The sequence below is a fragment of the Geotrypetes seraphini genome, chromosome 8 (assembly GCF_902459505.1).
Source record: "Geotrypetes seraphini chromosome 8, aGeoSer1.1, whole genome shotgun sequence".
NCBI classification, from domain to species: Eukaryota; Metazoa; Chordata; class Amphibia; order Gymnophiona; family Dermophiidae; genus Geotrypetes; species Geotrypetes seraphini.
The window spans coordinates 38,745,793-39,024,244 of NC_047091.1; the positions used below are offsets into that span (position 1 = coordinate 38,745,793).

Genomic DNA, 278,452 nt, shown 5'->3' on the forward strand with positions numbered 1-278,452 from the left:
TTCCATTAACGCATTATAGCGCCCCCACAGTGAGCGTCAGTCCTCAACATACAGGTACTTCAAGCATTTTCTGTCTGTCCTGGAGGGCTCACAATCTATCTAATGTACCTGGGGCTGTGGAGATTTAAGTGACTTGCCCAGGGTCACAAGGAGCAGCATGGGGGGTTTGAACCCACACTCTCAGGGTGCTGAGGCTGTAGCTCTAACTGCTATATTAATTATATTAATAATAATAATAGCTTTATTTATATCCCGTCATACCTTTTCAGTTCAAGACGGTATACAGTAAAGTGTGGATACCACAGGTATCGATACAAGTAAAGAGAACAGGGAAATTACAGCAATAGTTTAGTGGGGAGGGAGAGAAGAGGATGGGTTGTGTAGGTAGGAGGAGGTACGTGTTGGGATTGTAGGTAGTATGGATGGATGGGTTAAGAAGGATCAGGTAAACTTGTCAAATAAGTGGGTTTTCAGAGATTTTCTGAAGGATTGATATGATGGAGAGTTCAGAAGGAGTGCGCTTAGGGTGTTGCTCCAGATACCTGCCTGGAAGGATAGTGTCCTATCAAGAAATTTTTTGTAACGACATCCCTTGGGAGTGGGGAATGAGAATAGAAGTGTTTTGCGGGAGGGGCGGGGATAGTTCTGTAGAACAAAGTATTTCATGAGGTTGGTGGGTGAGGTGCCGAATAGCATCTTGTAACAGAGGCAGCCGAATTTGAAGATGATTCTAGCTTCGAGTGGTAGCCAGTGCAGTTTTTTGAAGTATGGGGAGATGTGGTCAGATTTTTTCAGGCCGAAGATCAGTCTTACTGCCGTGTTTTGGATCGCTCTTAGTCTCTTAATGGTTTTTGTGGGATCCTAGTAGTCCAATGAGCTTAGTATTAGAGATTGAACTAGCAGCCTAAATGCGGCGAAGTCAAAGTAAGTTTCCATAGCGTGTGTAGTTTCCATAGTAGGCAAAAGTATTTATTGATCAAGATGTTAGTATGGGCATTGAGGGTGAGTTGTTGGTCGATGGTGACACCTAGGATTTTTATGGTAGGGTTGATTGGGAAGATGCTTCCGTTTAGATTGATTGAAGAGTCAATGGTTTTGTTTGACAGGGTTGCCATAAACAATTTGGTTTTATCTAGGTTTAGTTTAAGTTTGAAGTTTTTGTCCAATGCTTGATGATTGAAGAGATGAAGGATCAGGTTTCGGTAAAAAGGGTGGAGATGGGGGATGATCAAGTTTTCAAGTTTCAAGTTTCAACTTTATTGTAGTTTTGATTTAAACGCAATATCAAGTATTTTCAATGCGTATAACAATATTAAAAATTTGGGGGAACAAATAAAATCATTTGAGACAATAAAACATACAAACCTATCCATAGTTAATTAAAGATACATAAGGAATATAAGGATAAACTACATTTATTTTAAAAGAATAAAAATGAAAATAAAAAACATTTGGGAAAGGAGCAACATCAGGAAGGGTTTTAAAAAATTTTTTTTAATGAAACTTGGTTTGGAAAAAGTGTTTAAAAAAAAGGCTTAATCTAGAAATAAATAGGAAAATCAAAGATTATCTGATCTAAGATTCATATGCGTCTTTATAAAGATAGCTTTTTAGTTTGCTTTTAAATTTTTCTAAGGAGGTTTCAGCGCGTAGAAAAATTTGAAATTTATTCCAAAGCTGGGGTCCCAAGATAGAAAAAGTTGTAGTTCTAGTGCCAATTATTTTCAATGATAGAATGGTCAACAAGTACTGATCTGCTGATCTAAGGGATCTAGCTGGGGAATGTGGTATTAAATATTGAAATAAAAATATTGGAGTATTAGTTTTCTGAATTTTAAATGTTAGTAACGCGATTTTATATGTTATTCTGTGTGAGATCAGCAGCCAATGTGCTTCTTTTAAAAGTGGTATGACATGATCATATTTTTTGGAGTTAGTAATAATTTTTATTGCTGTGTTTTGTATGATTTGTAACCTTCGTATTTCTTTCTGAGTTATGCCTTGATATAATGTATTGCAGTAATCCAGCCTGGAGATTATCAAAGAGTGTATTAAGATATTAAGAGCTTTAGGTTCTAAAACTTTAGCTAAAGATCTGATGAGACGTAGTTTATAAAAACAATTTTTAACTACGGAACTGATCTGTTCATGGTATGATAGCTCGTAGTCCAATAATATTCCCAATATTTTAGTCATTGTTACTTGTTGTAATGGAAAACTGTCCAAAAAAATTTGTGATGTAAATGTAATATCTTTTTTCCATGGCAAGAACATTATTGAAGATTTAGAAGGATTCAAGGCGAGCATATTGTCTTTTAACCATTGACTAATTTGTTTTAACTTATTATTTATGTTTGTTATCTCATTAGGGTCATCTGCGTATATGTAAGATTTGATATTCAGCTTTTATAGTGTTTGGCCTAAAGAGCTCATGCATATGTTAAAAAAGGTGGGAGAGAGAGGGGAACCTTGTAAGATGCCATAGGAGTTAACCCATGATTGTGAGTAGGATTGGTCACTGATGACTTGATAGGATCGGTTTTTCAGGAAGCACTCAAACCAGTTTAGCATCCAATAGCATCTAGACCAGGGATGCCCAATAGGTCGATCGCGATCGACCGGTAGCTTGCCACGGAAAAGTGGACTCCCTTTGCCTTGGCGATCTATCGAGTCGATCAATCTTCCTCTCCCTGACGTTAATTCTGCCGTTGGAGAGGAAGTTCGGGCCAGCCAATCGCTGTCTGGCTGGGCGGAACTTCCTCTCCGACGGCAGAATTGACGTCGGGGAGAGGAAGATTGATCGGCCCGAAGCAGAGAGAGCATGGGGTGGTGTCGACGTCGGCTTTGGGGCGTGTTTGTGGCCATTGGTGGCATTTGAGTCCTGTTCCCCGATGGCAGCGATAGTGGCAGTGGCTTGGGGAAGGGCAGGGAGAAAGAAAGAAAGGGGCACAGGCAGGGAGACAGAAGGAAAGAAGAGAAACAGGAAAAAAATAAAGGGGGCATGAAGAGAGAAAGAAAGAAAGGTCAGGGAGAGAGGAAGAAAAAGTTGGGGGAGGGAATGAGGTTTGGAGGAGAGGAAGCATACAGGCTGAAAGAAAGATTGGATGCACAGTCAGAAGAAGAAAGTGCAACCAGAGACTCATGAAATCACCAGACAAGGTAGGAAAAATTATTTTATTTTAAATTTAGTGATCAAAATGTGTCTGAATTTATATCTGCTGTCTATATTTTACAATATGGTGCCCTTTTACTAAACCGCAATAGTGGTTTTTAGCGCAGGGAGCCTATGAGCGTCGAGAGCAGCGCTGGGCATTCAGCATAGCTCCCTGCGCTAAAAAATGCTATTGTGGTTTAGTAAAAAGGGAGGGGGTGGGTATTTGTCTATTTTTGTATGGTTGTTACTGAGGTGACAGTGCATAGAGTCATCTGCTTTGACCTCTTTGTAAAAACCCCGGAATAGGAATGATAATTAACAATTCTATGCGTACAGTGTGCGTTGTGTTTTTTTAAAATTTTATTGTTGGTAGATCATTTTGACTTGGTCATTTTAAAAGTAGCTCGCGAGTCAAAAAAGTGTGGGCACTCCTGATCTAGACAGTTAAGAATTTTGTGCTCCACCAAGTCAAAGGCACTGCTCGGATCAAATTGGAGTATTAGCGCTTGGTTCCCTGCACTAAATATGTGAGAAATGTGATCCATGATGGAGGCTAGTGTGGTTTCAGTGCTGTGGTGTTTGCGGAATTCCGATTGGCATTCGTGTACTGTAGAAAATTTAGAACCAACCAAGTTCTCCTGGTTCTCAGGCCACTACAATAATCATTACGCTGCTCCTTAAGGATAACATATATCCTTTCTTTTTAAAAACAAGTCTTGCATTCCTTTGGTAAACTGGTAGCTTTACTACACTAAGGGGTCCTTTTATTAAGGTGCACTAACCGATTTAGCGTGTGCTAAAGATTAGCGCACACTAAATGCTAAGGCAACCATACAATATAATGGATGCCTTAGCATTTAGTGTGCGCTAAAGATTATTAGTGCATGCTAAATCGGTTAGCGTGCTTTAATAAAAAGACTCCTAAGATAGTGCTATGGAGTTTTCCTTTAAAGAATACATATTATCATATGATTTTATGTAATTTTAAATACATGGGGTCCTTTTACTAAGGCATGCTAGCTGTTTTAGCATGCACTAGACCAGTGTTTTTCAACCTTTTTACACCTATGGACAGGCAGAAATAAAATAATTATTCTGTGGACCGGCATCGGTCCGTGGACCGGCGGTTAAGGAACACGGGGCTAAGTCGTGGGCCAGACCCCGCCCATCTCTACCCAATCTCCACCCCAGACCCCGCCCCAATAATAGTACTAATTGCACCTTGCACGTCCCGTGCCTCATCTGGAAGCCTTCCCTCTGACGTTGCAACATCAGAGAGAAGGCTTCCGGTTCAAGCGCAGGATGCCCGTAGAAGCCACTCCCCGTGGCTTTGTGCACTGAATCAGTTAGGAATGGGGAGCTGGACCGGCGGTTGAAGAACACTGTTTTGGGCCTGATGCACGTGCTGGTCCTGTGGACCGGCAGGAAATTTCTGTGGACCGGCACTGGTCCATGGACCGGTGGTTGAAGCACACTGCACTAGACACTCATACGTCCATTATAGTCAATAGATGCGTTAGTGTTTATCATGTGCTAAAGCGGCTTGCACGCCTTAGTAAAAGGGCCCCATATTTAGAATATTTTAGAAATTGTTGTAACAGAAATGTATTTAACTTTCATAATTTGTAAACTTCCTTTAAGCCTGTTATCTTTCAAAGCCTAAGGAATTTTCTTTGTCTGAAATAATCCCGCCTTCTAAAGGGATGAGCTGATTAAGGATTGGAGCTAAGAGAGGTGACATGTTACATTTATATAAGCAGGTTCCCAGCCCTGGTTCTTTGGATAATTTTTCTCCACAGGGACCATTTTAGTCCCATGTGAAAGGTCTCTCTCATACAAAGGACAATTATGGGGTTATGTGTTATGGAAATGCTTATAATTAATTGGTATTTTATTTTCAAGTATAATTTTTTAAAAACTAAACTGTTAACCATTTAGAAGTTTTTGAACTTGAAACTTAATTTCTAAACTTGAAGCTTAATTTTTAATACAAATGGAATAAATATTATTTTTATTGAAAATGCATACCTTTGTGTGAGTTATTGGCATTGAAGGTACCACATGTTGAGCGGAGATGCTGCATCCCTGCTCATCCTGCACTCCGACGCTGAGTGATTCGTCATGATAGGTAACAATATTCTTGAAAGAGCTACTGTAGTATATTATAGAAGCTTCATGTAGCATTGTCTTTCAAAGCTCGATGCACAATTAGCTTACTGAAGGACTGTAGGATGAGAGATAATTTTGGGGAAGGTCTGTTTCTGTTCATTTAATAACACCTGATTTTCCTCTCATTATTAAACTCCTTTCTATATCCCAGTAACTTTAGCTTCCCTCACCCAAGTTTCCTCTGGGATTATCTGTTCGTCATCACTTCTGTCCTAATTTACTATTCTAAAACTACTTTTGCTTCAGCTTCAGATTGTCAGAGACAGAAAGCAGAGTGCATGGATTGTGGGTCTGAGCTGATCTGGCAGTTCATATATTGTTGTAGTCTTTACAAGAGGATTTTTTATTTTCTCTTTCAGGCTGCTGCTGATGAGGCACAGTTTTCACACCTAGCTTCAGGATTTGATCTCTAGGGCATGCTGGGAGTTGGTCTGGGATCACTTGAAAATATGATGGTAAAAAAACCCCCAATCCCTTCTTTCAATAATGGTTTTCATATACCTAGTGTAGGAATCAAAACGCTCCAGCCTAATCTCTTTCTTCATCATCTTCCTTTTGTTTTGGGCAATTTTATACTCTCAGCTCAAGGACCCTCCATCCCAACACCGCTCCACTCCACCCCAAATATCTTTTGTGGAAAATCAGGCAGTAGAGATGCCCACTCCCTCCTGCCTGAAGGGCCACTTCTTTACAATGGCAGCCCTTCTCCCTCCCAGTGCATCCCAGGATGCCCATTGCTCATCTCACTATTTATGTTCACTAGTTGTCACTGCTGACGTCATCAGTCTTTTAACCCATACTGCTTTACAAAGTCGATATTACTAGCCAAGTTAGCTAAAGACTGCATTGTGGGAGAAGGGTCACAGTAGCTTTTGAATCACTGAAGACTTGAGCTTGTTTACAAAGCCAATTTTCAACATGATTCCTGCAGCTAAGAGGTTTCAGCCTCAATACATTGAAAAGGGCAAAAGATATGTGCACATTAATTTTCATCTCTCTGCATACACTTTTCTAGCCAGTATAAGTGATTATGTATATATTATATGCAGAGCAAGTTGTGAAAGGAAAGGAAAGAGTTGTGAAAAACGTAGCCATGGATTTTACACCAGTGACAAAAGACCCTCTTAAAGGCACACTTTCCCTCCTTTTACAAAACCGCGGAGCAGAGCAGTACATTCCGCGTGCCAGGCGGTGCTAAAAACCGCTTTTGTGGTTTTGTAAATGTGTGTGTGCATGTATGTGTGTGTGTGTGTGTGTGTTGCTGGGTATTTGCCAGCCGGCTACAGATATCATTGTCTCTGGTTTTATATTACATGCTCTTGTTCCTTAAGTTAAGAGGCAATGTGATTTGAATGGAGGTTAAGAAAGCCAGGCCTGGGTACAAGTGACCAATCACAGCACTGCCAGAGCCCTTGCAGCCCTCGAGGTCACTTCAGCGCTGGTCCAATATCATTGAACACTGATCTGCCCTTGTGGAAATAAACACTAGCTTGTGCTCACTTTAACAATTGTTTATTCATATATTGATACATGAGGACACACAGGTCTTAAAGGCAGACATAGTATGTTCTAAATTCTGGTCAAAAGCCAGCCCCTTATATAGGGAATTTGGCATCTTAAACACAAAGGGATCACATGAATACATAAAAATAGATTCATTATTACAGGTACATAGGTTAGTTTACTCTTCCACGATACTCTTCTTCACCCCTTTGACCATCTGGAGGCCTAGTATTTATTAGGGTTATAAACTGGTCACTACCCAAGTGACTTATTATAGTTCTTCTATTACTATTCAGCCCCACCCCCAATCCCGCCCCAGCCCTGCCCCAATTTCTTCCATTCATTTTTCATGTACACACAATATCTTATTAATTCATAATGGTAAACATAAAAATTTTTTAAAAAACACAAAGCACACTGTACGCAGAGAAAATGTTAATTATCATTTACAAGTTTTGTTTTTTTTCAAAGATATCAAGGCAAATTACTTTAAAATATGCAATGTCACCTCAGTAGCTATAGAAAAATAGACAAATATAGTGCAAAATATAGACAGCAGATATAAATTCTCAAAACGGACCCATTTTGATCACTAAATTTAAAATAAAATCATTTTTCCTACCTTTCATGAGTCTCTAGTTGCACTTCCTTATGATTATGCATCCAATCTTTCTTTCTTTCGCATCCAACATTTCTTTCACAATCCAGCTCCATCCCCTTTGGGTCCAGGTCTCCCTCTCTCTCCCTCCTCTGTTATGATCTTAAATCTCCCTGTTCTTCCCCAGGGTCTCTCCCCCTCTGTCTGAACCTCCCATAGTCCTGCATCTGCCTCCTGTCTTTCCCCTTTGGTCCAGGCCTTTCTCTCTCTAGTCTTTCTAATCTGCTTACAACCCCCCCCCTTTTCTGCATCTTTCTCGCCTTCCTTCCTCCCTCCTTCCCTCCCAGCACATTTTAGCATATCTCTCTCTCCTCCTTTTCTCCCCTCAGATCTGTCTCCTTCCTCTTTTCTTCCTCGCAGGTCTGGTATCTGTCTCCTCCCCTTCCCCTCTGCTCAGGCATCTCTCTCTCTGCTCCCTTCCTCCTGTTCTTCCTTCTCAATTTATTTTCTGCCTCTGTCTAAATTCTTTCTTACTATTCAGCCCTCAATTTCCCTCTTTCATTGTGTCTACCTATATCTTGTCACCTCTTTCCCTCATCCCTTCCAGTATCTAACTCTATCCTCTTCCCTCAACCCAGCATGTGCCCTTTTCTCTTTCTCCTCCCCACTTCCTTCCAGCGACTGCGCCTCCTCTCTCCCACTTCCATTCGGCACCTGTCCCTCCTCTCTCTCACAGTGTCTGTCACCTTCTCTCTACCCCTTCCATCTACTGTTCACCCTCTGTCTCACCCCTTCCATTCAATACCCTCTCTGCCCTTTCCATCCAGTGACTGCCCTCTCTCTCTCTCTTCCATATGGCATCTTCCCTCTTTTTATGTCCTTTCAATAGACTGTCCTGTGCACCTTCTCTCCTTTGTATATGATTCATTTTAACTTCACCCCTCTCCATTTTTCTGTCTCCACCCCCTCCCCTATGCTCTGGCATCTCTCTCTTCTCCTTTCTTTCCTTCCCACCCCAAGATCTGGCATCTTCCTTTCCCTGATTCCCTGGCATCTCTCTCCTTTCCTTCCATCTATCCCTCCCCCACCATGCTCTGAAATCTCCTCCTTCCTTCCCCCCTTACTTTTCCCTTGGTCTCCATGCCCTGGCATCTCCTTTCATTCTCTACCTCATCTTCCTTCTCCCTTCAGTTGAGTGCAGCAATTCTCTCCCCCTCTGCTCCCTTTCCTCCTGACCTGGTGTCATGAACTTTTTCAGGCAGCAGCAGCATTCACAATTCGCTGCCTTTGCCAGCTTCAGACCTTCTTCTCTGCCTAATGAAGGCAGGACCCGGCAGAGAGGAAGGCCTGAAGCTGGCAACAGCAGCGAATTATAAACACTGTTGCTGCCCAAAGAAGTTCATGATGCCAGCCTTGGAGCACCTGAGGCAGACCACTTATCTCCCCCCTGCACCCATGTGTCCCTAAGCACAGAGCCCCAGTACATTGCAGCGGGGTCAAGGGAGCAGCAAAATGGCCTCAGGACCCCTCCCACTGGAAGAATGAGCTTGCCCTTACTGCTTCTCCACCTGATCCTTATCGCCTGAGCAGAAAAAGAGCGTCACTTGGAGCGAGAGTCCGAGGCTGAACCAGCAGATTTGCTTTTCCACCTCGGCGGCTCTTAGGGGCGGCGGGTTGGGGAGTCTCTACTGCACGATGGGCATTGGCTTTCATCTGCAGATCTACCCTGGTGGTCAAGTCAATGGCTACCACAAAGCCAGTCCTTTGAGTAAACTGCTTTGCAAGCTGACACTTCCACTTGTCTGGCTGGGGATTAAAAAAAAACAAAAAAACAGAGCGCCAAGCTTTTTGGATTACTCAAACACTTTTAATAGAAGCTGCCAAAACTGCGGGAATCTTATGGTTGAAATAACCCCCTCCCCCCTTCAAACAATTAACCTTCGAACAGAGTGTTTTCTAGCTTTAATGTTTCCCTTCCTTCCTCTTACTGGGTTCCGTTTTACTTTCTCTCAGTTTCGGCCCAAAGAATAGAGGACCCTTAATACAAAGAAAATTTCATTTTTGCCACTTGGTTAGCGGTACCGGAGCAACCGTAGGTAGGGCTGATGGCAGCTAAGTGAGCTGCCTAGATCGTGGGGCCTCCTTGAGCTGTGCCGCTTATCGCCGGCCCTGAGAATAGGGTGGTTCTGGACCTGGCGGGCCCCCTCCTGACCATTTCGGCCATTTAATCCGGCCTTGCGAGGGAAGCAGTTTACATAGCAGTCGGGGACTCCCTGCCTTGTTTGCTCCTTTCTCCCCTACGTCAATTCTGATGTCAGAGAGGAAGTTCCGGCCAGCCAGGCAGCGATTGGCTGGCCCGGAACTTCCTCTCCGACGTCAAAATTGACGGGGAGAAGGCTTCTGGGCCGGCACCTTTGTACTTTTCTTTTTCGCAGTTGTTACTGTGGTGGGCGGGGAAGCAGGGAGACATCCCATTCTCCTGCGATCCCCTGTCCCGTTGGCCCCATACACAGCTTCGGGATGCCGTCTCTGAAAACGGGACATTTCAGAATCTCGAAGCTGTGCATGGGGACAACGGGACAGGGGATCTGAAAAAGGTACAGTCCTGTTCAAAACGGGACATATAGTCACTTATACTTAGTGCATGTAATTAATGATCTTACTAGTTCCAGAAGAATCCTAGCTTAATACTAGAGATGCATTAATAAGTGTATTTCTAAGATGGAATTTTTCCAGTTCCATACCCTCACTCTGCTTTTCTTTCATTCTTCCTAGGTTGACATATGGGAAGCTTCTGCCTTTAGCTTCATAGACTCAGTGGAGCCTTGTGACAACAAAGGCATGGAAAAAGATTTTCAGTTCTTCCAGTTCTGCTCCGAAGGGTTACTGATACTAGGAACCAGTGTGGTATGAGGCAGAGATGCCTGCTTGAGACATGAGTACCGCTGAGGTGGAGCCAGTATGCTCATTGGCAATGCAGTGCTTCCTTGGCCTGTTAAGTAGGCTTTCCACAAAAGACTGCTAAAATCAGAAAAGCCTTGCACTGGAGGCCCCAAGGACACTTACAAGACCCCAGTTTAGGGAATTAGGGCCTCCTCCACTGCCACTCACTTGTGTTTTGCCCCCTTGCTGCGTGTGGCCTCTGAATGGGATCTATTTCCTGCAGACTGGGTTTTCTGGGCGTTTTGGGGTTCCAGCGTCCTGGAGGATTAAATAGAGGCTGAGCCCTAAGCTCTTTCCCCTTCCTCCCATAGAACATGGAACGTGGAACATGGCTGCTCATCAGTCAGTAAATCTGCACAAAAGATGGCCCCTGCCAGAAAATATGGACCCAAAAATGGCCCATGGGAGATTAACTGAAAAATTAAAAATATTATAAAGGGGGTTTTGGATTTGTGGGAAGCTGACTCTAGCCCCAGAAACCCTCAAATCTGGCTTTTTCAGAATCCCCCCTAGGAATAATTGGAGTACTCACTGTGACTTCTGGTGCCTGTCAGATTACTGCCTCAGAACATTATTTATTTATTTATTTATTTAGCCCGTCCTCCCAAAGGAGCCCAGAACGGGTCACAAGATTACATTCACAGTATAAGCAAGACAAACTTTGGTGGGAAATACAGACTTGGTAGACATGATGGTTTAAATTACATCTTTTACAGTATAGTCATATCATACAGACTTGAAAATACAGACTTAGTAGACAGGGTATTTTAAATTTGCAGCATTTTCCTTATAGACATATCCTAACATAGAGGTAAAATAGCTTTTGCTTTGTAGGTGTGTGCATCATTGAAGTATGGTGGATTTTTGATCCAGTGGGTGTCACAGATAAGTTTTACTGGGAATGAGGTTGGTTTTTAGAATATAGTACAATTTTAGTTTTGTTTGGAGTGATTTGTAAGTTTGGTAATAGATCAAGTTATGCTTATGGTGGCATACAGGTTTTGGTGAGAGGCCGTATGGTGTATTAGGTGCCTTGAGATCCATCAGTCAGGGGTGCAGACGTAAGTTGTTAAGAATCTGAGTTTGTAAGGAGAAAGGTTTTCATGTTCTTCCTGAAGTTCCATAGACTGTTTAATGATCTGATGGCTGGGGGTATGCCAGAAACGAGTCCACCGCTGGAGATCTTCTGGCTGCTGATTGGATGGATCCCAACCAGGAACTCCCACCCACAAAAATCCACACGATGCATTGGTGGAGGGAGAAACTTCACAGCTGGCTCCCTGATTCCTAGAGGGTTGTTACACAGGGGCCCCACAGTCTGCGCTCAAGCCTTTGATAAATCAGCAGGTAAACAAGCTCTCAGGGGAACGTACCTCTAGCTCTTGAAAGGACACAAAGCAGGCCAGCTCCACAGGTGCTCCAAGAAATTGGCCTGAGACAGCAGTCTGCCCATATGGGACTGCGTCCCTTCCCTAGCACAGTAAGCCCAAGAAGGGGACCTCCAAGCACCGAAGCCATACAGGAAAATTGAGAATCGAAGGTAAAAATACCCAAAAATAAGAAAATGAAAGCAAAGCAGATCAGAACATACCTTCTGAATTCACTTTCAGAAGGAAAAACTGAAGAGGGAGCTGTTCACTGCAGAAAGGGAGAAATTCAGAGTTTTTGAGTGACACCCTTCTGCAGATTTGCGACTAATGGGAAGCAACAGCTATTATACAGAATCTTATGTCTTTGCTACAAGAACAGGCAATAGAGAAGTCACCTGAGTTGAAAAGTTACTAAGTTAATGCATAATACAGTATGATAACAGGGAGGAGAGTCTATTTGCCTTTACTGAACTTAGACACTCAAGGTGAAAGGGCCTTTTAATAAAAAACAAGGTATATCAGCCATTTTTCTCTGACATTCTTTTGCTTGTGCTGGATAGTGATATCCTTATCTGTGTTTATCTCTACTTTTGCCCTGAACTCATTTGGCCCTTTACTAGATCCATCTAGCTAGGGCGTGAAACTCTGCCAGCATCCCTTATCAAGATACAGTATATCAGTTTAATGTTCCATTTGAGAACTCTGCTGATCTTGAGTTCTACAGCATGATATAAAAAGGAATTCTCTCTCAGCGCTCAGAATCACAATCAGCAAGTTCCACAACTGGCAAAATGGTACTTGGAGATGCTGTATCCCTCCTCCTGATCTTCTTCTTATCCTTTCTGGTCTTTCTCTTAGCACAGAGGAGTATAAAGAAGTGGGGAAAAATGCCCCCAGGTCCTACTCCCCTACCATTCATAGGCAACATCTTGCAGCTGAGGCCCAATGACGTACTGAACTCTTTCAGGAAGGTAAGATTGTATAAGGTAACCAAATAACCCCATGTCATAAGCGATAAGATGATCCTATTCTGGGTTTTCTCCCAATGCATTTATGGACTCAAGAGAAAAGCAGGGACTACAAGTCTATAAATGCAATGAGAATAAAACCAGGACTGACTGAGAACACTACTACATCATCAAAACAAGGATATTACACACATTACAAACTGCATTTTTAATTAATAACAAAAGAGGACCTCAGGGGAAAGACATCCCTTCATATTCTGTCTCTTCTGGGGGAATTTAATGTACAATGAGACTGTTTTAAGTGAGGCCTCTAGCAGTTTCCTCCTGCTCACTTAGTCACAATTCAGGATGGTTCAGTTTCAACTATATGGGGAATTTTTGCCCTATTTTATATCTCTTGGCAACTCAACTTAATCAGTCATTACAGTGACATTCCTTGGATGTGTGTCATGCTCTAGGCTCCGGGAATTCCACAATTGTGGATTCTAAATTCAGACACTAGTTGTTGCCATTGTGCCATTACAAGGACTCCCACCAGGGATTATGTTTTTCACAGCATTCTTAATCTTGACCAGCATGGCACTTTTTAATGTCTTTTGTGTATTTTACAGCTGAACAGAAAGTATGGGCCTGTTTACATGGTTTATTTTGGAACCCAACCAGTTTTGATACTAAATGGGTATGATGTTGTGAAGGAGGCACTCGTTGATAATGCAGATGTGTTTGGTGAAAGAGGGAGATTTCCAGGACTTCTGAAGGCTTTTAGTAACAATGGTGAGAAAATACTTAACTTTTTCTTTGTATGGATGTGAAAACTTACCCCATGCACTTTTGCACCAGCAGCAACTAGTACAATTTGGGGATAGCCAGTATTAAAAGTACAAAAGGGAAATCAGATATCATGGCATGGGTGGAGAGGGCGAATGGGGCATAATGCCACCATTCCTACATGAGCTGCCTGTCCATCATTCCACCTCTCTCCCCACCCAACCCTGTCTTGCCTCACCCCACCCTGTGGGATCCGGTACTTCTCTCCCTTCTTGCTCCCTACACACTGCACTCTTTCCATCTTCGGGTCATGGCTAGCTTCAATGAAGTAAACACTCTGCCCTCCATGGTCATGGAAGTTTTCCTTCTGCTATAACTTCCTGATCCCATTTAGGCAGGGTGCTGCAGAAGTAAAATTTTCAGGGGCTGATAAAAAAGGGTAATTACTTCACTGAAACTGTCTGTAGCCCAAAGACAGAAAGAACAAGAAGGGAGATATGTTCTAGATCCCATATAGGTGGTGGAGGAAGAGCAATGCAGCACCTGCATATGGGGGGGGGGGGGAAGGAGAAAGAGCCACCAAATTGCAAGAGGAGGGTAGTCAAAAGAGATGATGTACCTCTGATGGTGGTGGTGGTGGGTAGGAAATGGAAAGATTGTTGCTGGACTGCTGGGGGGAAGGAAAGGAAAAGTTAGAGATTCCGGACCTCAAGGGAAGAGGGGGGGGGGAGGAGAGAGATGCCAGACTACTGTAGGAGGGAAGGGAAAGAGTGAGATGGCAGGGGGAGGGGGAAAGGAAAGGAGAGAGAGAGATGCCAAATCAGGGAAGGAAAGGAGGGGAGAGAGATGCCAGACCAGGGAAGGGAAGGAGATGCCAAACCACAAGAGGAGGGAAGGACAGATTCCAGATCATAGGGAGGGGGAAGGAAAGAACAGAGGAGGGGAAAAAGGAGAGGAGAAAAATAACAGACTATGATAGGGAGGAGAGGCATGCCAGAAAATGGGGACGGGGAAAGGGAAGGAGAAAAATGCCAGAATATGGGTGCAGAAAGGGAGAGAGGGATAAGAGAGCTTGGATAAGGGGATGGAGAAGTGAGAGGGAGAATCACTGGACCCATAGGGAAGGGAGGAAGAAAGATTCTGTGGTGGGGGTAGGTGAATGGAAGTAAAAAAAGCGATCAGATGGATGCAAGGGGAAGAGAGTAGGAGAGATGCTGGACCTGGGAAAGGAGTGAGAGAGAAGGTAAATTATGAATTATCCTGTGGTACATCCAAAGGTTTGAGAGAGAAATTCTATACCATGGGGAGGGGGCAGAGGAGAAAGATAAGGAGATGCTGGCCACAGCACAGGAATGCAGGAAAAAGGGAAGAGGAGAACTGGATGGGGGAGGAACAGGGACACAGAGGGGAGGTGCAGGACGGGACAGATAGGAACATGAAATTACAGAGGACATGGAGAAAGAAGGAGACCCTGGAAAGAGCAGATGGATAAGGAAGGTGGTAGAGAAAGGGAATAAACATAAGACTTTATAGACCGCAAAATGCCTTTCAGTTCGAAGCAGTTAAAGAAAGCGAATATAATAAAGAAGAAAAAATTTTGAAACATTACAAGATGATAGAACAAGAGAATGACACGGTGGCTGTTACCTGTAGAAATGGTGGGAGAAAAAGTCATCGCTGTGGGTACGGGGACAAGGCCATTCACTGCCCTGTGGAGCGGTGAATGGCCTTGTCTCCGCAGTTATGGGAGGGAACTTGCACAGTCACTGATCGGGCAACTTTTTCCCTCCCTCCCTCCCTCCCTTCCCCTCACCCGTGGTGATTTTCTGGGGTTATTTCATCTCCCAGCTGCCTGAGCCATCTTTCATCAAGTTGCATGTGGCTGCCGAAACTTCTCTAACACAAGCAGAAACAGGAAGTTGCATCAGAGGAGAAGTTTTGGCAGCCACACGCAACTTGATGAAATCCAGTTCGGGCAGCTGGAAGACAAAAGAAAACAGTGGGAGGGAGATGTGAAAGCCAGCTCAGGCAGCTGAGAGATGAAAACCCCCCAAAAAATTGCCACGGGAGGGAGATGCCCGGATGGCGGTGATCAGGAGGGAGGGAGGCAGCTGGACCACACACGCACTGAAGGGAAATGGAGAGAGAGGGGGGTGTGAGCGAAACAGACGCTGAGGGAAAATGAAGAATAGAGAGTGGGGAGAAGACACTGAAAGGAAATGGGCAAGAAAGAATGGGGAGAAGATGCTGAATGGAAATGGGGAAGAGAAGTGAAGAGTGGGGAGAAGACACTGAAGGGAAATGGGCAAGAGAGAGTGGGGAGAAGACATTGAAGGAAAATGGGGAAGAGAAATGGAGAGTGGGAAGAAGCCTCTGAAGGGAAATGGGCAAGAGAGAGATGCCACACAATGGGGGGGGGGAGTGCAGGGAAGAAGATGGGTGCCAGACAAATGGAGGTGGGGGGTAAGGGAGAGATGGAAGGGAGAGGCACAGTAACAGAGCATATGGAAGAGGCAGAGAGAAGTCAGACAATGGATGGAAGGATCTGTAGAGAAGATGAGGAAAGCAGAAACCAGGCAACAAAGGTAGAAAAATGTATATTTATTTTTTTATTTTTTTGCTTTAGGATAAAGAAGTATATTAGTTGCGTTGCTAAACATCTCTTTCTCTAGTTCAGCAGCCAGAACTTTGCTTTATAAAATGACAATTGTACAGAATATTGTTTCTTTTTATACTTTAATAAAATAAGTTCACTATGAAACTATTCAAGGCTTGTGTGGATGGGATCAGATGGTTTGCGGGGATGGGGCAATGACGGGGACTGAGCTCACTGGGACGGGATGGGACCATGATGGGGACCAAGCTCGTGGGGACAGGGTGGAGATGGGAACAAATTTTTTCGTCATGTTATTCTCTAGATAGAACCCTTTGGATGCAAGGAAATTCCCTGTCTGTCCCAGATAGGGATCACAATATAAGTTAAAGTGCCAAGAAGTGACGGAATAGAAAAGAACATCTGTGAACACAACCTGCATCAAAATTCAAATCGAAGACAATACAAGAAAGCAGCGCTTAGTACCAAACGATCATGAAACAAATATAACAAATACAGAGCACCCTAAGTACAAATAAAAAAGCCAAAAACAGAAAACGATTACTGTTGGGGGATTCCATCATCAGAGGCATTAACCTTGGAACACAGGGCGAGGAGACCAAAATAGTGAAATGTCTTCCAGGATCCTCAGCTACCAGGAGTTCCAGGCAAATACTGACTATAATTAAGGAAGAAACTAGGGATTTTAACACTGATGTTGTTATCCATCTGGGAACAAATGACCTGGCCAACAACTCCACACTTGCAGCACAGAAAGCTTTTCGGGAGCTTGGTGAGGGCGTGAAACCTTTTGTAAAGACTTTAGCTTTTTCTGAAATACTGCCTGCATATGGAAAAGGAGAGCAAAGAGTGAAAAACACAGAGGACTTTAATAGATGGCTCAGAGCCTGGTGTCATCAAGAAGGCTTCAGGTACATAGGAGGATGGGGAAATACATGGAAGGACAAGAAGCTATATTGCACTGATGGGCTACATATTACTACAGCAGGAAAAAGAAACCTTGCAGAGAAATTTAGACAATATTTTTCTAGGTATTTAAACTAGAAGGTGGGGGTGGTGTATGTACGAAGGACAATTATAGAGACCACCCCCGGCAAAAGAAAAGATGTGATAGTAGTAAAGGCTGCAACATAAGCAATATCAGCAACTCATTTCTTAGTATTGCAACGGAAAGTGAAACGACACAAAAATCCATACGATAAAGGAGATTATCGCTGAAAAATAGCTGGAAAGCGATGACCACAAATGCTCGCAGTCTAAGCAACAAAGTTCATGATCTGCAAGCCCTGATATTAGAGGCAGATCTAGATATTGTTGCTATCACAGAGACATGGTTCAGTGAATCGCATGGATGGGATGCAAACATACCGGGATATAATCTTTTTAGGAAGGACAGAGATGGTCATAAAGGTGGAGGAGTAGCTCTCTATGTAAAGATCAATATCCAAGCGACCGAAATGCAAGGGCCCTGGGGAGAGGAAGAAGCGATATGGATTGCTCTGAAAAGAGAAGATGGAACTTCTATCTACGTGGGTGTAGTCTACAGACCTCCGACTCAATCGCAGCAAATTGATAAGGATCTGAGACGCTGGTGCCGAGCTCAGGAAGGAAGGAGCAGCGTGCACAGGCGGTCAGAGCTAGAGAAGAAGTCGGGAAAGCTTTGACAAGAGGCAGGAGAGCCGAAGACTCGGGGAAGCGGCGAGAGTACGCTCCGCCCACCCCCTACACGTCAGAGGCAGCGCCGGACTCCCCCTTGAAAAGGGGAGGAGCCAACGCGGCACACAGACGCTGGTGCCGAGCTCAGGAAGGAAGGAGCAGCGTGCACAGGCGGTCAGAGCTAGAGAAGAAGTCGGGGAAGCTTTGACAAGAGGCAGGAGAGTCGAAGACTCGGGGAAGCGGCGAGAGTACGCTCCGCCCACCCCCTACACCTCAGAGGCAGCGCCGGACTCCCCCTTGAAAAGGGGAGGAGCCAACGGCGCCCAGCCGTTCGGCGCGTGGCGAAGGCGCGCGGTAAAGGCGCTCGCCTTAGCGAAAGCGCCTTTGTGAAGGGCCTTGCAAGGGACGAGCACTACTCTCAAGAACACCAGAGGAGAGCAGACCGGTAAGGAACCGACAAGCACAGGAGATAAGGAAGAGACAGACACAAAAGAAACCAACCGCACATTCTATCAAGGTGAGGTAGAGCAGAGACAGCACACACGAGAGAGACAACAAGGCAAGCAACACAAGGAAGCAGCAGGCAAGGGACACAAGCACACAAAGGCACAGGCACTGTAACACAAACAGACTCACTCAAATAGGAAGCCTGCAGTCAGGAAGTCAGAAGGTAAGGGGGAGGTAGGATCAGTAGGAAAAAGAGCAGCAGTAGGTCACAACAAATCACTCAGACAACCCACGAGTGAAGCACGAAATGGAAGCTCAAGGAAGTCAGAAGATGAGCTTTCCTGTCTTCTGTATCAACTGCAATATGTATGACTACCTCCCTTCGGGGATCCAGGCATACATTTGCGATCGATGCATGGAGATGGATAGCTTGAAATGTCAGGTAAGACTATTGGAGGGAACAGTGATGGAACTCGAAGACAGAATCCGAGCACAGGAGAAGATTCTAGTGGAGTACAGCCCAAACGACGAGGTCAAGGATCTAGAAATGTTCATAGAGGAAGCCCATCAGCACCACGTAGAGATCCTAGGGCTGGAAAACTATACTCAGGAAACCCATGTGAGGAGAGAAGACACCCATGCAAACACAAAAGAAAACGAAGACGAGGTAGGAGACAACCACACACCAGGAGGAATAGTGAGAGCACAGGAAGATGTCCCCCCACCCAAAGAACAGGAAACAATTTCAAGAGTACCATTGGAAGAAGATGACTGGCCCTACTCCAAGGACGTGGACCTACGCCCCCCAAGGAACTCCCGAATAAAGAAGATGGGGATCATCGTAGGCGACTCCATTATACGACACGTGGACAGCCACACCGCAGGAGGAAGAGAGGACAGAGTCGTCACCTGTCTGCCTGGAGCAAGAGTAAAGGATGTGACCAACAGGATCTCCAGGATCATAGATGGCGCACGGGGAGTGGACACTGCTGTGCTTATCCACGTGGGAACAAATGATGTGAGCGGGCGGAAGTATGACAGGGAAGAGATGAAGGGCCAGCTCCGCTCACTCGGAAGACAACTGAAGATCAGGGAGGTGAAGGTGGCCTTCTCTGAAATCCTCCCTGTACCAAGAGCAGATGGAAAGAGACAAGGGGAATTGCAAGTGATCAACGCCTGGATGAGACGATGGTGCGAAGACGAAGGCTTCGACTTCGTGCGCAACTGGACGGCGTTCTGGGGAAAAAGCAAGTACTACAGAAGGGATGGACTACACCTCAACAAGGAAGGAGCAAGAGTTTTGGCAGGCAACATGAAGAAAGCAATAGAGAAGGCTTTAAACTGAAGGACAGGGGAAAGCCGACAGTCGACCACCGGTCGATGGCACGGACAACAGGATGCCCCGACGTAGGAACAAAGGACTACTACTCATACACAAGAGAGGTCGACCTCACAGCCAACAAAGGAGAACAAGCAGGAAGGGACAACTCAGACACAGGAGGGGATGACCACACAGCAATCATGGGAGATAACACAGGAGCAGTAAAGGATACCGTAAATGAAACTGTAAGGACAGCCAAGAGTAGAAGGTCCAAAAAGGTAACACGAAGGGAACTTAGATGTATGTATACAAATGCTAGAAGTCTAGGAAACAAAATGGGAGAACTAGAGACGATAGCAAGACATGAGAACATGGATATCATTGGCATAACAGAAACATGGTGGAATGAAGAAAACAAATGGGACACAGTACTGCAGGGATACAAACTATATAGAAGGGATCGAGAAGGGCAGAAAGGTGGAGGTATTGCCCTATATGTTAAGGAAGAAATAGATTCTGTTGGAATGATTACAACAGACAGGAAAGAGAAGCTGGAGTCCCTCTGGATCAAAATTCCTGGTCACAATGGCGCAGATACAAAAATTGGCCTTTACTATCGTCCCCCAGGACAGGCGGAGGTCACTGACTCAGAAATGATGGAGGAAATCAAACAAGTATGCAAGACAGGCAATGTAGTTATATTGGGAGACTTCAATTTCCCAGGAATAGACTGGAAACTAGGAGCCTCCAACTGTGGCAAGGAGGCCAAATTCCTGGAGGTGCTAGGGGATTGCTTCCTGGAGCAAATGGTAAAAGAGCCGACAAGAGGCGACGCCACCTTGGACTTGGTCCTAAATGGTCTCACCGGACCGATAACAGAAGTAGAAGTCATGGTTCCACTGGGAACGAGTGATCACAATGTAATCAACTTTAAACTTGACATCGGGAAAGGGAAACATGCCAGAACCTTAACCACCACCTTAAACTTTAAAAAAGGTAAATACGATTGCATGAGAGCCATGGTAGCAAAACGACTCGAGAAGATGGTGGACAAACTTGAAACAGTAGATCAGGCATGGTGCCTATTGAAAAATACTATTGCAGAAGCACAAGATCTCTACATTCCGAGGATTTCCAAAGATCGGAGAACTAAAGACAAAGGAGAACCGGCATGGCTTACCATACAGGTGAAGGAAGCCATAAAAGAAAAGAAGGACTCTTTCAAAAAATGGAAATGCACGAAGACAACCGAAGCCTGGAACAAACATAAAGATGAACAGAAGAAATGTCACAAGGCGGTGAGGGATGCAAAACAGGACTATGAGGAAAAAATAGCCCGGGAGGCCAAAAACTTCAAGCCCTTCTTTAGATATGTGAAAGGGAAAAAACCTGCAAAAGAGGCAGTGGGACCCCTGGACGACAAGGGAAGAAAAGGGTACATCAAGGAAGATAAACAAATTGCAGACAAACTAAATTCCTTCTTTGCATCCGTCTTTACGAAGGAGGACACCTCAACAATACCTGAAGCGGAGAAACTGTTTACAGGAGAAATAGAGGACAGCCTCACCACAGTTGAAGTGAACTTAGATCAGATATACTACCAGATCGACAAACTTAAAAGTGACAAATCCCCTGGACCGGATGAAATTCACCCGAGAGTCTTGAAGGAATTGAAGGTTGAAATCGGAGAGCTATTGCAAAAACTTGCCAACCTGTCAATCAGAACTGGTCAGATACCAGACGACTGGAGGAAAGCGAACGTCACGCCAATTTTAAAAAAAGGATCGAGAGGAGAACCGGGCAACTATAGACCTGTGAGTCTTACGTCTGTCCCCGGCAAGATGATTGAATCACTGATCAAGGATAGCATAGTTCTGCACTTGGACACACACAACTTGATGAAACCCAGTCAACATGGATTCAGGAAAGGGAAATCGTGTTTGACGAATTTACTCCAATTCTTTGAGACCGTAAATAAGCAAATTGATAGTGGAAAGCCGGTGGACATAATATACTTGGACTTCCAGAAAGCATTTGACAAAGTTCCACACGAAAGACTTCTCAGGAAACTACAAAGCCATGGCATAGAGGGAGATATACAAAGATGGATAGGCAAATGGCTGGATAACAGGAAGCAGAGAGTGGGCATTAATGGGAAGTTCTCCGACTGGGAGAAAGTGACTAGTGGTGTACCCCAGGGCTCGGTACTTGGGCCGATCCTTTTTAATATTTATATCAATGACCTGGAAAACGGAACATCCAGTGAGATCATCAAGTTTGCAGACGACACAAAACTCTGCCGGGCAATCAGATCGCAGGAGGACAGTGAGGAACTCCAGAGCGATTTGTGTCGGTTAGAAAAATGGGTGGAGAAATGGCAGATGAAGTTCAACGTGGAGAAATGCAAGGTAATGCATTTAGGCAGTAAAAATAAGGAATACGAGTACAGAATGTCAGGTGCAACTCTGGGAAAAAGTGAACAAGAAAGGGATCTGGGTGTACTGATAGATAGGACCCTGAAGCCGTCGGCACAATGCGCGGCAGCGGCAAAGAAGGCAAATAGAATGTTGGGCATGATAAAGAAAGGAATCTCGAGTAGATCGGAGAAAGTTATAATGCCGCTTTATAGGGCAATGGTCAGACCCCACTTGGAATACTGCGTCCAACATTGGTCTCCCTACCTAAAGAAGGATATAAAACTGCTGGAGAGAGTGCAGAGACGAGCGACTAAACTGGTGAAGGGTATGGAGAAACTGGAATATGAGGATCGACTTAAAACACTGGGATTGTTCTCCCTTGAGAAGAGGAGACTGCGTGGGGATATGATCGAGACCTTCAAAATACTGAAAGGAATCGACAAAATAGAGCAGAGATTATTTACATTGTCCAATTTGACACGGACAAGAGGACATGAAATGAAGCTAAGGGGGGACAAGTTCAGGACTAATATCAGGAAGTTCTGCTTCGCACAGAGAGTGGTTGACATCTGGAATACTCTCCCAGGGGAGATTATTGCGGAATCGACAGTCCTAGGCTTCAAAAGCAAACTAGATGCATATCTCCTTGAGAGAGGCATATAAAGATATGGTTGGCTATAAAATAAGCCAGGTGTATACCTGGCAGGGCCTCCGCGTGTGCGGATCGCCGGACTTGATGGACCGAAGGTCTGATCCGGAGATGGCGCTTCTTATGTTCTTATGTTCTTATGATTGTGGATATCCAAAAGTTTGGAAGGAAAGAGGAGGTTCTGCTGTTGGGAGATTTCAACCTGCCGGATGCGGACTGGAATGTTCCGTCTGCGGAATCGGAAAGAAGTAGGGAGATTGTGGATGCCTTTCAAGAGGCTCTGCTCAGACAAATGGTGACGGAACCCACAAGGGAAAAAGCGATATTGGATCTGGTCCTCACAAATGGAGAGAGTATCTCTAATGTTCGAGTGGGTGCTCACCTGGGTAGTAGCGATCATCAAACGGTTTGGTTTGATATAATGGCTAAAGTGGAGAGCGGCCGCACGATACTTAAAGTCCTAGATTTCAAACGTACGGACTTTAATGCAATGGGAAAGTACCTGAAGAAAGAGCTGTTAGGATGGGAGGACATAAGAGAAGTGGAAAGACAGTGGTCTAAGCTGAAAGGAGCGATAAAAATGGCTACGGACCTTTATGTGAAGAAAATCAATAAAAACAAGAGAAAAAGGAAGCCGATATGGTTCTCCAACCTAGTAGCTGAGAAAATAAAGGCGAAAGAGTTGGCGTTCATGAAATATAAAAAAACCCAAGAAGAGGAGAGCAGAAAGGACTACAGGGTGAAACTGAAAGAAGCCAAGAGAGAGATACGTTTGGCGAAGGCACAGGCGGAAGAACAAATGGCTAAAAATGTAAAAAAGGGAAATAAAAATTTTTTCAGATATATTAGTGAAAGGAGTAAGATAAAAAATGGAATTGCTAGGCTAAAAGATGCTGGGAACAAATATGTGGAGAGTGATGAGGAGAAAGCAAATGTGCTAAACAAATACTTCTGTTCTGTGTTCACAGAAGAAAATCCTGGAGAAGGACCGAGATTGTCTGGCAAAGTTACACGAGAAAATGGAGTAGATTCTGCGCCATTCACGGAGGAGGGTGTTTATGAGCAACTTGAAAAACTGAAGGTGGACAAAGCGATGGGACCAGACGGGATCCATCCCAGGATACTAAGGGAGCTCAGAGAGGTTCTGGCGAGTCCTATTAAAGACTTGTTCAACAAATCTCTGGAGACGGGAGTGATTCCTGGGGATTGGAGGAGAGCGGATGTGGTCCCTATTCATAAAGGTGGTCACAGGGATGAAGCGGGAAACTACAGGCCGGTGAGCCTCACTTCAGTTGTTGGAAAAATAATGGAAGTGTTGCTGAAAGAAAGGATAGTGTATTTCCTTGAGTCTAGTGCGGGGGTCGGCAACCTGCGGCTCCAGAGCCGCATGCGGCTCTTTTCCACCTTTGCTGCGGCTCCGGTAGTGTGTCACGCAGGCATGCACCTTACAAGTCCAGCGTCGCGGCGGGAAATAGCCATGCTGAGAGGTGAGCTCAGCACATACACAGATGAAAGCCTTGCTTGCTGATTGGTCCGGCGGCCCCGCCCCGCCGTGCCGCCGGACCAATCAGCAAGCAAGGCTTTCATCTGTGTAGTGCTGAGCTCACTGCTCAGCATGGCTATTTCCCGCCGTGACGCTGGACTTGTAAGGTTCCTGAAAAAGAAATCATCCTGGCCGGGGTCGGTGTCATGCTCCGGAGATCTACAGCCTTCCTATCTCCCTCTCCCTTCTACCTGCTTCCGGCCACATCCCCTGCTCCGCGGCTCTCTTCGGCAACTCAGCAGCAGCATCGACACAAGCTTCTGACGTCGGGGCCTACCCTCTGCGAGTCCCGCTTGTTTCAACTTCCTTTTTCCACAAAGGCGGGACTCGTAGAGGGAAGGCCTCGATGTCGGCAGCTTGTCTTGATCACTGCTGCTGACGAGTTGCTGAAGAGAGCCGCGGAGCAGGGGGGTGTTGCCAGGTGCAGGTAGAAGGGAGAGGGCCAGATGCAGGACTCGTGGGTGAGGGAGCAGAAGAGAGAGAGAAAGAGAGAGGGGAGGGAAACAAAAGGAAATATTTCATACTGGGCTGGGCCGGAGTGGAGGGAGGGTGGAAAGATTCTAGCTACAGGGTGCAGTAACAAAGGAAAAGGGGGGGGAAAGCTGAAAATGGAGATAGTGACACAAAGAAGAGAAAGGGTAAGCAGGACCTACTGAATAAGGATAGAGATACAGAGGGGACATGAAGAGGAGGTGAAATAGAGACATAGAAGTAATGCTGAAAAAGTGGGGGGGGGGAGGGAGATAAAGACATTGAAAGGGCAAATGGTGAACATGGGGTAAAGATAAGGACAGAGACAAATGAAGATTCTGAAAAAGTGGTGAAATAGGGATATAGGCGAGATGGACACAAAGAAGGGTGATGCTGGAAAATAGGTGGAATGGTAATTCTGACAGACACAGAAGGGAAATGCTGGATCAAGGAGAGATGGGGCTCAGGCTGGATGGAATGAGGAGAAATGCCTGTTGGCCCGGAACTTCCTCTCCTACGTCAGAATTGACGTCAGGGAGCGGAATGCTGGTCAGCGCAACACTTCTGCAGGGAAAGCTTGGGACGGCGGTGGCTTGGGGGCTGTTCCCCGATTGCGGTGGCAGCAAACCGAGTGGCTTGGGGGAGGGCACGGAGACAGAAAGAAGGGGGAACAGGGAGACAGAAAGAAAAAGTTGGGGGAGAGAATGAGGTCTGGAGGAGAGGAAACATACAGGAGGCTGAAAGAAAGGAAGAAAGATTGGATGCACAGTCAGAAGAAGAAAGTGCAACCAGAGACTCATGAAATCACCAAATAGCAAAGGTAGGAAAAATGATTTTATTTTCAATTTAGTGATCCTGTATATAGCATTAAGATAAGAAACAATATATGCAGTGTTAGATTTGTTTTATAATGGTTTTGCGGCTCCAAGTTTTTTTTTTCTTTTCGAAAACGGGTCCAAGTGGCTCTTTATGTCTTAAAGGTTGCAGACCCCTGGAGTGGGTTACAGGATCCAAGGCAACATGGCTTTACAAAAGGTAAATTGTGCCAAACGAACCTAATTGAATTTTTTGATTGGGTGACCAGAGAGCTGGATCGAGGACATATGCTAGATGTAGTTTACTTGGATTTCAGCAAAGCCTTTGATACAGTTCCTCATAGGAGGCTGTTGAACAAACTTGAAGGGCTGAAGTTAGGACCCAAAGTGGTGAACTGGGTCAGAAACTGGCTGTCGGACAGACGCCAGAGGGTGGTGGTTAATGGAAGTCGCTCGAAGGAAGGAAAGGTGACTAGTGGAGTCCCTCAAGGTTCGGTGCTGGGGCCAATCCTGTTCAATATGTATGTAAGTGATATTGCTGAAGGGTTAGAAGGAAAAGTGTGCCTTTTTGCAGATGATACCAAAATTTGTAACAGAGTAGACACCGAAGAGGGAGTGGAAAATATGAAAAAGGATCTGCAAAAGTTAGAGGAATGGTATAATGCCTGGCAACTAAAATTCAATGCAAAGAAATGCAGAGTAATGCATTTGGGGATTAATAATAGGAAGGAACCGTATATGCTGGGAGGAGAGAAGCTGATATGCACGGACGGGGAGAGGGACCTTGGGGTGATAGTGTCCGAAGATCTAAAGGCGAAAAAACAGTGTGACAAGGCAGTGGCTGCTGCCAGAAGGATTCTGGGCTGTATAAAGAGAGGTGTAGTCAGTAGAAGGAAGAAGGTGTTGATGCCCCTGTACAGGTCATTGGTAAGGCCCCACTTGGAGTATTGTGTTCAGTTTTGGAGACCGTATCTGGTGAAAGACGTAAGAAGACTTGAGGCGGTCCAGAGGAGGGCGACGAAAATGATAGGAGGCTTGCGCCAGAAGACGTATGAGGAGAGACTGGAAGCCCTGAATATGTATACCCTAGAGGAAAGGAGAGACAGGGGAGATATGATTCAGACGTTCAAATACTTAAAGGGTATTAACATAGAACAAAATCTTTTCCAGAGAAAGGAAAATGGTAAAACCAGAGGACATAATTTGAGGTTGAGGGGTGGTAGATTCAAGGGCAATGTTAGGAAATTCTACTTTACGGAGAGGGTGGTGGATGCCTGGAATGCGCTCCCGAGAGAGGTGGTGGAGAGTAAAACTGTGACTGAGTTCAAAGAAGCGTGGGATGAACACAGAAGATTTAGAATCAGAAAATAATATTAAAGATTGAACTAGGCCAGTTACTGGGCAGACTTGTACGTTCTGCGTCTATGTATGGCCGTTTGGAGGAGGATGGGCAGGGAAGGGCTTCAATGGCTGGGAGGGTGTAGATGGGCTGGAATAAGTCTTAACAGAGATTTCGGCAGTTGGATCCCAAGCACAGTACCGGGTAAAGCTTTGGATTCTCGCCCAGAAATAGCTAAGAAGAAAAAAAAAAAAATTTTTAATTGAATCAGGTTGGGCAGACTGGATGGACCATTCGGGTCTTTATTGCCGTCATCTACTATGTTACTATGTTACTATGTTAGACAGGAAATGTGGGAGAAAACAAAATGAAGTCCATTAAGATGATCTTATCAGTCCACCAGTGAAACAGCACACCATACACTCTTGAGCATGGCTAGCCCGCCAAACTGTTGAAGACAGCTGGCAGAGGAACGAGGCAGGCTGTGGGAGATCTCCCGAAGTCCCTGACCAAAGAAGAATGGCGCACAACCTTCACCCAAAGGCACTAGCGATGGAGTCATGTCGTGTTGGCTCTCCGATGTGACTGATGAAAGAAAAGTTGCAGAATGGCCGCACCCTCCTCAGCATGCTGGACACCACCATGGGCCGTCCTCTTCATCAAAGCATGTCCCTCGCATCCTCCTGCCATAGTAAGCCACAGAGAGGAAACATTGATCCCCCCCCCCTGCCATCGCTTTCCATCACCACAGCACACCATCAAACGCCAGTGGACAGATGAGAAAAATAACACAGCAAAGGTAGGTAGAAACCTGATGCCGATAAAAAACATTAGGCTGTAGAACCAATGGTCAGACAGGAAAAAAATGAAAATTTAAGTTACTGTTAGGGGCAAAATTTAAATTGAATTATGTAAAAGTAAAAAAATTAAAGGAATGAAAATTAGTGAAAAACGTTGAAGGAAAATAAAAATAAATTCAAAATAAAGAAATAAGGAAGGGAGGCACCACCACCTGTGACCTAACCCGGCGCCATCTTGGAAACAAAAAATAAAGTAGAAGATGAATGGGACTGGTAGGAGAAATAAGGGGAACAGAGCAAAAGATGAATGTGACTTGAGGGGAGAAGGATAACAAAGCAGAAGAAGAATGGGATTGGAGGAGAGAAGGGAAACAAAGCAGAAGATTATGGGACTGGAGGGAATAAGAGGAACAAAGCAGAGGATAGATGGAACTTGGTGATTGAATGGTAGAGTGTTGGGGAGCAGGAAATTATAGATGGGATAGATGGAGCAGGAGGAATTTCAAGGAGATAGTGGCAACTGTGAATATTAGTGGAGGTATGTTAATGGGTTGGGAGAATAAATGAGGTTAAGTGAAAAGTAAGAGAATAAGTGAAATGTAACCCCTTGCTTACACGGATGCTTGGAAGGGGCACACAAAGTTATATTTATTTGTTAAGGACAGGAGCAGGAGCCAACTTCCACAGTTAGACTCTACATCAAGCAAGCACCAGACTCTCCTTTCACTCCTTTGAAAAATGTAGATCACACCAGGATATAAAGTCTGAAACAAAAAACAATTTTACTTCTTGAAACCATGAAGAGGCACACTCTTAAACAGATCACTGACCTCCTCACCGATCCAGCGGACAGGCAGGAATCGAGGCAGGAGCCCGATCCTGCAGGGGCGTTGAGCCGTTTCCGCCCCCCCCCCCCCCCGAGTCCAGTGGGAGCCTACTCCTTAAAAGCAAGCAGCGTGGAAGCTGCTTATTTAAAGATCACTGACCTCCTCACCGATCCAGCGGGCAGGCAGGAATCGAGGCAGGAGCCCGATCCTGCAGGGGCGTTGAGCCGTTTCCGCCCCCCCCCCCCGAGTCCAGCAGGAGCCTACTCCTTAAAAGCAAGCAGCGCCAACGACGCTCAGCCGTTTGGCGCGCCGGCGAAGGCGCACAGCAAAGGTGCGTGCGCCTTAGTGCGCGCCTTTGTGAAGCGACACTTGTGGAAGCGACAAAACGTTGAATCTCCAAAATAACCTGTATAGCCTGATAAGTTGTTAGTACTGTTTATCTCCAAAATAACCAGTATAGACTGATAAATTGAAATTACTGTTTATCTCCAAAACAATATATACGTCTTCCATATAGCCTGATAAGTTGATAATACTGTCTTTCTCCAAAATAACCTGTATAGCCTGATAAGTTAATAGCCTGATAAGTTAATAGTACTGTCTATCTCCTAAACAACCTGACAAGCAAAGACAAAATGCTACAGCTGACACTCTTATATTCCTTTGTTAGTTCTCCTTACTTCTACATAACTTTGATAGCACTCCCCTGAACCAGCAGGGACCCTCACAATTCAAAGAAGAGCTCCACATTTCACAACAGTGGGAAGAAAAACTTACCCATCTCTGAACTCACTACTGAGGGTCACAGACGCTACAGAACCTTGCACCTCACACCAGTTACCAAATAGCAGATTCTCCTGCACCCTACACAAAAATCACTATGCCTCCCAATTTTTCTACAAGCGTACTCCTACATCTATTGTTCTTCCTACTCCTAACCAACAGACAAACAGAAGGATATCATACATCCTCCATCCCAACCTTAACAGAATCCCATAGGTTCCCTCTACCTACCAGAAAACTTTACTCGCCCAGAAACTTGATAGATTGCTCCTCACTCAACCACATCAGCATACCAACCAGCTGGGGAAAAAGACCACCCCCAAAACCAAAATCAGAAAACCACAACCATCATCCACAAACCAAAGAAAATCTCCTCCATCCAAATTGCTCACCCACTCCCCAAACTCTCAATATCTCATTATCTCATTATCTCAATATCTCATTATATGAACATCAGATCAATAAGCACAAAAGCAGACCTTATTAAGGACTGGATAGTTAAAAAACAACTAAGCTGCTTATTCCTATCCGAAACCTGGCTAACCTCGGAATCTGATCCCACCATCACAGAACTATGCCCAACGGGTTACAAAATAGAACTGATCTGCAGGGAAAAAAAACGTGGTGGAGGTCTAGCCATCATACTCAAAAACAACATCAATATAAAGACCCTAGACAAACACTCCACCCCACACCTAGATCTCCTAGCCTGTCAACTATCCGATGATTCTCTCACTGGAACACTAACATGCATCCTCTGTTACTCAACACCAGGAAAATGGAATGATAACAAACAAGATATCGAAGAATTTATTTACCAGAACTCCCTAACATCACCTCATAATCTAATCCTAGGAGACATAAACCTCCATCTAGAAGATCACACCTCTAAACAAGTAATAAATTTACTCTCATACCTCAAAGCACTGAACTACCAGATCCTTAACCCCCAACCCACACACGAAAAAGGCCACCAACTAGATGTCGCTGCTTACATGACCCAACACCCACACAAACCCGAAATCCATATCTCAAATGGGGCCTGGCGCCCCTCACTCTGGTCAGATCACTATAAATACACCTTTAACATCAACTGGCCTCAAAGCACTAACAAACAACCTCCAAAAAAAACCTCCTTCAAAACACGCCAAAAAATCAAACCCTCCACATTCTGGGATAAAGCAGACCACGCCATCACCAACATAGCCCCCAACAAATTCATATCCCAATGGCGAACCATAAGCGAAACCATCCTGAATGAACTAGCCCCAGAAAAACTAAAATTTAAAATATGTAGACCTTCTGATAAATGGTTCGACTCCGAACTCCTCCAATCAAAAAAGCTCTGCAGACAACTAGAGAGAGTCTGGAAAAAAAATAAGAGCTTAGAACACACTAAAACAGCATGGAGAAATCAAATTAACCAATACAAAACCAAACTCAAGGAAAAACGGAAAGCCTACTACTCCAAAATGATAGGCACAAAAATCCCAGACACAAAAAAGCTATTCGACCTAGTAAAGAACCTCACTGATACTAAACCTTACCTTGCCACTCAAGGAATCCACCCACCGACAGCCATCCACTTAGCAGACCACTTCAAAAACAAGATCACCAATATCAGAACCGCATTCATCAACACACACCCCCACCTCGAAAACAACAAACCCAACAACAGGTGAAGCCATCGTAGCAGACAGAAGCTGGTCCAACTTCCCAATCCTACTTTGGTCGGATATGAACCGACTCTACAATAAATACAGCCATGCTTCCAGCGAACTAAATAATTGCCCCACCTACCTGTTATCAAACGCTTCCACCACATTCAAAACCAACTTCATGCTATGGATTCAAACCACATTAACAGAAGGCCAATTCCCACAGGACCTAGGAGAGATCTTAATCACCCCAATCATGAAAGATCACAAAGGCCCAATAGATAGCCCCTCCAACTACAGACCTATCGCTTCAATTCCAATATACGTCAAAATAATAGAAGGCCTAGTTACACAATACCTCACAAACTACCTGGAAAAACATAACCTACTCCACCCCTCACAATCAGGATTTCGAACTAACCATAGTACAGAAACACTACTAGTCTCACTTCTAGATATAGCCCGGCAACACATCAGTAAAGGAAAAAAGATGATATTAATACATCTTGACCTCTCTGCAGCATTTGACCTAGTTGACCACACCTTATTACTACAGACACTCGATGCCATAGGGATCTCAGGCAAGGTCTACAATTGGTTTCAAGGGTTCCTCAAATCAAGAACCTATAGGGTAAAATACAATGATATCAAATCAGAGCCATGGGCAAATCCCTGCGGAGTCCCACAAGGATCACCTCTCTCACCTACGCTCTTCAACCTCTTTATCTCCTCCCTAGGAGCCACCTTAGATAACCTAAATGTCACATCCTTTAGCTACGCAGACGACATCACCATACTCCTCCCCTTCGACCCATCAGAGCCCACCACCACAGCAAAGCTGGAAACAACACTAGATACAGTAGAAAAATGGATGATAGATCACAAACTAAAACTAAACTCAGAAAAAACAAAATTCCTTTTGCTCGAAAAGGCCAAAACTCCTACCATCACAGAACTGATAATAAAAAATACCAAATACCCAATACAACCCGAACTAAAACTCCTAGGAGTTACTATAGACAGATGTTGCACAATGCAGTCCCAAATCAACAAGACGACCCAGAAAGCTTTTCTAACCATGAGAAACCTACGTAAAATCAGAAAATTCTTCAACCAAACACAATTCAGACTAATTGTACAATCCCTAGTCTTAGGTCTGCTGGACTATTGCAACTCCCTGTATCTTCCTTGTCCAGCCATTATGATAAAGCAACTCCAGACCATACAAAACACCGCCCTCAGACTGATCTACTCACTCAGGAAATATGATTACATAACAACTGCCTTCTTAGACTCCCACTGGCTACCCATACAAGCTCGAATTCAATTCAAATTCCGCTGCCTATTATTCAAAGCAGTACACGGCTCTTCCCCCTCCTACCTAAACAACCGCCTAAACCAGACCTCCACCTCAAGACACAGAAGAACCCCGAACCCTTTTGCCTTCCCCCCACTCAAAGGCACACAACGCAAGAAAATGTTTGACAACCTTCTGGCAACACAAGCAGCAAAACTCAACCATTCCATCTCCAACCTGCTGACAACATCGGATGGCTTCAAAACATTCCGTAAAGAAATCAAAACCTTGCTTTTCAAAAAATTCATCCAAATATCTTAAACCCTCTTCACCTACCTCCAGCTAATTTCACCTACCTCCAGATAATTCACCTACCTCCACAGAATTCACCTACCGCCAGATAATTCTCCCCCAAATATCCCACCTAAACACCTTTCAAGTAAATAGACCCCTAAAATAGATTGTAATCTTGCCTACTCTAACTATATTCCATTTGCTAATATCACACAGTTCGGCACTGTCAGTTTACTATCCAACCCGTAAGATCCCCTAGATTTCTATCCAGCTACCCCCCCTTAAAAAAAAAAAAAAATTGTATCTTCACTGGAAAATGTCCAGTCAAACATTCTGTAATGTGTTCATCACTGGAAATGTCCAGTCAAATCTTTTGTAATCCGCCTTGAACTGCAAGGTATAGGCGGAATAGAAATCCGTAATGTAATGTAATGTAATGAACAGTTGGTTTTAGAACACAGTCCAACTATGGGCTAGATTCATTAACCCCCGAGTCTGTCTCCGATCTGTTCCCGATTGCATGCAGGCCAATGAATTCACAAAAGGCATGCATGCAAATGGGGATGATTGTTGACATGTCCCCCCACCCATGGCCAGGATCGATAGAGAGTGATCCTGGAGCATGCGCAGACCCTGATAGTAGAGACAGGAGAAGCAGCCTCCTGTCACTGCTGTCAGGGCTTCTGCCGGCTTTTTTATTTTTATTTTTAATTGGGCAGAAAGTTTGCATGTATTACACACACAAAATAACTGCTCGGTTAAAAAAAAAGACCCTCCCCTGAAGTGCCTCCTCCCTCCCCAAACCCCTAAAAAATGCCCCCCTATGCCGATGCCCCACAAAAGGTAGTAGGGATGCCAACTCCCTCCTGCCACGAAACAACTGCAACCAGCCGGCCCACAGCACCGCCTACCAGCCCACTGTGCCACACCCCAACCGGCTACCACACTCTGACTGGACTGGCCTACCCCTGGTTGGGCCTGTCCCGACCTGGCCCAGCACCCCTGTACCTAAAAGTTGGGAGCAGGAGGGAGGGTTCAGTCCCTCCTGCTCCTTAGGCCTCCAGCGCTGTCTTCTGGAGCAGTAGGAACTGCAAAGTCCTCCTGCTCCTTCTTCTCCTCCTGCATGACGCACCGCGAATGTAGGCCTTAAGCCCTGCCTCGGTGCATCATGCGATGCACGGGGAGGAGCCTATGGCTCTGATTGGCTCAAGCCTACATTCATGGTGTGTCATGCAGGAGGAGGAAAAGGAGCAGGAGGACTTTGCGGTTCCTCCTGCTCCGGAAGACAGCTCTGGAGGCCTAAGGAACAGGAGGGACTGAGCACCCTTCCTGCTCCCAACTTTTAGGTACATTATTTTGGCCAATCAGGGACTTCCCTAGACTCCTCCCAAAGGAGGAGCCTGAGGCGCCTCAGCCAATCAGTGCCTTAGGCCTCTCCCCGTGCATCAGTTGATGCGCCGGGGCGGGGCCTAAGGCCGCTATTGGGGCGGCAGCTGGCTGGAGACCAGGAGGAGGAGGACTTTCCTCCTCCTCCCAAGGATTTTCATTGGCATAGGAGTAGGAGAAGGGTCCGGGCACCCCTCCTGCTCCAGAAGATGGCAGCCTGAAGGAGTAGGAGGGACCGGGCACCCCTCTTGCTCCAAACAATTGTAAAGGTATCGGGGTGGGTGGGCCGGGCCCAATTGTAAAGGTATCGGGGTGGGTGGGTCGGGCCCAACTGCCTGGGTCGACCAGGGGTGGGCCGGGGGGGGGGTGGAAGGCCTAGGAGCAGGAGGGACTGAGCACCCCTCCTGCTCCCAACTTTGGTGTCGGGGGATGGGCCTTGCCGGGTCGGACCCGGCCCAGCTGAGGGGGTTAGTCGGCCTTTGGAGCAGGAGGGACCGGGCACCCCTCCTGCTCCCAACATTTTTAAAGGTAGGGGAGGGAGAGGGGTGGCTCTGGCCGGCCCTGCCCGACCATGGTGCGGTGGCCCAGTCGTGCGGGCTGGCTCACCTGCTCCCCCCTTCCAGCCAATTTGCCGCCTAGACTCTTCTGCTCTCTGCCGCCTTCCATGCAGTGCGAGCCCGCTGGTTTAAAGTGGGGCTGCACTCCAGTGTGCAGCCCCACTTTAAACCCGGGGACTCGCATTTCAGGGAAGGCGTCAGAGAGTAGGAGCTCAGGGCAGAAAGCAGAGCTGGAAGATCGGGGCGAGCAGGCAGGAAACACGGAGCAGAGCAGGGCTTCTATGGAGCTGGAGAGTCGAAAAGACATTTTCGACTGGTCTCAAGCAGTCGCTTCTTGGGTTGAGTGTAGAGAGTTGCGCGGGGACAGAAATCCCACCCGTCCCCGCCAAAGTCCCACCCGTCCCCACCCGTCCCCGTGAGGACTCCCATCCGTCCCCACCCGTCCCCGCGAGGAATCCCTCCGTCCCCACCCGTCCCCGCGAGGAATCCCCTCCGTCCCCGCCCATCCCCGCGAGGAATCCCCTACATCCCTGCCCGTCCCTATAAACTACAGAAATAGTTATTTCATTAATTATGCTACTGAATTAAAGGCTCTGGTAGAAACCCATTTAAAAATAAGCAAAAAGACTTTATTAATTTGGAAATATGAATTGGGAAGAATACATACTTTGTAAACGGGTTTCTACCAGAGCCTCTAATGTTTATAAATTTTTATCAACACAACTAATATACTACTTTATCCTTAAGCAAAAAAAAAAAAAGAATTTTTTTCCTACCTTTATTGCCTGGTTTCTGCTTTCTTCATGTTCTCATTCAATTCCTTCCATCCACTGCCTCTCTTCTCTCTGTGTCTTCTATTTGCTCTGTTACTGTGCCTCTCCCTTTCTCTCCCCTCCCAAATTGGTCTGGCACCCATCTTTTTCCCTCCGCTCCCCCCATAGTCTGGCACCTCTGTCTTCTTCCCTGCCAGCGTCTTCTTCCCATTCCCTCTTCCCCATTTCCTTTCAGTGTCCTTCTCCCCCACCATCTTCCCCATGTCCTGTCAGGCAGCATCCTTCTCCCCCCTCTGCCTTCCCCATGTCCTTTCAGCGTCCTTCTCCCCCCTCTGTCTTCCCCATGTCCTTTCAGCGGCCTTCTCCCCCCTCTGTCTTCCCCATGTCCTTTCAGCGGCCTTCTCCACCCCTGTTTTCCCCATGTCCTTTCAGTGGCATTCTCCACCCATTTGTCTTCCCCAGTGCTTTCAGGGTCCTTCCCCCCCCCTTCCTCCTGTTTACCCCATGTCCTTTTAGCGTTCTTTTCCACCCCTTTCTCTTCTCCAGTGCTTTCAGCGGCCTTCTACCCCCTTAAGCGTCTTTTCTTCTCCACTCCACCTTTCCTCCCTCCCTGCCTCCACCTTTGTGGCGCTTTTGCACCCGACCGACAACAGAACAGGCCCGGTCGGACAAATCTCCCTGTCCTGTAGCCGCGAATCTAAATTACCTTCTTACAGCAGCTGGAATAGTGAAGCTGCTGTAAGAGGTAATTTAGATTCGCGGCTACAGGGCAGGGAGATTTGTCGGCCGGCCTGTTGTCGGTCGATCGGGGGACCTGACCGGCTGTGCACATTCTCCGGGGCGGACCGCCCCCTCCCCCCTCTTTCGTACACCATTGCCTTCTCTCTACCTGCCCTGCCGCACACAGCCGACCGGAAGTCTTCCTGATGTCAGTGCTTACGTTGGAGGAAGGGAGGGCTTTGCTTAAGCCCTCCCTCCGACGTCAGCGGTGACATCGGGAAGATTTCCGTTCGGCTGTGTGCTGCGACAGGGCAGGTAAGGAGAAGGAGACTACCCTTGCGGCTCGAGTGCACTGCGATCCAACCCCGCAGGAACCCCGCGACCCTCGGAGGCGTCCCCACGGGATCCCCGCGACCCTAGGGGGCGTCCCCACGGGATCCCCGCGACTCAAAGGGGGAACCCGCGGGATCCCCGCGGGTCCCGCGGGATTCCCGTCATCCCCGTTCCCGTGCAGCTCTCTAGTTGAGTGGCCAGCCCAGTCGGATCCGAAATTTTAGGTAGTGAATTGGGTCACTGTCTAATTTGCTTGCATTTCACCTCATTTGCATACACGGATTCGAAGCGGATCGCAAGAGAGGTAAGTGAATCAGGCCGGATGAAAATTTGATATTAAAGTGGTCGCAAACTGATCGGTTTGCTTTGTGAATCTAGCCCATAGTTCCCATGGAGACCTAGGTGCATGAGCTTGAATCAAACTCCCTATGTCACAAGTTCACAACTTCTAATTGTCATCCATTAGCACCTATTGTTTTATTCCAACTGCCAAACTGTGCAGCTCTAAACTGCCTAAGGCTGCCCTTCATTCACCAATACACGGCACTGATAATTTTAAACTCCAAGAGCTGGATGCTCTATAATCACCGTTAAAATTCTGTGGGTCACAGTGGTGCCAGTAAATTGTCTGATTTTAAAACGGCGATTGATGACCAAATCCCTGTCATAAGAACATAAGAATTACTATACTGGGACAGATCAAAGGTCCATCAAGCCCAGTATCCTGTTTCCAACAGTGACCATCCCAGGTCCCTAGTCCCTAACTAGAGCCTAAGTAGTAAAACATATTTTATGCTGTTTATCCTAGGAATAAGTAGTGGATTTCTCCAAGCCATCTCAATAATGGCCTATGGACTTTTCTTTTAGGAAATTATCTAAACCTATGATCATTAATGTAGATACATACAGCATCTTTAAAATTATACCTTTAAAGCTTTTGACTACAGTACCTACACATTTTTCCCTAGAATTGCACCTGCATGCAAATCACAATACCTACTTATTTTTTTTTTTTTTTTTTTTTTTTTTATTTATTTGATTTTAAACATTATCATTTATACAAATAATAATACAAGGAACATAATATCACAATTTTCAGAAATTAAAGAATTAATCTTACATTACTTTCATTTGTCCTCAAGTCCTCATTACGGGGGATTATCCTGATCTTAACTTCAACTATAATCAAAAATATAATCAAGATCTTAAAACCAAGATCAATTTAAACAGTGCATTATTCTACTGAACTCATATTACAGTTAAATCAAGTGGCAATTACTTGTGTTTCATTAAGTTTTAAAAACTGCTCTAATTATATAGAATCCCAAAATATATAATCATTCTCCTTAAATTTCACTAAACATTTGCATGGAAACTTTAAATAAAACGTAGCTCCCAAGGCCAACAGTCGTGATTTTAAATTCAAAAATGACTTTCTTCTAAGTTGTGACCTACTTATTTTATTAACCCCTCCTTTTACAAAAGCGCGGAAGAGCTTTTTAGCACCAGCCAGCGTGCTGAATGCTCTGCACTGCTCTGATGCTCATTGGAACTCTATGACTGTTGAGGCCGAGCTGCGCACAGGCCAGCACTAAAAACCTCTTTCACACTTTTGTGAAAAGGGAGATAAATTAACCATTTCTGCAGTTGATAAAGATGGTACAGAGCTATGACTGGTTTGTTATTAAAGCAAAGTCTAAAGTCTCACATTTCATTCATGTGTTTCCACAACCAATATAGATTCATAACATGAATTTTATGCCCTTTCTCCCTCTTCCACTATGATGTTTACTGTGGTATCTTAGGTAGACTTTTACAAATGTGTGCTGCCATAGGAATAGAATGGGCAGATCAGCATTTAGCATGTACTGCTCAGCAGTGCACTCTCTTCTCCATTCTTAACATGTACTTATGTTGCTGTATAGCCATTGTACTGTCCAAATGTATTCCGCTGTGAATGTTTGCTTGTAACCTGCTCTAAGCTACTGGGAGGATGGAATAGAAATCAAATTAAATAAATCCTCTATAATAAAACACTAAGCACGCATGCACACTTATGAAGCCGTGATCCCTGCCGCCGCGATGTATGCTTCAGTGCTGCACATGCACACTGCCTGCCTTCTGCCCCAATCTTCGATGCCAGCTGACTTCCTGCGCTGCCGCGATGCCTCTTCTCACCCTCAAACCAACAAAGCAGCAGCCGCGGTTTCATCTTGCAGCCACGGGTCATTTGCTAGGCCAGCCTACTTCGATAATACGAGGTGGGCCAGCCTAGCAAAAGCCCCGAGGATGCCCTAGGCTAGTGGATGCTAGAAAGGGGGAGCAGGGAAAGGAGAAGGGCTACTTCTGGACAGGGGGAGCATTGAAGGGGTCCTGCTGGACAGGGGGGAGGTAAAAGGAAGGGAGAAGGGCTACTGCTGGACAGGGGAGCAGGCAAGAGGTGCTGCTGGACACGGGGGATGTAAAAGGAAGGGAGAAGGGCTACTGCTGGATAGGGGGAGCAAGCAAGGGGTGCTGCTGGACACAGGGGACTTAAAAGGAAGGGACAAGGGCTACTGCTGGACAGGGGGAGCAGGCAAGGGATGGTGGTGGACAGTCAAGGAAAGAGACAGAAAGAAAGAAAGACAGACAGCGGCCAAGGAGAGAGAGAGAAAGAAAGACAGACACACACACACACATCTGTTCTAGCACCCATTAATGGGCTTAAAGACTAGTCTACTATAATAAAACCCTAAGCGTGCATGCGTATTTCAAACTTCGTGATCCCTGCGTCCGTGATCAGTAGCTCCGTGCCAGTAGAAAAACCTATGGTGGTTTTCTGGTTCCTACTGCACATGTGGAGTTTGAAATAGCGATCACGGATGCAAGGAGGTGGAGAACACGCCAGAAACTCCCCCCTCCCGCCCTCACTCACTCTAAGTCTTGACATGTCAAAATCTGGCCCGTGGGGTAGTAAATCTGGCCTGCCAGCACAAACCACTGCCACCGCTGCTGCTTTTCATTTGCGTCTGCCCTCCTCTTCAAAGCCGCCTGCTGAGGATCGCCATCCGGCTGTAGCGAACCTCGCAGGCCACTCTCCACCTTGGTAGCACGTTCCCTCTGACGCGATCCTGCCCCTCCTCCGATGTGCGGGATCACGTCAGAGGGTGGAGAGTGGCTTGTGAGGTTCGCTACAGCCGGCTGCTTTGAAGATGAGGGCAGACACGAATGAAGAGCAGCAGTGGTGGCAGTGGTTCGTGCCGGTGGTCTAGAAGAGACCAGGAAGCCGAGGTGGAGGGAGGGTAGGAACGGCTGTTTGGGAGCAGGTATTAGGGAGCAGGAAAGAGGTGCTGCTGGACAGGGGGGAGATAAAATGAAGGGAGAAGGGCTGCTGCTGGTCAGGGGGAGCAGGGAATGGGTGCTTCTGGATAGTGGGGAGGTAAAAGGAAGAGAGAAGGGCTGCTGCTGGACAGGGGGAGCAGGGAAGAGATGCTGCTGGACAGGGGGTAGTAAAAGGAAGGGAGAAGGGCTACTGCTGGACAGGGGGATCAGGCAAGGGGTGGTGGTGGACAGCCGAGGAAAGAGAGAGACAGAAAGAAAGATAGACACACACATCTATTCTAGCACCCGTTAATGTAACGGGCTTAAAGACTAGTAAATAAATAAAATATAACAAAAAAAGGAAATGGAGTGAGTGAATTAGAAGTAATGGGTAGGAAATTATCCAAAAAGTTTCAAGTTTATAAAAAAATTGTTATACTGCCTAATCAGGCTACGAGGCGGTTTACAAAGATTTTTTAAAAAGGAAAACATAAAAGAATACATAATCAGTGGGACAGGACACAGACATTAAAATAACACAGTAAACCACAGACAGGACTGAAACAATAAGAATAATGGGGAAAAACTACAATATTTATAGAAAAAAGAGGAAGTAGGCAGGAACAAGAGGGAGGGAAAATACAACAACCAGCAGTAATGCACATTCTTTGGCAACAAATTCCAGAAAGGGGGGTGGGAGAGGAATTTGAGGAACTCACTGTAACCTAGGGTTGCCAGATTTTCCTTTTGGAAAATCCAGACCATTAGCCCCACCCCTAGTCCTGCTTAGTTATGCCCACCCCCGCTGCTTGCTCTTGTTGGGCAGGGAGGAAGTCCGTTATCACATAGTGATTTCCTCCATGCCTGACACAGCTTTTCAAAACCTGGACGGTCCCCCGGTCATGTTCTCAAAAGGAGGACATGTTTGGGAAAATCCGGACATCTGGTAACCCTGCTCTAATCCTAGGCATTAAAACTTAACCTTCAAGGACTTGTCAGGGTGTAGAAAGTCTTCTACAGAGAACTGTTGCTGTATTAAAGCTATGATCTGAGAACAATGCTCAACATTTCAAACAGATGCAGGCTGCTAGGAAAGATTCTAGCTGTATTTGGTGTCAAAAAGAAGAGAAAGTGGTTTTCCAATTAGAAAAATATAAACATGATGGCAGATAAAAGCCAAATGGCCCATCTAATCTGCCCATCCACAGTAACCATTATCTCCTTTTCTTTCTGAGAGATCCCACATGCCTATCCCACGCCTTCTTGAATTCAGACACAGTCTACCACTTCTTCCAGGAAACTGTTCCATGCATCTATCACCTTTTCTGTAAAACAAGTATTTCCTTAAATTACTCTGGAGCCTATCACCTCTTAACTTTGCCCTCTCTTCCAGTGCTTCCTTTCAATTGAAAGAGACTCGACTCATGCACATTTATGCCACGTAGGTATTTAAATGTCTCTATCATATCTCCCCTCTCCTGCCTTTCCTCTAAAGTATACATATTGAGATCTTTAAGTCTGTCCCCATATACCTTATTACAAAGACCACACACCATTTTAGTAGCCTTCCTTTGGACCGACTCCATCCTTTTTACATCTTTTTGAAGGTGCACTCTCCAGAATTGTACACAATATTCTAAATGAGATCTCACCAGAGTCTTATACAGGGGCATCAATACCTCCTTTTTCCTACTAGCCATACTTCTTCCTATGCACCCTAGCATCCTTCTAGGTTTCACCATCACCTTTTCAATCTGTTTGGCCACCTTAAGATCATTACATACAATCACACCCAAGTCCCATTCTTCTGGCATGCACATAAGTTCTTCACTTCCCAAACTGTACCATTCTGTTGGACAGAATAGGCTCCATTTACTAAATGGCAGTTGAGGTTTCCACTGTGAGCTGATGAGGTAAATGCTCCAATGCTCATGGGGATAGCATTTAACTCACTAGCTGACGGTAGAAATCTCTACCGCCGTTTAGTAAAACTCAGCAAATGAATTTCATTAAATTTGCATAGACTTGTTAAATGTTTGAAAAGCCAGAGAAAAATTTTACATCTTTCCTGCTATCTACATCTACAGAGGTTCCACCAAAATATCTAGATGACTTGAATGTTTCACTACCACTGGTCTTTTCAGTCTTATCTTTGTTCTTTTCAGGAATAATAACAACCAATGGGGAGCGTTGGAAACAGCTTCGACGATTTGCCCTTACAACAATGAGGAATTTTGGGATGGGGAAGAGAAGCATTGAAGAGCGGATCCAGGAGGAAGCCCAGTTCCTGGTAAAGGAAATGAAGAAAACAAAAGGTTTGTATAGTTGTGTGTGAATACATGTATGTAATCTCTTCTTTGTCCATTGGAGTAGAGTGGAGGAGTAGCAGTGGACTAAGAACCAGGTTTGATTCCCACTGTAGCTCCTTGTGACTCTGGGCAAGTTATCACTCCAGGGCAATGAAGTAGCAGAGATTCAGATTTGGTCCAGTTGATACAGTAGCCAGATATCCCTGAAAATTTAGTAATATTAACAATTTTTGGAAAAGAGCTAGGGGTAAATATAATGGCCTCTCAGCAATGTCACTGGGTACAGCGCCCACCTGACAGTTGCACCACTGGGTCAGTCCCAGTTGATCCCTGACATATATAGTGTAATTCTCATGACTAGGTGGCTGCCTAGCCACACCTCCATAGGCACTGTTGGCATGACCCAGGCAGTTATTTCCAAGATCAGGATTTCTTTACCCTTCAGTAGTTCATAAGAAATGAAGTCTTTCCATTTGTCTGCTTTCAAAAGAAACTGCTTTATTTAATTCAAAATTAGTCAAAATGGAACTTTCAAACTTTAGCTTCTTGCAAGACTATTGGGAAAAAAAAACAATCTGTGGAAGTCTCACCTTCCCTAGACCTCTAAATTACAAAGGCTGGAAGCCCTTAGGCTTTTCTAATTGGAAACTGGAACAAAAATGAAAAAATACAAAATTCTGATAAAAGAAAAACGCTCTAAACACTACGCACAAAAAATAGGAACATCTAAAATAAATAGCAGAGAACTGTTTAAACTGGTGAATAGGCTAACAGACATTACACGGGTCCTGAAAAATAATAATGAACATACACCATCGGCCGACACCCTTGCCAGCTACTTCAACAAAAACATTTTAGATTTAAGAGTTAAAATACCTACACCCACATCCGATCTCAAACTCCAATTCAGACCGCAGGAAAGGATGCCCAGAGTTGATATGCTCTGGGATCATTTTGAGCCCCCAAATTGGCACCAATTCCTCACCTTGTTTAACAAATACTCCAAATCAAATTGCTTGCTAGACGAATGCCCATCTAAGATCATGAAAGTTGCAGTACCAGAATTCAAAAGGGACCTATTTAATTGGATAACAACCACTCTCATAAATGGGACATTCCATGAGGAATTGGGACACAGCTTGATCACACTCATCCCTAAAGACCAGAAGAACTCAATCGCACTGATGTCCAATTATAGACTCATAGCAAGTACCCCCTTATTCACCTAACTACTGGAAGGGTTGGTCAACCTGAAACTGTTAAATCACCTAGACAAATTTAACCTCCTCAACGAACACCAATCAGGTTTCAGGAAAGGATTCAGCACAGAGACAGTCTTAGGCTCAATCCTCAACCACCTATACGATCTTTTTAGTAAAGGTTCCAGCGCTCCGATTTTACAACTAGATTTTAGCAGCGCATTTGACCTAGTGGATCATGAAATAATGCTACATTGCCTAGATGCAATGGATCTCTCGGGAAGAGTTTGGAACTGGTTCCAGGGCTTTCTAACCAAAAGATCATATCAAGTGGTCTGCGACGGGAAATACTCCAATTCTTGGAAAAACCCTTTGGGAGTACCCCAAGGTTCCCCTCTTTCTCCCACCTTATTTAACATCTACATCTCATCTTTAGGACACCTATTATAAAAGCTAAACCTAAAATACTACATTTATGCTGATGATATCTCTATTTTAATTCCTCTGACTAACCTGACCAATAAAACTATAAAACACATCTCCCATATCATGACTGAAATTGAACAATGGACTATCAATTTTAAATTGAAATTAAACACAGAAAAGGCAAAAATTTTCTTGGCAAGCCCAAAGGGCAAAATCCCCACAACATCTATACACCTAAATGGTCATGATCACCCAATATCAAAAACTATAAAAATATTAGGAGTCACCTTAGACACCCACTTGACTTTGATCGAACACACAAACTTGGTGACAAAAAAGTGCTTCTTTACACTTTAGAAATTAAAAACCATCAAAAAATATTTCAACCCTCTTTCTTTCAGACTACTGGTACAGTCAATGATTCTATCCACCCTGGACTACTGCAACATCATTTATGTGGGTATACCCAAAAAAACTGTGAGAAAATTAAGAATAGTGCAAAACATGGCCGTCCGCTTAATATTCGGACAAAAGAAAAGCGAACACATTAGTCCCTACTATAAACTGCTACCCTGGTTGCCAATGGAGGCACGAATATTATTCAAATTTTCTTGCTTTTGCTATATACTGATGTGGGGAATGGCCCCCACCTATCTCCTATAACACTTCGAACTATACATCTCCAGGAGGACAACCAGAAATTGCAATCTCTTTGCCTATCCAAAGATCACTGATTGCAAATACAGATCCTTTATGGACAGAACCTTTAAGTTTCAAGCTAGCAAACAGCAAATCTGGCTAGGCAATTTCATCAACAGAGCCCGGTTGACCTATGGCACTTTTCGGAAAGAAATTAAGACAGCTCTGTTCAATAGATTTATCTCCTAGACCAGGGGTCTGCAACCTTTAAGACATAAAGAGCCACTTGGACCCGTTTTCGAAAAGAAAAAAAAACTTGGAGCCGCAAAACCATTATAAAACAAATCTAACACTGCATATATTGTTTCTTATCTTAATGCTATATACAGGATCACTAAATTGAAAATAAAATCATTTTTCCTACCTTTGCTATTTGGTGATTTCATGAGTCTCTGGTTGCACTTTCTTCTTCTGACTGTGCATCCAATCTTTCTTCCTTTCTTTCAGCCTCCTGTATGTTTCCTCTCCTCCAGACCTCATTCTCTCCCCCAACTTTTTCTTTCTGTCTCCCTGTTCCCCCTTCTTTCTGTCTCCGTGCCGTCCCCCAAGCCACTCGGTTTGCTGCCACCGCAATCGGGGAACAGCCCCCAAGCCACCGCCGTCACAAGCTTTCCCTGCAGAAGTGTTGCGCTGACCAGCATTCCGCTCCCTGACGTCAATTCTGATGTAGGAGAGGAAGTTCCGGGCCAACAAGGCATTACTCCTCATTCCATCCAGCCTGAGCCCCATCTCTCCTTGATCCAGCATTTCCCTTCTGTGTCTGTCAGAATTACCATTCCACCTATTTTCCAGCATCCCCCTTCTTTGTGTCCATCTCACCTATATCCCTATCTCACCACTTTTTCAGAATCTTCATTTGTCTCTGTCCTTGTCTTTACCCCATGTTCACCATTTGCCCTTTCAATGTCTTTATCTCCCCCCCCACACACACACTTTTTCAGTATTACTTCTATGTCTCTATTTCACCTCCTCTTCATGTTCCCTCTGTATCTCTATCCTTATTCAGTAGGTCCTGCTTACCCTTTCTCTTCTTTGTCACTATCTCCATTTTCAGCTTTCCCCCCCTTTTCCTTTGTTACTGCACCCTGTAGCTAGAATCTTTCCACCCTCCCTCCACTCCGGCCCAGCCCAGTATGAAAGATTTCCTTTTGTTTCCCTCCCCTCTCTCTTTTTCTCTCTCTTCTCCTCCCTCACCCACGAGTCCTGCATCTGGCCCTCTCCCTTCTACCTGCACCTGGCAACACCCCCCTGCTCCGCGGGTCTCTTCAGCAACTTGTCAGCAGCGGTGATCAAGACAAGCTGCCGACATCGAGGCCTTCCCTCTACGAGTCCCGCCTTTGTGGAAAAAGGAAGTTGAAACAAGCGGGACTCGCAGAGGGTAGGCCCCGACGTCAGAAGCTTGTGTCGATCGCTGCTGCTGAGTTGCCGAAGAGAGCCGCGGAGCAGGGGATGTGGCCGGAAGCAGGTAGAAGGGAGAGGGAGATAGGAAGGCTGTAGATCTCCGGAGCATGACACCGACCCCGGCCAGGATGATTTCTTTTTTAGGCGTGCACCTTACAAGTCCAGCGTCGCGGCGGGAAATAGCCACGCTGAGCAGTGAGCTCAGCACTACACAGATGAAAGCCTTGCTTGCTGATTGGTCCGGCGGCACGGCGGGGCGGGGCCGCCGGACCAATCAGCAAGCAAGGCTTTCATCTGTGTGTGCTGAGCTCACTGCTCAGCATGGCTATTTCCCGCCGCGACGCCGGACTTGTAAGCTGCATTCCTGCGTGACACACTACCGGAGCCGCAGCAAAGGTGGAAAAGAGCCGCATACGGCTCTGGAGCCGCGGGTTGCCGACCCCCGTCCTAGACAGATACACGCCTCCTTTTTTAAAAAAAACTATTATCCAACATGTTGATATTGCATATTCTCACAAATTGTATTCTGTTTTTCACTGACTCTTCAGTGACATTTTCGCCATTTGTATTCTGAAATTCGCTGGCTGCCCTCTTCACTGTAACATGCTAATATTATGTTTCTCACTAATTGTACTCTGTAATCACTGTAATTCGCTGATTGTAAAGCTCTCTTCACTGTAAACCGCTTAGAAGTCGCAAGATTGTGGCAGTATAGAAAAAATAAAGTTATTATTATTATTATTAATTTTAGTAAAATCCTCTATGTAAGTTCCACTGGCAAAAGCATAAAGAAGAACACAGTTCCATTAATATCCTTTTCTTAGGATTTGTTTTTCCCACACACATATACTACTGCTTTTCCAGATATCTATTAATCTATGATCTTTCAGAATATTTAACAGGGCCAATTGTGTTTTGGGAGGTCTGTATGAGACTTGAGATCTACATTCTAGCACAATATTCCAATTTCCTCCCAATATTACATTATATGAATCAACAGCAGTAAAGGCTTAAGAAATCACATGAAAAAAAGAGACCAGAAACATTAGGAACAAAATGATGATTAGAAGCCGTCTTCCTTTACTATCTGAAGAGTGAGACAGAATGGTACAGCTTAAGCTCTGATGACACAAAGTTGTTAAAATGCAAAAGGATTGTGAAAAATTGATTCCAGAACTTGGTTGCAACAGGAATGGCTGTTTAACTACTGAGTTCCTCCCTTAGGCATTTAGAGGGGCATCTCTCAAGTCATCCAAAGTTTAAGACACATTTTCGAAAGATATGTCAAACTTTTTTTTCGTTTCAAAAATCGTGTAATTATACGTCCTGCCGATCTGATCGTCCAAGCCACTAAATCATCAAGCCCTGTTGGACATGGGAGGGGTCTGCAAAGTGATGGACTGCACACCCAGACATGCTAGCTAAACAGTGGGGTACCTTACAGGGCACTGCTGTGAACTTCACAAAAAGGGTGCCATGTCTTCTCCTCCCTAAAGCTCCCTTATAGGTTACGGCGAGCCCCCAAACCACCTCCAGAATCCCCTAGACCCACTTATCTACCACCCCAATAGCCCTTATGGCTGCAGGAGCCACTTATATACCAGTACAAAAGGGTTTTGGGATGTATAGGGGAGTGCACATGTTTCATTGTCAATGCAGTGATTACAGGGGCTTATGGGCATGGGTCCTCCTCTATGGGTCCCTAACCCACCCCCAAGACGACTTAAGCTGCCTCTGTGCTGGACGACTAGGCTTTCCTATGCCAGGCGATCAGATGATGATGGTTGAGGCTGAATTTTAAAGTTATGATTAAAATTTTTATGGTGGTGGGGGGTTGGTGATCACTGGGGTAGTGTGTGGGGGTCTGTTTTATGTGTTTGCAGTGCTTATCTGGTGAGTTTAGGTGGGTTTTTGTGACTTAGACCATGTTTTACATGGTCTAAGTCACAACGTCCAAGTTCCGTTGATCCTGGGCTGTATAACTTTCGGTTATATATGCTATACGACTAAGTCTAAGCCAGCCCATGTCCTGCCCAACTCCCGCCTTCAACATGCCTCCCAAAATGCCCCATTTAGCTTTGGTCGTTCAGCGACACTATGAAGGCCTAGGTCGTTTAGAAATACGTCCAAAACCCATTTTTATTATCGGCACTTGGAAGTTTTAGAGAAATGTTCATCCAAGTGCCGACTTAAGCCGGTTTTTGGATGTTTTTCTCTTTCGATTATGAGCCCATACTGTTTATTTATTTAAAAATTTATTTCCTCCCAGAAGACTATTTTTGATCCTAGATGACTTCAGGAAGACAAATGCACTTAGAGGCTTCATTTGCTGTTCAAGAAAAAGTTAAATATCAATGCCTGATCATGTGAGTCCTTCTAAAGTTACTTTGCAGGTGACTCCATGGAGATGCTGGAACAACTTATGGAGAAAATGAAAAATGTGCAAGAGCTATTAAAGGACAATTCACTAAAGTTATCCTCTGTTCAGGAAAAACTGACAAACCTGACTCAGCAAGTACAGATTTCTAATTCCAGACTGGACAGTTATTGAACAACAGATTTCTGAATGTGAGATAAAAATGGTCCTGTGCCAGTTGGATCATAAATCAGTCCTTGTTCTCACTAAGAAATTGGAAGATTTGGAAAATAGGGGAAGGAAAAATAATTTGTGACTTCTGGGTCTTTCTGAAGGTATTGAGGGGAAGGATACTACAGGATTTTGGCAGATTTTATTCCTAAGGTGCTCTCTATAAACTTCGCTCAGCCCCTGGAATTTGAAAGGGCTCATAAGAGTCCTTTCGAGGAAAAACAGCACTACTACTGGCCCCAGGCCCATACTTTTTAAGCTTTTGAGATTTCCACAGGTGATAGAAATTTTGAGAGTGGCCAAGGAAAAAAGGAGCATAAACTGGCAGGGATCCAAACTGTTTTCTCCCCCCCCCCTTTGCAAAGGCCACAGCAGATATGAGGAGAAAATTTTTGGCACTTCGGCCCCAGCTGAAACAAATGGGAGCACTGTATGGGTTACTCTATCCTGCTAAAATGAAGATCACTCACAGTAACAAAACTATATTTTATGAAGATCCAATTAAGTTACAAGAATACATCAATCAAAACTTAGATGGAATGTCATAAACATGGATGGGATGACAAACTACCCTTTATTTTTATCTGATTACTTTGTATTTGGCAGGATTGGTGAGTAAAGTTTGTACTTTTAAGACTGTTTTTTAAATTTTTTTAAATTTTAACAGAAGTTTGGCCTCAGACTTGTTTTGAATATTTGTTACCATGGTTACAGAAGAGCTATTTACAGCTGTTATGTGCTCTTAAGGAAGACTAAGGGCTCCTTTTATCATGCTGCGGTAGGGGTTTAATGCGCAGAATACCGCACGTTAAGCCGCCTGCTGTGCTAGTCGCTTACGCCTTCATTGACGAGGTGTTAGTATTTTGGCTTGCTGCGGGGGTTAGCGCGTGATGAAATGTCCGATGCGCTAACCCCCATAGTGCACCTTGATAAAAGGAGCCCTAAAATTCAAAAACGTACCGGTTTAGAATGCTCTGACATTTGGGAATTGGGCAGTGCTGGTTCATTTTTTTTCATTGCTGCAGTTCTTCCGCCTGAGCATCGTTATGCCTTCCAAGCCTCAATGTGGTTAACGCTCCGCCCCTTTCAGCATCGTGTTGTGGTAAGGATAGGGGGTAGTTCAAAAACTTCATTTAAAGACAGAGCGCAGTTTCACTGAAGAAGAGGATGAAAACTGCAAACAACATTTACTTTAGAGTCCTTCGACTGCTGCTCGCATTATTAGCTTTTATTTATGAACAGGCAGTCTATTAAGAGTGAAAGGCACTTTCTCGCTCCCGTCCTGCCTTTCCATGGCTCCCCCCACCTCTTTGCCTTTTTGGGTCAGGGGAAGGTGCCAACAGGGGGAAGGGGCAGAGCGTGAGCGTGCTTTAAAAGCTCAGCATTTGGGGCGTGTCTGAGCCACAGACAAGATGGATGCTTGAATTTCACTCTCCTCCTTCACTCCTACAATTATTGTTTGCCAGATGCCTTTTCTCACTCTTTTGTGGCTTTTCTACTGCTCATTCAAAAGAAGATATCAGCTTGTAAACCATGCAAAATGGATACCTCTCCTAGCTCAACTGCTAGTTTAAAAAGAACTAAACAAGATCCACCGACGCCAGAAAAAATGGCTCCTGAGAAAAAGTCTGCAACCTCTAGCAATGTTATGCTAGAAGAGCTTAGAGCTCTCAGAGAACTGACCACAAAACATTTTGAAACTACAAAAGAACTGAAAGCAGATTTAACAGACATTAATTCCTCACTATCTAGTTTTCAACTAAGAATTTAAAAGCTTGAATCCTGTGCCGACTCTGCTGCCCTGGAATTGGCTTAGTACCAGGATCTAACTGACAAAAAGCTGAAAAAACTTGAACAAAACCTGGAAGACCTGGCTAATCATAGCCGACGCAATAATATACACATAATCGGATAAAAAGAAGGAATTGATGGAAATGATGTGACTGCATTCCTAAAGAAATGGCTACCAAAAGTTCTTAACCTTGATCTTAATGGAGAATTAGATATCGAGCGCTCTCACCGGATGCCATCGCACATGCGTCTCAACAAGCCTTTCCCGAGACCTGTAGTAGCCAAGTTCCTGCGATTCCCTCAAGCTCTGCAAATTCTCACCGCAGCAAGAAAACATACCGGCCTGACCATCGAAGGCAGAAAAATCTTGATTGTGCCAGACCTCGCCAAAACCACAGCAAGGAAATGAAAATCTTTTTCGGCTTTGAGACCGCGTCTGAAATCTCTGAGTGCACGCTTTGGCCTACAATATCCGGCGCACATGGTCATCACTCTTAACAACTCCACTAAGGTCTTCGATTCCCTGGAGCTCCTGCAAACCTACTTGGATCAATTTCAGTCCCAAGATACAGGATCCCGACTGATTCTTTGGCAGCTTTATGGTGTTATTAATCTACATCTATCAGGTTTTCTAACATGACTTATTTGACTGTTTTTCAGTTTCTGCGTTGAGACAGTTTTCTCTACTTGTTATACTGCGAGGGCAATTTTGTCCGATGTTGAAGTTCGATCTGCGATCTGCTTTTTCTACTTTTATAACTAATGTTTTTGCAGGAAGTCTTTTTATTTATTTTCTTAGAATGCATTTTCTTTATTTTAACTTTTCCCCTACAGCACATTGTGCTTTCCCACCCATACTGTGTTTTTACTCTACTGTTTGTTTGTTTTTTTAAATTATTGGTTTTATATCGAAATGTGTATTATATCTCCCCATAACTTGTACCTATTTTTAGCATGTCTATTTATACCTCTTCATTAATTTAACTGATTTTTGTCTAGCTTTTATTTGTGCACTTCCTTCTCTTCCTTATGAACTCTTACAGCTTTGGATTTAATTGCCTGATTTTAGTTTCTCTCACAGATAGCCCTACCCTTACCATTAAATTCATATTGCATCAACTTGATTAGTATGCTGTGCTCCCGATATCAATTGTTTTACCCACTAGTTAATCATCTCTCTTTTAGAGTCATATTTACTTTATAATTGTATTTAATCCATTTTATTTTTTCCTCGTGTTTGGTTGGTATATAGTTGTGCAAATCATTGTCTTAGTAAAATGTTATTCGTTTTTATGTCACCCTAATTTGCAACATTTTTTGTAAATCGCACTGAAGTAAGATTTTGCGATCAAATCAAAATTTTATTAAACTTGAAATTTGAGTCCTACATATTTCATGATTTCTGGATTCATTTTATTACCTTATATACATCAATTTTATCATTGCATTAATTCTCCATAACTGATTCCTGTCTTACTTGTTTTATTACTATATTCACAATATAGACTGTGTTGATTTGCTAACACAGTTTACCATATCTCTCCTCTTTATGATACTAAGCGTACATATAACATTCATGGGCTATTCATTATTCTCTCAAAATGATTTTTATCAAGCTGCTATATTATTATTTTAGAATTTATGTCAACATGGTTTTTATTAAAATGAATTACTCTTAAAGAATTTTTAACACCCTATTTACATGAATACACTTTACCTTCGATCTGATTATTTCTTATTTGCTGTCTCTTCTCTCCAGAATTTATGATGATATTGACTTAATTGTATTTACTTTTCTTCCTCTCTATGATATATTCCTTATAACTTCGATTGTTTTATTCTGACCACTCCCTTTCCTTTCTATACTATCAGAAATTACAGATATTGTCTGGAACTATCATTGTATATGCTCATATGTTTTTACCTATAATTTTACTGCACATTCCTTCAGATGAATTGATTTATCATCACTCTACTAATTGTTTTGTCTTTTCTGAAATCTCTCTCGATTCGTCATTGTGAATTTTTGTTTTTTTACATTAACTCTCATTTATATATAGTTATTGTCATCTATTACTAGTTCCAATCAGCATCATACATTGAATTTTGTTCTTACCTTCATCCCTTCCCTCTCTGACATTGCTTTATATGACCTTTCCCCTATTTTAGTCATAACTGTGCTGTATATTATTACCTAATTGCAATTAGTTTTTATATATACCCTTCCTAAAATGAAATACTACCTGAATTGTGAATATCTCCCTTGCTATTATTGGTATATCTGCTGAAATCATACTTTTAATATCTTGCACATTGCCACTATTTGCCTTGATTTATGTATTTTTTTTACAAACGACGGCCACGGCGCTGAACTTCCGAAAAGTGAATTACGAAGGGATGAGATTCATGGTGGAGAAGATTAAGAAAAGGATAAGCACTGTAAAAACACTAGAGCAAGCTTGGTCCCTTTTTAAGAACTGAGGCACAAAATCTATATATACCGCGTATCAACAAAGGATCCAAGAGGAAAAAGAACAAAGAACCTGCATGGCTCACTGTAGAGGTGAAAGAAGCAATCAGAGACAAGAAAACTTCGTTTAAGAAATGGAAAAGGTCAAAAACGGATGAAAATTGGAATAAGCACAAGCAACATCAACGCAGGGACCAAAAGAGACTACGAGGAAAAAATAGCCAAGGAGGTGAAAAACTTCAAGCCGTTCTTTCGATATATTAAGGGAAAACGACCCACGAGGGAAGCGGTGAGGCTGTTGGATGACCATGGAATAAAGGGAGTGCTAAAGGAAGTCAAAGAAATCACCGACAAACTGAACATATTTTTTGCGTATACACAGCATACCGGAACCCATCAAGCTATATGCTGGAAATGAAGACGGGAAACTGACAGGGTTGACGGTCAGTCTAGAAGAGATATGCAAGCAGATTGATAGGCTTAAGAGCGACAAATCCCCAGGACCGGATGGCATACATCTGAGGGTCATCAAGTAATTGAAAGGGACTATAGCTGAACAGCTTCAGCTAATAGCCAATCTGTCGATCAAATCAGAAAATATTCTGGAAGACTGGAAGGTGGCAAATGTTACACTGATCTTCAAAAAGGGTTTGAGGAGAGATCCGGGAAACTACAGACCGGTGAGTCTGACCTCGGTACCGGGAAAGATGGGAGAGGCGCTGATAAAGGACCGCATCATTGATCACCTTGACGGACATGATCTGATGAAGACCAGCCAGCACGGTTTCAGTAAAGGCAGATCTTTCCTGATGAACTTGCTGCACTTCTTCGAGGGAGTAAACAGGCGGATAGACAATGGCAACCCAGTTGACATTGTATATCTGGATTTTCAGAAGGCGTTCGACAAAGTTCCACATGAACGACTACTTCGGAAAATTGCATGTCATAGAATCGAGGGTAAAATACTCACGTGGATTAAAAACTGGATGGAGCATAGGAAACAGAGAGTGGGGGTAAATTGACAATTCTCAGACTGGAAGAGCGTCACCAGCAGAGTGCCTCAGGGCTCAGTGCTTGGACCTGTGCTCTTCAACATCTTTATAAACAATCTGGACATTGATACGACGAGTGAGGTGATTAAATTTGCGGACGATACAAATTTATACAGAGTAGTGAAGATACAGGGGAATTGCGAAGATCTGCAACGTGACATAATCAAGCTCGAGAAATGGGCATCGACATGGCAAATGAGGTTCAGTGTGGATAAGTGGAAAGTGATGCATGTCGGTAACAAAAATCTCATGCGGTACTTGGAGAGACCTTCCAGGAAAGAGACTTGGGAGTTCTGATCGACAAGTCCATGAAGCCATCTGCAGAATGTATTACGGTGGCAAAAAGGGTGAACAGAATGCTAGGAATGATCAAGAAGGGGATCATGAACAGATCCGAGAAGGTTATCATGCCGCTCTACCAAGCCATGGTGTGCCCTCACCTGGAGTACTGCATCCAGCATTGGTCGCCGTACATGAAGAAGGACACGGTACTTCTAGAAAGGGTCCAGAGAAGAGCGACTAAAATGGTTAAGGGGCTGGAGGAGTTGCTGTACAGTGAGAGATTAGAGAAACTGGGCCTCTTCTCCCTTGCAAGGGGACATGATCGAATCATTCAAAATACTGAAGGGAATAGACTTAGTAGAGAAAGACAGACTGTTCACCCTCTCCAAGGTAGGAAGAACGAGAGGACACTCTCTAAAGTTGAAAGAGAATAGATTCCGTACAAACGTAAGGAAATTCTTCTTCACCCAGAGAGTGATAGAAAACTGGAACGCTCTTCCAGAGTCTATTATAGGGGAAAACACCCTCCAGGGTTTCAAGACAAAGTTGGACAAGTTATTGCTAAACTGGTGAGACTCATTTGGAGCACTGGTCTTGACCTTGGGGCTGCCACGTGAGCGGACTGCTGAGCAGGATGGACCATTGGTCTGACCCAGCAGCGGCAATTCTTTTGTTCTTAAACTGTGTATTTTAATGAAGTTCTCCTTTTGCAATTTTCTAATTGTATGTTATTCAATTTTTAGAGGTATAGTTCTCTTATATCAACCTAACCTTTTTGAGGTTTCTTCCATTTTTATACTCACAATTTCATGCCTGCTTAAATATTATGTTTCATGCTATTCGTTACTTTAATTTTTACTGACTTACTGCCCTTATTGTAGGAATTATTTTGCAATTTTACCTGTTTATTTATACTCAAAGATTCATATACCTGATCTATATTACTGTGTATTACAATGTACTTCCTCCTCTCATCAGCTCCTCATTCTTAGTTTTCCATTGCTTTATCATTACTTCTAATTATTCTAAAATTTCTTCTTTATCTTCCTTTCCTTTGTGTGGCTCTCCTAATTCTTTAAATTCATATTGGAGGAGGTTTCTTCTTCAGGTGTCTCTTGTCCTGTTGCCTTTCCCCCATTATCTCAATTAGTCTCCTCCTGCTGAGCTTTTTAAGCTCACTATGCCTCCTTCTGACATTATCCCCCAGAGGCCTGCTTTCTCCTCTTTTCTCTCGTCTCTGTTTCTCAAATGCCAGCACTTTAGGATTCAACATCTCTTATCTACAAAATGGCCCCCTCTGACATTTTAGCAAACCTTACATTTGTATACTGGAATGTAAATGGACTGCGTCATCCAATAAAACAAAATAAAATTTTCACTCATCTTAAAAAACTAAAGCCCTCCATTGTTTTTTTTACAAGAAATACATATCTCCAATATCTCTCATTTTTTAGGCTCCCAGGATTGGCTAACTTGCATTACTGAAGCACCGGCAAATGGTAGGAAACATGGATTTGCAATCTTATCTCATAAAAATGTCTCCTTTCAACTCCTGGAATCTAAACATGATCCCGACGGTAGATGGCTAATAGTTAAAGGGCAAATTTTTTCTCAAGAAGTTCTTATTAATATTTATGCTCCAAATACTGATTCCCCCGAATTTTTTACACAACTTTTTCAATTCGTTTCCAGTTTTGACCCTCTTCCTATTATGATGGCAGGGGACTTTAATTTACCCATAGATATATGGCTAGACAGACACTCTTCCTCCTCCATCAATTGTCTAAAGCTATCTCTACCCTACATTCCTTAATCAAACATTACAATCTGACGGCACCATGGAGACTACAGCATCCAGATGATAGGGATTATATATACTTTTCTTCACCACATAGCAGCTACTCAAGAATAGATTATGTCCTTTTTTCTTCATCGCTGGTTCCTAACGTAACTACTACCAGTTTTAACACTATAGTTATTTCAGACCATGCTCCAGTATCGATTACCCTACAATGGTCCTCTATTCTTCCAACTAGATCTCCTATTTGGAGACTATCTAATACCCTGCTTCTAGATGTTTCTACTAAACAACGATTGACAAAATTTATTGTCAAATTTTTCCTGTTTAATGTATCTGATTCCATAGATGCACTGACAGTCTGGAAGCTTTTAAGGTCTCCCTCCGGGGTGAACTCATCTCTATACAAGCATACCAAATTAAACAAAACAGACAGGAACTTCTTAATACTGACTCAAATTAAACACCAAGAACAGGCTTGTATATATTAGGTAGGAGACTTTTGTCGTTAGACTGAAAGAAAGCCTGTTCTTGGTGTTTAATTTGAGTCAGTATTAAGAAGTTCCTGTCTGTTTTGTTTAATTTGATATGCTTGTTAGCCTTGCAGCACAACAAGATATTTTCGTTACCACTACTAAATTTTACATTGAAATGAACAAAACTAGTAAAATGCTTTCTAATTATCTCAGAAGAAAGCGGATTAAAGTACAGATCCCATCGATAAAAGCTTCCAATGAAAGACTCCTCTCTTCATACTCTGATATCTCCAAAGCCTTTCATTCCTTTTACTCCCAGTTATATTCCTCAGATACGGCTGACCAACAGGATAGCATCAACAAATTTTGGGCCACTTTACGATCTCCTAAACTTACTGTAGCTGAATGTGAATCTCTACAAAGTCCATTTGATGTTTCTGAAATAGTATCCTCTGGGAAATCACCTGGTCTAGATGGACTTACAGTTGAATTCTATAAAACCTTTCAAAATAAAATATCCCCTATATTTACATCCCTGTTTAATTCTTTCAATCCCCAGAAGATTTCTACGAGTCACTTTCTTGATGCTGTGATTACAGTAATCCCTAAACCTAACAAAGATTCCCAACAAATTTCCAATTACAGACCCATCTCGCTTTTAAATTTTGATTACAAAATATATGCCACAGTCCTCTCCCATAGACTTAAACATCATATTAACAAACTCATTTTTTCCCACCAAGTCGGATTTATGCCTGGCAGACTAATATCTGATAATTCCCATCTCTTTTTCCATTTAGCGTCCATTGCTCACCATTCTAATGGCCCCTGTATAGCCCTCTCGTTAGATGCTTAAAAAGCGTCTGATAGGGTTGAATGGTCCCACTTGTTCCACACCATACAATGGTTTGGTTTTCCCCTAAATTCTTGGAATACGTTAAAATCCTTTACTCCAACCCTAAGGAATCTATTATCACTAATAACATCTTATTGCCCTTTTTCACCTTGCAATGAGGTACCCGTCAAGGTGAGAGGTCACCATATCTTTTTAATATAGCTCTTGAACCTCCTCTATTAGCCATCAATTCCCATGAAAACATTTCAGGTATAACCCACAATAAAACAGAATATAAACTATCAGCATATGCTGATGATGTGCTATTATATCTCACCAAACCGGATAGCTCCTTTCCTGCCCTTTTCGATCTAATACAATCATTTTTTTCTCTGGTCTCCGTCTCACATTCGGTATTTTGGAATTGACCTTTATACATCCCTACCTACTACAATCAAGCATAACGGTGACAATCTCATTTGTACCCTCAAATCCCTAATACAGTCCTGGCATCCTCTCCATCTTTCTTGGTGGGATAGGGTAGAGACTATTAAAATGGTTGTAACACCCAAAATAAATTTTGTCCTTAGTATGATCCCTCATATATTTCTACCCCTTTTTTACAAAATGATTGATAAACAAATTACTGCTTTTATATGGGATCATAAACCACCCAGAATTGCCCTTCAGAAACTCAAAGCCCCCAAAGACAGAACTGGGTTTTTTTTGCCGGATTTTCTAATTTACCACAAAGATTATATCTTACAACAGACTAGTCATTGGTTCGCCCCTTCTAGTGACCTACTTTCTATCTGGTTTCAATTAGAACTTGCTCTTTTTTCATCTTATCTGTCACTAGCCCCTTTATTGACTTCTGATACCTTACTTTCTAATACAAACCCCATCATCTCTCAATCTACAAAATGCCTTCTTGAATTTGATGAATTATTAGAAGCGCCCATTAAAGATTCAACATACCTCTCCCTCTGCCATAATTCATTCTTTTCTCATCGATAAAAAAACAATATTCTGGCCTCAATGGGCTAATATTGGTATTCACTACTTAGCAGATGTCTGTACCCCTTCTCTGCAACTCCTAACCTTTTCTGAACTATGAGATAAATTTGCCCTTCCAGCTTCAAAGTTCTACCAATGGCTTCAGCTCTCCTCCACAATCAAAAAATCTAAGATCTTGCAAAATAAAGCTACAGGAATCCCGACGATGCTTTCTTTGTTTCCCAAATTCCTGGCCACTGGTCATACCGCATCTCACATCTATAAAATATTCATTAATTCCCGATTGAATACTCACATCCAATTACAAAAATCTTGGGAACTCAAATTAAATTGCCAACTACAACATAGACATTGGTCTGTCTTTTGGTCTAAAACCATCAGAACTATCTCCTCTGCTAACTCGATGCAGACCATGTTCTTCTTACATCACAGATCCACTTGGACACCTCAGAAATTACATGTCTCAGGCCTTTTACCTTCCAACAAATGTTGGAATTGTAAGGCACCCTATTGAATATGCTTGTTGAATGTCCCTGTCTGCAGAATTTTTGGACAAATGTCTGGTCTATTATCCAAAAAATGTTTAACTTTAATTCAGACTTTTCTTCTGCAATAGTTATATTGAAATCAGAAGCTCCTCTGCTCAACTTACCAACATCTCAACATGCTCTACTTAATACACTTCTCATCATTGCTTTGCGGCTTATACTATTTAACTGGAAATCCTTTGATTCCCTTAACGTACATTTTGGTATCAATCTGTTCTATTGTAACACAAACGTTAAATCTTGATTTCTACTACTATGCCGCTAACCACCAAAATTCACCTTAAATGGGCCGTTTTTGAAAGCTACTTAGAATCTCTTTAGTGACTCATTACTAGTATTTCTGGTAATTTTTCCATACTTTCTTTCTTTCACTTCTACTCTTCTCCCTCTTCTCTCCTCTTTCTGGCCTCTGGGGGACTCTCTCATCTATCTCTTTTAATTTAACCCTTTATTTTCCTCCCTCTTTTATAGCCTCTTCCTCCTTTTCCCCCTTTTTCATTTTCCTTTCCTTTTCTTTCCTCCCCCTTGCATTATCTGTTTTTCCTTGAGTATTCTCCAAATATATACCACAACACTCCGAAATATACTTAGAGTAGACATATTTGAAGCTCCTCTGTTGTGATTGAATTTTTTGTTCTCAAATCTCTTCCATTGTTCAATGAACATGATGTTATTGATGATTTGTTACTCCCTTATGTATTTTGATAAAACTTTCAATAAAATTTCATGGAAAAAAAAAAAGCTCAGCATTCATCTCCTGTAGGGATAGCCAGTGTAACACGCTCCAATCTATGGCTGCAGGAGAGGGACGACGCTGGTAACCCTGCAGGCAGCCCACATGCGGGTCACACACTGTATTGTTTCTCTGTTCACTCGGGTGAAAACATCGGAGTGATTTTTTTTTTTAATTTCCATTTAAAGTGGGGTCGAAGCTCGGCATTCTCTGCTCCCATGTGTTTGCTGAACATGTTAACACCGATTCTGGAGTCCTCAGATCAGGTCATTAGCAAGGACATCTAACTGGTCATTTTAGAGTCAAGCAACATGGGGAAAACGGCTATGACTGTATGCTATCTAACCAAGAGGTTTATTGGAGATTTTGAACCTAATACAGGAAACTTGTATTCCAGACTTATTAACAGTGAGGGAGAGCAACTTTTCAAGACACGCCAGGATACACTCAGGTGCAAGAAGACTTTTTCCAGGTCATTGACTCATGCTCTAAATATGTGCAGTGGGCTGAGGATTTTCTTCTAGTGTACTCAGGCTACTTGTTTGAGGGTATGGAGTGGGTCCTGTTAGGAATTGCCTGCAGCTTTGCTGTTATTTTTCTTTTGTCATTCTTGGTTATTGTAGTTTATAAGATTGAGTGGTGTTGTTTGGTCTGAGTGGGAACCTGCAGGTTGTTGATAGGTGGTACTTGCGGGATTAGAGTTATCTGAAATTACAAGCATAGGGTTTTGGCTTATATTTTAGTGTTGCATAGTTGGTTATTTGGATAGTAGTGGTAGTTGGTTGAATGCAAGGATGAACAGTGATTGAGTTATAAGGGATGAGAGGTTTTGTGGGTTTTTTTTGTTTTTTTTAGCAGTAATGATTGGATAATAAGAGAATGAAGGGGTATGATACTGTGATTGGTTTCTATGGATTGAATATATTATTTAGGGAATAATTAATGGTAGTGGTATTTGGATGATTAATTTAAATTATTTGACAAATACGTATAGTATTATTTAGGGCTGTTATGAATGAAAGTAATGAAATGGAGTAGGTTTGGTTACTGTAGGGGAAAGGAGAAGGGGAGAGGAAAAAGGATAGGAAAAGAAACAGAAAGAAAAGGGGAGAAGAGAAGGAAGGAAGAAAAAAAATATTAATTAGGGTGTGTATGATAGTTTCTGATGTATTTTCTTTTTCGAAAGGGTATTTTTTTTTTTACTTTACAGAATTACTTACCTAAGAAATTAATTTACATTGAATATTCATTAAATATAGAAACATAAAAACATAGAAGATGACGGCAGAAAAGGGCCACGGCTCAACAAGTCTGCCCACTCTAATGACCCACCCCCTAAATTCTTCCCTGAAGTGATCCCACATGCTTATCCCATTTTCTCTTAAAGTCCAGTGTGCTGCTGGCCTGAATTATCTGCAGTGGAAGACTATTCAAATGATTAACCACCCTTTCGGTGAAGAAGTACTTCCTGGTGTCACTATGAATCTCCCACCCCTGAGTTTCAACGGATGTCCTCTTGTCGCCGTAGGTTCTTTAAAAAGATATCCTCTTCTACCTCAATACGGTTTGTGACATATTTGAACATCTCAATCATGTCTCCCCTATCTCTACGCTCCTCGAGTGAGTATAGCTGCAACTTACCCAGCCTTTCCTCATACGGGAGATCCTTGAATCCTGAGACCATCCTGGTGGCCATTCGCTGAACCAACTCCATTCTCTGCACATTTTTTTGATAATGCAGTCTCCAGAATTGTACACAATATTCCAGATGAGGTCTCACCATGGATCTGTACAACGGCATTATAACTTTGGTCTTCCGGCTGATGAAGCTTCTTCGGATACAACCCATCATTTGTCTAGCCTTGGATGAAGCTTTCTCCACTTGATTGGCAGACTTCATGTCTTTGCTAATGATTACTCCCAAGTCCCGTTCTGCTGTAGTTCTTGCTAAGGTCTCACCATTTAGGGTGTAAGTTCTGCATGGATTTCTGTTGCCAAGGTGCATGACTTTTTGGCATTAAAACTTAGTTGCCAAGTTGAGGACCAATGTTCCAGTATGAGTAGGTCCTGTGTCATGCAGTCGGGCACTGTGCTTTTGCCTACTATGTTGCATAGTTTGGCGCCATCGGCAAATAATGCAATTTTCCCTCGAAGCCCTTGAGCCAGGTCCCTTATGAAGATATTAAATAGGATCGGACCCAAGACCGAACCCTGCGGCACTCCACTGATCACTTCTGATGTTTCGGAGAGTGTACCGTTCACCACCACCCTCTAAAGTCTACCACTGAGCCAGTCTTTTACCCATGCAGTTAACGTTTCTCCTAATCCCATCAAACTCATCTTGCTCAATAACCTGTGGTGTGGGACACTATCAAAAGCCTTACTGAAATCCAAGTACACGATGTCCAGGGACTCCCCCATATCCAGCTTTTTCGTTACCCAGTCAAAGAAGCTGATCAGATTGGATTGGCAGGACCTTCCCTTTGTAAATCCATGTTGATGGGGATCTCGTAGATTCTCATCATTCAGAATCATATCTAATTTGTGTTTGATTAATGTTTCCATAAGTTTACTCACTATCGATGTAAGACTTACCGGTCTGTAATTTGCAGCCTCCGTCCTGCAACCCTTTTTGTGGAATGGAATGACGTTAGCTGTTTTCCAATCCAATGGGACTCTTCCTGTACTTAGGGAAAGATTGAATAGTGCGGATAACGGTTCCACCAGGACATCTCTCAACTCCCTAAGCACCCTGAGATTAGTTTTTCTGGTGCCATAGCTTTATTCACTTTGAGCCTTGATAGTTCATAGTAGATGCTGCTAGATGTAAACTCATAATTTTGAAACGGGTCTTCTGAGCTTTCCCTTGTCTGCAGCTGTGGACCGGATCCCGACACCTCGCAGGTAAAGACTGAGCAGAAGTATTCATTTAGTAGTTTGGCTTTATCGGAGTCCGATTCTACATAGTTCCTGTCTGGTTTCTTAAGGCGCACAATCACATCCGTATTCCTTTTTCTGTCATTGATATACCTGAAGAAGGATTTATCCCCTTTTTTAATGTTCTCTGCCAGATTCTCTTCCATCCGGAGTTTGGCTTCTCTGACTGCTGTTTTGATGGCTCTAGACATGACCAAATAGTCTTCATTGGTCTCTCGTTTTCCCTGATTGTTTGCAGGAGATAAATGCTTTTTTCTTCTTTTTTACGAGGTCTGAGATCTCCGCAGAGAACCAATGAGATTTATTGTTCCTCCGCCATTTACTTACTGTTTTTATGTAGGTTGCTTATGAGGTTGGTTGCTTCGTGTAGGGTAGATTTCAGAGCTGACCACATTACCTCTACATTATCAGTTGCGGCCTGATTTTGCAGCGCCTGATACATGAAATCACCCATGTTTTTGAAGTTAGTGCCCCTAAAGTTGAGGACCTTTGTGGATGTGTTAGATCTAGTGAATCCTTTCCTGAGGTGAAACCACACCATGTTGTGGTCGCTGGAGGCCAACTTATCGCCTACCGAAATCTCTGTGACACTTTCCCTGTTGGTGAGTACCAGGTTCAGTATTGCCTGATTCCTAGTGGGCTCCAATACCATCTGTCTGAGTTGTGCTCCCTTTATGGAGGTTAGTAGCCTTTTGCTGCCGCTGGTTGTAGCGGAAAGTTTGTTCCAATCTGCATCAGGCATATTGAAGTCCCCTAACAACACCGTGTCTCCACGCAAAGTGATGGTCTCTATATATTCGATTAGTTCTATATCTATGTTTTTCTGTTGTCTTGGAGGTCTGTATACAACCCCAAGATACAGGCATTTGTCATTCCTCCTGGCCAGGTTCACCCAAAGGAATTCCCCGGTGTACTTGACGTCCATGATCCCGGTAACTTTGATGTCCTCCTTAGTGTATAGTAACCTGGTAACTTAGATGTCCTCCCCCTGTTTTGACCTCTCTGTCTCGACGAAGTAAGTTGTATCCCGGTATAGCCATAACACACCCATGGGAATCCGTGAGCCAGGTCTCGGATATCGCTACCACATCTAGGTCTGCATTCCTTATTTCCGTTTCTAATTTCAGAATTTTATTACCTAAACTGTGGGCATTAACGTACATAGCCCTCCATACTTTGTTTGTTAGGACCCCATGGCGATTTTTCCGCCTGAGTTAGTGTGGTGCCTACAGTACTATTTGTCATTTGTGTACTTACCTCAGACTCAGAAATGGAGTGGCAACTTACCTCGCCAGGATGGTTACTTACCACGCCAGTATGTGAGTGGGTACCCTCCCCCAACTTACCTAGTTTAAAGCCCTACGAAGCAGGCGTGCTAGTCGGTGTCCAAAGACATTCTTACCCCTTCTGGTCAGGTGGAGCCCGTCTGGTCCCTGTAGTTCTAGTAGTGCATCTCCATGGTTCAGGAATCCGAAGTTCATCTCTCTGCACCATCCGTGTAGCCACTCATTTGTCCGCTGGATACAATCCTCCCTGGCTCTTCCCTTACCTCTCACTGGAAGGATCGAGGAAAAGACCACCTGCGCTTCCATCCGCCTCAGCTTCTCACCTAGGGCTCTAAAATCTTCAGGTATCTTCTTCGGGGTGTTCCTGGCAGTGTTGTTCATTCTGATGTGGATGAGAAGCATGGGGAAGTGGTCTTGGGGCTTGATAAGTCGTCCTAAGCAAGCTGTCACATCCCGGATCCTGGCTCCTGTTAGACAACAAACCTTTCTGGATTGCATATCTGGTCTGCAAATTGGTCCCTCGGTGCCTCTCAGCAGGGAGTCCCCAATGACTACCACTCTGCGCATCTTCGGGTGAAGCCGATTCGTTGCCTCCGGAACTGGAGCCAATCTGTTGGACTACTTCCTGTACTTCAATGGCAGGTCCTTCCTGTAAAAGCTGGAATCTGTTCCTTAAGGTGATTTGTGGGGTCAATGTAAAACTGCCCTGTTTGCAAGAAAAGGAAAAAGAAGAAGAAGAAGAAGAAGGAGGTCTTCTCTGTTTGCCAGTAGAGGAGGTTAACAGCTGCCAGGAGTCAGCGTCTCTAGCTTTTTCCTGTACCCCATTCGTTGGCTCTAAAGTTGTAGGTTTGGTTGGTTTGGGCGTCTCGAGGATGGTCTTGTCTTGCGCCTGCTCGGTGATTTGTGACAGCTTCTGGATGACTCTGTCAATGAAGGCCTCATCTTCCTGGATGCTTCTCAGGCGCTTCACCTCTTCCCTTAGGCTCCTCAGCTCCTGCATGATGTCTCCGTCTGGTTGGCCAACCTCATCTGTATGTATGGAGACCAAAATCTTCTGCTGGAAGATAGCCTCGGTTTGCACAGTGACCTCAGTCCTCCGACCTGGGTCAACCTCCATCTGCACGCAGGCCGTGGCCATCCTCTGGATCTCCTTGGTGACTGGAACGCCGGTCTTGATTGTAGTCTTGGTGCTCCTGGTTCTCCCTGCCATTTTCAAGATTTTTTTATATAAGTGTGTTAGAAAGGTATGCCTGTTGGGCCTCTGCCTGCCTGTGAGTTAGAAAGGTCTGCCCATTTAGATTGTTAGAAAGGTCTGTCTATTAGATGGGTGTATGTGTTAGATAAGTTGTATGTGCCTGGTTGAAAGTTTTGAGAGATAGTTTGAAAGTTAGAAAATTAGAAGGCTAGTTAGCTAGTTGTGTGTGCCTGGTTGTACTCCGCTTTGTTGTGTGTGTTGTGACCTTACCTTGATGGAGTCTTCAGTGGATTTCTGGAGTCCTAGTGAAAGGGATTCAGCCTTCCCTGAGGCCCTTCGCAAAGGCGCTCTTGCTAAGGCTTTGTCGCTCACCTTCGCTGTGCGCTGAACAGGGGGGTTCGGCTAGTGACGTTGGGGGTAGGCGGAGTTATCTCTCGCCTCTTCCCCCCTATGCTTACTCCTCTTTCCGCTCTCTTACTGCCTTGTTCCGCTCCCTTCACTGCCCTCTCCGCTCCTCATACCGCTCCTCTCTCTGCCTCTCTCCGCTCCTCTTTCTGCCACGATCAGCTCCATTCATACTTTAATGTTAAAGTGGGGTATTGTCTCATGTATCATCATATTTTAATGATAAAGGGGCTAATCGATTTATGTTGCATACTGTTTAGTTGTATATGCAGTGCTTAATAACATTTTTAGTTTAATATGATAGATGATTACAATTTATGTGATTTTAAAACATAAGAATATAAGAAGGTGCTTCTGCTGGGTCAGACCAGAGGTCCATCTCGCCCAGCAGTCCGCTCCCGCGGCAACCTGTAAGGTGATCCTTGTCTAAAACCCTTTAATCCCCTTTATCCTTCTATCTATACCCTTTCATAATCCTATCCCTGCCTCTATCTGTATCCCTCAATCCCCGTATCCTTCAGGAATTTATCCAGTCCTTCTTTGAAACCCCATAGTGTACTCTGTCCTATCACAACCTCCGGGAGCACATTCCAGGTGCCTATCACCCTCTGAGTGAAAAAGAATTTCCTAACATTGGTTCTAAACCTGTCCCCTTTGTCACAACCCACGGGCTCCTGATCCTTGCAGCGAGCCGGGACCCCCGTGACTGTACCTGCACACAGCATGTTCCCTCTAACCAGGGAATCCTTCAGGCCTTCCTAGGCAGCTGCCTAAGGTAAAAAAACCATAGGTTCCAATGTCCTTGGAAAAATCAGGCAAGGGAAAATAAAACACACCACTGCAAGCATGTCCAGAAAACAATAAGGACAAATTTTATTCTTATACCTCTGATTTTTTTGCCAAGATATTTGTAATGAATAGCAATATTTTCAATGCAAAGGTTTAGTGAAACAAAAAACTTCAGGCCAATCTGGCCCAGTCTGGCTTTACAAATTTCAGCTTAGCTCTAACTTTCAAAAATACCAAATTAAATAAACCCTTTAGGCTGGACTTTAGTTTCTTATATCAAAGTCCTCTTCACCAGCCTTCTGGGTATTAGGATAACCTCAGTAGAATTCCCTCCAACAGCACAAAGGTAGGAACAAAAATAACATTCTTGTAGTCAAAGCAGAAATACAGTTTTCCCCAACAAGACAAAAACTGCTAATGTTGTAGCCCTGCTATGAAGTGCCTGGAGATAAGGAACTTCTTTTACAAAAGAGCTCTCCTGTGCTTGCCGTTCCCGACAGAATCTAATCTGCCTCTAATTAGTCTCCAGCTGGACTGGGAGAGTGAAAAGACAAATGCTCCGTGGTTTGCAATGCTAGTCAGTACAATGTCCCGGTTCAAGCATTGCAGTGCTTTAAAGATTAGCTTTGCTAAGCTCCCAGCATTTGGCATACAAGCACTGTTTCACTCAAACTTTTAAGCAAAAAAAACAAACAGGTAAAAAACAAAACAAAGCCACACATTCCCCACCTTTGCTCAATCAAGGTCCATGGCCTCAAAACCCTCGCTGGGCAGACTTGAAACTCCAAGGTCCATGGGTTCACAACTTTGGACTTGTCCCTCTGCTTCAATCTCCAGCACATCAGACATCTTCACCATGTCACAATCAGGGCTAAGTTCCCCACACCTCAGTGGAGGAGCGGTGTGCTCTCCTACCTCCTGGGCTCCTCCCCTCTCTGTCTCAGCTGCTCACTTTTAACCTCATTTAACTCGCCTCTCCCTGCTCTGAAGAGGGGGAAGGGAAAGAAATCTTTCTGCAGCTGAACTTGCCTCAGTGACAACTTCCTGTGCTGAGGCTGGCCTTCTGGGAGCTGTAGTTTCTTAACCCCCTGAGCTAGCCCAAGTGAAGTCAGCGCTTTCAGCCAACTGCTGAGCCAACCTGGACAACTCTCCTGCCTCAGGGTTTCCTGCTCTTCTTCCCTAAATCCTGTGCCAAAGCTAGGAAGAGAGCTAGATTTGTCACAATCCCCACCCTTAAACGCTGACTCTCAGTTGAATCCTGAAAAGTTTGTGTGATCCTCAACCACCCACCTTATCAATGTCATTTTTTATTACGAGATTTCTTTCCTGTGGGTTGAGTGGATTCTGCTCCTAGCTGCCTCTCCTCTCCCAGCTGGTTAGGGCATAAGTGAGGAAAACAGGCTGCCCACTGCTGGGGTGAGAGTACCACTTCTTCTCTCACAGAAGCGTCTAACACGAATGGATCACTATTTATTCTCTTTATGCTGTCCTCAGCACTCATCACACCTTTCAATTTCTCTGAGTGCCCCCTTGTTCTTGCGGTTCCCAATAGGCTGAAGAATCTGTCCCTATCTACCTTCTCTATGCCTTTCAGGATCTTGAAAGTTTCTATCATGTCTCCTCTGATCTCCGCTTCTCCAGGGAGAAAAGCCCCAGCCTTTCTAACCTGTCTGCGTATGAAAGGTTTTCCATACCTTTTATCATTTTTGTCGCTCTTCTCTGAACCCTCTCAAGTATCGCCATGTCCTTCTTAAGGTACGGTGACCAATATTGGACACAGTACTCCAGATCCCCCATGAAATATGGGGGATAATTCGGTATAGTTTTAGAATGCTTAGGGGGGGGGGTAAGGTGGTGGCTAGTCGTTATGGGGTTCATAATGGAAAGAGAAAAACGTTCAAAAACTGGCCTAAGTTGGCTATTGGACGAATATTGTCAAAATATGTCCAAGTGCCGATAATAAAAACGGGTTTTGGCCATATTTCTAAACAACCTAGGCCTTCATAGTGCCGCTGAATGACCATAGCTAAACAGGGAGTTTCAGGAAGAGTGTTGAGGGTGGAAGTTGGGTGGGATGTGGGCCGGCTTAGACTTAGTCGTACTGCATGTATAACCAAAAGTTATACAGCACAGGATCGACGGAACTTGGACGTTATGACTTAAAACATGGTCATTTAAAAACATGGACATTTAAAACATGGTCTAAGTCACAAAAACCCACCTAAGTGACCAGATAAGCACTGCAAGCACATAATACAGACCCCCACACACTATCCTAGTTATCACCGACCCCCCACCCCAATAAAAATATCACAACTTGAAAATTATGCCTCCAGAACATCCTCACCTGGCAGCCTGGCATAGGAAAGCCTAGTTGTGCTGCACAGAGGTGTCTTAAGCCATCTTGGGGGTAGGTTAGAGATCCATTGAGAGGAGGACCCATGCCCATAAGCCACTGTAATCACTGCATTGCTGATTAAAACATGTGCACTCCCTAAAAAAACACAAACCCTTTTGTACTGCCCTATAAGTGGCTTCTGCAGCCATAAGGACTATTGGGTGGTAGATAGGTGGGTCTAGGGGATTTAGGAGGTGGTTGGGGGGGGGCTCACCATTATCTATAAGGGAGCTGTAGTGAGATGACGATATGGCACCCTTTTTGTGAAGTTCACAGCAGTGCCCTGTAAGGTACCCCACTATTTAGGTGCCATGTCTGGTTGTCCAGCCCATCACTTTGTAGACCCCTCCCACATCCAAAAGGTCTGTTTCTAGGCATTTTCGCCTTGGATGTAAAGTTGGATGAAAATGTGATATAAAGATGGACAATTTAGCAGCTTGGACGATCAGATCCACAGGACATATAATTAGATGATTTTCAAAATGGAAAATAATTTGGATGTATTTTTCAAAAATGTGTCCTTAGCTATTTTTTTACTTTGGACGACTTGCGACTTGGACAAAAATGGACTTAGACATTCCTTTTGATTATGCCCCTCCACAGGTGCACCCAATTTTATGAAATACTTATTGGGATGGGTTTGAGGTGGGAGGAGGGGGGGGGTTTGTTGGAGATCCGGGATGTAGGGGAAAATTTTATCTAATTATATGTTCAAAAGGAAATTAGGAGAATATTTAGTAGTATGTTATAATCATTTACAATGGCTTTGAAAATATTTTCATTGAATGTTAATGGACTTAACCATCCTATTAAAAGGAAAAAAATTCTCAATTTTTTTTAAACAACAGGAGGCGGATGTTTGTCTTTACAGGAAACACACTTATCACACATCAAGGCTGCCAAGTTGGTTTGGGAGTGGGTCAAATATTGTTTTTGTGCTCCTGCAGTGGCAAAAAAGGCTGGCATAGCTATCTTGGTCAATAAAAGATGCTCTGCTTCATTTGGTAATGTCCAAGCTGATCCTTTGGGCAGATGGCTTCAAGTAGATTTGACTTCAGGAAAAGATGCCCTGATGTCATTTAATATTTGTGCTCCTAATTCAAATCAGGCCGAGTTCTTTAAAAAACTCCAGCAAATAATTCTGTCACTGGCTACATCTAATTTAATTGTAGCTGGAGATTTCAATGCTGTCATTGATCCATTATTAGATAAGCAGCCTAGTAAATAGATGAAATCACTAGATCTAGACAATCTTGTGCAAACCTGTGAATTGAAGGATATTTGGCAGATTCTTCATTTTAATGCTCGTGAATTTTCTTTCTGCTCACATGTTCATAAATCATTTTCAAGAATTGATTAATTTGTCTCAGATCATTTAATTCAACAGATTGTAAATGCCAGCATAGACCCGATCCTTTTGACGGATCATGCTAGAATTTGGATAGTTTCAGTTTGCTGAAAAAGATTCTGTTAGATTTGTTTGGAGATTTAATAATGCATTGCTTGCAAATTCAAACTTTCTTGAGGAAATTCAAATAAAAATGAATGAGTATTTTCAGCTCAACACCTCAGAGGAAATATCTTTGGAAATTTTATGGGATGCTTTCAAGGCTACAATGAGAGGGCAGATAATATTTTGTCTTTAGAGTCGCAATTGGCCTCAAAATGGGAACAAAATACTTTGCAGGCCCTGTTGAAAGCTAAATATAGATATAACGAGATTTCCTTACAATTGACTAGGAAAGATTTGTTTTCTCAGCAAGCTCTGTATTATGGAAACTCGAATAAAGTGAGAAGATTATTGGCTAATTATCTCAAAGCTACAAAACAAAAAGTGAAGATTGTTGCTATTAAAGACAAGAAAGGTAAAATTCATTTTCAAATTGGAAACATTTTAAAACAATTTTTGGATTATTACAAAGGTTTATATTCTTCTGCGTTTTATTCAACTAGAGAAATTTAGAGATTAGAATTTTTAAAGTTAATTTAAGGGCCAAAAATTCCCGAGCATTTAAAAGAAAATCTTGAAGTGCTTATATCACTTAAGGAACTCCAGGTAGCGTTGAAATCCCTCAGAGTAGGATCCACTCCAGGTACTGATGGATTCACTGTGGAGTTTTTCAAATCATTTCAAATTACACTTTTACCTCATATTCTAAATTTGTATCAATCACAACTAACTAAAGGTATTTCAGGTACTATGGCAGAATCCTTAACTATTGTTTTGCCAAACTATTGTTTTGCCTATTTCTTTAATTAATGTGGATAGAAAATTCCTGGCTAAGATATTGGCTCTAAGATTAGCCAAGGCTCTCCCTTATATGATCGGTATGCACCAAACAGGTTTTGTTGCTCAAAGGCATTCTTCAAATAATACAAGATTGGCATTTCATATGCTAAATTTATCAAAAACAATGAATGATCTGGCTTTATCTGTCTTTTAATGTAAATCATATTTATTAAATTTCAAATACAAACAAAATAGTAAAAAAATAATTTCAAATACAAGAAGAAAACCAAAATTTACAGTTAGTATATAATAAACATTATCACTAAAAGCAAGCATACCCAATTCCCTCCCCTTTTTCCCCATTTTAGAACTGTAATTACCTATTAAATAATATGTGACTGCGAGTGTGTGGTGTTAATGTATCTAAATAAGGTTGCCAAATAGTAAAAAATTGTCTTCCCTGTCTAGTGTCCCATTCTGATAATTGCATACTTTCCATTGTTAAAATGTGTAACATTCTAGAACGCCAATGGTCTAAGTGAAGATAACAATTTAGCCCCAGTCATCACACAAATAAAACAGATCTGCAAGGAAAATTATACAAATAAGACATCCAGGTGCCCAGCCTTCACCACAGATGCAAAAGATACTCACAGTCACATAAATAGCATCAAAACAATTTAAGAAATCTTCCATATTATAATATTGCAACATTTGAATAATTATAAATGTTAGTAACATGTGCACAGTTCTAAAAAGCCCATCCCATCCCAATTTTAACCTCCTCTTCTTCTCTTGTACCTAAAACCCCCTAACACCCAATAATGTAGATAACATTTCTGATTTCCAATATATGGGAATCAGATAGACAAGTTCACGTGTTTACGTGATATGACTTCAGGTCCCATCTGTCCAAACGTACTGATAATATATAGGTTTTAGAATATATATATATATATATAAAATCAATAAACTTTTTATAAAACTAATTTGATTTTCTTTATATAAGTATATCTAATCAATTTTGTTCTTTAATCATTTTAAATCATTTATAATTTGCTATAATGAGCACATGTTAAAATCAATATTGTACTAATAAGAAGATTAAATAGTAAATTATATGATATATGTATAGAAATATATATGCTATATGCATTTTATTTTATTATATATAAAATTTTGCTTTAATAGGATTCATTTATTGTTTATTGTTTATTTTCTTTTTCCAATCAGGGCGATCCAAACAGACAAAGCAACAGACACTACAATGAAGCATCCCCACATATTCAATATTAGCATCTGTATTTTTATAAAAATTTAATTTAAAAATGTTTAAGGTAAACAAGCATCAAGGTGTATAAATATCAGATGTTTCCCATTTTCATTTCTCATATTTTTAAAAATTATTTCTTATTCTTTCTTGAACTGAGGTGTTACTTAGAATGTCAGATGGACTAAATATAGATTTACTTGTCTATCTCAAAGCAGATCAAGAAGGCAAAAAGCACAAATTGTATCTCATTTCTTTTCCATTTCTTCAATATTTGGTTTTGAACTTTTAAGTTTTCACCCCTTCTTGCCTTCATTATTTCTTCACCTTCCACTTTTTCCCATTTTTGCCACTCTTTGTCATATCTTTAAAGATTTATTTCCTCTTCTAATATCAAGACTGATAACAAGTCTCCTATGTCATGATACAGAAAGGCTGAGCATTCACATGTAATCTCAGTACAGATCATTCACATGCAATCTTCTCAGTGCAGATCAGGAAGATAGAAAGCACAAATTGCATCTCATTTATTTCCTCTTCTAATATCCAGACTGATAGCAATTATCCTGTGGAAGAATTAGGTCACTTGTCAGCAAGTCTCCTATGTCATGCTACAGATAGACAGAACATTCACATGGAATCTTCTCAGTGTAGATCAGGAAGGCAGAAAGCATAAATTGCAGCTCATTTCTTTTCCATTGTTCATGTCATTTTGAATTTTGAATTTTCCTCTCTGCTTGCCATCTTTGCCATTCTTTATCACAACTTAAAAAATGTATCTCTCTTCTTTCCTGAATTACTTTCTAAGTCTTATCAATAATAGTTTCCTCTGTCTTCATGTAGTTTTTATTATTGTTTACTTTTTAATATTTAAATGTTAGAAATCAGGAAACATAAGACATTCACACACCCATATCAACAGTAACACCCCTATATAGACAAAAGAAAAAACTATAAAAAAAATATATTAAACTTTGAAATGCTCCATCACAGCCTCCATCACCCAATCTGCACAAACCACCATAATGAAAAAACAAAACAAAACATTATATGAACAGCACCTATTACAAAATAACTTATCAACATCATATAATGACAGTATGAATTTTCAAGATCAGACAGGCATCAAATTGTTGAAGTAGCTGGTGACAGCAGTCGTATATAATTATTTGCCTCCAAAACAGATGTGAATGATTTCCAGCCAGTGTTTGTAAAAATGTGTAATGTTGCAGGATATGCCAGAATGAATCGTATTTTTCTTTTAATTAAATTAGCACAAATAGGGGAAACTGCCAATGTTTCTCTTATAATGAAGCAGAGTAATATTGAAACAGTCTAATTTGAGCTCCATCAAAAGTTAGTGTCTCTTTACATTAGCGATATTGCTGAAATAATGCCACTTTATGTGCATAATTATGCACTTTAGCTATGATTATTCGTGGCCTTTGACGGTTATCTTGTTTAATACCCATCCGGTTTACACTTTCTAAACGGAGAGGGCCAGTATCTGATTGGAAGCGGCAGATTTTTTTGAAACCAATCCTCCAACTGAAACAGTAAATGAGTTTCTGACACTGACTCAGGATCCAGATGTTATCTCTTCGTGAATAATTTTCAGTTTGTTGTAGCTTGACTTCCTGTAATTTGATCTGTTCCTTCAAAGTAGCTAGTGTACCATTCACCTCCGTAGCTGTGTCCTCAATTTCAGCAACTCGTACCTCAAGCTCTCCTGCTCTCCTGGATAAGTCAGACATCAAAGCGTCATCCCCAGCTAATTGACTTGAAAGGTGAGAAAACCTAGGCTCCAAAGCTTTCACTACTGCAGCTGTTATCTCCCGGACAAGCTCTGAGTCAGCCATCTCAAAAGGCAGTTGTAACCGTTGAAATTTGTCCCATTCCTTTTCTTTCAGGACTCGTTTAGAGCTCATAATAGTTGTAGTTGAAGATTATCTATTCAGATAAGTGTTAATAGCCTTTTGTACAAATTCAAGTGAATAAAAACAAAGATTTAAAGATAGATGAGACGCAAAGTGCAGGAGCTCAGCTAAAAAGCATCCAGCTGAGCTCACCATGTCACTGTGGATACGTCTCTTTGGATGCAGAGAAGGCCTTTGATCATGTGGAATGGACTTTCATGTATCAAGCGATGGATTGGTTTGGTATAGGATCCGTATTTATACAAATGATTCAAACCTTGTATAGTTCTCCCTCAGCTAGATTATATATTAATGATACTTTTTCGGAGCGTTTTGGTCTGTAGAGGGGAATTAGACAAGGATGTCCATTATCTCATAGTAACATAGTAACATAGTAACATAGTAGATGACGGCAGATAAAGACCCGAATGGTCCATCCAGTCTGCCCAACCTGATTCAATTTAAATTTTTTTTTATTTTTTTTTTATTTTTTTTCTTCTTAGCTATTTCTGGGCGAGAATCCAAAGCTTTACCCGGTACTATGCTTGGGTTCCAACTGCCGAAATCTCTGTTAAGACTTACTCCAGCCCATCTACACCCTCCCAGCCATTGAAGCCCTCCCCTGCCCATCCTCCACCAAACGGCCATACACAGACCGTACAAGTCTGCCCAGTAACTGGCCTAGTTCAATATTTAATATTATTTTCTGATTCTAAATCTTCTGTGTTCATCCTACGCTTCTTTGAACTCAGTCACAGTTTTACTCTCCACCACCTCTCTCGGGAGCGCATTCCAGGCATCCACCACCCTCTCCGTAAAGTAGAATTTCCTAACATTGCCCCTGAATCTTCCACCCCTCAACCTCAAATTATGTCCTCTGGTTTTACCATTTTCCTTTCTCTGGAAAAGATTTTGTTCTACATTAATACCCTTTAAGTATTTGAACGTCTGAATCATATCTCCCCTGTCTCTCCTTTCCTCTAGGGTATACATATTCAGGGCTTCCAGTCTCTCCTCATACGTCTTCTGGCGCAAGCCTCCTATCATTTTCATCGCCCTCCTCTGGACCGCCTCAAGTCTTCTTACGTCTTTTGCCAGATACGGTCTCCAAAACTGAACACAATACTCCAAGTGGGGCCTCACCAATGACCTGTACAGGGGCATCAACACCTTCTTCCTTCTACTGACTACGCCTCTCTTTATACAGCCCAGAATCCTTCTGGCAGCAGCCACTGCCTTGTCACACTGTTTTTTTGCCTTTAGATCTTCGGACACTATCACCCCAAGGTCCTTCTCCCCGTCCGTGCATATCAGCTTCTCTCCTCCCAGCATATACGGTTCCTTCCTATTATTAATCCCCAAATGCATTACTCTGCATTTCTTTGCATTGAATTTTAGTTGCCAGGCATTAGACCATTCCTCTAACTTTTGCAGATCCTTTTTCATATTTTCCACTCCCTCTTCGGTGTCTACTCTGTTACAAATCTTGGTATCATCTGCAAAAAGGCACACTTTTCCTTCTAACCCTTCAGCAATGTCACTTACATACATATTGAACAGGATTGGCCCCAGCACCGAACCCTGAGGGACTCCACTAGTCACCTTTCCTTCCTTCGAGCGACTTCCATTAACCACCACCCTCTGGCGTCTGTCCGACAGCCAGTTTCTGACCCAGTTCACCACTTTGGGTCCTAACTTCAGCCCTTCAAGTTTGTTCAACAGCCTCCTATGAGGAACTGTATCAAAGGCTTTGCTGAAATCCAAGTAAATTACATCTAGCATATGTCCTCGATCCAGCTCTCTGGTCACCCAATCAAAAAATTCAATCAGGTTCGTTTGGCACGATTTACCTTTTGTAAAGCCATGTTGCCTTGGATCCTGTAATCTCCTTTGCTTTTTGATATTGTTTTGGAACCCTTGTTGTTAGCTATATAGCAGCCAAAGGAGATACAGGGGATTTCTTATGCAGGTTGGGAATATAAGATTTCTGCTAATGCAGATGATATCTTGCTTCATTTGAGAAATCCTGAATCTACCATTCTGCGTTTACTGGAATTGATAGATCGATTTGGCAAATTTTCTGGATATAAAATAAATTGGAGCAAATCGGAGGTTCTTCCGCTAAATTTGCATTGTGCAAAAGGATTATTTGATTAATTACTTTTTCTTTGGAAGGAAGAGGGTATAAAATATTTAGGTATTATGATTCAGAAAACATTGGAAGACACAATGTCAGTAAATGAAAAATCCTTATTGCTGAAAGTCAAAGAAATGTGTGAGCATTGGATCCCACTACATCTTTCTTGGTGGGGGAAAGTTCAAACTGTAAAAATGATGATTTTGCCTGTAGTTTGTTACCAAATGAGAATGTTGCCGGTCCTTTTATAAAAAATGAAATGGTATTCTCACAAAATTTATTTTGCTGGGCAAAACTGCTAGAATTGCTTTAGTATTTTTACAAAAACCAATTGCGATGGGTAGGGTAAATTTTCCAAATTTCTATAGATACCACCAAGCTTTTATCATGTGGCACGGTATGTATTGGATCCTTCTTGAAGTCTTGGAGCATCTTCCGGACTGGCTAATATTAGAATGGCAACTCCTGTCCCCATTGCGATTGTGTCATATTTTAAGTATGAAGTTACCTCAGATTTATAAGGACAATAGAATTTTATTCTCCACATGGCATACATTAAAATTTATCAATAACCTAACACCTATTCAAATTCATCAATCCACATGTCAGTCCTTATGGTTGAACTCCAGGATTCAAATTAGCGAGTCTAACATCCTCTGGAAGCATTGGATGCAGGCAGGTATACGCATGTTAGATGATGTGATAAATGGGAAAATGTTTGATTTTTCATGATTGCAACAATCATTCTGTATTTCAAAGTCTCAAGCATATAAGTGGTTACAGTTGAAGTAGGCCATTCAGAAGGGGTTCCCTGATTGGCAAAATTTTAAAAAATCAGTATAGCTTGCCGGGCCTATGCTTCCAGACAGATTTGCTAGGGAATCAGGCAGCTAAGTGGTATAAATTAATATCTGAGCATCTGAATAAAAAATCTAAAACTAGTCTAAAAGACATTTGGAGCATTGAGACAAAGCAGCAAATTTCTGCTATTCAATGGCCATGGATTTGGACTTGGAGGATGAGATGTACAGCATCAGCATCTATGAGACAGACTTGGTTTTTTCTGTTATATAGAATTTTCTGGACCCCTGTTCGGTTGCAAAGGTTAGATAGTTCTAAGTCAAATAGATACTGGCACTGTCATCTCGATATAGGGACACTGGATCATATGCTGTTCTATTGTCCCTTGATACTTAAATTCTGGAGATCCATATGGGGTCAAATCAATATGGTATTGGAAGTCTCACTGCCATTGTCATATGACATTGTGTTGTTTGGAACTCTTTTAATACCCAAGAGACCAATTGATACAAATAAGAATAGATTACTTCTAATCCTGACAGGAGTTGCTTTGCAATTAATCACGAAAAACTGGAAAAATTGGGATAGGCTAAATTATAACTATTTGGTGGGAAACCTTATGCCAAGTTTATAAGTTTGAATGTATGAATTTGTTACAATTATAATAAATTTAAGGAGGTTTGGGATCCATTAACAAAATTTTGTAAGAATTGATTATTTGTATTACCCTTTGATTTCTGAATGAAGGTTATACACATCCAGGATGGGTGGGTGGGAGGATGGATATTGTGACCAGCCAGGCGCTGTGCCTGCCAAGGTCCCGTGGAAAGCTGGAAGAAAGGGTACAGAGAAGTCCGGAAAGGGGATTGCCAGGGCTAGCTACCAGTACCAAAATAACCCACTGGAGAATGGCACTTGTCCTGGAATGGGGGGAAGAGGAAGCCCCACACTTTCAGCACCATGCACATAGCAGGGTTAGGGACAAGGGTTTTAAACCTCCTTCCAGGAATAGTCAGGAAGGCTGTTTCCCCAATGCCATCGGGGGAGCCGGAGAGAAGCCCCTGGGAGAGCAAGCTCAGCTAGAGCAGGGTGTGGCTCCCTTTTTGAAAAGCTAGTAGAGGCTAGCAAGCTATGGGGCAGGTTAGGAAGGAAGCTCAGGTCTCTCCCTAAAGAGGAGTTTCCCAGGGCCAGCAGGGGTAATACCTGTGACCCCATGGAAGTGGAAGAGGCTGGCTCCACTCCAGAGCTGTTGGAAGCAGATGAAGAAATGCAACTGGAGTTGCAAGGAGAGCTTGGAAGTGGCTCCTGAGCCAATGGAAGTAGGCTTGGCAACCCTTTTCAAGGACTGAACTGCAAGCTGTGAGTTTGGGGGAGTTTTTGTTTGCTATTTTGGCTGAGGTGGTTGTTTTCCAGCCAGCTACAGTGACTATTTGAACTATGAGGTTTTGATACTGCACTGTTCTGATTCTCAGCACAGTTTGTTTAAAAAGCTGGGAGTGTTTTGTGGGGAGAGGTTTGCTAAAAACCAGGAGGGATTTTTGAAAGCTGTTTAGTGCTTTTGGCAAGGCAAACCTGAGACACTCCCCTGAACCCAGCCGTGCTACAAAATAAGCTGGAGGCTTGTGCAGAGACTGAGTGTGTTTGAGAAATTAAAGCAGGAGAACTGCATTTTGAGAAACCTGCTAGGAGCAGGCTTTTGGAAGCCTTATTGTAAGGAGCTCTGATGAGAGCAGATTCCCAGAGCACAGTACTGACTTTGATGAGGAGAAAATCCTGAAAGCAACCAGAGTTTTCCTTTTGGATATTTTTGCTTTGTTTTTGCACTTTGCATTATTTGTTTTGAACTTTGCCGTTCTGACATAAAATTTTCTTTTGGAGAACCATCCCTGGAGCTGTGTGCCTTGGTTCTGTTTTTTGTTTAATTTACTTATTAATACAGTGTCCGCAGGGTGACTCCCTAATGAGTCACACGCTGATGCAACTTTGGACTGTAACCACTAGGGGCAGTGAGGAGTCCCATGGCTAGGCTACAGTGCGGGTTACAATATGTACTTATCTTGTTATTTGATTGTAATGAGTGCTGTTTTATTTTTGTACCTATTGTTGGTTAATCTGGTGCACTTTGTGTTGGCTGTTACAATGAATAAAGAATTGGAAAAAAAAAGAGGATTGTGAAAAATTGCAAGAGGACCTTTTGAGACAGGAAAACTGGGCATCAAAATGGCAGATGACGTTTAATGTGAGCAAGTGTAAAGTGATGCATGTGAGAAAGAGGAACCTGAACTATAGCTATGTGATGCTGGGTTCTGTGTTAGAAGTCACTGCCCAGGAAAAGGATCTAGGTGTCATTGTTGAGGATACGTTGAAACCCACAGCTCAATGTACGGCAGCAGCTAAGAAAGCAAATACAATGTTAGGAATTATTAGGAAAGGAATGGAAAACAAAGATGAAAATGTTATAATGTCCTTGTATCACTCTATGGCAGGGGTGCCCAAAAGGTCGATCGCAAAGGCACAGCAAGTTGATTGCGGAGTCCATCCCAGGCTCCGAGATACTCATGTTGCCTTTGCGTCCTGTTCTCCCTGCTTCACCGATGCCAGGCCAGGTGCGTACATGCGTCGGGCACACAGCCTCCCCCCCTCCCAATGTCAATTCTGACATCAGAGAGAAAATTCCAGGCCAGTCAATCGCTGCCTAGCTGGTCCAGAACTTCCTCTCCGACGTCAGACTTGAAGTCGGGGAAGAAGGCTTTGAGCCCAGTGCTTGTACATGCCTGGCCTGGCGTCGAAGAAGCAGGGAGAAATCGGCGGCCGTGGCTTGGGGGAGGGCAGGAAGAAAAGACCAATAAAGTAAGAAAGGGGGCAGGGAGAGAGAAAGACAGACAAAGAAAGAAAGAAAGGGGGCAGGGAGAGAGAAAGACAGACAAAGAAAGAAAGATAGGGGGCAGGGATAGAGAAAGAAAGACAGAAAGAAAGTGGGCAGGGTGAGAGAAAGACAAAGAAAGAAAAAGGGGGCAGGGAGAAAGAAAAACAGACAAAGGGGGGCAGGGAGAGAGAAAGAAAGAAAGGGAGGCAGGGAGAGAGAATGAAAGAAAGAAAAGGGGCAGGGAGAGAGAAAGAAAGGGAGGCAGGGAGAGAGGAAGAAAAAGTTGGATACATGGAGGGACAGAGAGAGATGTTGATTGGGAAATGGAATGAAGTCTGGAGGAGAGAAAGCATGCAGGAGGCAGAAAGAAAGAAATATTGGTTTTACAGTCAGAGACTCATGAAATCACCAGACAGCAAAAGTAGGAAAAATGATTTTATTTTAAATTTAGTGCTCAAAATGTGTCCGAATTTATATCTGCTGTCTATATTTTGCGCGATAGTGTTTTTTTAGCGCAGGGAGCCTATGAGCATCGGGAGCAGCATGAGGGTCATTCAGCACAGCTCCTTGTGCTAAAAACAGCTATCGCAGTTTAGTAAAAGGGGAGAGGGTTTATTTGTCTATTTTTGTATAATTGTTACTGAGGTGACATTGCATATTTTAAAGTCATCTGCCTTGACCTCTTTGAAAACCCCCCAAATATAAATGATAATTAACGTTTTCTCTTCGTACAGTGTGCTTTGTGTTTTTTAAAAATTTTATTGTTGGTAGATCATTTTGACTTGGTCATTTTAAAAGTAGCTCGCAAGCCAAAAAAGTGTGGGCCCCACTGCTCTATGGTGTGGCTGTGCCTTGAATACTGTGTGCAGTTCTGGTCATCATATCTCAAGAAAAGATATAGTGGAATTAGAGAAGGGCAACAAAAATGATAAGGGATAGGATGACTTCCCTATGAGGAAAGGCTAAAGCGGCTAGGAGAAGAGACGGCTCAGGGGTGATATGATAGCGGTCTGTGTTACACACGCAAAATATCTGCCCCACTAAAAAAATGAACAAGACAGGCAGACCTATCAAAAAAATGCCTCCCCAAACAAATGTGCCCCCCTGACCCACAAATGGCATGAGGGATGCCAACTCCCTCCCTCCTGCCATTGGTGCTCCCCCGAATACCGCGATCCAAAATATGGCAGGAGGGATGCTGACCCCCTCCTGATATCATGACGACTCCCGACTTCCCTCCCAAACAAACAGCAGGAGGGATGCTGACTCCCTCCTGTTACCGGACGTGGGTGAATGTCCCGTCCCCATCCCCCTCCCCCATACCTTAAACATTGGGAGCAGGAAGAGTGCTTAGTCCCTTCTGCTCCATACACATCCAGTCTTCGGGAGCAGGAGGAACCGCAAAATCCTCATGCTCCTCTCCTCTGCCCGGCCCGCGACGCAATGCCAGCCTTAGGCCCCACCCTAGTGCATCATCTTTTGCATGGAGAGAGGTCTAGGTCCCTTATGAGCCCGGGGCACCTGAGCTACTCTCTTGGGAGGGGGCTGAAGCGCCTGAGCCTGTGTACATAACTGGCCACCGAGTACCATAGGAGGTCAGGGGTTACAAAAATATTTACAACATTGAGAAAACAAATTTGGCATTGTTTTGACAAAGAAAATGTTCAGATCTTATTTCAGTCACTAGTACTATCCCAAATAGATTATTGCAATGTCCTTTATGTAGGATGCAAAGAAAATACTGTATACAAAAAATATTACAAACCATTCAAAATGCAGCAGCCAGACTTATTTTCTCTGCAACTAAATATGATGAAGTGACATCCCTATACCTCGAACTACAGTTGCTCCCCTTAGAAGCAAGGTGCATTTTTAAATTATGTACACTGACCTTTTTAATTTTTCATGGCGAAATACCAGACCACATATTGAATTTATTAGAAATTCCACTGAATGACAAATACAACCTGATCAGCAACCATATGAGAATAAGATTCCCAAATCTTAAAGGAATCAAATATAAAACTATTCACTCTACAACCTTTCCATGCCTAGCAGCAAAATGGTGAAATCCTTTACCAGCACAATTAAGGAACACCCCTTCCTACTAACACTTTTGTAAAGGCCTATAAACCTATTTGGAAAATATCTTACTACCCCACATAAACAAAAGATTACGACCAAAAGAAACCAAACAAGACACGAACTGTCTCTCCCATCTTGATAGATGATCAAACTTTCTACATACCCATCACCGCACAAACCAGAAAAGTGACGCTCATACCAGAACTCAAGATTACAACACCAGATATGGAAAATTTTCTCTCCAAACCATATACCCTAATCGTACGCCTACAGGAACACAAACCGAGATATCTATGTCATGAATTCTAATGAAATCATGTAAATCCTGGACATAGCCAGATTCTTCTAAATTGTAAATCACATTGAATTTCTTCTAGGGCATATTAGTGATCCATAAATATTAATGTAATGAAGATGTCCCCAGTCATGGTCCATGGGCTCATCATGCCACTGGGGCTTGTGCGCATATCAGAAGTTGAAAGCTATGCCATCGGTAGTTTCACTACCAGCAGGGCTTCTCAAGGAGGACAGATTTCAGCAGAGATATCAGACTAATGATGTACCACCCATCTGGGCAGCAGCAGATGGACAGTGTTGGAGGCGGAGGATTGCGTTTAATGCAACAATGACGACAACATCAAATTTATACTGCGCAGAAGAAAGGCCCGGCAATCTGCTTCTGTATTCTGCCACAAAAACTTGATGATGTGATCATCAAGTCGCTAGGATTCGAATACAAGTCAATGGCACCTAACAACAACAACAATGAAGATGCACACTTTGGAGGAAAGGAGAGTGTGAGCCTGCCAGGACAGATAGGAAAAAATGCTTGAGTACCTGAATGTACACCAAGTAGGTTATGAGTGGTATATAAATTAAAAAATTAAAAAAGAGGTATTAGTATACAAACATACCTTTTCCAGAGCAGGGAAAGTGGTAGAACTAGAGGTCATAAATTTAGAATGTGGGGGGAGGAGGGGGTTGACTCAGGAATAACATCAGGAAGTACTTTTTCACAAGGAGGGTGGTAAATGTCTCATAAGTTTCTCCACAATATGTTTCTGTTTTAGTTGATGGTATTTACACTGAACTGATGTTCTTTCCCAAGTTCCCTGTAGAACATTTATTTCAGGTAGTTAAATCATACTTCTTTTGTATGTATGTGCACTGGAAAATAGTGGTGAGGGGAGTCTAGGTAATTATAAACAAAGACTTCCTTTGAATACGGTAGCTCTATCAATAAAAAAGAGTGGCCTTGGTTTACTATCTTTACACCAATTTGTGGAGCCTTGTCATTTAAGGCATATACATGATTGGTTTCTCACTTCATCTTATTTTTCTTGGACTCCAGTGGAACTTTGTTTTTGGAAGCCTTTTCATTTGTAGTTACCTTTTGAATCCTACTAGATTGGAATCTGCTGTCCTGAAGAACCCTTATTACTTTTTGCTGGCCCCTTTAAGAGTTACTTGGTGTCAAATTTGTAATAAATTGTCAATTAATTTTCAAATCACTCCCAGGATAAGCCTGATCAACCAAGCAAAAATCAAGAGAAATACGGTTCCAAGCTTACACGGCTCCCACACTCCTCCCACTTTTCTCCCCACAACATCACCCCTGCAAACTACCAATCCCTGACCACTGTTGCCCGACGAGCACTACACCATGGCCTGGCCAAACACTCAACAATGCGTAGCACTGCTCCTACTCTACCTGATCACCATTAGGTTCTGCAATACAGACCTTCCTAACGCATCCCCCATCCCTATCCACTTCACCCTATACCGCTCGGTAAAATCCAAAACCCCTACTTTCACTCTACATTCCACACAAGACCACCCAAACACTAATCTGCCCCCCAACCCCCCCCCCCACAAATCGGCCAAGCCTCGCTTAAAAAAACCAAGATCACTAAAAAAACTCGCCTACTCTCACTACTCCTCAATCGATCACACCAACCACCAGATCCTACTAGGCTTCTACCTAAATATCAGATCAATGAAGAACAAATCTATTCTGATTAAAGATTGGCTGATCGAAACTAACCCGGACTTTGTCCTACTCGCGGAAACCTGGTTGCAATCAGATAAGGATATCATCATCAAAGACTGTCTACCCCCAGGATTCAAGATTCTCTCCCTAGCCAGAACATGGGGAAGAGGAGGAGGACTAGCAATAATCTTTCGAGACCAGCTAAACTGCGCCATACTCAATACAATATCCTCTCCCAACTCAGAAATACTAACCATCTCTCTCTCCTCAAAATCCCTGGCCTCCTCCCTAACTATCACTCTATTCTACATCCCTCCAAAAAAATGGACCCTGGCCAAGGAGGACTTCGCGGAATCCATATTATCTAACTCTTTAACAAGTCCTTACAACCTACTATGCGGAAACATTAACATCCACCTTGAGCAAACAGACCTACCAGAAAGCTCGGATTTTTGGTCACTGCTCGCCCAATTAGGCTACTCCAAATCCCCCCCAATCAAAACCCACCAAAGAGGTCATCAGTTAGACCTGGTGACTTTCTCCTCCAAGGAACAGTCCAACCCCAAATTCTATTGGAAACAAGGCAACTGGACAGACTCTCTTTGGTCTGATCACAGACTTTGTACCTTCTCCATAGGATGCCAACATAAACCCTCTAAAAGCAGCAAAACAAGAACCATCAAAACCCACACCACCAGAGGAAGGATAGACCCAGTGGAATTCTGGTCCCGCTTTGAAATAATCACTAATCAAACCGAAGAAATGGATCAACTCATGACCTCCTGGATCAAGGACAGTACTAACATACTAAACGAGATTGCCCCCATTAAAACCCGCAGAATTAGAACCACAAATCAGAAGGGATGGTTTGATTCAGAACTGCTACTATTAAAGAAGGATCTCAGAAAAGCAGAAAGATTATGGCAAAAATCCGGAACCCAAGAACACAGACTGGCCTGGAGACTTAAACTAAAAAATTACAAAAACCTCACTAAGGAAAAAAGAAAAAATTTCTACTCTCACAAAATCGGTAACATTAAAACCAACAGTAGCAACCTCTTTAAACTGGTTAACGACCTATACAACATTGAGACTATCACAAACATCCATGAAGAATCCACTTTAATTGCCAAAACCCTAGAAGACTTCTTCAACACCAAGATTCAAAAATTAAGTTTAACATTACCTACCAGGACCAATCCCCTCGAGCTGTTCCCCATTCTCCCAGACTCCGATATATCTAACCCAGACCCAGGGTCCAGAACAAACCTAAGCTGGAAACAATTCACAACAATTGACTGGCAAACCTTTAATACTTACTACAACAAATATACATACTCCTTCTGCAAGTTGGACACATGCCCCCAAACATCATGAAAACTGCCCCAACCCACTTCAAAGCCAACATGATGACATGGGTTAACTTTCTACTATCCACAGGAAACTTCCCACCAGAGCAAGGTCATATTTTAATTACCCCAATCATAAAAAACGTGAAAGAACCACCAAACTCCCCATCTAACTACAGACCGATCGCAAGCATCCCCCTATTCACCAAAATAGCAGAAGGGGTGGTAAAGGCAGAATTCTCCGCATACCTGGAAAAATTCAACATCCTAAGTGACTACCAATCAGGCTTCCGCGCAGACCATAGCACCGAAACCATCATAGCCGCCCACCCCCACCCGCGTCAGAGGTTACATCGGGCCCGGGCTCCCCCTATAAGAAGAAGGGAGCCAGGGCACGAGGTAAACCTCGGCAGCGTTTTTGTTTTTGTTCTTCTTGTATTGCAGGAGCGGAGAGGCAGAGGGGAAGGCAGGAGGAAACAGCCAGAGCAGGCTGTTAGACCGGGGTCGCGGCGAGAGTTAGCTCCACCCACCCCCACCCGCGTCAGAGGTTACATCGGGCCCGGGCACCCCCTATAAGAAGAAGGGAGCCAGGGCACGAGGTAAACCTCGGCAGCGTTTTTGTTTTTGTTCTTCTTGTATTGCAGGAGCGGAGAGGCAGAGGGGAAGGCAGGAGGAAACAGCCAGAGCAGGCTGTTAGACCGGGGTCGCGGCGAGAGTTAGCTCCGCCCACCCCCACCCGCGTCAGAGGTTACATCGGGCCCGGGCTCCCCCTATAAGAAGAAGGGAGCCAGGGCACGAGGTAAACCTCGGCAGCGTTTTTGTTTTTGTTCTTCTTGTATTGCAGGAGCGGAGAGGCAGAGGGGAAGGCAGGAGGAAACAGCCAGAGCAGGCTGTTAGACCGGGGTCGCGGCGAGAGTTAGCTCCGCCCACCCCCACCCGCGTCAGAGGTTACATCGGGCCCGGGCTCCCCCTATAAGAAGAAGGGAGCCAGGGCACGAGGTAAACCTCGGCAGCGTTTTTGTTTTTGTTCTTCTTGTATTGCAGGAGCGGAGAGGCAGAGGGGAAGAGCCCACAGATATAATTGTTGCCCTATAAGCTCTCCAAGGTGCTATATACAATCGACAAATAAATTTGTAACCCATTTCAAAAAATGAAATGTCACGTAATAAATCATATAATAATTGCAAAAAATGCTTAACATGAGCACCTTGTAAATTTATTTGTACCTCAATATTCCAATCAGAGACCACTTTATCATAATCTATAGAATGAGAAAATTCCAACATTGAATACCTAAAATATTGAGCCTCTAACTCAGTGATTCCCAACCCTGTCCTGGAGGAACACCAGGCCAATCGGGTTTTCAGGCTAGCCCTAATGAATATGCATGAAGCAAATTTGCATGCCTATCACTTCCATCATATGCAAATCTCTCTCATGCATATTCATTAGGGCTAGCCTGAAAACCCGATTGGCCTGGTGTTCCTCCAGGACAGGGTTGGGAATCACTGAGTTAGAGGCTCAATATTTTAGGTATTCAATGTTGGAATTTTCTCATTCTATAGATTATGATAAAGTGGTCTCTGATTGGAATATTGAGGTACAAATAAATTTACAAGGTGCTCATGTTAAGCATTTTTTGCAATTATTATATGATTTATTACGTGACATTTCATTTTTTGAAATGGGTTACAAATTTATTTGTCGATTGTATATAGCACCTTGGAGAGCTTATAGGGCAACAATTATATCTGTGGGCTCTTGTTTGAAATGTAATCACCTGTGGGTGGGGTTTATGCCGCCTGGGCCAATCCGGCCCCATTCTGGACCCGGCTGGCCTGCCGGATGGGCAGGCTTGGCACCAGTCCGTCTGGCCAACATTAAAGGTACTGGGAAGGGGGGTGGGGGTGGAGGAGTCATGGGGTCGGCCGGGGGGGGCACGGGTCAGCGGTGGGGGCGATTGGGGGTTCTGGGGGGGGTGGTCATTGGGGGGAGGGGGGTTGTATCGAGGGCAGGAGGGCCTGGGATCCCTCCTGCCCGTATTATAGTGGGGGGTGGGGGGTAGGGGGTCGCCAAGGCCAGGAAGGCTTGGGCTCCCTCCTGGCCCAATCCATTAGGGGGGTTGCCGGGGCCAGGAGAGCTTGGGCTCTCTCCTGGCCCGTTCCTTTCAGAGGGGGGGTCGCCGGGGCCAGGAGAGCTTGGGTTCTCTCCTGGCCTGTTCCTTTCGGAGAGGGGGGTTCAGGGGCCATGAGAGCTTGGGCTCCCTCTTGCCCCGATGTTGCCGTGGGGGTCGCGGTTGGACGGGGCAAGAGGGCTTGAACTCCCTCTTGCCCTAATGTTGTCGGGAGGTCGCAGTTGGACGGGGCAAGAGGGCTTGAGCTCCCTCTTGCCCCGATGTTGTCAGGGGGGTCGCAGTTGGACAGGGCAAGAGGGTTTGAGCTCCCTCTTGCCCCGATGTTGTCGGGGGGGGGTCGCGGTTGGACGGAGCAAGAGGGCTTGAGCTCCCTCTTGCCCCGATGTTGTCAGGGGGGGGTCGCGGTTCGACATGGCAGGAGGGCTTGGGCACCCTCCTGCCTGGATCGTTGTGGGGGGGGGGGGGTTATGTAACCGGTGTCGTTTTTGACAGACACCGGTTACAGAATCTAGCTTTTAGGCGAAGGACTGGCTCCTCCTTCGCCTAAAAGCCCTTCTGTTGGATGTTTGGGGCTTAGGCGTTTTTTTGGTTCATTATGGGCAAAAAGTGTAGACTTCGTGGGGGTGTACTTGTAGACGTAGTGGTGATCTGAGCGTTTAGTAGAGGCAGGCCATAATCAAAACAAGGACGTTTGTTTTGGTTATGGACACTTTTCCTGCTTCTGCTTTGAACGTTTAAGGACTTAGGCCAAAAGGGGACTTATATGTTGTTTTTTTATTATGCCCCTCCACGTCTATTTCTGATTGGGAGATGAAGCAAGGAAGATTATTTCTTATGATTTGGCAACCTTTTTTAAATACATTGACACCTACTGCACGAAGTTGTGTTTTAATGAGTAGATCATAAATTTATTTATTTATTTAATATGCAGTCTTGAGAAGGGGAATGGGGGGGCGGGTTGGGAGAGGGTAATAGTTAAATAATCTTTCTTTTATTCTAATTGTATTTGAAACAAAGTTTATACCATTAATATATGAATTGTTTACTTTTGAATTTATACTTATATGTCATACATGATTGTAGTTATTCATTTATATATTGTACACTGTATTTATCTAATAAAAAATAATTTAAATAATAAAGGCATACAATGTCATAACCTAATAGAGACTGGTTCTGTTGATTTATAAACCAAGCAAAATAAAATAAATAAATAAAGGCAGGCGATACAAGTCCATTAGTACAATCGGCATAAAACCAGCATTGCCTCAAGCCCATCCTTATGGCATGTACTCTATTTGCACTCACCAGGTGCAAAATTATTTGGCAGTCAGCCAATTAGTAGTTGCATCCTAATGCCTCCCCTTCTTAATGAATCTGCTTATGATATTCTTCGTTATTCTTCAGATTACATATGTTAATTTATTTCCACATTAAAACTTTGTATACTAGTGATTGAGGATTTACTCCTTGTAATGCTATCATCCTTGGAATTTATTTATTTAATTCATTCATTTTCTATCCCATTTTTTCCAAAGAGCTCAGAACAGATTACAGGTTAAATTGAAGATAAACTTAACTGTCCATTCTGTGGTATTTATTTTTTGGAGAATGCTGAAGCTCTTCATTTTCTCTACTCCAGGCTCATTCTTTGACCCCACCTTCTACCTCAGCCGGTCTACTTCCAATGTCATCAGCTCTATTGTCTTTGGGAATCGATTTGAGTATGAGGACAAGGAATTCCTTACGTTGCTTAAACTTCTAAATCAGTTTGCAAAGCTGTTTGACTCACCACTGTCACAGGTAAAAGATTTATTTATTTTCTTACAGCATTATAACAACAAACAAAGAAAGAAAAATCAGAACCATGGTCCAACCCCTGCGGAGTACCCCAAAGATCACCTCTGTCTCCCACACTCTTCAACTTATACATTGCTTCCATCAGCTCCTACTGAAGTGAAAGGCTACTACTTTTCCTTACTGGGAGTGTCCGATGTGATGGAAAAAAACCCAAAAATAAAAATCAACAAGATTACATTGTATATTCCAAAGGAAATAAAGTTTTATTCTAGTAATAAGTATTATAGCAGCATTTGTCAAATCAGAAATAAATCAGTTTGAACATATACAATGGAGATAAAAAAAACCTCATACGAACAATGGCAGCATCTGTAAGCATGGCGTAGTCTCTATAAGGAATCTCTGCCACAGCATGGGGGTTTTATACAGAAAGTATCTTTTTCTCAGATCCTTCCCCTGGCTGGGAATAGAGATAAACCAAATGCCTATCTAACCCTCTCTTAGTCCACGCCTTCATTCTTTCCTGGGAGGCCCTGGACAGGCATAGCTTCTAGAACTTTCTTCTTCTTGAAGTTTCCATTCTTCACATGGGTACAGCATCAACAACTTCATTCTCACAAAAAATTCGCCGTTCTCCTTCAATTCGACCTCTCTGCAGTCTTTGACGTTGTCCATCATGACATTATAATCTTCCAACTCTCCGAGATAGGCATTAGCTCCACAGTCCTTGACTGGTTCTCGAACTTCTTACGTTCTCGCTCTTACACCGTTACCAAGAATGGCACCTCATCCTCCCCATGGAAACCGACATGTGGAGTCCCACAAGGTTCCCCCCTATCTCCTATCCTCTTCAACATTTATATGTCCTCCCTGAATCTCCTCCACCTACCCCCCTTAGAAATACTTTACACTTACGCCGACGATATCCTGGTCCTCCTCGAGACCGACGCGAACTCACCAATCTCGCAGCAAACATCTCCTCATGCATAACCAACCTTCAATCCTGGGCCCTCACTGTACAAATGAAACTGAATGAGTCCAAAACGAAACAACTTTGGCTCGGCCCTAAACTTGACCAACTACCCACCTCCATCCCATTGTCCACAGGCTCCTCTCTACAGTTGGAGTTCTCTAACAAAGTTCTGGGCATCACCATAGACTCCTCACTATCCTTCAACGACCACCTCAACTCCCTGATAAAAAAATGCTTTTGCAGCCTTCACATGCTGAGGAAAGTGAGGTCCTGCTTCCACCAAAAACACTTTGCCGTCCTCGTACAATCCATCATCCTCCCCAGATTGGATTATTGCAATTCCATTTACCTAAGCTTAACAAAGAAAAGCCTCCATAGACTCCAACTAATCCAGAACACCGCGGCTAAGCTTATCTTCTCAAAAAGTAAATTTGACCATGTCTCACCGCTCCTGTCCAAGCTCCACTGGCTTCCTGTTATCTCCAGGATCCACTTTAAATGTGCCTGCCTAACCTTCAAGATCCTCCACGGCATCCTTCCTCCTCTTATTCCTCTATCCTGGAATTTTTCAAATCCAATTTCCACTAGATCCACGCAAAAACTAAAATTATCCTACCCCTCCTTAAAAGGCATCTCCCTCGTTGGTAAACTTGGGTCCTCCCTCCCCTTCAGAATCGCTCAGCTCTGGAATAGTCTCTCCTCCCCTCTCCGCAACTTGAGCTCCCTTCTACTATTCCGTAAGCATCTGAAGACCTGGCTCTTCTCCAAAATGTAACCCCTTCCCCCCCTGGTACTCTTAGACCTAACTTCTCTTCTTACTTACTTATATAATTCCATTGGAGTTCCGTTCTTTCCCAAACCATGTAAACCGTGTCGAGCTCCACTTGTGGAGATGATGCGGTATATAAACCCAAGATTTAGTTTAGTTTAGCATCACTTTATCAGTTCTTAGGTTCCCGGATGATGGAGTGTCTCGCTGACTTGCATTTTCCTTTCAGTACTGTTCATTGTCTTTCCAGCACTGGTTGGTGTCCTTGAGAATACACACTGACATGCCACACATTAGCATCTCAGCATCTGAACTGAAACCAGTTTGCACAAGCCCGTGACTTCAGCAAAATATAGGAATGGGTCTCACAACCTATAAAAGTCTCCCATAGGCTCCTGTCATCTATCTCACTACCTAGATAAACTAGGCCTAACCTCCTACAACTATGCAGATGACATCACCATTCTCCTTCCCTTCGACCAACCAGCGCCCTCCATGGTAGGCACAATACACAGAACACTTGAAACAGTAGCAACATGGATGAAAGAACACAAACTAAAGCTTAACCCTGACAAAACAAACTTCATCCTCCTAGAAAACAGCAAAACCCCAACATTGACAAATCTAGTAATAAACTCGATCTCATACCCCATTCAACCCACGCTAAAACTCCTTGGAGTGCTGATAGACAGAAGCTGTACCATGCAACCACAAATCAACAAAATAAAAAAAATAATTCCTAATTATGAGAAACCTAAGACAAGTTTGAAAATTCTTCAACAGAAAATAATTCCAACTCGTGGTACAATCACTAATTCTAGGCCTAATAGACTACTGCAACATACTATATTCCCCCTGCCCAGCAACCACGATAAAACAACTACAAACAATACAAAACACAGCCCTAAGAATTATCTATTCACTGAAAAAATACGACCACATCACAGAGGCATACTACGACTCACACTGGCTCCCAATACAAGCCAGAGTACACTTCAAATTCCACTCCCTATTTAAAGCTATAAACTGAGACAGCCCAGCCTACTGGAACAATCGTCTAATTCAATCCACCTCAAGTAGATACAGGAGAACCCACACACTATTCACACACCCACCAATCAAAAATGTCAAACGAAGAAAACTGTATGACAACCTACTGGCCACCAGAGTAGCGAAACTAGACAGACAACTTACCAATCTGCTGATTTCGATCAGACTACAAAACCTTCAAAAAAGAAACAAAAACCCTACTCTTCAAAAAATACATAAAACCAATATAATACAACCATACATGTCCCAAGCTTCACCTGCAATACTATCTACTCCTTAGCACATTAGAAAATGTTCAGCCTGGTCTTCGGGACATTTGGAGCATTGAGATTAAGCATCAAATTACTGCGTCTCAATGGCCACGAATTTGGTCTTGGAGGATGAGATGTATAGTGTCTGCATCTATGAGACAAACTTGGTTTTTTCTGTTACATAGAGCATTTTAGACCCCAGTTTGTTTACAGAAGTTAAATAGCTCTAAGTCAAATAGATGCTGGCACTGTCATCTCGAAGCTGGGACATTAGATCATTTATTATTCTATTGTCCATTGATTCTTGCTTTTTGGAAATCAATATGGGGGGTCAAATAAATTGCATGTTGGAAAATCCAGTGGCATTATCGTATGATACTGTGCTGTTTGACATGTCAATGAGGGCTAAGAGCCAAATATCATTGGATGGCTCCTTGCACGTCTGGCCAGCAGGCCCGCCTCCGTCCAAATGAGGCGGGCCTGCCCCTCCCCTGCCCAATCAACAGGATCCTAGGGCCTGATTGGCCCAAGCGCCTAAGGCCCCTCCTATAGCGGGAGGGTCCTTAGGCGCCTGGACTAATCATGCCCTAGGATCCTGTGGGTTGGGCAGGGGAGGGGCGGGCCTACCTCATTTGGACAGAGACAGGCCTGCTGGCCGAACATGCGAGGAGCCGTCCAGTCCAACTTGAAAGTAAGACCAAGGGGGAATTCCGAGGTGGGGGGATTTGTTGGGGGGGTCGGGCAGGAGAGGTTGGGCACCCTCCTGTCGGCGATCTTAGGGGGGGCTGTTGGGGGAGCCGGCAGGAGGGGTTGGGTACCCTCCTGCCACGATCATCGGGAGGGCCCTTTGGGGTCAGCAGGAGGGGTTGGGTACCCTCCTGCCACGATCAGCAGGAGGGCCCTTGGGGGATCGGCAGGAGGGGTTGGGTACCATCCTACCGTGATCATCAGGGAGGCGGGTTCTGTCGGCAGGAAGGGCTGAGCACCTTCCTGCCAGCGATCGTTGGGGGGGCAGGTTCTGTCAGCAGGAGTGGTTGGGCACCCTCCTGCCACGATCATCGGGAGGGCCGTTTGGGGGTTGGCATGAGGGGTTGGGTACTCTCCTGCCACGATCATCAGGAGGGCCCTTGGGGGGTCGGCAGGAGGGGTTGGGTACCCCCTCCTACCGTGATCATCAGGGGGGCGGGTTCTGTCGGCAGGAAGGGCTGAGCACCTTCCTGCCAGTGATCGTTGGGGGGGCAGGTTCTGTCGGCAGGAGTGGTTGGGCACCCTCCTGCCACGATCGCTGGGGGGAGGGGAGACTTGCGGCTGTAGCCACAGCTGTTATTCTAATCACGGCAAAGAGATCCTTGCTGCGATTAGGTACAGCGGCCACATCTAGTTACCATGTAGGCCAGCATTTTGATAGCCTACATTGTTAGCGTCTCCCGTTCTGCTAGGGAGATGCGTAAGGCTGCCTAGGTTCACTTAAGGCTACCGCCCAGCTTTAGACGAGCTTAGGCGGGCTTGCGGGCCTCTCTAGGCTCCCTGGAGGCACCTTCAATATAGGCGGCCTGCCTGGGGAACATTTTTTTTAGAAAAAGTGCCTCCCGATTGGCTGATTTGACAGCTGTAGGACGCCTACAGCTGCCTACAATTGGGAACACTTTGCAGAATCAGGGCCTTTGTGCTTTCAATAACTTAAAGTGCTTAGTGTAATAAATATTTCAATGGGAAAAGAACCAGCACCTATCTCAGTTTTTGCCAGCTCTTCTCTAGCTCGTACTAGTAGCTTTGTTCCTGGCCCTACGGGACCCGTTTCGCCAAATTATTGGCTTCTTCGGGGGTCTTGTGATACTCAATAAATTCACTTATAAGCAATCATATAAAAACAATATAAGAGACTACTCACTAAACAGCTATGCTTCCGTTCTGAAGCAAAAAATGACGCTGGCGATTAGCAAACGCCACGCATGCGCTCTTAAACTCTCTGATGTCATTCTTATTTTCGCTCATGCGTCATTCAATAATTGCTTAATAATTCATAATTTAAAAACTACGTAATGATTTATAATTTAGAAAAGAGATTTATAATTTAGAAAAACAAATTATAATTTAGAAAAAAGAACACCAATCCACTGATGTATTAAGTCCCGCTGATTTTAAGGTACCAAGTTTAAAAATCCAACATGATTCGCGCTGATGTAGCTTTCTTTGCCTGTCTCCACCCCGAATGTTCGGAATTTCTTTATCAATGCAGAAACATTCAAGATCAGAGAATTTATGTTTCATGTGTGTGCAATGTTCTACTAAGTGGGCATTTTGTTTTTCACATTTCAGGCTCGATTTATGTTATATCATCTTTGTCTTGAATGGATATGTGGACATCCCCACATACCCGATAGATGGTAAAAAATATGTGATTAAACACTTTTTGACTTGTACTTTTGATCACATCATCTACATAATAGCATGTCCCTGAAAGAAATGGTATGTGGGGATGTCCACATGTCCATTCAAGACGAGGATGACAGAACATAAATCGAGCCTGAAATGTGAAAAACAGAATGCCCCCTTAGTAGAACATTGCACACAGATAAAACACAAATTCTCTGATCTTCAATGTTTCTGTATTGATAAAGAAATTCTGAACATTCGGGGTGGAGACAGGCAAAGAAAGCTACTTCAACGCAAATCACATTGGATTTTTAAACTTGGTACCTTATAACCAGCGGGACTTAATACATCAGTGGATTAGTGTTCTTTTTTCTAAATTATAATTTGTTTTTCTAAATAATAAATCTCTTTTCTAAATTATAAATCATTAAGAAGTTTGTATAGATTCCTGCTCCGGCTTATCCTTCATTGATTTCTTCAGAGACTGAGGCTCAGGTTTATGGCGCTTACCAACTTTGGAGCGCGCCATCGCAGGTAAAAAGATCTTAGAAAAGTGTGCAGTTGATTGAATTATTGTCTTTAAACAATAACCCAATGTTTTATTTGATTTTTGTCTGAAGTTACCGGAGCCCTACAAATTATGCTGCCATCACTTATTGCGCCCTCTAGCGCCCTCCTCCCCCCCCCCCCCCCCCCCGTTGTTTATTGTTTTAATAGATAAAAACAAACCATAAAACAGTAGAACTGGCTGTGATCTGTGGATGATAGCTTGAGGATGAACACAACGATTTTGATATTTTTTTTAGTAAGCTTGTGGTGACTGCTGTGGTTGCTCCTGATGCTGGATGGGGATTCTGAGACAGGAAGAATGGTTGAGTAATTATTGCAAGAAACTATTAACCATAGAGTTCTAAGACTCATGAGTTTAAAGCTAGATCTGCCCCTAACTCTATGTGCAACCTGGGATGAATAACTTTTTCTCCCTGTATACCCACCAACTGGCGTGATGAAGCTGCAATAAAAACTTTTTTTTCCATAATCTCCTGGTAGGATATCACACAGGAAAAAATGCAAATCTTTGCAGCCAGTCTCTGCATCTCTACAGGTGACTTTTTTTCTATTTCTGAAATGTTACATTTTAATATTAGAAAAGGTATAAGGGAAAGGCCACTAAGCTTACAAAGTACATGTATTCGTACTTCTGTGCACTGAAAAACTGTCTAAACCTGGACTATTTACATTAGACAACTGTTTAAGAGCAATTAATTATGCCATTTACAATGCAATGTTGCACATGCCAAATTTATCTTCTGTTTAATGGGTTACTTGAAATGCAGGGGCAGCACTCAAAAGCCATTTTGGGGAGAGGAGGTAGTGTGTGGGGGGGAGAGGAAGGAAGAGTATTGGTCATCATGTAATAGAAATATCTAGATGCTAGACCATCAGCATAGTTTAACGTAGGGTGAATGTAGAGTGGTTCATGAGCAGTTCTTGAGCACTCTACGGCCCTGATTGATTAAAGCCCTGATTGATTAACATAGTAACATAGTAGATGACGGCAGATAAAGACCCGAATGGTCCATCCAGTCTGCCCAACCTGATTCAATTTAAATTTTTTTTTTTATTTTTTTTTTCTTCTTAGCTATTTCTGGGCGAGAATCCAAAGCTTTACCCGGTACTGTGCTTGGGTTCCAACTGCCGAAATCTCTGTTAAGACTTACTCCAGCCCATCTACACCCTCCCAGCCATTGAAGCCCTCCCCTGCCCATCCTCCTCCAAACGGCCATACACAGACGCAGACCGTACAAGTCTGCCCAGTAACTGGCCTAGTTCAATCTTTAATATTATTTTCTGATTCTAAATCTTCTGTGTTCATCCCACGCTTCTTTGAACTCAGTCATAGTTTTACTCTCCACCACCTCTCTCGGGAGCGCATTCCAGGCATCCACCACCCTCTCCGTAAAATGTAGAATTTCCTAACATTGCCCCTGAATCTACCACCCCTCAACCTCAAATTATGTCCTCTGGTTTTACCATTTTCCTTTCTCTGGAAAAGATTTTGTTCTACGTTAATACCCTTTAAGTATTTGAACGTCTGAATCATATCTCCCCTGTCCCTCCTTTCCTCTAGGGTATACATATTCAGGGCTTCCAGTCTCTCCTCATACGTCTTCTGGCGCAAGCCTCCTATCATTTTCGTCGCCCTCCTCTGGACCACCTCAAGTCTTCTTACGTCTTTCGCCAGATACGGTCTCCAAAACTGAACACAATACTCCAAGTGGGGCCTCACCAATGACCTGTACAGGGGCATCAACACCTTCTTCCTTCTACTGACTACGCCTCTCTTTATACAGCCCAGAATCCTTCTGGCAGCAGCCACTGCCTTGTCACACTGTTTTTTTGCCTTTAGATCTTCGGACACTATCACCCCAAGGTCCCTCTCCCCGTCCGTGCATATCAGCTTCTTTCCTCCCAGCATATACGGTTCCTTCCTATTATTAATCTCCAAATGCATTACTCTGCATTTCTTTGCATTGAATTTTAGTTGCCAGGCATTAGACCATTCCTCTAACTTTTGCAGATCCTTTTTCATATTTTCCACTCCCTCTTCGGTGTCTACTCTGTTACAAATCTTGGTATCATCTGCAAAAAGGCACACTTTTCCTTCTAACCCTTCAGCAATGTCACTTACATACATATTGAACAGGATTGGCCCCAGCACCGAACCCTGAGGGACTCCACTAGTCACCTTTCCTTCCTTCGAGCGACTTCCATTAACCACCACCCTCTGGCGTCTGTCCGACAGCCAGTTTCTGACCCAGTTCACCACTTTGGGTCCTAACTTCAGCCCTTCAAGTTTGTTCAACAGCCTCCTATGAGGAACTGTATCAAAGGCTTTGCTGAAATCCAAGTAAATTACATCTAGCATATGTCCTCGATCCAGCTCTCTGGTCACCCAATCAAAAAATTCAATCAGGTTCGTTTGGCACGATTTACCTTTTGTAAAGCCATGTTGCCTCGGATCCTGTAACCCATTAGATTCAAGGAAATACATTATCCTTTCTTTCAGCAACACTTCCATTATTTTTCCAACAACTGAAGTGAGGCTCACCGGCCTGTAGTTTCCTGCTTCATCCCTGTGACCACTTTTATGAATAGGGACCATATCCGCTCTCCTCCAATCCCCAGGAATCACTCCCGTCTCCAGAGATTTGTTGAACAAGTCTTTAATAGGACTCGCCAGAACCTCTCTGAGCTCCCTTAGTATCCTGGGATGGATCCCGTCTGGTCCCATCGCTTTGTCCACCTTCAGTTTTTCAAGTTGCTCATAAACACCCTCCTCCGTGAACGGCGCAGAATCTACTCCATTTTCTCGTGTAACTTTGCCAGACAATCTCGGTCCTTCTTTAGGATTTTCTTCTGTAAACACAGAACAGAAGTATTTGTTTAGCACATTTGCTTTCTCCTCATCACTCTCCACATATTTGTTCCCAGCATCTTTTAGCCTAGCAATTCCATTTTTTATCTTCCTCCTTTCACTAATATATCTGAAAAAATATAAAGTCAGTGACGATTGCTGCTAACCGACCCGATTCACAAAAACGGCCCACCGCCTGTTTTTTCCCTCAATCGCCCATTTTCTGATCCGGCCATGCAAATTTGTAAAACCCCATGCAAAATAGCCAAGTGATTCATTCACTAACATTTGTTTGGCTATTTTGCATCCTAAAACCCGACTGCTGTAGACCTGTTGGTAACTGTGTTATCGACAGGTCTGCCGTTTTTTTGACAGGTCTGACTGTTTTGGTTTTTTTTTCCCATGGCACAGATATTTTGCATGTATTACATACGCAAAATATCTGCCCCATAAAAAAAATGAGAAAAAAACCCCAGGCAGACCTATCAAAAACCGGCTCCCCCACCCCACAAATGCAGGAGGGATGCCCACTCCATCCTGCCACCCAACACATCCCCCACCATGCTGAAAAATATGGCAGGATGGATGCCATCGGCCACTCATTACCCCCCCCCCACCCCGCCTGCCCGCCGGCTAAACAACCCTGTACTGAACACCCCCGTGCCAAAATAGCAGGAGGGATGCCCACTCCCTACTACCAGTCAGGTCTCATCGCTGCCGCCCCCCTCCCTCTCCCCGTACCTTTAATTGGGAGCAGGAGGGGTGCTCAGTCCCTCCTGCTCCTTCGCCAATACAGCCAGAGACATTCAACTATTTGTACAGTGAACTGACAAGTCAGGTCCTCTCAGCAGTCACAAACTTAAACAGTTTATTATGTGGGGAGAGAGAGGGCACAGAAGCATAGAAATATGAAGGCAGATAAAAACCATATGGCCTTCCTAGTTCAAGTTTCAAGTTTATTTAAAATTTGGTCTCTTGTTTAATTAATGTCTAAGCGGTGTACAATGAAAAATAAAAGTTTAAAAATAAGGGATATCACATACTAATTCACAGACTAGGTCAAAACATTATTCTATATGTGGTAAGGGAGGAGGCGGGAAAACAATAATTAATAGGATAGAATTACATAAAGGGAGAGTACATTAGGATGGGGATGAGCTCTTCATGTGAAATTGTAGATGATGGAAAAAGACTATGGGCTCCTTTTATGAAGCCATGTTAGTGGCTTTAGCACATGTGACTTTTCATCACGCGCTAACCCCCTTGCTAGCCGAAAAACAACCACCTACTCAAGAGGAGGCGGTAGCGGCTAGCGTAGTTTAGCATGCTATTACGTACGTTAAACCGCTAACGCGCCTTCGTAAAAGGAGCCCCATGATTCTGAATGTTATAAGTTGTATGCATCTTTAAACAAAAAAATTTTCAGATTGGATTTAAATTTGTATAAAGAAGATTCTTCTTGAAGGATTGATGGTAACGAGTTCCATAGAGTGGGTACTATTACAGAGAAAATCATTTTGTGTGTAGTGTCATAAAATAAATGGCGTAAAGAAAGAATAGTTAAGAGATGTTGATTACTTGAGGAGCTATAAGGAATGATTAATCTTTAAATCCTGGAGTATGCAAAAGTTTTGTTTTAAATGCGAGAAGTAAAATTTGGTAGGTAATTCTGTGAGAAAGTGGTAACCAGTGAGCTTTTATCAAAAGAAGAGTCACATTGTCAATTTTTTTTGCTTTAAATATGAGTTTAATGGCCACATCTTAGTTCTTTCTGATTGATGCCTTGATATAGGGTGTTGTAGTATTCTAGGTGAGTCTGCCTAACCTTACCACCTACTATCCCCTCCTCTTCCTTAGAGATTTAACATACTTCTTTCAAGCTTTCTTGAATTCAGATACACTTTTTGTCTCTACCATCTCCACTGGGAAGCCATTCCATGCATTCACCATTTTTCTGTATAAAAGTATTTTCTGAGGTTACATCTAAGTCTGTTCCATTTCACCTTCATCCTATGCCCCTCATTCCAGAGTTTCCTTTCAATTGAAAGAGACTCGCCTGATGTGCATTTATGCCATGTAGGTATTTAAACATCTCTATCATATCTCCCCTCTCCCACATTTTCTCCAAAGCATACATGTAGAGATCTCTCTTCATATGGGGGTGTGTGGCACAGTGGTTAGAGTTACAGCCACAGCACCCTAAAGTTCTAGGTTCAAATCCTATGCTGCTCCTTGTGACCCTGGGCAAGTCACTTCATCTTCCATTGCCCCAAGTATATTAGGTAGAGTGCGAGCCCACCAGGACAGATAAGGAAAGATGCTTGAGTACCTGAATGTAAATCACTTAGGCTATAAATGGTATATACATTCTAAAAATAAATAAATATGCTTTATGACAAAGACCACCAACTCCATCCTGTTTATATAATTTTGAAGGTGTGGTCTCCAGAATTGTACACAATATTCTAAATGAAGACTCACCAGAATCTCATACAGGGGCATCAATGCCTCCTTTTTTTTACTGGCCATTCTATTCTTTGTTCACCCGAGTATCTTTCTAGCTTTCGCCATCACCATTCTAACCTGTTTGGCCACCTTAAGATCATCACATGCTATCACATCCAAGTCCTGTTCCTTTTTTCATGCACCAAAGATCTTCACTCTCTAAACTGTACCATTCCCTTGGGTTTTTTCAGCCCAAATGTATGATCTTGTATTTCTTAGCATTAAATATTAACTGCCAAATTATGGATCATTCTTTAAGCTTCACTAGGTCTTTCCTCATATTACCCAAATCATCAGGGTTGTCTACTCTATTGCAGATTTTTATATCATCCTCAAAGAGGCTTACCAGACAATCTTTCAGCTATGGGTTGGGGTGGGAAAGGGGCAGGGGAGGGAGGGATGAGAGGTACAGAGGGGTTGGAGGAGAGAAAGAGAGGAGAGAAGCTAGATCTTGGGGAGGGAAGAGAGAGTGAGAGACTTGGAATATCTCAAACCCACCCTCTCTATCCATATTGGCTCTTTGTAAATCTTTAGTCAAACATTTATGACAAAATGGCTCTTTTACTTTAAAAACATTGCCAACCCCTGCCCTAAGCTGACCCTTCCAGGAACCCCCCCCCCCAAATGCTTCTGATATGAGAGTAGTTCACATTCATACAATATCTGAGCCACCTCAGCTTTATCCGCATATCCAAGTATTTTTGATTTGGAAATAATGAAACTCCTCACTAATTATCTCACAGTTCCACAGCTTCCTCACATAGAGCCTGACAGTGCTATATATCAGGAATACTGACTGGAAACACTAGAGAGATGCATGGGGACATAAATCAAACCCATCCCCACCTGTCCCCGCTGGAAATTGAATATTTCCCTACCTGTCCCTGCTGGAATCAAATTCATCCCTACAAGTAATCTCTTCCATCCCCACCCTTCCCCATAAATTTCAGAAGTAGTTATTTCATTTAATTATGCTACTGAATTAAAGGCTCTGGTAGAGACTCATTTACAAATAAGTACGGACACTTTATTGATTTGGAAATATTAATTGGGAATAATACATACTTTGTTAATGGGTCTCTGCCAGAGCTTCTAATGTAAATATAAGAACATAAGATTTGCCACTGTTGGGTCAGACCAGTGGTCCATCGTGCCCAGCAGTCTGCTCACATGGCAACCCCTAGGTCAAAAACCAGTGCCCTATTTGAGTCTAGCCTTACCTGCATATGTTCTGTTCCAGCAGGAACTTATCCAACTGCTTCTTGAATCTTTGAAGGGTGTTTTCCCCTATAACAGCCGCAGGAAGAGCGTTCCAGATTTCTACCACTCTCTGGGTGAAGAAGAACTTCCTTACATTTGTATGGATTCTATTCCCTTTTAACTTTAGTGAGTGCCCTCTGGTTTTCTTTACCTCGAAGAGGGTGAACAATCTCTCTTTCTCTACTAAGTCTCTTTCTCTTTCTCTACTTTTTATTTTATCCCCTCCCTTGCTGCAAAGGGAGTGGGGAAAGACAGAGGGGGGGGGGGAATCCAAGGTGCATCTCTTCCACCCCCTCTACTGCCACATCCAACATTTCTCCCACCCTCTTCCCCTGTATCATGTGCAGCATCTTTCGTCCTTGTCCGCCAGCCCCATGCCCAACATTTTTCCTTCTATCACTCCTCTCCACCACCATGTCAAACATTCCTCCCTCTTGCATATATTTCAATCTGTCCCACTGTTCCCTCTCCACCACTATATCCAATTTTCTTCCTCTCATCTCTCTCTTCCCCTTGCATCTAACTCTTCTCCTTCCCTATACCTAACAATTAATTCTCCTCTTTCTTCCATTCCTCATGTGCACCTTCTCTCTTTCCCTTTCACTCATATACCCATGCCCAACAATTCTCTCTTTCTATTCCCTCCCCCTTTCATCTTATATCTCAAGTTCGTTACCCCTTCTTCTCTCCCTTCTATGTCCCAAGTTCATGCCCCCCTCCCTCCTTCCTTCCAGCCTTTGTCCCAAGTTTGTGCCCTGCCAGGTCCCAATGCACTCCCTCATTTGTTCCAAGTTCATGTCCCCTCTCTCTCCCTTCTTTGTCCCAATAGTTTTTTTTTCTCTCTCTCTCCCTCCCAACCTTCCTTCTGTGGCCCAAGTACTTCATGCCCCTCTCCAGTGAGAGTGTACAGAACCGTTCAGGTGGCCCACCTCCTTCCTGCCTTCCAGTCACACTTGCTTCTTCGGAGAGGCTGTGGGCAGTGGTTCCTACACTCTGCAAATGGCTGATCCAGAAGCCTTTCCTCTGATGTCAGCTCTGATGTCGAAAGGAAGACTTCTGGGTCAGCTGCAGGGAGCATGCAGGGAGCACTGCATGCGGCTTTGTGGAGGGGCAGGTGTGGCTGGAGGGCAGGAAGAAAGAGGCGCTGCTCTTATACTTGTAAGAGCCCTTCAAGGTGCCTCCATCTCCATGGGATCCCCACGAATTCAGGGGAGAACCCCGCAGGATCCCATGCAGCTCTCTACTCTGCACTACAGAACCTCTCAGAATTTCAAGACAAGAGATTGCTCTTAACGTTTTAGACCTTCAGTTCTCAAAAGAACATTTAGCTTTCAAAAAACAGTTTCAGATTCTCCAAATTTCATATAACTGTGTATACTGGTCAAGGATTAAGCAGATTAGCAATCAGAAAAGACTGCATGAATGAACTCCAGCATTTAAATAGCTGAACACCATATTAAATTCAGAACATTCGCCTTAAACATCAATAATACTGTGTGGTCTTACACAGTGAAGGGATTAAAACTCTCTAGCTCCTAGTACCCTGAGCAACAGAAGTCACAAAAATCCAGTTTAAATTCTGAAACATGCTTTAAAAGTTATTACTTTTCTTTTGAAATATAACTCCAAATTTAATTAGAAATCTCAATAAATCATGAGAACCAACAGGTATCATAAGTTCTCACAAAACTCACAACTCACAAAACCTCAGCTGTATTCTGTTTACAGCTTTCTTAGTACACACCTTAGCTGAACATCCCATTAACATAACATAATATAACAACAAATTTCTAGACTGCATAACCATAAGTTCTATGCGGTTTACAAAAGATTATACTAAAGAAAAAACAAATAGGTTTTATGAAGAGGTTTAATCTGTAGCATTTCTCGGCAGCGGGAGAGATGCCCAATCTTTCCTACCCAACCAACACATGCCTCGGCCGTGGGAGAGATGCCGTGGGAGAGACTGCTAGAAAGCTCACAAAAGACCTTGGTAAGTCATTTTGATAATCCGCCACTAAAATATGTGCTCGTTATATCAGCTGGAAGCAGTTTTTGTTTTGAGAATCTGGCTCTCAGCTCACTGGCTCAGGAACCTGACATAGCCTAGAGGAAGTAATTCACCCTCTCTAGCCTCTACCCCATCCACTGAAACTGCAACCTTATTTACAACTCTCCCAAAACCTTCTCATAAGAACCTAAGACCATAAGAATTGCCGCTGCTAGGTCAGACCAGTGGTCCATTATGACCAGCAGTCCACTCACACCGCAGCCCTCTGGTCAAAGACCAGTGCCCTGAGACTAGCCCTACCTGCGTACGTTCCGGTTCAGCAGGAACTTGTCTAACTTTGTCTTGAATCCCTGGAGGGTATTTTCCTCTATGACAGCCTCCGGAAGAGCGTTCCAGTTTTCTACCACTCTATGGGTGAAGAAGAACTTCCTTATGTTTGTCCGGAATCTATCCCCTTTCAATTTTAGAGAGTGCCCTCTCGTTCTCCTTACCTTGGAGAGGGTGAACAACCTATCCTTATCCACTAAGTCTATTTATTCACTTCAGTACCTTGAATGTTTCAATCATGTCCCCTCTCAATCTCCTCTGTTCAAGGGAGAAGAGGCCGAGTTTCTCTAATTTTTCACTGTACGGTAACTCCTCCAGCCCCTTAACCATCTTAGTTGCTCTTCTCTGGACCCTTTCGAATAGTACCATGCCCTTCTTCATATACGGCAACCAGTGCTGGATGCAGTACTCCAGGTGAGGGCGCACCATGGCCCGGTACAGTGGCATGATAACCTTCTCCGATCTGTTCATGATCCCCTTCTTTATCATTCCTAGCATTCTGTTCGCCCTTTTCGCCGTCACCGCACATTGCGTGGACGGCTTCATCAACTTGCCAATCAGAACTCCCAAGTCTCTTTCCTGGGAGGTCTCTCCAAGTACCGCCCCAGACATCCTGTATTCGTGCATGAGATTTTTGTTCCCGACATGCATCACTTTACACTTATCCATGTTGAATTTCATCTACCATATCGATGCCCATTCCTCGAGCCTGATTATGTCACGTTGCAGATCTTCGCAATCCCCCTGTCTTCAATACTGTGAACAACTTTGTATCGTCCGCAAATTTAATCACCTCACTTGTCATACCTATGTCCAGATCGTTTATAAAGATGTTGAAGAGCACGGGTCCAAGCACTGAGCCCTGCGGCACCCCACTGGTGACGATCTTCCAGTCCAAGTATTGTCCATTTACCCCCACTCTCTGTTTCCTATGCTCCAGTCAGTTTTTAATCCACATGAGTATTTCACCCTTGATTCCATGGCTTGCAATTTTCTGAAGTAGTCGTTCATGCGGAACACCTTCTGAAAATCCAGATATACAATATCGACCGGGTCACCCTTGTCTATCTGCTTGTTTACTCCCTCGAAAAAGTGCAGCAAGTTTGTCAAACAAGATCTGCCTTTGCTGAAACCATGCTGGCTGGTCCTCATCAGATTGTGTCTGTCAAAGTGATCAATGATCCTTTATCAGTGCCTCTACCATATTTCCCGGTATCGAGGTCAGGCTCACCGGTCTGTAGTTTTCCGGGTCTCCCCTCAAACCTTTTTTGAAGATTGGCATAACATTCGCCACCTTCCAGTCCTCCGGAAACTTTCCCAATTTGATTGACAGATTGGCTATTAGCTGAAGCAGTTCAGCTATAGTCCCTTTTAGTTCCTTGATGACCCTCGGATGGATACCATCTGGTCCCGGGGATTTATCGCTCTTAAGCCTATCAATCTGCCTGCATACCTCTTCTAGACTGACCGTTAACCCTGTTAGTTTCCTGTTTTTGTTTCCAGCATATAGGCTGATGGGTTCTGGTATGCTGTGTATATCCTTTTCGGTAAATATAGACGCAAAAATGTGTTCAATTTGTCGGCAATTGCTTTGTCCTCCTTTAGCGCTCCCGTTATTCCTTGGTCATCCAACGGTCCCACCGCTTCCTTCACGGGTCGTTTTCCCTTAATATATCGAAAGAACGGCTTGAAGTTTTTCACCTCCTTGGCTATTTTCTCCTCATAGTCTCTTTTGGTCCCTTTTATCGCCTTATGGCACCTGCGTTGATGTTGTTTGTGCTTATTCCAATTTTCGTCAGTTTTTGACCTTTTCCATTCCTTAAATGAAGTTTTTTTTGTCTCTGATTGCTGATTTATCTTTGATTCTCAGTTATATCCTGCACATATTGAAAATGTCATTACCATTCAAACATGTAAAAAAATAAAGTTCAAATTAAAAAAAAGTGAAAATCCCCTTAGTATGTGCCTTGTGACAGACTTTGGGACAAATTTATCCAGTCTTCACTCACCTCTGTAAGAAACTCACTACAGAAACTTTCAAAAAAATCATACATCCTGGACATATGTCCTTCATATCTGTTAAGAACTATCTCAGCTAAAGGCATTTCTTGGCTAGCTACTTTCATAAATTTGAGACTATGAGATGCAGGGCACTATCCTGTGGATATCTCAGAGATTGCTCTTATTTCCATAGCTGCAGTTCTAGATCTTACAAAAGTTGACAATTATCATCTTAAAGCTGGTATCCCTTGGTTTGCTAAGCTATTGGAGTTTGAAGTTTATGAACAACTATCTAAGTATGTAATAAATTGCAATGTTTTGCATCCTAGCCAGCATGGCTTTTGTGCTCTCCAAAGTACGGAAACACTATTGTTAACTTTGGTAGCAGACATTACAACCTCTCTCAGTAAAAGCCTCCCTCCAGGCCCGATTTAAACTTCCCCCGGTCTACCGTCGCTGCTCCTCTGCTTACCTCCCTTACGCTAATCGTGCCCAGAAGCCTTCTTCCCGATGTGAATTCTGACGTTGGAGAGGACATTCCGGGCCAGCCAATCGCTGCCTGGCTGGCCCGGAACGTCCTCTCCGAAATCAGAATTGACGTCGGGAAGAAGGTTTCTGGGCGCGATTAGCGTCAAGGAAGTAAGCAGAGGAGCAGCGGCGGTAGACCGGGGGAAGTTTAAATCTGGCCTGGAGGGAGGCTTTTTTGTTGTTGGTGCAGCAGGGAGGGACAGGAAGCGATTGCACTGTCCCGTTGTCCCCGCGCACAGCTTCAAGACGCTGTTCCTGAAAACGGGACATTTTGGCGTCCCGAAGCTGTGTGTGGGGACAACGGGACAGGGTATCTGAAAACGGGATGTATGGTCACCTTAAGTATTTTACCAACCAGGAGGCCGTGATGCAGAACTACACTGGAGTGGGGGCAGGTTCCTTGAAGAAACCCTACTTGGGTCACTGTGCAAGTTTCTCTTGGGTATGCTTGCTAGATTTTGTGGCAGTATGACATGCTTTACAAACTGAGCATGAATGTTTGAACTAGCAAGAGTCCTGAAATGGGTAAGCTGCACTGTCATACCTATAAAATTCATTTCTGTGCTCAAACTCTGACAATCTTGATGGGGGATGACCCTGCTGCATTTGGGCCCCAAAAAGATTAATTGCTTGTACTATCTCAGCTCCTGTCCTTTTGCTCCATCTCCCTTATCCACAGATCTATAATCATTCTTGCTCCAATACAAGTTTTTCTTATACAGTGTTCCCCCGGTCATTCAGGGTTCACGGTCCCAGTCATTCGTGGTATTCTACGACCGGGACTTCCTATGTTAAAGTCGAGCTTCACCAATCAGGAGCTGCGTGACAAAGCAGCTCCTGATTGGTGAAGCCTGACTTTAGTGCAGAAAGAAGCGGTCGGAGCATACCGTGAGTGATTTCCTTCACTCGCCGGTGCTTCAGCTGCTCTCTCCTGCCTCCCCAGATGAAAAACCGTATTCGTGATTTTTCAATATTCGCGAGGGTTCCTGGAATGGAACCCCCGTGAATATCGGGGGAGTACTGTACTCAATACCCCTCTGGAAGTTTGCATTATAGTTCATCCATTCACAGCTTCCATAACAATACTCCCTTTAAGGATTAGTTAGGTGCATGCACGTTTTTTTTCATGTGAGCAACAAGTTCTAAAAACCCAACAGTGTTCCAGATATACAAGTATTTTTGTGAGCGACCACATAAATTCTGTGAGCGACATGCCTAGAATGTATGAGTAATTGCTCACATGCTTAGCATAGAGAGAACATACTAGGGGATGCACTAAACTTACTGATCATCTAACGATTGTCGCTATAATACTGGTATGGAAGGAGATTTTTGTGCCAATGATGTAATTTACCCTCTCTAGTTAGAGGAGGGTTACTTCCCTAATGGGGTTCTGAGGCTTTTCTTCCTTTCAACGAAGTGATATAAATTGCTACATAGTTTTTCACTAGTAGTCTCACAGCTTTTTGTGTGGCATAGTGGTGTTCCCTAGGGGTCTGTGCTAGGACCACTGCTTTTTAACATATTTATCAATGATCTAGAGATGGGAATAACTAATGAGATAATTAAATTTGCTGATGACACAAAGTTGTTAAATCACAAAAGGATTGTGAAAAATTGCAAGAGGACCTTATGAGACTGGCCATCAAAATGGCAGATGATTTTTAATACGAGCAAGTGCAAGGTGATGCATGTGGGAAAGAGGAATACGAACTTTAGCTACGTGATGCTGGGTTCTGTGTTAGGAGTTACTGCCCAGAAAAAGGATCTAGGTGTTATTGTTGAGGGTATGTTGAAACCCTCAGCAAAATGTGTGGTGGCAGCTAAGAAAGCAAATAGAATGTTAGGAATTATCAAGAAAGGAATGAAAAACAAAGATGAAAATGTTATAATGCCCTTGTATCACTCTATGGTACAGCCACACCTCGAATACTGTGTGCAGTACTGGTTGCTATATCTCAAAAAAGATATAGTAGAATTAGAAAAGATACAGAGAAGGGCAACGAAAATGATAAAAGGGATGGGACAACTTCCCTATTAGGAAAGGTTAAAGCGGCTAGGGCTCTTTAGCTTGGAGAAGAGACGGCTAAGGAGTGATATGATAGAGGTCTATAAAATACTGAGTGGAGTGGAAAGGGTAGATGTGAAGTGCTTGTTTACTCTTTCCAAAAATACTAGGACTAGGAGACATGCAATGAAGCTACTAAGGGCTCCTTTTATCAAGCCGCACTAGAGGGGTTAACGCGTGTGACTTTTCATCATGCGCTAACCCCTGCGCTGGCCAAAAACTACTGCCTGCTCAAGAGGAGGTGGTAGTGGCTAGTGCATCCGGTAGTTTAGCGTGCGCTATTACGTGCGTTAAACCGCTAGTGCGGCTTGATAAAAGGAGCCCTAAGTAGTAGATGTAAAACAAACTGGAGAAAATACGAGAACGTGTAATTACACTCTGGAAATTGTTGCTGGAGAATGTGGTAAAATCAGTTAGCTTAGCAGCGTTTTAAAAAAGGTTTGGATAATTTCCTAAAAGAGAAGTCCACAGGCCACTATTGAGATAGCTTGGGGAAATCCACTGCTTATTCCTAGGATAATTATCATAAAATCTGTTTAACTACTTGGGATCTATCTAGGTCAGAGTCCTGCAAACTTTTTCGAGCTGGGGCACACTAAACCTAGTGTCCCCAGCTCGAGACATGCGGAAGTGCACTGGCGTCGGCGTGATGACATCATGCACATGCTTGATGTCAGTGCGCCGCTGTCAGTGCATGCACAAAGGCCCTTCAAACGGGCCTTGCGCTGAGAGAAAGACCTGCACTGAAGAGAAGAACTGGCAGAGAGAAGAGGTGCTGGCATTGGGAGATTGCTTACAGGACGTGCCTCTTTTCTCGAGAGGCACGTCCTGTAGACAGTCATCTGGCGCTGGCACCTTTCCTCTTCCCCAGTATACTACGGCACATCAGAAATCTCAGGAGGCACACAGGTGTGCCGAGGCACACAGTTTGCGATACACTGATCTAGGTACTTGGGACCTGGGTTGGCCATTATTGGAAACAGGATACTGGGCTTGATAGACTTCAGTCTGTCCCAGTGTAGCAATTCTTATATTCTTATGACACTGTTGAATATGAGGAAAGTGTTTTAGGTCACATTTTTTTTCAGAATTTGCTCAAGATGAGTTATATCATATACAGTACAATAAGTATTTTCCTGTCCTCATAGAGCTTAGAATCTGAGCATTGTGCTAGCTTACCCACCTTTAAGAACATAAAATCACCAAATTGCTCCAGTTGATATCAGTCATAGTGCATGATTTTTCTACTGCTGCAACAACTAGTCTAAATCAAATGTTGCAAGCACAGTAAGCTTTATGCATTGGGGTCTCAGAGGCTCGGGGTGGAGATTTAATGTTATTTAACTGGACAGAAGATGCTTCTACCCAGTTAAACAGAACTGAATTCCTCTCTGTAGACGTAATAAATGTTTTTACACAGTTTATACTACTGCCAATTTATTTGTGCCAGCAGTGAATATTATTTTTACTTTGGAACTAAAATCTTTATGAGTGGACCTTTATTGAGAGTCTCTGAGTGTGGTCCTATTGTCTACTCCTCCAGTATTTGAAGGTAGTCCATGCCTGTTTGGGAAATTACCCTGGAAAAAAGGAGGTGCAATTATTATTAACATAAAGGGGCATTTTTTGATAGTGCATCTAAGTCCAACTTTGGACATATCCCGCAAGACGTCCAAGTATCAGGACGGGAAAACATCCATTTTAGACATCCAATTTTTTTTTTTTAAATGATCTATTCGGACATCTTGGCTGTTAGGACATCTAACATTTTTAGCCATTTTTTAATACAAAAGCATCCATGTTCAAAACATCAAAATCAAGCCCATTTGGAAGTGGGAGGGGTTAGCATCTTAATGGACAGGCCACAAAGAAATCCCAACAGAGAAATGAGGCACCTTAGGAGGCACTGCTGTGAACTTTACATACAGTGCCAGGCAGGCAGGATTAACCAATAGGCTCATTAGGCACGTGCCTAGGGCCCAAAATGGTCAGGGGGGCCCGATAAAGGAGGGCATCAACATTGTTTTTTCCAAACGGCAATGGGCCCCTCCAGCATCGATCAGCAAAGTGGGCCCCCCCGATCGGCAACGTGGGCTCCCCCCCCCCCGATCGGCAACGTAGCCCCCCCCCAATCGACAGAAAGTAAAACAAGCAAGCAACGCGGGTAAGAAAGGCAACAGGAACTGTAATTTTGCAAGCGGTGCTGCTTGCCCAAAGCTTCCCTCTGACACAGCTTCTTGTTTCCGTCTGGGCGCATGGTGGGGTGGCGGGGGACAGGGGGCCCAGTGTACTTGTGTGCCTAGGGACCCTCGACGAATTAATCCTGTCCTGGTACCAGGTATATATTTCACCAGAACCCCTTTTAGTGTATAGTGAGCCCTCCAAAACTCCACTAAAACCTTCTATATCTATCTATTTACCACCTCAATAGCCCTTATAGCTACAGGTGTCATATATATGGCAGTACACTAGGTTTTGGTAGGCTCAAACTTTCTACCATAAATCTAATGGGTAGAGTGGCTTTTGGGCCTGATATTCCTCTCTATGGTTCACTAGCCCACCCACCAGGCTACTTAAGATAACCTGTGTGCTGCTCTACTAGGCTTTCCCAAACCAGGTGCTGTTCTGGAGAAAGGTATGTACTTTTGTAATTTGATCTTTGTGGGAGGTGAGGGGGGTCAGTGATCACTGGGGAAGTGTGTATGTGTCTTTGCTTTATCTCTGCAGTGGTTGTCTGGTCACTTTGAGTACCTTTTTACAGGGCAGGATTAATTTGTCGGGGCCCCTAGGCACACAAGTATACTGGGCCCCCTGCCCCACTTGCCTCACCCTGCCCCTGCCCCACCATGCCCCTCCCCCATTTATTTACCCATTTTCTTATTTACTTCTTTATTTCCACTTTATTTCTTTTATTTTAAAATTCAAAACAAAAAACAAAGATTACCATACCAGTGCCAGTGTACAGTTTTTCTTCTATGCAACCTCCAAACATCTCTGAACAAATCTCCCCTTCCTTCCTATAGGAAGAGATCGTCAGCTGGCTGGGCTTTGGGAAGTCCATCAATTTATATTTTGAATATGGGTAGGACCCCCTCTTCTACAAAGCCGTGCTAGTGGCTGCCGCACAGCAACAGCCCCGAAGCCCTTTAATGTTTATAGGCTTCGGGGCCATTACCGCACGGCTTCGTAGAAGAGGAGGTTAGTACCCGTCATTTTATTGGACTAATACATTTCTCACTTAGCTTCCAGAGGTTAAAACCTCTTTCTTCAGGTCAGTAAACTATACTGCTTTACAGTATCCCTGTCCTGAACTGAGGAAAGGAGTTATGATCTCTGAATTAGTAAAAAAATGTATTAAAATTAGTCCAATAAACAGGATCACCTTATTTCCATTTTCCATTAATAAATGATTATCAACACAGCTACAATAATGCTTTATTCTAAAGCAAAAAGAAATAAATAAAACAAATATAAATTTTTTCTACCTTTGTTGTCTGGTTTCTGCTTTCCTCATTTTCTCCTCATTCTCTTCCTTCCATCCACTGTCTGCCTTCTCTCTGCCTCTTCCATATGGCATCTACTCTCTTTCTAGACCTCTTCCAGAAATTGTCTGGCTCTCCCTTACATCTCTTCCTCCCCCCCATTGGTGTGGCATCCATCTTCTTCTTCTCTTCACTCCTCCAATGGTCTGGCATCACTGTCCTCTCCTTCCCTTTCCTACAGCCCCATAGTCTGGCATTTCACTCTCTCCTCTCCCTTCCCCCCACTTCCATCAGCATCTGCCCCCTTTCTTTCCCTCCAACCTAATTCCCTCCAGTATCCTTCCCTTATGTCTTTCTCACTTTTCCCTCCCTCCCACTTCCATTAGCATCTGCCTACTTTCCCTCCCTCCATCACCCTGTCCCACCACCCTTCTGTATCACCTTGGCCCTTTTCTCTCCCTCCACCACCCTTCTACGCTCTTCTCTCTCTCCCTCCAAACTAACCAATGCCATGAAGCAAGGTCCTGCAATGGCTTCAGCTGCTGGCTCTGCTCAGGAAGTGATGTCAGAGGGGGTGGACCGGCAGATGTGGGGAGTTGCTGCAAGGTCCTGTGATGACCTTGTAGGGATACCCATGTGGGATCCCTACAAGGGTCAAGATAAGGAAATTGGGTCATTAGGGCATAGACAGGGGGGTGGGTAAGCAGAGTGGGCAGACTTGATGGGCTGTAGTCCTTTTCTGCCGTCATCTTCTATGTTTCTATGTTTCTATGACTGCATCTGCCGGTCCACCCCCTCTGACATCACTTACTTCCAGTCATGTACCAAGGGGGGGCAGAGGGGCGGTCCGCCCCGGGTGCAACCTTAGGGGGGGTGCACAACCAGCCAGGTCTGGAAAATTCCTGGGCTGCAATGGCGACGGCACTCAGCGGCATCAGCGACGGCACTCAGCGGCATCGGCGCCCTCTCCCCGGCGACGGGCACTCAGCGGCATCAGCGCTACCCCATCCACCACAGGCCCATCTTTCTCCCTTCCTCACCTTTCCGATTTTGGCAACAAGATCGGCAAGGCCCCCCCCCCCTCCGTGACAGCACTCAGCAGCATCGGCACCCCCCCATGACAGCACTCGTGTTCAGCCTCCTTCTCCCAGCATCAACAGAACTTCAGATCAGCAACAGGTGCTCAGTCAAAAGCTTCCCCTGACTCAGGCTTCCTGTTTCTGCCCAGGCAGTTCAGTCAGAGGAAAGCTTTTGACTGAGCACCTGTTGCTGATCTGAAGTTCTGTTGATGCCAGGAGAAGGAGGCTGAACTTGAGTGCTGTCGCGGGGGGGGGGGGTGCACCGATGTTACTGAGTGCCGTCGCGGAGGGGGGGGCCTTGCCAATCTTGTTGCCAAAATCGGAAAGGTGAGGAAGGGAGAAAGATGGGCCTGTGGTGGATGGAGAGATTGAGAGAAGGGGACAGATGATGGAAGTGGGGAGAGAGAAGAGGGCAGATAATGGAAGTGGGGGAAAAGAGAGAGAAGGGGCTGATGATGGAAGTGGAGAGAAGGGGGAGAGAGAAGAGGGCAGATGATGGAAGTGGGGGGAAATAGAGAAAAGGGGCAGATGATGGAAGTGGGGAGAAGGGGCAGATGATGGAAGTAGGGAGAGAGAAGAGGGAAGATGATGGAAGTGGGGGTAAGAGAGAGAAGGGGCAGATGATGGAAGTGGGGATAGGGGGCAGATGATGGAAGTGGAAAATGCTGAATGGAAGTGGAAAAAGAGAACACATACTGGATGGAAGGAGGGATAAAGAAAAAGGACATATGCTGGATGGGGGAAGAAGATAGAGTTAGTGAGATAGTGGAAGGGTGAAGGAAAGGGGTGGCATGCTGTGGGTAGAAATAGTGAAAAGAGGGAATTTGAGGACTGCATAGTAAGAACGAATTTAATTTAGACGGACACAGAAAATAAAGAAGGAAGACCAGAGAAGGAAAGGGAAGAGAGGAGAGAGAGATGCCAGAGAATGGGGAAGGAGACAGAGATATCAGATCTGAGTGGAGGAAATGAGAAGAGAGAAATGCTAAAAACCACAGTGGGGAGGGAAAGAGAGATGAAAGGAGAAAGATGCCAGATCATGAGGGAACAGAGGGAAGATGATAGATGCCAGACCAAAGGGTGGCGGGGTCTATAGGAGAGATGGCAGGGGGAGACACACAGTTTCTGGAAGGGGCAGACAGTGGATGGAACAGACAGATGCTGGATTGAAGAGACAGGGCAGATGCTGGAAGGAAAAGAGTGAAAAGAAGATAAAAGCAGAAACCAGAGACAACAAAAGGTAGAAAAAATCATTTTATTTTTATTTTGTCATTAGAATATATCAGATTTGAAATATGTATCCTGCTAGAGACATAACTGGGGACTGCAAAGCCCAGGCAGTGCTTCTTTAGCTTCCAGCTGGCTTAGGGCTCTCTTGGACCAGGGGGCATTCGTTAGATAGATTGTGAGCCCGCCGGGACAGATAGGGAAAATGCTTGAGTACCTGATTGTAGAACCGCTTAGGTAACCTTGATAGGTGGTATATAAAAACCTAATAAACTTGAAACTTGAAACTAATACTATTCCTGTCATGTGTGACTGCAGTATTCTGTTAGTATGATATTTCTGTGTAGCATTCTATAATAATTTGGCTTGTTCAGTTTTCTTGATAGTAGAGGGAATATATGTGAAGGGGAGGGGAGACAGGAGTTTTGTTGGTCCTTGCTCTGTATATTTATATTTATAAAATGACAATTGTACAGAATATTGTTTCTTTTTATACTTTAATAAAATATGTTCAATATAAAATCATAACTGAGACTTATGCGGATGGGATCAGATAGTTTGCAGGGACTGAGCTTGCGGAGACGGGGCAGAAATGTGTTGTTTAAATTTCAGTCTTAGTAGTTTGCCGGTCCACATAATAATTCTTTTTATTTCTGCCGGTCCACGGGTATAAAAAGGTTGAAAAACACTGCTCTAGAGCAGAGTCGGCAGCTGCGCTGAGGTGCAGGAAGGTCCCCTGATGACTTGTCTGCTGGCTTTGCTCCGGAAGAAGTAAGTTATGTCGGAGGGGGTGGACCCGGCAGACACAGTCATTGCGGGTCCTTGCTGCAACTCCCTGCGTCTGCCGGGTCAACCCCCTCCGACGTAACTTACTTCTTCTGGAGCAAATCCTGGAGTCATCGCGGGACCTTCCAGCACGCGGCTGCCAACTCTGCTCCAGAGCTAGTACATCAGAGTGAGGTGGACCGGCAGCCAGCAGCTACAGTCATCGCAAGAAAGGAGCAGGACTGCTGGAATGAAAGAGTGGTGCAGGGAGAGAAAGGGGGCAGGGTTGAATGGAAGGGTGGTGCTGATGGAATTGATGTACAGGGAAAGGGGAGAGAGACATAAGGGGGAAGGATACTGGATGGAATTGGATTGGAGGGAAAGAAAGGGGGCAGATGCTGATTGAAGAGGGGTGGATGGAGAGAGAAAGGGCAGACATTGGATGGTAGTGTGGCGGTAGAGGGGGAGCCTATGCTGGATGGAAGTGCAGATGGGAGAGATAAGGGGGCAAATGCAGGAAGGAAATGGGAGGAGAGAAAGAGGGGAGCAGATGATGGAAGTGGACAGAGGGAGGAGAAGGTACTAGATGGAAGGGTTAGAGAAAGAGGTTACATGATGGAAGGAGGGGATAAATAAAAGGAGGGCACATGATGGGGGAAAAGGATTGAGTTAGGGAAATACTGGAGGGAGTGAGGGAAAGAAGTAGTGAGCTGTAGGTAGAAAAGTAAAAAAAGGAAATTGAGAGGGTAGTAAGAATGTAATCTAGATGGATGCAGAAAATAAATTGAATAGAAAAATGAGTGAAGAAAGGGATTGCAGAAGAGAGGTGTGGGAGAGGGAAGGAGAGGAGAGAGATGCCAGACCAATGGGGGTGAAAGAAGAGATGGAAGGGGAAGGCATACAGTTTCTGGAAGGGGCATAGAAGGAGAGAAGATGCCATATAGGGGCAGAGAGATGGCAAACAGTGGATGGAAGGAAGAGAGTAACAAGAAGATGAGGAAAGCAGAAACCAGAGAAGACAAAGGTAGAAAAAAAATGTTCTATTTATTTATTGCTTTAGGAGACATGTGTCACTGTTTCTGTGGTGTTGCAATTTATGCAGAGTCCAGCTTCTTGCTGGTTCAATTTAACCTTTGTCTATGTATTTCTATTTTATCCCCCCTTTTACAAAATTGTGGAGCGTTTTTTAGTGCCAGCCGTGGTGGTAGCAGCTCTGATGCTCAGAATTCTATGAGCGTCAGAGCTGTTACCACCTTGGCTAAAATCCACACTACAGTTTTGTAAAAGGGGGGGGGGGGGTTAGTTTGTGATGACGTATTCCATACTAGGCAAAGGTGTTTTCTGTGTTCTGTGTGTTCGAAAGACATGGTTTTCTGTTAGGATTGACGGTGTAGGATTGATCTGTACTAGTCTGGCTTGTTTAGTTTTACAATGGGTGTATTGATGTTCTGCTCACAGCATATGTAAGATGCTGCCTTTTCCTAGGTACTCATGTGTGACGTGTGTCTTGTTACTAAAAATCATGTTTTTCGTACAGATGGGGGGGATGCCAAAAAATGACGGGCCCCGGGTGTCACATATGCTAGGTATGCCACTGCTTACTTCTTCCCTGAGCAGAGCTGGCAGACACAGTTATCGCAGGACCTTTCAGCAACCCCCGCGTCTGCCGGTCCACCCCCCTCTCACGTCACTTATTCCGGACGCATTGCCATTGATGCTGGGGGGGGGGGTGTCGATCTCCTGGGGGGGAGGCCCAGGCCCAGCATTGCCGATCTTTCCTGGGGGGCCCACATTACTGAAGAAAAAGAACAAACAAACCTGAGTCGTTTCTTCAGCAGGCCCCCCTGAGAACTTCGGGCCCTAGGCACGTACCTACTGGGCCTACCTATTAATCCGGCCCTACCCTTTTAACACTTACACCCTTTTAAACAGGTCTAACTCAAAACCTATAAATTCCGTCCAGGATGTCTGTCAAAACATTTGATTATCCCTGTAGGACTTCTAAGTCTTAGGCTGGCCAGTCTGCCCAGATGCCAACCATAACTCTCCTCCCAACACGCCTCCTTGAGCTCTGGATGCACATCAAGAGAAATGTCTTGCTAAAGGTCCAGGAAAAGGGTTTTGATTATGGGCACTTAGACGCCCTGTCAATTAGGATGTCCAAGTGCAGTCTTAACTGGGTTTTTGGATATCTAGATGTTTTGATTATGAGCCCCTTAACCTTCACTGGGCTTCTAGCTCTTTGTACCATATCCCTGTCTGATTAATGGAAAGCTGTACATTTGTTTAAAATAATTTATTGTCTCTTTTTGCAGCTCTTTAATAATTTTCCCCATATCATGCAATATATACCTGGACCTCATTTGCGTGTCATCAAAAATATGAATCTTTTGAAAGAGTTTATCCAAGAGAGACTGAAAATGCATCAAGAGTCCCTGGATCCTAACTGTCCTCGGGATTTTATTGACTCTTTTCTGATCAAAATGGAAAAGGTAATGATCTCTATAGCAATATTCTTGACCAATATTCACTGATAAAATTAGCAGGTTTTTCCAGATTGTGTGAAAAATAGCCAAAGAGAAATTGAAAGCATGAAAAATATACAACTGGTTATCTGAATCTCAGCTCAAAGGAGGAATATCATATTTCTTCTGCCCATAAAGATAGAAGACCTCCAAACTGAGTTGAGATTCTAGGGTCTAGATTCAAATCTTATTGACAGAGGATAGGGCGGTGTGTCTTGTTAAAACTAGGAGGAAGGAGTCCAAAGGGAAACTCTACCAGAGGATTATTGCTGATTTAGGCAGTGGGGAGGGAATCTGGAGGTCTAGTATCTTTTTGGAAAGTATCCTTGTTAAACTGGAGATTTTAAGATCAGAATAGTAAGATGAAGAACCGCTGATCATCAGTTTAGAGATACAGGGGCAGCTAATGAGATTTAGGACAGATTTAGGACAGTATTTGAACGACTGAATCATATCTCCCCTGTCCCTCCTTTCCTCTAGGGTATACATATTCAGGGCTTCCAGTCTCTCCTCATAGGTCTTCTGGCACAAGCCTCCTATCATTTTCATCGCCTTCCTCTGGACCGCTTTAAGTCTTCTTGCTTCCTTCGTCAGATACGGTCTCCAAAACTGAACACAATACTCCAAGTTAACTTAGTTCCTCTGCATTTAGCCTAGTTTGCCATCCGTAGGCATCCCAGCTAGGACAGCGGCAGGCACAGCTGTCTAGTGCCAGTCCATACCCCTTTCCCTGCACCTCCATCTAGTCAACAAGAAGACACTTGACCATAGCTTGCCAAAATATAGTGCGATCCTCACCCCCTCCTGGGGGGGGGGGGGAATGGCTTACGGCTTAGATATCTGCCACAGACTAGAGGAATTGACTCCCCCACTACTTCTAGGCTCCCTGGAATGATGTTGCAACTTTGCTCATGGTATCACCCCTTTTCTCTGAATTGCATCCTGTGATGTCATATTGAATATAGCAGCTTTTATGGCTGACCAGTGTCCACCATCTTCATGAGGTACCCTTTAATTTCCATAGTTATCAGCTACTAATTAGTAACATCAAAAGCCCCTAGGGTATGCCAGTCTTTGCCTTGCTTGTTGACCTTCAACTAAGTTTACTCTGGCTACTTCACCTGTCTGTCAGATATGTAAGTAGCACCTTGGACTTTCTGGTTTCTCATATGTCCCTTATCAGTGCCCAATGAAATGATTACCTTCTCAGTGGACAATGCCAATTTTTGACCATGACCAGTTTTTCTTTAATCTTGGCCTTGTGGCCACCAGCTAGTTCCTTTGAGTGGCAGTCTTGAACTTACCCCAGTGAACCTCCTCTGCTACTGTGTCTATCTGTCACAAGTGCATTTCAGTATCCCCAGGATTTGTCCCAAAGATCCTGAAATTTCTGTAGGCTGACACTTAGAGGGAGATGATGCACTGTTCTTGAGAACTGATGTGCAATTCCTCCTCAAGCTTTCTTGCCAAGCTGGCCTAGGTGTTACCCTACTGGCAAGTTACTGGTAGGCCAGTTTCTGATCTAAGAAGACTCTTATTTGTGATCCTCTTGGGACCAATGCACCCACCCAGTACTGCATTCTTCACTTACAAACTCTTGATTCCTGGTTGATTTTTTGATGCTAGTCCCCAACTCATTGATCTGTGTAGCTCCACTATGCTAGTGAAAGCCTGCCTGGTCATCTTCCCAGTGCAGAACTTGTACAATGGTCTGGCATGTCATCTGCCAATTGGTATGTCCCATGTCACTGCATCCTGATCCTTTTAGGGCTCTTCTCCTGTTTACTAATATGGAGTACTGCATAGGAATGAGGATTGTGGGATATCTACATCCAGTTATGGAAGAAATTGTCATGGGATTCTTGTGGGGACAGAAGAAGTTGCTGTGGGATTCTCATATGAGTGTAGTCAAAATCTCTGCTGACTCCAGAATGAGTCTGAGAGATTGAAATGCACTGACAAAGCCAGTTGAAGCACCAGAATTAAATTTGGAATGTCCAGAGAAGCAGCTGGAACACCAGACTGAAGCTTGGAACACTACTTAGTTCAGTGTCTCGCAAACTTTGCGAAGCTGCGGCACACTAAATGTGGTGGCCATGGCTCGAGGGCATCCTGAAGGGTGTGGACATCGCCATGATGATGTCATGTGCATGTGGGATATTCATCACTTCGATATCTGCACATATGTGAAGGCCCTCCAGATGGGGCCCTGAGCTGGAAGGGAAGAGGTGCAGAGAGGAAAGGTCCTGGCAAAGGCTGACTGCCTACAGGATGTGCCTCTTGCCATGAGAAGCACATTCTTTAGGCAGTCAGCCGGCGCCTCTCTTGTTCCCCGGTGTCTCACGACGCCTGGAATCTTGGGCGGCACACTAGTGTGCCACAGCACACAGCTTGTGATATACTGATTTAATTGAATAGTAAATGCCATCTAAAAAATCATGGAAGACTGTTGGGGTTGGAAGGAAATAGAGGGCTGCCAGCAAGTAAATAATAGCGTTGACTTCTGCAGGTATGAAGGGTCTCCCGTACGAGGAAAGACTGAGCAAGTTACAGCTCTACTCTCTCGAGGAGCATAGGGAGAGGGGAGACATGATTGAGACATTTAAGTACATCACGGGACGGGTTGAGGTGGAAGATGATATCTTTCTCCTGAAGGGACCCTCGACCACAAGAGGTCATCCGCTCAAACTCAGGGGAGGGAAGTTTCGTGGAGATGCCAGGAAGTACTTCTTCACGGAGAGAGTGATTGAGCATTGGAACAAGCTTCCAATGCAGGTGATAGAGGCACACAGCGTCCCAGACTTCAAGAATAAATGGGATACCTATGTAGGATCCCTACGAGGGTCAGCCAAAGGATAGGATCACTAGGGTATAGACTTGAAAGAGCGGGTCAGTAGAATGGCATTATTAAGAGACCCAGTGTTGTAATATTACAACATCACATTTAAGGCTACAAAATAAACCCTCCCCCATTTTTTTTCTTTTTAAAACTTCATGTACATTACTAATAGAACCTATTGTTCAGTTCTGCAACACCATTGGATGGTTGAATGTGTAAATAGGTCTGTTTATCTGGCCATGAAGTCATACAACCCTGTTGCCTGCTTTGGAGTATATCATCTTGTTGTTTTGGACGGGATACATCAGGACTAAAGTAAGTAAAAAGCTTGAAATATTTTTTTATGTGATCATTAATATGTGTAGATCATGCAGATTTTATGACATCATTGAATATACTGATTTTAAGAGATTTAGAGCTGGTTATTTCTATGTTGTAATTTTACAACAGTGGGTCAAAGTGATAGCAAGGTTTTGTCTGCACTCCCCTGAGACCCAGTGTTGTAATATTACAACATCACATTTAAGGCTACAAAATAAACCCTCCCCCATTTTTTTTCTTTTTAAAACTTCATGTACATTACTAATAGAACCTATTGTTCAGTTCTGCAACACCATTGGATGGTTGAATGTGTAAATAGGTCTGTTTATCTGGCCATGAAGTCATACAACCCTGTTGCCTGCTTTGGAGTAATGATGTCCATTCCCTCTGCACACCACTGGAGTACTTTCAGAAGTTTGTGACAGAAGATATGATCAATGCTCTGGCAGATAACACAAATCAGTACAGTTTTCAGAAGAAAGGATCATCTATAAACACAAACACAAAGGAAATAGAGCAGATGATTGGCATGTATCTGAAGATGGGTCTTGTCCAAATGCCTGGAGTCCGTATGTACTGGGAAGCAGACACAAGATACAGTCCTGTCGCTGATGTAATGTCACGAAACAGATTCCAGTCTCTGTTGACATCATTACATTTTGTGAACAATCTAACCGTGTCTGAGATGGAACAAAAAAGTGACAAACTCTGGAAACTCAGACCATGGCTTGATGCTTTCAGAGAAAAATGCCTAAAAGTGGTCCCTGAAGAACATAACTCTGTTGATGAAATGATGATCCCTTTCAGGGGGAAATTCAGCAGCATCAAACAGTACATGCGTGGCAAGCCAAACCCATGGGGGTTCAAGCTGTGGGCAAGGACTGGAATCTCTGGTATACTTTGTGATTTTGATGTGTACCAAGGCAGTGTGAATGGAATAAGGGCAAGATCTGAACTTGGACTATCAGGGGATGTTGTGATGAAACTTGCTTCCACACTTCCACATAGTCACAACTACAAGATCTATGCAGACAACTTTTTCACCAGCATCCCATTGATAGTTAGGCTGCTGGATTGTGGAATTCATTACACAGGAACAGCCAGACAAGTGCGCCTTCCAAACTGTAATCTTGAGGATGAGAAAAGCTTGAAGAAAAAGGGAAGAGGAAGCTTTGATGTCAGAGTGGAGTCAAATCACAACATTTGTGCTGTGAAATGGTTTGACAACAGACAGGTTACACTTGTGTCTTCCTTTGCTGGCCCACAACCAGTGGAGAAGATTCAACGCTGGGACAAAACTGCCAAAAGATTTGTTGAAGTTGAGAGGCCTTATATCGTGGCTGCCTATAACAAATTCATGGGCGGAGTGGATTTGTTAGACTCATTTGCAGCAAAATACAAGTTTCCACTGAAGTCCTACCGCTGGTACCTTTACATCTTCTGGCACACCATTAACCTAGCTGTGATCAATGCTTGGCTCCTGTACAAAAGGGACTGCAAAGCTTTGGATATCCCAAAGAAACAGATGCTAAACAGGAGAATGTTTCAGGCCCAGTTGGCATCTTCTCTTATCCTGATCGGAACGGCTGGGTCAGTGTCAAAGCGAGGGCGACCATCTGCAAGCCCAGTTTCATCAAGAGGGGGCACCTTGACTTCCCAAAAGAGGCAGTTTACAGATGATGGAGGTTCTTCAGCTGCCATGACAGCCAAAAAGTCAAATGCACACCCTCCAAAGGAAGTTTGCAAGGACATGATTGGACATTTTCCCATCAAAGCCGATAGAGGACGGTGCCGACACTGTGCAAAAGGCTATACCAACACACTTTGCAGGAAGTGCAATGTTCGCCTGTGCTTTTCAGAGCAAAATAACTGTTTTTGGAACTACCATAACTGAATAAATGAACAAATAAAACATGCACATATAGGGCTCGATTCACAAAACCGTGCTATGAAGATAGCACAAGTGCTATTTCATAGCGTGGCCGTTTTTACCCGTATTTGCGCTAACATGAAATTTTTTGTGCAAAAACACGAAATTTCTTGATTACCGCTGATAGAAGTCAATGGGCGCTTCACAGGGAAAAATTTGCGTTTTTATATGATACTCATTTTTTGTATTAAATTGATAATAAAAATTACTTTTTTCTTTATTATACTATTGTTGTTGTGTATATACATAAACTTAGGTGGGTCTTTATAAGCTGTAAAGTACAAATAAACTTTTAATTATTCCTTACATGTGTTCAGAGAGAGAGTGACACTATTGAAATTCTGCTACCTTACAGGCCCAGCGTTGCAATTTTACAACATCCTCCCCAAAAGTTACTAAAATGTCAAAATTAAAAAAAAAAACACTGATTTAGGGATCACAAGCCTCCTATAACAACATGTGAACGTTCGAAAACATTTTTTTACGTTTTTTTCTATATTTGGGTCTCTGGGGGTTAAAGGGGACATTAGACTTAAAAGGGAGGGTCGATGGTGTGGGCAGACTTGATGGGCTGTAGCCCTTATCTGCCGTCATCTTTCTATGTTTCTATGTATGGATGGGAAGGAGGAGATTCATTGTGGGGATAGAATGGATCTTAGCAGGGATGGATTAGATTCTATTGGGAATGGGTAAAATTTATGTCCCACTGCAACTCTGTAGTCTAACACTACATAATACTTTATGATGTGGCTTCTGCCTGCAGTCCCTTCCCTTAAATCCACCAGAAAAGAAGTTAGCAGTCCCTTTTATTGTACCAGTCCTTGCCTGATGGAAACTTGCTATGCTGTGCATTTCAGCACTGGTGAATGTTTACATCCCTTCTTCCTACACATGTAAGTTCTTCATATTTCCTGGGACACTGACTGACTGTGAAAATCCTATTCTGCATTGCTCTAGGTTGCCAGGTCCTCTGATACAGGCAGCCCTTTGTCCTCTGCTTGTAGGGAGAGCTTTCTGAAAACGACAACTTGATACAAGGAAGTGAGTCAGTGAGCCCTTGCTTTTCACCAAACACATGTTGTCTACATTGACCTGGCACACTTCAAGCAATGCTGTTTCTAAATCACCTTTCCTGCCAAGCTATAATACTGGTGCTCCTTCTTTCTCTGCCTAAGAAGTGAATTTCTTGCAAAAGACCACTTGAAGAATGGGGTCAGTGATAACATTACATCTTCTCAACACGTGACGTACCCCCAGCTGTCATATTTAGCATTAGACCATAAGAACATAAGAATTGCCATACTGGGACAGACCGAACGTCAATCAAGGCCAGTATCCTATTTCCAACAGTGGCCAACCCAGGTCCCAAGTACCTAGCTAGATCCCAAGTAGTAAAACAGATTTTATGTTGCTTATCCTAGGAATAAGTAGTGGATTTCCCCAAACCATCTCAATAATGTTCTATGTATTTCTCTTTTAGCACATTATTAAAGCCTTTTTTAAACCCCACCAAGCTAACTGATTTCACCACATTCTCTTGAGTCTACTTGCTACTACCTAGCCACCATTGTAGTGTCATCAGAACACTGCTTTCTTGGCTCTTCTTGACCTCAGATATAAGAACATAAGAATTGCCGCTGCTGGGTCAGACCAGTGGTCCATCGTGCCCATCAGTCCGTTCACGAAGCGGCCCCCAGGTCAAAGACCAGTGCTCTAAATGAGTCCAGCCTCACCTGCATACGTTCCAGTTTAGCAGGAATAATCCAACTTTGTCTTGAATCTCTGGAGGGTGTTCTCCCCTATAACAGACTCCGGAAGAGCGTTCCGGTTTTCTACCACTGTCTGGGTGAAGAAGAACTTCCTTATATTTGTATGTAATCTATTCCCTTTCAACTTTAGAGAGTGCCCTCTCGTTCTCCTTACCTTGGAGAGGGTGAACAATCTGTCTTTATCTATTGTCTATTCCCTTCATTATCTTGAATGTTTCGATCATGTCCCCTCTTAGTCTCCTCTTTCCAAGGGAGAAGAGGCCCAGTTTCTCTAATCTCTCACTGTATGGCAACTCCTCCAGCCCCTTAACCATTTTAGTCATTCTTCTCTGGACCCTTTCGAGTAGTACCATGTCCTTCTTCATGTACAGCGACCAGTGCTGGACGCAGTATTCCAAGTGAGGGTGTACCTGCCGGTTATCATGCCGGTACAGCGACATGATAACCTTCTCCGATCTGTACGTGATCCCCTTCTTAATCATTCCCAGCATTCTGTTCACCCTTTTCGCCACCGCAGCACATTGTGCTGATGGCTTCATTGACTTATCTACTAGTACTCCCAAGTCTCTTTCCTGGGGGGGGGGGGGGAGGTGTCTCTCCAAGTACTGCACCGGACATCCTGTATTCGTGTATAAGATTTTTGTTACCAACATGCATCACCATGTTAAACCTCATTTGCCATGTCGCAGCCCATTTCTCGAACGTGTTTATGTCACATTGCAGGTCTTTGCAATCCTCCTGTGTCTTCACTACTCTGAATAACTTCGTATCGTCTGCAAATTTAATCACCTCACTCGTCATACCAATTTCCAGGCCGTTTATAAATATGTTGAAGAGCACGGGTCCAAGCACCAAACCCTATGGCACTCCACTCGTGACGCTTTTCCAGTCCAAGTATTGTCCATTTACCCTCACTCTCTGTTTCATATGCTCCAGCCAGTTTTTAATCCATGTGAGTATTTCACCCTCAATTCCATGGCTTGCAATTTTTCAAAGTAGTCATTCATCGCCTTCTGAAATCCAGATATACAATGTCGACCGGGTCACCCTTGCCTATCTGCCTGTTTACTCTCTCGAAGAAGTGCAGCAATTTCGTTAAGCAAGATCTTTCTTTGCTGAAGCCATGCTGGATGGTCCTCATCAGATCGTGTCCGTCAAGGTGATCAATGATGCAGTCCTTTATCAGCACCTCTACCATCTTTCCTGGTACCAAGATCAGACTCACCAGTCTGTAGTTTCCCGGATCTCCCCTCGAACCTTTCTTGAAGATCGGTGTAACATTTGCCACTTTTCAGTCTTCCGGAATCCTTCCCGATTTGATCAATAGATTGGCTATTAGTTGAAGCAGTTCAGCTATAGCCCCTTTCAGTTCCTTGATTACCCTCGGATGGATGCCATCCGGTCCCGGGGATTTATCGTTTTTAAGCCTATCAATCTGCCTGCATACTTCTTCTAGACTGTCAACCCTGTCAGTTTCCCGTCTTCATTTCCTGCGTATAGCCTGTTCGCTTCCGGTATGTTTTGTATGTCCTCTTCGGTAAATACAGACACAAAAAATGTGTTCAGTTTGTCGGCGATGGCTCTGTCCTCCTCTAGCACTCCCTTTATTCCATGGTCATCCAACCACCGCTTCCTTCGTGGGTCATTTCCCCTTAATATATCAAAAGAATGGCTTGAAGTTTTTTGCCTCCTTGGCTCTTTTTTCCTTGTAGTCTCTTTTGGCCCCTCTTACCACCTTATGGCACCTGCTTTGATGTTGTTTGTGCTTTTTCCAGTTTTCGTCCGTTATTGACCTTTTCCATTCCTTAAATGAAGTCTTCTTGTCTCTGATCGCTTCCTTCACCGCTACAGTGAGCCACTCCGGTTCCTTGTTCATTTTTCTCTTGGATCACTTTTTGATACATGGTATATATAGATTTTGCGCCTCGGTGGAGGGGCTGGGGAAATCACCACCACCCTTCTCAAAGGGACAACTCCAGCTTATCTTCACCTTGCTGGGCACTCCAGCCCAGGAGCTCCTTCTAATCTGAGTAGAAGCAGCTCCCATCCAGGCAACTCTTGCTCACTGGGTCCAGCTCGGATTTTCAGTGGCACTTATCCAGATAGCTCAGCTAAAAATTTATGCAGATTGCCGCAGCACTATGTGATTAGTGCTAGAGTGGTCTAGGGGCAGAGCCGGGAGTTATCTGGGCATCACCGATATTCAGTGGTGCTATCTGGATAGCCACTCAGTTAACTTAGAACAGAAAAATAACAGTGCATTGGCACAGCATGAGTCAGTTAAGGTCATCACCTAGTTAATTTCTCAAAGCAGTGATGATGAATTGTGACTACTACTATTGCTACTTATCATTTCTATATCACTACTATGAAGCGCTATACACAAAACATTTAAGAGACAGTCTGTGCTTACAATCTGTTTAATGCAAACAGGACAAATAAAGGTTTAGGGAGTTATTCATTGTGGGCAAGATTAAAATCAAAATGGGTACTAGCAACTCTTTGATGCTTATCTTTTAACCAACTAGTACAAAATTGTCTCTTGTCCCATCCCATAACAAATTTAGAAGAACAAGGAAACCAAATTACGAAATGTAGCCTGTCCCCAGATTTCTACTTTGCTGTAAATATTTGAGGAATTCAACTTTAAATTTTGGCTAGTGGAGAACCACTGAATTTTTAATATAAGATTATTCTTATCTGGAAATATCTGCTTTCTCCCACCTTTTCCACAGGAAAAGCAGAACAATACCTCAATATTCAATGATGATAATCTAGTGATGAGCACCTTAAACCTGTTCTTCGCCGGGACAGAGACTACCAGCACCACTCTGAGATATGGTTTCCTGATCCTCATGAAGTACCCAGAAATTGCAGGTGAAAGCCTAAAGATCGGTAGCATAGAATGTTGCTACTGTGTGGGTTTCTGCCAGGTACTCAGGGCCGGATTAACGAATAGGCCCAGTAGGCACGTGCCTAGGGCCCGAAATGGTCAGGGGGGCCCACGATTAAGGAGGGTATTTTTTTTTCAAACGACTATGGGCCCCCCCCAGCATCGATTGGCAATGCGGACCCCCCCTCCCCCATCGGCAGAAAGTAGGATAAGCAAGGTACACGGGTAAGAAAGGCAACAGCAACTGTAATTTTCCAAGTGGTGCTGCTTGCCCAAAGCTTCCCTCTGACGCAGATTCCTGTTTCTGCCGGGGCATGTCAGAGGGAAGCTTTGGGCAAGCAGCACCGCTTGGAAAACTACAGTTGCTGTTGCCTTTCATACATGCGTTCCTTGCTCATCTTACTTTCTGTCGATGAGGGGGGCCAGCGTTGCCGATCAGGGGGGCCGAGTTACCAATCAATGCTAGGAGGGGCGTTGCCATTTAAAAAAAAAAAAAATCAGAGTGAAAGGTGAGTGATGAGATGGGCCTAGGGTGGAGGAAGAAAGAGAAGGGGGCAGAGCAGGGCAGATGATAGATGTGGGGAGAAGGGAGACAGAAGGGAGCAGGGCAGGGCAGATGATGGGAGAACTTGTGCCCAGCCCTCACCTCCTCACCGCTGCTGCTGCTGCTTTCCCACATGTTGGATGAGGGGAAGAAGATAGTGAGACAGAAGGAAGACCACAGAAGAAAAGGAAAGGAAAGGGAAGTGAGAGGAGGGAGATGCCAAATAGCGGGGAAGGAGCCAAAGATATCAGATCTGTGGAGGAAATGAGAACAGAGAGATGCTAAAAACCATAGGGGGTAGAGAAGGGGAAAGATGCCAGACCATAAGGGGAACAGAGGGAAGATGATGGATGCCAGACTAAGGGGGGGAGGGGGGCAGGAGGAGAGAGACAGACATTTTCTGGAAGGGGCAGAGTATGGATGGAAGGAAGAGAATGACAAGAAGATGAGGAAAGCAGAAATCACATGACAAAGGTAGAAAAAAATTCTATTTTTTTGCTTTAGGATAAAGTAGTATTGTAGCTGTGTTGATAAATGTTTAATAATAAAAATAGTGATCCTTTTATTGGACTAATTTTTATACATGTTTGATTAACTCTCAGAGGCCAAATTCTTCCTCAGGTCAAGACAGGATACTGTAACAGCAGTATACTTTACTGACCTAAGGAAAGAGGTTTTGACCTCTGAAAGCTAATTAAAAAATGTATTAGTCCAATAAAATGATATTATCTTATTTTCCATTTTTTGTTTTATTTTTATTTGTTAATTTGTAAAGTGATTTGTTATTTCTCTTTTACATCTGCTATCTTTATATTTAGTTCAGTATTGGGGGATATGCACCACTGTTTCTTCACCCCCTAAACTGTACCGTTCCTTTGGTTTGTAGTACAAGCCAGCATGCTGAATGCTCTGCACTGCTCTGATGGTCATAGAATTCTTGTGATTGTTAGAACAGCGCAGAACATTCAGCCCACCAACCAGTGATAAAAACCTCCTCTGTGCTTTTGTAAAAAAAAAAAAAAAAAAAGGGGGGGTTAGTTTGTGTTTACTTATTCCATACTGGGTGAGGATGGTTCTGTGTCCTATGTGTATGAAAGACATGGTTTTCTGATAGCGTTGACCAGCCTTGTTTAGCGAAATACAACAGGCATGGTTCCTGGGAGCACCTTGAAAAATAAAAACCTGATTTGAATCTCCTTGTCTGCCGTTCTTCTTTTGTTCCACATTGGATTCTTTGGTGGACAACTTGTCTTGTTGTTTTGTTATAAATTGACATACCAGAGGAGTTACAGATTTGGTTGTTTATACATATGGGTTAAAGTTGGATGACATATTTTGAGGCAGTTGAGAGGAGTTGCAAACTTTGTTATTAATGGAGACTTATGTTTTGGATAGTATTACTGCTGTACAATGCATTTGAACACTTTTATATACATTAGGAAAGGGTTCTGAGTTAAAGTCCTGGGCAAGTAGGTGGGAAGGAAGGGGGGATTTGTTTAGAGATGTTTGGGGCTTGCATAGAACTAAAACTGTACACTGGCACTGGTATGGTAATCTTTGTTGCTTGTTTTGAATTTTATAATAAAAGAAAAAAAGAAATACAAGTGGAAATAAAAAAGTAACTAAGAAAACAGGTAAATAAATGGGGTGGGGCAGGGGGGCGGGGTGGGACATTGGTGGGGCACGGCTAGGTGGCCCAGTATACTTATGTGCCTAGGGGCCCTCGAAGAATTAATCCTGCCCTGCAGGTACTTGTGACCTGGATTGGCCACTGTTGATAACAATACCTGGCAGAAACCCATCAGCATTTAAAGTAGTAGACCATTTGCCGCTGACCACCATGAGCTGAATCTAACTTGGATATTCAATGCTGCGACCATGTCTGAGCACCAGTATTGAATATCTGGGTTATCTACCAACCAGACAACATTCACTGCTGGCACCCACATAGTATGCAAAGATGGAACTGCCTGTACTGTCCTATCTGTCTACTTAGTTATGTGGGCACCAGCACTGAATATGGCACATAACTATTGACTTGCCTCTGATTCACCCATGCACTGCCCTGGCATTAACTGTATAGCACACAAAGAAAATATGCACAAGCCTACAGAACAGGGACCAGAAATTCTTTATTTGGCCAAGACCCGATGCTGTCAATGTTTAGGCACACAGCCTGCATCAGGGGTCTACAATAACATACATAAGAAAATTGTTTAATTCAAAAATTCATAAAATCAATTAAAGTTTAACATCAAACATTTAGGATGATATATACAATTAATATAAGTCACATTAATAGGCAGATTGATAGGCTTAAGAGCAATAAATCCCCAGGACCGGATGGCATCCATCCGAGGGTCATCAAGGAACTGAAAGGGACCATAGCTGAACTGTTTCAACTAATAGCCAATCTGTCGATCAAATCGGGAAAGATTCCGGAAGACTGGAAGGTGGCGAATGTTACGCCAATCTTCAAGAAAGGTTCGAGGGGAGATCTGGGAAATTACAGACCGGTGAGTCTGACCTCGGTACTGGAAAGACGGTAGAATTGATAATAAAGGACCACATCATTGATCACCTTGATGGACACGGGCTAATGAGGACCAGTCAGCACAGTTTTAGCAAAAGGCAGATCATGTTTGACGAACTTGCTGCACTTGTTTGAGGGAGTAAACAGACAGATAGACAAGGGCGACCCCGTCGACATTGTATATCTGGATTTTCAGAAGGTGTTTGACAAGGTGCCGCATGAATGACTACTTCAGAAAATTGTGAGCCATGGAATCGAGGGTGAAATACTCACGTTGATTAAAAACTGGCTGGATCATAGGAAACAGAGAGTGGGGGTAAATGGACAATACTCGGACTGGAAGAGCATCACCAGTGGGGTGCCGCAGGGCTCAGTGCTTGGACCAGTGCTCTTCAACATCTTTTTTTTTTTTTTCTTGTAAATCTTTATTGACATTTCAAACTTTATAATGTATACAATTAAAGAATCATAAAAAACTGTATGAAAATACATTGTTATCATCACATTATTACATTGAACAATTTTTTTTAACCCCTTCTTATCTTAATTATAAACAATAATATTATATATTATACTATCAACATAATAAAAATTAATTTTACTCTTCCAAATAAATATTCCATCCCCTACCCTCCCACCCTCCCTGGATGTGTAAAGGAATCTAACAAGGAAAATAAAATCATAATTATAACGTAATAAAATTAGTCAGTGGACCCCATACCTCATTAAAGGACTTGCTCGTACCTAAATGTTCTGCCATTATCTTTTCATATTTATATGTTGTACATACAGTTGCCCAACAAAAATTGAAATTAATCCTATCATGATTTTTCCAATTGCATGTAATCATTTGAACCCCTATTCCTGTCAAAAATCATTAAAAGGCGACTTTTATTTTTATCTAAAGTGGGTTTAACATGGAGAATCGTTCCACATATTATCGTCTCATATGTCAAGGGGAAAGATGCTTCAAGAATAAGATTAATTTGTCCACAAATTGACTTCCAAAAACTAAGTATCAATGGACAAAAATATATCAGATGATCCAAAGTCCCTATATCAATATGACAATGCCAACATCTATTAGATTTAGAATTATCTATTCTATTTAACTGAACTGGGGTCCAGAAAATCCTATGTAATAAAAATAACCATGTATGTCTCATAGATACTGACATTGTACATTTCAACCTCCAAGTCCAAATTTGTGACCACTGAGACACAGAAATATACTGTTTTATCTCAAAACTCCAAATGTCTCTAATACTATTACCGTATTTGCCGGCGTATAAGACAACTTTTCAGTACCTTAAAATCCTCCCCAAAGTCGGGGGTCATCTTATACGCCGGGTACAGTTTACATGCCCTTACTTGCGGGGCTGGATGTACTCAGTCGCGCGGCTCTTCTTCTCCCTACCTTCTCTGCTTGCAGCACAGAGCCGAACGGAAGTCTTCCCGACGTCAGCGCTGACGTCGGAGGGGAGGGAGGGCTTAAACAAAGCTTAAACAAAGCCCTCCCTCCCTCCGACGTCAGCGCTGACGTCGGGAAGACTTCCGTTCGGCTCTGTGCTGCAGGCATGGCAGGTAAAGAGAAGGAGAGTAGCCTCGCGGTTCGAGTGGCTACCAAGAGAGAGGGGCGGCCGCCCCGCCCCGGTTGCAGCACAGCCGGCCAGGTTCCCTTACTTTTGTGGCACTTCCCCGACCGACCGATAACAGCCCGGGTCCGACAATCCTCCCTGCCCTGTAGCCGCGAATCTAAATACCTTCTTACAGCAGCTGTAAGAAGGTAATTTAGATTCGCGGTTAAGGGCATGGAGGTTTGTCGGACCGGGGCTGTTGTCGGTCGGTCGGGGAAGTGCCACAAAAGTAAGGGAACCTGGCCGGCTGTGCTGCACCCGGGGCGGTAGAGAAGGTGTGCGGAAGAAGGGGTCGTCTTATACGGCGAGTATAAATTTTTCCATTCAGGGAACCCACTCTGAATAGCCTGCTTCAACTGCAACCATCTATATTGTTGAGACTTTGAAATGCCAAATGAATGCTGCAGTTGTGAAAACTCAAGCAGTTTACCATTGGATATAACGTCATCTAATGTCCTAATATTTGCCTGCATTCAATTCTTCCAAGCAATCCCAGCACCGCCTATTTGAATCTTGGAGTTTAACCATAAGGACTGTAAAGTAGAATTCATTATTGGAACCTCTGTTAATTTATCAATAAATTTAATTGTTTTCCACGTATCCAATAATGTTGTTTTTAGCATATCTAGGTAATCTGATACTTAGTACATGAGATAGTTACATAGGGGACATAATTTTCCATTCAAGATATAACCAATCTGGTTGATGTTCCATAAGCTCAGGGAGGATCCAATACATACCTTGACGCATTATATAGGCTTGATGATACCTATAAAAATTTGGAAAATTTACCCCACCCTCCATAATTGTTTTTTGTAACGATACTAAAGCAATTCTTATTTTTTTCCTAAGCCAAACAAATTTTGACAGTATACTATTTAATTTTTTGTAAAAGGACCCTTGAAAATAAACTGGCAACATACCCATTAGGTAACAAACCACAGGCAAAATCATCATCTTTACTGTTTGAATTCTCCCCCAACAAGACAAATGTAAAGGATTCCATTGGTCACACAATTCCGTAACCTTCAACAATAAGGATTTTTCATTTACCTTCATTGTTTCTTCCAATGTACTTTTTATCCAAATACCGAAATATTTTATTCCATCTTCCTTCCAACTAAATTGAAACGAATCAAATAATCCTTTTACACATTTAGTGGAAGAACTTCTGATTTATTCCAATTTATTTTATAACCAGAGAATTTTCCAAATCTGTCTATCAAATCCAATAAATGTGGAATGGTTGATTCAGGATTTCTCAAATGAATCAAAATATCATCTGCATATGCAGATATTTTATATTCCCGACCTGCATCTCCTCTGCTTGTTGAATAGCTAAAAGTAAAGGTTCCAGAACAATATCAAATAACAAAGGAGACAACGGACAACCTTGTCTAACTCCCCTTTATAAACTTTCTGAAAAAGTATTATTTATATATAATCTAGCAGAAGGGGAACTATACAAGGATTGAATCATTTGTATAAATCCGGAACCAATACCAAAACAATCCATTGCCTGATACATGAAGGTCCAGTCTACTCGATCAAATGCCTTCTCTGCATCCAAGGATACAGAGAAGGCTGGCTCCTTCATTTCTTTTGTTAAGTTTAACATATGAAAAGCTAATCTGGTATTATTTGAAGAATGTCTTTGAGCAACAAATCCTGTTTGGTGCATACCAATAATATAAGGGAGAGCCTTGTTCAAACGCAAAGCCAATACCTTAGCCAACAATTTTCCATCCACATTAATCAAAGAGATAGGCCTATAGTTTGAAACCAACATAGGATCTTTGTTTGGCTTTGGCAAAACTATTGTTAAAGATTCTGCCGTAGTACCCGTAATACAACCTTTATTTAGTTGAGACTGATATAAATTGAATAGATGAGGTAACAAGATAATTTGAAAGGATTTAAAAAACTCTACCGTATATCCATCATCTCCTGGAGCGGATCCAACTCTAAGGGACTTCAAAGCATTTTGAATCTCTTTTTGTGAAATAGGTGCTTCAAGACTTTCTTTAATTTAATTTAATTCTTATATACCGCTAATAACCGTGAGGTTTCTAAGCGGTTTATAAAAATGATGCATTAAAGATACAATAAATAAAAACTAAATAAATAAGATAGGTACTTGGAAATTCCCTAACTGTCCCAAAGGCTCACAATCTAACTAAAGTACCTGAAGAAACAGTATGAAAAATAAAAATAAAAAGACAGAGATAGAGATAGAAATGAAATATTACAACAAGTAATGAATAAATAATTTAAAGATAGAATTAAAATAATAATTAAAGTAAACAAAATAGAGAGAAAAATAAGCATAGAGAGAAACAGAAACACACTCCAAAAAAGCATCAAGATCTTTGACTTGTAATTATTATGATCATTTAACACCAGATCTTAAATGCCTTTCCGGAATACATCATATACCTATCCCTCTCCATACTCACCTCCATCTCCACCCCAATTCACTTCAACCACCATTCCCATTCTATTCTTTAACTGCCATCAACCCCAGTTCCGATGGCTATCATCTGGGTCCTGAGTTTCCTCCAAGAACAGGCTAGGTAATCTTCACATGATGTGAGATCCTCAAAGTAGGCCCTTCGGAATGGGGGAGGAGTGAAGATGGTGTCGGGTACCCTGCTGGAACGGGCTACCGAACCGACCGTTGGTCTGAGCGTCGGACTGCAGCTCTCCTCTGTCGGCTCTCCCCTGCTGGAATGGGGGAGGGGTGTAGATGATGCTAGGTGCCCTGCTGGAAAGGGCTCCCGATCTGGCCACTAGTGAAACTGGCAGTTGGTGCCGAGCACCGTCAGCGCTGCTCCTTCTGTAGTTCTCTCCCCTGCTGGAATTTTATGCCCCTCAATCAACTATAAAAACTCTAAACCATCTTCCTCTTTATTTGAATAATGTTCAGAAGAATACAAACTTTTATAAAATTTCAAAAATTGTTTTAAGATAGTTCCAATTTGAGAATGAATCATTCCATTCTCATCTGCAATAGCCATTATATTTACTCTTCTTTTTTTTGCTTTAATATACAGTAGTACCTTGGATTACGAACATAATCCATTCCAGGAGCATGCTCGTAATCCAAAATGCTCATTTATCAAAATGAGTTTCCCCAAAGGAAATAATGGAAACTCGCTTTGATACGTTCCACCCCCCCACGAGAACCGGCATTGCTCCCCCCGAAGGCCCCCCCTGTGATCTGGCACTCCCCCTGCGATTGGGCACCCCCCTCCTGCTGCAATCGAGCACCCCCCCGCCATGATCGGGCACTCCCTCGCTGCTTCTTACCGTCATCTGGGCCGAGATCTCGGAGAGAACGTGAACTTGCAGGCCTTGAGCATGTGCAGATGCTCAAGGCCCAGCAAGAAGAGGAGGCCGATCTTCGGGCACCGGCACCAACGCACAAGACATGCTAGTGCCAGTGCCCAGGCCCAGATGACGGTAAGAAGTGATGGTGGGGTGCCCAATCGCAGCAGGGGGGTGACTGATCACGGCGGGGTGGGTGCCCGATCGCAGGGGGGGAGGGTGCCGGATCGTGGGGGGGGGGGGTGCGCTCATTAATTGAGCCATGCTCGGTTTCCGAGGTGCCGATTTTGCGAATGTTTTGCTCGTCTTGCAAAACACTCGCAAACCGGTGCACTCGTAAACCGAGGTACCACTGTAATTAGCTAATAATCTTCCCACCTTATTCGAGCTTCCATAATACAAAGCTTTATGGGATACCAACTCTTTCCTGGCCAACTGTGAAGAAATCTCATTGTATCTATATTTTTCTTTTAATAGAGTCTGAAAAGTATTGTGCTCCCATTTTGCTTTCAATTTAAACTCCAGCACTTTAATATTTTGTTCTAAGATTAGAAAATCTTTATTTAGCTGTTTTCTAATATATATTGAATACGAAATTATGTGTCCTCTCATGGTAGCTTTAAAGGCATCTCATAATGTTTCCCGACAGATTTCTTCTGAAGCATTAATTTGAAAAAATTCATAAAATTGGAATCTGCCAGCAATGCATTATTGAATCTCCAAACAGGTCTATTATTCTCTTGTCCATCTATCTCACAATCAATCCAAATACCCCATGATCTGATAATATAATTGGATCTATATTTGCCTTATTAATCTGTTGAACTAAATTATCTGAAACAAATATGTAATCAATTCTAGAAAATGATTTATGAACATGGGAGTAAAATGAAAATTCCCGATCATTGAAATGAAGAATCCTCCAAATATCTTTTAAACCACAGGAATTTATCAAATTATCTAATCCTAAAGATTTTAATATTTTACTAGGCTTTTTATCCAATACAGGATCTATTACTGCATTAAAGTCCCCTGCCAAAATTAAATTGGAGGCAGATGATGGTAATATTAATTGCTGAAGGTTTATAAAAAAAACTCAGCCTGATTCAAATTAGGTGCATATATATTAAACAGTATCAAGGTATCTTTCCCTGAGCTCATTTTCACTTGAATCCACCTTCCCAAAGGATCCATAGATATCATATTAAAGGTTGCCAAACATTTTTTATGTACCAGAATAGCAACTCCAGCTTTCTTCCCTACAGCAGGTGCATACAAACACTGTTTAACCCAATCCCCTTCTAACTTTCTTGATTCTATTGTATCTTATTTCTCAGATCGTACTTCTACTGTTTCCTTTAATGATTCAACTCACTAATTTCTCATGGTATTCCCCAAGGATCTATCCTTTCTCCACTACTTTTCAATATCTTTCTTGCACCTTTGATGACTGTCTGCCAATCTATAGGTTTTCATGTATTTGCATACGCTGATGATATTCAGCTCCTAAATCCTTTGGACCCTAGCAATTCTTTGGATATTATAGCAATTAACAATAAACTCGAACAACTTCATCAATGGTTAGATACAAACAGGTTAGCTCTTAATATTGAAAAAACAAAGACGATGCTTTTCCCATGGAAAGAAACTCCTAAACTTATTGCCCCTATTTCTATAAAAAATATTCCTTTGCAATCGGTTAATACCATTAAAATCCTAGGAGTGATTTTCGACAATAAATGAACTTTTCATGATCATATTGGTAGTATTATCAAATCATCTTTCTATAGACTTCATCAAATTCGTTCCCTCTCACAATACCTCTGCTCTAAATCACTTAATATTCTTATCCACTCCTTGGTAATTTCTAAAATCGATTACTGTAACGCCCTTTTTAAAGTAGTTGCACAACGTGAAATTAGACGTTTACAAATTATACAAAATACTTCCATCAAGCTTATAACAAACACAAAAAAATTTGATCATGTAACACCACTTCTTAAGAATGCCCATTGGCTTCCGGTATCTCATAGAATAACTTACAAATTATGCTTACTCACTTTCAAATCATTACTCTTTAAAACACCTGCATTTATTTTTAAATCATTAATTCCTTACTCCTCGAATAGAATATTATGGTCAAACGACCAACATTTATTGACAATTCCCTCTCTCAAGATCATCAACACTAGACGACAATTTATTTTTTCCGTTACGGCCCCTAAAGTCTGGAACTCTCTTCCAATCTATTTGAGAGAAGAACACAATATTGATAAATTTAAGACTAATTTAAAAACATTTCTTTTCAAAGATGCTTTTGAGTAATAATTCTAAACCTTGGATTTATTAATTATGTTGAATTTGATTATGAATCTTATATCCCCTAACTTGTGTTTTTTCCCTGACTATTCTCTCTATAATAATTTGTAGTTCAACTCCCTTTTTCCCTTTTATCTTGTTTGTGAAGTTTGTGTATAGTCTGGGTTGTTTTTATGTCTATGTTAAATATTGTATTACTCTTTAATATTGTAATTTTTAATGTTTTTTATTTTTGTTCTTCGCTTTGAAGTATGATTAAGCGATTAATCAAAAACGCTAATAAACTTGAAACTTGATAAATGAGTTTCTTGAATGAAATAAATATCTGCCCCTTGCCTTTTAAGAAAAGATAATGTTTTTTTTTTCTTTTTATGGGGTGATTGAGCCCATTAACATTTAATGAATATATTTTTAAATGCATTTCTTTTTTATATCTAAAGAACCAAATAAATTGAACTAAAATATTTATTATCCTTACATATATACTATCTCTTATACACATCCATTCCCCCCATATAAACATTATATACCCTCCCTCACCCTTCCCCCCTAAAAAATACGAACGATTGATAACGCACATCCCGACCAGTAATTGAAAAACTCCTCCTCAGCAACCTATTATTATAAACTAGTCTTATAGCCCGTTACATTAACGGGTGCTAGAATATATGTGTGTGTGTCTTTATTTCTTTCTCTCTCTCTCCTTAGCCACTTGCTTTCTTTCTGTCTTTCTTTTTCCTTGGCTGTCCATCACCACCCCTTGCCTGCTCCCCCTGTCCATTGTCCCTTCCTTTTACCTCCCCTGTGTCCACCACCACACCTTCACTGCTCTCCTTATGCAGCAGCAGCCCTTCTCCCTTTGTTTTACTTCCCCCTGTCCAGCAGCACCTCTTTCCTTCTCCCCCTGTCCAACATTAGGCCTCCATTCCTTTTTCTTCACCCCCCTGTCCATCAGCACCTCTTTCCTTCTCCCCCTGTCCAGCAGTAGGTGTTCCTTCCTTTTTCTCCAACCTCTCCTCCTTCTTATCCCTATGATACACTTACCTTGCTCTGCCCCTGATCAGAGGTTCCCGACAGCCGCCCAGTTGCACCCATTGGAAAAGTTCCCTCTGCCGCTTCCCGCACCCCTCCTGACGTGACTCCCGCTGTCTTTCTGTCTGTCTCTGTCCCTGGCCCCCTTTGTCTGTCTGTCTTTCTGTGTATCTCCCTGCCCCTGTGTCTTTCTTCTTTTCTTTCTGTCTCCCTTCCTCCCTCTGTCTGTCTGTGCAAAGCAGCATTTCCTCCCCCTCCATTTCTCTCCCCCCACACCAGTTCCCTGTGCAGCAGCATTAGCGTTTCCTCTACCCCCCTTTCCCTTCCCACGGTCCCGACTACAAACGCGGTCTCGAATCCTTTGCCGCCCCCCCTTCCCTTCCCGCGGGCCCGACTACACATGGTGATTCAAGCAGCGTGTGCAGAAGTCTTCACACGCTGCTTCGGGCCCTTCTACTGCCCTGATTTACTCTGGCACGTCCCTGAAGACAACATCAGAGACGCGGCAGAGCAAATCAGGACAGTAGAAGGGCCCGAAGCAGAGTGTGAAGACTGCTGCACACGCTGCTTAAATCGCTAGTTGGGCCCGCGGGAAGGGAAGGGTGGGGGCGACAAAGGACTCGGGTCCCGGGCAGCGGAAAGTTGCTGGGCCGTGATCCCTCTCCTCCCAGACCCCCCCCCCCCCGCTGGAGGAATGGAGATCAGCGGCTAGCTGCAGTCCTGGCTTGAGGAGGCGATCGGTGGCTGGTGACGTATTAGCGCGCATGCGCACTCCTGCGATCACAGACCTACTGATCTCGGAAGCACGCAAATAGCAGTGCGCATGTGCGGTTAGCTTTTTATTATATAGGACTAGAAGCAAATCATATATTCAATTATATTATTATTCCAATAATACAAAACTTGTATATTCTAAGAGTTGAATCCATTAATTACAATCATTACTAAATAAAAGTATATTTTAAGTTTCTTATTAAAAACCATTTTATATAAATTAATTTATTTTCTAATTTTAAAATAACTCTTCATTGATATATCTTTTATCTGTTATCATAATCAATGAAATCCATCTTATGATATTAAACTGATAAAACAATATAAATAACATTAAGAAGTTCCATAAAGTATCATCTTTTTTTAAAATTTAAAATTAGTACAACAAATTTATCATCTTTTCCTAATCAATCACTCAAACGTACTTTACAATAAATCCCATTTAATTATTATGAGTGCCCAATATATAATTGAATTCTGAAATCCTAAAAATACAATCCCAAAATCCTATCATAACTTCATACATAAACACACATTCAAATGATTAGCATATAATATTAACCACTGAAATACATATAAATAAATAATTATTTAATATCTGTCCCTGCTGCTCTTTAAATTTATCTATATTTCATGTTCATTTCATATATATTAATTACAGTTAATCTCTTAACTTGTTAATAAATTTTTCAATTAAAACTCTTAAAGTCCAGCCCAATCTCTCACAAATGTCCATACCATTTATTCACAATTATATCCATTAAAACATATACTCTTCAATATAGTACCACTAGTCGTTAAGCCCGTTACATTAACGGGTGCTAGAATATATGTGTGTCTGTCTGTCTGTGTTTCTTTATCTCTCTCTCCTTGGCCGCTGTGTCCTTCTGTCTCCCCCCGAGCAAAGCTGTCTGCCTCCAGCATACCCCTCCCCCCAAAGCAGCCCCCTTTCCCTATCTCTCCATGGCTCCTTCTGTCTCCCCCCAGCACACCCCTCCCCCAAAGCAGCCCCCTTTCCCTCTCCCTGTCTCTCCATGGTCCCTTCTGTGTTCCCCCAGAGCAAAACTGTCTGTCCCCAGCACACCTTCCCCCAAAGCAGCCCCCTTTCTCTATCTCTCCATGGCTCCTTCTGTCTCCCCCCAGCACACCCCTCCCCTAAAGCAGCCCCCTTTCCCTCTTCCTGTCTCTCCATGGTCCCTTATGTGTTCCCCCAGAGCAAAACTGTCTGTCCCCAGCACACCTCCCCCCCAAAGCAGCCCCCTTTCCCTCTCCCTATCTCTCCATGGCCCCTTCTGTCTCCCCCAGCACACCCTTCCCCCAAAGCAGCCCCCTTTCCTTCTCCCTGTCTCTCCATGGCCCCTTCTGTCTCACCTCAGCACACCCCTCCCCCCAAAGCAGCCCCCTTTCCCTCTCCCTCTGGCCCCCTGTATTGATTCCCCTCCTTACCCTCCCTGCAACCCGGCGTCTTCTGGCCTGCTCCAGGCCGCGATCGTGGTGGCCGGCCCCAGCGAACCTCACAGGCCGCCCCCAAACCTGGAAGCATGCTCCTTCCCGATGCGATCCCGTGCGTCAGAGGGAACGTGCCACCGAGGCCGGAAAGTGGCCCATGAGGCCCGCCAAAGCCGGCCTGCCCCGAAGAGAAGGATCAGCAGCAGCAGTGGTGAGCGAGGGTGGGAGGTGAGGTGCTTGCTTCTGGTTGGTGAGGAGCTTGCTTCGGATTGGTGAGTGAGGAGGGGAGTGGCCAGAGTGATCTCTGGCCGCATTCTAAAATGGAACGCGGCCACGGATCAGAAAACACGGCACCAGGGATCACGATTTTTCAAGAGCGCATGTCTATCTTTTCTATACCTTTCATGATCTTGAAGGTTTCTATCAAGTCTCCTCTAAGTCTCCACTTTTCCAGGGAGAAAAGCCCCAACTTTTTTAGTCTGTCAGTATATGAGAGGTCCTCCATGTCCTTTATTAGTTTAGTTGCTCTTCTCTGGACTTTCTCAAGTACTGCCATGTCCTTCTTGAGGTGCGGCGACCAGTACTGAACACAGTATTCCAGGTGCGGTCGCACCATTGCACGATACAGTGGCAGGATGACTTCCTTCGTCCTGGTCGTGATACCCTTCTTAATGATACCCAACATTTTGTTTGCTTTCCTTGAGGCTGAGGCGCACTGTGCCGTCGCCTTCAATGTTGTGTCCACCATCACTCCCAGGTCTCTTTCAAGGTTGCTCACCCCTAGCGGTGAACCCCCCATTTTGTAAGTGAACATTGGGTTCTTTTTCCCTATATGCATGACCTTGCATTTCCCTATGTTGAAGCTCATTTGCCATTTTTTGGCCCATTTTTCCAGTGTTGTCAGATCCTTTTGGAGATCTTCGCAGTCCTCCACGTTATTTACCTTGCTATATAGCTTGGTGTCATCTGCAAATTTAATAACCTCACACTTCGTTCTTGCCTCCAGGTCATTGATAAATATATTGAACAGGAGCGGTCCCAGTACCGACCCCTGCGGAATTCCGCTTGTGACCCATTGCCAGTCTGAGTAATGACCCTTTACTCCAACCCTCTGTTTCCTGTCCGCCAGCCAGTTTTTGATCCATCGATGAACCTCCCCTTGTACCCCGTGGTTCCATAGCTTCCTTAGCAGTCTTTCGTGTGGCACCTTGTCGAAAGCTTTTTGGAAGTCAAGGTAAATGATGTCTATGGATTCCCCTTTATCCACCTGGCTTGTTACCCCCTCAAAGAAGTATAATAAGTTTGTGAGGCATGACCTGCCTTTGCAGAAGCCATGCTGGCTCGACTTTAACTGCCCATTTTTTTCGATGTAATCCCCGATGCTGTCTTTAATCAGCGCTTCCATCATCTTTCCCGGGACCGAGGTCAAGCTCACTGGCCTGTAGTTTCCTGGGACTCCCCTTGAGCCTTTTTTGAAGATGGGTGTGACATTTGCTATTTTCCAGTCCCCCGGAATCTCTCCAGTTTTTAAGGATAGGTTGCATATTTGTCGGAGTGTCTCAGCTATTTCATTTCTTAGTTCCTTGAGTACCCTTGGATGTAAGCCGTCCGGACCTGGTGATTTGTCGCTCCTTAGCCTGTCTATCTGCCTGAGGACATCCCCCTTGCTCACCTCTAGTTGGACCAGATTTTCATCCTGCTCTCCTTTTACGATCTCCTTAGGTTCCGGAATGTTGGTTGTGTCCTCTCTCGTGAAAACTGACGTGAAGAACTCATTTAACCTGTCAGCTATCTGTTTTTCCTCTTTTACCACTCCCTTTCTGTCCCCATCATCCAAGGGTCCCACTTCCTCCCTCGCTGGTTGCTTCCCCTTAACGTACCTGAAGAACGATTTGAAGTTTGTTTCTTCCCTCGCCAGTCTCTCTTCATATTCTCTTTTTGCTTTCCTAACCTCTCGGTGACACTCCTTTTGGTGTATTTTAAGCTCCTTTTGGTTGTCCTCAGTTTTGTCCTTTTTCCATTTTTTGAATGATGCTTTCTTGTCACTTATCGCCTTTGTTACTGCATTTGTTATCCACACTGGGTTTTTTGTTCTATTTTTTTTTTGCACCCTTTCCTGAACCTGGGAATGTACAGGTTCTGTGCTTCATGCACTGTGCTCTTCAGTAGAGTCCAGGCTTTTTCTACGGACTCTATCCTCTTTGTGCTGTTATTGAGTTTATTTCCCACCAATTTCCTCATGGCATCATAGTTCCCTTTTTTGAAGTTGAGTGCTGTCGCCGTAGTTCTTTTCACCTTTAATGAGCCACTTTCAATCCTGTACTGGATCGTATTGTGATCGCTGTTTCCTAGTGCGGCTAGCACCTCCACCTCCCTAGCGGGTCCCCCTAGTCCGTTGAGGATTAGGTCAAGAGTGGCATCACCCTGTGTTGGTTCCGTGACCATCTGTTCCATGAAACAGTCCCTCGTAACCTCCAGGAATTCGGTCTCCCTCATGCAGTTTGAGTGCCCGATTCTCCAATCTATTCCAGGGTAGTTGAAGTCCCCCATCACCACCACCCTTCCGCTTTTGCATACCTGCCTCAGTTCAGCCTCCAGATCCTTGTCGATTTCTTCCGTTTGCCCAGGTGGGCGATAGTACAGACAGCAATGTTACTTACCGTAACAGTTGTTATCCAGGGACAGCAGGCAGCTATTCTCACTAGTGGGTGATGTCATCCGACAGAGCCCCGAAACGGACATCTTGCAAGCATGTCTTGCTTGAAGAAACTCAGAAGTTTCGAGATGCCCGCACCGCGCATGCGCCAGTGCCTTCCCGCCCGATGTACCAGGCGTGTCTCCTCAGTTCAGGTAGCTAGCCTGAGAAGCCAACCCAGGGGAGGTGGGTGGGACGTGAGAATAGCTGCCTGCTGTCCCTGGATAACAACTGTTACGGTAAGTAACATTGCTTTATCCCAGGACAAGCAGGCAGGTATTCTCACTAGTGGGTGACCTCCAAGCTAACCCCAATGGGATGGTGGGAGAGTTGGCATTTAAGAGAACAAATTTTGTAACACTGTTTGGCCAAACTGTCCATCCCGTCTGGAGAAAGTATCCAGACAATAATGAAAGGTGAATGTATGAACCGAGGACCAAGTGGCAGCCTTACAAATCTCCTCAATTGGTGTCGATCTGAGGAAGGCTACAGAGGCTGCCATTGCTCTGACCTTATGGACTGTGACCTTACAGGGAAGGGGTAATCCAGCCTGGGCATAGCAGGACGAGATACAAGCCGCCATCCAGTTAGAGATGGTATGCTTCGATACAGGTCGTCCCAACTTGTTTGGATCAAAGGAGACGAAAAGTTGAGGAGCAGTTCTGTGTGGCTTTGTGCGATCCAAGTAGAAAGCTAAAGCACGTTTACAGTCCAGAGTGTGTAAAGCAGATTCCCCAGGGTGAGAATGAGGCTTTGGAAAGAACATTGGAAGCACAATGGATTGGTTGATGTGAAATTCAGAGACCACTTTAGGCAAGAATTTTGGATGAGTACGAAGAACCACCTTGTCATGATGGAATACAGTGAACGGTGGATCCGCCACTAGGGCCTGAAGCTCACTGACCCGGCGAGCTGACGTGAGGGCCACCAGAAAAACCACCTTCCAGGTGAGATACTTAAGTGGAGCCTTGTTGAGAGGTTCAAACGGAGGCTTCATAAGATGAGACAGGACAACATTGAGATCCCAAACCACAGGAGGAGGTTTGATAGGAGGGTTGACATGAAAAAGTCCTTTCATAAATCTGGAAACCACAGGATGAGCAGACAAAGGTTTCCCCTGTAGAGGCTGATGGAAAGCCGCAATAGCACTCAGGTGGACTCGTATAGAGGTAGACTTGAGACCAGACTGAGACAGGTGTAGAAGATAGTCCAATACAGAAGATAGGGAAGCTCACTGAGGTTCCGTGGCATTGGAAATACACCAGGAAGAGAATCTAGTCCATTTTTGGGAATAACATTGTCGAGTAGCAGGTTTCCTGGAAGCCTCCAAGACCTCCCTCACTGCTTGAGAAAACTGGTGAGGAGTTATGTTGAAAGGAACCAAGCTGTCAGGTGGAGGGACTGCAGGTTGGGATGAAGTAGTGAACCTTGATGTTGAGTAAGTAGTGAAGGAAACACTGGAAGAAGTACTGGCTCCCTGCTGCTCAGTTGAAGCAGAAGGGAGTACCAAGGTTGTCTGGGCCACCGAGGAGCAATCAGAATCATGGTGGCATGGTCTGATCTCACCTTGACCAGAGTCTTTTGAATGAGAGGAAATGGAGGAAACGCATATAGGAAGCGATTCCCCCAATCCAGTAGAAAGGCGTCTGCCTCGAGGCGGTGAGGAGTGTAGATCCTGGAGCAAAACTGAGGCAGTTTGAAGTTGTGGGGGGCTGCAAAGAGGTCTATCTGAGGCGTTCCCCACTGAGCAAAGATCTGATGAAGGGGGTCGGAGTTGAACGTCCATTCGTGAGGCTGGAGAAGACGACTCAATTTGTCTGCCAAGACGTTGTCTTTCCCCTGAATGTAGACAGCTTTGAGGAAGGTGTTGTGGCGAACCGCCCAATCCCAGACTCGAAGAGCTTCCTGGCAAAGAGGGGCCGAGCCCGTGCCCCCTTGTTTGTTGACATAATACATGGCGACCTGATTGTCTGTGCGAATAAGGACCATCATGTCGTGAAGTAGATGATGGAAAGCTTGGAGAGCATTGAAGATGGCTCTGAGCTCCAGAAGATTGATTTGATGGAGTCGTTCCGCACTGGTCCAGAACCCCTGAGTGCGAAGACCATCCAGATGAGCCCCCCATGCATAGTTCGATGAATCGGTCGTGAGAACTTTCTGGTGGGGAGGAGAGAGAAACAGCAAACCTCTGGATAGATTCGAAGAGGTCATCCACCAGAGAAGAGACTGCCGTAGAGCAGGAGTGACTACAATGTGACGAGACAACGGGTCGGACACCTGAGTCCACTGAGATGCCAGGGTCCATTGAGGAATTCTGAGATGTAGTCTGGCAAAAGGCGTCACATGAACTGTAGACGCCATGTGGCCCAAGAGGATCATCATGTGTCTCGCTGAGATGGATTGGCGAGAAGACACCGACTGGCAGAGTAGAAGGAGAGCATCCATGCGTTGAGGAGAAAGGAATGCTCGAAGTTGAATGGTATCCAGGACAGCCCCGATAAAGGGGAGAGACTGGGTGGGCTGAAGATGTGACTTGGGAAAGTTGATCTCGAAGCCCAAACTCTGCAGGAAACAAACTGTAGTCAAGGTCGCCGAAATGACCCCTGGAGCTGACGGTGCCTTGATGAGCCAGTCGTCGAGGTATGGAAACACCTGAAGACCCATGTTCCGGAGTGCAGCGGCCACCACCACCAGACACTTCGTGAAGACTCTGGGAGACGAGGAAAGGCCGAATGGAAGCACTCGATACTGCAGATGCAGATGTCCCACCCGAAATCTGAGGAACTTGCGGGAGGCCGGATGAATAGGGATGTGAGTGTAGGCCTCCTTGAGGTCCAGAGAGCATAACCAATCGTGTTGCTCGAGGAGGGGATAGAGAGAAGCAAGGGTCAGCATGCGGAACCGCTCCTTGACCAAAAACTTGTTGAGGACTCGAAGGTCCAAAATGGGACGCAGATCGCCCGTCTTCTTCGGGACCAGGAAGTACCGGGAGTAAAACCCCCGGTTTTGCTGATCTAAAGGAACCGGCTCGACGGCCCGAAGCCGAAGCAGAGCCTGAGCCTCCTGGAGGAGAAGAGCGGTCTGCGTCAAGTTGGAAGGATACTCTCTTGGCGGGTGGTCCGGGGGGACCCGTTGGAAATGAAGAGAGTATCCCTCTCTTACGATGGTGAGGACCCAAAGGTCCGTGGTAATTGTCTCCCATCGATGACAAAAATGATGGAGACGACCCCCAATGGGAAAAACGGGGGGAGACAGAATGAAGTCGGTTATGCTCCCTGGAAGAGAGTCAAAAAGGCTGAGTAGCCTTGGGTGCAGCCGGCATCTGAGGCTTCTGAGGCTTCTGGGGAGGCTGTCTCTTCGCAGGTTGCCTCGCAGGAGGAGTCTGCCTTGGCTGATAACGCCGCTGGTAAATCAGAGGCGGCCTAGAGGGACGAGACTGTTGAGGCTTGGGCTTAGGCCGTAGAATAGACTAGAAGGACTTCTCATGATCCGAAAGCTTCTTAGTAACAGTCTCGATAGACTCATCGAACAGATCCGCCCCCGCACAAGGCACATTTGCAAGTCTGTCTTGGAGGTTTGGATCCATATCAATCGTACGAAGCCATGCCAGGCGACGCATGGCGACCGAACAGGCCGCAGCATGTGCCGAGAGCTCGAAGGCATCGTAGGAGGATTGCATCAGCTGCAGGCGTAACTGGGAAAGGGTCGCCACCACCTCTTCAAACTCGAATCGAGCCTGAGCATCGATAAAAGGGATGAACTTGCGGAGCACCGGCAAGAAGAAGTCCCATAATGAAGAGAAGAAGAAATTGTAATTGAGCACTCGAGTTGCCATCATCGAGTTTTGGTAGATACGTCTACCAAATTTATCCATCGTCCTCCCTTCACGGCCCGGTGGTACTGAGGCGTAAACCTGGGAGGGATGAGATCGTTTGAGGGAGGACTCGACCAGAAGGGACTGATGAGAAAGTTGCGCCTCCTCAAACCCTTTGTGGTGGACGATGCGGTATCGAGCATCCAACTTACTGGGAACTGCAGGGATGGAATACGGTGTCTCAAAACAACGCATGAAAGTCTGGTCATGCAGTTTATGCAGAGGAAGCCGGAGCGTCTCCGCCGGAGGGTGAGGCAAATGCATGGTGTCCAGATACTCCTTAGAATATCGAGAACCAGTGTCCAAAGTTACATCCAAGTCATCCGCCATTTGTCGGAGGAAGGAGGAAAAGGACAGTTGGTCCGCCAGCGCCGGCCGGCGAGACGGACTAGAAGAAGTGGAAGCCTCCAGGTCCAGAGAGAGCTGGGAGCGGCAAGGAGAATAGGAGGTAGATGGTTCCTCATACTCCGGTCCCTCAGGCGGGGATAAATCCGACGAGGAGTATCCCATACGCTGGATCTTCTTTTGCGGAGACACCTCCGAATGACGTGAGGAGTATCGAGATGAGTGTCGAGATCGATGCCCCTCCCGGTGACGGGATGGGGAACGAGATCTTCTATGCATCGCACGATCCCCCGAAGCCTCCAAGGAATGGATGGGACTAGATGCAGTGGATCACAGAGGTGGCAAGGATGCGGACTCACGCAATGCCACCCAGGTTTGGTATGGAGTGCGGAAGAACTCTTCCTGCGATGCGGTATGCCCAGGGCTCCGATTATCAGGGGCTGACAAAGTACTCTGATGTCGAGGAGGTGTGATGGGCTCCAAAGGCAGCATATCACTAAACGAAGCCCGCCTGGAGGCTCCCGCCGCCCTCCGTCGATCCTCCTCGTCGAGCAGAGAGATCGAACGACGAGGAGGAGGGGGAGGGGGTCCGCCCCCTGGGACCGGGACCGGGAGGTCACCCTGAATGGAGGCGATAAGCCGGGGTCCCATAGACTGCATAAGCTCGACAAACTGAGCTTCCAGCAGGGATCGCAGCGAAGCCGATATGGAGGGATCCGCACCGAAAGGGGGTCCTCCAGCATGGTCTTCGCGCTCCTTTGTGGCCAAGTGCTTCTGCTTGCTAGCTTTAGGCACTTTGATGACCACCGGAGGGACAGTGGAAGGCGGTACCTGAGCCGAGGAGACGGGGACAGGCACCGGTGTCGAACTTGAGGCAGAAGTCGGAGTGAACGATGCCGGCTTCACAATGCCAGATGCAGGAGTTGTCGATGCAGGTTTCGAACGGACCGGCGAAACATCAGCAGAAGTGGAAGCAGACGGCTCCTTGGCAGTCTCCATCTTAAACATCGACTCCCAGAGCAAGCAGCGCCGTTTGAACGAGCGCGCAGTGAGCGTGGAACAAGGCCGGCACGATTTCGGAACGTGTTCTGGACCAAGACACTGAAGACAGCGTCGATGCGGGTCCGTCAACGAAATCGCACGCTGGCACTTGCTGCACTTTTTAAAACCGGTGATTGGCCGGGACATAGGCCGGAAAATCGTCGCCGCAAGAAAATCGAACAGCCGGAAGAAATAATTTTAACTTTTTTTTTTTAAGAAAATATAAAGTAAAATTGAAATAAACCAAATAAACAAAAAACGCGGTACAAAGAAGGCAAATTTACTGAAATTCAGTCAGCGCAGAATGAAGTGAAACTTCTCAGCTCCGCGGAAAGAAAAGAACTGAGGAGACACGCCCGGTACATCGGCGGGAAGGCACTGGCGCATGCGCGGTGCGGGCATCTCGAAACTTCTGAGTTTCTTCAAGCAAGACATGCTTGCAAGATGTCCGTATCGGGGCTCTGTCGGATGACATCACCCACTAGTGAGAATACCTGCCTGCTTGTCCTGGGATAACTAATTTTATGTCTGCTCTAGTTCCTCCTGGTAGCTTAACCCAAAGTGATTCCAAATCATCCGCCCTTGCAGTTGTTTCCATCCTGGTTGAAGGTATGGAATCTTTTATATATAGCGCTATTCCTCCACCCTTTTTGTGTGACCTATCTCTCCTGTAGAGTTTGAAACCTGGTAAAGCCACATCCCATTTGTTGTCATCAGTCCACCACATTTCTGTGACTCCAATTATGTCTAGGCCCTTGTTGCTGGCTAAGACTTCCAGCTCTCCCATTTTCGCCTTTAGGCTCCTAGCATTGGTGTATAGGCAAAGTAAGTCCCGGTTTTTTGCCTTTCGTGCTGTTTTTCCTTCAAAAAGCTCCCACTCAGTCCTGAGCCCTCTTTTACACTGTCCTTGCTCAGTATCTTTGTCCCTGGTCCTCTGCATAGCGTCCTTAGGTCCTTTTTCCAAAAGTTCCCTCTCAGTCCCGATCACTTTTTTACAATGTTCTTGCTCTATGTCCATGGCCCTGGGCCCCTATGTTGCATCCTTAGTTCCTTTTCCCAAAAGATCACGCATAGCGTCCTTAGGTCCTTTTTCCAAAAGTTCCCTCTCAGTCCCGATCAATTTTTTACAATGTCCTTGCTCTATGTCCATGGTCCTGGGCCCCTGTGTTGTATCCTTAGTTCCTTTTCCCAAAAGATCCCACTCAATCCCTAGTCCTCTTTTACACTGTCCCTGCTCAGTATCCTTACTTGATACTTTTGTCCGATGTGTCAGATCGACTGTCGGCTTTCCCCTCTTCCTCTGTTTAAAGCCAAATCTATGGCGCTCTGGACGTTGCGTGCCAGCATCCTCGTCCCAGTCGTGCTCAGGTGCAGTCCATCTCTCCTGTAGAGCTTGTTCTTTCCCAGGAAAGTTGTCCAGTTCCATACAAAAAGGAAACCCTCCTCTTCGCACCATCTCCTGAGCCAGCCGTTTATTGCTTGTAGTTCACTCTGTCTCCTTGCGTCCGCTCTCGGTACTGGCAAGATCTCTGAGAAGGCTATCTTCCTTGTCCTCAGTTTCAGTTTCCTCCCCAGGATCCTGAACTGATCGGTTAGTGCAGTCCTGTTGTAGTCCCTCCTGCTGACGTCATTGGTTCCAACATGGATTACTACAGCTGTCTCCTCCGTCTCGGCCCCTTCCAGGATCCTCTCGATTCTGTCTGTGACGTCTTTCACTCTTGCCCCTGGGAGACATGTCACTAGACGGTCCTCTCTCCCTCCAGCTATGTGACTGTCCACTCCTCTCAGGATTGAGTCTCCCACTACGACAGCAGATCTCCTCTTCCTCAACTGTCTCTCTGGTCTCAGGTCTGTGTCAGCGGTGCAGTCTTCTAGTCCCTCCTCCGGGTTCTGTCGGGTGTCCTCCTCATCTGCCTGTCCAGATTCTCCGCAAGGTCCTGCTCCCATGGCGTCTGGTGGATTTTGTCGTCCGTCTGTTTGTTCCCTCCTGATGTGCTTGTGGTCCTGTGCCTCCATCATCCTGCAGGCCTCCTCGATGAACTTCTCGAGTTCCCTTACTTGTTCTGTGATGTGGTCCTCTCTGGCGGTGTCCTCCGTTGCCCAGCAATGCTCCTCTATAGTGCAGAGTCCCTCCAGTTCCTGTACTTGAACCTGCAGTCTCCTGACCTCCTTCTTCAGGCTATCCAGTTCCTGGCATCGACTGCATATGTACGCTCGCCTCCCGGAAGGGAGGTAGTCATACATATGACATTCGATGCAGTATACTGGGTAGCTCTGCTGGGCTCCTACTGCCTCCATTTCTGCTATCCTGTTCCTGTGTCCCACGGTGCGTATGAGTGGTGCCTGGCACGCAGCTAGCTGAAAGAGTAGAGAGAAAGAAGAGTGAGAAGAGAAGAAAAGTACCTTAGTTAGATTTATAGCTGCTGGGCTGCCTGGGCTCCTTCTCAAGGCTCCTTCGCAAAGGCGCTCTCGCTAAGGCGAGCGCCTTTACCGCGCGCCGAACGGCTGCGCGCCGTTGGCCCCCCTTCTCTTAAAGGGGAGCCCGGGCTCCGACGCGACCTCTGACGCGGTGGGGGTGGGCGGAGCTACCTCTCACCACTACCCCGATCCAGTTATCTCCCCTCTGCTCTCCGGTCTGGTCTCCTCCCCTCTCCGACCTTGCCTCTCCTCTACGCTGCCCCAGACTCCTCCGAATCAGCTCTTGCTTGTCTCAGCAGCTGCCGAGATCGCCTCGTGCTCTAGCCCCCTTCTCTGTAGATTTCTGAAGTTGCTCCTTTATTCCATAGGCTTTTCACACTCTGCAATATATTGTTGTAACTTAACCGGATCTTCATCTGTTTGTTCACCTTTAGATCATCACATATATCACACCCAAGTCCCACTCTTCTTTCGTGTACAAAAGTTCTTCACCCTCTAAATTCTACTGTTCCTTCGGGTTTTTGCAGCCCAAATGCATGATCTTGCATAAAGGTCTAGCTTCTCCCTGTCCCCCCTCCAAATTGGACACCCCCAGCTTATGTTTTCTTCTCTCCCTGTCCCCCAGCAACATGCCAGTTTTTTCTCTATACCTCTTTCTCAAAATGCTCTTTCAGCATGTTTTTGGCATGCTCACACGCTAGTAGCCCTCTCTGACTCTCCAGCCTCCCCCACAACTTCCACCAGTAAGCCATACCCACATAGCATGCTTTCTCTCATCCCTTCAGCACCCCCCCCACACACACACACACACAGTAGTGTGCTGGTCCACTCTCATAGCCCTTCCTTCTGAACACACCTCCTTCCAACCAGGCACACATCTCACAGCTCTCACTCTTTAATAGAACCCCTGGAACATACCATCAGAGTCCGCAGCAGTTTAAGCTCGTATCAGTACTGTGGCTCTTCAGCTCCTTCCATCACTCAACATATCATCCTGATACCACTCAGGCTAGGATGGTGATATAAGCAATGGTGACACAGTTGGTGAGAGAGTGCCTTAAAATCCCCAAGCTCTGAGCTTGCTGTCTCCCTCTGTATTTTACGTGCATTCCTTAATGTCCCCTCTACCACAGGATTCTGTGCCTTGCATACCTTTGCACTATAGCACCTGGAGTATGAAATAGTGGTGTAGTTGGAATTCAGTTTTTTTTTTGGGTGGGAGGGGGGTTGCACTGGCCTGTCTGCCACCACTCTGCTACTTCCACATGTTATTCCTGTAGCATCAGTTGGGGGTAACCTGGCATGGCTTTGTTTTTCTCCCCTAAAGGGCAGCCAGCACACTGAAACTTTGTGGCCAAATGACTCACCCTTAACCTTGTGACGCCATGGTGGGTTTTGGCACCTGAGAGGACCTAGCATGCTTGCATGGAGTGATTCCGCTGGTGGGGCCTGGGGATTCTTTCCAGCTGTGGTAAATGTTCCCATCTCCTGTCAGAAACTGTCTACAAACTACAGCCACTTCATCCCCCAACTTTGGAACCAACTCCCCCTGCAAATCAGATTACAGAACTTATTGATGACCTTCCAGAAAGCTATAAAGACCCTCCTCTTCAACTAAAATTCCAACTGCAATCAACTCCCATCACCCCCTAAAATTCCCCCTTCCTCCTGCACTCACTTCTCCATTCTTCACCTATACTTAAGTTGCTGTATAGTCTTTGTACTGTCCAAATGTATTCCACTGTGAATGTTTGCTTGAAACCCGTTCTGAGCTACTGGGAGGATGGGATAGAAATTGAATTAAATAAATAAATAAAATCTCATGGGGAGGGGGAACATAGTAATTGCCTACCACCTCCCAGTCTCTGTGCAGAATTCTGCAATAGTTAGTGATGCAGACTTCCTCCAGGGATTAAACAGTAAATTCTCCTCAGTGGACTGAGAATCAAGGAAACGGCTTCAAATCCTGCTCCTGCCACTGGAGAAGTTACTTTTTCTTGTAGCTTCATATACAGTAAAACCTTGGTTTACGAGTAGAATTCATTCTGGAAGCATGCTTGTAATCCAAAGCACTCGTATATCAAAGTGAATTTCCCCCAAGAAAATAATGGAAACTCAGACGATTCGTTCCACAACCCAAAAACTTTAATACAAAATACTGTACTGTTGTGTGTGCTTGTTGTGCTTATATTGTGCTCAGTTGTAATGCTTGTGCTGCGTTCAGCTGTGATTAACAATGTGACACGCGTATGTTATGTATACTTGTACGTGGAACGCGTCGATGTGATCGTATTGCAAGAAAATGCACGTTGATCAAGTTAAAATTTTATCAAATGTTTTGCTCGTCTTGTAAAACACTCGCAATCCAAGGTTTTACTATACTTTGAATTAGAGAATGACACATATTTCCCCCATCCCCACAGGAACTCAATTTCCCCGTCCCTGTGGGTTTTGTCGCTGCCCCTGCCCCATTCCTGTAGGCTCTGCCTTAATTGCACAAGCCTCGAACACTTATGATTTTCAAGAGCACAGACAGAAGGAAGTGAAGCCAGGGACTGGGAAAAGAAGGTTTGAAAACCAAAATCACCAGACAACAAAGAGCAGGGGAGAAACTACAGGAGGAGCAGCGCTAACGGTGCTCGGCACCAACTGCCAGTTTCACTAGTGGCCAGATCGGGAGCCCTTTCCAGCAGGGCACCTAGCATCATCAACACCCCTCCCCCGTTCCAGCATGGGAGAGCCGACAGAGGAGAGCTGCAGTCCGACGCTCAGACCAACGGTTGATTCGGGAGCCCATTCCAGCAGGGTACCCAACACCATCTTCACTCCTCCCCCATTCCGAAGGGTCTATCTCTGAGGATCTCGCATCATGTGCGGCAGCGGTGGAGATTACCTTGCCAGAGATGTCGCCTGTTCTTGGAGGAAACTCGGGACCCAGAAGATAGCCATCGGAACTGGGGTTGACGGCAGTTAAAGAATAGAATGTGAATGGTGGTTGAAGTGAATTGGGGTGGAGATGGAGGTGGGTATGGAGAGGGATAGGGATATGATGTATTCCGGAAAGGCATTTAAGATCTGGTGTTAAATGATCATAATAATTACAAGTCAAAGATCTTGATGCTTTTTTGGAGTGTGTTTCTGTTTCTCTCTATGCTTATTTTTCTCTCTATTTTGTTTACTTTAATTATTATTTTAATTCTATCTTTAAATTATTTATTCATTACTTGTTGTAATATTTCATTTCTATCTCTATCTCTACCTCTGTCTTTTTATTTTTATTTTCCATACTGTTTCTTCAGGTACTTTAGTTAGATTGTGAGCCTTTGGGACAGTTAGGGAATTTCCAAGTACCTATCTTATTTATTTAGAAACATAGAAAGATAACGGCAGAAAAGGGCCAAGGCCCATCAAGTCTGCCCACTCTATAGACCCTCCCCTTAAGATTAGCCAATGTTTTGCCCTGACCCACGTAGGGATCCCACATGGGCGTCCCATTTATTCTTAAAATCTGGCATGCTGCTGGCCTCGATTACCTGTACTGGAAGCTTGTTCCATTGATCAATCACTCGCTCCGTGAAGAAATACTTCCTGGTGTCGCCGTGAAATTTCCCGCCCTTGAGTTTGAGCGGGTGCCCCCTTGTGGTTGAGGGGCCTCTGAGAAGGAAAATGTTATCTTCCACTTCTATATGTCCGGTGACATATTTAAACGTCTCAATCATATCTCCCCTCTCCCTGCGTTCCTCGAGAGTGTAGAGCTGCAAATTGATTAGTCTTGCTTCGTACGAGAGACCTTTAAGCCCTGAGACCATTTTTATTTATTGTATCTTTAATGCATCATTTTTGTAAACCGCTTAGAAACCTCACGGTTATTAGCGGTATATAAGAATTAAATTAAATTAAATTCATATTTTATTGTTTGATTATTGTGGGTCATTCTCATATACTTCGGATAAAATAAGCCATACCTCGCTCCTAATTGTTGTTATAAATGATCTAGGCATTGGTACAACAAGTGAGGTGATTAAATTTGCGGACAATACAAAGTTATTCAGAGTAGTGAAGAAACAGGAGGATTGCGAAGATCTGCAACGTGACATAATCAGGCTTGAGGAATGGGCATCAACATGGCAGATGAGGTTCAACGTGGATAAGTGTAAAGTGATGCATGTAGGTAACAAAAATCTCATGCACGAATACAGGATGTCTGGGGCAGTACTTGGAGATACCTCCCAGGAAAGAGACTTTGGAGTTATGATCGACAAGTCGATGAAGCCATCCACGCAATGTGCAGCGGCGGCAGCAAAAAGTGCGAACAGAATGCTAGGAATGATAAAGAAGGGGATCACGAACAGATCGGAGAAGGTTATCATGCCGCTGTACCTGGCCATGGTGCACCCTCACCTGGAGTACTGCATCCAGCACTGGTCGCTGTACATGAAGAAGGACATGATGCTACTTGAAAGGATCCAGAGAGGGCGACTAAGATGGTTAAGGGGCTGGAGGAGTAGTGAAAGATTAGAGAAACTGGGCCTTTTCTCCCTCGAACATAGGAGATTGAGAGGCAGAGACTCAGGTGACTTTGCCTGAGGAAATCTACAGAGCAGCTACTTGGTCTACCCCTCATACCCTTACCAGGTTCTATAGGGTGGATATAGCAGCCAGGAAAGATGCTGCTCCATTTTGAGAACAGGCTCAGCGGGCCCACTCTAGACTCTGTGAATTTCTTTGGTACATCTCTAACATTCAGGACCACTAGACACATTGCACTAGAGAGAAAAATTAGATTCTTACCTCTGTAATCATCTTTCTTGTAGATGTGTCTATTGATCCTGAAGTCCCACCCTGTCAGTGGGCTTCGCCTGCCATCTGCCTTAAGATTAGTACAGATCTGGAGAATTCTCTGTCTCTCAGATGAATTGAGAGGATATATATAAAAGGGAAAACACTAAAGGACGTAAAGTCTGTTTTAAGTCTTTGATTGGTAGCAGGACATGCAAGTAGCTAATGTAACCCCCTCCTTCTCAGACTGAGGTAAAAGGTATCCCTCTTGAAATAAGATTTGTTTTGTAGTCGTGCACACCGAGGGTTAAATTCATACCTTTCCCCAGGAGAAGGGGTGAATAACATAAACAAAATAATAATATATAATAATATAGTATAACCTTGAAATAAAAATAGTTATTAAATGTATAATAAAATAAATATAAAGAAGCACTAAGGATTCAGAATTTAAATTAGAAATAATATTTAATAAACAAATGCTGTAAATCAAATCTAAGCAAAGAGATTCTACTTCCCCTCTGTAAAATTCTTCTTTTTCCTCAGATTTGGGTATTTGAGGCTTTATGTTTTTGCTATGTAGGAGTACCACGTAGGCGCGCTGTTGCTAGCAGAATCTCTTGCTAGCAGACTCTCTCTTGCTGAAACCAACCTACTACTCTGACTTAAACAAACCAATAAGGGAAAACCCTATCCTAATCTAATAACCCCCAAATTGCCTAAATATACTTTCTAAGCTAGGAAAAAAATAGATAATTGATATTCCCTATACTTTTCCCTCCCCAGAATTTCCTATTTCTAAAATTACTCAAATTTCTTGTATCTCAAATCACTCCTATATCTCAAATCACTCAGATTCTCAATAAACTTTACAACAGATATTCTCATGAAAAGATTCCCAAAACAGTTTACCAATTTTCTTTTATCAATATTCTCTTATAACATTCCATAGGAATCTGTCACAGGATCTCTCATAAAAATCTCCTCCAAAAATCAGCACCACAGAAGTCACTCAAAGATCCTCTCAAACATTTCCCAGAAGAGTCTCACAGAAGAGCAGACTGAAACTTTCCTCAAAAAATCAGCACAATAAATTTCTCACTTATAGAATCTCTCAAACACTTCTCAGAAGATTCTCACAGAATATCAGACTGAAACTTTATTCAGAACTCAGAATCATATATTTCTTAATCAGGGAATCTCTCACACATTTCCCAGAAGATTCTCGCAGAACATCATAAAAACTCTCTTCAGATTCTCAAACATTACCAGCATCAATACCAAATTTCAGACCTTATCCAGAATTTCACAATCCTTCACAAATTCGAATAAAAACCACCATAATTACCTTCTCATCAGGCACAGAAACCAAAACACCTCCACACAGATCCAAGTAACCCTCCCAACTGTCAAATCTGACAGTTAGAATGTTCAAGCAGCTGATGCTGATCTCTGCAAGAGGACAACAGACCTGTGCAAGAGATCAGCAACAGAAAACCTCAAAACTGCACCAATACAAACCATACAAACTAAAACCCTCAAAATAAGAAAAAAACACAATTCTTAAATTCCAGACCCTCTCTGCTTCTTTAAACCCTGCTTCTTTACACTCAAGTAACTTTTAACCCTGGTTACACTAAGAGCTCTATATAACCATAATACTGGTTACACAACATTTTTGTACCTGTTCTAAATGTTAGAATGTTAATGAATATGTTTGTTACAGAGTAGAACTGAATTATAGTGTCAGGGATTTTCCCCATTTCTCTCAAGTCTACCCTGTGAACTTCTAAAAGCTAAGTTACTCAGAATTTCATATTCTGCTCTTTTCACTATTTTTCAGCATTATATCTGCTTAATTTCTCTTTTCCTCCTCCCTGTTTCTTACTTAAAAAAAAAAAAAAACCCCAACATAAAATAAACCCTTCTCTTTCCTCTGTTAAATCTTATTTCCTCTTCCTCTTCATAGGAATAAGGGTAAGACTTATATTAACTCTAATTAATTCCTGGTGCCTGTTGCACAGGGTGACTAAAGTAGGGAAAATCCATTTATAAATCCTGTGTTTTAGGGTAGCCACTGATCTTTTATAGAGCCTGCATTTCTGTTTAAAATCTTGTGTTTTAGGGTAGCTACTGATCTGGTATAGAGCCTGCATGTCTGTTTAAAATCCTGTGTTTTTGGATAGCTACTGAACTGTATAGAGCCTGCATTTCTGACCTACTAGTTTTCAGTCATTGTGTCTGCTGAATAGGTGTAGAAGGGAGGGGCTCTGATTTACTACTAAGGTTAACTGCATTATCTTTGGGACAGTACTGTGAACAAGTCTGCCCTGTGAACTTCTAAAAGCTAAGTTACTCAGAATTTCATATTCTGCTCTTTTCACTGGAACGCTCTTCCGGAGTCTGTCATAGGGGAAAACACCCTCCAGTGATTCAAGACAAAGTTAGACAAGTTCTTGCTGAACTGTAACATGCGCAGGTAGGGCTAGTCTGAGTTAGTGTGATGGTCTTTGACCAGAGGGCCGCCGCGTGAGCGGACTGCTGGGCACAATGGACCACTGGTATGACCCAGCAGCGGCAATTCTTATGTTCTTAATTTCTCTTCTCCTCCTCCCTGTTTCTTACTTAAAAAAAAAAAAACCCTTCTCTTTCCTTTGTTAAATCTTATTTCCTCTTCCTCTTCATAGGAATATGGGTAAGACTTATAGTCCCACCCACCCCAGGGACCACTGTTCATATATAGAGACCCAAATAATCAGGACTACTCAAATCAAGTCACTTCACAACCAATCAAGATGACCTTTATTCTATGCAATCACTGTGGTGCTTTAATTCCAAGACACACTATTTGGAGGCTTAAGGTTTGCCCCCATCTGTCTTCAACTTGCTAGTATTAAAGAGGAGCTCTGCAAACTTAAACAGGAATTGAATACAATTAAAGCAGCTTCCAATACTCCACAAAATCATACCAACTTACCACCTCTACCTCAAAGAATAAAACAGCCCAGGAATAAATGGGTAACAGTAGGCTCAGGAAGACTGCGACATGTAAAACAGAAACATCCATCTTCACAAATATTACCTCTACAGAATTCCTTTACTCCACTAGTGCACTGTGATACTCAAGAAAACAGAAGGAAGGTGGGACTGGAGCCAAAGAAGGTAACTCAAGAGAACAAGCACACCCTAAGCACAAATAAAAAAGCCAAAAACAGAAAACTATTACTGTTGGGGGATTCCATCATCAGAGGCATTAACCTTGGAACGCGAGGAGACCAAAATAGTGAAATGTCTTCCAGGATCCTCAGCTACAAGAGTTCAAGGCAAATACTGACTATAATTAAGGAAGAAACTAAGGATTTTAACACTGATGTTGTTATCTATCTGGGAACAAATGACTTGGCCAACAACTCCACACTTGCAGTACAGAAAGCTTTTTGGGAGCTTGGTGAGTGTTTGAAATCTTTTGTAAAGACTTTAGCTTTTTCTGAAATACTGCCTGCATATGGAAAGGGAGAGCAAAGAGTAAAAAACACAGAGGACTTTAATAGATGGCTCAAAGCCTGTTGTCATCAAGAAGGCTTTAGGTACATAGGAGGATGGGGAAATACATGGAGAGTATATTGATATATTGCACTGATGAGCTACATATTACTAAAGAAGGAAAAAGAAACCTTGCAGAGAAATTTAGACAATAAGCTTCTAGGCATTTAAACTAGAAGGTGGTGGTGGTGTATGTATAAAGGACAATTATAGAGACCACCCCCGGCAAAAGAAAAGATGTGATAGTAGTAAAGATTGCAACATAAATAATATCAGCAACTCATTTCTTAGCATTGCAACGGAAAGTGAAACGACATATAGATCTATACCAAAAAGGAGATTACCGCTGAAAAATAGCTGGAAAGCGATGACCACAAATGCTCGCAGTCTAAGCAACAAAGTTCATGATCTGCAAGCCCTGATGTTAGAGGCAGATCTAGAGATTGTCGCTATCAAAGAGACATGGTTCAGTGAATCACATGGATGGGATGCAAACATAACAGGATATAATCTTTTTAGGAAGGACAGAGATGGACAAAAAGGTGGCGGAGTAGCTCTCTATGTAAAGATCAATATCCAAGTGACCGAAATGCAAGGGACCTGGGGAGAGGAAGAAGCAATATGGATCCCTCTGAAAAGAGAAGATGGAACGTCTGTCTACGTGGGTGTAGTCTACAGACCTCTGACTCAATTGCAGCAAATAGATAAGGATCTGATTGTGGATATCCAAAAGTTTGTAAGGAAAGAGGAGGTGCTGCTGTTGGGAGATTTCAACCTGCCGGATGCGGACTGGAATGTTCCGTCTGCGGAATCGGAAAGAAATAGGGAGATTGTGGATACCTTTCAAGAGGCTCTGCTCAGACAAATGGTGACGGAACCCACAAGGGAAAAAGCGATATTGGATCTGGTCCTCACAAATGGAGAGAGTATCTCTAATGTTCGAGTGGGTGCTCACCTGGGAAGTAGTGATCATCAAACGGTTTGGTTTGATATAACAGCTAAAGTGGAGAGCGGCCGCACGATACTTAAAATCCTAGATTTCAAACGTACAGACTTTAATGAAATGGGAGAGTACATAAAGAAAGAGCTGTTAAGATGGGAGGACATAAGAGAAGTAGAAAGACAGTGGTCCAAGCTGAAAGGAGCGATAAAAATGGCTATGGACCATTATGTGAAGAAAATAAATAAAAACAAGAGAAAAAGGAAGCAGATATGGTTTTCCAAACTAGTGGTGGAGAAAATAAAGGTGAAAGAGTTGGCGTTCGTGAAATATAAAAAAAAAACAAGAAGAGGAGAGCAGAAAGGACTGCAGGGTGAAACTGAAAGAAGCCAAGAGAGAGATACATCTGGTGAAAGCACAGGCGGAAGAACAAATGGCTAAAAATGTAAAAAAGGGAGACAAAAATTTTTTCAGATATATTAGTGAAAGAAGGAAGATGAAAAATGGAATTGCTAAACTAAAAGATGCTGGGAACCAATATGTGGAGAGTGAAGAGGAAAAAGCAAATGTGCTAAACAAATATTTCTGTTCTGTGTTCACAGTAGAAAATCCTGGAGAAGGACCAAGATGTCTGGCAAAGTTACATGAGAAAATGGAATAGATTCTGAGCAACTTGAAAAACTGAAGGTAGACAAAGCGATGGGACCAGATGGGATCTCAGAGAGCTAAGGGAGCTCAGAGAGGTTCTGGCGAGTCCTATTAAAAACTTGTTCAACAAATCTCTGGAGACGGGAGTGGTTCCTGGGGATTGGAGGAGAGCGGATGTGGTCCCTATTCACAAAAGTGGTCACAGGAATGAAGCGGGAAACTACAGGCGGTGAGCCTCACTTCGGTAGTTGGAAAAATAATGGAAGTGTTGCTGAAAGAAAGGATAGTGTACTTCCTTGAAGCTAATGGGTTACAGGATCCGAGGCAACATGGCTTTACAAAAGGTAAATTTTGTCAAATGAACCTGATTAAATTTTTTGATTGGGTGACCAGAGAGCTGGATCGAGGACATATGCTAGATATAATTTACTTAGATTTCAGCAAAGCCTTTGATATGGTTCCTCATAGGAGGCTGTTGAACAAACTTGAAGGGCTGAAGTTAGGACCCAAAGTGGTGAATTGGGTTAGAAACTGGCTGTCGGACAGACGCCAGAGGGTTCTGGTTAATGGAATTCACTCGGAGGAGGGAAAGGTGAGTAGTGAAGTCCTTCAGGCCGATGCTGAGGCCGATCATAGAAACATAGAAACATAGAAGATGACGGCAGAAAAGGGCTACAGCCCATCAAGTCTGCCCACTCTGCTTACCCACCCCCTGTCTATGCCCTAATGACCCAATTTCCTTATCTTGACCCTCGTAGGGATCCCACATGGGTATCCCATTTATTCTTAAAGTCTGGCACGCTGTCTGCCTCGATCACCTGCACTGGAAGCTTGTTGCAATGATCAACCCCTCTCTCTGTGAAGAAATACTTTCTGGTGTCGCCATGAAATTTTCCACCCCTGAGTTTGAGCGGGTGCCCTCTTGTGGCCGAGGGTCCCTTGAGAAAGAAAATATCATCTTCCACTTCGACACGTCCCGTGAGGTACTTAAATGTTTCGATCATGTCTCCCCTCTTCCTACGTTCCTCAAGAGTGTAGAGCTGCAATTTGTTCAGTCTCTCTTCGTACGAGAGACCCTTGAGCCCCGAGATCATCCTGGTGGCCGTCCGTTGAACCGATTCAATTCTGCGCACATCTTTACTGTAATGTGGCCTCCAGAATTGCACACAGTACTCCAGATGAGGTCTCACCATGGCCCTGTACAACGGCATTATGACTTCAGGCTTTCGGCTGACAAAACTTCTATTGATACAACCCAATATCTGCCTTGCCTTAGATGAAGCCTTCTCCACTTGATTGGCAGTTTTCATGTCTGCACTGATGATTACTCCTAAATCTCGTTCTGCTGAAGTCCTAGTTAAAGTTTCTCCGTTCAAGAAGTAAGTCCTGCATGAATTTCCGCTTCCGAGGTGCATGACCTTACATTTCTTAGCATTGAAGCCTAGCTGCCAGGTTGAGGACCAACTTTCCAATGTAAGCAGGTCCTGCGCCATATAATTCCATATAATCCTGTTCAATATGTTTATGAGTGACATTGCTGAAGGATTAGAAGGAAAAGTGTGCCTTTTTTGCAGATGATACCAAGATTTGTAACAGAGTAGACACCGAAGAGGGAGTGGAAAATATGAAAAAGGATCTGCAAAAGTTAGATGAATGGTCTAATTCCTGGCAACTAAAATTCAATGCAAAGAAATGCAGAGTAATGCATTTGGGGATTAATAATTGTAAGGAACCATATATGCTGGAGGTGAGAAGCTGATATGCACGGACGGGGAGAGGGACCTTGGGGTGATAGTGTCCGAAGATCTAAAGGCGAAAAAACAGTGTGACAAGGCGGTGGCTGCTGCCAGAAGGCTGCTGGGCTGTATAAAGAGAGGCGTAGGTAGAAGAAAGAAGGTGTTGATGCCCCTGTACAGGTCATTGGTGAGGCCCCACTTGGAGTATTGTGTTCAGATTTGGAGACCGTATCTGGCAAAGGACATAAGAAGACTTGAAGCGGTCCAGAGGAGGGTGACAAAAATGATAGGAGGCTTGCGCCAGAAGACGTATGAGGAGAAACTGGAATCCCTGAATATGTATACCCTAGAGGAAAGGAGGGACAGGGGAGATATGATTCAGACGTTCAAATACTTGAAGGGTATTAACATAGAACAAAATCTTTTCCAGAGAAAGGAAAATGGTAAAAGCAGAGGACATAATTTGATGTTGAGGGGTGGTAAATTCAAGAGCAATGTTAGGAAATTCTACTTTACGGAGAGGGTGGTGGATGCCTGGAATGCGCTCCCGAGAGAGGTGGTAGAGAAGAAAATGGTGACTGAGTTCAAAGAAGTGTGGGATGAACACAGAGGATCTAGAATCAGAAAATAATATTAAATATTGAACTAAAGCCAGTACTGGTCAGACTTGCACAGTCTGTGTCTGTATCAAGTTTCAAGTTTATTTATTATTTGATTAATCGCTTATTCCAAATTCTAAGCGATGTACAAATTGGTAAAATACATTATCTAAAATATACATAAAATAGACCTACATAATTAACAAGGGGATAAGTTACAAAAAAAAAACTAATTAAGTTAAGACATGAATACAATAGAGAAGGTAGGATAGAAATACAATCTTGGAAAGGAAAGAGTCAACAATTAAAGGTTAAACACAACAGGAATGGAAATAGGTGAGATAGGTAAATAAATAGGTAAGATAAAAGTAAACAAAAGAGCAATTAACGAAAGAACAAATTAACATTTCAATTAAGTATTGAACACATCTTTAAAAAGAAAGCGCTTAAGTTGGCTCTTAAATTTTTCCAAATTCTTCTCCTCTCTTAAGTATAGCGGTAGTGAATTCCAAGTCTGAGGCGCCGTAACAGTAAAAATAAATTGCCTACGAGTCTTGATAATTTTAAGAGAGGGGATGACCAACAAGAGTTGGACGTTTGATCTCAGAAATTTGGGAGAATTATAAGGTATCAATGCTTTATAAATAAAAGCTGGAGTTTTATATAATTGAGATTTAAATGTAAGTAAAGATAATTTGTATAGAATACGATGGGAGACAGGAAGCCAATGTGCATTTTGAAGTTTTGTATATGGCCGTTTGGGGGAGAATGGACTGGAGAGGGCTTCAATGGCTGGGAGGGCTTAGATGGGCTGGAGTAGGTTTTAACGGAGATTTCAGCACTTGGAACCCAAGCACAGTACCGGGTAGAGCTTTGGATTCTTGCCCAGAAATAGCTAAGAAGAAAAAAATTTAAAAATTTAAATTGAATCAGGTTGGGCAGACTGGATGAACCATTTGGGTCTTTATCTGCAGTCATCTACTATTAGTGCTACTTGCTTTAAGAAAAAAAACTGATGGGGAGGGAACAGCTGCATGGGAAGAAGGCGGAGTTCAAAAGATGATTGATAGCATTCTGCAAGCAACTTGCGGGTTCAGATGCATAACCCTAGCGTTAAGGACCACTGGACACATTGCAGTAGAACTTCCATTGCTTTCAAAGGAAGTAAAACCAAGATTTTTAATCTGTTCTCAAGTTTTAAGTTTATTTAAAATATTTTATACCTCTTTCTGGAGCCATAAGGCTTCAGGAAAGGGTAGTGATCCTTTGATTACAAAAACTTGATGTCTGGAAGACAGGTTCAGAGATGCCAAGGTATCCAGTTCCAGGTTGTCACAACCTGAGCTCCTGATATGCGCAGCGAGTCTGGTTCACAGCGACTGATACCACTCCCAGTGCGTTCCTTCCAACTAAGGAATCCTTCAGGCTCCCTAGGCAATGGCCTAGGATGAAAATGTCAGGTAAATGACCACAGTGAAAACAGGCAAAGAAAATCACACACACCCAGAAATATCCAAAATCAAGATATACTTTTATTCCTGACCCTGAGTCAGGCTGCTCTGGTATCAGCAAGATGCAGTACTTTTCAACACATTTTTTCAGGAACCAAAACATAAAATGCTGGGCCAACCTGGCCACCCTGGCTTCAGAAACAATAGCCTGATTCTTATTTCAAAAATAGAAAAACAAACACATACCAGAATTTTGGGCTGGACTTTGGTCTTTGCAACTCAGTCCTCTTCATCAGCCTTAAATGGTAAAGATAGTTTTATCAATGCTCTCTTCCTATGAAGGAGCAGTAGGGAGAAGCACACAAAATTCTTGCTGCATGAAAAATAAAACTTTTCAAAACCAAAAAGTAAACTGCTAAACTTGGAATCCTTCCACAGGCTGCCTGCAGCTAGGGAACTCATACAAACGGAGCTGCTCCATGACTGATATTCCCTGAAGAAGCGTTTCTACAGCTAATTAGCCTCCAGCTGTGTGGAGAGGAGGAAAACAAAACGCTGCGTAGTTTGCAAATGTTTAGGCAGTTCAAGGCAACCAACTATGTAAAAGCATCCTTCAGAGCCTAGCTCTGGGAAGTTAAAGCAATTCTGAACACACAGCAAACTTAGTCCCAAAACTTTCAGAACACAGGTAAGCATCAAAAATAGCAAAGCTACTTCCAACCTTTTTAGCTTGTGTCCATTGCTTCCAATCTCCCACTAGGAATAATTGGCACACCAATGTCCATGGGTTCCCAGCTCTCCAGCTGCCTCTCAATGGTGGGATCTCATGTCTACCATCTCACAGTCTTTTCCCCGTTCGTCATCATTCAGCTGGGGAGACAAGCCTTGCTGACTCTGAGGCTCTCGTTCCCAGCCTCTCTGCTCCTCCTCCTATCTGGTTTTGAGCTGCCTCATTTTAACACGGCTACAAGCCACCCCTCCCTGCTCTGAAGAGGGGGAAGGGATAAAGCTCCCTCTGTAGCTGTGGCTGCTCATGTGACAGCTTTCTGCTGGTTCTCTGTCTTTCTGTGAGATGTAGTTTCCTTGCTCCTGAGGTTTTAGGTGAGCTAACAGCAGGCTTGGTAGAGTGAACTATAGCTGGTCTGAACTCTACCTGGCAGTCACTGTCTAGCTCATCACTATTGGTGCAAGGGAGGTCAGCGCTGCCATACTCAGCAGAGCTAACCTGGTCAGCTCTCCTGCATAGGGGCTTACTGTTCTTCCTAGTTAATCCTGTGATGAAGCTAGGAGGAGAGCTAAATTTGTCACAAGGTAGGAGACTCTCTGGCCAATCCTAGTTTTAAATTTGTATCGCCAAGCAGTTCAGGATTTGTAGTGCCTGATACTACCTGTTGAAATCAATGCTGCAAGTCCCATAATGCACCAGGCAGTGGTGTAGTGCGGGGGGAGGGCAGTCCGCCCTATGTGCGTCTTGGTGGAGGTGCCAGCACCCATCCTCCTCTATGCCCCCCGCTCCTTCCCCAACCCCCCTACCCTCCTGTGTGCCCCTTCCTGACTCCCCTCTGTCGCGTGCATCTGTCCCCTGTACCTATACCCCAAATAGAATGCTAGGTATAATCAAGAAGGGTATTACAACCAGAATGAAAGAAGTTATCCTGCCGTTGTATCGGGCGATGGTGCACCCACATCTGGAGTACTGCATCCAATATTGGTCGCCGTACCTAAAGAAGTATATGGCAATACTCGAGAGGGTTCAGAAGAGAGCGACACATTTGATTACACTGAAAGACTGGTAAACTGGGGCTCTTTTCCTTGCAGAAGCGGAGACTTAGAGGGGATATGATTGAGACTTATAAGATCATGAAGGGCATAGAGAAAGTGGAGAGGGACAGATTCTTCAAACTTTCAAAAACTACAAGAACGAGAGGGCATTCGGAAAAATTAAAAGGGGACAGATTCAGAACCAATGCTAGGAAGTTCTTCTTCACCCAACGGGTGGTGGACACCTGGAATGTGCTTCCAGAGGACGTGATAGGACAGGGTACGGTATTGGAGTTCAAGAAGGGATTGGACAACTTTCTGAAGGAAAAGGGGATAGAAGGGTATAGATAGAGGGTTACGTACAGGTCTGGACCTGATGGGCTGCCGCGTGAGCGAACTGCTGGGCATGATGGACCTCTGATCTGACCCAGCAGAGGCACTGCTTATGTTCTTATGTTCTCTTTAATTTTCCCAGCATGAGCAGCATCACAAACTTGTCGGTGTCAGCCCTCTCTCTGATGTCACTTCCAGATCCTGCATCTAGGAAGTGACAGAGAGAGAGCCAACACTGATGCGAGCAACAAGTTAGTCATGCTGCTCGAGCTGGGAAAATTAAAGAGGTACCGGGGAAGGGAAGGGGCGCATGCACAAACGGCAAGGGGGTTGGGTAGGAGCGAGGGGGGTTGGAGAAGAGGGTGGAGGAGGGGCACCATCACCCTGGGTGGCACTCATCCTTACTTTGCCACTGGCAGCAGGATGGGACAGTCAGAAATCCAGGACTATCCCAAAATCTCCAGCCTGGAATTGGGTAACCTGGCATCTCTGCAGTTTAGATGTCTATGAAGTAGGAAAGGTTAGTTTCAGTAATTCTGAGTCAGTAAACACTTGATGATGGTGTAATTAAGAATTCCTGAATTGAAATATAATATTAAGATAGGAAGGAAGATGCCAGGGGTCTGGGCCAAATGTTCAAGGAATTTATGCTTATCTACACTGCTATTGATGGTAAGAATTGGGGAAAGCAGCCCTGCAATCACTTTTGCCAGTGGGGAGTCAGATCCTTCTGTCAGCTATATGTGGATGTAGGATCACAATATGGCTCCAGAAAAAGGAGAACGGATTACTTTCATTGAAAGCAATGGAAGTAAGGAGAACAGATTTCTAGAGCCATATGGCAATCCTACATAAGATGATTTCTCCTGCAGGGATGATTTGTTGGCACAAAGTGACACTAATGAGGATTAGTTTCAAAGGAGACTTCACTTTAGTGCATGACCAATGTAGGAGCAGTTCCATGCTAGTATCTGAAAAGTTCTTAGGGAGAGATCTCAGTTCTCATAAAAATGTGTCAAAGAGGGAAATTTTTATGGCTCATGAAGAAATATTACCTCTGATAATGTCTGGTTTTGTTAGGAAAATCCCAAAATGCACTAGGGGAACCAAACAACAGGACTGAATCATCTTGTCCTGAAAGAAGGAGCCACAGAGAACCTACTCATAATTAGAGAGGACTGGTAATTTTGGACTGGTATCACTGGGAAGGATAGGGGTGAAAAAGGGAATGAACTCACTTAGCAAATAGCCCCTTATTTTTAGCACTGAGAATGTGAATGGTATTTGGCTGGGGGTTACATAAGAGCAGGAGCTAATGCATACTTTTCTATATTTTGGTTTCTTAGCTATGTGCAAATATATATGTCTTTTTAACAACAGAAAAGGTAATGCAGGAAATTGACCATGTGATTGGACAGAATCGGGCTCCATCAGTGGAGGACCGGAGTAAGATGCCGTACACAGACGCTGTCATTCATGAGATCCAGCGCTTTGCTGATATTGTGCCAATGAATGTACCCCATGCGGTCGCTCAAGACACTGAGTTCCAAGGCTATATCATCCCCAAGGTCAGTTGCATACCAGTTCAGTCCCAGCTAACAACTTTTCAGTTCCAGTAGCCTTAAGACTTTTTTTCTGCCAACTCCATAGACAAGTTTAGTTTTGAGGGCATCATATCCAGACTGTCCACCAGTTGTTGATTCAAGAAACATGAATGCACATGAATTCACATTTGTATCTTTCTGTTGGGTATTCCAGCATAATCTGAAACTAGGTTGCCTCAGAGGGGAAAAGTAGATTAAAGCAGGACCAGACCCTTCCAGTCTTCTTGGACACCACTCTTCTCATTTTTCTAGACTACCCCTAATAAATTTGTAAGGGATAGATTTACATGTATAGTACTTCAAATGTACAAAAAGCTATTTAATTTATATTAATTAAGGAGAGGTTGAAAACTCAAGCTGACTGGTGTCAATATGGACTAAAGTTTGTCTACCCCTGAGTAAATACTGCTATAGAACACAGCTGGTGAAGTAGCAGGGTATAACAAGCAGGACAGCTGCCTCAAGCATGCAGTTACCTGAAACCACAATAATCAGTCATGTCAGTGGGGTATGTGGCCTTTTACTGGCTCAGTCCTCACATTCCATGACTTTTGCTTCCCAGGACAAGACCAAGAGCATCTCCTATTTCAAGAGCTGCTGCATGAAGGGAGGGGACAACGGGAGACAGAGTACAACCTCATTCAGAACTTTCTGTAGTTATGCCATTGACTATAGTAGATGTTTAAATAATATCTTAAGTCTCAATTTTTTTGTTTCCAGGGTACTATGGTGTTTCCTATGCTGACCACAGTCTTGAAGGATCCCCAGTGGTTCAAGAACCCTTATAGCTTTGACCCTGGAAATTTCATGGATGAAAATGGTGCTTTTAAGAAGAATGATGCTTTCATGCCTTTTTCTGCAGGTAGTTTATCTTGAGAGAAAAAAAGAGTAGGAACTTCACATTTAGATCCACAACATAAAAAGCAGAGAGGTATCATTTTGGTTTTTCAGAGTCTGCCACTCCGTGTATTCAACAACTATATGGACTTAGAATAAGACCATTATCAGCAATTAACAGATTTCATTCAGTTTCCTTTTACTAATAGATTCATGAAAAAATAGGTCTGGAAAGGGCTCCATCTGTCTCTTCCTAGAGAGGATCTAGTCAGTCCCAAACAGATGCAAGTCTTACTAGCTCTTCCAAACCACCAATGAGAGCAACTGGGCAGGGAGCTTACTTGTGACTAGTAGGAGTTTAAAACTCTAAGCATAGTCATAGAAGAGAGGTTGGGTGTCCTGGAGGCACTTTTTATAATACACAACCTCAGCAGCAGCATCCTTTGAGGCCTAGAGGGGCAGCCCAGCCTTGATCTGCTCTTACAGTACTCTGGATACACTGGCTTCTGAGCCCTTATGCTCAGAAGCCAGAGGGTGGAACTGATGGGACACATCTACTCAGGTTGTTCAGTGCTTACATGGCAGTAACAGAGGAATAAGTGCCCTTATCCTTGGACAAGCAGGCAGCATATTCTCACATGTGGGTGATGTCATCCACGGAGCCTGGTACGGACAGTGGTAAAAGTGTACTTGCACTTTAAGTTTTCAGAAACTTCTTGACTGCCTGCACTGCACATGAGTGAGTGCCTTCCCGCCCGAGGCCAGCTCACAGTACCTCAGTTCTTCATTTTCTGTGGAGTGAAGAAGTGCTATTTTTCTGGACTCTGTCCAACGTGCATTGCCTTCCCATCAATGTTCTTCTATTTTTGACCCTTTGACCATCTTTCTTGTTTTCTTTCTTTATGCTTCGGTCTGTGTAAAAATTAAAAACAAACAAACAAATATATATATATATTTTCCATTTTTTCTTTGTACTTCAGTTGGGCCTTTCGGCTCTCTTTTATCTGCCTCAGTGTTTTTTTCCTTCCTCATTTGTCATCATGAGTTTAAGCTTGCCGCCGAGATTTTTCCATCTATGTTGAAACCATCGAGCGGTTTTAAGTAGCGTTGTGGGTGCCAGCACCCTATCTCAATCACTAACCCACACAGTTGGTGTTTGCAGTGTTTAGGCCCTGAGCATTGAGTAGATACCTGAATTCATTGTTCCACCTTGCAGAAGCGCTTGTTGAAAGTTTGGCGCATCCAGCAGGAGAAGCTGATCAGCTCAACCATGGACTCCGATGATAAATCTGAGCCCTTGGTACCGGTTATACCGGCATCAACATCGACATCGGATGTGATTCTTGCATCGGGGAAGCCTGCTAAGAAGCCATCCTCTTCCCTGCAATGGTCGTAGGCCTCTAAAGCATCAAGTCCTTGATGCAGGCCAAATGACACCATCACTATCCTTCAGTGCAGGCTGTGTCTCCTTCAGGGTGTGCATCCTGATTGAGGTCACCCACCCATTGACACCCTGCCGCTCCGATGGTACCAGCTGTTAAGCTAAAGGTATCAGTGCAAATTTTCAGGGAACCACTCAATGAGTTTTTCTGAATGGCACTCAGTGACATGTTCAAATTGTAAAAACACAAACACCATAGTTATGGGAGATTTCAACTATCCCGGGATAGACTGGAGCCATGGAGTTTCAAAATGTTCAAAGGAATCGGAGTTCCTAGAGGCTGTATGGGACTGCTACTTGGAACAGCTTGTCAAGGAACCAACGAGAGGGACAGCTATTCTGGATTTAATTCTCAATGGGCTGAGAGGACCTGCCCAAGAAGTGGAAGTAGTGGGACCATTAGGAAACAGTGATCACAACATGATCCAATTCAAAGTAGAAATAGGGGAGGAGAACCATTGCAACAACGTTCAATTTCAGGAAAGGGAACTATGATGCCATGAGACAAATGGTAAAGAGAAAACTCAGAGACAGCTCCAGAAAGGCACAGACGGTGGAGCAAGCCTGGACCTTATTCAAGGACACGGTAAACGAAGCACAAAACCGGTATATATCCAGATTTAGAAAAGGGTGCAGAAAGAATCGAGCAAAAGACCCAGCATGGTTGACCAAAAGTTAAGAAGGTGATAGGAGACAAGAAAAAATCTTTCAGGACGTAGAAAAAGAATAAAACCGAGGAAAATTGGAAAGAGCACAGGAAGCATAAAAAAGAATGTCACCGCGTGGTCAGAACAGCAAAGAAAGAGTATGAAGAGAGACTTGCTAAGGAGGCACGGAATTTTAAACCATTCTTTCGATATGTGAAAGGAAAACAACCGGCGAGGGAGGAGGTAGGACCCCTGGATGAGGGAGACAAGAAGGGAGTGGTAATGGAGGAAAAGGAGGTGGTGGACAGATTAAACACATTCTTCTCATCGGTCTTCACAAAAGAGGAAACATCCAACGTAACGGAACCGGAAAAATTTTTCAAGGGGGATCAAGAGGAAAAATTATCGTTCATGGAGGTAAGCCTCGAAGACGTAATCAAACAGATAGACTAAAAACTGACAAATCTCTGGGCCCAGACGGAATCCACCCGAGAATACTTAATTAGCTTAGAGACGAAATAGCGGAGTTACTACAGCAGATTTGCAACCTATCCTTGAAAACAGGGGTAATCCCAGAAGACTGGAGGATAGCGAATGTTACATCTATCTTCAAGAAAAGATTCAGAAGTGACCCAGGGAATTATAGACTGATCAGCTTAACCTCAGTTCCAGGGAAGGACAATATCAATGAGCATATAGAAAAAAATTAGCTGATGAGAAGAAGCCAGCATGGTTTCTGTAATGGAAGATCATGTCAAACAAACCTACTGCACTTCTTTGATGGGATAAGGGAACAATTGGACAAAGGTGACCCCATAGACATAGTATAGTTTCAAGTTTATTAGGATTTTATATACCGCCTATCAAGGTTATCTAAGCGGTTTTACAATCAGATACTCAAGCATTTTCCCTATCTATCCCGGTGGACTCACAATTTATCTACCGTACCTGGGGCTATGAGGGATTGAGTGACTTGTCCATGGTCACAAGGAGTAGCGCGGGGTTTGAACCACAACCCCAGGGTGCTGAGGTTGTAGCTTCCAGAAAGCCTTCGACAAGTTACCTCACGAGCGCCTACTAAGGAAACTGTGGAACCACGGGGTGGAAGGGGACATACACGGATGGATCAGAAACTGGCTGGCGGACAGGAAACAGAGGGTAGGAGTAAAGTCACACTATTCTAACTGGAAAGGGGTCATGAGAGGCATCCCGCAAGGGTCAGTGCTGGGACCACTGCTGTTCAATATATTTATTAATGACCTGGAAACAGGGATGAAGTGCAAAGTTATAAAATTTGCGGACGACACAAAACTCTCCGGTAAGGTTAGATCCATTGAGGAATGTAAAGAACTTCAAAGGGACCTGAACAAACTGAGTGAGTGGGCATATAAATGGCAGATGAGCTTCAATGTAGAGAAATGTATAGTCATGCACATAGGGAAAGGAAACCCTATGTACAACTACATGATGGGGGGGATGATATTGGGGAAGGCAACCTAGAAAAGGACTTGGGGGTTTTGGTGGATAAAACAATGAAACCGGCGGCACAATGCACAGCGGCCTCAAAAAAGGCGAACAGAATGTTGGGCATTATCAAAAAAGGTATCACTACCAGAACCAAGGAGGTTATCCTCCCGCTGTATAGGGCGATGGTGCGACTGCATCTGGAGTACTGCGTTCAATACTGGTCCCCGTACCTTAAGAAGGATATGGCGATACTCGAGAGGGTCCAAAGAAGAGCAACAAAAATTATAAAGGGCATGGAAAACCTTCCATATGCTGAGAGGCTGGAGAAGCTGGGGCTCTTTTCCCTGAAAAAGCGGAGACTTAGAGGGGATATGATAGAAACTTACAAGATTATGAAGGGTATAGAGAAGGTAGAGAGGGACAGATTCTTCAGACTGGCGGGGGCAACAAAAACTAGAGGGCACTCAAAAAAATTGAAGGGAGACAGATTCAGAACAAATGCTAGGAAGTTCTTCTTCACTCAGAGGGTGGTGGACACCTGGAATATGCTTCCAGAAGAGGTGGTAGAGCAGAGTACGATTTTGGGTTTCAAAATGGGATTGGACGAGTTCCTGAAGTAAAAGGGGATTGAAGGGTACAATTAGAGGGTTACTATATAGTACAAAATGCTTTAGAGCATTAGATCACTTACAGGTCATTGACCTGGGGGCCCGCCACGGGAGCGGACTGCTGGGCATGATGGACCTATGGTCTGACTCGTCAGAGGCGATGCTTATGTTCTTATGTACTCTACACAAGTTTCAAGTTTTATTAAAAATTTGTTATACTGCTAAATCAAAATTTCAAGGCGGTGTACATCCAAAGGTTAAAAAGCACATATATTTCTAAATACAAAATACTAATTTTAAGGTTGTCATACAAAGACTTGACAAAACAAACAGACAAACTGGAACAAGAGGGAACTGGTAGAACTATATTATTTAAAATAGAAAGCACATATGGAAACAATATAAGGAGAGGGATCAGATGTTAGGTAAGTCAATAAAATTCAGGAAGGTTATTTCCTTAGGAGGATGGTTATACATTAAAAACATCCTTAAACAGGCACGTTTTTAATTTGGACTTAAAGTCGGTGACTGACGTATCTTCTCTTAGATAATTCGGTGTAGCGTTCCAGAGGGTAGGAGCTGTTACCGAGAAAATGTTTGAGTGCATTGTATTGATGTGTCTCAGGGATGGAATGGCAAGTAGGTTTTGAGATGAGGAGCAGAGGGACCTTTGGAGGGTGTATGGGGTATATGGAATAAGCAGTCTATTCTCTCAGTACCATCCCAAACTAGGCATAGCACTCTGAGGCTACATGGTAGCGATTCCAGGTGTACATCGAGATGCTGGTCTACTTCCTGTTGGCACTCTTCAAGTAGACATTGACATTCTACATCGAGGCATCGATCCTCTTCATTGAAGCATCGATGCTCTCCATCGAAGTATAGATGCTCTACGTTGAAGCATCAACATTCTCCAGCTTTTAGAGAGCATGGCCAAATTCCTCCTTCATAGCCTCTTCCTCAACCCATCGGAGATCAACTTCAATTGTATCATCGATGCTGGACTCTCATCACTACAGACTCCTGGGTCCTCAAAGTCATCGAGGGTTACTCTTTCCATTTTGTAACCATTCCCCCAAACCACCCTCCAAGAGAGTCCTCTTTTACATCTCAATAGACGTCCCTTATTCTTCAGGAAATTGAAGCTCTACTTCAACTAAATGCCATAGAAGTAGTTCCCCCTTCTCAGAAAAATCAGGGGTTCTACTCCAGGTATTTCCTAATTCCTAAGAAGACAGCAGGTCTTTGTCCAATTTTTGACCTACGAGATTTAAACAAATATCTAGTCAAAAATAAGTTTTGCATGCTATCCTTAGGGACACTATATCCTCTTCTATAAATGATTGGCTATGCTCTAGACCAGGGGTGTCCAACCTTTTGGCTTCCCTGGGCCGCACTGGCCGAAAAAAAATGTTTCTGCGGCCGCACAAAAGCGCAAATGCTGCAGCAAGTCAGAGGAGGGAGCTGGCAAGACGGTAAGCACCCAGGGACAGCAGAGGAAAACACTGCATCACCCTCAACCGAGGCCGCACAAAATACTTCATGGGGCCGCAGGTTGGACACCCCTGCTCTAGACCTCAAAGAGGCCTACACACAAATATCCATACATCCCAATCAGAGAAAATTTCTACGTTTTCGGATAGCTTATCAACACTTCCAATGCAAAGTTCTGTCATTCGGCCTAGCTTCTTCTCCAAGAGTATTCAGCAAGTGCCTAGTGGTTGTGGCAGCCACCCTACGAACTCACGGGTTTCAAGTGTTTCCTAATCTGGCCAATTGGCCTATAAAAGCTACATCTCCTCAGGCAGTACACTCAGCAATGCAGTAGATAACGTTTCTGCAGCTTCTAGGGTTCGAAGTCAACTTCCAAAGTTGCATCTTCAACCCTCTCAACTACTGCAATTCATAGGAGTCTTACTTAACATCATTCTTCTATGGGCATTTCTACCTCTACAAAGACAAGACACCTTACTTCATCTTTGAAATCAGGTCTTTACTCTGCAAACCATCTCTGCAAGACAGATGATGCGACTCATAAAGTCACATGGCATCCACAGTTCATGTCATGACCAGTGTTCCCTCTAAGCTGCGCTGGCGTGCGCTGGCACACAAAATATTGCATCGCAGCGCACAAGTTTACGTCACGGCGTACGGAGATGGCAGGGCGGCGAGAGGAGAATCGGGCGAGTTGGCGCTGGCGCCCGATATTTGTAGCGCACAGCGAAAAAAATTTTGCCCACAACACCCGCCCGCTTAGAGGGAGCACTGGTCATGACTTCATCTCAGATCAGCTCAGTGGACCCTAGCATCTCAATGGTCTCAAATTCTTGGTCCCTTATCCCGAAGGATCATAGTCACCTCACCACTTGGTTATTGCCTTCAGTGGTAGATGGATCCATCAAATCTTTCCAGGGGTCTGTTGTTTCATGTCCCCCCACAACAGAAAGTGCTCACCACAAATGCATCCATGTATGTTTGGGGGCTCATCTGGACGGCCTCAGGACACAAGGTCAGTGGTCTGCTCAAGAAAAGACATTCCACATCAACCTGTTATAGCTGCGGGCAATTTGAAATGCTCTAAAAACCTTTCAAGAGAGTCTTTCCAACCAAGTCCTCCTTGTTTGAACGGACAATCAAGTAGTGATGTACTACATCAATAAACAGGGAGGAACAGTCTCTCTCCCTCTGTGTCAAGAGGCTGAGCAGATTTGGAACTGGGCAATTGCTTGAAACATATTTCTCAAAGCCATATATGTGCAATGCAAACAGAATACTCTAACCAACAAGATTAGCAGATTTCTATGACTCTCAACTCCAAAACAACCACATCTTCTCACTATGGAGGACTATGGAGGACTCCTCAGATAGACCTGTTTGCATCTCCCCATAACCACAAATTGCCTCAATTCTGCTTCAGACAATACTCTCCTCATCGTCTCAAAGCAGATGCCTTTCTTATGGATTGGATGAACAAGTTCCTCTATGCATTTCTGCCAGTCCCTGTCATTCTCAAGACTTTTGTCAAGCTAAAGAACAAATCTGCCACCATGATCCTAATAGCTCCTCGGTGGCCCAGACAATTTTGGTTTTCCCTTCTACTTTAGCTGAGTGCCAAGGATCCAATTCCTTTACAAATCTTTCCATCTCTGCTCACTCAGAGTCAAGGATCTCATTTACATCCCAATCTGCAATCTATGCACCTAACAGCTTGGTACCTCTCAGTCTGACTTCAGCAAATTTTAATTTTTCTGACTCAGTACAAGCCATTATAGTTGCTTCCAGAAAACCTACTCAGCAATGCTATCTGCAGAAATAGACATGCTTCAATTTATGATGTACTCTCCATCATCAAGATGCTTCCTCCTCTTCTCTATCTTCAGTGTTGGATTATCTTCTCCATTTACTCCAATTCTGGACTGAAAACCACTTCAGTCAGAGTTCACCTCAGTGTTATTAGTATCACGGTAAACAATAAACCTGTGTTTCCTGGTTAATGAAAGGACTTTTCAACTCTAAACCTCCGCTCAAGCCACCTCCAGTTGTCTGGAATTTTAATGTAGTCCTCACCAGTCTGATGAAGCCACCATTTGAACCACTGGCATCTACTCATTTTAAGTTTCCCACTTGGAAAGTGGTCTTCTTGATATCTATCACTTCCGCTTGTCGAGTGAGTGAACTTCAAGCATTGGTTTCCGATCCACCATACACAGTATTTCATCATGACAAGATAGTTTTCAGGACTCATCCTAAATTCCTCCCAAAAGTAGTCATGGAATTTCACCTCAATCAATCCATTGTTCTTCCACTTTTCTTCCCAAAGCCTCATTCTCATCCTGGAGAAACAGCTCTTCATACATTGGACTGTAAGCATGACTTGGCTTACTACATACAAAGGACTAAGCCACACATGACTTCACTTCAGCTGTTCATCTCTTTTGATCCTAACAAATTGATCCAGCCTATAACCAAAAGAACTATTTTCACATGGCTAGCAGTCTATATATCCTTCTGCTATGCTCAGGCTGGGCTGCAGCTCAAGAGATGTGTTACAGCACACATGGTCCGAACTATGGCAGCATCAGTAGCTTTCTTACGTTCCACTCCCATTGATGAAATTTACATAGCAGCTACTTAGTCCTCAGGTCACACATTCACATCTCCCTACTGTCTGAAATCCTATTCAAGATGAGATGGTCATTTTAGCCAAGAAGTATTACAGAATTAATTTTCTTCTTAATGGTCAACTTTCCCTTCTTCCCATTGCAGTAAGCTAGGGAGTCCTACATGTAAGAATATGCTGCATGCTTGTCCTAGGATAGAGCACTGTTACTTACCGTAACAGGTGTTATCTGGGGACAGAAAGCAGATATTCTCACATCCCTCCCACCTCCTCTAGTTGGCTTCTTAGCTTGCTTATGGAACTGAGGTACTGCAAGCTGGTATCAGGTGGGAAGGCACTCACACATGTGTGGTGCAGGCAGTCGCAAAGTTTCTAAAAGCTTAAAGTGCAAGTACACTTTTACCACTGTCCATAACAGGCTTCGTGGATGACGTAACCCACATGTCCCCGGATAACATCTGTTAAGGTAAGTAACTGTGCTTTTTCAGTGTAGCATCCTTAGGCAAATTTTTACTCTTCCTAATGGAGAATCTGAAACTGGTCCTAGAACAGACTTCTTGGGGAATTTCCCTTTTTCAATTGTTAAATAGCTAGGGTGGGTAGGGGGACCAGCAGAAGCCATGACCTGCAGTCTTTAAACTAAAAGTAGGACTGAATCAGCCTGTTCTGAAAATCTAGAGCCAAGTGGCAACCCTGCTTGGGAGGGTAGAGGCATGGACCATTGCAGCACTACTGTTGCGAAACATATTTTTCTCCCCCATAAAGAAAGTCTTCAGAGGGCTTAATCTGTACAATGCATGATCTAGTGTAGTGCTTCCCAAATTTTTATCAAATATGACCCCATTTTAACACTTAAAATTCCCATGACCCCAGATGATAATTAAAAACAAAATAGCATCCATCCACTCCCATCCTTTCATACTTTTCTTCCTCTCTTCACTTTGCCTCACTTCAACCAACCATATACAGTACAATGCAAGAAGGCAGAGGTAGCAGCCAGCTCAAGCTCCGTGTGTCAATGAACATTCACAGACCCCATTGGTTTATATGGATTTCCATTTTAACAAGAAAAACACAAAAGGAGGGAGCAGGAATTGTGAATATTCAATGACTCACAGGCCCCTTGCTTACTGCCACTAAGTAGCATAGATAATAATTGAGGTCCAGAGGGAGGAGGAGCAGCCGTCTTTCTATGACCCCATCCACCAAACTACTGACTTTATACTTAGTGGTTATACACTGTGTTAGTTGCCTTGTTTTTTTTGATGTCCTTCCCAGGAAAGCGGATCTGCCTTGGGGAAGGCCTGGCCCGAATGGAGCTCTTTCTGTTCTTCACCACCATCCTGCAAAACTTCACCCTGAAGACAACAAAGAACCCAAAGGATATTGATATTAGCTCAGGATTAAGTTCAGGCAACTCACCACGCTCTTACCAGCTATGTGTGCAACCACGTTACTGATATCTTATTCGTTCCTGCAGATTTTGTCTCAGGGGCTGTGCAATCTGGGAAATACTAACAGCACCCCTAGTATAACTTGTCATGAAATACTGTATATATAATCAGACTGAGCAGGAACCATCATGGTGATCATCCTGTTATTATTCAGCTGTGATATGTCATTGTTTCCCTCATTGGACTAGGATTGAGTTGAATGGCTATGAGTAATGCAGTTACCGCTCAGTGAAGGAGCTGGGGTCCTTGATCAATGAATGCCTTGACTTTGGGTTTATATCAGAGAATTATATGGGTTAATTTATTAAAATATTAGCTGAAAATTGTTATTCTTCAAATAAATTTAGTCCCCATTTCCCCCTCCCTCATTTAACAGGCTGAAAAACTAAAAGCAAAGCACTTATAAACTGAAGGTGTGTGTGTGTGGGGGGGGGGGGGGGCGAACGGGTACTAAATTTGTTCTTAAGAGTAACAACTTTCAGCTGCTATTTCAATAAATTAACCCATATAATTTAGGGCTGTATATTAAGCAGTGTAACAAGTGGATAGGCTGGTTAAAAATCTGTTTAAAGATACCTAAATAACTTAGGTTAATAGTTTTAAAGTGCAATTTAAACCTCACACTGAGCCATTCCCTCCCTTGGAGCTGCAGATGCTACAAAGGCAGTGCTCACAAGTCCCAGGGGAAGGGATTGCTTAAGGGTAATATCTAGTGGCGTGTCCAAATTCCCATGTTAAAAAGCTGAGACAGTCTAATTTTATCTTCTTTGCATTCGTAGTTTTGTAGCTCTTGCTTCTTGCAGACCTGCCAAGTATTCCACTTTCAGTGGGAGACTCATACTTTTGTGGGTCATCTCCTACACTCCTACCAGAGAGCCGAGATCTCCCGCTGAGCGGCCTCCCCATCAAGAGGCAGCAGGAACTGCATTCATAAAACATCATCTCCTGCTGCGGCTTATCCCAAGGTAGCAGGAAATGATATTTTATGAAGGTATTTTCTGTCGCTGGATGGGGAGGCCACTTCTTTGCTGCTGATTGAAAATTGGCGTGTACCAGAGAAAGAGCTATGAACAGGATTTGGTACAGCTATGGGTGAGACTAGGTGGCAGTATTGGCAGGGCTGGGGCAGGCCCTAAATTTTCCACTGAGTGGGTTGGCCCCTTTGGCAGCTCTGTCCTTGATGCACTGATGGTAAAACAGAACTGGCAGAATGTATTACAGATGGCATGGACCAGCCTAGCTACCTTATAAAAAAGGATGTTAAACAATTACACCCACTTTTAGACACAAGATTGAGACCTAGCTATGAATAACATAATTCCCCCTTTGTTTGAAATAGTAACATTGCCCACTTTATGAATCTTAATTGTTAGTGTAAATATGCAAGAAATTATCCTTTACAGAGATGCCAAGTTACCCAGTTCCAGGCTGGAGATTTTGGGCCAATCCTGGATTTCTGACCATCCTATCCTGGAGCATTATGGGACTTGTTGCACTGATTGTAGAAGCAGGGACTACAAATCCTACACTGGTTTGGGATGAAAATTCAAAACCAGGGCTGGCAAAAAAATCTCCAGCCTAGAACTGAGTAACCTGGCATCTTTGCCTTTATAAACTTAAATAAGTGACTCTACAGCAAAATGGAGGCTGATGAATATGGCGCACTGTTATGTTGCAGTTTATTGTTCACTGCTTTGTGCTGATCTATAAGCCTTAAATTTTTAATTAGGGCTATAAGGTAAGGTTCATAGATGAAAGCGCATGGGACAATCGCACGTGGACAAAAACACTAAGACAAATGTGCACAGGATGTCAGCTCACCGGATTAAAAGGTAACTTTAAAGCGCTCCGAGGGAGGTGTGGGGAGGAACCTCCCGATTTTACTTAGAAGTGTTGGCGCTGCCGTTGGGGGGGTTTGGGGGAGGAACACCCCTCCCCCATTAGAGAGGAAAGTGTAATTTTTCCCAGTGTTTAAGTGAAAAATTAGTTTCCTCTGTGTGTGTGTGTGTGTGTGTGTGTGTTGTGGCAGCGGCAACACTTCTAAGTAAAATCGGGAGGTTTTACTCCTCCCTTGGAGCACTTTGAAATTACCTTTTAATCTGGCGCGCTGATGTCTTGCGCGCATTTGTCTTAGCGTTTTTGTCTGCGCACGATTGTCCAGCGCACTTTAGTTCCATCACCATAAGTGCTTTAAAGTTACCTTTTAATCCAGCGCGCTGACATCCTGTGCTCATTTGTCTTAGTGTTTTTGTCTGCACACGATTGTCCGGCACACTTTAGTCCCATCACTGTAAGGTAATTGTAGTTAACACTGTCATTAATACATAATATTATGACAAAAAAATTAATCATGTTGCAGCATCTCCTATCAACTCCAATCATCTCTTCTGCTTTCTTCCATTCCCAACCTCTGTCCTTGGCATGATCTGGCATCTTTGTTCCCCCCTACTCCCCCCCCCTCTAATTTAACATCACCTCTTCCTTCCTGTTGGTTTTTCTTAAAGGTAGTCTTCTGTTGGTCCATGGCAGCGGGAGCATTGCACATACACCGTCCTGCCAATACAGAAACAGGCAGTGATGTCAGAGGAGGTGGGACAGGCCAGAAGGAAAGGTATGGGGCAGGCCACAAGCAGCATATGTGCAATGCTGTCAGAGACCAACAGAAAACTACCTTGAAGCTATGCTAGTGGGGAAGAGGGGACAGATGCCAAACACTAGGTGGAGGGAGAGGGGTGAGCTGTAGACCCACAAGCAGAATTGGAGGGGTGGAAGCTATGGCTGAGGTGATGAGCTCATGACCAGGAGATGAGCTTAATGCTGTTCATCTCTAAGTTTGTGTCTGCTCATTGGGTTGGAGGGGAGGGATGGATGTTGGAAGGAAGAGAATGAATAGAGAGATAGAGAGAGAGAGATAATGGTTTGCCATGCAATGTATGCTATGCTATACTTGTATATATAGTACTATGTTTGCCATGCTATGTTAACCATACTATGTTTCTCATTAAATGCTCATCATGCTATCTCTCTCCATACCATGTTATGTTACATTTTACCATGCTTTGTTAACTGTTTTGCTATCTCTGTCAGACAATGTCCTGCCATAATATGTTTACCAACACCCTCTACAAAAAAAACATATTAATATGTGTGTAAACTTGTACCTGTTCTGAGCTCCCTTGGGAGGACAGGATATAAAAACAAATAAATAAATGAGATTTGATATACTGCCTTTCTGTGCTTAAAATCAAATCAGCTTACATATTATATACAAGTATTGTACTTATTTTGCACCTGGGGCAATGGAAGGTTAAGTGAGTTGCCCATACAAACAAGGTGCTGAAGTGGGAAATAGGTAAACCATGGATGGTAGTGGGCATGCAGATGTTTCTCATGCACATTTACTGGGGATGTCCTGAAGACCTGGCCTGTTTGCAGCCCTTGATGACTGAACTTGGATAGATCTTTGCACGACATGACGCCTGACTACATGATGGCAAAGCTTCCTCCGTACATGCCAAACAGATCCTTCCACTCCCAGGCTGACATGCGCCTCCTGGTCATGCCCTTCAACTACAAACTGCCAAACGACGTTCCTACACCCACTTCATACCAAATCACTGGAACCAACTACCCCCCCCCCCCCCCCGCACATCAGATCCCTTGAAGGACTCCTCAGCTTTAAGAAAGCAATAAAAACACACCTCTTCACCTAACTCCCCTGCCCATGACTGATGGATTACAAAGAAACGTAAATTGGTACTAACTAGATCCCAGTATGTATCACATTAGAAAAAAAACTGGCATTGATACATCTTCCACTGTAACTATGGCAAACAACTTGTAATTGTACATTATGTATATTGGTATTACATAGTAACATAGTAAATGATGGCAGATAAAGACCCAAATGGTCCATCCAGTCTGTCCAAATTCCTAATGTGTGTCTAGTTAGGATAAAAACTTGTATTGAAAAACTTACAATGTTGAGGATAGCTATGGCAAACTTTAACTTCTGAACTCTATTTTATGTTTATTCTTGTAAACCGTGCCGAGCTCCACTTCCGTGGAGAGGATTCGGTATATAAACTTAAAGTTTAGTTTAGTTTAGTTTATTAGTATTAGACCCCTAATATGTATAGAATTAGGACACAACCTAGTATCGTAAAATTGTTCTGTAACTGCCACATTGTAACCTGTTAACTGTATTTTATATATGTATGTTTAATCTGGGAAAATGGGATAGAAAATGAATTAAATAAATAAAAACAAATAAATAAATACCTACCTTTAATTGTGTGATTATTCATAATTAAAATTATTTAAACATGAAATTAATCATGATTAAACATTTTATTAAAATGCAGCCCTAATTTTTATGTTTTATTATAGATTTATAGTCCTAGATAGTAGCAAGAAAAACTGCTGTTCATAATTATGTTTAAATCAATTTTATTAAGCAACCTCAAGGAAGTAAACAGACAAATCATCAACCTCAAAACAACATAGTAGAGCACACATCAAATACAAATCTAGGCATGCTCAAAACATTTAACCAAGACTAATCCCTCCCTTCCCTCCCAACCAAAGAAATCAAAAGTTCAAAATATGACTCCTTGCAGCTGGAGAAAAGGAATTCCAAAATGCACTCCAGGTATGTGCTTCCCCATGTCCTGGACCTGGGTGCATTCAAGTTTAAGTAGGGTGATCATTTATAATCTCTATTGTTGTATGGAAGGTTCAATAGCATCCAACCATTTGAGCAACAATGCTTTTTTTCCCCAGCAGAATTGCATGCTTTAAGAAAAAGGAGTAACCTGTTGGTGATTGTAAGGAAAATACAGTGGTGCCTCGCATAACGGACGCCTCGCACAGCGAACGCTGCGCACAACGAACTTTATGTCTTGATCCGTACAACGAACTTCGTTTCACACAACGAAGTCGCCCGAGCTGCATCCTTCCGCGCAGGCACTGCGCTTAACTGCCCTCTCTCCGCCTGGTTCCCTCTTGCCCCCCCGACTCCCCGACACGATCGGGGCAAGAGGGAGCTCAAGCCCTCTTGCCCCCCCCCGACTCCCCGACACGATCGGGGCAAGAGGGAGCTCAAGCCCTCTTGCCCCCCCGACTCCCCGACACGATCGGGGCAAAAGGGAGCCCAAGCCCTCTTGCCCCGCCGATTCCCCAACTCCCCGACAATATCGGGCCAGGAGGGAGCCCAAGTCCTCCTGGCCACGGCGACCCCCTAACCCCACCCTGCACTACATTACGGGCAGGAGGGATCCCAGGCCCTCCTGCCCTCGACGCAAACCCCCCCTCCCCCCAACGACCGCCCCCCCCAAGAACCTCCGACCGCCCCCCCAGCCGACCCGCGACCCCCCTGGCCGACCCCCACGACACCCCCAACCCCCTTCCCCGTACCTTTCTGTAGTTGGCCGGACAGACGGGAGCCAAACCCGCCTGTCCGGCAGGCAGCCATCGACGGAATGAGGCCGGATTGGCCCATCCGTCCCAAAGCTCCGCCTACTGGTGGGGCCTAAGGCGCCTGGGCCAATCAGAATAGGCCCGGGAGCCTTAGGTCCCTCCTGGGGGCGGGGCCTGAGGCACATGGGCCCAACCCGACCATGTGCCTCAGGCCCTGCCTGAGCTTTGGGACGGATGGGCCAATCCGGCCTCATTCCGTCGATGGCTGCCTGCCGGACAGGCGGGTTTGGCTCCCGTCTGTCCGGCCAACTACAGAAAGGTACGGGGAAGGGGGTTGGGGGTGTCGTGGGGGTCGGCCAGGGGGGTCGCGGGTCGGCTGGGGGGGCGGTCGGAGGTTCTTGGGGGGGGGCGGTCGTTGGGGGGAGGGGGGGTTTGCGTCGAGGGCAGGAGGGCCTGGGATCCCTCCTGCCCGTAATGTAGTGCAGGGTGGGGTTAGGGGGTCGCCGTGGCCAGGAGGACTTGGGCTCCCTCCTGGCCCGATATTGTCGGGGAGTTGGGGAATCGGCGGGGCAAGAGGGCTTGGGCTCCCTTTTGCCCCGATCGTGTCGGGGAGTCGGGGGGGCAAGAGGGCTTGAGCTCCCTTTTGCCCCGATCGTGTCGGGGAGTCGGGGGGGCAAGAGGGCTTGAGCTCCCTCTTGCCCCGATCGTGTCGGGGAGTCGGGGGGGGCAAGAGGGCTTGAGCTCCCTCTTGCCCCGATCGTGTCGGGGAGTCGGGGGGGCAAGAGGGCTTGAGCTCCCTCTTGCCCCGATCGTGTCGGGGGTGCCAGGGACCACACGGAGTCACCCACCGTACCACCCGATTCGGGTAAGCGCAGGTATCGGTGGGTGGCTTATTTGCGGGGGGGTGCCTTATTTTACATTTTTTTCTAAAAAGGGGGGGCTGTCTTATTTGATGGCCCTGCCTTATCATCGGGGAAACACGGTAGAAAAAAAAAAAAATGAACAGTTAAGTCCCAGTTTTTGCCGCTGAGACTCTGCCCTCTCTCACTGTAAAATTAGACTCTACTTAGTCTGTCTTTAAATTTAAAAAATGTGTGTTGTTTTAAAAAACAATTATGTTTTTAGATGTATCTAAATAAAAATAATAACCAAAAATTTATCTTTTTTTATGTCATCTTAGCATATTTTATGCTACAGAACGAATTATTTTTTTTAACATGTATTGTTATGGGAAAACGCGTTTCACACAACGAACGTTTCACATAACAAACTTGCTCCTGGAACGGATTAAGTTCGTTGTGTGAGGCACCACTGTACATCAAATAGAATTTGAGGTTCAAGCTTAACAGGATATTTAGGTGAAAGAAAGCCAGGAGGGTTTAAGAGGAAGGCAGAGTAAAAGACTCAAATTTTCCCTTTCTTCTCAGCAGCCTGTAGTTGCAAGGAAAAAAAGCACAATTTGAAGTGTCTGTATGCAAATGCTAGAACCCTAAAAAATAAAATAGGAGAGTTAGAGTATATAGCACTGAATGATGAGATAGATATAATAGGCAACTCGGAGACCTGGTGGAAGGAGGACAATCAATGGGACACTGGGTTACCTGGGTACAAATTATATCACAAGGATAGAGTAGATCAAATTGGAGGTGGGGTTGTGCTATATGTTAAAGAGGGAATTGAATCAAATCAAATAAATATTCTGCATGATATAGTTAGCAGTGTGGAATCCTTATGGATAGAAATTTCATGTTTATGGGTAGGGTTATATTACCATCTCCCAGGACAAAATGAGCAGACAGATGAAGAAATGTTTTCAGAAATTAGGAAAGCTGGAGAAATGGGCAACGGTATAATAAGGGGTGATTTCAATCACCAGAATAATAGGAAAGAGTATGTTCAATCACTTAATTAGCAAAACTCATACTCTAAAGAAAACAAATATAAAGAACCCCCCTGCAATCAACTACTGATCTACAGCAATCTATACAATATTTAGAGGAACATCACTCTGCAACACATTCACACATCAAAGAAAGCAAAAAAAAACAAAAAACATAACAAGAAAAAAAAATGGAGAAAAAGCCTCAGTTCGGCTTCATGGGCTAAAAAAACTCCACTTCCACAAATCATATCAAAACAATCAGTCAGTCTTATGTCTGCAGCATTCTTCACTCAAAGTATATAGGATCAAAGATTTTCAAATTGCAGAGCAAGTTAAAAAAAACCCCACAAAAGTCACAGATCCAACAAGGTACACTTAAAGGCAAAGAAAATGCAGGTACTTAGCTGCTAATCAACAAATGCTGCTTGTGCCATAATTCCTATGAAAACAGGACACACGTGTTATACAGGCATCTTCAGTACAGGACCCGACAGGAAACTTCCTTGTTTCACCGAAGTTACGTCAAGGGTCTTACTTTGCAACATCCAAATAATGTCAGTGCTAATGCAATAACTACACAGACTCTCACATCATGCTTACACAATGGCGCCGGGGATCATGAACACCAATGTCTGATGGTAGAAAAAGCTGAAGGTTTTTTGCTGAATCGGACAACACTACTATTCAGAATACCACCTCTAGTAGCATGGACAGCAGCCAGATGCCATGGGAGTGACTCAATAAGATTCTGGGTGGTTGCTAGAGGTATCTGGAGCCATGCAGACTGCAGTGCATCTGACAGTTGCTGACGGGTGTGTAGTGGTGGATCCAGTCATCGAACATGTCAATTGAAGTGGTCCCAAATATGCTCAACTGGGTTAAGGTCTGGGGTATTTGGAGGCCAGGAAAGTAGCTGGAAGACTTGGTCATGCTCTGAGAATCACTCACAAACAATTCTAGCAGTATGACATGTCACATTGTCTGTTTAAAGATCCTATCAGAAATAGGGAAGACTATCAATATGTACAAGTGCTGTAGTAAAGGGGCGGGGGAAGATACCACCACGGGTGCCATCTTTGCAGGGGCGCCAGCACCTTTCCTCCTCTTTGCCTCCCCCATTTACCTCCTTAAACATTCACCGGCACAAGCAGCATTATCCACTTGCTGCTTGTGCTGGCCTTGGCTCCCTTCTGACATCACATCCTGACCACAATGGTGGGGATACAATGGGGAGGGGCCTTAGGCCCTAATTGGCCCAGGTGCTTAAGGCCCCTCCCTTAGGAGGGGCCTTAGGCACCTAGGCCAACCAGAATCTTAGGTCCCATTCACAGTGCATTCTGGGATACACTAGGAGTAGCCTAAAATTCCGATTGGCCAGATCTTTTGGCCACTCCCATTGAGGGTGGCCTAAGGGATCTGGCCAATCAGAATCTTAGGCCACTCCCAGTTCATCCCAGAATGCACTGCAAATAGGGCCTAAGATTCTGGTTGGCCAAGAGGCCTTAAGCGCCTAGGAAAATTGTCTTGGAAAGTGCCTGGAAAAATCAGGGTCTAAGGCCCCTAGTAGTATAATGGGTACACCTCATGTCAAAATTATTGACAGCTGTCAGAGATAAGGATCAACCAATTAGCGTTCACTTCCAGGTTAAGCCCCGCCCACTCTCTACCCAAACTCCACCCACTCTTACCCAAACCCCACCCATGCCCCTCCCACTCCATGCCCACTTTTCCCTTAGCCCCACCCATGCCCCGCCCCCTCCCATAGGAGTGAATGGTGATGGCCCCGCCCATGCCCCACCCCATGGCCCGCCCCCATGCCACCAGAAATGCACTTTCTGATGACATCACTGGAAATGTGGGGCGTGTTTGACCCCGGAAATACGCTTTCTGATGACATTACCGGAAATGGGAGTGCTTGCCCTACCGGAAATGTACATTCTGATGACATAGGTGGAAATAGGGTAAATGAAGTGCCGTAAATGTGCTTTTCTAATGAGAGGGAAATGCATTTTCTGATGATGTTACTGGAAATAGACTTAGTCAAAAACCCAGGAAATGATGTGTCCAGAAAAAGAAGTGTCTTTATTTTAACATTTTAGTTAAAAGACATAAGAACATAAGAAATGCCTGCACCGGATCAGACCTGGGGTCCATCCAGTCCGGTGATCTGCACACACGGAGGCTCACCCTTGAGAAGAGAAGACTGAGAGGGGATCTGATAGAGACTTTTAAATTGCTAAAAGGGATCGACAAAATGGAGCAAGCTCACTCACCAGCAGGGGGAAAGGATGGAGAACAAGAAACAGCGTTATTCACATTGGCAAATGTAACCCAGACTCGGACCAGAGGTCATGGCCTGAAGCTGAGAGGGGACATGGCCAGGACAAACATCAGAAAGTTCTGCTTCACACAGCCAGTGAGTTCCAGGCATTCACCACTGGCTGTGTGAAGCAGAACTTTCTGATGTTTGTCCTGGCCATGTCCCCTCTCAGCTTCAGGCCATGACCTCTGGTCCGAGTCTGGGTTACATTTGCCAATGTGAATAACGCTGTTTCTTGTTCTCCATCCTTTCCCCCTGCTGGTGAGTGAGCTTGCTCCATTTTGTCGATCCCTTTTAGCAATTTAAAAGTCTCTATCAGATCCCCTCTCAGTCTTCTCTTCTCAAGGGTGAATAATCCCAATTTTCTGAGGCGATCTTTGTAGCTTAGGTTCTCCATACCTTTTACTAGCTTTGTCGCTCATCTCTGCACCCTCTCCAGCAGTTCCTCTCCTTCTTCAGGTATGGAGACCAGTGTTGGACACAGTATTCCAAGTGTGGTCTGACCATTGCTCTATAAAGCAGCATTATGACCTCCCTTGATCTACTCATGATTCCCTTCTTTATCATGCCTAACATCCTGTTAGCTTTCTTTGCCGCCGCTGCGCATTGAGCTGATGGCTTCAGGATCCTGTCTATCAGTACTCCCAGGTCTTTTTATTGTTCGCTCTTCCCCAATGTTATACCTAACAGTTTGTACCCATACTCCTTGTTTTTGCTGCCCAGGTGCATCACTTTGCATTTTTCTACATTAAAACTCATCTGCCAATTTTCTGTCCATCTCTCAAGTTGCTTCAAATCTCTCTGGAGTTCTTCGCTGTCATTTTGTGACCTGATTGCCCGGCATAGTTTTGTGTCATCTCCAAACTTGATGATATCTCTGGTCGTTTCTTCTTCCAGGTCATTTACGAACATATTGAATAAGATAGGCCCAAGAACCGAGCCCTGAGGCACACCGCTAGTTACTTTCTTCCAGTCTGAGTACTTCCCATTTATGCCCACTCTCTGTCTTCTGTTTTCTAGCCAGTTTCCTATCCATCTTAGTATATCCCCTTCTATTCCATGACTTTGTAGTTTTTTGAGAAGTCTCGCATGAGGTACTTTGTCGAACGCTTTCTGGAAGTCCAAGTATATTATGTCAACTGGTTCTCCGCTATCGACTTGTTTGTTCACTCCCTCGAAAAACTGAAGTAAGTTTGTCAAGCACGACTTCCCTTTCCTGAAGCCATGCTGACTACCTCTCAGCAGGTCATGGTTATCCAGATGCTGTACTATGCTGTCTTTAATCAAAGCCTCAACCATTTTCCCAGGGACCGATGTGAGACTCACAGGTCTATAGTTTCCTGGTTCTCCCCTTGATCCTTTTTTGAAGATTGGTATGACGTTCACTATCTTCCAGTCTTCTGGTATCCGTCCGGTTCTAATTGACATGTTAGCGAGGGATTACAGTAGTTCTCCGATTTCCACTTTTAGTTCCTTTAATACTCTCGGGTGAATTCCATCTGGGCCAGGGGATTTGTCACTTTTTAGTTTGTAAATCTGATAGTATATCTGGTCTAGATCCACCTTCATTGTGGTGAGGCTCTCCTCTATTCCCCCTTGAAAACTTTCACTGTTTCGGGTATTGATGTGGCGTCTTCCTTGGTAAAGACAGAAGCAAAGAAGGAATTTAATCTGTCTGTAATCTGTTTGTCCTCTTTGATGTATCCTTTTCTTCCTTGGTCGTCGAGAGGGCCCACTGTCTCCTTTGCAAGTTTCTTCCCTTTAACATATCTAAAAAAGAGTTTTAAGAGCTCATGGAAAGAGAAGATCACAAAACAAAAGACATTTACAGCTGTTTTTGATTATTTCCTGTTTTTAAAACAGATACCAGGTTTTAAGAGCAGTGCAGAAACAGCTTAGAAAAGGCTGCATTTTTTTTCCTGTCCTGTTTTTTTTAACAGACAGTACGAAACTTTAGTTAATGATTGTGGGGATGTGCAATTACCCGGTTGTCATGGTGACAGCTGATAAGCCCCTTGCAGCCCCCCTGATAAAGCCAAGGGGGGAGAGGGGGAGGTGTGTTTAAACATGTCTGAACATGTCCCGGACCCCTGGTGTTGTCTTTAACAATCTGAAAAAACAACTGTCACCTAACAAGGTCTGTTAAAAGGCAGAGTTTTAAGACCTATTTTTTATTTAGAGCTATGTTGACAGAGCTGAATGGAACATGAAAGAATCTTTAATGAAGCAAATTTATTATGATCCAGACGCGGCAGGAAGCTATGGAGGCATTAACCCTCTACTTCAAGCGGCTAAAAAGAACGATATTATAGTCCAGAGAAAAGACGTAGTGGACTGGGTCACCAGTCAAAACGCATACAATTTACACAGACCGGCTAAAATCCATTTTAAAAGAAATAAAACAATGGTGTCAGAAGTTGACAGCCAATGGCAAAGTGACTTAGTCGACATGTCTGCCTTTGCCTGTTATAACAACGGTTACAAATACATCTTAACGGTAATAGATATCCTGTCAAAATATGCATGTGTCGTGAGTTTAAAAACAAAAACCGGTCACGAAGTTACCAAAGCCTTTGAAAAAATATTTAATTTAGGGCGTACACCTGAAAAACTTCAAACAGACAAGGGTAAAGAATTTTTAAATAAGTCTCTGAAGAATTTATTAAAACAAAAAGGTGTTACCTATTTTGTGACCCATAATGATGTTAAAGCAGCTGTAGTGGAAAGATTTAACAGGACTTTACAATTCAAAATGTGGCGGTATTTTACAGCTCATTGGTTCATCCTTCTTGCAGCCCCCCATGATAAAGCCAAGGTGAGAAGGGGAGGTATGTTTAAACCTGTATGAACATGTCCCGGCCCCCTGGTGTTGTCATAGTGACGTATGTCTTAGATCTTTAACAGCTGTTAACATCAGAAATAAAAGTTCTCACAGCTGTTAGCAACAGAAATAAAGGTTCTCAAGCCGTCAAACAAAATGACTGCCACAAAGGCTCGTAGATTGAGTTACTTTCTTAAAGATTGTGATGTAGTAAAAGAGGGTTATCCGATGACAGAAAACTGTACGAATCAGACAAAGAAAACAAGGACCCCTTTAACACACAGGTAACTGAAAAAAGGCCTACCAAGAGGTCTCGTAACTTTCTTAAAGACTGTAATACAGAGAAAGAGGGTTACCCACTGGCTGAAAAACCGATTGACGCGACGGGAGATACCGGGGAGCATACGCACAAATTAACAGATTCTGAAATACAAGAGTTTCCAGACGCTCAAAAGCTATATGATTCAGACACAGAAAATGAAGATGCAGGCTATAAACTACCAGGGGATAATACTTCGGATATTGAATTTTATGAAACCGACGCCGAAGTGACAGACATGTTGGAAAATCCAGGATCTTCCACGGTAAGAGAGAGAGAGAGAGAGAGACACACACACTTTTCATTGCCAGGGGGGGTCGGTGTTGAAGGATTTATGAAGCTGGATGTGTTCATGTGTTTTAAAAAGGAAAATTTATTTCTGTATGGTTTTTTTTTGTAGAGAAATGGCGGATCTTCACGATGACAGAAACCTGTGGATAAGGTGTACATACTGATGATAAATCTATCCTGTTTGTGTTTTTTCTGCTTGTTTCAAAGAGAACCAGCGGTGAATGAACGTAAACTTGAAGATTCTTGTGATTATGGTTTGTGGACCGGCATAGGCCTTTCCAAAACACCAACAGAACTTAAATCAGTTATAAAGATAGCTGTATACTGCATTCTAAATAAATGTCTGCAAGGCGTGAAGGATGAAGATTGTGGAGCCTGCTTAATTCGAGCTGGGGGCCAAAAACACCATGATTGCTTGATATGGGGGCAAAAGGATATACAACAGAAACTCAGGAAAACTTGTGACATGCTGTGCCTGGAATGTGTGCTAAATGTAGTCACTTTTGTAGGCTTCATAGTAGAGAATGATACGGGGGAAAAATCTGTCCACATCACTGCACTGTCCCCGGCCCACCATCCTCTGCACCGCCTCGTCACCGCCGTTCCCTTCACCGCCCCGTCACCGCCATCCCTTTCACCGCCCCGTCACCCCCATTGCCATCCCATTCACCGCCCCGTCACCGTCCCCACAGCATCCATATAAGCCTCAGTACTGCGAAACACCATGAAGACAGAAGAGAGTCCTGCCACTACTACTACTGCACTGAGAATCTGTTTCAGTGTCTCTGCCCTGTAGTAAAAACAGAACATAAAATAAATCAATTGACTTGTCCTCCCTTGCAATGACGTGTCCCCTATATTCACCTATAGCTTGAATCAGGTCAATTGTGCACACTAAAAATGCAGGAGGATCTGGAACGTGAGCGCGGGCAGGCAGTGATATAAAAACAGCAGACACCCGACCAATTGCAGCGTTCCGCCATCTCCCTCCCTCCACCTCACTTTAGATGTAGAGTATGCCAGCTTTCTTTTTCGCCCAGCCGCACACGCGGCTGCTCATTTGTTCAATATTCTCCTCTGACGCAACCGGAAACAGGAAGTTGCAAGAGAGGAGAAGATTGAACAACTTGAGCAGCCGCGCGTGCGGCTGGGCGAAAAAGAAAGCCGGCATACTCTACATCAGTGTTTTTCAACCTTTTTACACCCATGGACCGGCAGAAATAAAAGAATTATTTTGTGGACCGGCAAACTACTAGGACTAAAATTTTAAAATCCCTGTTTCCGCCCCATCTCCAGTAGCGTACTAAGGGGGGGGGCGGTCCGTCACGGGTGATAAGCCCTGAGGGGGTGCTCCCGGCCTTGCCGTTCAGTTCCCCCCACCCCCCGAAGGACCGCTCGCCCACCTGGCCTCCCTGCACCACCAAGAAGCAGCTGGCAGCGGGATCGCAATGTCAGCGATCCCTGAGCTGCTTCAGCGCTGCTTCCTGCGCCGCGGTCCCGCCCCTCCTCTGACATCAGAGGAGGGGCGGGTCCACGGTGGATGAAGCAGCTCCGAAGCAGCGCAGGGATCGCTGATATCGCGATCCCGCTGCGGGGTGCTTCATAGGTGGTGCAGGGACGCCAGGGGGGCTTGCAGTCCTTCGGGGTGGGGCGGGCAGGCATGCAGGCCTTCAAGGGGGGGTGACAGGCAGGCCTTCAAAGGGGAGAGAGGCAGACAGGCCTTCAAAGGGGGGACAGGCAGGCAGGTTTTCAAGGGAGGGACAAGCCTTAAAGGGGGGGGACAGGCCTTCAAGGGGGGATAGGCCTTCAAGGGGATCAGGCAGGCAGGCTTTCAAGGGGGGGGGACAGGCAGGCAGGCAGGCCTTCAAGAGGGGATGCAGGACTTCAAGGGGGGGTGCAGGCCTTAAAGGGGGGTGCAGGCCTTCGGGGGGGTTACAGGCCTTCGGGGAGGAGTGCAAGCCTTCAGGGGTGGGATGTAGACCTTTAAGGGGGGGACAGGCCTTCAGGGAGGGGGGCCCTGGTGTAAAAATACACGAGGGAATGGGGGGTTCAAAGAGACGCGCATATGCCGGACTTTGGGTGGGAAGAAATAATGGGTCTGAAAATAGAGAAGAGGGAGAGAGATGATGGACCATGGTTTTTAGAGAGAGAAGGAACAGAAAGGGAGAGAAGTTGGACACAAGGGATGGTATGGAGGGGGGGATAGAGACTCTGGATAGGAGGGTAGTTGGTAAAAGAAAGGGAGAGATGGTGGACCCTGGGGTGGTGGGGAAGGAGGGAGAGATGCTGGATGAAAAGGTAGTTAAGAAAAGATGGATCTGTGGAGGGAGATGAAAAAAGGAATGAAGCCAGACCTCCTGGGGAGGGAAGGGAAAGGGGGAGGACAGAGATGGCAGATGGATGGTTAGCATGCAGAAAGAAGGAAGAAGGAAACTCTGACAAGCAAGTTATCAGAAGACAACCAGAGCCTTGGACCAACAAGATTTGAAAAATAACCAGACAACAAAAGGTAGAAAAACTAATTTTATTTTCTGTTTTGTGATTACAATATGTCAGATTTGAAATGTGTATCCTGCCAGAGCTGGTGTTAGACTGCAAACGTGAGCTAGGATTTAACAGAGAGGAAAAGTCCTTTTTGTTTCTTTATTTTATTTACACCACAGCGCCAGTGTGGTTAGGAGAAGCCAAAGGGGGGTGAAAAAGCTATAAAATAAACCCACCAGGATATTTGAAAAAAACAAACAAACACCCAATTGGGCAGGAAAGTTGAATCGATAAACCAATTCAATAGGCTGAATCGAATCAAAATTTTTTTTTTCCTTGAATCGGGCAGCACTAGTTTGCGCTACTGTCTTAGAATTTAGGACCTGGGATTGGAGAGAGATGGAGAGAGAGAGTACTTACTTTATAATGCAAGTGAAACGAGGATTTGGTCAGACTTTTGAAGGGTCTGCAGAAGAAAAATATTGTATAGGCCAGGGACATGAGACAGCAGGAAACGGGAACTTTTCTTCCTTCTATTTTTGTGAATGGCAAGGCTGAGGATATCGGAGAGTTCAGTTAAAATATATGCTTTATAAGAAAATATAATAATGTGTTTTATAAAGTTTATAAGCATTGCTGGCCTACCCGGTGAGGTGTTCCTAATGGTGGTGATGGTGGCGGCAGCGTGTCAATGTGTTGAGAGGAAGAGGTGGTCTGGGAAATTCTGCTGAGCAAACTCCGGGCCCATTTCCACGCCCAGTTAGTCCACTCCATTCAACTGGTTCACACACTGAGTGGGTCTTTGGGTGTTGTGCCTGGGTAGTTGTTTTGGGATCTCCTTGTGGTCCAAGGAAGGAAACTTTGTTAACCTCAGCATTGACCTTCAGAATATGTTTGTAACAGCGCTGCTTGTGTGGCATTAGGCTATGTAGTGATCAAAAGAAAAAAACAGACCTTTGCACATTTTTGCACTATATGGTGGGTGTATGAGGAGATTCACATTTCCTGTACAGCTAAGTCCTTGTGAAGTTACCTTGTTCTTTCTGTATTTGACATCTAGCAAGGTCTCTGTTTGGAAGGAAAGATCTAAGCTTAAAAATGAAGTTGCCAGAAATTATGGTAAAAGTAGATAGCATTGCTGATTTTAAGAAAGGTTTGGACAAATTCCTAGAGGAAAAGTCCATAGTTTGTTATTAAGACATGGGGGAAGTGTCTGCTTGCCCTGGATCAGTGGCATGGAATGTTGCTACCCTTTGGGTTTTGACCAGGTACTAGTGACCTGGATTTGTTACCATGAGAATGGGCTACTGGGCATGATGGACCATTGGTCTGACCCAGTTAGGCTATTCTTATATTATGTTCTCATCTGTAGGGGCCTTTATTTACACTTTTTATTTTAATGTATTTTTTTTCTGGGAACTTATCAGTGTTTTTTTATAATGGAAGAGAATTAATGTGTGTGGAATGGGAGGGGGGGTAACTAATTTATTCAGCTAAATAATTAAATCCACTTCAACCAGACATAGGAGAATTCTCACACCATTTACACACTCTCCAACCAAAATCATCAAAAGAAAAAAAACTGTTCGACAACCTCCTAACGCTCGACCCCCAACTCTACAACCTATTGACCTCGACCACAAACTACAAAACCTTCAAAAAAGAAATAAAAACCCTTCTATTCAAAAAACTCATAAAATCAAACTAACACAATCAGAACTGTCCCAAGCATCACCATATGTACTTCTGATGTCATGACAATTCAGACATAATTTATGTTATGTTTGGAATAATGGTTACATATATGAGGTTCAATAAAAGAAAATTTTCAGTGCCTGTTTCTATTATGACCATTTATTTTTCATGGTTATTACAAAAAATATTTTTTTACATGGGTGGTGTCAAGAAATGATGGGCCCCCGGTGCCACATACCCTAGGTACGCCACTGCCCATTTCCGCAAGCTCAGTCACCTCAGGATCTATAGAAAAATAGACAAATATAGTGCAAAATATAGACAGCAGATATAAATTCTCAAAACTGACACATTTTGATCACTAAATTGAAAATAAAATCATTTTTCCTACCTTTGCTGTCTGGTGATTGATTTCATGAGTCTCTGGTTGCGTTTCCTTCTGTCTGTGTATCCTTTCTTTCTTTCTGCACTCAGGCCCAAGAATTGTCCCTTTCTATTCCCTCCCTCTTTCCTTCCTATGTCCTTAGTGCCCCCAGTGCCTCCTTCCCATGTCCTTAGTGCCCCTTCCTGTCTTTAGTGGCCTCAGTGCCTCCTTCCCATGTCTTTAGTGCTCCAGTACCTCCTTCCCATGTCCTTAGTGCCCCTTTCTGTCTTTAGTGCCCCCAGTGCCTTCTTCCCATGTCTTTAGTGCCCCAGTGCCTCCTTCTCATGTCCTTAGTACCCCTTCCTGTCTTTAGTGCCCCCAGTGCCTCCTTCCCGTGTCTTTAGTGCCCCAGTACCTCCTTCCCATGTCCTTAGAGCCCCTTTCTGTTTTTAGTGCCCCCAGTGCTTCCTTCTCATGTCTTTAGTGCCCCAGTACCTCCTTCCCATGTATTTAGTGCCCCTAGTGCCTCCTTCCTATGTCCCTCTCACTGCCTTCCACATTTTGTCCCACCCCCACCCCCGAAGCCTGCCTGCCTGTCTATCTTTCTCCCTCCCTAGCCAAAACCAGCCTGCTGCCTCCCTGCAGCTCAAAAAAAAAAAGCCTCCCTCCTTTTCCCCTTCTCTTACCGCCATGCTGCAGCTGCTAAAGTCGGAAGTCTTCTTTCCGACTCAATTCTGAAGTCGGAGAGGACGTTCTGGGCCAGCCAGCGATTGGCTGGCCCAGAACGTCCTCTCCGACGTCAGAATTGACATCGAAAAGACTTCCTGTCGGCTTTACAAACTGAAAGCAGGGGAAAAGGAGAGGCGCTTTTTTTTCACACGGACCGGCAGAAATTCAACCGGCGGTTGAGGGAACAGTGCTCTTCATCAAAGGTGAGGTGGAGGGAGGGAGATGGCCAGGTTGCCTCACTGCGGAGACAAGTCTATTCACCGCTCCACAGGGCGGTGAATGGCCTTGTCCCCGTCCCCACAGAGGCCACTATTTTTTCTTCCCCGTTTCGGCAGGTTACCTGCGGCTAAACGCGGCTAGCTGCAGGTAACTGCCACCGTGTCATTCTCTAGTTCATAGTCTAAAGCGTGGGAGGACAAAGGCGTGCCGACAACCGAACGCGGACAACTGAGCGCAGGACTTCATTGCACCGAAGAAAAAACGTATTTTAAAGGGCTCCGACGGGGGTGTTGTGGGGAACCCCCCCACTTTATTTAATAGAGATCGCTATGGCGTTGGGGAGGGTTGTAACCCCCCTCATTATACTTGAAACTTAACTTTTTCCCTGTTTTTTAGGGAAAAAGTTTTCAGTATAATGGGGGGTTACACCCCCCACACACCCCCAACATGGCAGCGTGAGGCAGCGCGATCCCTACTAAGTAGAGTGGGGGGGTTCACCCACCACACCCCCAGTCAGAGCCCTTTAAAATACGGGTTTTCTTCGGCGCGATTAAGCCCTGCGCTCGGTTGTCGGCGTGCTTTTGTCCTCGCGCGCTTTCGACCTGTCACCCTTTTGTAGGCTATAAAATGAAAATACTGATGCTTTGTAATGAAAGCATTAATATAATCATTGATTTAATCAGAGATATTAAGACCTCTATAAACAGGCCACGACTACTCAATTGATTGGTCAATTTCATGAGAGATGGTGAATATGTAGAGATTGTAAATGATTTAATCCGTGACACCAATTATAAATCATTCTTCAAAAGAAATGCTTTTTAAAGCATGGTTTTATCTTGGGATTGTGGGAAATACAGTATGTAACTGCTGGTTTGTTTGTATAAAAGTTTAAACATTTATTGTAAAATAAAGATTTTTTAAAAATTACAAAATGTGTGGTGTGTTTTAGGAATGGCTAGCCACGTGAATTATCAGCCCAAACTAAAACAATAGAAGGTGTGACAGGTTATAAGGAACTAGGCTCTAGGCACGTAGGGGTCATTTTGATATCTAAACTGACTAATCAAGACAAACAAGCTCTAGAAGAGGCCTTAGACATACAATAAAGCCTTTGTGAATGGATAACTTCTATAGAGGGTTGTAAGTATATAAATATGCTGTGACAAGACCAGCAAGCATTCTGTTTTTTGTGGATGTTACACCGGACCCCGGATACATCAGTCACTAACATGGTGAGTAGAAAAGGGGCTTTATTTTTGTTTTTAGGGCTATCATTTTTTTTTTGTCTCTAAATTTATCATTGTATTTAAAAAACAGGAACGGGGATCTGATGGTAGAAATAAACTATGTCTTAACAGAAAAAGACAACAGAAATTGTTAAACAGTAAGTGCAGTAGGGTAACAAGGAGGGGGCGGGGGGGCTCCGCCCCGAGTGCAAGCCCTGAGGAGGTGCTCCCGGCCTTGGCGTTCACCGCTCGCCCTCCCTGGCTTCCCTGCAACACCTACGAAGCAGCCTGCAGCGAGATCGCGATGCCAGCGATCCCTGCGCTGCTTCGGCGCTGCTTCCTCTACCGCAGTCCTCTGACCGGGACCGGGACCGCGGCGGAGGAAGCAGCATAGGGATCGCTGTCATCGCGATCCTGCTGCGGACTGCTTCATAGGTGGTACGGGGAGGCCAGGGGGGGGCGAGAGGTCCTTCAGGGTGAGTCGGGGCATCAGTCCTTCAGGGTGGGGCGGGCAGGCAGGCCTTCAAGGGAGGAGTGAAAGGCAGGCAGGCAGGCCTTCAAGGGGGGGGACAGGCAGGCCTTCAAGGAGGGGGGACAGGCAGGCCTTCAAGGGGGGGACAGGCCTTCAAAGGGGGGACAGGCCTTCAATGGGGGGACAGGCCTTCAAGGGGGGGACAGGCCTTCAAGGGGGGGGACAGGCAGGCAGGCTTTCAAGGGAGGGACAGGCCTTCAAGGGGGGGGACAGACAGGCCTTCAAGGGGGGAACAGGCCTTCGGGGGGGGTGCAGGCCTTCAAGGGGGGAACAGGCCTTCAAAGGGATCAGGCAGGCAGGCCTTCAAGGGGGGGACAGGCAGGCAGGCAAGCCTTCAAGGGGGGCATGCCTTCAAGGGGGGGTGCAGGCCTTCAGGGGTGGGATGCAGACCTTTAAGGGGGGGACAGGCCTTCATGGGAGGGGGGCCCTGGTGTAGAAGTACACAGAGGGAAGGGGGGTTCAAAGAGACGCACATATGCCGGACTTTGGGTGGGAAAAAATAATGGGTCTGAAAATAGAGAAGAGGGAGATAGATGATGGACCATGGTTTTTAGGGAGGGAAGGAACAGAAAGGGAGAGAAGTTGGACACAAGGGATGGTATGGAGGGAGGGAATAGAGATACTGGATAGGAGGGTAGTTGGTAAAAGAAAGGGAGAGATGGTGGACCCTGGGGTGGTGGGGAAGGAGGGAGAGATGCTGGATGAAAGGGTAGTTAAGAAAAGATGGATCTGTGGAGGGAGATGAAAAAAGGAAAGATGCCAGACCTCCTGGGGAGGGAAGGGAAACGGGGAGGACAGAGATGGCAGATGGATGGTTAGTATGCAGAAAGAAGGAAGAAGGAGACCCTGGAAAGCAAGTTATCAGAAGACAACCAGATTTGACCAACAAGATTTGAAAAATAACCAGACAACAAAAGGTAGAAAAACTAATTTTATTTTCTGTTTTGTGATTACAATATGTCAGATTTGAAATGTGTATCCTGCCAGAGCTGGTGTTAGACCGCAAAGGTGAGCTAGGATTTAACAGAGAGAGGAAAAGTCCTTTTTGTTTCTTTTTTTTTTTTTTTTTATATAATCATCTTTATTGGGTAAAGTAAGATAACAGCATAAACAGCAAACAACAATTGCTTTATATAAGTGTCATGAATATCAAACAAGTAGCAAAATATGTAAGAGAAAGCACTCTGATAAGTGGCCGGAATGCCGTCATCTCAAACACCCAGTGTTTTATAGAAGAAACTATAACCTTGACGCATAGGAAAAAATACCCGCAGACACCCCCCCATACATACCAGCACCATCCATACAGCACACACCTAAACAACCTGCACTCCCCCCCCTTACACACCTTCCCCAAACAGACTCACATTCACTAAGCAGACTACTAGGGACATCGTGCCCGACGGCTAAGACAGGTTGAAGAAGAGAACTCTCATAAATCGGTACCAATGGTGATATATATTGTGGAAAAAGACACAGTCATCTGTCAAGACAAAGGCAATGTCAAAGTCAAAGGCTAAGGCTAGACCATAATAAAATGCCGATGCAAGTAGGGAGGCAAGTCTATGAAACGCCAGAGAGGCAATAGTTATGAAGTAGATGCAGAACAGTGCTTCAAAAAGGTCTCCCAAAGTGCACAATAGTCCTTCCAGTGAGCTTGCGAGCACTGAGAGTAAGTTTGCAGCTCAAATGCAGCCAAAGTGTCCATGCGACTGGACCATACAGAAAAGGAGGGTACCTCCGGGGAAGCCCAGTGTTGCAAAATGAGCTTTTTCCCCACCAAGATAGCATGGAGAACAAATTTCTGTGAGGACGCATTGAGGTTCTGTCGAGATAAGTCCTGCACATCGCCCATCAGTAAGGCAGGTGGATTCCAGTGGATGGTGCAGCCTAGGACATCCTCCAAGCACCGGTGGACCTGGGCCCAGAAGGTAAGCTTCGGGCAGAGAAAGAAGGAGTGCAAATAGGTGCCTGGGGAGAGATGACAATTAACACATAAATTATCAGGCCACAGCCCCATGTGAAAACCTCTAGATCTGGTAAGATATGCTCTGTGCAGTAAGCGAAATTGGGTTTCTTGTAAAGAGTGAGATTTAACAAACAAGTATATATTCTGAAAGAAAACATGTATATCATGAAGAGACACTGTCAATCCCAAGTCCCTAGTCCAGTCCGTTACTATGGGCTGAAGACACTGCGTTCCCTGACCTTCCCTACCCTCCGCGTACCAGGTAGCAATCTTGTTCTTGTGAGGTGGCACATCGAGAGCCCTTTCATCCAAAGATCCACAATCCCAAGTGGTAGGAGAAATATGGGTCAGAGAGTCATAATAATGTTTAATTTGGATATAGAGATAAGACTGGTTGGTGGGGAGCTCCCAATGGGTACAAAGTAAAGAAAAAAAAGGGAAACGTCTGCCCCCCAAGTATAATAGATCGCATATGGTGGACTCACGCTCAGCACGACCCCTCAAACCGGGCAAACCCCGAAAACCAGGTACAAAATTAGGGTTGCCAATCAGAGATAGAAAGGGGGACGGGTGAGGTACTTTGTGCTGAAGTTTCCACCACCACGCCCAAGCTCTCTGAAAGGCATATAAATAATGTAACGAGGGGTACCTCAAAGAGACTGGCGAACCCTGAATCCCATGCATGAATGAAACAAAAGACACTGGAGAACAGCAAGTAGCCAGAAGATCCAGAGGGGAATAGCGCCTATTCAATGTCAAATGTTCATGGATCCAGCGGAAGAGAGATGCGACATTGTAGAGGCGAATGTCTGGCAGCCCAAGCCCCCCCTGCCCCTTAGCTCGAGACAATTTGAGGAATCCAATGCGTGCCTGTTTGGCATTCCAAATAAATTTACGGACAATAAAGTTATAGTGGCGTTCGTCTGCACGACTAACCCAGAAGGGCACCGACTGTTCCGCGTACAAAAGTTTCGGGAAAAGAACCATCTTCACCAGGGCTACCCGGCCCATCAGGGATAAGGGAAGGGATCGCCATTTATGACATAGGGAGTGGATCCTACCAATCGCCGCCGTTATATTGGCTTCATACAGCTTTTTCGGATCTTGGTAAAGATAAATCCCTAAATATTTCAATTTCCCAGGTGCAATGCCCACTCCCAACCTCTCGAACCAAAGATCACCCGGGGAATCATGCAACAGTAAGGCTTCAGTTTTTTCATAACTGACCTTTAAACCAGTCCGAACGAATTAATAATAGCCATCAAACGAGGGAGGTTGACATCGGCATGCCGAACGTAAAGCAGCATATCATCAGCGAACATACTAATACGAAATTCTTGTCCCCCGATGCCCAAGCCTTGAAGTTCCCGGTCCTGACGGATTCGGATGGCCAGGGGTTCAAGAGAAAGAAGGAATAGCAGAGGGGACAATGGGCAGCCTTGCCGTGTGCCCCGACCCAGAAAAAAAGGTTCAGAGATCCCCCCATTGATCAGCAGCTGAGATTTAGGGCTAGTGTATAATGCTGCCACCCAGGCGACAAAGTCCCCAGAAATGCCATAGCGGTCAAGGATCCAAAAGAGGTGTTGCCAGGAAACCATATCGAACGCCTTCTCTACGTACGTCAAGGCTGGTTATTAAAGCCCTATCGGAGGCATGGTAAGGAAGCTGCAATACCATGAGCACTTTAAGTAAATTCATGGAGGCATGCCTCCCTGGAACAAAGCCCACCTGATCCTCATGGATCAGGTTCGGTAGGAGCATATTAAGGCGCGACGCTAGTATCCCGGCAAGGATTTTAACATCCTGATTCAGAAGTGAGATGGAACGATATGAACCCAGTTGGTCCGTGGGTCTCCCCGGTTTCGGCAAGATAATAATGTGAGTGCTGTTATGAGTGTTACCGGGAGGTGTTTCCGTCCGAAGTCCCATAAAATAAGCTTGCAGAGAGCCCAAGGCCGGTGGGGGCAGGAGCTTATAAAACTCCGGGCCAAAGCCGTCTGGCCCAGGAGTTTTAGCCAGCTTGAGTTTTCGAATAGCTAATTGCAACTCTTCCCCACTAATCGGTTGGTTAAGCGCCGTCTTCTGTTGTTCAGAGACCGTGGGCATGGACAGATTGCAGAAAAAGGCGTCTCGCGCTCTGTCATCAGGCGGCTGTTCGGCATAAAGCCTTTGGTAAAATTGAAGAAATTGGTTTGTAATTGCCTGTTGCTGAGTATGCACCCTCCCCGCCCCATCCTTGATATGAGTAATGACATGTCGGGCTCTAGGAGGTCGGATCAAATTGGCAAGTAAACGACCGGTTTTATTACCCCAAGCATGCAACTTGTATTTGTAGAAGTATATATTTCGAGAGGCCCGTTGGGAGAGAATATCATTAACCCGATGTTTGACGTCCAAAAGCCTATCCCGCAAGGCACTGGTAAGACTCGAGATGTGGGAGCGTTGCATGTGCTGTAACTCAGCAGTTAAGGACAACAATTCCCCATCCCGTTTTTTCTTAGCAGCCGCAGAATAGGCCAGTACGTGACCACGCAAAACGGCCTTGGCTGCCTCCCAATATGTAACCGGGCTCACATCCTCCGCATCGTTCGTCTGAAGGAACTCTTCCCACCGCTGCCCCAAATAAGTACGAAAAGAAGGGTCCGAGTACAGGTAAGAAGACATCCGCCAAATCCTACCAGGAGAGGCAGGAGAAAATTGCAGAGTGGCGCCCAAGAGCGCATGGTCCGACACCAAAGGAGCGGCCATACCTGCTATGGTCAATTTAGAAAATAGGCCATCAGAAATTAGAATGTAATCAATGAGAGAGTATACATTATGGGGGTGGGAATAGAAGGAAAAGTCACTATCAAGCGGATTCAGGGTTCGCCAGGCATCCAACAAGCCCAATTCTTGTAGAAGAAAAGGTATCCCCTTGTTATAATGTCCCCGAGGGGCAGTTTTAGCTGGTTTGCAATCCAAAAGGGGCTCCGCCACCACATTGAAATCTCCCCCTATAATCAACTGGTGGGAAGAGTAAGCGGCCAAAATCCCCACCAAGGAGCAAAAAAAATTCATGTGAGTAAACGTTCGGAGCATAGACCGTACCCAATACTAGAGGGGAACCCCACAGTTCTCCAATCAGAAATAGGTATCTGCCCTCCGGATCCTTAATTTCCTTATGGACGTGGAAGGGAATGTTCTTATGAATCAAGATCGCCACCCCACGCTTTCGGGAAGAATAGGCAGAGAAACCCACCTGTCCCACCCAATCCCTCCGAAGTTTGAGATGTTCTGTGGCGGACAGGTGGGTCTCCTGAAGAAAAGCTATGTCACAGCGCTCCCTCTTCAGGTATGATAAAATCTTGGTACGTTTCACAGGAGAGTGAAAACCATCAACATTTAAAGAATTAACATTCAAGTTAGCCAGTATGAAAAGTAAAGGTATGAAATGCAATGAAATGAACCAAAAACCATAGAGGAGAGAGGGATCGTCTCAGCCAAATCCCCCTCCTACATATATCATGAAGAATGCTGTCCATCCGTCGTGACATCCGTCTCAGCCAAACACCAGACAAATCACCATGCCCTAGAATCCCAAACAAATCACCAACCATCCAACCAAGCATACACATACACACACACACACACATACCAGCAACTGCGCCCCACCCCCCACCAATCACCCTCCCCTCCCTCCCCAGACCATACAGTCTACCCCTAGACAACAGAACAGCATAGATACAGCAGCTCCGGGCCATCCCTAAGTCAGTAAAGCAGAGGAGGGTAATTGTTGAATAATGAAATCCAGAAGAGGGAAAAATGGAAAGAAATCCCAGTAAACATGAGCAAGTACAATAAGAGAACACATTAAGGAATGCAAATCATCATATAAATAAATGTGCAGAGTAAAGACAAATATCAAATGCAAGATCAAACTCAATATCAACAGTCTTGAACAGCAGGAACAACAGAAACATAAACATAGGCCCCAGCATGGAACCATCCGCTAGAGAGACAGCCAGAATGTGCAGCTATCTATCCGGGAGTCAGGGCAGCGAGCACCCCCATCAGGTAGTTCCCGGGGAGCTCAAGCAGGAAAGTAAGACTCCGCAAAAAGATGTGCTGCTGCCCCTTAGAATGACTCCCATCAAAAGGCAATCAACCCAAGAGAGAGAAAAGAGTCAAGCTCCCCCAGCCTTCCAAATCAGGTAGGCCACGAACCAATGAAACCAGAAAAAGGGCATATCTGAAAGGCTCAGTCACACACTCGAGGAGAGTCAAGCACAGGGGGAAGCTTTTGGATAAATTGCTCCATAGCCTGTGGGGTGTCAAGGAAGGTGACCTTATTATTGTGATATATACGTGCCCGAGCCGGATACAGTAGATTGACCCTGATTTGGCGTTTGTAAAGTTCATTACAAAAAGGCGCCATCGCACGCCGCTGGTAGGAGACGTGCGGGGAGAAATCCTGGAAGATAAGAATTTTATGGCCTTCAAATTGTAGCTCCTTCCCCTTGCGATATAGGGACAAGATTTTTTCCTTTGCAGCGAAGTTGAGGAAACGCGCTATGACAGGGCGTGGGCGCTGCTCATTTTCACCACGGATCCCCACCCGGTGCGCCCGTTCAATCAACAGCGGGGCCAGAGGGGCCTGTAGATCAAAAACTGTAGGCAGCCACGTTTCAAGTCGGGCGCGAAGATCCACGTCGCGCACAGAAGCCGGGATACCAATAAATCGCAGGTTATTCCTACGACCGCGATTCTCTAGGTCCTCCGCTCGCTCCTTCAGGGTGGTATTAGATGTTTCTAGGGTGCGGAGTCGTTCCTCGAAGCTGTCTGTGCGGACCTCCTGCTGAGCAATGCGATCCTCAGCACGCTGTAGCCGATTCGTCTGGGACTCCAATGTTTCACGCATCTCTTCCATAAAAGATTGAATCTTAATAAGTTTATCTTCCATCACCAGCGTGAAGGAGCGTGTAAGTTCCTGAACGGCTGCTTCTTGCAAAGTAAACATCGGTACCTCGTGCTGCTCTGCCATTTTAGCTCCCGGCACAGTATGCTTAGCTTTTGCTCCTCGCTGGGCTTTAGTTGGCATAACCAGGGAAATCCGTCCAAAAAGAGCCAAGTCGGAGGCTCACTCCACTCCCCTGTCTGCAGAGGAAAGAAAAGTGCACAGCACCCCTCGAAGTAAAAGGTTTAAAGCGGGTTTTAGAGTGGAGTGGCCCGGAGCTACTGAGAGGCATGTCCGATCAGGTCTCCAGCATCACGTGACCCCCCCCTTTGTTTCTTTATTTTATTTACACCACAGCGCCAGTGTGGTTAGGAGAAGCCAAAGGGGGGTGAAAAAGCTATAAAATAAACCCACCATAATGTTTGAAAAATAAAAAAACAAAACACCCAATTGGGCAGGAAAGTTGAATCGAAAATCCAATTCAATAGGCTGAATCGAATCAAAATTTTTTTTTTTTTCTTGAATCGGGCAGCACTAGTTTGCGCTATTGTCTTAGACTTTAGGACCTGGGATTGGGGAGAGATGGCATCCTCAGTGCTTTATAATGCAAGTGAAACGAGGATTTGGTCAGACTTTTGAAGGGTCTGCAGAAGAAAAATATTGTATAGGCCGGGGACATGAGACAGCAGGAAACGGGTACTTTTCTTCCTTCTATTTTTGTGAATGGCAAGGCTGAGGATGTCAGAGAGTTCAGTTAAAATATGTGCTTTATAAAAAAATATAATAATGTGTTTTATAAAGTTTATAAGCATTGCTGGCCTACCCGGTGAGGTGTTCCTAATGGTGGTGGTGGTAGCAGCTGTCAACGTGTTGAGAGGAAGAGGTGGTCTGGGAAATTCTGCTGAGCAAACTCCGGGCCCATTTCCACCCCTCAGTTAGTCCACTCCACTCAACTGGTTCACACACTGAGTGGGTCTTTGGGTATTGTGCCTAGGTAGTTGTTTTGGGATCTCTTCCAGTGGTTTGTCAGTATCTCCTTGTGGTCCAAGGAAGGAAACTTTGTTAACCTTAGCATTGACCTTTTGTAACAGTGCTGCTAGTGTGGCATTAGGCTATCTAGTGATCGAAAGAAAAAAAACAGACCTTTGCACATTTTTGCACTATATGGTGGGTGTATGAAGAGATTCACATTTCCTGCACAGCTAAGTCCTTGTGAAGTTACCTTGTTCTTTCTGTATTTGACATCTAGCAAGGTTTCTGTTTGGAAGGAAAGATCTAAGCTTAAAAATGAAGTGGCCAGAAGTTATGGTAAAAGCAGATAGTGCAGCTGGTTTTAAGAAAGATTTGGACAAATTCCTGGAGGAAAAGTCCATAGTCTGTTATTAAGACATGGGGGAAGTGTCTGCTTGTCCTGGATCAGTAGCATGGAATGTTGCTACTCTTTGGGTTTTGACCAGGTACTAGTGACCTGGATTTGTTACCATGAGAATGGGCTACTGGGCATGATGGACCATTGGTCTGACCCAGTTAAGCTATTCTTATGTTATGTTCTCATCTGTAGGGGCCTTTGTTTTCACTTCTTATTTTAATGTATTTTTTTTTCTGGGAACTTATCAGTGTTTTTTAGAATGGGAACAAAAATGGAAGAGAATTAATGTGTGTGGAATGGGGGGGGGGGGGGGGTTACTAATTTCTTCAGCTAAATAATTAAATCCACCTCAACCAGACATAGGAGAACTCACGCACCATTTACACACCCTCCAACCAAAATCGTCAATAGAAAAAAAACCTGTTAGACAACCTCCTAACACCCGATCCCCAACTCTACAACCTATTGACCTCGACCACAAACTACAAAACCTTCAAAAAAGAAATAAAAATCCTTCTATTCAAAAAATACATAAAACCGAACTAACACAATCAGAACTGTCCCAAGCATCACCTGCAACTACTCCATATGTACTTCTGATGTCATGACAATTCAGACATAATTTATGTTATGTTTGGAATAATGGTTACATATATGAGGTTCAATACAAGAAAATTTTCACTGCCTGTTTCTATTATGACCATTTATTTTTCATGGTTATTACAAAAAATATTTTTTTACATGGGGGGTGTCAAAAAATGATGGGCCCCGGGTGCCACATACCCTAGGTACACCACTGAGTAAAGTGGCAATTGTATTATCTGGCACGTATGTTGGTTTTTTTAAAAAACAGCATCTACAAAACATTTTTTACGTTATGATTAGACCAAGAAACGGCTGGAGAACCGACTCCTTCTACATCAACAAGTTCTAACCAATAACCGGCTCCTTACCGGAAGCCAAAAGATAAATGAAATAGTAGGTATCCTGGTTTTGTAAGGAGACTAGGGTTAAAAGAAAAATTTCTATACTTTTATAATGGTTGATGAAGAAAATGTTAAGCACAGTCAGATCCTCAAAGGGAGAAAAAGTATTAACGGTTATGCTATGTTATAAATTGTAGATCAAGAAAATGTTAGAAAGTCACAAGCAGATACCGTGAAGCCGACAGAAAAGTCTAACAGGAAAAAGACACACAGCGAAAGCGTCTCAGAGTCGGACTGCACAGAAGAAGGAGAATGTTATGAAGTTGATTATTCTGATAGCAGCAAGGTGTCAGAGGATGGGTCAAATAAGGGTGCATTAGGTCCTTCTGAAGATTCAGAACCAATCAGCTATGTCCAGTTTGTGAAAATATGGGATCGTAAACTGGACAAGTTTCATGCTGTACTTTACTCAGAAGAATTTAGTTTCATTAATTTAGACAGGATAACATCATTACGTGAGGCTCAAAAAGCCAAACCCCAAGGCATTCAACATATCCTGGACAATGTCAGCAACAAAGTTTCGCCCGGTGACTACGTACAAGTGCATCTACATTCATCGCTTTTTCACAAACTCCTTGTTTTCTGGTAAATTAAATCCCGAATTGCTAGATGCTGATGATTTCTTAGACCAGGTTGCTAAACTCCTTCAAAGTCACAGAGAAATACAGGTCTGTGATTTATTCCGTGTTGTTGTACTTGTAATAAGAAATAAGGGTGGTGGGGCCCGTAGGGTGTTAAAATCTATACTGTTTAGCCAGGTTTTGCAGAAAAAAAGGATGTATTTAATAGATTTGAATAACACAGACAATAACCTGTGTTTTGCCGGTAGCCTTACAGCACTTATGTCCCCCGTAAAACTCACAGATGCTGAACTGTTAACAGGTGCTGAAAAGCTACATAATGATTTGGGGTGGTCAGTACATAAAAAAGTCATGCTCGATGATGTAGCAACCATAGAACAACATTTAAAGATAAATATAAGAGTTGTGTTTTATACAAACTTGTGGTGTTGCTTTAAAACATCAGATCAACCCGTGTATCCTAAAACGGTTTTCTTATTGCTACATGATGATCATTTCTACGGTATAACCGATGTCAAAAAATTCTATGGGGAACGAAATTTCTGTACTTTTTGCCAGAAGCCCTATAGTCACGACCACTCCTGTACGTTATGGTGTCATCTTTGTTCGACACAGACGTGTTTGAACAATGTCGGTGTACAACAGAGATGTCCTAAGTGCAAGATGTGTTGTCGCTCTAAAGAATGTTTAGATAGACATATGCAGCTGGCGCAGAAAAAAGAAGTGGAGTGTTTATCTAAAACACTGTGTCTGAATGCGAGTCCTATGTAAACGAGAAACATAAATGTAAGGGTAGGATGTGTAAGCTATGCCATGAACCCTTAAGCGGAGACGACATTCACTTATGTTTTATGATCCCCATCGATAAACTCAAAACATCTGAAAAGTATATTATTTATGATTGCGAATGTATGCAAGAAACGGGGTGGTACATTCCTAATTACATATATGCGCTAGACTTGTACGAAACAAGAAAATGGGAATTCAAGGGTCTTGAGTGTATTTTTGCCTTTATACAGATTTTTTGTGACAAAAAATTTAAAGACTATACCTTCATAGCCTATAATGTCAAAGGCTATGATGGGTATTTTGTTCTTAACCAACTGTTAAAGGAAAAGATGAACACATCTGTTGGTTCAAGATGGCAAGCTTTTACATATCACAGTTGAACCTTTAGCTATTCGTTTCATAGACTCTAAATTTCCTACCTATGAAACTTAGCAAACTTCCAAAGGCCTTCGGTTTTCCAGGCTGTAAGGGTTATTTCCCGTATTTTTTTAATGCTCAGGAAAATCAAGACTAAGTGGGGCGTATGCCAGATATGGAGCATTATGGTGTGGGAAACATGATGCCTGAAGAAAAAGAGGAATTTTTTAAATGGTACAAGGACAACCAGCACAAGACGTATGATTTTCAAAAAGAGCTGGCTTATTATTGTCAACAGGATGTGGCTATTTTGCGACAGGCATGTGTTCTCTACAGAACTGAAATTATGAAAATGACACAGAAAGATGTAGTTGTAGAACGAGAGGGTACTTCAGAAATTCTCATGAATTGTTTAGACCCTTTCTAATATATAACCCTAGCCTCTGTATGTATGGCCATGTTCAGATTTATGTTTTTAGAACCCGAGACAGTGGCGCTCATCCCCCCGGATAACTATCACAGACAAAAAGAGATATTCATCCCCCTCTATTCAATGGTTGCTGTATCAAGAAGCTGCACAAAATATACAGATCATGCATGCTCTGAACGGGGGTGAAAGAAAGGTAGGGTCTTATTTTCTTGACGGTTACGCTGTCATTGATGGGGTAGAAACAGCTTTTGAATTTAATAGTTGCTTTTATCACGGCTGTCCGGTCTGTTATAATGATAAAGACCAGCAACGACCTATGGCTTTCTTTATTACAAAAAGCAGCTAAAGACAGCCTACCTGGAAAGCCTGGGCTTCAAGGTCATGAGTCTGTGGGAGCATGAGTGGAAGCGAACAGTCAAAGAAAATGATAGGGGCTGTGCAGACTTCCTGGCTAGCGCTGCATTACCGCAACCCTTGGTCCCATGAGATGCCCTTTTTGGGTGTAGAACAAATGCTATTTCTCTATACTACAAAACAAAACCTGGAGAAAAATACACTACTACGATTTTAGCAGCCTATACTCTTTTGTCAATAAAACAAAGGAATATCCAACAGGCCATCCGCAAATCATTTATGACAACTTTGGTCCACCCACAAATTACTTTGGTTTTATAAAAGCAAAAGTATATCCTCCAAGAAAGTTCTTTTTCCCGGTGTTACCCGTCAGGGTGGGCGGTAAGCTTATGTTTCCTTTGTGCCGTATGTGCGCTGATGCACAGCAACAGGAAACGTGTGCCCACACAGATGAGGAGAGAGCTTTTGTGGGGACTTGGTGCATGTGGAGAAGGATGTTGCCATTGCAAAAGGGTATGTGGCTGTTGAAATCTATGAAATCTGGCATTTCGTGCAAAAATCTGACAGTCTCTTTTCTGAATACATCAAAATACACCTCCGTCAAAAACAAGAGGCTTCTGACTATCCCTGGTGGTGCAATGATACAGAAAAACAAAATATGTACATAGTGCAAGAAGCCAAAAACTTCAAGTCCTTTTTTAGATACATAAAAGGGATAAAAACAGCAAAGGAGGTAATGGGCCCTCTTGACGACCAAGGAAGAAAAGGGTGCATCAAGGAAGACAAAGAGATTGCAGATAGGCTAAACTCATTCTTTGTGTCTGTCTTTATCAAGGAGGACACTGCATCAATGCCCGTCACAGGGAAAGTATTCAAGGAAGGAATTGAGGAAAGCCTCACCACAGTGAATGTGGACTTGGACATGATATACTATCAGATCAACAAACTAAGAAGTAACAAATCCCCTGGACCAGATGGAATACACCCGGGAGTGCTGAAGGAACTTAAGGTAGAAATCAGAGAGCTATTACAATCTCTAGCTAATTTGTCAATTAGATCCGGGCAAATACCAGACAACTGGAAAATAGCAAATGTAATCCCAATCTTCAAAAAAGGATTGAGAGGAGAACCAGGCAACTATAGACCTGTGAGTCTTACATCAGTGCCTGGGATGATGGTTGAAGCACTAATCAAGGATAGCATAGTGCAACACCTGGAAAATCACGATCTGATGAGAGCCAGTCAGGAAGGGGAAGCCATGGTTAACGAATTTACTTCAATTTTTTGAAAAGGTGAGCAAACATATAGACAGCGGGGACCCAGTGGATATAATATACTTGGACTTCCAGAAAGCGTTCAAGAAGGTTCCACATGCTAGGCTTCTGAGCAAACTACAAAGCCATGGAATAGAAGGGGATATACTTAAATGGATAGGCAAATGGCTGGAGAACAGATTGCAGAGGGTAAGCATAAATGGGAAGTTCTCGGACTGGGAAAAGGTGACAAGCGGTGTGCCCCAGGGCTCGGTTCTTGGGCCCATCTTATTCAATATCTTCATAAATGACTTGGAAGAGGAAACAACAAGTAATATAATCAAGTTTGCAGATGACACTAAACTATGTCGGTCAGTTGGGTCATACATGGACAGCGAAGAACTCCAGAGAGATTTGAACCAGCTAGAGAAGTGGGCGGAAAAGTGGCAGATGAAGTTTAATATAAAAAAATGCAAAGTGATGCACCTGGGCAAGAACAATAAGAATCGTGAATATAAAATGTTAGGTGTGACATTGGGCAAGAGCGAACAAGAAAGGGACCTGGGAGTACTGATAGACAGGACCCTGAAGCCGTCGGCTCAATGCACAGTGGCAGCAAAGAAAGTAAACAGGATGTCGGGGATGATAAAGAAGGAAATCACAAGTAGATCGGCGGAAGTCATAATGTCGCTTTACAGAGCAATGGTCAGACCACACTTGGAGTACTGTATCCAACACTGGTCTCCCTACCTAAAGAAGGATATAACCCTGCTGGAGAGGGTGCAGAGGCGATCCATGAAGCTAGTAAAGGGTATGGAGAATTTGAGCTACAAAGAACGCCTTGGAAAACTGGGCTTGTTCACCCTGGGGAAGAGAAGACTGCGAGGGGATATGATAGAGACTTTTAAAATAATAAAAGGATTCGACAAAATAGAGCAAGAAACACCGTTATTCACGTTGTCAAATGTGACTCGGACAAGAGGTCATGGACTGAAATTGAGGGGCAACAGGCCCAGGACAAATGTCAGGAAGTTCTGTTTCACACAACGAGTGGTGGACGCTTGGAATGCTCTCCCGGAGGAGGTTGTGACGGAAACCACCATTCTGGGCACACGTTGAGGGATACGGGTAAAACACGGTCTTCATCAGGGAGCACCTAGCTTGGCCTCCGCGTGTGTGGGTCGCCGGACTAGATGGACCTAAGGTCTGATTCATTGAAGGCATTTCTTATGTTCTTATATTCTTATAGAAAAGAAGGTTTACTTTTGCGTGCAGACAATATTCAGCTAAACCCTGCTAAATGCCAAATAGCAAAACTTTTCTTAAATTCTCTGTGGGGGAAATTTGGTCAAAGGACAAACCTGCCTTCCGTTAGCATTGTCAGAGAGCCTGATGATCTCTTTAAATACCTGTTTTCCCCTGAATTTAAGGTTTCATCGTGCGACTTTATCAATGATGAAACGGCCTGCGTGTCTTGGAAGCACTCAAAAGACCGCACTACTTTGCCCGATAACACTAATGTTTTCATCGCCTGTTTTACAACAGCCTATGCGCGTTTAGAGTTGTACAAACTTCTAGACAGTCTACAAGAACGCTGTCTGTACCTCGATACAGATTCTGTGATATTTGTGAGCCGCGAGGGTGACTGGAACCCCCCTCTGGGCGATTATTTAGGGGAGCTCACCAGTGAGATACATGCTGATGAACATATAACAGAGTATGTATCAGCGGGTCCTAAAACATACAGTTACAAACTGACAAGTGGAAAGACCTGTATGAAAGTGAAAGGGATAACGTTAAATGTAGAAAACAGCCAGAAAATCAATTTTATTAGTTTAAAAGATCTAGTTTTTGACTACAAACCGGGTGCAGAGGGTTGACCCCAGAAAAAGATAGGGGTGCAACAAATTGGTATTATAAGAAACAAAAAGAGGTGGGCTATAGAGACCGGTGTGATTAAAAAAACACAGTAAGTTGTGTATGACAAAAGAGTGAAGGAAGAGGATGGGTTCAACACACTACTCTACAGATACTAGCACGGTGGATGCCCGCTGGTCGCACTCTTTCTCTTGTATATTAGCAGGACCATCCAATTCAGGCAAGAGCTTCTTTGTTAAAAAACTGTTAGAACACGCTGGCAGTGTATTGTCTGTTATACCTGACAATATTGTTTGGTGTTATAGTTGTTGGCAACCTTTGTATAAAGAAATGTTAAATAAATATCCTTTTATTACTTTTACAGACATTTTGCCTGATACTTTTAATGATGACCGAATGTTTCCAACCCATAAGTAAACTTGGTTATTGTAGATGATCTAATGGATTCTGCCTGTAAAAGCGGCGAAATAGAGAATGTCTTTACTAAGTACGTACATCACAGAAACCTGAGCATCATATATATAGTTCATAATGTTTTCTGCCAGGGTAAAACAAGCCGGACTATACCTTTAAACACCAAATACATGGTTCTCTTTAAGAATCCTAGAGATAAGTTACAGATAGTCATTCTGGCTAGACAGATGTACCCTGGAAAATCACAATTCTTTTTAGAGGCCTTCGAGGATGCCACCAGAAAGCCGTACGGCTATCTCTGTATGGACTTAAATACCACAACACCTGAGGCTTACAGATTGAGAACGGATATTTTCCCGCCAGACTGGACAATGGTATATTGTGTAAAACCACAATCAACCCGTAAAAGGCTGTGAATACATAACCAGATCCCTTCATATATGCTGGGGCGTGTCTCAGGTAACATGTCTAGCTGTATAAAGAGAAACCTGCCCCTTTTAAAACTTTTAGTCAAAGCCTCGTCGCAGCACAGAAAAGCCATCCTGAATATAGCTTCTGATGATTTGGTGGCTGCTATAGCTGAAATTGCTCTCAACACCCTAAAAGGTAACATCCCGCTTTCACAAAACCAGGTAAAGGTTTTAAAAGGGAAGCGTCACGCTATAAAAAGACTGTGTGATAAAAGATTAACCCTTAAGAAAAAAAGAAGCAGTCGGTGAAACAATTGGGCGGGTTTATAGGGCCCTTGTTAAGTTTTGCTTTACCGTTGATAACGGGTCTTCTGACAAACCGCTGATGCATCACGCTGAAAAAATGTACCTGGTCCCTAGTCAACAATTCAAGTGCTTGAGAAATCCCATAGATCGGGAAGAAAATATTAGAACCTCAACCATACATAGGTTAGACGAGGAAATGAAAAACATACTGCAGAGTCCCGGTATGTCTGACCATGAAAAAGTTAAACATTACTCAGAAGTGTTACAACGCTATCACGTGTTGAGCAGACAAAGGGATATGGAAAAAGAAAAGCTAAATGTGTATCTACAGGGACCGGTTGATACTTTAACAAACCCCTCTCCAAAAAATAGTATACCTCCCGACTCTTTGGTTCAAGAGAAACCTATAGCGCATCAACATGCGCTATAGGAAAAATGCCGAAGTCCTGCTTAACAAACTGTCAAAAAACAAAAGTGTTGCATCCTGGGAGGGAAATGGTACGTTTGTATACCAAGGAAAACATATCAGTGGTTCTAACCTGCTCGACCTCGTTTGCAGTGTTACGCAGACCCATGCTCTTTCAGAGCAAAGAAGGCCCCTAGGCTGGGTAGAATTCATGCAAACCCTAGCTGAATTAAATATGCCTTCCTCGGTTGTGGGTAACACTGCCAACAGAGATGTATTGTTACGCCTCAAGGAGAACCCAGCTATGAAGGTTACTGAACTATATACGAAACCTGCCAAGACCAAAGAACTCCTGCCTCATAAAAGATGTAAATTATTACCCAGTTACTGGTGGCTGAGTGTATAAAAACACATCTTCAATAAAATAATGCTTTTTAAAAATGAAAATAAAAGACTGCAGACATTTTGATTTTAAGGTTTACGTTTTTTTTATTTAGAAGCAGCATGACATTCATGGTAGGAAATACAACCCTGGGGAGTATGAAACGGGTTTTGAAAAGGTCTACACAAGAATAGTTTTTTATTTTTTACAAATTTCAGTACCATTTCATCATTTTGCATTAAATCTTCAGAATACATTTCTAAAATATTTTCAAAAGGTTGCCCTTTACAGCGATGATGTAAAAAAACACACAGTGATAGCCACAGGCCTCAGACAGCGGGTGCTGTAACTGTCTGTTATGATATAATACGTCCCTACAGTGTTTATTGACAAAGTTCATAATGCTGTTAGGAAAGAATAAACTATCCAGTGGTTGTCCATAAGAATAAAAAAATTCTCCTGTCCCGTCCCCAGTCACATAGAGTGCCTACCAGTGTTCACCCGGTAGGTTGTGTGGGTGTGCGTTCACAACAATTTCCACGGGTTTCCTTGGTATTTCTAATCCTGTTAACCAGTCACTGGGCAGTACATCTAAAAAAGATTCTGCAACACAGGAGTCCTTCTTTAAACCATGGAAGATCTGTACGGTGTTCATATTCAAGAATGGTCAAAAAGAACATTCCTTCTATGATTAACTTCTATCACATTGTCTAAAACCCCATACACAATCATGTTCACAATGTGAGGTAAAGCTCTGGCAAAACGCATTTCAGCCCGCAGGTTACTGGTTTTGATCAGCGAGTAGTGGTCAGCGCACTCCTGGTCCGGCGATAGGTCAAAGGCTAGCAGCATATAACCTTTGTAAAACTCCTGATGATCAACCAGGAGAGCGTTGTCTTTCAGGTGTTTACCGGTCGCTTGAATAAGTTGCATATATTTTCTCACACAATTTCCATTTTCAAAGATGGGTTGTAGAGGTTTTCCAGGTACTTGTTCACCATCTACAAACAGAGCTGCAAAATTAATATCGTAATGTTTAAAATTGAAAGGGATTTTCGCATAATTACCACTGAAAGTGTTGTTATCCAGAAAGCCCAACACGATGACGTTTGGTAACTGCCCCAAAAAGAGATTTTCCTGATTAGTCACACAGGTGCCGGCCGGTATGCTAAACACCTTCAACCCCACACGGTCTATCGCACACTTGGCGTTAGCTTTCAGTAGAGCTTCAGCATGTCCCAAGCGCACTCCAGGGGCCACTTTAACTCTCTTTACAAAGAGGGCTGCATTTAGGATAAGAAGTTTATAATTTTGGTCAGCGTCACCGCTCATTAAACACATTAGACACATCCAATGTGCCGGAACCGGAAAAAATCTTCAAGGGGGATCAAGAGGGAAAATTATCATGCATGGAGGTAAGCCTCAAAGACGTTCTCAAGCAGATAGATAGATTAAAAACTGACAAATCTCCTGGCCCAGATGGGATCCACCCGAGAATACTGAAAGAGCTCAGAGACAAAACAGCGGTGTTACTGCGGCATATTTGCAACCTATCCTTGAGAACAGGAGTAATCCCGGAGGACTGGAGGATAGCAAATGTTACACCGATCTTCAAAAAAGGATCGAGAGGCGACCCGGGACACTATAGACTGGTGAGCTTGACCTCAGTTCCGGGGAAGTTGGCCGAATCACTGATCAGGGAAGGTATCAATGAGCATATAGAAAAAAATAAACTGATGAGAACAAGCCAGCGCGGTTTCTGTAATGGACGATCATGCCAAACGAATCTACTGCATTTCTTAGAGGGGATAAGCAAACATTTGGATCAAGGTGACCCCATAGATATAGTATATCTGGATTTCCAAAAAGCCTTTGACAAGGTACCCCATGAGTGCCTGCTGAAGAAACTGTGGAGCCACAGGGTGGAAGGGGACGTCCACAGATGGATCCAAAATTGGCTGGCGGATAGGAAGCAGAGGGTAGGAGTAAAAGGACACTACTCTGACTGGAAAGGGGTCACGAGCAGTGTCCCACAGGGGTCAGTGCTGGGACTGCTACTGTTTAATATGTTCATTAACGATCTGGAAACGGGGACGAAGTGCAAAGTTATCAAGTTCGCGGATGACACAAAACTCTCCAGCAGGGTCAGAACTGTTGAGGAATGCAAAGAACTGCAGAGCGACCTGAACAAACTGTGTGAGTGGGCAAAAAGATGGCAGATGAGCTTCAATGTGGAGAAATGTAAGGTCTTGCACATAGGGAAAGGGAACCCAATGTACAGCTATACGATGGGAGGGAGGGTGCTGGGGAAAGGCAGCCTAGAAAAAGACCTGGGGGTATTGGTGGATACAACAATGAAACTAGCGGCGCAATGTGCAGCGACCTCAAAGAAAGCAAACAGAATGTTGGGCATTATCAAAAAAGGTATCACTATCAGAACGAAGGAAGTTATCCTGCCATTGTATCGAGCGATGGTGCACCCACATCTGGAATACTGCGTCCAGTACCGGTCACCGTACCTTAAGAAAGACATGGCGATACTTGAGAGTTTCCAGAGGAGAGCAACTAGGATGATAAAGGGAATGGATAACCTTTCATATGCCGAAAGGTTAGACAAACTGGGGCTCTTCACCCTGGAAAAGCGGAGACTGAGAGGAGACATGATACAGACTTATAAAATCATGAAAGGCATAGAGAAGGTGGAGAGGGGCAGATTCTTCAGACTAGCGGGGACAACAAAAACAAGAGGTCATTCAGAAAACCTGAGAGGGGACAGATTCAAAACGAATGCAAGGAAGTTCTTCTTCACTCAGAGGGTGGTGGACACCTGGAACGCGCTTCCAAATGAGGTGATAAGACAGAGTACAATACTGGGGTTCAAAAAGGGACTGGATGACTTCCTGGAAGGGAAGGGGATTGCAGGGTTACTTTACAGGACATTAAGCGAAAAGGGTATGAGAGTTTTAGGTTATGAGCACTATCAGGTCCTGGACCTGAGGGGCCGCCGCGTGAGCGGAGTGCCGGGCACGATGGACCTCTGGTCTGACCCAACAGGGGCGTTCTTATGTTACGAGACAGTTTTATTTTAAGATCTACGCCATTGATGAGTAGCTTTTCTTGAAAAAATAGATCGCTGTGTAAATGTTCAAACATTTCCACCTTGTGGCTAGATGCTGTAAAGTGAGCCTTTTCGGTAAAACCCACATTACATGCACCTATATCTCTAACTTCATGATGTTCGGCTGTATCCTTATAAAACAGGCCGCTTGTGAACTGTGATTTGAGGGCTCCTTCACCGTAATTGAGGATCAGCTCTATGAGGGCTCTGTAGGGGTAACAGTTATTACTCTGACTAATCAGCTGGTCTCCCAGGGTAACATCCAATTGGCTAAAAATAGATGCAATCAGGTAGTTTACCAGGGCTACTTTGGTGGCTGCGTCAATGTCTGAACCATCTTCTTTCAGAATTTTACAGGTCAGATCCAGGAGAGTGTTGTTTAAATCAATGTAGTCTTCACCGTGCCCCGCTATGTAGAAGTCCAAAGGTGCTGTTTCCGATAAAGCTGATAATGGTGGTATTTCCACATAGATGCTTTTTTTGATACTGGTTTGGGTCGGGGATAGCTCAAACAGAACTAGTTCTGATTTGACGCATTCTTCAGAGCCGTTGTGTAGAAAAGCCATGGGTTTTTTTTAGAATATATCACGTTTCATAGAATAGGCCCTTCTCTTCTTGGATCCGCTGGATAATTTCTGTGATTTGTTACCTTGGGATTTCTTTCTTTTAAAAAGTTTTGGAGGTCCTTGCAGAATCTCTTGAGGATGGGTCCTCTTTCTTTTAACAGCGTGTCTAACCACAGCCAGTCCTGACCCTGCCTGCTCTGCGGAATGGTTTATTTTATTTAGAACGGTTGTTGCGACATGGCCCATGACATCTTTAGCTATATTTTTTGCGGCTCCTTTCACATGTGGTTTAAGAATTTCAAAACCCCTTCTCAAAAGCGGTATTGCTTTTCTAAAGAGACTACGAAATACACCATCTATACCGGCACCGTACATGACAGGGGCCCCGTGATATCCTGAAAGTCCATAACCGGTTTGTGCTGTGTAATAATTTTTGTATGCTTTGGGGTCTCCGTAATCTTTAGACACCAACATTTTAAAACACAACAGTCTTCCTGGGTCGCAGGTGAAGCTTAAGTATCACCTTCCCGTAATGAAATGAGACGTTCCTGTTCTGATCTGTCTTTATTTCAAATGTGATGGTGTCGATGTGCTGCTTGTTCACAGGTACATAGTGCGGTTTATCGTACGTGATGGTGATAAACTTATCCGCTGACCCTAGAGCTGGAACACAGCGCAACAGTTGTACAAAATGGTCACCTACTAACTGGTGCTCTACAATATCAATGTACATGTAGAGGGTATTAAAGCCGGCCTCGATATTTGCTGGGAAATGAGAATGCCTTGTATTAACGTTAGCCTTTACCACCCAAATGGTTGCCAAATCACCCCCTGCAGAAATAACAGACTTATCCTCTGATTTTACATGAATTCTTCGCGTATTGGGGTCATATATGATTCTCGGTGGTCTCTCAGACTCATAGACACTTCTAATGTCATGATTCATGGTTTCCAATAACCTCTCTATGGTTGCATTATATCCTCTCTGGATTGTAAATTGGTGTACATTTCCTTCTCCAGAGGTGACAACGTACTTTATGTCTTCCTTAATATTTTCCCAAGTACATGGGTATTGTATTTCCACCAGCCCCGCTTCCCACGACCCCTGTAAGTTCAAAGGCTAGCTATTTGTATGGTAAAATTAGAGCTGGTATTATGGGGAAACATAGCTGCTGACACATTGCTAAGCAATGTGATATAAAAGCCCACTGTCATTCTTTTTTTCTCTCTCTCTCTGTGCTGCTTCAAAAGACAAAATCAGATGTCTTGAATTTCTGAGGCCTTCACCCAACTGTTAAATTTATCAGGCCACCCCCTTCCATTTCACGAGACAAATTTTGTTCTTACCCCCTCCTTTTACCTTTAGAACCTTTTCGATACGGTATATTCTGTCCTGTAGAGGCTTGACTTTTAGTAATTCTTCAGGATAAAAACAACCTTGTATAGCTTTGCTATCGTAATCCTGTATCTTGTTCTCTGACCCCTGTTTAACAAACATCTTTTATTATAAATATCTCATCCGTCCATGTTTGCTTGTAACCTTTCTCAAATTTTCCTTTAACTTTTGATAGCCTTACATGGTCTCCTTTCTTTAAGAGATCCTTGGTGGGATCGTGTTTGATTTTACTGCCATAGACTGTTTTCCAAATCTGCAAAGAGTTTGAGGATGTCACATCTACAGGCCTCGGCTGTATCGTTCTATAAAAACTATAATTATAGCTGTGCACTATAGCCTGTAGGGCGTCTTGATAAGTAAAGATATTATGGGCTGTAAAATACCGCCACATTTTGGATTTTCAAGTCCTGTTAAATCTTTCCACTACAGCTGCTTTATCATTATGGGTTACAAAATGGCTAACACCATTTTGTTTTAATAAATTCTTCAGAAACTTATTTAAAAACTCTTTACCCTTGTCTGTTTAAAGTTTTTCAGGTGTATGCCCTAAATTAAATATTGTTTCAAAGGCTTTGGTAACTTCGTGACCGATTTTTGTTTTTAAACTCACGACACATGCATATTTTGACAGGATATCTATTACCGTTAAGATGTATTTGTAACCGTTATTATAACAGGCAAAGGCTGACATGTCGACTAAGTCACTTTGCCACTGGCTGTCAACTTCTGACTTCATTATTTTATTTCTTTTAAATTGGATTTTAGCCGGTCTGTGTAAATTGTATGCGTTTTGACCCAGTCCACTACGTCTTTTCTCCGGACTGTAATATCGCTCTTTTTAGCCGCTTGAAGTAGAGGGTTAATGCCTCCATAGCTTCCTGCCGCGTATGGATCATAATAAATTTGCTTCAATAAAGATTCTTTCATGTTCCATTCAGCTCTGTCAACATAGCTCTAAATAAAAAATAGGTCTTAAAACTCTGCCTTTTAACAGACCTTGTTAGGTGACAGTTATTTTTTCAGATTGTTAAAGACAACACCAGGGGTCCGGGACATGTTCAGACATGTTTAAACACATCTCCCCCTCTCCCCTCTTAGCTTTATCAGGGTGGCTGCAAGGGGCTTATCAGCTGTCACCATGACAACCGGGGAGTTGCCTATCCCCACAACCATTAACTAAAGTTTCATACTGTCTGTTAAAAAAAAAACAGGACAGGAAAAAAAATGCAGCTTTTTCTAAGCTGTTTCTGCACTGCTCTTAAAACCTGGCATCTGTTTTAAAAACAGGAAAAAAACAAAAACAGCTGTAAATGTCTTTTGTTTTGTGATCTGCTCTATCCATGAGCTCTTAAAACCTGTCTTTTAACTAAAATGTTAAAATAAAGACACTTCTTTTTCTGGCCACATCATTTCCGAGGGTTTTGACTAAGTCTGTTTCCGGTAACATCATCAGAAAATGCATTTCCCTCTCATCAGAAAAGTGCATTTCCGGTTCTTCATTTACCCTATTTCCACCTATGTGGTCAGAAAAGCACATTTCCAGCGCTTCATTTATCCTATTTCCACCTATGTCATCAGAATGTACATTTCCGGTAGGGCAGGCACACCCATTTCCGGTGATGTCATCAGAAAACGTATTTCCGGGGTCAAACACCCCCCCATTTCTGGTGATGTCATCATAAAGTGCATTTCCGGTGGCATGGGGTGGGGCATGGGGCGGGGCATGGGCAGGGCCACCAACATTCATTCCTATGGGGGTGGGGCATGGGCAGGGGTTACAATTCATTCCTATGGGAGGGGCGGGGCATAGGCAGAGAGTGGGCAGGGCATCGGTGGGAGGGGTATGGTGTGTGCAGGGCCTGGGCGGGGCTGAGGGAAAAGTGGGCATGGAGTGGGAGGGACATGGACGGGGTTTGGGTAAAAGTGGGTGGGGTTTGGGTGGAGAGTGGGAGGGGCTTAACCCGGAAGTGAACGCTGACTGGTTGATCCTTATCTCTGATGGGGGCAGATTGCTCTAGGTGCAAGGAGTTAGGGGGTACATGGAGTAGTTGTGGGGTCATGGAATACTTGTATGTGCATGGCCTTTGGCTCTACTAATACCGTTCTCTCTCATATCAATTTCCTATACTGGGATAGGGGCTGGCAGTGCTGATGGCTACCCAAATGTCTACTGTGGCCCCACAATTGCTCCATGTGCCACCCAACTGCTTGAAGGAGGGGAGATGCTCTGTTTAGAGGAGGGGGTGTTTCACCCCAGGTGGCCACTGAGCAAGGTACAACACTGGAGGGAGGGATTAAGAGAGATCATGGACTGTGGGGGATTGAGGGAAGAAAAGGAGAGAGATGCTGAATCCAAACGAGATGTGGTTACATAAATTCTGATGCCGTGCTCCTTCCTGGGTTGTGTAGGCAGTAAACTAAACTTAGGAGGCTTTGTTTTCCAGTACTGGTGTTCTAGGGCCCTGTGTAATATTTGTACGAGAGAGTGATGAAATGTTCTCAGTCCAATCAACAACTTCCTAAATTCTGAGTGTTATTTTCCCACTATAGCTGAAAAGAATATTATCTTATTTTCATAAGTGCCAATTTGCAGAAACAAAATTCTATGTTTTGATATTGTTTCAGATCATTTATTCATTTATTTATTTACTTACTTGCATTTGTTACATACATAACCAAATATAGGAAAAATAACAGTTTCACATAATAAAGAAGTATAAAAGAACATAAGAATTGCCACTGCTGGGTCAGACCAGTGGTCCATTCCTAACATTGTAGTCCACATTACTGATGCTATTATGTGCCTTAATAAGCTAGGAAATTTTTAAAAAAGAAAATTATATATATTTTCGAAACAGGCATAAAGAAAATTTTATTTCATTAGTCACTTATTTATCTTCAACCACTGCACTAGTCTCTAAAACTTTCTCAGGTAAAGGTTTAGCTTGAAGGAAATTCTCTGGGATGGATCCACAATATATACTTATCATTACTATAAGATATCAAACATTTACAGTGCTCCCCCTCTGAATTCGCGGTCTGCGGTTTGCGGTCCCGGTCATTCGCGGTATTTTCTGACCACGAAGGGGAGCCAAGAGAGGGCAGCTGGAGAGGCAAGAGAGGGCAGCCGGAGTGCTGGCGAGTGAAGGATATCACTTGCCATAAGCTCCAACTGCCTCTTCCTGTACTAAAGTCGGGCCTCACCAATCAGGAGCTGCGTGTTGGTGAGGCCCAACTTTAGTACAGGAAGAGGCGGTCAGAACATACAGGGAGTGATTTCCTTTACTTGCCAGTGCTCCGGCAGCCCTCTCCTGCCTCTCCAGCTGTCCTCTCCTGTCTCCCCCACCTAAAAACTATATTCACATTTTTTCAACATTCGCAGGGGTTTCTGAAATGGAACCCCCGTGAATATCGGGATAGTACTATACAAGGAAATCTAAGAAAAAAGTAGAGCCCACAGCCAAAACTTTAGGCTTGAGCAGTAGGAACTGTTTCCTATGAAATTGCATTTGCCTGGATATATCAGGAAATACTCTTAATTGCTTACCACAAAACAAAGCCTGCTTTTTAGCAAAATACAGTTTAAGAATTACCTGCTTTTCTAATTCTGTCTTAAATGTAACCAGTAAAGTAGCTCATTTAGTTATGCAATCCTTAGATGATTCAAAAAATTGAGAAATATTTAAACTATTAGGTAATACCTCTCCTGACCAAAATGCTTGAGGCTATTATATCCACTCAGCTCTCATCTTACTTAGAGAGATTCTCCATTCTATTACCTTGCCAATATGGCTTCAGACCCAATTTCAGCACTGAATCCCTGCTGGCCTCCTTAATCTCAAAGATTCAACAACTTCAATCTTGTAATAAGTTTGCTATCCTACTACAGTTCGATTTATCTGCAGCCTTTGATGCTGTCCACCACAATATCCTAATTTATCAACTTTCTGAGATAGGCATTGATTCCACAGTCTTAGACTGGTTCTCAAAATTTTTACAATCCCGCTCTGTCAAGATGAATGGAACCATGTCTTCTCCTTGAAGACCGCTATGTGATGTTCCCCAGGGATCACCCCTATCCCCTATTCTTTTCAACATTTATATGTCTTCTTTGAAACTCTTCCATCTATCTCCCTTTGAAACTCTATTTACACATGCAGATGACATCCTTGTCCTTCTCGAGATAGATTTGAACCTCACTAACCTCACTGAAAATATAACAGCTTGCATAACGAAACTCCAATCCTGGGCCCTCACTGTACAAATGAAGCTGAATGAGTTCCAAACAAAACTACTCTGGATTGGCCCAAAATTAGATCAGTTACCCACGCTCATTCCACTACCTTCTGGTCCCACACTGGATTGAATTCTCAAGCAAAGTTTTGGGCATCATTATTGACTCTATACTTTCTTTTAATGAATCATCTCAACTCTCTGGTAAAAAAATGTTTTTTTAGTCTTCACATGTTGAGGAAAGTAAGATCTTGCTTCAGCCAACAACATTTTGCTGTCCTATTGTAATTCCATCTAAGTTTAACCAAGAAAAATCTTCAAAGACTTCAGCGGATCCAGAACACTGCAGCTAGGCTGATCTTCGCAAAAAGCAAATTCGATCATGCTTCCTCGCTTCTGTCAAAACTTCACTGGCTTCCAGTGATTTCTAGGATTCACTTTAAATGTACCTGCCTAATATTCAAGATCCTACATGGCATTCTTCCTCCCCTAATTCCACTATCCTGGAATTCTTTGAGACCTGACACTACCAGATCTGCCCACAAACTCAAACTATCTTTCCCCTCATTAAAAGGCATCATGTATGCAGGTAAATTAGGGAAATCCCTTTTCTTCAAATTAACTGAGCTCTGGAATAACCTTCCTGCCCCGCTGCTGAACCTAGGCTCATTCCAATTATTCCAAAAGCATCTGAAAACCTGGCTTTTCTCCAAAACGTAAAGCTATCTATTTAAAATGTAAAGCTAGCTATCCTCTTCATAACCTTTAATTTCTTATTATGTCCTTCCCTAATTTATTGAATTTACCTGTAAACCGTGCCGAGCTCTATCTTTATGGAGATGATGCAGTATACAAACTTAAGGTTTAGTTTAGTTTAGTTTACCAATTGATCCATCAGCACAATTCTTGGAACTCCTAGGGATGTAATAAACATTGTCTAGTGCAGGGGTAGGCAATTCCGGTCCTCGAGAGCCACAGGCAGGTCAGGTTATCAAGATATCCAAAATGAATATGTATGAGATGGATTTGCATGCTCTGCCTACTTGAGATGCAAATCTACCTCATGCATATTTATTGTGGATATCCCGAAAACCTGACCTGTCTGTGGCTCTCGAGGACCTGAATTGCCTACCCCTGGTCTAATGTAAACACTGTCACCTGAGCATATTGAAGAATATCTTTCATATACATCCTCAGGAGTTCCAATGGCACTAGATAATGGGAGATTGGGAAATTCAGAAACCTAACATTTTTAGCTCTCATCAAATTTTCCATTTTCTCCAACTGGCTATGTAGTAATACATTATCTTTAATATTTGACATAGCTGGGTTTTTGTTGGTTTTTTTTGCAACATGGTCACTGAAGAATCTAAGTTAATGGGGGGTGTGGCTTGGCTGCAGGACGGAATGGAAGGATAGTCTCTGAGCTCCTCTACAGGAGAGACGGACTGCACCTGAGCACAGCTGGGATGAGGATGCTGGCACGCAATGTCCAGAGCATCATAGACTTGGCTTTAAACTATGGAGAAGGGAAAGTCGATAGTCGATCTGACCTCGACACATCGGACAATAGTATCAAATAAGGATACTGAGCAAGGACATTGTAAAAGAGGGCTCGGGACTGAGTGGGAATTTTTGGAAAAAGGACCTAAGGACACATTGCAGGGGCCCAGGGCACAAATGAAACTAGCAAGCAGGATCAATAGAGAACAACAGGAACCAGAGGGGCAAGGACATTGTAAAAGAGGGCTCGGGACTGAGTGGGAATTTTTGGAAAAAGGACCTAAGGACGCAATGCAGCGGCCCAGGGCACAAATGAAACTAGCAACCAGGATCATCAGAGAACAACGGGAGCCAGAGGGGCAACCAAAAATGGGGAAACAGGCTGAGGACGAAACAGACACACCGCAGGAGGAGGATGACCGAGACGAGGCTCGGGAGCTGACAACCCATGAAGGGTCGGCAGGAGTGCCAAACCACAAGGAAAACCAGCAGGGAGAGCAAACAAACGGGACTTACATTGCCTATACACTAATGCTAGGAGCCTAAGGGCCAAAATGGGAGAGCTGGAAGTCATAGCCAGCAAGAAGGACCTTGACATAATTGGAGTCATGGAAACGTGGTGGACTGATGACAATAAATGGGATGTGGCCATACCAAGGTACAAACTCTACAGGAGAGACAGGGCACACAAAAAGGGTGGAGGAATAGCGCTATATATATAAAAAGACTCCATACCCTCAACCAAGATGGAAACAACAGTAAGGTCGGATGGCTTGGAATCACTATGGGCTAAGCTACCGGGAGGAACTGGAGCAGACATAAAATTGGGTCTGTACTATCGCCCACCTGGACAACCGGAAGAAATCGACCAGGACCTGGAGGCTGAACTGAGGCAGGTATGCAAAAGCGGAAGTGTGGTGGTGATGGGGGACTTCAACTACCCTGGGATAGACTGGAATATCGGGCACTCAAATTGCATGAGGGAGACCAAATTCCTGGAGGTCACAAGGGACTGTTTCATGGAACAGCTGGTCATGAAACCAACACGGGGAGATGCCACTCTTGACCTAATATTCAACGGACTAGGGGGACCCGCAAAGGAGGTGGCGGTATTAGCCCCACTTGGAAACAGCGATCATAACACGATCCAGTGCAGGCTAGAAATTGGATCATCAAAGGTGAAAAGAACCACAACGACGGCACTCAACTACAAAAAAGGGAATTACGATGCCATGAGGAAAATAGTGGGAAAGAACCTCAACGGCAACACAAGGAAGATGGAGTCCATAGAAAAAGCCTGGACCCTACTCAAGGGCACTGTGCACGAAGCACAGAACCTGTGCATCCCCAAGTTCAGGAAAGGGTGCAAAAAAAAAAATAGAACAAAAAACCCAGTGTGGATAACAAATGCAGTGAAAAAGGCGATAAGCGACAAGAAAGCATCGTTCAAAAAATGGAAAAAGGACCAAACAAAGGACAACCAAATGCAGCACAAAGAACACCAAAGGGAATGTCACCGAGTGGTTAGGAAAGCAAAAAGAGAATACAAAGAGAGAGTTACGGGGAAAGCAACAAACTTCAAATCATTCTTCAGGTACGTTAAGGGGAAGCAACCAGCAAGGGAAGAAGTGGGACTCTTGGATGATGGAGGCAGAAAGGGAGTGGTAAAAGAGGAAAAAGAGATAGCTGACAAGTTAAATGAGTTCTTCACGTCACTCTTCATGAGGGAAGACACAACCAACATTCCGGAACCCGAAGAGATTGTATATGGAGATCAAGATGATAAGCTGGTCCAATTAGAGGTAAGCCAAGAGGATGTCCTCAGGCAGATAGATAGGCTAAAGAGCGACAAATCGCCAGGTTCAGACAGCATTCACCCAAGGGTACTCAAGGAACTAAGGAACGAAATAGCAGAGCCACTTCGACAAATATACAACCTATCCTTAAAAACTGGAAAGATCCCGGAGGACTGGAAAATAGCAAATGTCACGTCCATCTTCAAGAAGGGTTCAAGGGGTGACCCAGGAAACTACAGGCCAGTGAGCTTGACCTCGGTCCCGGGAAAGATGATGGAAGCGCTGATTAAGGACAACATCTGTGAATACATCGAAAACAATGGACAGCTAAAGCCGAGTAAGCATGGCTTCTGCAAGGGAAGGTCATGCCTCACAAACGTATTGTACTTCTTTGAGGGGGTAAACAGCCAGGTGGATAAAGGGGAATCCATAGACATCATTTACCTTGACTTCCAAAAAGCCTTCGACAAGGTACCACACGAAAGACTGCTTAAGAAGCTATGGAACCACAGGGGTGCAAGGGGAGGTCCACAGATGGATCAAAAACTGGCTGGCAGACAGGAAACAGAGGGTTGGAGTAAAGGGTCATTACTCAGACTGGCAATGGGTCACGAGCAGAGTTCCGCAGGGCTCGGTGCTGGAACCGCTCCTGTTCAATATATTCATTAATGACCTGGAGGCGGGAACAAATTGTGAGGTCATTAAATTTGCGGATGACACCAAACTATACAGCAGGGTTAAAACCACGGAAGACTGCGAAGATCTCCAAAAGGATCTAATGACACTGGAGGAGTGGGTCAAAAAGTGGCAAATGAGCTTCAACATAGGGAAATGCAAGGTCATGCATGTAGGGAAAAGAACCTGATGTTCACTTACAAAATGGGGGGATCACTACTAGGGGTTAGTAACCTTGAAAGAGATCTGGGAGTGATGGTAGACACAACACTGAAGGCATCGGCACAGTGTGCCACAGCCTCAAGGAAAGCAAACAAAATGTTGGGTATCATTAAAAAGGGTATCACGACCAGGACGAAGGAGGTCATCCTGTCACTGTATCGTGCAATGGTGCGCCTGCATCTGGAGTACTGTGTCCAGTGCTGGTCGCCGTACCTCAAGTAGGACATGGTAGTGCTTGAAGGAGTCCAGAGAAGAGCAACTAAGCTGATAAAGGGTATGGAAAATCTCTCATATACTGACAGATTGAAACAGCTAGGGCTGTTCTCCCTGGAGAAGTGGAGACTTAGAGGAGACATGATGGAAACCTTCAAGATCCTGAAGGGTATAGAAAAAGTAGACAGGGACAGATTTTTCAAATTATGGGGAACCACAAGTACAAGGGGGCACTCGGAGAAATTGAAAGGGGACAGGTTTAGAACAAACGCTAGGAAGTTCTTTTTCACCCAGAGGGTGGTGGATACATGGAACACGCTTCCAGAAGCTGTGGTAAGCAGGAGCACGTTACAGGGCTTCAAAGAACATTTGGACAGGTTCCTAGAGGACAAAGAGATTGAGGGGTATAGATAGGAGTAGAGGGAGGTTATAGGGATAGGAGTAGAGGGAGGTTATAGAAATAGTCAGGGACCACTGCTCAGGCAATGGCCCTGATGGGCCGCCGTGGGAGCGGACCTCTGGGTGAGATGGACCTCTGGTCTGCCTCAGCAGAGGCAACTTCTTATGTTCTTAAGTGCTCTTTATATTGTATTTTCAGTATTTAAAACCTAACAAATTTTCTTTAAAGCGGTTTTATTTCTTGCTGATTGAATGGCATCTGGTAAACAGACAAAATTAGAACTGGCATTTGCTGTGAAAAGGACAAAATATGACCCTCCTACTCCATCAAAGATCCCACTGCCTCAGGATGCCAGTGAACATTTTAAACAGCTAATGGCAGAGCTTAGTTTAATAAAGGATATGTTACAAGAAAATTGGACTGAATCAGACTGAATTAAAGGCAGTCAAGGTGGAAATGGCAATATGTCCTTACAGCTGCAGATTTGTAACACCCAAACTGAGCAGTTAGAGAAGAAAGTTTTGGAATCTGAGGAGCAGTTGAAGATCTGTAAAGTGGTGCACAGGCTGAAGAAGGAAATTGAAGACCTGAATAATAGGAGCAGAAGGTGCAATGTTTGGGTACTGGGATTGCCAGAAGGGTCAGAGGGAAATAATTTAATTAAGTTCCTAGAAAAAAATGTACCCAAGCTGCTTTCCCTCAAATTACTGTTGAAATTTGAAATAGAGAGAGCTCACTGTATTTCATCTAGAGCTGGGAATGCTCAGGGTGGGCCAAGACCAGTAATTTTTAAATTACTCAGATTTCAACAGGCTTTGGAAGTCCTTAATGTGGCCAAGCAAAGGAAAACTATAAAATGGCAACAAACAAAACTTTTATTTTTCCCCGATTTTGTAAAATTAACTGCTAATAAAAGGAAGCACTTTTTGGGACAGAGAGAACAACTTAAACAACTTGGAACCACATACGGATTATTATATCCTGCTGTTATGAGGGTAACCCATAACAACAAAACCATACACTATGATGAGCCAGGAGCTTTGCACTTTGCAGGACTATATTGATCAGCATTTAGGAACAATGGATTAATTAATTTGGAACCGAGGAAAAGTAAAGTTGTTTTGATTTTTACATTGATCGAGTTATTATTTTTTTTTTATTCTTAAAGGGAAAAAAAGAAGAAGAAAAATGTTTATTTCTTTATTTTTTCACTTGAACAGTTAGTTAGAATGTGATTTGAATTAAATTCTCTTAGCTAAAGGGCAGATTCGATTGTAGTTAAGAAGTGATGTAGTAGAAAATCAGAATGAGGCTTGGAACACTTGGAGATGGTCTGAAAATATATGACATCACTCAACTCAGTATAGTTTGCCTGGTCTATTTTTCCAGACAGATTTCCTAGGACATCAGGCCGCCAAGTGGTATAAATTAATATCGGAATATTTGAACAAAAAAACCAAAAACTAGTCTGAGAGACATTTGGAGCATTGAGATTAAGCAGCAGATTTCTGCTTCTCAGTGGTCACAGATTTGGACTTGGAGGATGAGATGTACAGTGTCAGCATATATGAGACAAACGGTGTTTTTTTTATTACACAGAAGTTTCTGGGCCCCTGTTCGTTTGCAAAAATTAGATAGTTCTAAATCTAATAGATGCTGGCATTGTCATCTGGACATAGGGACACTGGATCATTTGTTGTTCTATTGTCTTTTGATACTCAACTTTTGGAGATCAATATGGGGACAGATTAATACCATACTGGAGTCATCAATTCCATCCATTGACATATGATGTTGTCATATGTGGGATGATATTGCATCTTAAACCTCCATTGGACAGATATAAGTTTTGGCTTTTCCTTATTATGACTGGGATAGCCATGCAAATGGTTACTCGTAATTGGAAAAATTGGGATCGCCTTAGTTTTACTTTTTGGTGGGCGAATTTATGTTTATATTATAAGTATGAAATGATGAACGCTGACATAATAAGTTATTCAAATTAGTTTGGGGTCCATTGATGATTTTTGTGGCTTTGTTATAGTTGTCTTTTATCTTTATTTTCTGTTGTTTTAGCACGCACATCCAGGGGAGAGTGGGAAGGTGTGGGGGGGGATATCTCTTTTGTTTGGTTTTATTCCCTGATTGAAAACGCTGGAAGGGAGAGGGGGTTTTATTCTTTCTGTATTGTTACTGATTGATTATAAGTATTTATGATTATTAATATATGTATGTATATTGTTTTGCACTTTTTGTTAGCTTTGAAAACTTAATAAAGATTAAAAAAAAGAATGCAAGTTAACCCACCTATTTTCAATTGAAGTCAATTGGGACTAATGTTCAGTAACTTTAGAGGTCATCTCCGATGAAAAACTGACAGAGTTTAGATACAGTGCCCTGTAAAGAGGTTGCAATATGAGTCACCACTAACCAGACATCCTGTAAGGTATTTATCTTATCTTTAGGAAAAAAGAACTTAGCTTTGACTCTGGTAACATCTGAACAAGAGTAAAACACTGCAAATTTGATATTTCCATGCTTTTTTTTGAAAAGTCTATACTTGTGTTCAAAACTAAATGTTATGAGGAAGAAGATTCTTTCTCAACTTTGGGGGCTGAATCAATTCTCCCTTCAGAATTTATAACTGGTTGAAGAGATCACCAGAGGAGAGAGAGACAGATTGGGAAGATAAGTTTATCTTGTCCTCTGTAGATGTTACCGATATGGGTTGAAGATGGTGATCCATAGGTTCCATTATGGAAGAAGATGGAGTAATCTTAGCCTTTTTCCCATATTCTTAAAGTTCTTAATACCCTGCTCCTCGCTCCTCAAAAGGGGCGGCTTGCAGGGGCGGCGTACCACGGCTTGCAGGTCTTTTTGAAGAGGTAGAAAAGGACCTCTTCTCTCAATGCTGGAGTTGAACTGGCTGCGCGGGTGCCTGTACCATCTCCAAATGTGTCCTCTAGCACAGAACAGCCCTCTGGATACTGCGGCTTGCAGATATTTTTGAAGAGGCCGAAAAGGACCTCTCCTCTCAGCACTGCAGTTGAGCTGGCTGTGGGGGTGCCTTACGATCTCCAAAATGTGCCCTCCAGCACAGAACAGCCCTTTGTTTCCAGTCATTTATTAAACCAAAACCACATCACTCTCTTCTTGGTTGGTGTGATAGAGAGGAGCATCTGTCACTGGCCAGCGGAGGGAGCCAGAGCAGTGGAGCTTATTGAACCTGAGAGGAGAACTAATTTGCATAAAAGCTGCAGATGCTGCTGGGAGCTGTCCACTCACCCTTGAGTGGATTGTAGTGCTGAAAAGAACAGCTCCCAGCACAGAGAGCTGAGAAGGCAAGGAGATCCTTTGGGAGCTGATGATCCTCGGAAGGTGGAATATTGGCCTTTGGCCTAGTTTTTGGTAAGCCCTGAAAGCCACAGTTGACTGGTACAGCAGAGTAGAGTGGCCAGGCTGACCATACTGGTGCAGTGGAGAAATGGAAGTCTCGTGATAGGAGGGCCTATGGGAACCTGTACACTGGCAGAGAGAGAGATCTGGCCGTGTGGCTGACCAGTCCTGATGGGGGGGGACTGGTATAGTGGAGGACAGAATCCCAGTGGTGGGACAATCCATGAGGACCTATACACCAGCAGGAAAGAGCTGAGAAGTAGCCGGGGACCTGGTAGAGCTTGAAATCCAGGGGCTTAGGCTTGACAATTGGAGGTGGGACTGGTGAAGAAGGATCCAGGCGAGTCTTCAGTGCTTATGTCAGGAAGAAGATAGCTGAGGAGCTGGGAGAGCCCAGTACGTGTGTGCCAGATAAGACGACTGGGTGACGGAGCAGCTAGGAGTCCTCGGTGTGTGTTTTGCTGAGATAATGACTGAGGGGCTGGGAGAGCCCTCAGTGTGTGTGTGCCAGATACAATGTCTGAGTGTAGTTGAAACTGTGAGAGTCCAAGGACCCAGGAAGCCTGTTCCCTTCTTGTGTGTCCTTCCCTCTTGTGTCTCTTTCGATCTGTCCTGTCCGCAATCTGGTGAGTCCTCCCCTCCATCTTCCTGCACGGTATCCTCCAGGTATACCGGTTCCCGAATCATCGACTCTCTCTCTCGGTCGACTGTCAGCTTTCTCCTAGGAAGAAGGGAAAAGCTGACAGTCGACCGAGAGAGAGAGTCGATGATTCGGGAACCGGTATACCCGGAGGATACCGTGCAGGAAGATGGAGGGGAGGACTCACCAGATCGCGGACAGGACAGACCGAAAGAGACACAAGAGGGAAGGACACGCAAGAAGGGAACAGACTGCAAACTCAAGTGTATGTACACGAACGCAAGGAGCCTTAGAAATAAGATGGGTGAACTAGAAGCTGTGGCACAAAAGGATAACATCGACATCATCGGCATCACGGAAACATGGTGGACTGATGAAAGTGTCTGGGACACGGTGCTACCGGGATACAAACTATACCACAGAGACAGAGTGGCTCAAAAGGGAGGAGGCATTGCCATATACATCAAAGAGGGAATTGAATCTACTGGAGAGAACATGCCACAACGGACAAATAAGTTAGAGTCTCTATGGATCAATATTCCAGGAACAAATGGACCAGAAACGAGGATAGGCATCTACTACCGACCCCCAGGGCAGTCAGAAGAAATGATGGATGAGATTGAATGCAACTGCAAGGGAGGCAAAGCAGTTGTCATGGGCGACTTCAACTATCCGGAGATAGAATGGAACCCAGGCACCTCTGGCTCTGCTAGAGAGACCAAGTTCCTAGAAACTGTAGGTGATTGCTTTCTGGAACAACTTGTTAAGGAAAACACAAGAGGAAACGCGATTCTGGACTTAGTTCTAAATGGGCTGCGAGGACCGGCACAGGATGTAGAAGTAGAAGGGATGCTGGGAAACAGCGATCACAATATGATCCGCTTCAACCTGGAAATAGGGGCGAAACGTCGGCCCAGAAAGACAGCCATGGCCCTAAACTTCTATAAAAGAAACTACGAAGTGATAAGACGCATGGTGGGGAAGAAAATTAAGAAGAGGATAAACAATATAAGAACCCTGGAGCAAGCTTAGTCTCTTTTTAAGGATAAGGTCACCGAGGCACAAAATCTATATATACATTACATTACATTACATTAGGGATTTCTATTCCGCCATTACCTTGCGGTTCAAGGCGGATTACAAAAGGTTAATTTAGAAATACAGAGTTACAGTGATTGGCTAGATAGGTAAGTTGTAGATGTTAGTGCAGTAATGGGTAGATCAGATGTTGTAGATGTTAGTGCAGTAATGGGTAGATCAGATGTCGGTTTTAGAGTTACTAAGAGGTCGTGATGTTAATGCTGCTTCAGGAATTTCTTGAAAAGTGTGGTTTTTATTTCTTTTCTGAACGTCCTATAGTCTGGAGTGGTCATCAGAAGGTTGGATATCTGGTTGTCCAGCCTTGCGGCTTGAGTGGCTAGGAGGCCGTCGTGTAGTTTTGTTCTTTTTACTTCTTTGATTGGGGGGGGTATGAATGGGGAGTGTGTTTTTCTGTGTCTGGTAGTGGGTGCTTGGATGAGGCGATTATTCAAGTATGATGGGCTGTCTCCGTGTAGGGTTTTAAATAGTATGCAGTAGAATTTAAATTGGATTCTTTCCTGGATTGGGAGCCAATGTGAGTTGATGAAGGCTTCAGTGATGTGGTCGTGTTTTCTCAATGAGTAGATGAGTCTCAAAGCTGTATTTTGGATTGTTTGGAGTTGTTTAATCATGGTTACAGGGCAAGGAAGGAAGAGGATGTTGCAGTAGTCCAATATACCTAGTATTAGGGATTGTACTATAAGTTGGAATTGTGTTTTTTCAAAGAATTTTCGGACTTGTCTCAGATTTCTCATGACTGCGAATGATTTCTGAATTGTTTTATTTATTTGCGGTTGCATAGTGCAGCATCTGTCTATGGTCATGCCAAGTAGTTTTATGGTGGTTTGGATTGGGTATTTGATTGCGTTTATTTCTAAGTTGGTTGTGGTTTGGACCTTGTTGTTTTCGAGAAGGATGAATTTGGTTTTGTCTTGGTTGAGTTTAAGTTTGTGATTTTTCATCCAGGTTGTGACTGTTTCAAGTGTTTGGTGAAGTTTGTTTGTCATGGTAGGTTTAGAATGATCATATGGGATGAGGATGGTGATGTCATCAGCATAACTATAGGTGGTTATGCCCAGATTGTCCAGATGCGTTCCTAGAGAAGCAGTGTAGAGATTGAAGAGGGTAGGGGATAGTGGAGATCCTTGTGGTACGCCGCAGGGGTTTGACCAGGATTCTGACTTTTCTTTGTTTGATTTTACACTGTAAGTTCTGAGTTTTAGGAATCCTTCAAACCATGAGTATACTTTATCTGAGATGCCTATTGCGTCTAAGATCTGTAGAAGGATGTTGTGATCCACTAAGTCGAATGCTGCAGTTAGGTCCAGTTGTATGAGAAGCATTTTTTTCCCTGTACTAAGGTGTTGTCTGACGGTATCCATAAGGGAGCCTAGTAGTGTCTCTGTACTGAAGTTTGTTCTGAAGCCTGATTGCGTGGGGTGGAGTAGGTTGTGGTCATCTATGTAATTGGAGAGGAGTTTGGCTACTAGGCCTTCTATAATTTTGACATATAGCGGAATTGAGGCTATAGGTCTAAAGTTAGATGGGTGGTTTTGTGGTGCTTTTGGGTCTTTTTGGATTGGGGTGATGACGATTTCGCTGAGGTCAGCAGGGAATGTGCCTTCTGTGAGCGTGAATTGAATCCATTGTAGAATTATAGTGCGGAATTTTACACTAGGGGTGGTAAGGAGATATGAAGGGCAATGGTTGAGGTCACAGGAGGCATGGCTGTATTTTTTGTAGAATTTGTTGAATTCTGACCATTGTATGTTGGGGAATTGAGTCCAAATTCTGTCTGCTGCGGTTGCCTCTTTTCCTGTAGGGTGGATTGTGATTGAGTTTTGATGGGATGGGTTGAGGATGAGAGTGGCTCTGGTATTGGTAATTTTGTTCTTGAAGTGTTCTGCTAAGAGGGTGGGTGATGGTGGAGGGGTGTTCGTGGTGGTAGTGTATGGTTTGGTGTCTGTTAATTCTTTCAGGATTTGGAATATTTTTTTGGAATCTTGGGTTTCCGTGCCTATGAGATTAGTATAGTAGCTTTTCCTCTTATCCCTTAGTAGATTTTTGTATTGTTTGTTGATTTTTTTCCAGTCGGTTTTTGTTTGATCTTGGTTCTTTTTCCTCCATTTTCTTTCTAATCTTCTACACTGTCTTTTGAGTTGGAGTAGTTCATTATCAAACCATTGGTCTGATTTCCTGCTGGTTCTGTTTTTGGTTTGAAGGGGGGCCAGATCATCAAGGATGTTAGTGGATACCTTTTTCCAGTGGGAGATGAAGTTTTTTGGGTCGCAGTTTTGGATGGTTTCGTCTACATTTGACCAAAAAATGGTTGGATCGATATGTTTTCGTGTGGTATATGTGGTTTTTTTTGATTGAGGTGTGTGTTTGGTCTTAGTCCAATTGATGTTGAAATTGTATGTGTAGTGGTCTGACCATAGGGATGGGGACCATGTTCCGTTAGTAGTTTGGATTGCTGGATTGGATGGTTGGAGAGACATGAATGCAGCAATGTCCAGTTGATGACCTTTTTCATGGGTGGTTTGTGGGTTTAGGATCTGGAAGGATAGGGCTTTGAGGAAGGATAGACAGTTATTTGCTGGTGTGGAGGTTGTGTCTTCTAGGTGTAGGTTTAGGTCTCATAGGATGAGGTTATATTCTGCTGTTAATGAGTTTTGGTAGATGAAGTTTTCAAATTCAGGTCTCACTGTGGTCCAGTTTCCTGGTGTTATGTAGCAGTTTAGTGAGTTTTTTAGTGTTGGGTTTGTGAGTTGACACGCTAGGAAATCCATTTGCGGAGTGGATATACCACGTATCAACAAGGAATCAAAGAGGAAAAAGAATAAAGAACCGGCGTGGCTCACTGTAGAGGTTAAGGAAGCGATCAAAGACAAAAAAACCTGGAAAAGATCGAAAACGGATGAAAACTGGAATAAGCACAAATAACACCAATGCAGGTGCCATAAGGTTGTAAAAGTGGCAAAAAGTGACTACGAGGAAAAAATAGCCAAGGAGGAGAAAAACTTCAAGCTGTTCTTTCGATATATTAAAGGAAAACGACCCGGAAAGGAAGCGGTGGGACCGTTGGATGACCAAGGAATAAAGGATGCGCTAAAGGAAGACAAAGAAATTGCTGATACACTGAACATATTTTTTGCATCTGTATTTACCAAAGAGGATATACACAGCATACCGTAGCCCATCAGGTTATATGCTGGAAGCGAAAACGGGAAACTGACAGGGTTGACGGTCAGCCTAGAAGACGTATACAGGCAGATTGATAGGCTTAAGAGCGATAAATCCCCAGGACCAGATGGCATCCATCCAAGAGTCATCAATGAACTTTAATGGACCATAGCTGAACTACTTCAACTGATAGCCAATCTGTCGATCAAAATGTGAAAGATTCCGGAGGACTGGAAAGTGGCGAATGTTACGCCGATCTTCAAAAAAGGTTCGAGGGGAGATCCAGGAAACTACAGACCAGTGAGTCTGACCTCGGTACCAGGAAAGATGGTAGAGGTGCTGATAAAGGACTGCATCATTGATCACCTTGATGGACAGGGTCTGATGAGGACCAGCCAGCACGGTTTCAGCAAAGGCAGATCTTGTTTGACGAACTTGCTGCACTTCTTCGAGGGAGTAAACAGGCAGATAGATAAGGGTGACCCGGTTGACATTGTATATCTGGACTTTCAGAAGGCGTTCAACAAGGTTCCACATGAATGACTACTTCGGAAAATTGCGAGCCATGGAATCGAGGGAGAAATACTCACGTGGATTAAAAAGTGGCTGGAGCATAGGAAACAGAGAGTGGGGGTGAATGGGCAATACTCAGAATGGAAGAGTGTCACCAGTGGGGTGCCGCAGGGCTCGGTGTTTGGACCCATATTCTTCAACATCTTTATAAATAATCTGGACATAGGTACGACGAGCGAGGTGATTAAATTTGCAGACGACACAAAGTTATTCAGAGTAGTGAAGACACAGGGGGATTGCGTAGATCTACAATGTGACATAACCAGGCTCAAGGAATGGGCATCGACTTGGCAGATGAGATTCAACGTGGATAAATGTAAAGTAATGCATGTCGGTAAGAAAAATATCAGGCAAGAGTACAGGATGTCCGGGGCGGTACTTGGAGATACCTCCCAGGAAAGGGACTTGGGAGTTCTGATCGACAAGTCGATGAAGCCGTCCACACAATGTGCGGTGGTGGCAAAAAGGGTGAATAGAATGCTAGGAATGATTAAGAAGGGGATCACGAACAGATCAGAGAAGGTTATCATGCCGCTGTACTGGGCCATGGTGCGCCCTCACCTGGAGTACTGCGTCCAGCACTGGTCGCCGTACATGAAGAAGGACACAGTAATACTCGAAAGGGTCCAAAAAAGAGCGACTAAGATGGTTAAGGGGTTGGAGGAGCTGCCGTACAATGACAGATTAGAGAAACTGGGCCTCTTCTCCCTCGAACAGAGGAGATTGAGAGGGGACATGATCGAAACATTCAAGATACTGAAGGGGATAGACTTAGTAGATAAGGACAGGTTGTTCACCCTCTCCAAGGTAGGGAGAACGAGAGGGCACTCTTTAAAGTTGAAAGGGGATAGATTCCATACAAACGTAAGGAAGTTGTTCTTCACCCAGAGAGTGGTGGAAAACTGGAATGTTCTCCTGGAGGCTATCATAGGGGAAAACACCCTCCAGGGATTCAAGACAAAGTTAGACAAGTTCCTACTGAACAAGGACGTACGCTGGTAAGGCTAGTCTCAGTTAGGGCACTGGTCTTTGACCAAAAGAGCCGCCGCGTGAGCGGACTGCTGGGCGCGATGGTCCACTGGTCTGACCCAGCAGCGGCATCTCTTATGTTCTTATGACCAAAGGACTAATGAGCAGTCTGGTGGAGGGATCGAATGGGACGGTGGCAACTTGGAAGAAGGCCTGAAGAAGACAGAGTTCAGGAAGAACCCAGAAGGAAGACCTTGTCATAAGTTTTTAGAACTGTTTTAACCTTGTTATGTATGTTTAACACTGTATGTTTTTGTGTTACAGAGAACTAAGGTGCCTGGGGGTGTGGATATGTGATGGATATACTGATTGGCCCAGTCACATGATCACAGTTGGTCTACCTGTTCTTATACAGGAAATTCTACCTGTTCTTACATAGGGTTTGTGATGTTAGAATGATAGGAATTAGTGTTACTTTTGTACTGTAGGTTTGTTTCATGTATTTTGAGTTAGAATAATTTCAGGTTTTGTATTTCACATTGTGCCTGATAGTGGAGAGATTCTGTTGCTATTACTCAGATGACATGAGAATCAAAATTTCTATTTATGTATTTATTTGTGTGTGGTAATTTCCATGCAGAAAATGTGCTAGTTATAATCTGCACCTGTTTGGGGGAGATAATATTTTCATGGATACAGAACATATGTACAAGTACGTATATTTAATTCATAAGTACTGCCATACTGTATCAGAACAAAGATCCATGAGGGTCGTGTATGCAGCATAGTGTGAACATTCAGTCAAGCGTGTCCTGACTCAAAACAGGTTCAGGTTGAGGTTTTGACTCCTAACTCCTCTCACCCTGGGTTCTACAACCCAACCCTATATGTCATGTCTTTCTGTCCAAGTTAGATTGTAAGCTCTTCTGAGCAGGGACTGTCTATAAATGTCAAAATGTTTACACCTTTCAGTGCTATATAAGTGATATGTAGTAGTAGTTGAGAACTACTGGTGTGTAGCTTGCATACTGGGAGACAGGCTCCAGTGCAACATCTTTGTTCCCAATCTGCCTGCTGAGCCTCTCCCTCAGGCTCTATTTCTAGCTACCTATCACTCAAGACTCCTGTCTAGTCTAGCTAAGGGATGCTTTGAAGGCACCGGACTGAATAGTTCTCAGGTAAGAATTCTCAGCCTTTTCTCTTTGCCATTTGTGGTTTCCTATTTTTCATCTCCCTTTCCCCTGAACTCCTGACTCAGCTTGTGGGTCACTGTGCTTAAAAAGGCATTGCATTAGCATAGATAAATCATAGAAAAAGCAAATGTATTGCATATTAGCTACTGGTTGCAACAATGTTTTGGCAAACACTGGATGTATTGCAACAGTAGTGGGATAAAGATGACAGAGTTCTGTTAGAAGCTAATACTGCTATTTATTTCTGTAACGCTACCAGATGCAAGCAGCGCTGTACATTAAACACGCAAGAGACAGTCCTTGGTTGAAAGATCTACAATGGGTGTAATGTTCCTTCTAAATGCTGCATGAGTAATTGCTCCTACATTCTGGGAGTGTTGCGCAGAGATTTTACATGGTCGCTCACAAAAATACTTGCACATCTGGTTTTTAGAACTTGTCTCTCACATGAAAAAAAAATGTGCACGCACCTGGCCAATCCTTAGAGGGATTATTGGTAGTAACTGGTCATCCCAGTATATACAGCAGAGGTAAAGCCAGCAATAGGTAAGTGGAGAACAGGAGGAAGGGTTTTCTCTGGGTAACAAGCACAGCTAAAACACCAGACAGAAGGAACCAAGGAATAGCTAGCTAGCTAATGCAAGGTGTAAGGCTACAAAGATTAGAAAGGTATATGTGTGGGGGGGGGGGACTTACACATGAGAACATAAGAACTGCTGCTGCTGGGTCAGACCAGTGGTCCATCTTGCCCAGCAGTCTGCTCACGCGGCGTCTCTCTGGTCAAAGACCAGCGCTCTAACTGAGCCTTATCTGAGTACATTCCAGTTCAGCAGGAACTTGTCTAACTTTATCTTGAATCTCTGGAGAGTGTTTTCCCCTATGACAGACTCCAGAAGAGCGTTCCAGTTTCTACCACTCTCTGGGTGAAGAAGAACTTCCTTACGTTCGTACGGAATCTATCCCCTTTCTCCCTACACTTCTAGAACATGGCCTTTTCAAGATTCTCAATGGTTTTTCTCTCCCTTTCCTTCCTGTGCAGCATGTCTCTCCCCCAGCCTCTCCTTTCCTGTGCAACATGTCTCTAACTTTTCTTTCCCTTCAAGTGCAGCTCTCTCTATCTCCCTTCCCTTTATGTACAGCATGTCTTTCCTTCAGCCTCTCCCTTCCTATGCAATATGTCTCTCCCTCTCCTTTTCTAATCTAATCAGGACTTCTTAATCATACTTTCCCAGTTCAGGTTCACGGCAATTTACAGGTTAAGAGACCAATGTAGCAACACGGGGAGATTACACAGTATATAGAAGGTAGCCCCCATTTTAAGAACATCTGATTTAAGTTGGACTCGCACTTATGAACTGGGGTTCTCATTAAACCTTCGGTGTCCCAACGTGCCCCTCTCCCTCCCTCCCAAGTCTCAATAGCCCCTCTTCCTCCTTCCAAGTCCCAATATGCCCCTGTCCCTCCTTCCCGAGTCCCAATACGCCCCTCCTCCCCCGTATCTCAATGCACCTCTCTCTCTCCCTCCATCCATTCCTTATCCCAAGTTTGTTATCCCCCTCCTGCGGCTTTTTATCTTCTGGCTGGCTCCCTCCTCCTCCCAGCTGCAGTAGTGTCTTTTGACAAAAGCCGCGGACAAAAACCCGGAAGCCGTCCCTCTGATGTTGGAGCCTCTGACGTCAGATGAAAGGCTTCCACGTCAGCCGTAGGAGCCACTGCCCGTGGCTTTTGTCAAGAGAAACAACTGCAGCTAGGAGGAGGAGGTAGCTGGCCAGAAGAAGGTAAACACCTGCAGGAGGGGGCATGAACTTGGGACACAGAATGGAGGGAGGGAAAGAAAGGGGTGCATTGGGACACGGGAGGTCATCTGGTCAGTTTGGGCACCTTTTTGGAACTTATTCATTTTAAAACAGGTCTTGCCCCAAACGTCCAAATTGTGCCCTGGACCTATTCTAAAATGTTTGCTTATGGCAGAAAAGATCCAGGTCATAAGCCTGCCCACAGCATACCTCTAACACAGGGGTGCCCAAAAAGTCGATTGCGATCTACCAGTAGATTGCGAAGGCAACGCAAGTCGATCGCGGAGCCCATCCTGGGCTCCATGATAGACTCGCGTTGCCTTCGCATTCTACCTGCTTCTCCATTTGCTTTCCCGACATGGTAAACAGATGCACCGGGCTGATCAGCTTTTCCCCCCCTCCCCTCAACATCAATTCTGACTTCGGAGAGGAAGTTCCGGCCCAGCCAGTCCCTGCCTGGAGGGTCCAGAACTTCCTCCCCAATGTCAGAATTGACATTGGGTGGAAGGCTGGTCGGCCCGGCACTTCTGTTTACTGCGTCGGGAAGCAGGGAGAGCTTACAACTTGGTGGCGGGTGGCTTGGGTGCCTGTTCCCTGATGGCGGCGGTGGCTTGGGGGAGGGCAGAAAGAAAGAGGGCAGACAGGGAGACAGAAAGAAAGAAGGGAAACAGAAAGAATGAAAGGGGGACAGGGAGAAAGAAGGGAAACAGAAAGAAAGGGGAGACAGAAAGAAAGAAGGGAAATAGAAAGAAAGAAAGGGGAGACAAAGAAAGGGGGCATGGAGAGAGAAAGACAGAAAGAAAGAAAGGGGCAGGGAGACAGAAAGAAAGAAGGGGGCATGAAGAAAGAAAGAAAGAAAGGGAGGGGGAGGGAATGAGATCAGAAGGAGAGGAAGCATACAAGAGGCTGAAAGAAAGGAAGAAATATTGGATGCACAGTCAGAAGAAGAAAGTGCAACCAGAGACTCATGAAATCACCAGATAACAAAGGTAGGAAAAATGATTTCATTTTCAATTTAGTGATCAAAATGTGTCCGTTTTGAGAATTTATATCTGTATTTTGCACTATGGCCCCCTTTCACTAAATCGCAATATCGTTTTTTAGCGCAGGGAGCCTATGAGCGTCGAGAGCAGTGCGTGGCATTCATTCAGCGCAGCTCCCTGCGCTAAAAACCTCTATCATGGTTTAGTAAAAAGGGAGGGGGTATATTTGTCTATTTTTGTATAGTTGTTACTGAGGTGACATTGCATAAAGTCATCTGCCTTGACCTCTTTGAAAAAAACCCAGGATTATAAATGATAATTAACATTTTCTCTGCATACAGTGTGCTTTGTGTTTTTTAAAATTTTATTGTTGGTAGATCATTTTGATACATCCCCTTGATATTTAGATGAACTGCAGATGAACAGCATAGAAACAATGCTATCAATTTAGAGCAGGGGTGCCCACACTTTTTTGGCTTGCGAGCTACTTTTAAAATAATGAAGTCAAAATGATCTACAAACAGTAACATTTTAAAAAAATCACAAAACACACTGTATGCACAGAAAATGTTCATTATCATTTATATTTGGGGGGGTTTTCAAAGAGGTCAAGGCAGATAACTTTAAAATATGCAATGTTACCTCAGTAACAACTATACAAAAATAGACAAATATACCCCCTCTCTTTTTACTAAACCACAATAGCAGTTTTTAGCGCAGGAAGCTGCGCTGAATGCCCTGTGCCGCTCTCAATGCTCATAGGCTCCCTGTGCTAAAATTCACTACTGCAGTTTAGTAAAAGGGGGCCATAGTGCAAAATATAGACAGCAGATATAAATTCTCAAAATGGACACATTTTGATCACTAAATTGAAAATAAAATCATTTGTCCTACCTTTGTTGTCTGGTGATTTCATGAGTTTCTGGTTGCACTTTCTTCTTCTGACTGTGCATTCAATATTTCTTCCCTCCTTTCTGCCTCCTGCATGCTTCGTCTCCTCAAGACCTCATTCCATTCTCCAACCAACATCTCTGTCCTTCCATGAGTCCAACTTTTTCTTCCTCTCTCTCTGCCTGCCCACTGCCACCCAACACACTCCATTCCCTCCCCCTTTTCCTTCCTCTCTCCCTGCTCCCTCCCCTTTCTTCCTTTTTGTCTCCCTGTCCCCCTTTCTTTCTTTGTCTCCATGCCCCCTTTCATTCTTTCTGTCTCCCTGTTCTTCCTCCTTGTCTTTCTGTCTCCCCTTTTTTTCTCCCCAAGCCACCACCCGGGCTGTGGTCTGGAAACAGGCTCCCAAGCCACAGCTGACGTCAGGGAACAGGCCCCCAAACCACCGCCGATGTTGCCGCCGAGTTCTCCCTGTTTCTCGATGCCGCATCAGGCCAGCAGCCTTCCCCCTGATGTCAATTCTGACATGGGGGGAAGGGGGGCTGGCTTGCCCGGCACTTCTGTAGTCGCTGCTGGCCTGTTGTGGTGTCGGGGGAATGCAAAGGCAATGCGAGTCAATCGTGGAGCCTGGGATGGGCTCTGCAATCGACTCACGTTGCCTTTAGAATCAACTGGTCAATTGCGATCGACCTTTTGGGCACCCCTGACTTAGAGGATCTCTCCACAGGCCTTTCCAACCCAGTGGAAACTTAATTCTGAATCAGTTGATGAGGTTGCTGTGGACTGGCACACTGGAGGTAAAAACCCTATACAAAGGGCTAACACCAGTCAAAGAGATCAAATACTGTTCTCCCTGGTTTACCAATGACTCAAGAACTAAGAAAAGAGAACCAAGGAAAGCGGAAAGAAAATGATACAAATCCAGGCCAAACAGTGACAGGTCCAAATGGAAGGAACTGCATGAAGAATATAAAAAAGTTACCATAGAGGCTAAAAGATATACTGTACTACCGTCCACCTGGGCAAAATGAAGCAATTGACACAGAAATGGAGGCCGAGTTGAAGCGGGAATGCAAGCATACTAATACCATAGTTATGGGAGATTTCAACTATCCCAGGATAGACTGGAGTCTTGGAAATTCAAAATGTACTAAGGAAACGGAGTTCCTGGAGGCTGTACGGGACTGCTTCATGGAACAACTTGTCAAGGAACCAACGAGAGGATCAGTGATTCTGAAAGGACCCGCAAAGGGAGTGGAGGTCGTGGGACCACTAGGAACCAGTGACCACAACATGATCCAGTTCAAAGTAGAAATAATAATAATAATAACTTTATTTTTCTATACCGCCATAGTCAGGCGACTTCTAGGTGGTTTACATTGTAAGAAGGCTGGACATTCAGCGAATAACAAAAGTTCTTAATACAATACAATACAATAAGTCTACTTACAATACAGTACCATACAATACATTACAATGAGTCTAAATACAATACAATACAATAAGTCAAATACTATACAATAATCTAAATGGGCAACTTACGTACTAGTTGGAGTTCTATGGGTTGTGAGTACCTGAATATTTAGTACTTACATATTAATTGGAGTTCTATGGGTAGACTACCTGAATACATGAAAGGAGCTTCTTGAGAGCAAGAAAAAGGCGTTTACAGGGGGGAAGTCCTAGTGAGGGAGGGGACAGTTTTAGTCAATGAATTTGGCGAAAAGGGCGGTTTTGATCGATTTTCGGAATGCACTGTATGTCAGATTGGGTTCGTTTATGTAGTTTTTCAGCCAAACTTGCTGTCTGTTCGCTTGGAACTTAAAGGTTCTGTCCAGGAATGATTTGTATCTGCAGCCTGTAATCTTTGGATATGCAAAGATGTTTTTGTTTCTGGTTGCTCGTGTGGGGTTATGTAGGATGAAGTGAGTTTGTAGGTAAGAAGGTGCTAGTCCCCAGACTTGCCTGAAACAGGTGCAAGCAAATTTGAATAATATTCGCGCTTCTATTGGTAGCCAATGCAGCTTTTTATAGTAGGGGCTGATGTGGTCGCTTTTTCTGAGTCCGATCCAGCATGGATAACCAATGAAGTAAAAAAAAGTGATAGGAGACAAGAAAAAAATCATTTCAGAAGTGGAAAAAGGACACAACTGATGAAAATTGGAGGGAGCACAGGAAGCAGCAAAAAGAATGTCACCGAGTAGTCAGAAAAGCAAAGAAAGAATATGAAGAGAGACTAGCCAAGGAAGCATGTAATTTTAAACCATTCTTCCAATATGTGAAAGGAAAGCAGCCGGCAAGGGAGGAGGTGGGACCTTTGGACGAGGGAGACAGGAAAGGAGTGGTGAAGGAAGATAAAGAGGTGGCTGATAGACTAAATGCGTTCTTCTTGTCAGTCTTTACAAAAGAAGACACATCCAATGTGCCTGAACCGGAAAAAATCTTCAAGGGAGTCATGAGGGAAAACTATCATACTTGGAGGTAAGCCTCAAAGATGTGCTCAAGCAAATAGATAGAATAAAAACTGACAAATCTCCGGGCCCAGACGGAATCCACCCAAGAATACTGAAAGAGCTCAGAGACGAAACGGCAGAGTTACTGTGACAGATTTGTAATCTATCCTTGAGAACAGGGGTAATCCCAGAGGACTGGAAGATAGCAAATGTTACGCCTATCTTCAAAAAAGGATCAAGAGGCGACCCTGGGAACTAAAGACCGGTGAGCTTAACCTCAGTTCCGGGGAAGATGGCTGAATCATTGATCAAGGAAAGTTAGGTCCAGGGAGGTCCAAGGAGGAGTGTGAGGACCTGCAAAGGGACCTGGACAAGCTGGAAGACTGGGCAAACAAATGGCAAATGCGCTTTAACGTGGAAAAATGCAAGGTCATGCATATAGGGAAAAAGAACTCGTTGTTCAACTACAAATTGGGGGGGGGGCATTGTTGGGAGACAGCAGACTTGAGAGAGACTTGGGTGTGCTGGTGGATGCATCACTGAAGCCATCTGCACAGTGCGCAGCAGCCTCGAAAAAAGCCAACAGGATGCTGGGCATCATAAAGAGGGGCATAACAACCAGGACGCGGGAAGTCATCATGCCATTGTATCGAGCGATGGTGCGTCCACATCTGGAATACTGCGTTCAGTATTGGTCGCCGCACCTCAAGAAGGACATGGCGGTACTTGAGAGAGTCCAAAGGAGAGCAACGAAACTGGTAAAAGGGCTGGAACACTGCCCATACGCCGAGAGGTTGGATAGGCTGGGGCTCTTCTCTCTGGAAAAAAGGAGGCTCAGGGGAGATATGATAGAGACCTTCAAGATCATGAGGGGCATAGAGAGGGTGGATAGGGACAGATTCTTCAGACTGAAGGGGACAACAAGTACGAGGGGGCATTCGGAGAAACTGAAGGGAGATAGGTTCAAAACAAATGCAAGGAAGTTTTTTTTCACCCAAAGGGTCGTGGATACTTGGAATGCGCTACCGGAGGAAGTGATCAGGCAGAGTACGGTACAGGGATTCAAACAGGGATTGGACGGATTCCTGAGGGATAAAGGGATCGTGGGATACTGAGGGAGGAGCTGGGATGTAACACAAGTATAGAAAGCTAACCAGGTAATAAGTATAGAAACCCAACCAGGTCGTGCATGTGCAAGACCAGAGGGTTAGGACTTCGATGGGAAGATAGGACTTCAATGAGAAACCAAGGTGGCAAGGGAGCCCCTTCTGGTGATTCAGACAGGTCGTGACCTGTTTGGGCCGCCGCGGGAGCGGACTGCCGGGCAGGATGGACCTATGGTCTGACCCGGCGGAGGCACTGCTTATGTTCTTATATCAATGAGCACATAGAAAAAAATAATCTGTTGAGAACAAGCTAGCATGGTTTCTGTAAAGGAAGATCATGCCAAATGAACCTACTGCATTTCTTTGAGGGAATAAGCAAACAACTGGACAAAGGTGACCCTATAGACATTGTATATCTGGATTTCCAAAAAGCTTTTGACAAGGTACCCCACGAGCGCCTACTAAAGAAGCTGTGGAGCCACGGGGGAAGGGGACGTGCACAGATGGGTCAAAAATTGGCTGCGGACAGAAAGCAGAGGGTAGGAGTTAAGGGACACTACTCTGACTGGAAAGGGGTCATGAGTGGTGTCCCACAGGGGTGAGTGCTGGGACCTTTGCTGTTCAATATATTCATTAATGACATGGAAACAGGGACAAAGTGTGAAGTTATAAAATTTGCGGACGACACAAAACTCTCCAGTAGGGTCAGAACTGTTGAGGAATGCAAAGATCTACAAAGTGACCTGAACAAGCTGGGTGAGTGGGCAAAAAGATGGCAGATGAGCTTCAATGTAGAGAAATGTAAAGTCTTGCACATAGGGAAAGGGAATCCGATGTACAGCTATACGATGGGAGGGAGGGTATTGTGAGAAGGCAACCTTGAAAAAGACTTGGGGGTATTGGTGGACACAACAATGAAGCCAGCGGCACAATGTGCAGCGGCCTCAAAAAAGGCGAACAGAATGTTGGGCATTATCAATAAAGGACAAAGGAAGTTATCCTGCCTCTGTATAGAGCAATGGTGTACCCTCATCTGGAGTACTGCGTCCAGTACTGGTCGCCGCACCTTAAGAAGGATGTGATGCTCGAGAGGGTCCAGAGAAGAGCAACAAAAATGATTAAGGGCATGGAAAACCTTGCATATACCGAAAGGCTGGAGAAGCTGGGGCTCTTTACCCTGGAAAAGCAGAGACTTAGAGGGGACATGATAGAGACCTATAAAATTATGAAAGGTATAGAGAAGGTGGAGAGGGACAGATTCTTCAGGCTAGTGGGGACATCAAAAACAAGAGGGCATTCAGAAAAACTGAAAGGAGACAGATTCAAGACGAATGCTAGGAAGTACTTCTTCACTCAGAGGGTGGTGGACACCTGGAATGCGCTTCCAGGAGAGGTGGTAGGACAGAGTACAATAATAGGTTTCAAAAAGGGCCTGGATGACTTCTTGAAGGATAAAGGGATTACAGGGTATAGATAGAGGGGTACTATACAGGGTACTTCAGGATTAGGGCATAAAAAATTCAGGTGGCGGGAACTTACATGACAAGGACCTCGAGGGCCGCCGCGAGAGTGGGCTGCTGGGCACAATGGACCCCTGGTCTGACCTGGCAGAGGCAATACTTATGTTCTTAACAACTATTAAAGACTCCCAATAGATCAAGAAACCTGTTTAAACTAACCCCCCCAAAAAAAACAACCAACATCACAAGGAGACAACCGATGCCATAACACAACTCGACAGTGAAACACTCTCAGACTAATTCGCTGACAAAATAGACATAATACAGTCTCTCCTCTACTCCACTGTGCTACAGACATCATCCCCCCTGACTCAAACAAGATAATTAAAACTACAACTGAGAACATAACTCACTTTGAAACTGTCTCCCATGACGACATCATTGAGATATTAGACACTATTTGCCCATCTGGCTCAAATCTAAACCCCTGTCCGCCACACCTCCTAGTGACTGTGAAAGATGCCTTCATAGACTCCATACTTTCTCTTATTAACAGCTCTCTACAAACAGGCAAAGTGCCCACAAACTGGAAGCCAGTGGTCATCAGGCTGATCTTGAAAAAACCCACATTCGACCCTAATGTGTCCGGCCTTTCTCCAACCTACCTTTCAGTCTCTGAGATCTGTGAAAAAAACAATGTTAAACCAATTACACTCTTTCATCAACAAACAAGGAGCCCTATCTGCCTTCCAAATCAGGATTCAGAAAATTCCACAGTACTGAAAGCATCCTTCTCAATATCATCGACAACTGTTTGGAAATTCATAGATAAGGGTAATGATGCACTTCTGGTGCTGCTGGATCTCTGTGTGGCCTTTGACACTATTGACCATCCTCTCCTCCTTGCATGACTCTCTGAAATTGGTATCTGAGATGCTGTGTTATGATGGTTCATCTCCTTCCTGAATAATAGATCCTAAAGCGACTGCTCAATGATGCTCTATTGAAACCGAAACTGATCAAATACAATGTTCTGCAGGGTGCTCTACTAGCCCCCCTGTTATTCAATCTATACATTATACATGTCCTAGACATAGCCTGCAAATACCAAATACAGATTCACTCCTTCTAGGATGATATCCCAATTATACCTACTGCTAGGAAAAACTCATGATGCCCAGATCGCAAAACTCCTAAATTGCCTCTCGGAAATCAAAAACTGAATGTCCGTCAACAAATTAAAACTAAACTCCTCTAAAATGGAACTCCTTTGGATCTGGAAAGAACACTGCAACTACATCCATCCCTCTCTACGCTGGGACTCAACTACCATAACCGCAAAAGTCCAAACACATGGCCTAGGAATACTCCTTGACTCCAACCTATTGATTTCCAACCACATCTTTCAGGTGGTATATTCCTCATTTTACTACCTGTGTCATCTTCGGAAAATAAGGAACTACTTTTCTGAGTCTGACTTCACCTAGCTACTCTATGCCTTAGTCCTCTCCCGCATGGACAACTGCAACACACTATTCAACGGTCTCATGGCAAAGAACATACATCTCCAGCATGTATAAAACACGGCAATCAGAGTTCTAAAAAAACCTCCAGCCCCGTGACGCTGTCTCCTGGTCTCTATCATCAGCTCACTGGCTGCCCATAATCACACATTGTGTCTTCAAGGGCCTGATGCTAGCGTTCAGATCCTTGCATGACATGGTGCCGGGCAACATGACGACCAAGCTGCCTTCATACATGCCAACAGGTCCCTTCACTCCCAGGATGAAATACACCTCAAAACACCCCCTGGCTTTGCCTTTCAACTGCAAACTTCCAAATGGCATTCCCACTCTCACTTCATACCGAGCCACTAGAATTAACTGCCCCCACAGATTAGATCCCTTGAAGGACCCCTCAACTTTAGGAAAGCAATAAAAACATACCTGTTCACCTAATTCCCATACTCATGACCAATAGATTACAAAGAAATGTATATTGATATAAGATCTTCGGTGTGTCGCATTGGGATAGAAACATGTATTGAAAAATCTTGCACTGTAACTGACAAATTTAACCTGTAAACTGTGTATTATGGATATTAGTATTAGATCCCTAGTATGTGTCAAATTAGGATAAAATCTTGTACCAGAAAAACTTGTATTGTAATTATGGCAAATTGTAATCTGTTAACTGTTGTGATGGGGCCAGGGGTAAGCCTAGCATTGGCTACCCGGCTCCTGCCCTAGGCGCAATTTGTAGCGCTCTTTGGAGAACCACTCTGGAATAAACACAGCAGAGGAAAAAAAAACTTTCCAGTTCAATTGCACTGGTTCTAAGGCAGCCACACCGGCTGATGAGACTGGAAAAGATTTATCATAAACAAAAGTTCTCTTATACAGCAAGTCCGTGCTTCAATCCGGAAAGAAAAAAAAAAAAACCCCATACCATTTCCTTTAAACAGGATTTCTCTTTCTCATAGTTCTACTGCCAGGCTTTGCACAGTTCTGGGCAGCACTCTGGTTTCCAGAACCCAAATACAAGAGTTTAGCTCCACTCTCTTTAGGCTTGGCCCAATTTACTGTATTGCGCCTTCTGTTTCTTCAGGAAGTTCTCCCCACCTGACCACCTGAATTATAAATACCCCCGCTACCCTCTTATTTCTGGGCAGGGGCTGGGAATCATCCACTTTTGTTTTAATGGTCTAAGATTCCCCTCCCAAAAGTTCCAATTATCAGGGATGTGCAATGTGAGGTCACGGAATCCACTCTGGGCTTTATTTCTCCTTTTAAGGTTAGTTAGCATTATCCATCCCCTACTCACTATGCTTTGCTTGCATACAGGGATTCTGGTTTAATTTCTGCTACTAACCAAGCCTCATATTCACACATCAAACTCTTATTCGTTATACAGTCTCACCTACGGACAGAAATGTTTCCTTTAAGTACTTTAGACCATTGTTACAGCACAAACTTTCATTCTCTTCCCCCACACAGTACCTTACTCACTCATGCTGCCTTCAGACATATAGGCTATGGTTTCAGGGCTGCAATCCATTTCATTTCCCTCAGAGATATCTTTCTCTACCTCCATAAGAAATTCCTCACTCTCTGAAGCTGGATACAGGCTATCCTCTGAAGCAGCATTTGGCAAGCCCTGCTCATGGAGCTTTTTTTTCCCTTCCAATTAGCCTCTGCTTGGAAAGCAAAGTTTTGTTAGTTTGGAAGTGCTGTGGGACAGGGAGTTTCTTAGCAGAAGGCAGTAAGACAGAGCTCCTAGCCTTCAGTTCCCTGTTCTGTGAGGAACTCCTTTTCTCCAGGTTCCTGATTGCTTGTGGGTGTTCTCAGCTGGCCTTTATTTATTCTGCTGTGTAACTTTCACTCCTGCTCTAGCCACCTTCTGCCTGTCTGCTCCACCCCTTTCTTTAACTCTTAATGTGTCAGATTACCTGACCAGAGGTTTAGCTAGAGAATTAACAGATGATTTATAAAAGGGATTATAGTGACTTGGAACAGGTATTCTGTTCTTCTCTGCCATCCCTTCTCTGTCCTGCCCTGTCTGTCTGATCTTAACACTGGGAACAGGATTAATGGGCAGCTTCCTTCACTTAGGAACAGGCACATTTTCTTTAGTGGCAGGGTTTAAAGCAGGCTTTAAACCAATGACAGGGGCTTCCCTGTCACACTGTATATTGTGTATGTTGACCTGTAACCCATCATGGGCTCTTTGGGGAGAACAGGATAGAAAATGAATTAAATAAATAAATCTGTATTGACAGATTCCTTAATCCAGGGTTGTCCAATGTCGGTCCTTGAGGGCCGCAATCCAGTCGGGTTTTTAGGATTTCCCCAATGAATATGCATGAGATCTATTAGCATATATAGAGATCTCATGCATATTTATTGGGGAAATCCTGAAAACCCGACTGGATTGCGGCCCTCGAGGACCGACATTGGACACCCCTGCCATAATCCATCTCAACACAACAATAACTGATTGATTTGTTTTATCTTGACATTAACTATTAAATAAAGAATAGGATTAAGGATTAGAGTCAATTCTTGGTAATAAGTTTCTGAATAGACTCAGTAGATAAAACTGAACTGAGTTCAGAAGAATATTAGTTATGCACGTGAATATCATAAGAACATAAGAATTGCCACTACTGAGTCAAACCAGTGGTCCATCATGCCCAGCAGTCCGCTCACGCGGCGGCCCTTTGGTCTAAGATCTGCACCCTAACTGAGACTAGTCCTACCAGCGCACGTTCTTGTTCAGCAGAAACTTGTCTAACTTTGTCTTGAATCCTTGGAGGGTGTTTTCCCCTATAACAGCCTCTGGAAGAGCGTTCCAGCTCTCTACCACTCTGGGTGAAGAAGAATTTCCTTACGTTTGTATGGAATCTATCCCCTGTCAACTTTAAAGAGTGCCCTCTTGTTCTCCCTACCTTGGAGAGGGTGAACAACCTGTCCTTATCTACTAAGTCTATCCCTTTCAGTACCTTGAATGTTTCGATCATGTCCCCTCTCAATCTCCTCTGTTCGAGAGAGAAGAGGCCCAGTTTCTCTAATCTTTCGTTGTACGGCAGCTCCTCCAGCCCCTTAACCATCTTAGTCGCTCTTCTCTGGACCCTTTCGAGAAGTACCGTGTCCTTCTTCATGTACGGCGACCAGTGCTGGACGCAATACTCCAGGTGAGGGCGTACCATGGCCCAGTACAGCGGCATGATAACCTTCTCTGATCTGTTCATGATCCCCTTCTTTATCATTCCAAGCATTCTGTTTGCCCTTTTTGCTGCCACCGCATATTGTGTGGACGGCTTCATCGACTTGCCGATCAGAACTCCCAAGTCCCTTTCCTGGGAGGTCTCTCCAAGTACCACCCCGGACATCCTGTATTCGTGCATGAGATATTTTTGTTACCGACATGCATCACTTTACACTTATCCACGTTGAACCTCATCTGCCATGTTGATGCCCATTCCTCGAGCTTGATTATGTCACATTGTAGATCTTCGCAATCCCCCTGCGTCTTTACTAATCTAATCTAAACCTTAAGTTTATATACCGCATCATCTCCATGAGAATGGAGCTCGACACGGTTTACAAGAACTTAAAATAGTGGGTAGAGAAGAAGAAAAAGGATTACATGAACTTATGTGTAGAAGGGGGGAGAGAAAGGGGGGAAGGATAGAGCTACAATTTGCTGAAAAGCCAGGTTTTCAGTTGTTTGCGGAATAACTGAAGGGAGCTCAGGTTCCGCAGCAGGGTGGTGAGGTCGTTCCAAAGACCTGTGATTTTGAAGAGAAGGGATTTTCCCAGTTTGCCTGAATTTAATCACCTCGCTCGTCGTACCTATATCCAGATCATTTATAAAGACGTTAAAGAGCACGCGTCCAAGCACCGAGCCCTGCGGCACTCCATTGATGACGCTCTTCCAGTCCGAGTATTGTCCATTTACCCCCACTCTCTGTTTCCTATGCTCCAGCCAGTTTTTAATCCATGTGAGTATTTCACCCTCAATTCCATGGCTTGCAATTTTCTGAAGTAGTCGTTCATGCGGAACCTTATCGAACACCTTCTGAAAATCCAGATATACAATGTCGACTGGATCGCCCTTGTCTATCTATCTGTTTATTCCCTCAAAGAAGTGCAGCAAGTTTGTCAAACATGATCTGTCTTTGCTAAAACCGTGCTGACTGGTCCTCTTCAGCCCGTGTCCGTCAAGGTGATCAATGATGCTGTCCTTTATCAGTGACTCTACCATCTTTCCCAGTACTGAGGTCAGACTCACCGGTCTGTAGTTCTCCGAATCTCCCCTCGAACCTTTCTTGAAGATCGGTGTAACATTCTCCACCTTCCAGTCTTCCGGAATCTTTCCCGATTTGATCGACAGATTGGCTATTAGTTGAAGCAGTTCAGCTATGGTCCCTTTCAGTTCCTTGATGACCCTCGGATGAATGCCATCCGGTCCCGGGAATTTATCGCTCTTAAGCCTATCAATCTGACTACATACCTCCTCTAGACTGATCGTCAATCCTGTCAGCTTTCAGTCTTCGTTTCCAGCATATAGCCTGATGGGTTCCGGTATGCTGTGTATATCTTCTTCGGTAAATACAGATGCAAAAAATGTGTTCAGTTTGTCAGCGATTGCTTTGTCCTCCTTTAGTGCTCCCTTTATTCCATGGTCATCCAACGGTCATTAAACTGGTAAGAGGGCTGAAACTGGTAAGAGGGCTGGAACACTGCCCATACGCTGAGAGGTTGGATAGGCTGGGGCTCTTCTCTCTGGAAAAAAGGAGGCTCAGGGGAGATATGATAGAGACCTTCAAGATCATGAGGGGCATAGAGAGGGTGGATAGGGACAGATTCTTCAGACTGAAGGGGACAACAAGTACAAGGGGGCATTCGGAGAAACTGAAGGGAGATAGGTTCAAAACAAATGCAAGGAAGTTTTTCTTCACCCAAAGGGTCGTTGACACTTGGAATGCGCTACCGGAGGAAGTGATCAGGCAGAGTACGGTACAGGGATTCAAACAGAGTTTGGACGGATTCCTGAGGGATAAAGGGATTGTGGGATACTGAGAGAGGTGCTGGGATGTAATACAAGTATAGAAGGCTAACCAGGTAAAAAGTATAGAAAGCCAACCAGGTCGAACATGTGCAAGACCGGGGGGTTTGGACTTCGATGGGACAATAGGACTTCAAATGAGAAACCAAGGTGGCAAGGGGGCCCCTTCTGGTGATTCAGACAGGTCGTGACCTGTTGGGCCGCCGCGGGAGCGGACTGCTGGGCAGGATGGACCTATGGTCTGATCCGGCGGTGGCACTGCTTATGTTCTTATGGTCCCACCACTTCCTTTGCGGGTCGTTTCCCCTTAATATATCAAAAGAACGGCTTGAAGTTCTTCGCCTCCTTAGCTATTTTTTCCTCGTAGTCTTTTTTGGCCCCTTTTACCGCCTTATGGCACCTGCGTTGATGTTGTTTGTGCTTGTTCTAGTTTTCATCCGTTTTTGACCTTTTCCATTTCTTAAATGAAGTCTTCTTGTCTCTGATCGCTTTCTTTACCTCTACAGTGAGCCACGCCGGTTCTTTGTTCTTTTTCCTCTTGGATCCCTTGTTGATACGTGGTATATATATATATTTTGCACCTCGGTGACTGTGTCCTTAAAAAGGGACCAAGCTTGCTCTAGCATTTTTACAGTGCTTATCCTCTTCTTAATCTTCTTCCCTACCATGAGTCTCATCTCTTCATAATTCCCTTTTCGGAATTTCAGTGCCGTGGCTGTTGTTTTGGACCGATGTTTCTCCCCTGCGTCCAGATCAAATTGGATCATATTGTGATCGCTGCTTCCCAGCGTCCCTTCTACTTCTACATCTTGTCCTGGTCCTCGCAGGCCATTTAGAATTAAGTCCAGAATTGCACTTCTTCTAGTATTTTCCTTTACAAGTTGTTCCAGGAAGCAATATCCTACAGCATCCAAGAACTTGGTCTCTCTAATGCAGCCGGAGGTGCCTAGGTTCCAGTCTATTCCCGGATAGTTGAAGTCACCCATGATAACTGTGTTGCCTCCCTTGCAGTTGCGTTTAATCTCATCTGTCATTTCTCCATCAATTTCTTTGGACTGCCCTGGGGTCGGTAGTAGATGCCGATATTCATTTCCAGGCCATTTGTTCCTGGAATTTTGACCCATAGAGACTAACTTACACATACACTTACACATATACCACTCAATATTCAATGCAAATCGCACAAGGCTACCCAACCATCAATATTCAGCAGAACGAGAGAAACTGAAGGAGTCTGGGACTGGTTTTCCTAAGTGTTGAACTCTTCCTAAGTTTTCTCTTTAATAAAATGCTGAATTATATTTAGCTGCAAACCTAACTTATCTCATGTTCTAGCCTGCCTGAACTGGGTGTTAGCTTGGACATTCTAACTTCTTATGGCTATCTCAGCATAAACTACATGTAATAGAAAGACTGCAGGGCTTAGATAAGTGACCTGCTAATGACCTGATCGTGTGAGCTTAGCACCAATGATTGTTAAGAAAAGTAACACGTGAAAAGTTTTTTTCTAGAATTCAGTTGTATAGCCAGAAGAATGTATAAATATTTCTGTAACTTTCTGTTTTCAGGACTTCTGAAGCCAGCTTGGAGCTGAGGAGTCACATATGTATGCTAATAAAACCTGTTGTTTTCTTCACGTCTCTAAGTTTTGTGGCTTCCCAAAGTGACCTTTCATTTGGTTTCTGAACAGGGACTTGAAGGTCTTTTGACCACCGGCTACTCGATTGGTCACTTGTGTCTGGTCTGAGAACCGACCTGTCTGCTAAGCTGGCTTAATTCCTCTTGAAATTTGTAGACCTCGTGGCTCTGGCCGGCTCAAATGATTAATTGAGCCCTGGTTTAAAGTGCAGGTATCTGACTGGGGTTGGCCACCAAACTGGTAAGTGGAGGAATTGATTATTCCTCTCCTGTTTCTTTTCCGTTGCTCTAGTAAATGACTTGATCCATCATTGAAACAGCGGGGAGGGATTCTAGGAACTGTGTCTGTCTGGGAAACGAAACTGAACTAATCTGTAGATCAGAAGTTAGACAATAGATGTAAGCTGTTTGCATTTACAGGGCTCAGCATGATTCGGATGCATCCTTAAAACAAAACAAACAAACAAAATGGTGTAGGTTGAACATTTCAGGAGTCAGGGAATTGGTTAGAACTGGCTATATTTCTATTGTGCTGTATTTGTAAAGGAAGATGGAGGAGGGGTAATAAATATATGCTAGGTTCGTTAATGACTGGCGCTGCTAGGTTTCATGAAAGAAAAAAAAACACCTTGAGCATCTTCTCTCACATCAGGCTGCTCTATGGGGTAAAGACCTAGAACAACTCCTATTGCCCACCACTTATGATATATTCAGAAAACGCCTCAAAACTCACCTATTCCTGAAATACCTAGACAGCTGACCCACTTCCCTCCTTCCCCTCTCTTGCCCTTTCTCCCCATTGTTCCCACATCCCTTAAGTTAACTCAACTTGTACGTCAAATCAACTTGTACCCCACTAATCTTCTGTAAACCGCATAGAACTTAACGGTATTGCGGTATATAAACTGTTATTATTATTTAATTTGAAAAGAGAGACAGGAAGTGCTTTAAGAAGGAAACGAGAGTGGTGCTTTAAGTATTTAAGGAACCAGAATTTGAAATGAGGTGGAAGTGAATTAGTTAAAGGACGTCTGAACAGCTGGATGGTTTATTTGTTTCTAGCTTCTCAGAGCAGGCAGTGGAATCAAGAATATACACGTATGTTGAAAGTATTTTAGAGAAAGTATGTGCATGAATTCTGACCTGATTAAAAGGGCTCATGCAGCTGGAATCAGCAGATGTAGGTAGGATTATAAGGGACAATGCAGTTGAGCAGCCCAATAGGGAAGAGCGAATCTTTTTGTAGGAAAAATTTTATTCCAACCGAGATACCACGTTTATAAGAAAGATATATGAGACTAAAATTGTACGAAAGTACAGAGATTGCTTTTTGCACAGACCGTTTATCTGCATGTATGTGTGGTTTTTTTGTGTGTGCATGACATTCAAAATCCCCTTCCCTTGTATTTCTGTCCTGGGTTCCTTATGAGTTCTGTCTGTCCAGTATGAATTTTTGTTCTTTATGTTTGTTTCATAAAGTATTTTTAGAATTGTGTAATGCCTTGAATGTCTGATTAGGTGATTAATCAACTTTTAATTACACTTGACCTAACAAAGGTAGAGGTTAAGTGCCCATCTTTTCTGTACATTGAAATACATGGCAAATCAGGGTTTGCAGACCTGGTAATAGCCAATTTTGTTAGTGCTGAGTGACAATTTGTGTGAATGTATGTTTTAAACCTAAGGAAATTCTGAAAAGTACTACATCTGTAATTTGATCTCTTTGATCTTTAAGAAATTCTCTCTCCTCTTTGAAATTCTGAAGGGAGGGGGAGTAAGTCTCTACTGAGACGCATGTTGATTGTAAAAAAAAAAAAAAAAAGGTTTAAAGTTGTGTGTATGGATTTTCTTTGGTGAGTACAGTAAAACCTTGGTTTGCGAGCATAATTTGTTCCAGAAGCATGCTTGTAGTCCAGGGCACTCATGTATCAAGGCGAGTTTCCCCATAGGAAATAATGGAAACTCAGACGATTTGTTCCACAACCCAAAACTATAATACAAAAATAAACATACTTGTATTGCAAGCCCTGCAGCATCATAGAGAGAGGAACCATTGGCTCAGTTTGATAATGTGATGCTTGTATATTTTATGTACTTGTATTGCAAGACGTTGCTCATATAGCAAGTTAAAATTTAATCAAATGTTTTGCTTGACTTGTAGAACACTTGCAAACCAAAGTTTTACTGTATATTCCAATCTTTGTTTTGTATTTCTTTTTATAAATCATGTAAGCTTAGTATAAGAATGTAACTTTTAGGTATAAGAATGTAATTTTTAGGAATGCTTTTGTATGGAAGTAAATATTTTTGCCAGTCAGATGATAGTGAAGGGACTGCATGCTTTAGAGAGCGCTTGTGTCAAACTACCCTGCTTAGTGGGTGGACCCAGAGCTGAATTTTACTTAATTTTTACAAGTCAGCTCTTTGGGGTAGGAACCTGATACAGAATAGGGATTGAGAACAATTCTATGTGCTAGTAGACAGTTTACTTGAGTCTTTTAGATAGTGGGTCTGCCTTTTAAATTTTCCTGTGGCCATATTTATACTGATTCCAAGTGCCTTCCTCTGTCACCTACCTTGGTTTTCATATTTCCCAGGGTACTCGGTCCCTTCCTCACACCCAGGTCCAGGCCTTCTGTAGTCTCCCTGTTCCCAATACTCGCAAAGCCCTCAGTATTGCAGGATACTGTCACATCTGGATTCCTGATTTTTCTATCATTGCCCGCCCTGTGTATGATTTCACCAAAGGTGTGGACTCAGCCCCTTTTCTCTGGACCCATCTCCAGGATCTGGCTATCCGTGCCTCCTAAAACTTCTGACTCGGGCTCCTGCCCTTGGCCTTCCTGGCCTTGACCCCTCCAAACCTTTCCAGCTCTAAAAATCCAGTATCGCAGCCGGAGTTCTTACCCAGTTCCTTGGTTCCTGGTGTAGGCACATTGCCTATCTCTCTCGACAATTGGATCCTGTTGCTGCTGAGTGGCATCCCTGTCTTTGGGCAATTGCTGCCATCTCAGATCTTTAATAGCATGCTAACAAACTCACTTTCGGCCAGCTTGACCTCTTTGTTCCGCACTGTGTGACCTTTCTTCTAGAACATAAAGGCTCCCTGTGGCTCACGAATGAGTGCCTCCTTAAATACTGAAGTAAAGGCTGCTTTGTTTACCTCATTGGAATGACTACGAGACAGCATTGTATGTTCCAAAAACAGACAATATTTGTTTATTGTTAGTATAAAAACTTACAAAATTATAGCAGCAAAGGCATAGCAGAAAAATATATTGTCAGTTCAGAATATGCAATGGAGAGAAGAACTTGCACCCATATGCTTAGCAGGGGGCTAGCAGTTCCCCATAGCATAAGTAAGTGAATCTCTCTGGCCCTATCTGTGATGCACGTGTTTTTTTATACAGAGAAATTCTTCCTTTGTTCCAAAAAACTCATCCCCGAATTCTGGTCATGTGACTCCCTATTGGTACAAAAATGTATACCTAACTATTCCTCCTCTCAGTCCATGCCTCTCTCACTCCCCCCCCCCCCATGAGAGGGGCCCGAGCAGTCCAGAAACAGAGGGTACTTCATGAACTTCTTCTTCTTACATGTCTGGAATCCTTATCATCTTGCTGAGGCTGATTTGTGGTTTTACAACACTGTATATCTTCAGGATGGTGTCCTTGTATGCTGAAAGTTGAAACAAAGATGCAAGGGTGACCTTCAGCAGCCCAGCTGCACCTGGTTCCCATAGGCAAATGTCCAGCATGTTTTTTAAAACGTTCTGTCTTGGTATCAGTCGCCTACGTCTTCTGCAGAGGATGTTGCTCATTATAAATGGTTTATGGCTTTCCAGGATGCCTTGCATCTGTGAAGTCATACAGCACTGATAACAGCTCAGCAGAGCCTTAGAGAAGTATCCTACCAGCAGGGAATGGAGACAAAAACTTTGTAGCAGAGGTCAGCTGGGTTAGCATTTCAAAGGATACATATGTTCACAGATAGCAAACCAGATGGAACAGCCTGTTCCATCTGGTTAGCTTGTAAAGGAAGGCTGTTTTAGGCTGTGGGAAAATATGTGTTAAAATGTCTGTAGTGTCCAGCATACACAAGTGAGGCCTGTATGTCCAGGTTATCCATCTCAGTCCCCTCTTGGCAGGCTGAAGGACTGCAAGTTGAACAACTGCAACTGAGGGCCGCCAAACAAAGGGTGGCCGAGAGAGGAAGAAACAAAGACATGGAGGAGGGGCAGCCCTCCCAACTATCTAAACTGAAAAGAATTATTCTCAATCCATCCGTTATCAATATTATCAAGCCCTTGTTTATCAAATATTTCAATTTTCAGAAAAATATGGATACTTAACCTCTATCATTGTTAGTCTTGTACTTTAAATTCCACAACACTGGGATACAAAGGCAGGGATTTGCCCAACACAAACTCCACATGTCTGACAAACTGTCTCTTTTTTTTTTTTTACCAGCAGACACACTTTCACAACTGCGAGAACACGTAAACTATCTGGCTCAACTCTGTTTAAATTACTCGCTTTCTGTAACAAATCCACTTCACTCAGGATCAAACCCTAGTTCCTTCGAGCTTGACAAAATTATATGTCTAAAATCACATTCCTTATTCTCGTTCATCTGTGTGAAACTCACATTCTTAATTCTGTCTAGACTCACATGCATTTTACCCTGTTTATCAACTTACGCTATCCTGTCTGCAACGTTCAGCAACAATCATGCTGTCTTGCTTTACCAAATCCACATTAATCTGCAACCGTTCCCAGGTTTCCAACCTAACTGCTTTATCCATCTCCCCGGGTAATTTCTCAACATCACCAATTTCTCATTCTCTGTATCTTGTCTGGTTTCCCCAGGTATTGTTTTTCTTTTATCAATTTGGCAAGTATGGCAAAAAGTTGATTAAATTCCAAATACTAAGCCTCTGACAACAATAAAAATAAGGGTGAAGAAAACAAGAATGAATTACAAAATTACAAAAAACCTCTACAAACCCAGAATTAAATATATAAGAAACAAGGAGAGAAAGAAGAACTACAAGGAGGAAAGGAAAGAGAACATAGATGGAAGAAAAACAATAGGGCAAAGGGAAAATGTTTGGTATTTTGTTTTGTTGCTTTGAATTTATCTAAATGTTGCTAAACCATAAGATTAGGATAGTTAATCCATTCCAAGCATGACTGTGTAAAAGCCTGAACCAATTCAGAACTAAGGAGCATACCTTATTTTATTTATCTTAGGCAAAATACATTGCAATCCCTAAAGCCAAACACTAAAAACAATGTGCATGTGCACACTGCTGTAACTTTTGGCAATAATCCTAGTTTTAATTATTATTTTTTTTTATTCAGGTGATAGCGTTTGTTGTTCCTGTCAAATCAAAATCTAATCTAAATAAAAATACACATTTCGGTGCACAAAATTTCATATAACCAACGCAGAAAGGTCTGCCATAAGAACATAAGAAGCTGCCTCCGCTGGGTCAGACTAGAGGTCCATCACGCCCAGCAGTTCGCTCCCACAGCGGACCATCAGGTCCATGACCTGTAAGGTGATCCTTGTCTAAAACCCTTTATTCCCCTTTATGCTTCTATCTATACCCTTTCATAATCCTATCTCTACCTCTATCTGTATCCCTCAATCCCCGTATCCTTCAGGAATCCTTCTTTAAAACCCCGTAGTGTACTCTGTCCTATCACAACCTCCGGAAGCGCATTCCAGGTGCTCACCACCCTCTGAGTGAAAAAGAACTTCCTAGCATTGGTTCTAAACCTGTCCCCTTTCAATTTCTCCGATTGCCTCCTTGTTCTTGTGGTTCCCAATAGGCTGAAGAATCTGTCCCTCTCTACGCCTTTCAGGATCTTGAATGTCTCTATCATGTCTCCTCTGAGTCTCTGCTTTTCCAGGGAGAAAAGCCCCAGCCTTTCTAACCTGTCTGCGTATGGAAGGTTCTTCATACCTTTTATCATTTTTGTTGCTCTTCTCTGAACCATCTCCAGTATTGCCATGTCCTTCTTAAGGTACGGTGACCAATATTGGACACAGTACTCCAGATGCGGGCGCACCATCGCACGATACAGTGGCATGATGACTTCCTTCGTTCTGGTTGTAATACCTTTTTTAATAATACCCAACATTCTGTTTGCTTTCTTTGCGGCTGCTGCGCATTGTGCCATTGACTTCATTGTTGTATCCACCAGCACACCCAAGTCTTTTTCAAGGTTACTTTCCCCTAGTACTAATCCCCCCATTTTATAGCTGAACATCAGGTTCTTTTTCCCTATATGCATGACCTTGCATTTCTCTACATTGAAGTTCATCTGCTATTTATGAGCCCACTCCTCCAGTTTGTTCAGGTCCCTTTGTAGGTCTTCACATTCCTCTGCGGTTCTAACCCTGCTACAGAGTTTTGTGTCATCCGCAAATTTTATAACTTCACACTTTGTCCCTGTTTCTAGGTCATTTATAAATACATTGAAAAGCAGTGGTCCGAGCACCAACCCCTGTGGAATGCCGCTCGTGATCCTCCTCCAGTCCGAGTATTGGCCCTTCACTCCAACCCCTGCCAACCAGTGTTTAATCTTGTCAAAGGCTTTTTGGAAGTCGAGATAAATGATGTCTATGGGTTCCCCTTTGTCCATCTGGCTGTTTATCCCTTCAAAGAAGAGCAGTAAGTTTGTTTGGCACGATCTTCCCTTACAGAAGCCATGCTGGCTCGCTTTCATTTGTCCATTTTTTTCTATGTGCTCATAGATGCTGTCCTTTATCAGCGCTTCTACCATCTTGCCCTGAACTGAAGTCAAGCTTACCGGCCTGTAGTTCCCCGGGTCACCCCTCGATCCCTTTTTAAAGATAGGTGTAACATTTGCTATTTTCCAGTTTTCAAGGATAGGTTGCAAATTTGTCAGAGTGTTTCTGCTATTTTGTTTCTTAATTTTTTTAATACTCTTGGGGGATTCCGTCCGGGCCCGGTAATTTGTCACTTTTCAATCTATCTATCTGTTGGAGGACATCCTCATGGCTTACCTCTGTTTGCGACAGTTTTTCATCTGAAACTGGTGCTAGTAAAAGTCACCCACCCACAGCTGAATAAACAAATTATAATGTCTCCTAAAGCCAAAAAATATCCTAAAACTAGTAAGTCAGAAATTGTTTATGTAGATCAGAAAACTAGTTCTTGGCTCCCACAACCACAGGTCTGTCTAGCTATTAGTATTCAAACTCAGTTAACATTGATTCTCCATAATTACCCAAATAAAGATTGCATTGTAGTGTATCATCTTCTGCAAGCCTGCCATAACTGGCAGGGTTGAGATGTTACATCTCATGATTAAAAGCAGGACTATGTACGCTATGTATTCCCCCTCTTGTAAGAAGAAAAAGAGGGACAGCCAAAAAATAAAATAAAATAAAATAAATAAATGCTGGCCATAGGGATGGAGGGGAAACAGAAAATCCCCTACATAAGAACATAAGAAGTTGCCTCTGCTGAGTCAGACCAGAGGTCCATCGCGCCCAGCAGTCCGCACCCGCGGCGGCCCATCAGGCCCATGACCTGTACGGTGATCATCTGAACCCTTAAATCCCCTTGGTCTCTATCTAAACTCTCTCTATATCCCATCTCAGTTAGAATAAAGGAACATAAGAACAGTTCCTCTAACTATAAAGTGTTAAGAGAAGGACTTGCAAATGGACATGGTGCCTCTGCATCAAAGCAGCGTTTGCTAACAATTCCTAGTTCCTTTGTGCTAGGCACAACACAAACAAACAAAAAATTGACAATCTCCTTTCAAATATGCAAAATGGGTCCTAAGCACTCATAAAAATGATTGAATTCCAAAGCAAACACTGTCTTCCTTGCAGCTCTTCCGGAATCTTATCTTTTCCTATTCTGAATGTGAGAAAGTTTAATAAGTTTCAACTCTAGTCAGAAGTGCTGTATAGATTCTGACTTTTAACATAAACTAGGAAATAGTTTCTCCCCTCTCCCTGGTTCTCGCAGAAGAGAATCTGTTCAGCTACTTCCATCTCCGTTTAAGGCACCGTCTCAAATTATTTTCTCCTGCTATTGCACTAACACCCCTTCTCCCTCGAGGGTGTTACAGGGAGGGTATAAATATTTTTAGGGGTCTCATGGGCAGATTATCACCTCTTTGCAATCCCCGTTGTTTTTCAACAGGAAACAGTTCTAGCTTCCTTAGTGCTGCATGCAATTCTCCTACTAATTTCAAAATTTGACATAGCCAATGTTTTTTTTTTCTTTCCACACTAAACTTTTCTCTTAAGACTGAACACACTGTAATTATCACTGCAGGATCTTCTCTAAGGGCTTTTCCAGAAGATTGCTGTCTGGGGAGGTCTCTCATTTCTGCTTTAACCCCATTCTATCCCCTCGAGCCACCCGCATTCAACAGAAATCTTTTGCTTTGTCCGTCTCTGGCCATGCCCTTCACAGGACAATGGAAATGCAAATAAGGACTCTCTCTCAGAAAAATCTCAATCCAAATCTTGACTCAACCCTATTCTTTCCCCTAATATATATATATATATATATATATATATATATATATATATATATATACAGTATATATACAAATGTACAATGTCAACTGTCTTTCCCTATCACTAACCTGACATCTAATATATAAAAATTAAAATAAAAGGTTGTACTTACAGTTTGTACAGTATTAATTCCGTACGGACTCTGGGTGACTAGAAATATATTTTGTGGAGTTTTGGAGTCCAATTATGGCACAAAAAGTGGACCACGATGTGGCCCCCCAGTCCCTGCCACAACTGCCCCCCCCAAACCCCTCCTCACCCAGGAGCACCATTCTTCCAGCACCAAGGCACAATTACGCCTTCTGAACGTGTTTCTCTTTGAAGTTCAACGGAATACCAAGCATGATCACGTCGGGGTCACCACTGAAGTAAAGGCTGCTTTGTTTACCTCATTGGAATGACTACGAGACAGCATTGTATGTTTCAAAAACAGACAATATTTGCTTATTGTTAGTATAAAAACTTACAAAATTATAGCAGCAAAGGCATAGCAGAAAATATATTGTCAGTTCAGAATATGCAATGGAGAGAAGAACTTGCACCCATATGCTTAGCAGGGGGCTAGCAGTTCCCCATAGCATAAGTAAGTGAATCTCTCTGGCCCTATCTGTGATGGCACAGATAACAAAACCCTAAATGGATAATAGCCAATAATATCCAAAAAAGTAATAAGAATAATGTGAAATTGGCTAACACACCTGATCCTTGGGGAGAAAAGTCTAAGGAGATGGGGCAAATCTACAGATTAATAAATAATGGACATCAGTATGAACCCTTCATAAGTGAATGAACGTAAACCTCTGGCTCAGGCAATATCTCAAGAGGTGACCAGCACCAGACCACAATCTAAATGAGAATAGCCTCATACATCATATAGTCCATATGTATCAGAGAATGCAGACTGCATTCCACAACCTCCCAAAGCTGAATAGACTTTTTTACACCAAGGAAAAGGAGTTAAATGGGCAACACATACATACTTTCCCTAAAAGCACACCTTGTGAATAAATTGTTTTCTAATGCATGCAACAATGAATATAATAAATATAATAAATACTATAAATATGCATATAAAAATATATATAATGTAACAGTGTTTATGTGTAAAGTGCAGATAAGAGAGATAAATACATAAATACTTAATAAATAATCATACTTCATAAATAATCATACAAAGTGCAAGGTGCTTAATAAAGTAAAAAATGTGTGGCTGGAATAAGACATAAAGTGCAAATGCAACCTATAGCACCATGAATGAATAAATACCTGATCAATAAATGTCAAGGAAATACAAGGTGCAAGAAAATATATGGCAAGAATGAAACATAAAGTGCAAATGCAGTCTGTAGCACCAAAAAACACTTATAAATATAAATGTAAGTATAAATATAAGGTGCAAATGCAAATCCTTCCGTTTAAAGTGCAAGTGCAATTTCTCACTAACCATAAGTTATAAGCACCGCAAATGCACACACACGCGCACCAAGCAAAAATAATAAATAATAAATACGTAACTAGCAAATGCTAAACACTCACACATATACACACACTCATATATGTCCGTATTGTATCCCGTTCAAATGGTCCTGTCCATCACTCTGTGGTGTTTCCCCAGTTTTATGAAATTATGAAAGTAGATACTGATATTCCTGTAATCACTAGAAATCTGTTTATACAGTTTGCTGAAACTATAGATCAGACTCTTAATGTTAGTAATTGTTTTGTATGAGGAGGGACTGGTATGGGTGAACAGTGGCCATGGGAAGCAAAGCATCTGGACATGTTAAACTTGACTTCACAGACTCTCACTTTTACGTCAGGTCCACGACCTTCACGATGGGCCTTGCGAACCTCCATTGTTGCTTCCCACTGTCTTCAGCGCCCTTCAGACACTGCTCAATGAAACTTCCAATGAATGATGGTCAGCTCCTGATGGTCGATATTGTAACCGGCAGCCTCAAGGCAATGGGTCTTGGGCCACCAGTACAAGAAAACCTCTTGTTAGCCGCTACGGGCAGCACAAGGAAAAATAATAAAGCTTTTAGATTAAGGACAACACTGCACCAGGTAAGTTTTTCTCCAAAATAAACTTGCACTTTATTCCTCAAAGTAAAAATAAATGGAAAGCTTGTCAGGATGATTCAGCTGATAAACTCAATGTTCATATGGCAAACTGAATAAGCCACTAGTCTCTGAGGGTGTATCACAATACAAATAGTCCCAAAAACATTCAACAGGAATCTTCCCCCAACAGAGTAGAGTTCACATTAGTTCACAGCCCAAAGCATGTGTAACAAAAGAAAGAAAAAAACTCCAAGACTCAAAACAAACAAACTTCAAGATTGCACCAATTCAGCAGAAGTCAGTGCAACTGCACCAGCTTCTTCAGCAACGGCGTGCTGGGCAGACAGTGTGCTCCGTGTGGTATTATTCTGCCAAAATAGTCCCTCTATCCCACCACATGAACATGGGGCAAACCCCACTGTCTGGGACTGAAAACAGGGAAAACAACAAACTTCCAAAAAGGAAAAAAAAAACCCAGTATCAAAAATAGAGTTCTTGCACAGTTCAAAAGAAAACTTCTTTACTCTTCAGCTGGCTTAGAAATATCCAGCACTTGCAAGCAATTAAAAAAACAAACTTTCAGTACTCACTACAACAGAGTCGGTCACTTGGCTTTCATACAGCATACCTCCATGGGTTGCTTCACTAGGCAAATCAGCATTTGTCTCAAGGTTTACTTCCATCTCCATGTCATGTGGTTCTTCCAGCAAACCAAGAGGCATGTCTTCACCAGCCTCTATCAACTCAATGGACTCTGGAATTGGGCTGACATTCAGAGCTCTCAGCCCTGAGTGCTGTGGCCTGTCCTGCCTGAGTTCCTGCTGCTTCTGATTTTCAAGTAGCTTGGCTCTCAAGGATAGCAGTCTGCAGCCCCGCCCCAAACCCACAGGTGGAGATGATTTCCGGTCAATGTATTCGACAACAGGGGTCGCCAAAAGCAGTCTACTTCCACTAATTCCCTTACAATAGGTGAATGGGGAGATGACTGTCCTGCAGAACGGATCATTGCTGTTTACGGACCTGCCACATGGGCCGAGGATGGCACCTGGGGCTATCAGACCCCAATCTATATGCTGAACCGCATTATTCATCTACAAGCTATACTCGAACTGATAACTAATGAGACTGCCCGAGCTTTGAGTACCATTGGCAGAGCGAATGCTAAAATGCGCACTGCTATCTATCAGAACTGCCTAGCTCTAGACAGAAGGTGGTGCCTGTGGCAAATTCAACCTCTCCAACTGCTGCCTTGAACTTAATAATGATGGTAAAGTGATTGAGGAAATTGTGGATTGCATCACCAAACTGGCTCATGTTCCTGTCCGGCTCCTGGTTGCCCTCTGGTTCAGCCCTGAAGACCATCTTGCTGGTTGCCGCCCTGTCTTCTCTGCTCCTTTGCTGCCTGCCCTGTGTGGTCCCCATAGCCATAAAGCTGCTCCACCGAACTGTTGACTCTGCTGTTGACCGTTCCACTGCTGCTATGGCCCTTGCGCTTCCCAAGTATCAACCAGTCCCTACAACTGATCCTGACCTTCCTCCTTCTTGTACTTTATCAGGCTCGTATCCTTCCTCCTTCATTCGACTAGCCTGAAAGGGGGGACTGAAGGAGTCTGGAAACTGAAGGAGTCTGGGACTGGTTTTCTTAAGTGTTGAACTAAGTTTTCTCTTTAATAAAATGCTGAATTGTTTAGCTGCAGACCTAACTTATCTCATTTTCTAGCCTGCCTGTACTGGGTGTTAGCTTGGACATTCTAACTTCTTATGGCTATCTCAGCATAAACAACATGTAACAGAAAAACTGCAGGGCTTAGATAAGTGACCTGCTAATGACCTGCTAGTGTGCGCTTAGCACCAATGATTGTTAAGAAAAGTAACACGTGAAGTTTTTTTCTAGAATTCAGTTGTATAGCCAGAAGAATGTATAATATTTCTGTAACTTCCTGTTTTCAGGACTTCTGAAGCCAGCTTGGAGCTCAGGAGTCGCATATGTATGCAAATAAAACCTGTTGCTTTCTTCAAGTCTCTAAGTTTTGTGGCTTCCCAAACCTTTCAAAACAAGATGGTGTCTTGGTGGTAAGACGCGGTGACTGCAGCTCCTGCTTAGAATTTGTATTCTCTTGCTCTTTTGAGTTAAATTATCGTTATGCCTAAAAGAAGAGGTAGAGCGGCGGTAGCCCGACCGCCAGAGCCTACCTTTCCTTGGCAGGGAGCAATCACCGTCTTCTTCGCGTCTTCGCCACGGGGCATTCCCGCAGAGCCGAACACAAGGGAAGTGTTGGCATTGGGAAGCGTGATTTCGCTCAGCCCTGCAGCACCTCCTTCGCAGCCAGGTGAAAGGGGAAGGCTAGCTGCAACACAGACAGCGGGAGCTACACTGTCTACGGAGTTATCGGGCTTGCTGGCTCTTCAGGACTAAGGCCGGAATATATTTACCGAAGGAGGCTACAGCAATTCCAGCAGTGCAGGGAGAATTAGAAACTGAGAAACCTGCTGAAATTACTTTGGAATCAATCTGGACTGCACTGGACTCCCTCCATAAGGTATGCCTAGGAATCTTACCACTTGTTTAAAATCAAAATGTGAATATACAAAAGTTTGAAGAGGAGAAAGTTAAATCCTTAGAACAATCTGTTCGAGTTCAGTCTTCTTGTACTTTAATTACCCAGGACAAATTGGTGCTTTTGAGGAAAATGGAAAATATGGAGAACTATACTAAACAGTTGAATTTAAGAATTTTGAATTTCCCAAAAACACTCACAATGTCCCCAAAAGAATTGTTTTATAAATTTTTGAAAGAAGTCTTTAAATACCCTGAAGATGGGCTTCCTCCTCTACATAAAATATACTTTATACCTGTTTCTACAAAAAAATCTTCTTCCTCAGAAGTTACTCATAATGTGGACTTAAACCCCATGAATTTATCTAGAATTTTGGAGACTTCAGAAGAAGTTGTACTTTGAACAACACTTCAAGTGACATTTATATTTCTACAAGATAAGGAAGTGCTTCTTTGCCTATTTTTTAGGTTGAAAGAAGTCTCCTTTATGGATGGCAAGATTTCTATATTCTCAGATGTCTCAAGAACAACACAATCAAGAAGGAAAAGATTCCTAAAATTGAAAGAAAATGTTAAAACTTTGGGAACAAAATTTCAACTGCGTTATCCTTGTAAATGTGTAATTTACTTGGATCAGAATACTTATGGTTTTTTTTTTATTTATTTATAAGATTTTTACATTATTATCAAGCATCACATCTTGTACAGAAAGTATGATCAAGAAACCATAAAATTAAATTTACTTCAAGAAAAAAAAAGGAAAAAAGAAAACACTTCTCATCTTAATCACACACTAGTCCTCAATTTAGATCCAAGATTAACAAAAAGAGTAATTACATTTGAGGAATAACTTTACAAAGAAATTTCACTTGATCTGTGCTGACAGAGCTAATTTTCACTTGGTATTTCACACTCAAGACGCTTCAGAGAGAAAAACAATCAAGTGAGCCGGTTCTGCAAACACATATTTAAAGGAGGGGTATCTAATGATACATTTACATGGATATCTAAGAAAGAAAAAAGCTCCAATCTGAGTCACACCTGGTTTCAACATTAGGAATTCCCTTCTTAAGAACATAAGAACATAAGAAGTTGCCTCCACTGGGTCAGACCAGAGGTCCATCACGCCCAGCGGTCCGCTCCCACGGCGGCCTATCAGGTCTGTGACCTGTGAAGTGGTTTCTGACCACTTCTATAACCTACCTCTAGTTTTATCTGTACCCTTCAATCCCCTTAACCTCCAGGAACCTATCCAAACCTTCCTTGAACCCCTGTAAAGTGCTCTGGCCTATCACACCCTCCGGAAGCGCGTTCCATGTGTCCACCACCCTCTGTGTAAAAAAGAACTTCCTAGCATTAGTTCTAAACCTGTCCCCTTTCAATTTCTCCGAGTGACCCCTAGTGCTTGTGGTTCCCCACAGTTTGAAGAATCTGTCCTTATCTACTTTCTCTATGCCCTTTAGGAATATCTGAATATGGAATCCCAGGAAGTCCTTAGATCTATTTTTAAAGAAAAGTTTAAGGATCCAGTCTTTATCTGGAGCCAAAGCTACAGTCAGTAAGAGAGTGGCTCGAATAGCCAATTCTCTATCCGATTGTTCCAGTAAAGTAGAAACGTCCAAGGCTACTTCCTGCAATTTTCCTTCATCTTCTTTCTTTTGGGGATCCTGATTTCGTGTAGGCAAATAATATACCCTTGTAAGAGGTGGTAAAGAATCCTCAGGTATTGTTAATATCTCCAGAATGTAGCGCTTTATCATTTCTCGTGGAGAAATCAATGAAATTTTTGGAAAATTAATTAAGCGCAAGTTCAGAATACTTATGTTTTTTTATGAACCTTCCCAATTGCAGTTTTTCTTGGAAGGGAATGGAGTGATAATGCAGAGTTCCAATTGACTCCAATTTACTGGTCTGATTTAAAATGTAGACGAGCTGCTAATTTGATTTCTGTTAATTTTAAATTTTTCAGTTTTCCATTCCCAATGGATGTGAATTGTTTCTCTCATTAATGTGGACTATTCAAAAGTTTATATCTACTTAAAATCTGAATGAATATTTTATTTTCTTCTGATATTGTAGATTGGGAAAACTTTTGTTTGTTCAATAAGTTAATTTTGTTGAAATAATGATATATGTATAAAAAATTAAAAAAAATATTCAGCAGAACATAACCAGGTAATGCTGCTGCATCTTCTCTCTGACAGACCATCTCAAAGGTGGGCAGGTCAGGGGCTGTACAGTAGAAGAGGTTGGAGAGGAGTTGAAACACTCAAGAACTTAGCTTGGGACATAAGAAATAAAAAGCATAAGTTATTCTCACTTCGGTATGTTAGCACAGCGTTAATTAATATAGAAGTGGATTATGAGAACCCCATAGAATAGGTTCCAGTTATTATAGAGACAAAAAGAAAATAGCTGCTGATAATTTCAAGTTAAAGAAATAGAGCACTACATTTCCCAGCGTCCCTAAACACAGACACATCAACCAGGAAGTAGCTATGTATGTTTGTGTAACGGAAAAAAAGAAGAGGAAGCATAACTCATTTCTTAAACTTTGATCACAGACAAAGAATAAAATTTGAAATTATTGTGGTGAGTAGTGAAAAAATAAATTTTCTTTCTTTATATTGATAATTATAGAGAGCGCTCATAAATGGAAATCTACTCGTATTTCCAAAAACACTGAATTTGATGTATACAACAGATAATGACTCACTGTAAAATAAAAGGACGGTAGTTCTGAAAAACTGACAGACATTAATTGCTAGCAAGTATTAAGGTAGCACCCCTCTTGTATAATTTTTTATTTTTTTTAGAGTACTCATAAAAATTTATTTAAGTTTTACAACACTGCCTAGACGGAGCCTGGACGTTGTGACTTAGGCCATCTAAAACCAGGTCTAAGTTCACAAAAGATATCCAAAGTGACCAGATAAGCACTGCAGACACAAAGTACAGACCCCCCACCCCTATAAAAATCGTAACAACAACTTTACATATTGAAAAGCCGCCTGTTTACGGCCTTTTAATACCACTGGCTTCATGGAAATTCAATATGCTGTTATAATTAATATATATTTATTTTATTAACAATCAATAACAGGTTACAAGAACAAATCTTTACAGCATATGGAGCTCACAGATAGTATGCCTCAAGCGCTTGAATATACCTGGATGTCTGTCTGATTTCATAATCACAAAGGCTGTCTCTTATACAATTCTTACATAGTAACATAGTAGATGACAGCAGATAAAGACCCGAATGGTCCATCCAGTCTGCCCAACCTGATACAATTTAAATGTAAAAAAAAAATTTTTTTCTTCTTAGCTATTTCTGGGCAAGAATCCAAAGATTTACCCGGTACTGTGCTTGGGTTCCAACTGCCGAAATCTCTGTTAAGACTTACTCATCTACACCCTCCCAGCCATTGAAGCCCTCCCCTGCCCATCCTCCACCAAACGGCCATACACAGACACAGACCGTACAAGTCTTCCCAGTAACTGGCCTAGTTCAATATTTAATATTATTTTCTGATTCTAAATCTTCTGTGTTCATCCCACGCTTCTTTGAACTCAGTCACAGTTTTACTCTCCACCACCTCTCTCGGGAGCGCATTCCAGGCATCCACTACCCTCTCCGTAAAGTAGAATTTCCTAACATTGCCCCTGAATCTACCACCCCTCAACCTCAAATTATGTCCTCTGGTTTTACCATTTTCCTTTCTCTGGAAAAGATTTTGTTCTACGTTAATACCCTTCAAGTATCTGAACGACTGAATCATATCTCCCCTGTCTCTCCTTTCCTCTAGGGCACAGTTCTTCAACCGCCGGTCGGCAGACCGGTGTCGTTCCGCAAAAAAATCTTGCCGGTCCGCGAAGGATTCGGTCCCCACCGCAACGAAAGGCCGGCGTCAGCTGACTTGCAACTTCCTGTTGCAGTCGCTGTGCCGGGACTCCTGCCTTCCACCGCGTATGCTTCCTGCCTTGTCTCCGCACCTCCAGACCAGCAGCGGCAGCTCTGTGTTCTTTTAACTTCGGCACAGAGCTGCCCCTAAGCAGTAGTTTAGCACGGTTTCACGAGACAGCCTCGGAGCCTTTGCTAGGCCGGCCCACATCGCATCATCAAAGCGGGCCAGCTATCAAAGGCCCCGAGGCTGCCTCATGAAACCGCGCTGAACTAATGCTTAGGGGCAGCTCTGTGCCAAAGTTAAAAGTACACAGAGCTGCCGCTGTTGGTCTGGACTCTTGGGCCGCTGAAGGAGGGCAAAGAGCAGCTGTCCTGGAGGTTTCCCTTCCTCTCGCCTTTGCAGGTCCCTTTTTTCCACCTTTTTTTTTTTTCTTCTTCAAACGGCAACAGGCCCCAGCATCGACATCAATCAAGTAAGTTCCACTGTTCCTTGCAAGCGGTTCTGCTCGGCCAAAGCTTCCCCTCTGACATGAGCCACCCTCAGGGGAAAGAAAGTGACCTGCAAAGGTGAGGGGAAGGGGGAAGATGATGGAAGTTGGAGGGGGGGGGGAGAGAGAAGGGGCAGATGATGGAAGTGAGAAGAAGGGAGAGAGAGCAGAAGGCAGATGGATGTCAGTTGAGAGGGGAGAGCAGATGCTGAATGGAAGTGGGGAAAGAACACATACTGGATGGAAGGAGGAGATAAATAAAGGGGGAAGAAAATAGTAAGATAATGGAGGGGTGAGGGAAAGGGGTGACAAGCTGTGGGTAGACACAGTGAAAAGAGGGAAACAGGACTAAATAGTAAGAAAGAATTTAATTTAGATGGAGGCAGAAAATAGAGAATGAAGACCAGAGAAGAGAGAGCAGAGAACGATATCAGATCTGAGTGGAGGAAATGAGAAGAGAGAGATGCTAAAAACCACAGGGGGGAGGGAAGGACAGAGATGCCAGACCATGAGGGGAACAGAAGGAAGATGATGGATGCCAGACCAAATGGGGGGGGGGGCAGGAGGAGAGATGGAAGGGGTAGATGCTGGACTGAAGAGACAGAGAAGGTTATCATGCCGCTGTACCGGGCCATGGTATGCCCTCATTTGGAGTACTGTTTCCAGCACTGGTCACCGTACCTGAATAAGGACACGGTACTACTCGAAAGGGTCCAGAGAAGAGCAACTAAGATGGTTAAGGGGTTGGAGGAGCTGCCGTACAGCGAAAGATTAGAGAAACTGGGCCTCTTCTCCCTCGAACAGAGGAGATTAAGAGGGGACATGATCGAAACATTCAAGATACTGAAGGGAATAGACTTAGTAGAGAAAAACACTATTCACCCTCTCCAAGGTAGGGAGAACGAGAGGGCACTCTCTAAAGTTGAAAGGGGGTAGATTCCGTACAAACGTAAGGAAGTTCTTCTTCACCCAGAGAGTGGTAGAAAGCTGGAACGCTCTTCCAGAGGCTGTTATAGGGGAAAACACCCTCCAAGGATTCAAGACAAAGTTAGACAAGTTCCTGCTGAACAAGAACGTGCACTGGTAGGGCTAGTCTCAGTTAGGGTGCTGGTCTTAGACCAGAGGACCGCCGCGTGAGCAGACTGCTGGGCATGATGGACAACTGGTCTGATCCAGCAGTGGCAATTCTTATGTTCTCATGTTCTTAGGGTAGACGCTGGATGGAAGAGAGTGAAAAGGCAATGAAAGCAGAAACCAGAGATGACAAAAGGTAGAAAAAAATAATTTTATTTCTATCTTGTGATTCAAATATATCAGATTTGAAGTATGTATCTTGCTAGACATAACTGGGGATTGCAAAGCTCAGGCACTGCTTCTTTAGCTTTCAGCTGGCTTAGGGCTCTCTCTGACCAGGGGGTAGTTGCCCTAGTTCCACTCCCCTAACACCATTCCTGTCATGTGTGACTGTGGTATTCTGTTACATGATATTTGTGTAGCATTCTGTAATAATTTAGCTTATTCAGTTTTCTTGATAGTAGAGGGGATATATGTGAAGGAGAGGGGAGACAGGGGTTTTGTTGATCTTTGCCCTGTATTATTTGTATTTATAAAATGACAATTGTATAGAATATTGTTTCTTTTTATATTTTAATAAAATATGTTCAATATAAAATCATAACTATTTGAGGCTTGTGCAGATGGGATCAGATGGTTTGTGGGACCGAGCTCGCGGGGATGGGGCGGCGATGGTTTTTAAAATAAATTTCAGCCTTAGGAGTTTGCCGGTCCACAAAATAATTATTTTATTTCCGCCGGTCCACAGGTGTAAAAAGGTTGAAGAACACTGCTCTAGGGTATACATATTCAGGGCTTCCAGTCTCTTCTCATATGTCTTCTGGCGCAAGCCTCAAGACGTATGAGGAGAGACTGGAAGCCCTGAATATGTATTCTTGACAGCTTGAGGCCACGTTGGCACATATCATATTGTTAGTTTTTATTGGTCACTTACAAACGTCATTACATTTATCAGTTTATTAATTGGTTCATAATATCTGTGTCATATCATACGCATGTCCTGTTTACCAGAAAATCTATCTTTTCCTGCATATGCCGTTTTAATTTATCATGTCAGCAATTCCAAGCCATCGGCCAGTAAAAGCCTGCCCATCATAGGGTATTCTTGCAAAATAATGTATTTTTATATTCTTGGTTAAGACATGTTCTCATCCTTCTTAGATCCACCATTTTCCCTATCTGGATCTTTATGGTTCATAATCAAATTTCCCTTGGCTAACCAGTGGATGTGAGATCCTTTGTAACCTTTTAAGCAACCTGAATGTTCCCCAGAAATTCAGGTTTACCCTGGGCTGGAAAAAGGGAACATGCTTTAAAAATCTGAAGAATATCAACTTATTTAAATGTAGTAGGATGTCATCAGAGTGCAGATGCTTCACATATCACATAGTACAGAGAGGCACAGATTTGGGGTAGTTCTATAACATGGGTGTCTACATCAGGGCAGATCACTAGAAATTAGGTGTGCACACTTAAGTAAGCTGTATGGCTACTATAACTGCAAATATGTATTTATACCATGTACACTGGTATTCTATATACAGTGTTCCCCTGAGAATTTGCGGTTCGATAATCGCTGGCTGTCTTTCACAGAATTTTCCAACTGCCTCT

At 43.7% G+C, this 278,452-nt stretch overlaps 1 protein-coding gene across 1 annotated transcript; it reads left to right on the top strand.

Moving 5' to 3' along the window:
* Positions 1 to 418: 418 nt before the first annotated feature.
* On the top strand, positions 419 to 180,772 carry LOC117364898 (cytochrome P450 2F2-like). Its single transcript, XM_033954631.1, has 10 exons — positions 419 to 445; positions 10,200 to 10,331; positions 12,601 to 12,708; positions 13,317 to 13,479; positions 41,639 to 41,788; positions 88,527 to 88,687; positions 126,894 to 127,035; positions 168,210 to 168,397; positions 169,154 to 169,295; positions 178,832 to 180,772. The coding sequence occupies exons 1-10, from the start codon at positions 419 to 421 to the stop codon at positions 179,011 to 179,013; spliced, it is 1,395 nt and encodes a 464-aa protein (XP_033810522.1). The 3' UTR covers positions 179,014 to 180,772.
* Positions 180,773 to 278,452: the final 97,680 nt, after the last annotated feature.

Bases quoted from the DNA above. Each gene is read 5' to 3' on its own strand.
- LOC117364898 (XM_033954631.1), top strand. From the start codon at position 419: ATGGATGGATGGGTTAAGAAGGATCAG. The intron at 10,332-12,600 runs GTATGAGGCAGA...CTCTTAGCACAG, and splicing joins TGATACTAGGAACCAGTGTG to AGGAGTATAAAGAAGTGGGG. The intron at 41,789-88,526 runs GTTTGTATAGTT...TCTCTACTCCAG, and splicing joins GGAAATGAAGAAAACAAAAG to GCTCATTCTTTGACCCCACC.